Source organism: Hypanus sabinus, chromosome 8, assembly GCF_030144855.1.
Source record: "Hypanus sabinus isolate sHypSab1 chromosome 8, sHypSab1.hap1, whole genome shotgun sequence".
Taxonomy (NCBI): domain Eukaryota; kingdom Metazoa; phylum Chordata; class Chondrichthyes; order Myliobatiformes; family Dasyatidae; genus Hypanus; species Hypanus sabinus.
This window is the reverse complement of record NC_082713.1, coordinates 68546724-68763958: the sequence shown is the minus strand read 5'-3', so window position 1 is coordinate 68763958 and position 217235 is coordinate 68546724. Positions and strand designations below refer to the sequence as shown.

General features: G+C 41.0%; 1 protein-coding gene across 1 annotated transcript; it reads left to right on the top strand.

The window, feature by feature from the left end:
• The first annotated feature begins 521 nt into the window (after window positions 1-521).
• Window positions 522-163298, top strand: pcdh19 (protocadherin 19). The gene is made up of 4 exons (XM_059976524.1): window positions 522-3446; window positions 106856-106914; window positions 114389-114561; window positions 162673-163298. The coding sequence occupies exons 1-4, from the start codon at window positions 957-959 to the stop codon at window positions 163266-163268; spliced, it is 3318 nt and encodes a 1105-aa protein (XP_059832507.1). The 5' UTR covers window positions 522-956; the 3' UTR covers window positions 163269-163298.
• Window positions 163299-217235: the final 53937 nt, after the last annotated feature.

The window sequence follows — 217235 nt, the reverse complement described above, 5'->3', positions numbered from 1 at the left end:
TCTTTTGAAGAAGTAGCCTTTAAACCGTCGTTTGAAAAACAATTGTGTCCAATGTTCAGCTATCTGTAACTTGATCTATTTTGCTTTTATACATACACACGCAAGCGCTCGCTGGGACTCTTAAACATGCGTTCTCACGTACACACATGTATGCACTTACACACTCACACACACACACTAATACGGTTCGCGTTCGCGCGCGCACAGACACACACACACAGGCGCGCGCGTATTTACCCTCCTACACAGTGAAAGAAAATTGCCTTTACCACACACTCACTCTCTTTCTTACACACAGATGCACGCTCTCTTTCACACTCAGACACGCATCTCCAAGGCTCCACCTTCCGTGATGGAATCATAGGAGTGGCGGCTTATCCTCTCAGCTCCCGAAAAAGAACTTGTCAATTTTAAGCTGTCAATCAAGCGCTGCCCTCGTCTCTCATTGGCTGGAGCTAGCCTGGTCCCGGGACTCAGCCGCGCCAAGCAGAATCGCCACTCTTCAGTTGCACTTTGCAATCGCAGCGTTGTGAGGTCGGACCCGCGGCAGCCGGGAGTAGCAGCTCCCTGCTCGAGCTGCTTCGATGTTCGAAGAATGTATTATCTAAAATAAACTTCGATCGGAATAAAAGAGCTCAGGCTGGGATCTGAAACCAAATTAAACCTCTTGCCGCAGCATGCAACCTCTTTGTAGATCTGCAGATTTGGACACGGTTGGGTGCTGAAGTGAGTTCTGCACGAATTGGAACGGTTTTCTCCGCACACCAGTTTCTGGAGCTTCCTGCGGGAAACCTGGCGATCGGCTTCATTTTCTTAAAGACTTTATTGAGGATAATTGCAAGGTGAACGGAAGGTTGTGCGTGCGCCTGTGTGTATGTTCGTTTATTACTTTTGTGCTGGGACGGTGAGGATTTGAGTGTCGCTTTCATCATGCCCGAGTCTCAAAGCTGTTTGTGATGAATCCGGAATTCAACAAGTACTGCTCGGGCATGGATTTGATGTTGCTGCTTGCTCTGCTCTTTTGGGCTCGGGCCGCTGCCGTGATTAATTTGAAATATTCGGTGGTGGAAGAGGAGAGAGCCGGGACGGTTATCGGAAACGTAGCGAAAGACGCCGGCTTCTCAACTTGGGAGCAGCCGGTGCCTCTCTTCCGCGTCTTGTCTAACTCGGCGCCGCATCTGGTGGAGATCAATCCGTCGAGCGGTTTACTCGTGACCAAGCAGAAGATCGACCGGGATCCGCTGTGCGGACTGAACCCCAAGTGTGTGATCTCGCTGGAGGAGATGATCAACTCCATGGAGATTTGTGTAATCAAAGTGGAGATCCTGGACATCAACGACAACTCGCCCACCTTCCCCACTGAGCAAATCGATTTGGAAATCTCAGAGACGGCCAGTCCGGGCACTAGGATCCCCCTGGAGAGCGCTTACGACCCCGACTCCGGAGATTTCGGAGTGCAGACTTACGAGATAACGCCCAACGATTTGTTCAGGCTGGAGATCAAGAGCCGGGGAGACGGTTCTCGCTTCGCCGAGCTGGTGGTAGAGAAAGCGCTGGACAGGGAGGTCCAGTCTCACTACAGCTACATGATCACGGCTCTGGACGGGGGTAAACCCCCGAATTTGGGTACGGCCCAACTCAACATCAAAGTCATCGACTCCAACGACAACTACCCGGTGTTTGAGCAGACTGCTTATACGGTGAACGTGCTGGAGAACGCGCCGGTTAACTCGCTGGTTATCGACTTGAACGCTTCGGACCCGGACGAGGGAACGAACGGGGAGATCGTCTATTCGTTCAACAGTTACGTGTCGGACAAGACCAGGCAACTTTTCAAATTGGAACCCCGAACCGGGGCCATCACGGTGAAGGGCAACATCGACTACGAAGAGGGTAGTATCTACGAGATCGACGTGCAGGCGAAAGACCTGGGACCCAATTCGATCCCGGCCCATTGCAAGGTGACGGTGAACGTGGTGGACGTGAACGACAATGTCCCCGTTATCACCTTATTTTCGGTTAGCAGCGAGACGGTGGAGGTGAGTGAAGCCGCCCCTCCCGGCTATGTGATCGGCCTGGTCCGTGTCTCGGACCGCGACTCTGGCGCTAACGGTAGGGTACAGTGCAAACTTTTGGGCGACGTCCCCTTCAAACTGCAGGAGTACGAAAGTTTTTACACCATTCTGGTGGACGGAAAGCTGGACCGGGAGCAGAGGGACCTGTACAACCTTACTATCCTGGCGAAGGACGGCGGCTCCCCCTCGCTTCAATCTACCAAATCCTTCACAGTCAGGATTACAGATGAAAACGACAACCCCCCTCACTTCACCAAACCCTTTTACCAGGTCAGCGTTAGGGAAAACAACACCCCGGGCTCGCACCTCCTCTCCGTGTCTGCCAGGGACGTGGATTTGGGCTTGAACGGAAGCGTATCCTACCAGATTATCCCGTCGCAGGTGAAGGACATGCCCGTCTTCACCTACGTGTCCATTAACCCCAACTCGGGGGACGTGTATGCACTGAGGTCCTTCAATTACGAGCAGACCAGGTCATTCGAATTTAAGGTTATGGCTAAAGACGGGGGTAACCCCCCGCTGGAAAGTAACACTACGGTGAAGGTGTTTGTATTGGATGTTAATGACAACGTCCCCATTATAACTGCGCCGCCTTTGGTTAATGGTACGACTGATGTCTACATCCCGAGAAACGTTGGCTCAGGCTACTTGGTGACAGTGGTGAAAGCTGATGATTATGACGAAGGTGACAACGGCCGCTTGACATACGGCATCGTGGATGGCGACCGGGGCTTCTTTGAGATGGACCAGGCAAGTGGAGAAATCAGAACCACTCGAAGTTTCGGGGAGGGGGCTGAGACCAACTATGAACTGATCGTGGTGGCGCAGGACCATGGTAAGTCTGCCCTCTCCGCCACTGCTCTGATCGCCGTCTATCTTTCACCTGCTTTAGATGCCCAGGAATCGATTGGGTCCTTGAATTTATCCTTAATCTTTATAATCGCCTTGGGGTCCATTGCTGCAATCCTGTTTGTGACCATGATCTTTGTAGCAGTCAAATGCAAGCGAGACAACAAGGAGATCCGGACGTACAACTGCAGGGTGGCCGAGTACTCTTATGGACAGCAGAAGAAGCCGAAGAAAAAGAGTAAGATCAATAAGAACGACATCAGGCTGGTGCCCAGAGACATAGAGGAGACTGACAAAATGAACGTGGTCAGCTGCTCTTCCCTCACCTCCTCCCTGAACTACTTCGACTACCACCAGCAAACTTTGCCCTTGGGTTGTCGCAGGTCGGAGGCTGCCTTTCTTAATATGGAGAACCAGAACTCCAGGAACGCCAGTGGGAACCACGTGTACCATACTTTCACCAATACCCAGAGCTCTCAGCAGCAGCCGGACCTCATCATCAACGGCATGCCGCTTCCAGAGGTGAGTGCTTCTAAGAATCGATTTTGCATTCAAGCCCAGAATTGGTACTTGGCTATTGATGCAGTCTCTAACTGATAGCTCGATCAGTTTCACTACATCCACTGAGATGCGATATTGACAAGGAGATTAGTGCTGGGAAGAAATACAATTCCACAAAGAAAATGTTAGCTGGACCTAGATTTTCTTTTAAAAATGCATACATTTTTTAAAGTTACTTATATGGGGGGGGGGGGGTCAATGAGTAGCTAGTTTAGTAAAGCTGGCTTACCTCAAACGTGTTGGAGAAGAGAATATTTCAAATTTTGTGTTACAGGTTATTGGTTTCACTAAGTCCGACTCAGCGTTAAAAACTGAGAAAATCTGCATTCTAACTGTCAGTGGACTGCCCATTCTTTACTGGACGTACTGCATTAGTATGAAGCGTGGGGTGGGTGGAACAGCAAGGCTGGCTGCACAAAGCTTCAATTGACTGAAAGCTGCAACAATATGTGATACTCATGTTATTCCACCATCAGGGTGGCTAAAGAGAAGTTTGTGACCCATGCTGGGATCAGTAACATCACTGCTGCTGAAAATACAGGAGCTTAAGCATTCTCCTTCTTGTACAACCGTGGTCTTTTTGGCAGGTCATCTTAAAGCTTGTCTTGAGAAAGTTGGAGCAAGGGAGCTAGGCCATAAATGTAAAATGAAATGAATAACACAGCAATGAAGGGGTTGAAAGTTTTTGAAACATTAAACAGGACTTGATAGTTATTTTGTGAAGTAAGTACAGATAAACATCACAAACAAGCGGAGAGAATTGGGAAAAATAAGGAATTAAAAATGTTTGCACTAGGAGGAAACATTTTGATGCATCAGCAAGAGTACAGTAAGACAAGCTGATTACTTTCATCTCCTTTCCCAAAGAAAGGAAAAGAAAGAGTGGCTTGTTTGTAAAAATCTCCATGAGCTGTAAAAATTCAACTGAAAAAGGGAAGCAAATCCTGAGAGCTTTAAAGTAGAAACAAGTGAGAATAGCTTCAAAACAAAGGCAACATCAATCAGAAACAGTGGGAGATCAGTGATGACATTATACAGTGGATTTCCATTAATTGGGACCAGTACATTTTGACCCAATTGAGCAGCTGCCCCAATTAGCCTAAGTTTCATGGAAATAGTTAAAAAGGTATAGAAAAGACAAACTACTGCAGTAACAAATTATGTTTTAAATGAAATACAGAATAAAGTAGAACACTACTAAAACTATAAAACGGTGTATGAATTTCTAGTAGTTATTGATGGAGGAATTTACTCAGTGTATGCTGATGTTTTCTTGTGATTGACTGTAAATAAACAAAATCATTGCAGACCCCTAGTGCAGATTGTGGACTACTTTCAAACAGAGCTTTGGATGATTGCATCCTCCAAACTTCCATTTTGATTTTAACATTCAAGATGATTGTTATACCTCTACTCTAAATACTGTGTAGTACCTAACTTCTGAAGTAGTGAAAACATTTAATTTTCATTCCCTGCCATTTCTGGCATCTGCAAACCTAAATGCCTGAAACTGCACTGAGTAAAACAGTTCTGAATTTTTTTTACTGTTTACTTCAGATGTTTATCTGTACTTCCTGACAAAAGCCACTGCTTTTTAAACACAAGCGTTGCAAGTAAGACTTTTTAAGACTATTTATTCTAAAAGCACAGTGTAGTGTCTGATGGCCACACAACGTGCACACAATTGATCTTAGAAAATGTTTGGCAGCAGTCTCCTGTCCCACTTAAGCGGCATATTGTCCCAAATAAACGAAGGGAATCCCAACTATTTTCTTGATTAGTTTTTGTTCATTAAAAGTTGTCCCAAATGAGCGACTATCCCAATTAACTGGAATCCAATGTAGTTGGAAAATAAATCAGACATTTTATTAAAAATGCATATCCTTGTCTTATGTTAGCAGCTGATCTTATACACAGATTTACTTAAAGCATCCTGGGCTGTTAGACTTCCGACATTCTTCTTTTCTCTTACTGAAAAGAATGAAGAATTGCCTACAATAAAGGAGTGACAAAGACATCTACAGAATAGATGCTTATTGCTTAAGAATAGATTGCTTATGGTTATTGTTCCATCAATGGATTGACTGGTCACTCAAGCACTCCCAACTGCACATCCTGTTTCTGCACATGTTGCTGAAAGAGAAACTTGCAACTGGTAGTAAAGGATGGGTACTTCTATCACTGGTTTGCCCAAGGAAATCTTCATAGTTTGTGTCTGTAAAATAGTGATTTCTACTCACAAACTTTACCTCGCACTGAGCTTCAATTGTAGTTCAGCTCATTTGCCCTGTTGTATCCTCCATATGAAGGCAGTCATCATAACAGTGCACGCCAGTTAAATAATTGATTGAAAACTCAATTTATTCTTCAGGCAGAGGGAATAGTTGAATGCAGTAAATATGTGTGGCAAAGTACAATTTGACTTGTTTGCCCATCAACTGCCCAAATTTAAAACAAAAGCAGGATTTTTAAAAAATCATATTGTGTATTATAAAGAAAACTAAGCATATATTGTATCTCAGTAGCTTGCATATAATTAGTGTGCTTCATAATTAAATGGATATGAAAAATGTTATAGTCAAGCTCAAAAGGTCAAGTTTTACAATAGTACTGTTCATTCAGCATGGCAGGTGCTATATTCTGAATTTTTCTTATATTGTAAATATCTTGATATAGTGTCACTGAATATCTATAGTTATGATTAGTTTGTGTACTTCGATGCACATCATTGAACAGTTTCTCTCCACCATCCCATCTGCACTAAATACAAGTTCGAATTAGCATTGCGGATGTGCTAGCTCTCGGCATGAACAAAGAAAAGGGCATGTAGAACTATGGCAGTGTAGTCAACAGGACTTCCCCTGTGTGGCTCCAGCAGCTGCTTTGTCATGAGTGTCAGTCTATTTTATCTTGATCTGTTGTGACCACAATAGCTAAAGGAAGGCACCTTTGATTTTAATATTCTGTGACGTTGTGAGATGCCCATTGCTCAGACTATATATTTCCATTAAGTGCGTGATGAGAGCAGTTTTTTTTAGGTGCCCTGAAGAAAAATATATCAGGAATTAATAAACACAAAAGATTTTGCAGAACATAGACATCTAGGGCAAAACACATAAAGTGCTGAAGGAACTCAGTAGGTCAAGCAGCATCTATGGAGGGAGATGAATAGTCAAAGTTTCAGGCCAATACCCTTCATCCGTATGGGAAAGGAAGGCGGAAAAAGCAGCTTATGAAGGTAGGGGAGGGAAAGGAGTGGAAACTGGCAGGGTAAAACCAGGTGAGGAGGAAGGTGGGTGGATGGGGGAAAGGAGATGATGTAAGAAACTGGGAGGTGATAGCTGGAAGAGGTGAAGAGCTGAGAAAGAAGGAATCTGATAGGAGAGGACAGTAGACCTTGAGAGAAAGTGAAGGAGGAAGGACACCAGAGGGAGGTGATGGCTAGATGAGGAGAGGAGAAGTGGTGTGAGGGGAATCAGAATGAAGAATGGAAGAGAGAAGGGAAGTTTGAGAAATCAATGTTCATGCCATCAACTTGGAGGCAACCCAGATGGAATATGAGGTATTGCTCCTCCAGTGTGAATGTGGCTTCATCGTGGCAGTAGAGGGCACCATAGACATGCTTGTTGGAATGGGATAGGAAGTCAAATTGAAATGGGTGGCCACTGGGAATTACCGATTTTTGTGGCAGACGGAGTGAAGGTGCACGACAGTGTGGTTCCCTCTCTGCATCAGATCTCACTAGGAGCACCAAGTACAATAGGTAACCTCAAACAGATTCGCATTTGAAATTTGGCCTCATTTGGAAGGATTGTTTGGATCCTTAATAATGTTGACGGAGTAGGCATAGGGACAGGTGTGGAAATTGTCTCACGTACAAGGATAATTACCACAAGGGGAGGGTTATAAGGACAAAGGAGTCGCATAAAGAGTGATCACTAGAGCAATTGGAGGGGGAGGGGAAGACGTGCTCCAAGTAATCATTCCAGGTAAGGTGACACTTCACCTGCAAGTGCTTCCGGTGCAGCCTACTCTACTTAAGTGATGCTGATTGGGTTGGGGGACGACTTTGTCAAGCACCTTCACTCTGCCACAAAAGGCAGGATCTCTTAGTGGCTACCCATTTCAATTTGACTTTACTTTCCCATTCTGACAAGTCTTTCCATTTCATTGCCTCCTCTATTGGCATATAGTCCTCATATACCATGTGGTTAGCCCCCAATGTGATTGCATCAAGTTCTCTAACTTCTGCTAATTTCTTCTCTCTTCCTCCTTCTCTCTTTCCATTTCCCATGCTGATTCCCCCTCAACTTTTCTCTCCTCACCTACCCACCACTTCTCTCTGGGGTCCCTCCTCCATCCCTGTCTTCCGTGGCCCCTGTTCTGTCCAATCAGATTCAGTTTTCTTCAGCCCTTCAATTTCTCTACCTATCAACCTCCAACTTCTTAGTTCATCCCCCTCCTTCACCCACTCTTCTCCTCACAAATCACCTGCTAACTACCTCCACCCACCTTGCTCTGGCTTCCTGCTGCTTTAGTTCCAGACCCAATGAAAGGTCTCGACGCAAAATATGGACTGTTCATTTCCTTCCATAGATGCTGCCTAACCTGCTGAGTTCCTCCAGCACTTCATGTGCATTGCCCAGGAAATAAACAATGTATTTTGAATGATTTACTTGTTGCCAAATGTGGGCGTCTCAGAATTGCTTAGTTTAGGTAAACCTGAAATTAAGTTTTCTTCCCCAGCTCTTCTGAAGAAAAATGCCCTAACAGAAACATCTGGAGATTTGTTCTTACACCGTTGTTTACTTTGTGGCGGAGCAGTGTGTCTTGTGGGATATCTTCACAATAACATGATTAAGACATGCTTGTAGGTTACTTGTTCCAGAACTGAAATGGTAGTACAGTATAATGGAGAACCTTATAGGTCAGTGCAGGGTTAATTAACTCTATTAATTTCCATGGGTTTTTTAAAATCCATTACTTTCTGGGCCAGCAAATGAGCAAAGATCAAGGAATCTCTGGTGGAAAGTGGGTAAAAAATGGATTGATGGCAGTCTACACCAGGTCCTATTTGCATACATGTCAATGGCTAGGAACAGAAACAATTTTCTCTCAGCTACTGGAATGGATAAGAGGAACAGTACTGACAACGAAACGTGGAGTTGACAGTGCAGGCAAATGCCTCCTTGAAGTATTAATGTTTTGTCATTTTGCTTGGTTAATTCACAGATAGATATCATTTCCTAAACTTACTGAATTAAAGGATTCTTAAAATTTAGAATGAGTTTATGCATGAGATTGTTGTTAACATGGCTGCCTATGGGAAGATAGTGCTCACTAGTTGGTTACCAGATTTCCCAAATTACAACAGTCACTATAATCTTTAAAAAGTTTTTTTTAAGTGCTTTGGGCATCTTGAGGTTGACAAAGGAGCGATTTAAATGCATGATGTTCTTTGTCTAACTTTCATCCTAGTCTTGGAATACCACTGGGTAAATTAGTGGCTGTTACTAATGTAATGCACATTCGTGACATTATATAGGCAGGAAGATTAATAGTTAGTCAAGTACTCAACTGAATAATATTTTAAAATAAGGCAATGTAAAATGATTATTTATGATAAGTCTGCTTTATGTTTCTGATAGCTGTGTTCTGTAATTTATGACTGAGCATTAGTTCAGAGCCCTTAAATGCAGTTTTCAGTTGTCTGGCGTTGTAATCTGTACCATTTAATCAAAGATTTATTGCTCAGATTAGATTTCTCCTGTTTTGTTAAAGGAAGGTGCTGCAGGCATCTTCCAATTATCATTCATCAACATAAGGTAAAGGCAAATCTCCACAGGGATGGGTTGCAACTGTGGTTCAACCCATTGTACAAAACACAGGCACATTCCTCAAAGGTTACAAAAAGGTTACCGAATTGAGTAATGCATGGTACACCCTTGGAAAGAATGTGCACCTTTGCATATGACCTATTGGTTTCTAAATGGCCTTCTCTGGTGTGATCTATCTAAAAGCCTGGATTAGATCAGACTCCATAATAATGGGGTCCCTTTTAATGTCATCCAGAGATGCGTTCTCATTAAAACTGAGTTTCTACACAAAGTCTAAATATTGGTACTGTCTTCTTACCAATACAAGAGGAAATAGTGAAGGGCAACATCTGTGGTTTGGCATTGCAAGACGGCTGATGTGTGTCAGTTATGCTGCAGCCTCTATGCAGAGTGATCAGAATTAACTGAAGCCCTGTGAATCACCGAGTCAAGGACTTAAACAGGTCCTTCAGCCCACTGAGTCCATTCTGACTATATAGTAACCCCACATTAACCCCTTTCTGATTCTCACATTTTCATGATCACACCTTAGGTTCTGCCACTCACCTACATGCAGTACTCGGAGCAATTTACAGTGGACAATTTATATACCAACCTGCATGTTTTTGTGGTGTAGGAGAAAACTTGCAAACTCCACACTGACAGCATGTGAGGTTTGGGTTGATGCTGAGAGGCAGTGACTGTACTGGCCATGCCACCGTTGTGCTCTGTTGTTTGAAGCCATGCCCGTTTCAGGACAGTACAGAATGAAGCTCAATCTGAGATCCTTACAGTCTTAAGTCACTGTGCTTTGCATGCTTAGAGACCAGCAATTGATCCCAGAGTTAAAGCAAGAGGTTTTTTTTAATTCAGAGCGACTGGGCAGGAACATGAAACCCAGTGGGTAGCACTTGTATTTTATTTCTTACATCCAAGGGAGTAAAAACCTTTATGTTGCGTATCTGTCACAATGTACAAGCAGTAAAGAGGGGAACGTGGGAGGATATTGCCCAAACACCAAGATATCTGCATAATTGTTTTGTATACATGTAAAAACAGTCAAATACACAATCAGATGAATGTACAGTCAGATATGCAATCAGATCAATGTGTATTGATAAATCTGGTGGCCTGGTGAAAGAGCTGTCCTGGAGCTTGTTGGTCCTGGCCTTAATGCTGCGGTACCATTTGCCAGACGGTAGCAGCTGAAGCGGTTTGCGGTTGGGGTGGCTGGAGTCCCTGATGATCCTCCGGTCCCTTTGTACACATCTGCTGCTCTGAGTGTCCTGAATAGAGGAAAGTTCATACCCACAGTTGCACCACTCTCTTGCAGTGCCTGGCGATTGAGGGTAGTGCAATTGCCATATGACATAATGACACATGAGTGCTGGCCAGATTATTAAAATAATATTCATTATAATTTTTTTTACCATTTTCCAAGTTATTTCCTTATCACTGATTTCCATATACATTTTTAAAAATTCTGCTCAATTTCATGCCTGTTGAAAAGATGAACAATTTATTGTGAATGCTGCTTATCTGCTGCTATGTGCCTGTGATTCTGCTGCTGCAAGCGGAGTTTTGATTGCATCTGTGCATATATTGCTCCTGCATATGACAATATAGTCAGTTTTGACTTTACATGCAATAATGCATTTTTTGACAAAAGACTTGATTGTGCTAGGGCGGCAACTGGTAACTCTCTTTGATGTTTAACTTTACACTGGAACTTTTCTGAAGCAATGTAAGGTAACCATTGATATAACAATAGTGAGCAACAGGATGTGTTGGACTGAGGTCAGTTTACTAGCATTACAAAGGGTACATGACAATGTAGTCTCAGTGAGGGGTTGAGATGTTGGGGGCTGGGGATGCTAGAGGATCAAAGAAGAGTAGCCAGGTTTATCTGAAAGGTGGGACTGGTTGTATTGCAGCATTGCAGGCAAATTACCTTTATGGTAGCCAGCTGCAACCTACATTTGTAAAGCTTTGATGTAGGTCATCTGAACTTTTGGCGAAAGTGTAGTCAAAATAAGAGGGAAAATTAATAACTTAATTTCAATGAGAATTTACTCATCCTTTTGTGGTTCCTGTAACATGATCAGCAGATGTATTACATAAATCATTCCACTGTATGAATATTATTGAGATTGTGTCAGCAGTGTCTCATAATTAATGAAACATTTTAAATTCACCCAACTGCTAATCATTTGATCTTGTCAGACATTTTGCAGCACGATAAATGGATGGGAAGAGATGCACAAACCTGCTAAAAACAAGCTTGGATCAAGTCTTCACAATGCTGCAATCCTTAAAATAAAAAGTACACATTTAATAGATACCACATTTTCAAAACTTCAGTCATCAAACAGAGATTCATGCAAATATTCATGGAAAGGGAAAGGATTTTCTGTCCCAGAGGATATTGAGAGGGAAAGAGAGGCTCCTTTTTCTGGAAAAATATTGTAGATTTATTTGAATTTTTCAGTTCTGCGAACAAGATATTCGGCACATCACGTTGCAGAGAAGCAGCTATCTACAGACATGCAACTCAAAGAGATAGTTGCAAAAACAGCCAATGCCCCATAAAACAATCAACAGAATACATGCAGTCAGTATTTTGAACAGTCCAGTGGTATTGCACTTCAATATGAACTGACCAACCGTATAGCACTTCAGTAACAGTTACACATGAGCCATAGCTTAACCTTATCACTGTGAATGTCAAGAGTACTTGTCATTATGTGGATGGAGCTATCCATGGTTTGTCTTGCTGAGGATGTTGGGGGAACTATTCCCCAGTTGCGCTTGTAGTGTGAAAATCCGCCACTAAGAGGTGCATGTGAGCTGCCTGGGGAATGGCATTTAAGGGTTTTTTTGTCTGCTGGGAAGCAACAGGTCTGTTCTTGAAACAGTGATTCTGTTGTTAATCGGGAAGCGAGGGAGTGTTCCATTTATCATCATTTGTAGTTCTCTTTTGGGTCAATATTTAAGATCTGCTTCTTTTACTAAGTTTTCAGCCATTTGTCCATATGTTTACTTATATGCATGTCTCAGTGTCTAAATTCTATCTGATAATATTTCTTCAAAGAATTCTTCTACAGTACAAAGTTCTATAGAATGTGTTTTGCTTTGAATCAATGTGCTTTTCACCAAGCAGGTGTTATTTTGATACCAAGCTGATGAATCTTCTTTTAAATGTCACAAATCAAGCCTCACGCTAGATGGTTAATTCATGTTCCAAATGGCGCTGCGGAGTTCTGATTAGGCAACTCTCATCAGACAGCTAACATCTGTTAAGGAATCAGATTATTGGGTCAACATCACGTTGCTAATTGTGGGATCTTGCTGCGCACAGAACAATTTGTGTTTCCAGCACTGCGTCATGATGTTACTGGCTCTGAAATGTTTTGCGATGTCCCACAGTCTTTGAGGGTTTAGACAGACAGATTTGCTATCTTAAAAAATAAAAATAGTACGAGCTCAGAACTGGCACTGAGCTGGGCAAAGACACCATATAGATATGATGCAACTGTGTACTGGGAGCTAACAGCCAGCCGCTTGACTGCATTAACAAGGATGCAGGAGCAGGTGGCAATACTGAGTGCAGACTCATAGCCCTAAGTACAGGCGGGGGTCCCTTGCTAATGCCTGAATTGAGGGCAGTCAGTTTATATTTGTTAGACCCCGTCAAATGTGTGAGACCAACTCCTGCCTATTCAGTAATGTCAGAAAATGCCTTTAAAAAGACCAATGTGGTCTGTGAGTTATTGAATTCTTTGCAACTCTAACTTTGCACATGAGAGGTTAATGAATGGCTTGTATTGTAGGCCACTAATTAAACAAAGTTTTTAAAAGGACACAAAGTGACATGATTGCAGTAATTGATGTGAGTGTGATCTGTAGAAGGAGGAAGTAATTCAAAGGCTTCATTTTACTGCTGATCTGTGCTGTAAAGTATTGCCTGACCCCTGCAGTCCAGGTGCATCTTTTATTAGGTTTTTGTACACAGTAATGTGTGAAATGAGAGGAACACATAACCTTCAATCTGCTTTTGTTAAAGTAATCCTGAAATTGCAATGGAATTGGAATACTACTGGTAGCAAATTAAAAAAAATAGTACTGCCATACATAAGAACTGAAATGTTGGGTTGGTACTGCTAGAAAATGAAACTTTCTGTTGCATATTCATTTTGGGAGGATAGTAATTTCTCTCTTTAATGGGTGAATTTGAACAGTATTGTTTAAAAATGGCTTAAAAATTATTCCTAGCTGTCTGCTTTCAAACAGCTGAATGTTATGCCCATTTAGATGGCTTTGTTGGGTTTAATTCTGGCTGAAGTAAAGTCCAGTTTAGTCTGTTTGAAAATGTTTGCCTTTGTTACTAAAGGATAAAGAGGGTTGGGGGTTGCCAGAATAATTGCAGTGTTGCCCAGAGCTACTGAATGATGTTCATATTGATCAGAACACTTCGTGCAGCTGCTTCCTACGAGAGGTACTGTACACAATGAGGAAATAATGTTTGCTACGTGGAACAACCCATGTTCCAAGCTGCTCTTCCCTTGGTTATGCTGCTCAACTCTTCCTCCACCGAGACTGCATTAATGCTGCCTCATGCGCTCGTGTTGAGCTCGTCAATTTTGTCAACTTTGCCCTCAACTTCTCCCCTGCCCTTGAATCCATTTGGTCTATTTCTGACCTCTTTCTGCAGTCCCATCTCTCCCTCTCCATCTCTGGTGACAACCTGTCTTTCGACTTCTTTTATAATCCTTCCGATTCCCACAACATACTGACTGTATCTACACCTCTTCCCACCCTGTCTCCTGTAAAAATGCTATTCCTTTTCCTCAGTTCCTTCATCTCCATCACACCTTTTGCAAGGATGAGGCTTTCCTTTCCAGGACATCAGAGATGTCCTCCTCCTTCAAAGAATGGGGTTTCACTTCCTCACTATTGACTGCCCTCTCCCACATCTCCTCATTTTCCTAGACATCTGCACTCATGCAATCTTCCTGCCACCTTAACAGGGATACTGTTCCACTTGTCCAGCCTCCACATCCAACACATCATTCTCTGCAACCTGCGCTATCTTCATGGGATCCTACCACCAAACACAGCTTTACCTCCACCCACACTTTCGCTTTCTCCAGGAGTCACTCCCTCCAAGATTCCCTTGTCCCTTCATCCCTCTCCACTACTCTCCCTCCTGGCATGCACCGCAGCAAATGACTGAAATTCTACACTATTCATTTACCTTCTCCTTTACCTCCATGCAGGGCACTAAACTGCCCTTCCAGCGGAGGCAGGAGTTCAGCTGCAAATCTGTTGGGGTCATCCTTCGTGTCCGGTGCTTCCGATACAGCCTCCTCTACATTGGTGAGATCCCCCATAAATTGGGGGACCACTTTGATGAGCATCACCACCTCATCTGCCAAAAGAGGAATTTTCCAGTGGCAATCCATTTTAATTCCTAACCCTATTCCTGTTCAGACATGTTGGCCCATGCTCTCCTCCTTTGCCATAATGAGATCACTCTCAGGGTGGAGGAGCAACGCCTCAAATTCTATCACCTGATGTCACAACCACTGATTTTTCTTTCCAGTATTTTTCATTGCTCTGCCTTCCCTCTTCTTCTATTGCCCACTCAAGCCTCTTATCTCCTCTCACCTGCCTAACACATCCCCTTGGTGCCCCACCTTCTTCCCTTTCTCCTATGGTCCACTCTCCTCTCTGAACAGATTCCTTCTTCTCCAGCCCTTTACTGTTCCCACCCATTCAGCTTCAGCTGTCATCTCCTAGCATGTCCTTCTTCCCCACCCCACCACCTTTTCATACTGGTGTCTTCCCCCGTACTTTCTAGTCCTGATGAAGAGTCTCAGCTGTTTATTTATTTCCATAGATGCTGCCTGATCTTCTGAGTTCCTTTAGCATTTCGTGAGTGCTGTTCTGGATTTACAGCACCTGCAGAATCTCTTGTGTTTATATTTGGTTTACTGTCTAGCCTGAACCTTTGGATCTAAGCCATCATTTTCCTTCTGTTCTGGGACAGTAATAACAGGTTGCCTGTTCCACACACCTACACAGTTGTGTGCAGCATGTGTACGTGGTTGCTGCCCAGTGGGATTTATGTAAAGAAGGGAACGCAGCATTCCGAGGGAACAAATTAGACCAAAGTGAGCAGCGATTCAGTTTGCACAACACAGGTAGCCTCACAAGCAGAAAGCAATATGGCTGAGCAATGGGAGCAAGGTTGTTTGAAGAGAGTGCTGAAAGGGGATCTGGGAGCAGCATACTTAAAGGACTGGAGTGTATGGTGAGAATATAGCTCACCAAAAAGGAGATAGCACAATCAGATAGCTAGTAAGTCAAAGGCAGACACTGACTAGATTGTATGCATCTATCATATATGTATACAACAATTACATAGAAACTGTCTTAGTCTTCAGACTAAACAGGGGGCATTAAAAGTTTTGTAAAATCATATTCCTCTTGAAGTAGAATTTTATATCACAGTTATTGATTGTATGAAGATCATATAATGGGGCACCACAGTAGTGTAGCAGCATGATGCTGAAGGAATTAAAGGAGTTAAAGAGTAATTTTGATGTTGCTGACACACCAGAGGATGCAGTGTTAATTATACACTGTTTTCTGAACATGCTAGACGTTGTTCTCAAAATTCCCAGACCAAGGTTTAAATAAAGAACCGCCTGATGAGACAGTGTCCTAACGCAGGTTCTTAGAAGTAAACGGGAACTATCCATGCTAAACAGGTTCTTAGAACAATGATTCGCTAAATGATCAATTAGCTTATAAGTACCACACACAAAATGCTGGTGGAATGCAGCAGGCCAGGCAGCATCTATAGGAAGAAGCACGGTCGACATTTTGGACTGAGACCCTTTGTCAGGACTCGGGTCTTGGCCCGAAATGTCAACAGTGCTTCTTCCTATAGATGCTGCCTGGCCTGCTGCATTCCACGAGCATTTTGTGTGTGTTGCTTGAATTTCCAGCATCTGCAGATCTCCTCGTGTTTACCTTATCACTACCTTATGTTACTGTTGCTGGGCAAGTAAAGAAGAAATTGCACAAAAGCATAACAAGTGTACGCGACTACATGTATATAAAAAAGCCATACTTGTACAAGTAAATGGAGACCCTGATACAGACTCCAAGAGAGTGCTGAAGGAAGGTTCTCCCTAGAAGTGAGCTACTAATAAAAAAGCTGTTGCTTTCTCTTCTGTAGTACTGTGTGTTCTTGCATCAGGTAACGGGTAATAATTAGAAGTAAGGTTTAACAATGCCATTGCAGCTTGGGACATCTGAGTTCAGAGTTCAATTTTGGTGCCATTTGTAAGGAGTTTGTACCATCTCCCCATGACTGTGTGACTTTCTTCTAGATACTCCAGTTCCTCCCACAGTCCAAAGACATCTGGTCATTGTAAATTGTCCCGTGATTAGATAGAGTTACACGCAGACTTTGGTTCTTTGCGGGAATGGGACCTGTTCTCAGGGTTTCAGGATCGGCCACTGTTGTTTGGCACGCCAAGGGTTCGGCTCGTATTTGGAAGCCCAAGATCTCTGGGCTCTGGAGGCGGGCAGATCGAGGGTCGGTGTCACAGCAGGAGACTGGTGTGTCGTTGGGGAGGCCTGAAAGTCTATTGCTGAGGGCCTGAAGACCCGAGATCTTTGCGATCATCAGGCACAGAGCTCAAAAAAAGTGACAAAAAGGACTTTTTAACATCGTAAACTAGTGGGGTGTTGTTATGTCTCCCACCTGCTGCAAAAATTGGGGACACCTCTCTGTGGGTTGTCAAATGCTGGATGCAGTGCGATAGTCTTTGGGGTAACTGCAAGGTCTGTGTCTTTCCTATTGCCTAGCTCACGCTTGTGCTCAGTAGCGGGTGTGCTTTATTTTCAGCTGGGGGGAGGAGGGGGTTGTTGCTGGCTGTTGCTTACATGAAAGGGGGGGAGCTGGGGGGACTTCAGAGTTCTCACATTTAACTGTCGTTCTTTCTTTGGGGCACTTCTCAGTTTTCGTGAATGTTTGCAAAGAAAAAGCATTTCGGGATTATATTGTATACATTTCTCTGACATTACATTGGATCTTTGTACCTTTGATTAGAAATAGGCTTGGATTAAATCGGTGGGTTGCTGGTCGGTGCAGTGCAATGGCCTGTTCCATGCTGTATCTCTAAATAAATTATAGATAAAATCAACAATGCAATATAGTATTTTGAATGGACATTCACATTGTGAGATTTCAAAGGGTCTGAATTCATTGCTGAATACTCCAGGGGCAATCCTTATTGATTGTATATGGCTGTGCATTTTCCACTGGAGGGTATATCCTCTTGCATTAGCTAGTAATATCGATGCCAGGGATGTTGCTCAGAATCTATGAATCTATTTGTCTGATTTATGTCAGGATTTTGCTTAATCAGACAGTTGAGTCGTTTTTACATTTCAAGGGAAAGTTCTAAAACAGATAAGAGGGGCAACTTGTGGGTATTTGGAACAAGCTGGCAAAGGAGGCAGTAAAGGCTGGTACACACGAAGAGATCTGCAGATGCTAGAAATTCAAACAACAACACACACAAAATGCTGGTAGAACACAGCAGGCTAGGCAGCATCTATAGGGAGAAGCGATGTTGACGTTTCGGGCCGAGACTCTTCATCAAGACTAGTAAAGGCTGGTACCAATATAACATTTGAGAAACATTTAGACAGGTAGGTGAATGACATGGGCAAATAGGATTAGCTCAAGTAGACAACTTGGTTGGCATGAGTTGAGTTGAAGAGGCTGTTTCAATGCTATGACTTCATGACAGAACCTGGATCTGAGGCGAATGGAGGATTGTCCATTAGATTTTATTCTCATGCTTCAAAGTTCAAATTTATAATCAAAGTATGAAAATGATATACAAACTTGAGATTCATCCTCTTGCAGGCACTCACAAAACAAAGAAAGACAGTGGAATTCATGAATACAACCACACGCAACAAGACACCACATTTCCATTTTGCAAATGAGGACCAATCGCTCAAGTAGTTAAAAAAAAGTAAACAAAAGCACGTGGAACGTGAACTGCAGAGACTCTGATCGTGAGTCCACAGCTGCTGAACCCATTCGGTGCTGAGGCGAGTGTTGTCCATCCAGGAGTCTGAGGGTTACAGGCAACAACTTCTCCTGAACCTGGCAGTTTACGGCTCAAGACTCCTGCACCTCCTGTGTGAAAGGAGTTGTGAAAGCAGAGAAGACCAGTCAAACTCAGGCAGGCGTCGCTGATCACCCGCTCACTTCCCGCTCTCGTCCTGGACTGTTTCAATGCTTTAATCGGCGCAGGGTAATGGAGCCGCCCTTCTGCCAAATGGCCTCAGTGAAGTGCCTACTCCCAGCAAGGGCCACCCCAGCTGTACCTGCACTCTCGAGAGTCCAGTTTGCCGAGTCCACCAGGACTTCGCAGAAGCATCAACTCATTAGTCAATACAAAAGCACATCCTTAAAAGGGAAATTAGTACATATATTTCTGAACTGTGTTCGCAGTAGCCTGTAATTTTTCTTTTGCACACAAAACTACTAGATACTCTAGTACATATATTTCTGAACTGTGTTCGCAGTAACCTGTAGAGTATCTAGTAAAGCTGTCTGTAAAATGTTGCCAGCTCCATCTTGCAATATAATGATTCCTTACGATTGAGTGATTTGCTTGACTGTTCCAGAGCGCTGTTAAGAATCTTGCAGTGGCAGCACATTTGGGCTGAACTGCATAAGGGCAGCAGAAATCTTTCACTAACAAATACTAATGAACTTGGAGGACTTTATGGCCACCCAGGAGTTTTATGGTAACCATTTGAGATACAAGCTGATCTTACGTCCTTCACATGTTTTAGTTTTGAATTAGTCCAATTCTGTGAATTATTTGCCCAACAGCATCCTTTAGTCTACCACTCGTTTGTGTTCTGCACAAACAACAGGAGGTGTTGAATTTAAGTTAACTATCCATTAAAGAACAGTACAGTACCATGCTATACATTGTGTAACAGTAGATGAGCGGTAAAATTGTAGATTTATTGTATATCTTTCATCACACGTTTGTATGAATGATGATTACAGGATCTCATCTGAAAATACTGCTTGTTCACAATTAAATTAATTTTAAAAATCTTGTTTTTTTCCGTAGGTTTTCTCTGAGTGCCAGTGAACCTGACAACAATGACTCACTTAGATTAACCTTTGATGATGAATATGCTACAATTATTGGGGCAGCTGCATTAACAACTTTTTTTTAAGTTAAGCCAAGTGACGTATTTAATAACTATCATTGAAATAGTTTGACCTGATTTTTAAAGTAGCTGCATAATGTGAAATAAAATAGAGACAATCTGGTTTTTCAAAGATGTAGAACCAGTTAGTTGGCTCTTCAACCCACATACAACACTCAGTGGTGAGACAAAGACTTTATATAATTTAGATCATGGAAATAGCTCTGCAAGTAAGGGTTATGCTGATGTACAGCTGCTGCCAAGCTGTTTAGTGAGTGTCTGTGGCCTTGCAACAGTGCTTAAAACTAACCTATTTAACAAAACTTCTGATTACCTTCCTAATAGCAGGGTCAACTGTTTTATTTTTTAATTATATTCTGTGAAGAACTATACATTATTTTATTGAATTAAACACATTATTAAAGCTACACACACAAAATGCTGGTGGAACACAGCAGGCCAGGCAGCATCTATAGGGAGAAGCACCGTCGACGTTTCAGGCCGAGACCCTTCGTCAGGACTAACTGAAAGGAGAGATACTAAGAGATTTGCAGGTAGTGGGGGGAGGGGGAAATGCGAAATGATAGAAGACCGGAGGGGGTGGGATGAAGCTAAGAGCTGGAAAGGTAATTGGCGAAAGTGATACAGAGCTGGAGAAGGGAAAGGATCATGGGACAAGATGAATCCGCACTCAGGTTGGAGGAACAACACTTTATATACCGACCAGGTAGCCTTCAACCTGATGGCATGAATATTGACTTCTCTAACTTATGTTAATGCCCCTCCTCCCCTTCTTACCTCATCCCTGATATATTTTGTTGCTTGTTTTTTTCTCTCTTTCTGCCCATCACCCTGCCTGTTCTCCATCTCCCTCTGGTGCTTCCCCCCCCCCCCCCCCCCTTTTCTCACTAGGCCTCCCGTCCCATGATCCTTTCCCTTCTCCAGCTCTGTATCACTTTCGCCAATCACCTTTCCAGCTCTTAGCTTCATCCCACCCCCTCTGGTCTTCTCCTATCATTTCACATTTCCCCCTCCCCCCACTACTTTCAAATCTCTTAGTATCTTTCCTTTCAGTTAGTCCTGACAAAGGGCCTCGGCCCAAAACGTCGAGAGTGCTTCTCCTTATAGATGCTGCCTGGCCTACTGTGTTCCACCAGCATTTTGTGTGTGTTGTTTGAATTTCCAGCATTTGCAGATTTCCTCGTGTTTGCACATTATTAAAGCTGCTGATCATGACTACAAGAAATTCTGCAGATGCTGGAAATCTTGAGCAGCACACACAGATGTTGAAGGAACTCAGGCAGCATCTGTGGAGTCAATCAGGCAACAATCAATGTTTTGATCCTTTTTGTTTCGGCCCTGAAGAGCGGTCTTGGCCTGAAATGTTGACTGTTTACTCCCCTCCATAGACGCTGCCTAACTTTCTGAGTTCCTCCATTGTGTTATCAAAGTTGTGTACTACCATTGTATGTGTCCCATAATTCTTTTGCACCAGAGGCCTAATTAATTGAAAAGTATTTGTTGCTTTTGATTCTAATTCAGTACTGATGCGGGATCACTACCTGAAAAATCAAACCAAACCTTTGCCTCCACAGATGCTAATTGCCTCTGATATTTTGCTCCTGGGATCCAACATCTGAATCTCTCTTAGGTCTGTGTTTATTTGTTATAGGAGCTCTTTGTAACAGTGATTCTGGGGATTTAAAATTGAAAAATGCAGGCTGGACAGCATCTATGGAACAAGAAATGCAGTCGGTGTTAAGGGTCCGGGACTTTCTCAGAACAGCGAGAGAGAGTTGAGGGAGAAATAGAAGAAAAGGTGTATCTGAAAAGTGTGTGGCCATGATTGCAGTGGCAAAAGTTTCTGTTTAGTAGATTTTCCCATTCCCTCCGTGCAGTTTAAAACTGCAGTTTTTTTCCCTTTTTCAGTTGAAGATTTCTGATCTGAAACATTAACCTTTTTTCACTTGCCACAGACGCAAACTGACCTGCTGCGTGTTTCCAGCATTTTCTGTTTTCAGACTTGCAGTGTCTTCAGGTTTTAGAGTTTTAGTTCCAGCTGATTCTGAAGCAATTGCTTATGTAACCACAAGCATCTGAAAAGATAACTATTAAAGGTTTTTCTTCCTTCCAAAAAGAGTAAAGAGTATGAACAAGGAAGGAATGAAAGAAAGATTATAACAGAAAAACATTTAGAAAAAGATTATTGCCTAGAAACTGAATAGCACATGTAAGGATCTGTGACGTGGAGAGACAACAAAAGGTTATTTTGAGGATCTTGTGCTGCAGGGTTTGGTGCTGACAATGGACATGTTCCTCGTTTAGTGCCTTATGTAGTCCTTTGTAAATTCAGCTGCGCAGTGATCCTTGCACGTGTGCATCTCTGAGAAGTTCTTACATTACTGGAGGTCTCTCGTGTGCTGTTGGGAAGTTATAGAACAGTACAGCAAAGGGACAGGCCCTTTGATCCACAGTGTTGTGCTAAACTAGCTCCATATCCTTCCCATCTTCCTCACATCCATCTGCTTATCCAAACATCTCTAAAGAGCCTCTAATGTATTTGGCTCTATCATCATCCACAACTTACTACTCACATCCCCCTTCAACCTACCACCCTCTCCCCCACACATTCAATGCATCTCCTCTGGTATTAGACATTTCAACCCTGGGAAACAGATATTCCCTATCTGCTGTATCTAGGCCTCTCTGTCAGATTTCCACTCAAGCCTCCGGTGCTCCAGAGAAAACAACCCAAGTTTATCTTCTTGTGATAGCACATGCCTCTAAACCAGGCAGCATCCTAGTAACCCTCTTCTGCACCGCCTCTAATGCCTCAACATCCTTCCTAAAGTAGGGTGACCTGAACTGTACTGAATATTACTGATGTGGCCTAACTGGAGTGTTAGAAAGTTACAACATAACCTGACTTTTTAACTCAGTGCCTCAACTAATAAAACAAGCATTCCATGAGCATCCTTAACCACCTTAGCGACCTGTCTAGCCATTTTCAAGGAGCTGTGAACCTTCAGCACCTTTCTGCTCAGCAACACTATTAGATGTTGCCCTTAATAGTGTACTCTCTCCATGCATTTGCCCTACTGAGGTGCAACACCTCACATTTATCTGTTTTAAGCTCCATCCACCATTTCTTAGCCCATGATCTATATTCTGAATATTCTTTGGCAGTATTCTACACTATCCCCAGCTCCACAAATCTTGGCATCATCTGCAAATTTACTAACCCACCCATCTACATTTTCATCCAGGTCATTTATAAACATCACAGCCAGCAGAGCTCCTTGTGGAGCTCCACTACTTCAGAGCTCCAGCTTCAGTAAGTCTCTTCAACCACTACCCTCTGTCTTCTAAGCCAGTTCTGAATCCAAACGGTCAATTTGCCGCAAACCTCATGCATCTTAGTCTTCTGGGTTAGCATGCTGGCTTTCCCTAATTAGGCCATGGATTTCCAAATGCTCATGTATCCTTTCCCTAAGGATTTTCTCCAGCAATTTCCCTGCAACTAGTGTAAGGCTCACCAGTTGATAGTTCCCAGGATTTTCCCTTGTTCCCTTCTTAAATAGAGGTACAACATTAGCCATTCTCCAGTCCTCTGGGACCTCAGCTGTGGCTAGAGAGGTCTAAAAGATACTGGTCAAGGGCCCAGCAATCTTGCCTCTTGCCTCCTTCAATAACCTTATGTAATCCCATCAAGCCCTGGGAACCTATCCACCTTAATACTCACGAAAAGGCCCAACACTTCCTCTTTGACCTCTTTGTGGTGTACTAAGGCTGTAATAAATCTAGTCAAGAAGAAAAGAAAAGATTACCAAAGTTTCGGAGAGCTAGGTAACGTTAAGAGATCTAGAAGATTATAAGGCTACTAGAAAGGAGCTTAAGAAGGAAATTAGGAGATCCAGAAGGGGCCATAACAAGGTCTTAGCGGGCAGAACTAAGGAAAACCCCAAGGCGTTCTACAAGTATGTGAAGAGCAAGAGGGTAAGACGTGAAAGAATAGGACCTATCAAGTGTGACAGTGGGAAAGTGTGTATGGAACCAGAGGAAATAGTAGAGGTACTTAATGAATGCTTCAGTGTTCACTGTGGAAAAGGATCTTAGTGATTGACTTGCAGCAGACTGAAAAGCTTGAGCATGTAGATATTAAGGTAGAGGATGTGCTGGAGCTTTTGGAAAGCATCAAGTTGGATAAGTCGCCGGGACTGGACAAAGTGTACCCCAGGCTAATATGGGAGGTGAGGTAGGAGATTGCTGAGCCTCTGGCGATGATCTTTACATTGTCAATGGGGACAGAAGAGGTTCAGGAGGATTGGAGAGTTGCGGATATTGATCCTTTATTCAAGAAAGGGAGTAGAGATAGCCCAGGAAATTATAGACCATTGAGTCTTACCTCAGAGGTTGGTAAGTTGATGGAGAAGATCCTGAGAGGCAGGATTTGTGAACATTTGGAGAGGTATAATATGATTGTGAGTAGTCAGCATGGCTTTGTCAAGGGCAGGCCGTGCCTTACAAGCCTGATTGAATTTTTTGAGTATGTGACTAAGCACATTGATGAAGGAAGAGCAGTAGATGTAGGGTACAGTTGGCCCTCCTTATCCGTGAATTTCGCATGCGCGAATTCAACCAATCGCAAATTGCGAAAACCGGGAAGTACTCTTCTAGCACTTGTTGTTCGAGCATGTACAGACTTTTTTCCTTGTCATTATTCCCTAAACAATGCAGTATAACAACTATCTTACATAGCATTTACATTGTATTTGGTGTTATAAGTCATCTAGAGATAGTTTAAAGTATACAGGAGGATGTGAGTGGGTTATCGTGGATCGGGATCGAAAAAAATCAGAAGTTCTCTTACTAGTAAGTTGGAACAGTATTATCCAGTATAATTTAGCGTCAGTCAAACGTTTGCATTCGCATATATTTTACCTTTCTATGCATATAAAACAATTAAGAGCGTATGTTTCAGCGCCGGGCTGTGGACGTTCCCAAGTTCGATCTAGTGACAGACCGCTATCGAGTGCACTCTCCACAGTGCTGGGTTGATGTGGAGGATCAAAACCCCAAAACCCAATAATTAAACCACTGCGTTGCTTAGTAATAATTGTAGCTTTCATCGGGGAACAGCCTTTCTCACTTTATCCTTTAAAATTGTTCCGTTTGTTGACTGATGTAGCCTAACGCTTTTCCAATGACCGATAGATTTCACCTTTTTCTGATCGCTTTATTATTTCCACTTTAATTTCAATCATTATCGTGATTATTTTCGTGAACAGAAACATTGTGGATTCAGATCTCTGCTGCTGGGTCCTAATGTCCACCGCACTGAGACAGGTTAGATAAGGTCTTGGGTTCCATTGGGTCCTAAGATCCACTGCATAGAGACAGGTTGAATAAGGGACTTGAGCATCCGCAAATTTTGGTATCTGCGAGGGGTCACGGAACCAATCCCTCGCAGATAAGGAGGGCCCAACTGTACATGGATTTCAGCAAGGCATTTGAGAATGTATCCCATGCAAGGCTTATTGAGAAAGTATGGAGGTATGGGATCCAAGGGGACATTGCTTTGTGGATCCAGAACTGGCTTGCCCACAGAAGGCAAAGAGTGGTTGTAGACGGGTCATATTCTGCATGGAGGTTGGTGACCAGTGGTGTGCCTCAGGGATCTGTTCTGGGACCCTTACTCTTTGTGATGTCTATAAATGACCTAGATGAGAAAGTGAAGGGATGGATTAGTAAGTTTGGTGATGACACAAAGGTTGGGGGTGTTGTGGATAGTGTGGAGGGCTTTCGGAGGTTACAGCGGGACATTGATAGGATGCAAAACTGGGCTGAGAAGTGGCAGATGCAGTTCAACCCAGGTAAGTGTGAGGTGGTTCATTTTGGTAGGTCAAATATGATGGCAGAATATAGTATTAATGGTAGGACTCTTGGTAGTGTGGAGGACCAGAGGGATCTTGGGGTCCAAGTCCATAGGATGCTCAAAGCAGCTGCGCAGGTTGACTTTGTGGTTAAGAAGGCGTATGGTGTATTTCAATTGTGGAATTGAATTTAGGAGCTGAGAGGTAATGTTGCAGCTATATAGGACCCTGGTCAGACCCCACTTGGAGTACTGTGTTCAGTTCTGATCGTCTCACTGCAGGAAGGATGTGGAAGCAATAGAAAGGGTGCAGAGGAGATTTATAAGGATGTTGCCTGGATTGGGGAGCATGCCTTATGAGAATAGGTTGTGAACTTGGCCTTTTCTCCTTGGAGCGAAGGAGGATGAGAGGTGACCTGATAGAGGTGTACAAGATGATGAGAGGCATTGATTGTGTGGAGAGTCAGAGGCTCTTTCCCTGGGCTGAAATAGTTGCACAAGCAGACCCAGGTTTAAGGTACTGGGGAGTAGGTACAGAGGAGATGTCAGGGGTAAGTTTTTTACTCAGAGAGTGGTGAGTGTGTGGAATGGGCTGCCAGCATCTCTGGTGGAGGCGGATACAATAGGGTCTTTTAAGAGGCTTTTAGATAGGTGCATGGAGCTTAGAGAAATAGAGGGCTATAGGTAAGCCTAGTTATTTCTAAGGTAGGGACATGTTCAGCACAACTTTGTGGGCCGTAGGACCTGTATTGTGCTGTAGGTTTTCTAGGTTTTCTATGTTTCTAAATTCCCTAATGTATTTATACACTCAACACTAATCTCCTAGTCCTCCATATCCTTTTCCTTGGTAAGTACTGAAGCAAAGTACTCATTAAGTACCTCACTCACATTCTCCACATCCACGCAAATGTTCCCCCTTTTATCCCTGAGTGATACTACCCTCTCCCATTTGTGCTTGATGTACATATAGAATGCATTGGGATTCATCTTAATCCTACTCGCAAAGGAATTTTCATGGCTCCTCCTGACGTTCCTAATTCCCTACTTTAGATCCATATGTCCAATGTGGACTTGCAAGAGAAAAGGTTTTCCCAGTTAACACCTTTTAGGTCCTATCTGATGCCCTCATAATTTGCCCTACTCAAATTTAAAACTCTTCTGCAGGGACCATGCCTATCCTCATTAATAGCTGTCCTGAAAGTTAAGGAGTTGTGGTCAGTGTTCCCTAACCATTCACCAACTGAAAGGTCAGTCAACTGGCCAGGCTCATCTCCAACGCCAGGTCCAGTACGGCCCTCCTCTTGTTGCATTGTCCATATATTGATTTAAGAAACTTTACTGGATACACTTAACAAATTCTGGTCCATCTAAACTGCTTACACTAGGAAGGTCCCAGTTTAAGTTAGGGGAGTTGAATTCCCTCATGACAATAACCCTACTATTTTTACACATTTCCTTAATATGATTACATATCTGTTCCTCAATGTCCCAGTGTCTGTTGGGAAGTTTGTAGGACAATGCCTTCAGTATGATTGGACCCTTCCCATTCCTGAGCTCTACCCAGATAGACTCAGTGTCTGACCCCTCCATGATGTCTACCCTGAGGGCAGCTGTAATATTGTCCCATATTTACTAGTGCAACTCCATCCTCACTTTCTTTTACCTCCTCCTCTGTCTTTTCTAAAACTTCGAAAACCTGCTACACTCATTCCCGCCCCTCTCATGACCAAGTTTTGGTAATGGCTACGACAGCATAGTTCCATGCACCAGTGAGTTCATCACCTTTACCCATAATAGTTCCAACATTAAAATATGTATTCTTCAAACTATCCAAACCATCATTCTTGTTATTTCAATTTTGCCTTTCAATACTTTCCCTGTCATCTACACTTCAGTTTGATCCTCCCCTTACTGAGCTGGGGCTCCAGTTCTAGTTTAAACTTCCCCCCAGTAGCATCAGCAAACCTCCTGGCCAGATTATTCATTCCCCTCCAGTTCAGGTGCAACCCATTCCTTTCATATAGGTAACCCCTTCCACATAAAAGGTTCCAATGATCCAAGAACTTGAAACCCTGCCTGCTGCACCATCTCTTGAGACACTCATTCATCCGTGCTTGAGAATATTCTGCAGCCTCTCTGACCCTCATGCCCAAGAGGCAATGCACCATCCTAATTTCTCTCTTGCGGTCACAGAACCTCCTTTCTGTTCCCCTAACTATCGAGTCCCCTATAACTACTGCACTGCCTGACTTTATCCTTCCCGCTCGAGCCTGAGAACTGGCCACGGTGCCACCAGCCTGGCTGCTGCTGCCTGCTGTGATCATGGGGAAGGGGGTTGTGGGTGGGGAGAAGCCTTCCAGGCGTGGAAGGGTCTAGGATTGATGGTTACCTATTAGCAGCTATGTCTGATGGATTGGGAGTTGATGGAAGTTTGAAACTGATATATCAGTGCTTATACAGTCCAATGGTTGACATACGATTGGAGAGTCAGGTTGACAGATTGTTGGAAAGTGGTCAGCTAATTTGTTAAGTGAGATTGGTGATTGCAGCTGAGGAATTTGGAGGCTTCATGGAGAGCCAGTACATTGCATTTTATGTAATTGCTTATATGCGTGTAACAGTATCATGCTTCCTCATGGTCATAATATGTACAAGTGGCCCGTTTTTCGAATGTTCGCTTTACGACACCTTGCTGTTACGAAAGACCTACATTAGTACCTTTTTTCGCTGATCAAAGAGGATTTTCGCTTTTACTAAAAGAAGACGCCCGCTTTATATGTGTGTTTACCCTGAGAAAGACTGCCATGACCGTGAAGCCTTGTGCAGGCATTTGTGTGCGTACGTGCGTAGGCGTGTACGTGCACATGTGTGTACGTGCCAATTTTTTAAAATCCAAAGTGATTTTGGCTCGCTGTCTTCTCCATTCTGATAAATGAAACTACACCGTACGTACAATATTTCTACTATATAGGTTGTATATTTATCATATCATTCCTGCTTTTACTATATGTTCATGCTATTTTAGGTTTTCTGTTATTTGGTATGATTTGGTAGATTGTTTTTTGGGTCTGGGAACACTCAAAAATTTTTCCCATATAAATTAATCGTAATTGCTTTTTCACTTTACAACATTTCGGCTTACAGGCAGTTTCATAGGAACGCTCTACCTTCGGATAGCCGGGGAAACCTGGATCTGAAAGTACAGTGTATTCCCCTAGTGGTTTTATCTGAATGATTCTGGAAGCCTCTCTTGGTACCATTGGATTTGAATAGCGGTTAATTCTTATCTGCTAATCTACCCGTGGCATTGGCGTGTTTTCCTGGCCATAATGTCCACTTTACTAAACATAGTATTTTAATCAGAGAAACCTAGAGTCTTCTGTGAAATACATTTGAGCACATTCTTTAATTGGATGCCTTGCCTCTATTTGTTGGTGGGATATGGGGTGCCAACATTTATTGTCCACCATTAATAGTCCATGACTTGAGGGGGCAATTAAGAGTTAAGAGATTGGGGATTTTGGATTCATGTGGAAGCAGAGATTGGTAAATTTCCTTCCCTGGGGAACATTATGGAGTCGAGAGGCAAGTTCGTGGTTATTGTTAATGAGATTAGCTTTTCTTTTAATTGCAGTGTATCTATTTATATAATTATTTGAAGTTATGTTCCCCATCTGCCATGATGGAATCAGCATCATGACTCCAGATTAGTGAGCTGGACCTCTGGCTGCTGTCCACAGCTTTATAATTGCTAAACCACATACAGTAATGCATGAGTGGAACAGGCCATTGTTCAGGTGCACTGTAGATGGAATAAGATCAATCTTAAATGCACAACATAAGGGAACGGAGTTCAATTGGAAGATTTTCTTGCAGCATTCCCATTGAGGTTCTGTGTTTTCATTAGGTTTGCAGACTGTATGGCCAAGGGAAATATATATCACTGAGTTTGTTGGTGGAATGAAATTTAACTTCCTGAAGTAGAGGAATCTGGGAAACTGGTCACTAAATATTTCATCCTCTGGGTACCTTTGCCAAACTCCCAAATGTAGAAAGTGAGAGGACAAAGCAAAAATAGCTTTCCTGAAAAGGGGTTCTTTGCTTAATTGCAGAACAAAAGTAGACCAAATTGCATCTGAACAGATAGTCAGGATTAATTGCAATCATTACCTGAGATTGTTCCTCAAACTAAAGAGCCAAGACAGTGCTGTCAGTGTGTCACCATTTACTGAAGGCACAAGTTTGCTTTATTACCTTGGGCTTAATGAATAATTGGTATAAAAGGCAACTCATAAAAGTTAAAATATAATAGCCATAAATTTTGATGTAGCACAAACAATGTAATGATCCAGCTGGAAGTTTTCAGCCTGTGAATCCTGGCACTTCAAGGAATTAAATAAGATCAGAAATGTGTGTGGGATAAAAAGTGCCCCTTCTCTTGAAAGGTAGTGATATTTGTTGTCCCTTTTGACGTCTTATGGCACTCAGGCAGCATTTTATGACATTTCCGTAGCATTCGACTTTTTTACGAAGCCAAGTTGCTGGCTCGATGCTTAACTCAGCACGGACGGAAAACGTGCAGGGAGCTGGCTGGATTTGAACTCGGGACCTTTCGCCTCAAAGTCCGGTGCTGATGTCACCAGCCGGCAAGAATGATATTTAATTAGAAATAAATAACTTTCAGTTACTAAGTTATAAATACAACTTGATAAAATACCCTCCAAAATGATTTTTGTCTGTATATATATTTTTTTAAGAAAATGACTCATTAATGGATGATTACATTACGCACCAGGACATTAGGTACATGATTCTGCTGCTTCAGTTCAACTTGTTTAATTCTTTTTGCATGAAAAAATACCAATATATATATTCAGTTAAAAATAAAGAGAATTGCAATTCTCAGAAAGCAGCAAAAAATATGTTCATTCTGATTCCTTATGCTGCAACATGGATTTATTTCGTGTGCTGCAAAAATAAAAATCTTATGTCAAAAGAGCAAATCGCCAAAATCATTACAACATTAGTTTGAGAAATGTGTTGTGCATTTCCAAGCTGTATTGCATCATTTCAAATCTGTGTAACACTATTTCAAAGTCAGTATTACACCATTTTGATGATCTGTTGTACATTCTCAATTTTTATGGCATTATTTTCACTATAAATAGATAACATAGATGACAAAAGTAGTATTTTCAATATAGAGATGACTGGATAATATTGTTCTGGGAAAGACAAAATAGATTGCCGGAATAAAAGGACAAAAATAATAGAAATTGAAACATTTTAAAACACTGATGTTATGCAGCAAAGCCGTGGATCAGAGATAATCTTAACCTTCTTCTGCTGTATTATCTGCCTTCACCTGACTCGAAAACCCACAGGCTGATTAGCATCAAATTCTATTTCCATTATAAAGTCTAGGATATTTGCAGTCTCTTTGGTCTGTACATAAGTGATTGGAGCTACGATAGTAATGGTTAAAGTGACTTACATCAAAAATATAGTGTCATAACAAGAATTCATTTTTTAAATCATTTCATCTGCCCAGTAAAACTGGGTTTTCCACTTACCCGATCACAGCAATTAACTGCTTCATCAGGAAAATAACTGAACGGTGTTTTTATCATAGGTTGACCTGTCATGCTGTATTGCTGTTTTCAAAATGGTGCTTTTGTTCTTTTAATAAAGCATGTGAAATATGAGTCTTAGTAATCAAAAGCACAACCGAGTTTCTGTTGTTACCAGGTGATAATGTCATAACCCTAGTTGAAACTGGAAAAATGAAGATGAAAAGCCTGTAAAAGTAGGAACCAGTACCGCGAATTAAGGTATACACTTTATACATACAGAGGATATCTTGCTGGTTTAACATTAGGCCAGTTGCTCTAAGTGAACAAAATAGTGGAGAGTGGAATTGCATTTGTAACCTGGAACAGTGACCAACAGGTTTAAAATGTGGGGACATAGACTTAAGATTAAAATTACAGGACACAATTTTTTTGTGTAAAAAGCTATTATGAGTTGTAAAAAGCATCACCAGCATTAGTAACTGAAGCTGAAACCTTGATAACATTAAAGGAGTCGAATAGATGATGATTGAACGAAAAAGGAGATAAATGGTAAAGGGAACAAAGTGGGTCAGTGTACAAGTGCCACAAATTTGATATACACCAGCAACAGCTTGTTGGATCAATCACTGGGCTGCATTTGGGGAATGTAATGTCAGTGTCAGGTAATTCTTTGTGTTGTGCATCAAACTGTTCAAGATTTGAAATAGTAGTGAAGAAAAAAACTGGCATGTCGAATCATTAGAAGTCTCAGTGGCAATAATAAACCAGCAATCAGTGCTATGCCTTCCCTTTTTTAATGCTCTTACAATACACATCAAAGCCATGGGGCTGCTATTCACATCTGTGTTGCAACTGCAGCCAATAATGCAGTGGCCGGGGCAGCAATAGCAAAGGCATAAGCTGCTCCGAGATGGCGGTTTTCTTTGAATGAATGCACAAGTGCACATATTGATTTTCCAATTGTACTCAGCAGGCACTGTGGCCTAATCTCTTTTTCTAAAAAAAACACAGGAACAAAAACTTATAGTTAGGCAGGAATTCCTGATGCCTCTTGTTTATTTGAAGTGGTCCTGAAAAGCAGTCTTTTGAACTGTGTCTTCTTTGTTTGACATCGAATACATGCTGTTGCAGGTGAGGTTGTCACAAGAAAACTTCATCCACGCGGCATTGTCTGGTTCATCTCTGAAAGAAATGGGTTTGGCCACTGTGCATAGAATGCCCTTCAAAGTCTTTACTTTCAATCCCAAACATTGCACAAGCAGGGACAAGTAATGGCTGGCAGGATTGAACAACAGATGCAGAAGCTAAAAACATGGGAAACTTTGATTAGAAACAATGATATCTTGCAACTATTTAAGAAAGATATGGACTATTTTTATTAAGCTCAGGGTGCCTAAAATGTTTTAGAGCTAATTGAGTTCTTTTGAAGTGCTTTCACTATGGTAGAAAATAATTTTAAAAGTGAAAAATAAACAAACTTCAAAATACTTCCCAGAATCTTTAAAATATTGCAAAATAAAAGTAAATGAAATATTCACATTAATACAAAATTTCTTTTTGTTTTTCTGCAAAATAAAAGTCAATTCCAATAAATACAAAACTTACAGTTTCTGCCAATAGTATGTCTTTGAAATTGTTGATTTTATGGAATAAGGACAACAGCAACTACTTCTTAGTTGTCTTGCCTTATTACTGTCTAGAAGATTTCTTGTCTTATTTGGCACTTTCTGGCATGAGTGGATCTGTGTGGGGTCTATACCGTCATTGGGCAATCCCAGGAGACCAGAATCTGAAGACCAAGTGGTGTAATGAACCAGGAGATTTGCAGTCTGCTAAGGGCTAGGTCTGAAGCATTAAAGACTGGGTGATCAAAAAAGTGCAATGCAAGGTCATTGTAAGAGCAAAAAGGCAACTTTGTGGGAAGTTAGAGATGCAACCGGGTCCACAACACCTGTAATGGGGCTTGAGCATCATTACTTCCTATAAGGTGAAATCTAACAGCATAATTTGTTGTGACGTTTCATTTTCTGAAAAGCACACCACCTTTTATGCATGCGTTGAAAGGGAAAATAAAGCTACACCTGTGCAAATCTCCACAGCATTTGGTGACCTTGTGATCACTATTTCGGAGGCCAACGTCGAAACATCCTTCAAGAAGGTGAGCCCTCACAAGGGGTCAGGCCCAAATGGTGTACCTGGCAAAATACTGAAAATCTGAGCCAGCTAGAGTTTTCAAAGACATCTTCAACCTCTCAGTGCTGCAGTTGGAGGTTCCCGCAAGCTTCTAAAGGGCATTAATTATACCACTGCCCAAGAAGTAGAGGGTGAGCTGCTGCAATGACTAGCATTCACATCTACATTGATGAAACGCTTTGAGCAGTTATTCATGGTTAGAATTAATTCTTGCCTCAGCAAGGACCTGGACTCAGAGCATTTTGCCTATCATCACAACAGATCTGCAGCAGACACAATCTCACTGGCTCTCTACTTGGCCTTTGGCAACCTGGACAACACCAATACCTATGTCACATTGATGTTTATTAATTAAAACTCAGTGTTCAATACCATCAGCCGCCTCAGTACTAGTTAACAAGCTTTAATACCTGAACCTCTGTATGTCTCTCTGCAATTGGATCCTTGAACTCCCATCAGGAGACAACGATTAGTGCAGATCAGTAATAAGATCTCCTCCTCGCTAACAGTCAACACTGGTGCACCTCAAGGATGTATGCTTTGCCCACTGTTCTACTCTCTTTACGCTCATGATTGTGTGGCGAGGCACAGCTCAAACATCATCCATAAATTCACTGATGACACCACTGTTGTTGGCAGGATCCCGGATAGTAACAAGGAGACATACAGGAATGAGATAGATTGGCTGGGTGAGTGGTGTTGGAACAACTACATTGCACTCAGCATCAGCAAGACTAAGGAGCTGATTGTGGACATCAGTAAGGGGAAGACATGTCATCCTCATTGAGGGGTCAGCCATGGAAAAGGTGATTAGCTTCCAATTAATGGACATGAACTTCTCAGAGATCTATCCTGGACCTAACATCGATGCAATCACAGAGAAGGCTGCAACCGGCCATTCTTCATCAAGAGTTTGAAAAGATTTGGCATGCCACCAAGGAGAATAAAATTTCTACTGTGAGGAGCATTCTGACTGGTCGCATTAACACCTATTGTGGTGGCTGCAATGCACAAGATCGGAAGAGGCTGCAGAGGGTTGTAGACTCACCCAGCTCCACCGTAGGCTCAAGCCTTCCCACCATCAAGGACATCTTCAAAAGGAGCTTGCTCAAGAAGGTGGTTTCTATCATTAAGGATGCGCACCATTTGGAAATGCCCTTTTTTCATTACTACCGTCGAGGAGAAGGTGCAGGAACCTTAAGATATACTTCACTGTTTCAGGATCAGCTTCTCGCTCTGTATGATGAAATGTCCGATGGTTCATGAACTCATGGACACTACCTCACTATTCCTCGTTTTCACTTAATGGTAACCTACAAATATTTTTATGTTTAACAAAAAGCAATCAATTTCATCACATCTGTCTGTGATAATAAACCTGAATCTGATTGTGAGTGAGTGTCAGGGATTCCCACAGAGTTAGGACTGATCCCATGCCAAATCAAAGTCATCAGTTTTTCCAGTTCTCATTATGTCACTTCTCCCCCTGCCGCTCTCCCCTCGACAAACTGGAGGACGGAGCATCCCCACCATTTGAAGCTACAGTCTTCAGTCTTCTTTCTGCTCTGTATCCTTCAACACATTTTGGATGGTAACTGCATGAAAATATGCAGTGCCAGTCCTCGGGGGCAACTGAAGTAAGGAGTCATCAGAATTGCTTGGTTTTAGGTTTTCTATTTTCATATTGCTTCTTTCAGTGGTAGACCCTATAGACAAGTGATAAATCTCAGTCACACGTTAGATATTCATTGTGGTTTTCCTGTTCAGCTTCGAAACCTGGGAGTAGCAGACTGCCAGAGTAACTAGTGTGTGAGTAACTCGAGGGCAGCGCATTCACTCATCTGGCTGAACAGTGGCCTCAGTCCTGACCACAAGCTCTGTTGATATGAAAGTTTGCATTTTGCTACTGTGACCACGTTGGATTCTTCCAGTTGCTCCAGTTTCCTCCCATATCCCAAGGATATGCATGTCGATAGCTTAATGGGCCACTATATATATTGCCACTGGCGTACAGTAGAATGGTATAATGGTGGGAACTACATACACAGAACACTGGAGGAACTCAGCAGACAAGGCAGCATCCAGTGGGCTGAATAAATGTTTTGGGCCGAGACCTTTCTTCAGGGCTAGAAAGGAAGGGGGAAAAACACTAGAATAAAAAGGTGGGGTCTTCTTTTTCCTTCCTTTCCAGTTCTGAAGAAGGGTCTTGGGCCAGAAAGTTGACTGTTCGTTCACTTCCATGGATGCTGCCTGACCTGCTGCTGAGTTCCTCCAGCATTTTATGTGTGTTGCTTGGGATTTTCAGCATCTGCAGAATCTCTTGTGTTTATGATTTGGTGGGAACTGGTGTAAATGTAGGAAGAGTAAATCATGGAATTGATGTAGGATTAGTCTAAATGGTTGTTTGATGGTCAGCATGGACTCTGTACGCTGAAGGGCCTGTTCTCAAGCTGTAGCTGTCCATAATTAGGACTTCACAACTCTGTGAACTTGACGTGCAAATTGACAGTTTTAAGAACTGAAAAAATTCCTTTTTCATGGAATAAAACTTTCGGTTTTATATGAAGCTGTAATGGCTTAACAAAAAGCCTTTGCTCAAATCTCACAACAAACATCAGAAAGGTTACACTACTTCAGGGTATTGATCCCAAAATACTGAATATTTTTAAAAGAGTAATTCATAGTGTTTCTTAATTGAACTACATAAGCTAATTTTGAAATCATATTTTATTTTATTTCATATTTGACAATCTACTTTTTTGATGGGAAGCAATTAATAATGTCCCCTCCTTCCCTAGTGTGCTGCACATTGGCCATTGTATTCTGTAGGTTTGGGTTCCCTAAAATATTAATAGATGTGCATATGTGCGAGTTGAAAAATATGACTGCGTATCCTCTCTCCCAAACGCACAACCCAACAATACACCCCCTCCAACTGCTGTCACTAGATGAATAATTGAGTGATTTCCGAAGTAGCATTCACAATAACTAGCTCATACCAGCAAATACAATAGTCGTGCAGAAAGAAAGATGGGAACACAGTGCTGTAGTTGAATGGAGACTTGTAGTTTCAGAGGTTCCCTCAGCAGGGCACAATTTTTGCCATGGTGAAGGCGATGCATTTGTGACAAGAAAGTAAAGCTGCTGGTGATTCTTTTTTTTTGCCTGCAGTCTGAATGTTGTCTTTAATTACAGCAAGAACAGTGATTGTAAATATGGTAACGTCTCTCAAGGCAACTTTCTATTCATCTTAGTCTTAATGAGAATAAAGAACCCATGAGTTGTGGGGTTATTCAACCAAGTTTTCTTTGACTGTGTACTATCTGTGAAAGAAACAAGGCATGCTATCCATTGGATAACCAAGAATACTTCATTTCCTAGCAATCCATATTTTTACCTTAATTGCAGCAATTTTCACTATTACAATCTAAATGAAAATCAATTAGCCTTCAGTAATAATATCCCCAATGAAAAATTTAATTTGCTGATTATCTTGTTCCAAATGGCGTAGTAATGTCTACATTTTAAACAGTAATGCAGTCAAAGATTGACAGTTTTGTTGAATCACTTGAACCATTATTGATTTCTCAGTGACAGAAGGCAGGGCTGTCTGTGGTCACTCTCAACGATGATGGCTTGTTGGCCAGTGGTAATCAGTGTGATTGCTCTTTCCATCAGTCAGTCAAATCTGAGAGAGGAGACTTAATGTGCTTTTGATGCTTTTCAATTTTAGAAAAACTAGCACATATATTTTTCCTACATTTACACACTTAGTCCAGCGGTTGTAGAGCATATGGATCCCTTCTTTGTAGAAGTCAGTGTCCAGAATTGACTTCTTCTACCTTAGGCCACAAACTTATCTATCACCCCTCGTTTATCTCCAACAATCAGTTCTATTGACCTCGCTGGAACAAAATTCTAGAACATGAGGTGCACATGACCAAGGACAAATTTCTACATGAATTTTCCCAGCACAAGAAAATTATGCATTTTTTTCTCTCTGTTATTCTCAGCCATGAGTATTCTCACTCATCAGTATTTACATCTCATTGAGTTTTAATGTTTTGTATATTTTTCACATCAGACTCTGCTTTTCCACATATCCCATTTACTATCCACTCCAAGGTCAAATTCCTCTTTTCCATTGTTTCCCTGTCCTTCCAAAATGCCATTGACCCTGCATCTTCAAAAAGTGCTAGGGCCAAAATTGGACCCAGCATTTTCATGAACACCTCGCCACACCAACATGATTTTAGACCATTATTACTTATTACTTGACAGGAGCTTTGTTGAATTATAATATTTTTGATCATCAATAATATAAGCATAAATATTTAGAGTACATTACAATTGGAAAACTATGAGTAGAGAAAATAGGTAAAAATATAACAACAAGAGATAATATTAGAATAAACTTAATAAGGTCCATTATTAGTCAACTCTGATTGAAGTCTTCTCGCTGGTTAGAGACTTGCTCACTGTAGCCCACAGCGTGAGAGAGGTTACTAGCACAATAACAACAGCACTTATTCATCAGGTACCATTTTAGCTCTCTTTAAATGGCTGATGGGCATCCACTTACTCTTCTATCTTCGCCACGGAGCTGGCAATTAACAGCGATTGATAAGAATCTTTTTATCCAGGTCCCAGCAGTTCTTTATGTGGAATCTTAATCAGGACCCACTGACTAGGAATTGGGGTGTGCTCTCTGTGTGTTGGATCATTTCAAACCTGTTGAGAAGAAACTTGGACAGAATGGGTTAATTTCACACAATAGTTTACTAAAAATATGTATATCAACCTCTCAGATATTGAGGGCTACTGGAAATGACATAGGATGTCCTGTTACCACCTCAAATGGGTCTTCTTGTTTGGGGATGTTCTGATGCTTCACAAGACCACAGGAAGAGCCATAGGCCATGATATGCTTTCCTGTGATACTTATTCATTGTTTAATGATTCTGTCCATTTATTTGACTTGTCCCAATGACTGTGGATGACGTGGACAGTGGAGAGGCCAGCCAACATAACTCCTAACAAACATTCCCAGTGAAATGTGTTTCTTGGTCAGAGTTGATGTGAAGTGGCAACCCCCATTGAGGAATATAGTCCTTAATCAGATCTTTGCTGTGCGTGTGGAGGTGGCTGTCCCTGCTGGAATAGCTTCAACCCATCTTCAAAACTTACCCACTATTACCAGTTAAACTGAGTATCCTTGACACCTTGGCAAAGTAATGTAGCCCACTTGTAAATGTAAAAATGGACCATGTGGGGCAAGAGCGCTTAATTCTGGTAACATTTCTGTTGTTCCAGGATTTGTTTTCTGAATTCCACCATCATGGAGAGAATATGTCAATCATCTTTTGTACTCCAGAGTGTCCTGGGACTGTATTTGTTGTGCAGTGAAGCCTTATGCTCCATCACTGTGTAACTTTCCACCATTCTCCATCCAAAACCAATTTTCTTGGTCAGCACATTGAACTTGCATCTCTTGGATATCTTGTATGTTTGTCTGTGATACAGAGTTCAGTTTTGTTTCCATAATTCCTGTGTTTGCGTTGGCTGTATATGTTCTCGGCCCTTCTTTTATCTCTTCCCACGCTACCTTTTTTTCACAGTTTCATCTGCAGATGCACTTCCACAGCTTTGCAAGGTAGTTATTTTGCAGTGGCTTTTACATTGCTGATGGCAGTGTTGTGACATCCATTTGTTCTTGTGCTACTTGGCCATTCTTGATTGGAGTTCCTACAGCCATAAGAAATCCCTTTTTTCTCCCTAAGTTCCAAAATCATAAACAACGCTGAAATATTGAGAATCAGTATAGGTATTAGCTGATCTTCTTCCTACTTGTAGGCTTCAATCAGAACTTTCAGTCCTACACAGAAGTACCAGGGGCATGATTCATGATGCCAGCCTTCCAGTTTCAGAAATCGCCATTCAGTTACCTCTCTCAATCGTTCAGCAGTCATCAGTGTATGGAATCAGTCCTTTGGCAGAGTAATAACCAACAGGACGCTGCAGGTTTTCATGTTCTTGAGTTGTGACTGCCATCATGGGTTTCTCATAGACATACAGGGTAACTACTTTACCTGTATCGGGGATTCCTAATGCAGGTGCACTACACAAGGCCCCGTTTAAAGTTTGAATTACTTTCAGTTGTTCTTCATTAAGAGTAACAGGATTGTCTGACCTCTTATTGTCCTTCAGCAGTTTGTTGAGTGGCTGAGAAATAGCTGATGGATCTGCTTATCAATACATTGATTAACAATGCTCTCATCTTCAGTCCTGTGTGTCTTCACTCGCTTGGCCATTATTGGAGCAAGCTGTGACATAGCTGTTACTGTTTCATCACTGTCATTGTCACTTCAGTCAGTAGGGACCACTAAACACTCCACGTCATATCTATCCTGTAATTGCTCAGAGTTCGGATGGTAGAAACATAGAAAACCTGCAGCACAATATAGGTCCTTTGGCCCACAAAGCTGTGCCAAACATGTACTTACTTTGGAAAGCAAACACAAGGAAATTTGCAGATGCTGGAAATTCAAACAACACACACAAAAGGCTTCGTCCGGAGTCGGGTCTCGGCCCGAAGTGTCAACAGTGCTTCTTCCTATAGATGCTGCCTGGCCTGCTGTGTTCCACCAGCATTTTATGTGTGTTACTTACTTTGGAAATTATGTAGTGTTACCCATTGCCCTGTAGTTTTCTAAGCTCCATGTACCTATCCAAGAGTCTTTTAAAAGATCCTTTTGTATCCCCCTCCACCACTGTTGATGGCAGCCCATTCCACACGCTCACCACTCTCTGCATAAAAAACCTACCCCTGACATCTCCTCTGTACCTACTTCCAAGTACCTTAGAACTGTGCCCTCTTGTGTTCGCCGTTTCAGCCCTGGGAAAAAGCCTCTGACTATCCACACAATCAATGCCTGTCATTATTTTATACACCCCTATCAGGTGGTGTTGCTGTCTTGGAGGAAAGTCCGATGTAGGCTGTGATTTTCCAGATTTTGGATGGTGGAGCTGCACAGAGAGATTGTTCGATATGAGTAGCAATTCTCTGGAGTTTAGATGGTGGTGCTGTATAGTGTTATGAATCCCGTAACTGGAGAACTTACCAGCAAAGATAGAGAGGTCCGTTGAAGTCTGATGTCACTATTTTCAAACGTTTTATCCGTAAAGGGACACAAAAGTAGGGTTAATACATACATTCAGATAGTGCACATAGTCAACATTCAATCTAAAGTGCGGGTATAGTAATAATCATCATTAAGAAGTGAGCTCTGCTGGTGTCTAGGGGTTAATAGATTGTCAGTTGGAAATATAAAAGTCACTCTGAAAGCCTGCCGGCCTCAGTCTGTTGGAAATCGCTGGGTTTTTTTCGTGGGGCGCCCGAGAGAGAGAGATTGTGTAGGGGGGGGGGAGAAGAGAAAGGACTTGTCGAGTCTCGATGAATCTTCCGTGAAAAATCGGGGGAGTGTTGGCTTCCTCTCCCCGATATCAGTTAAACGCGGTTTCCTGTGATCCCAGCCACAAATTCCAATCCCGGAATCTAACGCACGTGGCTTCCTTCAGAATGGCTTCCCGCTGCTGCGGGAACACTCTCGTGTCTTCTTGGTGCGTCTGAGGGGGCTGTCCCCCTGAGACTCTCCTTTATACTTCCTCACGGGGTCGCAGGTGTCAATCAGGTTGGGATGATGCAATCTCTCTCTCAACCAGCCCACCTTGCCCGAGGGCTTTTCACGTTGTCTCCATGAAGACAATAGTTGCTGGCATCTTATTCTGTATCCCTAGTGGGACGTGCAATTTTTCACGTTTCTTTCTCTCTCGCTTCCTGGGTCTACTGACCCCCCCCCCCGAAGGGTGCTCTTTCGATTCTCACAAAGGAGGGGGCTGGGATCATAACAATAGCAAGACTGATTTGAGTTGTAATTCTTTGGGTGGAACTTCAGAATTAGGTGTTTCCTGGGTGGACCGCTAGCAGTAGCATCACTAGCAGATCCGTCCCCTAGAGTCGCGGCTGAGTTTTCTTACATTGTTTCATTTTGTTTTAAAGCCCTGAACTTGGACTTTGATTCAGTTAAAAACACAGATTCTGCAGATACTGAAAATCTAGAGCACCACATACACAAGTTCCTCCAACATTTTGTGTATGTGAATTCGATTGAATTACCATGTTGTTCTTTGGTTAATACAAAAGTTTGCTCTTTAGACTTTTTAAGGACTCTATTATGCTGTTTTTGTAGTTTATCACAAGTTTTACTTTTTTAATTAATAAAAGGCTTTACTCATGAACTCTTTCAATCACTCACACATTTGATCAAGTCATCTACGTGGTCTTATCTCTAATTCAGTAGCAAATGTACTTTTTATTACCTCAACCGTGATCTCAAAATATCAAGAGTTTGCATCAAGCGGTAGATCGTGCATCCTGCTTACTACGCCAATTTTGTTGGATTCTGCTGTTTAAATTGAAGGTTCATTTGGAAGACAGGAGTAAGGCATAAAACTTGTTTCCTTTCTGTTGTCTTATTAACAGTTGAAAGAACAAAGAGAACAGGAACTGGACAGTGACAGGGGGTCTTACTACTTGAAGAAGACAAGTAGTAGACAAGTCCCATCTAAAGATGGCACCTAGCATAAAACATCTACTTTTACATCCAAAAGATAAGAAAATCCCATAGGTAATAATAATACAATTAGAAAATAACTTATCAAATACTGTCATAAGATCAACAAATGAGAATTGGTCTGATAATAATAATTAATTGTTAAACTGAAAAGAAAATGACAATTAAAATCAAACAATCGGATCCATTTGGTGTTATCTAACGATGCATTGCTATCATGGTTCCCAGTTCCTGGAGACTTCCTTACATAATTCCCAGCATCCAAGATTCCCATGGCTCAGAATGATCTTTTTCCTCACTTCCACTCTGCGTTCAAAGACAGCGGATGGGGAGAGCGGAATTAAACACGCTAATGATATTTCTCCTCGATTGCTTGGAGCACTGAAAGGCAAATGAATTAGAAGTGTCTTGCAAGGTTGGTAATTCTAATTACTAGTGGTTCAAGGTAATAGCGAACGATAACCTTGCTACCAGTGGCAAGCCAATGATTGTGTTTACTGGTGGTGTTATACAGCACTACTAGTGTTTTTAGTTGGCTGCACAGCCCATGTACAGTAATTGAAATTTCCAGCATCTGTTATCCAATGGAATACCCAGTGGAGAATAAATGGAGCAATAATTAGTGATACAGTTATAGAGTGATGTGGATAGATGGATGTGAAAATGCCAGGGTATTGTCTCAGAAATTCCATCATTAAGCCAAGAAGCTCACAGTGAACAACATATTCCATAACTGTGATAAGAATCTGATTGGAAGTGATGTATTTTACAGATATTCTCAGTGCTAGTAATTACCAAGGTATAAAGGTAGCACATTGGTATGCTGCGATGTCACAGTCTTTCAATGTTTCTTGGAAAACTGTACTCCATTCTAGTAATTGTAGCCTTGCTGGGGGTGTGTAAGTCCAAATAGGTGGATGTTAAATTGTATAGTACTTACAAATAAAAATTTCAGCATGACTCGGTAGAATAGGTTAACAAGCCTACCATTGTAACCTCTGCTGAAATATGTATGGGCAGAGGACAAGCTTCCCCTGCAACTCCTCACCTGCTGCTCCTGCAGACTTTGAACATACTGTTAACACTCATTCAAAGTTTATAGATAAGGAATAGTTGATGTATGAGGTTTTTTAGAGCAACTGATTTGTGAATGAGTAAGAGGAAAAGAACAGAGAAAATTAGGCAAACATGGAGTGATATAGATCTTTTACGAAGTGCACTCATTACAATCATTGTGATTCCTGTGTGGAGTTGAAAGAGTTAAAATCTTGATATTTTTTTTCCCCATCTCTCAGGACTCTGATAATATAATAGAAAAGAATGTAATAATCTAGTATGTCATCAACTGAACATCACCTGCTACCCCAGAACTTAAGAAATATGTAGTGCGGATTTCTCACAGGGATTTGGGTCGGGGTTGGTTGCATTATCAGGGCAGAGCTAAGACTTGCTGATGTGCATCATACCTGATCAAAGCAGCTTTGTACTGATATGAGATAAAGTATTATTATTTGAATTATTGTCAGATCATACAGTTTGGTCATCAAAATGAATGAATAAAAACAGTAATGTAATATTTACCTACTCAAATGCTCTTGTTTAATTTTATTGTTTCAAAGTCAATTTCTGGGGCCGTGTTTCATACGAGGTTCATATTCTAACCTGTGTTGCAAATTTTATTGTTATAATTTTTTCTTACATTGTTAACTCGTTCTTTGGTATATATTTCAATCCATGTTTCAATCATATTTTAATTTCTGAATTCCAGTGCTTATTCCAGTAATCTAATTCTGCTTCAGACTTTGGATTTGATTTTGGATTTATGAGTTTTTAGGCTGGATATTTCTAGATGAAAGATTACAAAGCAGTGGAAATCAAATCCCTTGACTTAACTCTTTTGGCTACAGAGCAGTCTTGATTATTCAAAAATATCATACATATTTGCACTGCTGATACAATGTAGGATTGATAAAAATGCCAACTGTTTAAACTCTTCTATAGCATGGCATGCTGAATGAAATTCAAAATCCTACTCTTTCAAAGCTTGCTGCTTCTGTGGGGGATGAAATAATGGAAAATTCATTACCTAGAGGTATGCTTAAGCAAAACATGCAGATCTGCTTGATAATATTTTTCTCGGAAAGCAGGTTTGAAATGAAGGCTAGATAGTGGAATGCATTTTCTTAAATTGTTTTGGAATCCTTCACTGTGGAGGATCCTTCAGCAAGAAAGTGGAAACTAACAGTGCTAGATGTTATTATTTAAACCATTCAAACTTTGAAAGGCTTCATATCAGATTCTTTTCTCTGTTTATTTTAAATATTTGTACCATATCAATTTTTGTCCCATAGACATGGATCTTTGAGTAAATTACTAGCCTCCTTCATCATTTTAATAATTTTTTGCTGTGGAGTCTCAAAGTAGCTGAGGTACTTTTAACCTGTTAGTTGTTAAGGTTTGCATTCTATCTTGCATAAATTTAAAAATTACTGAAAATTATTTTGAAATATCAGTTGTTTTAATTTACATGACTAATCTTTATTTTATCTCCTAGTTTATGTCCTATCTACCTACATGGTTTTGCTATCCCATTGACACTGTATTTTCCATTACCATTCTCAAATGGTAATGACAGCTATTGGAAACTAAATCTGGAAAATATTGCAGACATCACAATTCAATGTTGCTGTAAATTAAGAAAGGAAAGAGAAGCGAAGCCAAAGGGACCATTCTCTCAGCTGGTCCATCTCAGATGCATTTGTTCTCATCCTGAGATAGTCCACACATGTCCCTTTGCACTGTTTTCCTTTTCCCTTTCAACCATGATGAACTGAACTCTTGACTGCATCCAATCTCTTTCCTGCATCGGTAACCCTTTTCCTGAACAGAGCAAAAACAAGCCTTCCTTTGGTCTAAACCTTACACCGACCGCACTAGTCTCTTCATTCAATGAATCAACTTTCACAATTTCTACAAAATTCAACTACCAGCAGTTATCTTCTTCAAGCATTTTGAAGTGATTCCCTCCTTCATAACTCTCTAGTCTTTGCTTCTATCCCTACCTGCATAACGGTACAGGAAGTGCAATTCTGACTCTTTTCCTAGCATTTTTGTTTTTATTTTTTAAATGTGCTTGGCCCTGCACATTTTCAATTGACGTCACTGCACTGCATTGCAGTCAGGTTCAGGAATTGTGGCCACCTTTTCTCATCCTACCATTAAGGGCCTTGGGTAAATTTCAGTATTCCTAAATTGCTCTACAGTGGTGAGTTGAATACAAACCAGAGATCAGTTCAGCTTTTTATGTTTCAAGGAATAAATATTTTCTTCAGCCTTGTAAATAAACAGAGCAGCCATTTTGATGACAATGTGATTGCGAGCACTTGATTTTTGCCAATGAATGATACTCTTCCAATACAGATTATTTATTGAGGAAATAATTAAATGCCAGAGATATTGCTGTCAAAGTTTGGTAAACATCATTAGAAGTGTTGATTTATCCACCAACATCTACGTTGTAAACAGACTGTGGAGGTACATTTAATGCAACTGCAATCTTTTTGGCATGTAAGTGAAACCCATTACTTAATCCTCATCCTTATCGGCCCTTTAAAACATAGTGTTGAACTCTTCGAGTTAGTGCAGTTTGCTTGTTGAAATTGCTGTTGCTATGCAGTGCAGCAAAGGGTCCAGGATTAGCCCAGCAACATTTCCAAGCCATGATGACATGGAACTTGAGGGAATCTTGCTCATTTTGGGAATCTCAGTGATAGAGGTCATGATTTAGGAGAAAACCTTGGTAGATTGCTTTGAGACTCTTATGAATGATGGTAGTTGCTAACAGTGAAAATTTACACTGCTGGATAGGAGTCTGGAGTCAGGAATCTGATTTGATCTGGATGGTGTGGAACTTCTTGAATGTTATTGGAAGTTCATTCACAATTAAATTCATGATTTCCACTGTGTGGGTCACAGGAGGGTTCTTGGGAGTCGGGAGTTGAGTCATTCATCCTGGAATATGCTGCTTCTGAATTGCAATCACAACCATAAAGTAGCTAGCCCAATTAGTTTATGGTCAGTGATGATTATGCATATGTTAAGATCATGCTGCATATTGCATTATGCAAACACTTGTAATTATCAGAACGTGGTTCAATCAAGCATAGCATTTATGTCTAACATGATGGAGGAAAGATGAAGCAACTGAAGATGCCTGTGACGAAGACATTACCTTGAAGAACACCTGCAGTGAAGTCCCAGGGCTGAGACTTCAACAAACATAACCTCTTCTTTTGTGCTGGGAATGTCTCCAGCCAGGAAAGCATCTCTCTAATTCTGATTGACTCAGTGTAGAGATTTCCTTTTATAGGGTTACTTCACACTCACTCAAATGCTGCCACGGTGTCAGGAGCAGTCACCCTACCTCACCTCTGGAATTCAGACCAATGTGTAATGAGATCTGGTGCTGAACAGCAGTGTGGGAAATCGAAACTGATTTGCAGCAAGTACATTATTTGTTGACAACATTGACAATCTTGTCCATCACCTTAATGTAGTTGAGAGTTGATTGATAACCAGTAATTTGGGGGAATAGATTTATCCTGTTTTCTGAGGACGGGGCAAATTTCTGATTTCCAGTGTTTGAGTAAAGCTTAACTAGAGATAGTCTGTAGATTGTAGGTTTGCAGAGATGACATTTGCTGCATCCATTAGAACTCTCAGCAATTTCTTCTCACGTTGTGAAGGGAATCATATTTCTGGTGACAGGCTTCTATGTTGGTGAAGACCTGAAGAGGAGGCTATGATGGTTCATCTACTTCACTCATATGCTTGAAGATGTTTCAAACATATCTTAAGTGAAATATGGCACAAAATTCCCTGAATGTGCTAGCCATAAAGACCCTAAAATAACTCTACTACGATTCTCCCATTATCTTTGTTGGTAAAGGCAATCTAGTATTTATATCACTGCCAATAAAAACCTAAGCAAAGAAATTGTTTTCTTGGAAGTCTATCCCCAAACTCTCCTTTTGTTTATGTGGGCCCTTGTGAAAGCTTACAGTCACCTGTTTAGCATCATCTTTTATAGTTTGCAGTCATAGGCTTTGGGATATTTAATACTGAATAGGTGCCATGAAGATATAAGTTCTTACAGGGCACCTAAATAGTGATTCCATCTGTAAGCGTAGAATATGATGTCATAAGAAAGTGATGACATCATTTCACTATTTTCTTTCAGGCTTTTGACAAGGCTGACAATCTTTCTGTTCTCATTTGTAGGAAGAAGCACCGCCACTACCAACACAAACTCCTCCCCTATGTTGCTGATCCCAATTTCTACCTTGCATATTAGCTCATGCCAAACTAAGCCTCATATCTGGTTGAGCTTCATCCCCCACATCCTGTCCATTATTATATTGTTTAAGGTTGAGGTTTACTTCAGCCACCGGCTCCATGCGCCCTCTCTGATCAACACTGAAATAAAGTTTGATTGTATTTAATGGTGCAAAATGGTTGATTATAAATTTAGAAGTTTATATTAATAAATTTAAAATTATAACAGTTTGCCAATTGATGTTTCAATTTGTGATACATAATCAAAGTAAACTCTTAAATTCTTGTTAGTCATGTTCCAATCTATCACTGGATTCTTAACCAGGTTATGTCTTTTGATGCCATTGTTAGTCTTCTATTTTGACCTTTTTTACTTCAATGTTCTTTAATCAACAATTGGAATCAAACTCTCCCGTCTTCTTAGCTCTCTTCTGGGATTTCTATCTTTAAACCTCTGCTTCTACATCTTGCAAACATTCTGAAAACACATTTTTCCCAGTGCATTTTATCTGCCCTCCCACTCCCCTTCAGTTTTGTTTTGCTTTTTCCCATTCCTGTTTCCTTTCCTCATTATCCCTTGGAACGCTCCTCATCGAAAGTGCTAAGTAAATCAAATTCGTGGTATGTTTTTCAAGGAATAAATGTCAGTTTAGATATCAGTGATAACCATTCATTTTAAAATTTCCATCTAAATTGGGCCTCTTCCATTGCGCAGCATTCAGTACTTTATGTTTGAAGTATCGACCTGCGCTTTGTTTCCAACGCCCTGAATATTTTAGTTGTAGCTTCAGTGATAACCACATTTCTGCATAAAATGGGTTTCTGCAGTACTGGCACCAAAAACTGGCACTGCAGAAGTATTTTGGAAATAATTGCACCATCAGACCTACTTTTGCTGCCTCCATTAGCTATGCAGATGATTAGTTAATGTGGTTAGTGAAGCACTGAGAATATAGTGATCATCCAGATGAAAGTGAAGCTGGGTCAGCCTCTTGATACTGCTTTCAAGTTTGTGTGTGTGTTTTTATTGGACAATAATTGTGTGATTGGCCCTCCGAATAACATCGTTAAAGGACGTTGCACTGAAAAGGAATACTTACCCCATATTTCCTAATTTACTTACTTCTTTAGCAGCTGAGAACATCAATCGGGATCGCATAGATGGCTAGATTTAAGCTGCATTTTCATCACATAAAGGAGAACTGTTTCTTGATGTCAGAAGAGTCTGTAAGAAGCAGATATTGATTGAGTTGGAAGAGAACCCAGAGGCAAAATTGTATCTATGCAGCTGGTTCTTAGGTGCTATCTGTAAAAAGTCAGAGTCAACTGTCATTTTCAGAAGTGAATTGGATGAATGCTTGAAACAGATTCACTTCAGTGTTAAATTGCAAGGCATATGAAAAGAATTGTATAATAACTTCATTGAGCTAACACAGGTACAGAGGACTGAACGGCTTCCTGGGACGATTCCTTATGTGGCAGGATCTGATTTAGAGGCATTAGCAAGGTAATGCCTTAAGATACTGACAATGAGGCACATTAACAGAATAATCACATTTTCTGAGAGAGAAAATCACACAAAATCAAGTTGCATCAGTACCTTCTCAAATATCAACCAGAAAAATCATATTAAGAAGTAAATTAATCTGATACATAGGTGGCACAAGAAGAAAATTAACTGCCACATCAGGCAGAATAATGCAATAATGTATTTAAAACATTTAAGTTCAACTGCAGACAGAACCTGATTTTTGCTCATGCAGATTTTTTTGAGTGCAGCAGCAGAATCCTTAGAGACTAATTTGTATCTTTAAAAAAAAGTCTTGTTACATTTGACTCCTGAAATAAAGTTATTTGTTATTCGATTCACAGGTAAATTAAAGCATTTTACTGCAGCATCAATTAACTCCCTATTAATCTGTCTACATTTGAAGTTGGGAAAAAAGGTGTTAGAGGTGGGTAGTTCGAGCAGGACAGTAACCATTGTCATGGAGACGATTACTTAAAGCCACTCTTTACCTTCCCCTCTTCTCCCTCTCCTGGCCCCATCTACCTAATTTTATTTCCTTTACCTATTTCCGTCTATTATCTCGCAACATAAGTCACAACATTACCAATCCACCTTCTCTGCCTGACTCTAGCTGCTCATCATCTCCTCCTCATTGGTTCCACCAATCACCTACCACCTCTGTCCTCTCTCTCTCTTTCTCTTTGCTCACTCTCACTCACATACTCATATATATGTATCAGCGATCTTCCCCTCTACACTTCAGTACTGATGCATGGTCTCGATCCCTTGGCCTGCACAGACTCTGCGTGACTTGCTGTGTTTTTTTTTAACCACATGGTTGCCTTTGGTCTTATTCAATTCATTACTACTGAAATGCTTTGGCCAAAATTGTGCTCAAATCATTTTCATCCTAGAATCTGAAACCATGGAAGCCAAAGAGCCATATAATATGAAACAAGGTTTTTCAGCCTCAAGTCTTTTGTTACTCTCAAGGATCAGTTTACCCTATTGTTGCATTAATCCTCTGTTATTTGTCCCCACATTTCAGTCAGCTACCCCCTGATTCTACTATTTACTCGGTGCAAATTAATACACTAATCCCTCTTTTTCTGAGAGGCATCATTTGATTCAGGTAACATTATGTATATTGAATGATACAGTATGGCTCTTAAAACTGTGTTTCAGTTTGCATGTTGTTATTTAAATTGAAAGCCATTGTGTGAACTATAAATCAGTAACTTTTAGTTGAGGCAGTGAGGGACATTGATTGGAAACTATATAGAGCATTCCAAGGTCAATCATTGCATCAAGCACAGGGTAAAACATTTTCCTGCATACCATTAATATTCCTCTACTAAATCAGTCTTCCTTCCCCCATTCCCAGTCATACTTGTGTCAATTTATGAAGGATTGCGTTGTAGAATTGGGCTGAGGTAAAGCAAAACAACTGCTCACACAGTTTGGAAAGAAAGAATGTCTTACTCACGTTGGCCTGTTCCACATTCAGACCTCTGCTCCCTCAAGCAAGTGGTCAACAATCTAGGTCGTTTGGTCCCTAGATTGCCACTGCTGTTTCCTCTCATGCTATTTAGTTGCTTCTGTCAAGATAATTTGAAATTAAATATTCTGCACAGCTGTCCATCTACTCTGCTCCAATTGAGTATATGTTATATGTATATGATGTATAATACATTATTGACTTGTAGAAAATCAATACTGTGTTTCTCCAAAGCCATTAAATTCAATATGCAACTGTAGGCATGTGATCTAGGGACGTAGTGGGTTACACCAAATTAACTGTGAAATTTTAGTAGGTTAGCATACAAGTAACATAATTTAGATACAGGCTACTATGACCCACTGTACAACAAAACTAATTACTTCCAAAGATACAATGTTTAAAAAAAATCTGAACCTGTCATGTATTTTCCAGTGATGTATTTAAATGGACAATTATATTGTGTCTGATAGATCGGTCAAGAAAGCAGTTCTTACAGCAATATGAAACTGTCAAGCAAAATTAGGGTAATTAATGTAATTAATGCTTGTCTTTTGCCCTTTTCACAAGGTGGTTCATGGGCAATTCAATCTTGTCTTAATGGTACAAGTGATTTTGCGCAGCAATAAGAGAAAGAAATGGATGAATGGCATAATGCATAGTTGCATAATGTGCTCTGATAGTGTGCTTTTCCTATTCAATGGAGAGCCTGAGCTGAATATCTTTTAAAATTGTACATCAATATGGTGCTCAAGGATGTCACACTGACCACAGTTGGATTGGGCTTTATTTTAATGAATGAATGCTGTTCTTCAGATTGTTTATTTGTCATTTCTGTATCAGCAATGCCTGCCCCCACCCCACAAACCAATAATATATTTGTGCAGCTTGTAATACTTCCTGATAATTAGACATTTAAGGAATACATGTATAACATACTGCAGAAGGATAAACAAGAATTAAACAGAATAAAAACAGAAGGCCTTGGAAATAGCAAATCATGCAGCATATGTGGTGAGAGAACCATAGCTATCTTTTCATGTTGACTGCATTTATTAGACTATAAGTTTAAAGGAATAGTGTGCAACAAGATTTAGAGATTGGGTTCATACAGGCGTGAGGTTTGATTGCGCCATGTGCTGAGCCGATATGGTGAGATGGAGAGCAGCTTCAGGCTGGGAGGTCCAAGCATATTGGGTCACCAGGATCCAGGTCCTAGAATGTGGCACTACTCGGCGCTTGGACAATTTAAACATTGATCCAAATAGACTGGAAGCCTGAGTGTTAGGTATGGAGCCCGGGGACGGGCTGATTTCACTCATTCTCTCCAGCAAATTATTTTTCCTTTCTCCGTGGCACCGAGGCTATGACTGATCTGACTGCTGTGTGTTTCTGCCCTGCTGGTGTGATGAATTGGGAACTGAGGCTTTGGGCCTACTCCAGCTGCTCCAGTTGTGGATATGGGACTCAGTCTGGTTTGGGATGCTGTTGGCTTGCTCCTATTGTTTGTACGATGTGTGTTTTTTCTCTCCCTTTCTTTCTCTGCGCAAGGGTTATTGGTCTTTTTTAAAATTGGGTTATTTGCATCTCTCGGCTTTGTGGCTACCTAGAAGCCTACACATTTCGAGGTGGATCATTTATATAGTCTTTGATAATAAATGTGCCTTGATTCTTTGAATCAATGACATGTTTCCCTGTTGTATGTTATATGCATATCTGAACCATTGGATGTAGACCTAAGGTGAATATTTCCGAGGCAGGACCTGAAGTACAGTTTTGTTATGCTAGGGAGCAGAGTTATCAGAGGGTTGTGACAATCATCCTGCAAGGACCGTCTTCCCCACCTCATGCTCATCAAAGTGGGCATCATCCTCATCCTATGGGTTGTCCCAGAGAGAGAACAGGAGAAAATAAAAGCAGCCAATGGTCTTAAGGCCCAGCATTCTGATGTTGCTTGGGACTTGTTTCCTGCTTAGATTTTTGGCAGTAGCTCCTGTCAGGGGGCAGGTAGAGACATCTGGGTCATAACAGGAAATCCTGAGGTGTTCTGTTCATGTTCTGGGAAGAACGGAATTCCTCAAAACATACAAATCAGGAGATGAAATCCTATTAGAAAATGCAGTTATTTCAGAAAATGACCTAAGCCTCACCAGAGCTCTTTGTTCAATGATCCAGTAAACTATTTTGCATTTGGATGCTGTTATAGTGTTATGGTTATGTTATTGAGTTATATAATATTTTCTGGATTCCTTTCACTTTTGGTATAAGTCCTCTTCTGTTCATTTTCTTATTGTGTCCTCCCACCCTTTAAGGTATGTCCTTCTTTTTATTCCTTTCCAATTCTGGCGGCTTTCTTTTTATGTCATACTTTTAACACTTCTAGAGGGACCAAGATCATTTTCAGAAAAGGTACACTGAGAAAAAAGTAACTGGCTTAAATTAGCTTTACCAGGTTATTAAGCATACTCACCATTGCTTCACTGTGATTTTAAACAGCTGGCAATAGCGAAACATTGGTCAGAATCATTACCAAAGGGTGGCAAAAAAATCATGAACTAGATGAACATACAGTATTTGGTAAAGTATATGCAAATGATCTCAGCAAAATACTGAGGGTTGAGGAAAAGTTAGATCTAATATGTACTTAAAATTGGTTTAAAATGCAGATACAGACAGTAGGCACTTAAGCTCTTATACCATTCACTGAGGAAATGGCTGATCAGTAACCTTATACCCAGCTCTTCCCAAACTCCTGCTTACTCTTGGTTAATGAAAAAACTATCAATCTACAATTTAAATAATTAACAGTTGACTTACTTTTAATTGCCATTTAGATAAATTAGAAGCGTTGCTTGCAAAAAAAAAAAATGCTGCTCGAACCATTCCGGAAAGCCTTTCTCTCTTTATTTTAGTATAGTTCCTAATTTAGTTGAACCCAAGCAGTAAAAATTACTGCTCTATATCTGTCCTCTGAATTTTAAAATTAATTTAATTTTATGTTGGAAAAAATGTTTCAATAGTCTGCCACATTTTAAATAGCAGCAAAACTTGCATAATCTTTCCGCATATGTAGGTAAACCTTTTCTATCTAGAGATCAGTCCAGTTGATCTAAGTTTATAGCTTTATGGTCCAAACATAATTCCGGTCTGTTGCCCAACATCCCCCAGTAAACAGATTTTTTTATACTAGTAAAGCATCTACTCCCCTTCATTCCAGGCATTTAGTTATCAGCGTCAATATTTCATTACCTTCTGTGATGATTTTCTGTACCTCTTCATGACCTTCTGCAGAGTTGTGGAGTCCTACAGCATGAAAACAGTCCCTGGGGTTCACCAAGTTTGTGCCAACTATCAAACAACATCTCTGCTCAATACTGTGACATTGTTTTCCCTTTCCATTTCCTATCTCTCCAGATTCTACTATTCATCTACCCACTAAAAGTAACCTACAGTGCTTATAATACTTATTAACCAGCACATCTTTGGGATGGATGAAGAACAGTGAGCAAACCCAAATGAGAGAAAACCCAAATGAACACGTCAACTGTGCAATCTTCACACATAGAGCATTAAAGTTCAGGTTTGTACCTGATCAGAAGATGATTTTCCACTATTAATAACTGCTCAATATCTGTGACACTGTTCTGCCCTGTTTTCAAAGTTTGAATTCACAGTCACTAATGTTCAAATGCTGTTGGGAATGTTGACCTGGGAGAGGCACCAATGATTTACTGATTTTGTGAATGGATTTCGGGAATTTTGGATGAATTTGTGGAGGCAGTTCCAGTGGAAGCTTCCCAGTGCTTTGAAGTGGGAGAGAGGGGATCTCCGCAGCCTGGTGAGCAATTTTTTAAAACCAGGTTTGAGGTCTTCATCTGCGTGCATCGTTCACCTCAGTTAGTGAAGGACAGTGCCAGTATACGTCTGTATACTGATTGCTGTCTGCCCGCACTGAGGTCCTGGGACACAGGAAGTGCTCGATATTGCCAGGTTTCACTGTGGACCTTCACTGCCTGATGATATTGCAGCACGCCAGCAGAGGATGTTAAATGTAAAGCCCCTTTTGTGCCTTGGAGAATGAGTCAACAATGACTCAGACTTCAGGTTCCAAATATGCGTAAGCACATAGCTCATCTGTGGAGTTCAGCATGGCAACTGAAGCTGGAGGTGACCATGGCTCTAGAGTGAAAGGAAGATATCCCCAGTATTGAGATCCTAATTATATTTAATCAGCTCCATTGTTTGCATCCTTGACATCAAGTGTCTCTTTCCCAAGCTCTATCTCAGAAGGTCATTGCTAGTTGGACAACATTTCAGAGGATGTTCTCAAAGTTCTCAAAGATGCAGTAACTCCGCTGACTCCTGGCAGCTCCTGGCCCATGACTGTTTAAAGTGGAAATTAAGGTAAGAAGCATCCTGTGACTTGCAAATGGAAGTGCAGATTTCTACAGAGTTTAATATCTGTCTCTCTTGTTGGTTGTTTTTCGTGGAGAAGAATTATTCAGGACAGCATGAAGAACATTTGACTACATGCTTCAGTAGAAGCCCGGCATAAATTGCAGAAGGATTGCTACGAATCTACTTGGTAGCTCCTGTTCCATTTATTATAGACTGTATGTTCTATATTAGTCTTGTCTGCCATCTCAGAGCCCAGAGAACAGGAATGGAAGCAAGTAATCCTGAATCCTGAGAAAGCACCCGTCAAGGGAGGAAGATGTTGAAATCCACTATGAAAATATTGCCTTTTCACTCAGGCTCGACTTCCATCAACGAAACTCACGATGCTTTCTATCTAAATGCCATCAGAAAACGTGGATATGAGGTCGTCTATCCATCAAAACCATTAACAAGTTTGGTGAACTTTTGAACTCAAAAACCAATCCATGTTTTTCTTTTCTGGATGCATGCCACTAGTCTGACTAACAACCTACAAACCTCACCCCCTCTCCCCATTCTGTATTTTCATGCACTCACTCACTGCCTAAATGAACATTAAACTGTAAAAAAAAATGAAACAGGATCGGCAGTTTTTGACACCTCAGATATCCCCTGTTGTTTAATATAATCATGGCTGCTTGACGCCAGGCCTCTATTCCACTTCTGTGCCAGTTCCACAAAGTCCTGAATTCCCTGATCTTTACAAAAAGGTTTATCTATCTTCGTTTTATATCTTTGTGAGTCAAGAATTCCAGAGCACCACACCTCTTGTGATGTGAAATTCCTATACTGTTTTAAATGCCAAGCCCCTTTTCTTGTAACTGTGTCCTGTAGTTTAGATTCATGTACCTTATTTTTCACAGTTACATGTGAGAGATATAAAGTACACCCAGAAGGCCATATGAATGTCAATGATATATGTATACTTGTGCTGTACTGTACCATTGTCAGCACTTTAAAGTGTTTTGATTGGGATAACATGGTTGCACAGCTAATCTCAGGTGCTGGGTATGTAGAATTTGCATGTTCTTCCTGTGACTGTGTTGGTTTACATCTCCTCCCAGATCCTAGTTGGTCTTGGCCTGCAGATGTGCGGTGGAATCTGGAGAGAGCTGATCAGAATTGAGGGAGAATGAGAAGTGGGATTAACGTAGGATGAGTGTAAGTGGGTAGAGTGGAACCAATGGGCCAAGTGTTCAGTTTCCATGCTGAATAGACATATGAGTTAGTAAGTTACAGGAGTGTAATTGTGAGGCGCAGTCCCATTGCAATGGTGAGTTACTGTGCTGTACCACTAACTAAATAAATAAGTGTTTCTTTAACTCGGTGATGTGAAACATTGAATCAGACTCACCATTCACACGCTATCTGATCCAATTCAAATTTCTGATCTGCTGAAAACTCTAGGTGTTCAGATAATCTGTCCTTAATTATAGATTCTGTTAATTTCCTGACGGTGTAGAGTTTGCCTGTTTCCCTCCCACTATTTATAACAATTCCAGATCAAGGCAACATGGAAGATAATAATTAAGGTATTGGCAGTGTTCCCTCAGAATGGAAACTGCCTCTTCCTCAGGTTTCTTAGTTGTCATCATTTCTCCTTTACATAAAGTTCCTATTTCAATTTGATGTAGGTTTCCTTGGAAAATTTTGATTCATATGAGTAGACCCATATTGTAGGAGTGATGGGAATTAATCACAGAATCAGCATATCATTTCCTTTATCTTTACAGTTCCATTTCAGCTGTAGTCTCTTTTTCATGCTTTTGTGAATTTGCTTTGTTGATTTTGCAACCCTATGCAGGCTTCTTTTCCTCGTCTTTATTTCACTTCTGGCACTGCATCACCTTTGTTATTGTTAGTTTATTTTTCATTTGTTTTTCATTTTTGCTTTTTGCATGTTTTCTCCTTGTCCATTTTGATGGCTATTTTATCTTTAGTCATCCATGATTCTTTTTTGGCTAGTAAAGTTGTTTACAATTAGAGCTGCAAGCTGCTCTTGTGTCACAATATATTACACAAGAATAAATCATAAAAAAAGATATAAAATGATAAAGGCAATAGATGGACCACATTGTTTCAACAAGATCTTTTTCTGAGTTTGAGTTTTGCATTTTGCTCATCAATAGGTAACAGAAAAGAACCTAATCAGCCAGGCCAGTTCTTATATGATGCTATAAACCCTTTAATGGTTTTGGATTATATACCGCCAACCGTGACATCTGAATTACTTCACTGAGACTATTGATTCGGCAATTTCACTAGCACAAGGAGAGCCTTCTTTTAATCGAGAGATCTGTAATGTAACATCTTACCTTTTTAAAACTTGAGTGCCTTGTAATAACATGGTATTAGAAATATTGCAGATTGAAGTTACTTAGCAAGCTTTGTCACCAAGCCAAAAGCTCTCCTTTCACGTCATTCTAAATTATTTTTCACATTAACAATAATTTTGAACTAAAATTATTCTGACATTAATAGTGACATCATTCAAATCTAAATGCCATCAGTAATCACTTGGTAACGCTTTGGCCAATTTCTATTAATGGCTTCTGTGAGTGCAATGGACTTGGAGAGCATTCAACTAGCCCATTGTTTCCTGCAGGGGAGAGTTAGCTGCATAAATGGGGCTCTCCATTAAGATTCCTATATTTAAACATACTTGCTGACAAAAAATTATAATGTCGAAACCCATGCAAACTCCTCAGTGTTGTGCACCATGTTAATCAGTCTTGCTAAGGTAGGCAAAGTATGCTAATTTGTGCAAACAGGTGATTCAAGTGAGCCCACACATTAATGTAGTGTATGCCAAAAGATGAGAATCAGTCTGTTCCATGAATCTTTTCACAGTCAGTCTGCTATCTGTCCATCAGCCACTTAAGGTCTGTGATGATCCCAGCATAAATGATAGACGTATTTTGCATCAAAAATATCCTATTAGCAAATCTATTCAGTAATAGTGTCCTGGAGGTAGAAAGAGATGCAACAGGGAAACAGGACCTTCAGCTCACTGTCTGCACTGGCCATCAATGCTTCATAAATCCCAATTTTTCTTCTCTTCAATTGCCGCTGGATTCTACCGCTCCCCAACACACTGGGGCCAATTAAACTACCAACTGCATCCCTTTGGGTTGTGGAAGGCGATTGGAGCACCCAGGGCAAACCCAAGCAGTCACAGGGAGAACATGCAAACTCCACGCTTATACAGCAGTCAAGGTCAGGATTGCTACCAGGAAAATTCTGAGCAAAGATGAATCACCACAGTTTAGTAAAATTCCAGGTGTTTTCTGGTGCTTCCCATTCTTTACTGTCATTTGTCATCTAGTCTTCTGAAAAGTGCGTGAAAGCAATGAGATTTTCTCTGACTCCTGTTGTATTACTTTTCCTTATGTTGAAACTTACACCCATGGCCAACTTCTTATACTGTATTGAAAATGTGAAATCTGTGATATAAAACACAATTTCTGCCTTGTAATGTACCAACACATTTATACGTCCAGGTAAGTAGAAAATGGAGCTGGTGTCTTTTATCCTTTTGATCTACACAATAAGTAAGTGCCATCGTGGCGGCATCAGAGGCAGCAAGGTCCATGTGATGACTTGGCCAGGGCTGTGTACTGGTAAGACCCCAAACCCAGGGTGTCTACAGTCTGCCAGAACAAAAGGCAAGCTGGGGAAAGCCCTTTGTCATGGCACGGTCAATTTAAAAGTCTGATAAATATATACATTTTTAGACAATAAATTGGCAAAACAAGTAATTTTTAAATATTTAAAAACTAAAAATAGTAAATTAAAATTCCATTTTGTAGGATCACAAAGCACTGAAACTGATCCCTTAGCCACCGAGTCTGTGGTGACCATTAAGTGCCTGTTAGCACTAAGCCCTCTTTACTGTGCCCACCACTGGGGACAATTTTTATTAGCATATTAACTTTACAACTTGCATTTGGGATGTGAAGGAAACTGGGGCTCTTGGAATAAAACCACACCGTTATTGAGAGAACGTGCAAACTCCACATGGACAGTGTACGAGGTTAGGGTTGCTGGAGCTGTAAAGCACCAGCTCTACTTGTTGAAGTTAATCGGTTCTCAGATCATTTGCCAGGTCTAAGCAGGACTGGGAGACAGAATGCTGGAGAGTGCCAAAAAGACAAGGCCCTGCAGTACCAGAGGTTTAATAAGAAGTTGTGAGGGTTTGGGATGGCAATGGGTGTATATAGACTAGGTTGAAACAGCACAAAATGACTCAAGTCATTGGTTCCTAAGACTACATTATGTATAAGCCAAGCCTAGTGGTCAGGATCAAATCAAGAAAGCAAGTAAAGAAGACAGAAACTTTATTTATCCTGTTCTGGTGATATTAGTGAGGATATCTCATTAGTACATATAAAACCTCAGGAGTGCCAAAGGCACTTAGAATTAGTGTGCTGCCCATGATTATAAGTTTTTTCTATCGTTCCAACTAACTGCATTTCAAAGTATTTAGCATTGGTGAACCTCCAGAATCATGTAGAGTCTTTCGGAATTAAAGGTCAACCTCCAGGAAATCGTACTTATATTTTATTTGGCTCATTTTGCTCATTAGTTACAAAGATATTGGAGAACAGTTAGGATTTTTTTGACTGTCAGTCACATTATCTATTAGGGTGAAGAACATTCTGCTTGCTTTTCACCTGACCGGGAACAGTGATGCACCTTTAGGTGAGATGCATCAGACAACCAGCAGTGGCAAAGTAGCCAGTCAAAACTAGGAAGATACATAAATAAAAATCCCAACTGCACTCAGCCGGTTAGCTACTTAAAATTATACAGTCTGTTATTTATGACTGGTACTAGATAAATCGACAAAGGAAAGAACACAGAATACCCAGTGCTGGGGAATGGCATTGTCCGAGATGGGTCAGCAAGGATTCAGTGGATTGATGGGCTAGTTTCTATGTTGTTTGCCCTGTGACACTTTAACTCCAAAGTGCATGCTGAAAGTTTCCTGTTGTAAAAATCCAACTGTCAGACACTTGCAGATTGTTTTAAGTGAACTATAAGATTAATGCTATGTTGGCCTTCATAACAAGGGGAGTTGAGTATAGGAGCAAAGAGGTCCTTCTGCAGTCGTACAGGGCCCTGGTGAGACCACAATTGGAGTATTGTGTTCAGTTTTGGTCTCCAAATTTGAGGAAGGACATTCTTGCTATTGAGGGAGTGCAGCATAGGTTCACGAGGTTGATCCTTGGGATGGTGGGACTGTCGTATGTTGAAAGATTGGAGTGAGTGGGCTTTTATACACTGGAATTTAGAAGGATGAGAGGGGATCTGATTGAAACATATAAGATTATTAAGGGATTAGGCATGCTAGAGGCAGGAAACATGTTCCTGATGTTGGGGGAGTCCAGAACCAGAGGCCACAGTTTAAGAACAAGGGGTAGGCCATTTAGAACAGAGTTGAGGAAAAACTTCTTCACCCAGAGAGTTGTGAATCGATGGAATACTCTGCCTCAGAAGGCAGTGGAGGCCAATTCTCTGGATGCTTTCAAGAAAGAGTTAGATAGAGCTCTTAAAGATAGTGGAGTCAAGGGATATGGGGAGAAGGCAGGAACGGGGTACTGATTGTGGATGATCAGCCATGATCCCATTGAATGGTGGAGTTGGTTCAAAGGGCCAAATGGCCTACTCCTGCACCTATTGTCTATTGTCTGTAGTGCTCTATACAACTGTAAGATTAGCTTACAGTGCAACTGACTCATAACCCCAACAAGCCATTCATTTGTTAACGAAACTATGAGGGGACAATTTATGATACAGCTGTTACCATTCCATGCAGAGCACTGCTTTGTTATAGTTCTCTTGGCCACTCTAAACACTCACAGATATTTACATGCCCAGTGTATTTCAGAATAGAAGTCCTCTTGGGCTGTATGTTGTCCACAGATGTGTCAGGAACCTGCAGTAAATCTGTGCCCTCTGACGGGGGTTCCCATAACATTAAATCGGCCATGGCACAGTGTGGAACAACTGCCTGCCAGGGCTGGTGATGAACAGGCTGACACGAGCATTCATTCCCTGGTTGCTCGGTGCTCAGGGTTACTTGGTGGCCAGTGTGGTGATTGTGGCCCATTACTGAGGGCTGGCACCACCTGCTTAAACCTGTTGGCAGACCACTTGTATCCAATGGCCATACCTCCCTTGTTGGACAAGATGGAAGCTGCTGTCTCCCCATTCATTTGGCTGCCCACTCTTCCCACACACCAGAGATTTTGCCATGGGAACGATCGCAGTGTTCAGCCGGGTAAAGCTAATTTCAGAGCTTTCTGTGTCAGAGCTTGTGTGCCACACCACTCACAGCCCAGAAGGCCGGGCAGTGTACCATTCATTGTCACAGAGGGCAAGGATTTGGTCCAGGTTCTCAACACTGCAGTGAGCAGCAGTGTGTGGACAGTAGATTGGTCCAGCTTCGAGACAGCCAAGTTCTGGTGCAGTACCATCTTTCTAGCACAAGTAGTGCTGTTGATAACTCCATTTCTGGAGAATACACTACATAGAATACTTTCGATGCTGATTCCATTAACACTTTTTCCTAATAATGCGTCGTGAGCACTAACTGAGGTATAAGTGCAGCCTTAGCAATGCCGTCTATTTTCCGAGGACATTATTTTCTTGAGATGTTGAATACATGTGATTTTCAATCAGAAAGTTTGTTATTCTCTATCTTAGTATTGCAATTACTGCATCAGATTTTTTATGTGACAGGTACTCAGCTCGGTAAGCCTGGTGCATATATGCTTGCAAGACTGGGAAAATGTCTGGCTGGATATTTCAGCCTGGGAGTGCATCGTTATTGTGGAAAGGCAGTTAGTGGTAGAAAAAAAAAATCATATTTTCATCAAGTTGTAATCGAGAGGTATATATCCAGGAAATATGTAGGATAGGTGATTAGAGTCAACAAATAAATAGAGGGTTACCTCAAGCGGAGCAGCCTGTGGAAAGCGGCCAGTGAGTGAGTGGCCAGGGAAGGAGTGGAGATTTGAGGCTTTGACTCGAGAGGCTTCGACAAGAAGAGGCTGAGGAACGAGCTTCACTCCAAGTGAGGTAAGGCCGGGTAAGTTCCTTTCAAAGGAGAAAGTTTCAAAAGTTGAGGCAAGTATTGGGTAGGTCATGGCAGCTGAGATCGGCCCCGTGGTTTGTTCAGTGTCCCTGACGACTATGTGTGCAAGAAGTGTGTCCAACTGCAGCTTCTGGCAGACCGCATTGAGTGTCTGGAGCTGCGATTGGATTCATACTGGAGCATCCGCGATGCTGAGAAAATCGTGAATAGCACTTTCAGTGAGTTGGCCACACCGCAGGTAAAGGCTACCCAGGCAGAAAGGGAAGAGGTGGCCACTAGACAGCATAGTAGTAGGCAGGTACCACAGGAGTCCCCTGGGGTCATCTCCCTCCTAAACAGATATACTGTTTTGGATGCTGTTGGGGGAGATGTCTCATCACGGGAAGGCAGCAGCAGCCGAGTTCATTGCACCATGGGTGGCTCTGCGTCACAGGAGGGAAGGAAAAGGAGTAGGAGAGCTACAGTGATAGGGAATTCGATTGTAAGGGGAATAGATCGGCGTTTCTGCAGCCGCAAACAAGACTCCAGGATGGTATGTTGCCTCCCTGGTGCAAGGGTCAAGGATGTCTCTGAGCGGCTGCAGGACTTTCTGGAATGGGAGGGTGAACAGCCAGTGGTCGTGGTGCACATAGGTACCAACGAATTAGGTAAAAAATGGGATGAGGTCCTACAAGGTGAATTTAGGGAGTTAGGAGATAAACTAAAAAGTAGGACCACAAAGGTAATAATCTCTGGATTACTACCAGTGCCACGTGCTGGTCAGAGTAGCAATATGAGGATATTTCAGATGAATATGTGGCTTGAAAAATGGTGCAAGGGTGAGGGATTCAAATTTCTGGGGCATTGGAACCAGTTCTGGGGGAGGTGGGACCGGTATAAACAGGATGGTCTGCACCTGGGCTGGACTGGAACCAATGTCCTAGGGCAAGGGTCGGCAACGTTTACCACTGAAAGAGCCAATATGGACCCATATCCCATAGAAAAGAAAACACTGGGAGCCACAAAACCCATTTGACATTTAAAATGAAATAACACTGCATACAATGGTTTTTTTTTTGCCTTTATGCTATGTATAAACAAACTATAATGTGTTGCATTTATGAAATTGATGAACTCCTGCAGAGAAAACGAAATTACATTTCTGCATGCAACAAAAACATTTTGAACTCCGAAAAAAAGACGTTGGCTTGAAGGTTACTCCATTGTTAGCCTACCTTGGATCGAAGAATTAAAAGAAAGCGCGCACTGGCGGGTGTCAGGCATTGACAGTGGGGATGTATATTAATAGCGATTAAAAAAACACGTTGTAGCAGTGTGCTACGTGCAGCGCTAAAATAACACTCTGCAGTCAAAGATAACTTTATTCGAACTAAACAGCCTTGCTTTAAAGCCTCCCTCAACCCGTCCCCATGGGCGCGGATGCTCCAAAAGACACGTACTCACAAGCCCCCGTAGGCTATCTCCCTTAGCCGGAACGGTAGCTAATTGTGAGCCGGTTCGGATGTGCCAGGAAATGGGGTCTCCACAATGTTTTATTTAGATTGTACAAGATCACCATAATCTTCAAATTTCGAATTACATTTCGAAAACTAACAAACCACGGGGAGCCGCAGCACAGAGATGAAAGAGTCGCATGTGGCTCCGGAGCGACGGGTTGCCGACCCCTGTCCTAGGGGGAGCATTTGCTACTGCTGTTCAGCAGGCTTTAAACTAATGTGGTAGGGGGATGGGAACAAGTGCAGAGAGACAGAGGGGTGTAAAATGAGGGTAGAAGCAAAAAGTAGTAAGGTGAAAAGTAAAAGTGGCAGGCAGGCAAATTCAGGGCAAAAATCAAAAAGAGCCACTTTTCAACATAATTGTATAAGGGCTAAGAGTGTTGTAAAAACAAGCCTGAAGGCTTTGTGTGTTAATGCGAGGAGCATTCGTAACAAGGTGGATGAATTGAAAGTGCAGATAGTTATTAATGAATATGATATAGTTGGGATCACAGAGACATGGCTCCAGGGTGACCAAGGATGGGAGCTCAACATCCAGGGATATTCAATATTCAGGAGGGATAGACAGGAAAGAAAAGGAGGTGGGGTAGCATTGCTGTTTAGAGAGGAGATTAACGCAATAGAAAGGAAGGACATCAGCCTGGAGGATGTGGAATCGATATGGGTAGAGCTGCATAACACTAATAACACTAAGAGGCAGAAAACAGTGGTGGGAGTTGTGTACAGGCCACCTAACAGTAGCAGTGAGGTTGGGGATGGCATTAAACAGGAAATTAGAAATGCGTGCAATAAAGGAACAGTAGTTATAATGGGTGACTTCAATCTACATATAGATTGGCTGAACCAAATTGGTAAGGGTGCTGAGGAAGAGGATTTCTGGGAATGTATGCGGGATGGTTTTCTGAACCAACATGTCGAGGAACCAACTAGAGAGCAGGCCATTCTAGATTGGGTATTGAGCAATGAGGAAGGGTTAGTTAGCAGCAATCTTGTCGTGCGAGGCCCCTTGGGTAAGAGTGACCATAATATGGTGGAATTCTTCATTAAGATGGAGAGTGACATAGTTAATTCAGAAACAAAGGTTCTGAACTTAAAGAAGGGTAACTTTGAAGGTATGAGATGTGAATTAGCTAAGATAGACTGGCAAATGATACTTAAACAGTTGACGGTGGATATGCAATGGCAAGCATTTAAAGGTCGTATGGATGAACTACAACAATTGTTCATCCCAGTTTGGCAAAAGAATAAATCAGGGAAGGTAGTGCACCCGTGGCTGATAAGGGAAATTAGGGATAGTATCAAGTCCAAAGAAGAAACATATAAATTAGCAAAAAAAAAGCGGCACACCTGAGGACTGGGAGAAATTCAGAGACCAGCAGAGGACAAAGGGCTTAATTAGGAATGGGAAAAAAGATTATGAGAGAAAGCTGGCAGGGAACATAAAAACTGACTGTAAAAGCTTTTACATGAAAAGAAAAAGATTGGTCAAGACAAATGTAGGTCCTTTACAGTCAGAAACAGGTGAATTGATCATAGGGAACAAAGACATGGCAGACCAATTGAATAACTACTTTGGTTCTGTCTTCACTAAGGAGGACATAAATAATCTTCCGGAAATAGTAAGGGACAGAGGGTCTAGTGAGATGGAGGAACTAAGGGAAATACATGTTAGTAGGGAAGCAGTGTTAGGTAAATTGAAGGGATTAAAGGCAGATAAATCCCCAGGGCCAGATGGTCTGCATCCCAGAGTGCTTAAGGAAGTAGCCCAAGAAATAGTGGATGCATTAGTGATAATTTTTCAAAACTCTTTAGATTCTGGATTAGTTCCTGAGGATTGGAGGGTGGCTAATGTAACCCCACTTTTTAAAAAAGGAGGGAGAGAGAAACCGGGGAATTATACACCGGTTTGTCTGACATCAGTGGTAAGGAAAATGCTAGAGTCGGTTATCAAAGATGTGATAACAGCACATTTGGAAAGAGGTGAAATCATCGGACAAAGTCAGCATGGATTTGTGAAAAGAAAATCATGTCTGACGAATCTTACAGAATTTTTTGAAGACGTAACTATAGAGTGGATAGGGGAGAGCCAGTGGATGTGGTAGTTATAAATTTTCAAAAGGCTTTTGACAAGGTCCCACACAGGAGATTAGTGTGCAAACTTAAAGCACACGGTATTGGGGGTATGGTATTGATGTGGATAGAGAATTGGTTGGCAGACAGGAAGCAAAGAGTGGGAATAAACGGGACCTTTTCAGAATGGCAGGCAGTGACTAATGGGGTACTGCAAGGCTCAGTGCTGGGACCCCAGTTGTTTACAATATATATTAATGATTTAGACGAGGGAATTAAATGCAGCATTTCCAGATTTTCAGATGAGACGAAACTGGGCGGCGGTGTTAGCTGTGAGGAGGATGCTAAGAGGATGCAGGGTGACTTGGATAGGTTAGGTGAGTGGGCAAATTCATGGCAGATGCAATTTAATGTGGATAAATGTGAGGTTATTCACTTTGGCTGAAAGAGCAGGGAAACAGATTATTATCTGAACGGTGGCCGATTAGGAAAAGGGGAGATGCAACGAGACCTGGGTGTCATTGTACACCAGTCATTGAAGGTGGGCATGCAGGTACAGCAGGCGGTGAAAAAGGCAAATGGTATGTTGGCATTCATAGCAAAAGGATTTGAGTACAGGAGCAGGGGGGTTCTACTGCAGTTGTACAAGGGCTTGGTGAGACCGCACCTAGAATATTGTGTGCAGTTTTGGTCCCCTAATCTGAGGAAAGACATTCTTGCCATAGAGGGAGTACAGAGAAGGTTCACCAGATTGATTTCTGGGATGGCAGGACTTTCATATGAAGAAAGACTGGATCGACTAGGCTTATACTCACTGGAATTTAGAAGATTGAGGGGGGATCTTATTGAAACGTATAAAATTCTAAAGGGATTGGACAGGCTAGATGCAGGAAGATTGTTTCCGATGTTGGGGAAGTCCAGAATGAGGGGTCACAGTTTAAGGATAAAGGGGAAGCGTTTTAGGACCGAGATGAGGAAAAACTTCTTCACACAGAGAGTGGTGAATCTGTGGAATTCTCTGCCACAGGAAACAGTTGAGGCCGGTTCATTGGCTATATTTAAGAGGAAGTTAGATATGGCCCTTGTGGCTAAAGGGATGGGGGGTATGGAGAGAAAGCAGGTACAGGGTTCTGAGTTGGATGATCAGCCATGATCATACTGAATGACGGTGCAGGCTCGAAGGGCCAAATGGCCTACTCCTGCACCTGTTTTCTATGTTTCTAACAAAGAACTTGAAAAGTTAGATCCAAGAGGAATTTTCAAGAAAAGATTTTTAAAAATGTTCTTTTATTGCTGCTATGGTTTCTAGAGAACAGCCTATTCAAGCCACAGGTTCCTCTAATAGCATCCAAGCAGCTATAATTTCCTTCTTGGCTTGGGAATCACAGAGGACAAATTAAGTAAATTTTGTGATAAAAGTTAAGATCCATAGAGAATGTTAGTTCGGTGGAACAAGTAAGGGCTAAAAAACATGGGGCCATAATGGACAGAACAGGAGTAATTCCTAAATTTCAAGTGTACAAAAAACTTAATAGCAGCCAGCAGAAATGGGGAAAAAACAGACCTGTTCTTGTCAATTACAGCTGATCATCAAAAATGAGGAATTTGCATAGTCAATCCTTAGAATGCAATAATTAACATTTTGACTTTGTTCTAGAAATGTTCGCATCTGTGCCAAAAATATTAATAGTCTTATACTTTGATTGACTGACAAAGCCCTCTTTATATGTTTCCTGTGTAGGCATGGGCAAACAAGAATGAGAGGCTAGATTAGCATGTAGAAAGAGACAATTGAAAATGGTGCAGAGGAAGATATAGTGGTCTGGATTAATTTAAGTCAGATGTTATCTTCTGGTTATTGATATGTCTATGTCAAATAAGACATTCCATCCTCACTAATGGTTTTTCATCTTTTATGAATAGGTCAGTGTTCTGTATTATTTAAGAAATATTCATGAAAAACATTACAGTTCATGAAAATAATAAATTATTAGTGATCTGAGATAATGACTCAGTCGGTCAAGAATCTGTTGTTTCAAATTAGTTCACCCAACCCAGACAAACTCGTAAGGCTGACATTTGGTTTGTGAGAGACATCTTTGAGTATCTTGTACTGTCTGTCTTTGAAGCTTGTCCGGAAACCCTGATTACTCTCTCTTGATACAAGAAAGGCATTTGAAAGAATGAGTTGCCCTTTTCTGCTTGTCATACACCATTGATACTAATTTTTGATGCTTTCCTTTGAATGGTCCAAGTATTTTAGGCCACAGGAAGCACTAGTGAAATGTATCTTCACATAATTCGTTTAGGCAAAAATAACTTTTATTTTTTTCTGCATTTGAACAATTCCTTCGGTGTGCTGATTTTGTATTGCCCAGATATTCAGGGAACAGACATGAATCTCAAAAATCTTAAGATTATTTTTTTTAAATGGAAAATATAAACAATTTTCTATTTAACACGTTGCCTTATGATGTTGGAATTTCAACAAAAAAAATGAAGGCCACTGTTCTTTCACTGTTTCATGGCAACACTGATTAATATTTCTCAGGATCTGTATTGGTTTCACTCAACTTTGTAAAAGCACTTTAAGTGTTTATCAAAAATGGTTAACAAGTGTTCCTTCATTTTCTGTTTTCATTTTAGATGTCCAGCAGCTACAATTTTTTTTGAGTTTCATGGTTAACATGAAGTCTTCCAGGGTAACAGAAATTTCATTAAAAAATTAAATGTAAAACTCCCTCAGAATATGATTATTTAAATCCGGAATGTCAGCAGTTTAATGTTATCAAGATGAAATCGCATCATCTATTATACAGAGTGCACAGACAGATCTATTTTCTTTGACTTATACATGCCTTTTACATTTTTCCATAGTCGATGAATGCACTAGTGCTCCTTTTCCAATCATCCCATTTGAAAAGCCCATTTGGAAAAGTTTCAGAAACCCACTCCACAGAGCTACCTTGTGGCCTGTGTCACAACCTCGCAATCTTCATCAGTGTTTCCTCACTTAGGCAATGTGACCCCTTTGTGAATGGCAAGAGATTACAAAGATCCTTAAATGCTAATTGATACCATTTAGATAGAAATTGGTGTAAAAAAAACATGCAAGGTGTGCTTGAAGCCTTTGCTGTGGAGCTCCTAACTATTCCTGGGACACCCTAACTACATCCAGGAGTGAGTGACCTTTGAGGTTGTCATGCGTTCGGGTTGAAGTAGGTTTATTTTTAAGTGTGAATATATATGGGATTCTCAAAAATTAAGGTTGTGACCCATTGGTCAATGCCATTATGATCAACAATAAAATGAATGGGAAATATTAATGCACCCATTATGCAAAATATAGGCAAAGTGGTGTAAGTGAGAAAGATGGACTGTGGACTGAGAGTACGCTGCCAGACCCAAAACTCTTGAAATGCATAAAGGAAAAATAAGTCTTACTTATATAACACCTTTTTGGAGCCTAGGACTTCTTAAACTTTTTAAAGTAATTGTTGATATATTGTAATTTAGAAACAAGGGAGATGTTTTGTTTGAAAGCACCATCTAATAGTGGAAGAACAGTTGGATAATTGCTGAGATATTGCATATGTCTTTATTTGCATTACAATTGAAAATTGGGTGCTTTGTATAGTTCCTGAAGTTTACATTTTCCTGTAATGTTCATCTACTCATATGTGGTGTAATACATAGAGGATCTCAAACATGCCCAGTAGGAATCCAGGACATCTCAGATGCATTCGGAGAGCACTTCTAACACATTTATTTGTGATGCAATGGGTGTGATATCCAAAGACCATGCCTGTGGAATTAAAAGAGTGCGGTCCGCTTTTAGTGTCTGATAAGGAGATCTTCTGAACAGCTTGGAGCTTAGCAACCTACTTGGGAAGATCCCATTTTAAGTTAATGACTTGCCAGATTTTCTTTAGGGCAACTTTTCTACCTCACGTTCCCCCACTTCGCTGCTTCACCCCTCCAATGGTCTCAACATCCAGCAACCTCACCCCTGCACAATAAGCTTGCAAATCCTGCCCAATCCCGGTAACTTTCCACCCCCCCCCCACCGCCCCAGAGCAGCAATTCCAACTTCCCTGTCTCACTGCATAACCACTGCAAACATGCTCACTTCATACACAATCACCATCACCATCTCTCTCTTCCCGCCGTCTCACTCTCCTGCAAGGTTCTGGACTTCATTGGCTTCCTTTGTGCAGTTTGCATTGTTGCAGCCTGCAGACAAAATACCTGCCTCACATATGACCAAGTTAGTATAGGACAGGCTTTATTCCACATCCAAGCAGAAGGTCCAAGGCAGAATTATTGCTGTAGCATTGCAAAGAGGTAATGTAAGGTATTTTCACGGGCACTAAGGAAATACTAGGCAAATCTATTTTAGCTGTTGGCCGTGAGATAAATGTAGGCCAGCACACACGGGACATTGACTGTTCTCTTCAAATAACATCACTGAATCTTTTACGTCCATAGAGAAAGCAGAGAGCCCTTGATCATTTGTCTCATCCAAAATACCTACAGCATTGCAGCACTCCCCTAGTACGTGGCAGTGCCAGCCTAGATTATGGGGAACGTCTCAGGAGTGAATTACTGATGTGAGGCCAGGAAGGCTGCTGCTTCTTTACACATAGATTACGAGTTTGTGTAGAGTCTCTTTCATAGAATTAATATTTTTAAAACAGCACAAAAGGAGGTTATTCTTTGAAAGAGATGTCCCATTTAGTCCTACACATGAGCTTTGACCCCATGATCGTACAAATTAGTTCCCTGTGGCCTTTAAGACATCCTGGTAGGATCTAATTACGTCCACCTTACGGGTATAGTCATACACCCCTGAACTCAGTGGTACTCTGATTGCTGAGCAAAATACCAGAGAAAATATTCTTTTTGCAAACTCTATTTGGAATATATTCATTAGTTCTCTCCTTAACAGTCCCAACCTCTGTGTAATCAATCCAGCAAGTGCTACTTCTATACTTCATGTCGACCCAATGAACCTTACTTCAGTAACATTTTGTTCATCTCTGCCGTGTGGTTAAGCAGAACCAATTTATTTATTTTCTTAATTCTTTATTTTCTGTTTTCTTTGGTGTATTATTGTTGTTATTATTTAATTATTATTTTATCATAGAGATACAGAATGGTTACAGGTCCTTCTGGTCCAATGAACGTTTGCTGCCCAATTGCACCTATGCAATCAGTTAACCCAGGACGTTTTGAGAATGTGAGAGGAAAACAAAGTACCGGGAGGGAAACATACTGACTCCTTACAGACAGCATCAGAATTGAATCCTGGGTCTCTGCTGCTGTAATAGTGTGAAGCTAACCATTGTGCTAAGGTACCACCCCTAATATTCAGTGTAACCTTATTTACTATAGGTAAGCTGAAGGCCGATTTCAAAGATTCAAAGTATATTTATTATCAAAGAATGTATGAATTATACAACATTGAGATTTGTTTGCTTACAGGTAGCCACAAAGCAAGAAACCCAAATAAATAAAACGCCAACACCCAAAGCACAAAAGAACTGGAAAAAACACACAAATTATGCAAACAGTTGAAGTGAACAGCAACATTCCAAACCAAATTGAATCCTCAGATCTGATTCCGAGCAATCTGGAGTAGGCCCAAAGCCTCACTTATCAGTTCATCATATTATTGGGATGGAGCGCAGCAGTCGGCTCTTCATAGCCTCAGTACTATGGAAAGAGGAGTGACCATCATAGAAAGCGAGCAAAATTGGCTCTCGTCTCGGATCCTGACACTCTGCCTTTTCAGTCTTATCTGTGCTAACATTTAATAAACAATGGACCAGTGAAAGTTTGAACTTCATTCTATTTGTGATTCATTCGGTCAATGTATGGATACCTACTGCAGTGCCTCTCATTAGTAATAGCAATCTGGGCAATAGTTCAACTGGTAGCACAAGTTTTATTGCATCTGTTTGCTATAATCTTTGATTGGCACATGGGTGTTATGATAAATAGCTGTAAGGAGTGGCCTTGGTCCAACTCTTTCCTACATCATTCCATCTGAAATAAAGTTGCCACAGGCGATTGCCTTAGCATGAAAGCACTGAAAGTACTTCTGAGGCTAAACAAGAATGCTCCTGCATACTTCTGTACCGGTGATCTTATTGGAAATCTTAAATGTCATCTTTCAGTGAAGCCCTGAACAAAGCCAGCAAGCTGCACAAGTGCCCTGCAATGAATCAAAACTTTAATGTAGGTAGTCTGAATGAAACCATCAGCTGTGCCGAAGTGATACATAATGTTCCATGACTGCAAAGAGGAACACTTCCCTTTTAAGTTTTCAAGGTGTTGGCCTAATTGCTTTTGCAAAAAAAAACTGAGTGTACAGGAGTTGCACTTAACAATCAGTAGTTTTGTGAGTGTTGGAACCCTTGAGCAAGCAGACATTCCACTGACCCCTGATGTTCATCAGCACTTTCAAACAGTTGTCAGAAACGTAAGGTCGGATGATGACAGCAGTTGTGTGATTGATGTATCTCACTGCAAAACCCTGTCTGGATCGCATAAATTTAGAAACACCTTAGAGGCGAAATAGGGTCTTCTGAGACTATTAATTTGTTCTTTCATCTTCTCCAACAAATCTCCTGAGTCTTGGGAAGTTTCATACTGATATAACTTTCAAACATGGATCCCAAGTCTCAGGACATAGGCAACTTTGTAAAATGATTTTCAAAGAGGAAGTGATTTTATTATGATGAGAATCATTTTATTAAACACTAGGACCATTAATGTGATTGCTACAGTGTCGCTGGCACCAGGGCTCTGTATTATTGGCCGTGGAGGCCTGAGGGGAACTCATGCCCAACATACTCAGTGATCTCCAATTGCAGGCAGAAAGTACTTAACACACGCGGAGCCTTCAGGCTCAATGTACGCAAGCCTCATTAAGCTATGAGTTCTATTTAAATTAGCAGTCATTACCATAATACAGCTGGAGCTCCTGAACAGCACTCCAAAAATTCATTTTCTGTTCACAATGGATGTGTAGTGGACAATTGTAAAAATTAAAGTGTAATATTGTTTATGTCCACCAGTGGACATTTTTAAATTAATCTTTATTTCCACAAGGGGATTTAAGAAAAATAAATATGGTAATTGGAAAAGAGAGGCAATAGCCCTTCACTTTCCACTGCTCCTTGACATCCTGGCCACTAATCTACATATCCCTGCAGATTTGACATCCTCTGTGAGATGTATCAGCCTTCGGACATTTGAAACAGAACTAAAAAGCTTAAATTGTCTGAAAAGTTTTCAGTCTCCTTAAAAACAGAAGAATAAGGAGTGAAAATTTTATCTTAAAACACTTAGAGGCTATGACATGATAGATGAGAGTACAGGTGGCCCCGGTTTTCCGAACGTTTGCTTTACGACAGCTCACAGTTACGAAACACCTACATTGGTACCTGTTTTTGCCAATCAAAGAAGATTTTTGCTTTTACGAATAAAAGACGCCTGCTTTATTCGCGTGTTTACCCCGAAAAAGACTACCATGACGGTGAAGCCTTGTGTGGGCAGTTGTGTGTGCATGCATGTACGTGCCGAATTTTTTTCTCCAAATCGATTTTGGTTCGCTGTCTTCCTGATTCTGATAAGTGAAACTACACCGTACATAATATTTCTACTTTATATAGGCTGTATATTTATCATATCATTCCTGCTTTTACTATATGTTAGTGTTATTTTAGGTTTTGTGTTATTTGGTATGATTTGGTAGATTATTTTTTGGGTCTGGGAACGCTTAAAAATTTTTCCCATATAAATTAATGGTAATTGCTTCTTCGCTTTACGACATTTCGGCTTACAAATGGTTTCATAGGAACACCCTACCTTCAGCTAGCGGGGGAAACCTGTAAGTTGTTTACTCTGGCAGGCTGGTTCCGAGCAAAAATTGGAACTGGTTGAAATCAGGAAGTGGTTATTTTAACAATGGGTCATGAAGTCTTGTGTTATTTCCCTCCCCCCCCCCCCCCCCCATTCCGGAAAGCAGATATGAGCAGGTTACTTGGAAGTTCTCAGAAGTGCCATTTATTGCTAGATGATTTTTTTTACCAAGGGCAGGCATTAAGAGATGTGGAAGTCATAATGCAAATCAGCAGCCATCAAATTGAATGGCAGACTAGGCTACAGGCTGTGCTGCCTGCTTGTTGTTTTTTGAAAATATTGCAGTGATATTTCCAAAAACTAACGGTGTACTTACATTCCAAGGTCAGTTCATTTGGATGTATATTCTTTTAGATAAGAGTGCACCTAGCATTGCTGCACTATTACTGTGTTAACTACCCTGTAGACTGAAGAAGCTTAAACCAGAACAGAAAGGAATGAAGAGATGTGCTCTATTAATCTTGCCAGACTTGCTAAGACTAAAGTATATATAAAAAGTGAAAGAGAGTTTTGCACTTTATCCTGTCTGTTAGAAGATTCTCCAAACTCCAAAGGGCTTCATGTTGAATTACTTTGAAGCACCCTGCTTTTTGATATAACAGCTAGAAAAGCTGTTGTGGTTGTTCTTAACAAATAGGGCAAGATCTTACAAATGGCAGTGAAATAAGTAAGCAATTAGAGTGTGAATGTATTTCTGGCTCTGCTTGTACAAGGAACGATGGCCAAGTGATGGAAAACACTGCTTGCTTTTTATTTGAGTAGTGCCATGGAGTCTTTAATGACTATCATAACAGGCAGGTGGATTCATGGTTTAATAGCCTTATGATTTAATATTTACTGGTATCCTTGTCATAACTCTGGGAAACATTAATGCTTGAAAATTAATTTTAATGGTGTTAACAGCTGAATACCATACATCTTCAGATTTATTAAAAATATGTGTTAGTATCTACAAAATGGATGGAAGAATATCCTGATGTTTATTTGCTAATATTGCTGCCTCTGATTGTGGATCTCACCTCGTGAGTGCTATTGCCTGCCATCTGCCTCGATAAATTGTCTGAACTTACTGATAGATCGACAACTTATCAGGTGTCAATAGTTAATGATACAAGACCTGTACAAAGACCCGTAGGTGACATAATCAGATCTGATGTTGTTCTGCAGCATTCAGAAGCTACCCTTATAACCTCAATATTTTTGTTCTTTAATAAAAAGATTTTGTTTCCACTTGTGTCAGAAACAATACAGATAAATATGGTTCAAACTGTGTTGTGCAGCAGAAGGGGCAAAGGTGACCATCAGGCTGCAATGTTCTGAACCAACACCACTGCAATACTGAGAGATTCAAAATCAGGACATTCATTTATTTGCTGCATTCCAGACCAATGAGGATTATAAAAACAGTTTTAATTGCTATCCCTGCTGTAGGATTTAAATTGTGAGATAAACGCAAAATGATGGGATACTGAGAGCTAGGTTGTTCAAAGCTACTTTGAAATTAAAAGTCAACAACCTAAGCAAAGGTTTGTTTTGAATGAAGATCCTGATGCTGCCTGTTGACTTTCAAGAACTTCCATGACATAGACTGCCATTTCTCCATGCTATTGTGCTTTGGTAGCAGCCACTGAGTGGCACACAGAGAGACATCAAACTGTACAGTTGGCAAGTCCTTGTGAGCATCTTGTGACAATGCAGTGACCAAACTTATTTCAACGTCAAAGATACAGGAGGTCTAAATTTACACTCAATGGCCACTTTTTAAGTACAACTGTACATCTGCTCATTATTCTGACATCTAATCAGCCAAACATGTGGCAGCAACTCAGTGCATAAAAACTTGTTTACGTGGTCAAGAAATTCAGTTGTTGTTCTGACCAAACATCAAAATGGGGAAGAAATGTGATCTGACTTTCACCGATTGTAGGTGCCAAACAGGGTGGTATGAATATTATCAGAAACTGCAGATCTAGGATTTTCACACACAATAGTCTCTACGAGTTTACAGAGTTTACACAAACAACAACTTCCAGTGAGCGACAGTTCAGTGAGTGAAAGTGCCTTGTTGTTGAAAGAGTTCAGAGGAGAATGGCCAGACTGGTTCAGGCTTACAGGAAGGTGACAGTAATTCAAATAACCACATGCTACAACAGTGGTGTGTAGAAGAAAACACTCAATGCATTGGATCTTGAAGTGGATGGGCTACTGTAGCAGAAGGCCACGAATATACATTCAATGGCCACTTTATTAAGTACAGGAGGTATATATCTATTATATATATTAATATATATTGTATATTTATTCATAATATTATGTATATATCTATTTTACACAAATAGGGGGACTTGATGGAAATAATGGAGTAACTAATTATTCTCAGCCTAACCTTATTATCTTTGTAAAGACGTGACTGAAAGCTTCTGACAGTATTAGCCACAAAAACTGATTAATGGTGAGGCTGCTGCGAACTTTACTCTGTTCTCTCCTGATGCTGTGTGTGTTCAGCTTCTTGTATCTAGAGCTTAGAAGCGCACTGTCTAGATGGGTGATAAGTAGTACAATCTAATTTTAACAAGTTGAATTTAAGAGCTGATTTCTCAGAAGGTTGAAAAGAACTAGCACATGTTTTTAAACCAATATTCAATGGGCTTCATGTTCATTCTCAGTTCAGTTGTTTCTCTAAATTCATTTAATACTCAAGCTGTTATCTGGTGCCATGCAGATGCTGGATAGCTTAGGAGTGCCCAGAGCAGCAGTATCTAAATGCACCAATGTGGGTTCACTTTTAACTACTAGACTAAAACAAAAAACTGAATCTATTAAACCAGTAGGAGATACATTATTTAATTATTTTCAAGCAAAATTTGTAATCGAAGAGCACACACAAAATGCTGAAGGAACTCAGCAAGTCAGGCAGTTCCACTACCATTTTGTGGTTGTTGCTCAATATTTCCAGCATCTGGAGAACCTCTTGTGCTTGTAATGGAGGAAATATTTTATACAAATGTGGTTATTTTCTCTCCTGATTTAGTGTGCCTGTTTAAGCATTCATTGCAACACTATTTTGTCCAGTATTTTGTAGCTTCAATTAAGGAACCCTTTTTTTCTATTATTAAACTGCAGGCACACAGTAGGGCCACGTCTGACAGAAAGGCTCCATTTAGAGGGATGTATGCTTATTTTCTAAATTACTTCTTCAATAAGAAACATTATGCTGGTAAAGAGGGACAAGATCGGCAGGGAGCTTGCTGCTCTGCCAATTTTCTCACAAGTATGCAGACAATTGTAATGAGCAATGTGACCTTTCTGAATGTCACACATCAAAAAAAATGGTGACACAATGTGACAGAATGTCAAAATAAAAGGAGGCATGCCTTTTTAATACTGTTGTCTGTACAAATGTGTTGTGATGTACATGATAAAAATGATCCTCACATTTTGAAGGAAGAACAAAAGTGAAAGGCCTTAGGATGCATCAAAGGCGAGTCTGTATTACAATGTTTAAATTTTTTTATCTTTTGTATTGTGATAAAATGAATGGAACATATTACTGACCCCCAGGCTTATAGATAAACCAGGGTAGAGTATAGTATATTAATTAATACCTTTGTCAAGAAAAATCTAAAGTAAATTTATCTACAAAAATTAGTTGGTGTATTTGACAACAAATTGAAAACAAGACCAAAACAATCTGCTATAACAATTAGGCATCAGTTTGTTGTGCTTTGTCTTCATTTTGTAGTTAGCAATTGTGAAAATATAGGATGAATTTGTTATAATTGAACAAATCCCCCTAGCTCTGCCTTCGACATTACCTATCACCCTGCCACTGTCTAACTGTGGATTCTCAGTATAGCAGCTCCTGAAAGGAACACAAGGCATGTTGTATGCCGACCTGAGAGCATTTAGGTTTGTTGGATAGTGGATAGCAATTAAACTTGTGTCCCAGCTGGCTAAACTACAAAAGGCTTGAATAGTGCATATCAATCACACAAAATGAGGATTGATAGACTGAAGTTTGCAGCAGTCTTCCCAAGAACAACCTGAATATTAGTGCTGCTCTACAATGCCTCTCTATGGATACACTAGAATCGCATGCTTCTAGGCTTTCTATTTCTCTTCTTGTTTCATTAAGTGGCATGCATAAGTAATAGGTCTCCCCAAAATTACGTGGTAAACCCCAGTCCCAGATACCTTTTTTTTTTGTTCACTAAGAACTCACCCTGTTTCCCTTTCTGCACTCACACCAAGGCTTCACTTTCTGAACCAGCAAAACCAAAACTACTGCTGCTGCCGGCAACCCTATGCATTTGTTATACTTGCGTGAATCCCGGAATGATTGCTTCAGAAGTCGAGGATGTGCATTCAATCCTTTGTTAGCAGTCAGCAAACATACAATCTTGAAGTGCTGAAACTTAAGCGTACCCAAGTTATTAAGTGGTCAGCAAAAGATATGACCTCTGTTGGCACCCAGCTACTACAAACTGCAAGAAAACCTAACTTATTCCCTTCGCTTTGCATCCCCCCACCCCCCCATTCACGTGACTGGTTGTAACAAACACAGAGAGAGATCAGACACATGGCTCCTGCATTTTCCACGTATGAATCACTAACCCTGTGCTCCATCCCTTCGGTAGTGATATCAGCCCCATCACCGTTTCCATCCTATCAGCTTTACTTGCTTGATATCCATCCTGGAGTAACAAAAAAAATTGTCCAGCAAGTGATTGAGAAAGATGAGGATCGCAGAGTCCTTTGCTTGTCCATGATTGACTCATCATTTGTTCAAGTTCAACTGTTCATTTTCAATATTCAGCCACAAGGTATGCTTCTGACCTCACCCTTTCCACTCTTCTCATCTATAATGCCCATGTCCATCTCAGGCTATATCCACACTAGACTGGATAATTTTGAAAACGCCGGTTTTGCATAAAAACGATAGGTGTTCACACTATGTGTTTTTAAAAATATCTTTGTCAACATTGAAACTGACATTTCGGCGAATCTCCTCCTACTGCGCATGCGCAGGACACATCTACCGAAAACAAGTGACATGTTTGGTGTCGAATCTCAGGAGGACTTAAAAGTTAAAAAAAAACAAATAATGGAGTGTATGCAGGCAACCAACGGAGTTCACGGGCAGTATGACCCGGCTGATGATGAACATTGAAAAACTGACTAACTGTTGCATTAATAAAGCACCTTGTTAAATGTGTAAAACATGTCTGCATCGGTATTATCTTGTATTTCCATACAATGTTACGTTAGGCTGTTACACATCTATTGTCAGAGAAGTACTTGCATAAATAGGTAAACCACCTTCTTACGAGCAAGCACAGAAAACAGGGCCAAGTGAGTACACTTACTTATTCAGTAAGCTTTGGGTCAAAGTATTTGGTGAGTACACTTCTAACTCTTCTGGCTTCGGTCTCATTGCCGTCTGTTCTGAAATTGTTAGGTTGCGTTCAAGAAAACAATGAAGTGGCACGCTGCCGTCTGACAGCATTTTCAGATTTCTTCGGTTACCCCGTCCACACTGATCTGCCCAAGCGGCGTTTTCAAAGTTACACACCCTGGAGAGTGTTTATGAAAAGCTCTGGTTTCAGCGGATGAAAGCACCGTTTTAGTATGGACGGAGGGTAAAAACAAAGAGAAAAAGCTTCGGTTACGGATTTATCCGGAGTAGTGTGGACGTAGCCTCGGTCAGACATCCTTCTAAGATCTTTATTCATGTATTAAGCAAAGTCCAGTGCAATTTCCTTCAAAGTTCAAAGTAAAATCTATTATCAGAGTGCATATATGTCACCACATACAATTCTTTTTTCCTGCAGGCATACTCAGCAAATCTATAGAATAGTTACTGTAAACAGGATCAATGAAAGAGCATGTAGAGCACAGAGGACAAGAAGCTCTGCAAATGCAAATCTAAATAAATAGCAATAAATAACAAGAGCATGAAATAACAAGATAAAGAGTCCTTAAACTGAGATCGTTGGTTGTGGGAACATCTCAATACATGAGTGTTGTTATCCCTTTCTGTTCAAGAGCTGGATGATTGAGGGATAGTACCTGGTGGTACAAGTCCTGAGGCTCCTGTACCTTCTACCTGATGGTAGCAGCAAGAAAAGTGCATGACCTGGTTGATAAGGATCTTTGATGATTGATACTGCTTTCCTCCGACAGCATTTCATGTGGACATGCTCAATAGTTGGGAGGGCTTTACCCATGATGTGCTCAGCTGAATCCACTACCTTTTGTAGGATTTAAGTAATGCCCATGAGATTAAATAGGTTGCTTCTGTGTAAAGGCTGATTTATGCTTGTGCATCGCATCTACTCCATAGGGTGATGTGCACCTCCCCAAAAAAGTAACTTACGCGTCGTGACGATGCAGACCGCAGAAGCTGTGATTGGTCTACTTGGTAGCATCGCATTTCCTCCGACGCATTTCCCATTGCTTCTTCTCCGCCATGACTGTACACCGATGGGAAATCGATGAACCAAATCATCAAATCTACCTGCCGAACTGCGAAAGTTTGAAATGCATATCCTCGTCCATGTCTCTCACAAAGAAACTCAACACAGTGGTATAGAAACCCCACCACCAACTAGCGTTTTGGCACACACCAACGCATGCTCACTACAGCATAGAGCCTATGCAGAAGTGAAAATCGGCTACGGCGTAGCCCGTACGCACAAGTATAAATCAGCCTTAAGTGTACTCTCAGCTAAAGGACTGAATCAGAGGAGTAGCAATAAGCAGTTGATTTTTGATCTGTATTGCCCAGGAGTTGTTGGGGAATCCACTGCTTTTTCCAATGTATATCAGTCATCTGACTTGGTTAGGCATCATTTCAGAGTCTGCAGGTGAAGGTTAGAATTGTTGTATTCACTGAAGCGGAATTTGAGAGAGTTTAAGCTACATGGCTTAGTTCATGGAATCATATGATTAGTTCACCATTGTGTCACTTACCTTATTCCATCTTCATTAAAACGGCTGAACCGTGGTTCACCATGCAAATAGCAAATATTTGCCCAGAGGCAGATGGCATAATTTTTGATGCGCCCCATATGTCATGAATGGACAGAACATATGGTTTGTGAAGTTGGCTGTTTTCATTCAGCGTTCCTCTACATTCCTGTTGATCCTGCAGATGGTGCAGGGATGTGTCCGTCATTCTTTTTCCTCTGCTGACTTCATTCATTATCAGCCATTCTACCTGTTATCCTGGCCAGTATTAATATTCCCCCTCATGCAAATGCTCAGTCTGAACCAGGGTTGTTGGCTGATAACATTTATGATTTGGAAAATAAATTTCCCAATAGTGTCATTTTCATTATGGGGGATTTTAACCATTGTAACATGAAACATAATCTGCCCAAATACCACCAGATGATTAGCTGTGCCACCTGTGAGGACAGAAGTTTGTACCACCTCTATACCAGCATTAAAGGGTTATTCTGTCTTTCTCCCCAGGCAAATCACTCAGTTGAAGATGCAGTTAACTTGTGCCTTCATTGCATTTTTTAACGTCTGGACTCCCCAAACACCTACTGTATATGAGGATCTTGTGTGTGGATTTTAGCTTGGCCTTCAGCACTGATGTTCTGGTGTGCTGCACAGCAAACTAACCCAGCTTGCTGTGCCCTATAGTATCTGTCAATGGATTATAAACTTATTGACATGAAGAAAGCAGTATGTCAGGATGGGCTCCTACCTGTCTGATCCAATGTCTGTGAGCACAGGCTCTCTCCAGGGCTGTGTACTTTCACACCTCACCTACCCTTTTCATTTTATACAACTGGCTGTACCTCCACAGACAAATCCAGCTTCTCATCAAAACTCACTCAAGTGTAATACCCAAACTGTCCCTGCACAACATTCGTTAAATGGTCTTTCATGCTCTCCTTGTTCTGGTGATAATTAGGCTGTTCATATCTTCACATTTATTTAAGTTTGATTATTGGCATTTGTGCAAGTGATCATTCTGCTAATTGTTGATTGCTCCTGGCTGTTTGCACTATTGTCTTGCAAATTGTTGGTTGCTATTGTGTTGTCTGTTATGGTATTGTCCTGTGCTTTATACTTGGCACTGAACCGTAATCTTTCACAACTGGCAATAAAGTGATTCTGATTCTTATTCTGTTATGTAACAAAAATCATAGACATACCCAGTGTCACCTAATAGGGTTAAACACACATCTAGACTTTGCTTCAGTAGTTTCATTCAAACTGGAGTGCCTCACACAGCCATCGGGCCTGCTGCTGCTCAACTTGAAAGGATCTCTCTTGACACTTGGAATGGCAAAACTAGACCCCACTCTGCTCCTTTAGATTAATTACCTACAGGGGTTTCATCAGGCCCCACACATCAAATACAGCCTTTGCCAATACTTCAGTCATTCAACAGATGCCATTTCCAATCCATCAGTAACCGATCTGCCTACCTTTCAACATTGGAGAATGCAGCTTTTGACTCAGTGACCCACGAATCTCTCGCTTTCCACCAGTCTCCATTCTGGTCAAGTGATGATAGCCCCAACAAACCCCCAGATTCATTGATTGCTGGCTTACGACTCTTACCCAATCCACCTTTCTGATCTAACGATATATTTTCCACCACAGCCTCTCTCCCTAATGATGTTAAAATGTCTCTCCATGTGGACTATAGAGTTTGAGCAAACAGTCTAGAAATTCCTCGGATCCTATTTAACTGTCATTGTGCAAACCACCAATAATTATGTAGTTATAAAATCATGATCATTAAGATTATGAATGGTATAGATAGGGTGTGTGTGTATAGTCTTTTTCTCAGGCTTGAGGAATCAAGTATTAGAGGTCGTAAGTGAGAGGGGAGAAATTTAGTAGAAATCTGAGCGGCAACTTTTTCACCCAGAGAATGGTCAGTATGAGGAATATGTCACCAGAAGAAGTAGATGAGGCAAGTACATTAATAATATTTACAAAGTATATTGCCAGGTACATGCTTAGAAAACATTTAGTGAGATATGGACCAAATGTGGACAAATGCAACAAGCTTAGATGGGAATCTTAGTTAGCATGAACCATTGTGGTAAAGACCTATTTCTGTGAAGTGTGACTCAATGACTTTATAAATGTTTGATCATGAGCCTTCCACTTGGAAATTCCATAGTGTCTGTTACCATTGGTAAGAATTTACCTTTGTACAAGGTTCCCATGTAGAAAGTATAAATGAAAATAGTTAGGTGATGGACCATGGCCCATGACTCAGACCAGGGTCCCAAAATGAAGATAAGGTGAATTAGGAGAAAGAGCAGTGCTCCATGAACCCCTCATGTGATTAAGTTAGCCTTGATCACATTGGCCATATTAATTGATTTTTGTGTGTATTTTTTTTTACTTTTTTCCCTGGTTGAGGGAAGTCCTGACAATTTATAGGTAAACTTTTATTGATTGCTCCTTCTGTACTGTGCGTTACTAGCTATCTGTTAACACACATGATTTTGTGAGAAAGTTGAAATCGCATTTTGAACATAAATAGTTTCTGTCTTCAGTTGCACAGGCATATTACAGTGTACATTGCTGAATATAAGAAGGCAGGCTGTTTATAGGGAAGATAACCATTGCAGGACAAAGAAAACAAAGTAACTGGTCAGAGAGGGAGGAAGGACAGGTAGCTAGATCTGTAATGAGATGATGCAGGAGAAATTTTGAATTCCTTGAGGCTTACTGACAGTGGGTAATGGGAGAATTGGGTACTTAAGACTGGATGAAACAAAGTTTGCAAACCAATAAGCTGGAGAAGTGTTACTGATGTCAAGGTGAGTACGTCTTTGTATTGGAGAGGAGATCATGCTGGACACTGAAAATGGAGTTCAGAATATGCAGTGAAAATAAAAACAGTTCAATCTCACACATAAATGTTGGAGGAACTCAGCAGGTCAGGCAGTATCTACAGAGGGAAATACAGAGCTGATGTTTTTGTCCTGAGGCCATTAATCGGGACCTTTTTTGGGCAAGAAACTAAATCATGGTGTCTTTGATGGAGAGAAGAACATCAGTAAGTTATTTGCAGTTGCTTGTAGTAGTGGTCTCTGATGGGAAGGACATTAATGTCAGTTTGAGTCCAACATCAGTTCCCTAGGCTAAATGAATGATAACTGATGCATCTGTTGCTGTTGCTTTGCCAGCTTTCTGCTTGCTCTGTCCCGTTGGTCTGCTGGTATAAATTTAGGTCTGTTCTGAGTGTGATTTATAACTCAAACAGAGTGAACAATGTAACAATCCAGGAATTTGCTGCATGACTAAAATTAATTGGATGCAAGTCTTCCTTCCCAATAATTGCCTCAATTGATCTTGTGTTGTTCATTGGTGAAAAGATGTATTGCTATGTTACACCAATGTCAGGCTTTGAAAACCAATGTTAATACCACTGAAGTGTACCACCAATCTGTGATTTTTTTTTCTCCAAGATGGGGAAATCAGCCTTAAAATTATAGACATCAAAGTAACCTCTCAAGTCTCCTACTGTCAGGCCTGCTTCGGTAGACTCCTCCTAATTTCTACCCAGCTAACAGGAGTCACCTGACACTCAGTTCCAACTCATTACCACACAGCCTAATTAAACCACACAATCCTTATTCACTCATCAAACCGGCAAGCCATAACCAGTTGCTCCTTACTTTCAGTTACTATGTTGCCTGTTGTGTTTAGTACCTGTTCTCTCTTTTGTAGCTCTTTGTGGTGTGTAATTAATTTTTGCAGTCCACTATTAATGTTATTGGTCCTCACGGAATTGTCTCTGCTGCACTGTGTTTGGGTCAATCCTCCTCTGCATTTTCTGTCAAGATGAGTTAACCAATAATGTTCGCCTAAAGGAAGTTGTCTGTCAACAGGAGCGTAAGAAACCATTGAGCATCTGCTCGCTGCTCTCAACCACCTCTCTATCGATAGATCAACTGCATGCCAGTCAGAGCCCCAAACCCTGGTGGCTAAATGCTTCAACAGATCCCCAACCGGATACCACAACTTCCTGTCCCAGTGCCTTAGTCACTTTGAGCTCCAGTCATCTCTGTATTCCAGAGGCCAAGATTGCTTTCATCATGTCTCAGCTGACTGGGTAAGTTCTGACCTGGGCCGCCACTAACGGGGACAATCAAACCACCACTTGCAATAAATAGGAGGAATTCAGCTGAGATGCATTGGGTTTTCAACCATCCAGGAGTATGGAAGAGGGCAGCAGATCGGATACTTCAACTACATCACTGCTCACACTCAATGCTGGATTACACAGTGGAATTCAGGACCACAGCAGTGAAATGCAACTGGAATGTGCAAGAGCTCCTGGCCTATTACCATCATGACCTCTCAGAGCACTTGAAAGATGAGCTGAACTCAACAAAATCACCATTAAGATCTGCTACCCACTCCTCTTGATGGGTAACATATGTGAAACACTGTGGGCCCCAGGTCTGCAGCAAACTGGATCTACAGAGCCCGTACAACCTGAACTGCATCTGCCAGGCAGATAAGTGAAAGACGGTGTTCATCACACCCATTGGCCATTGCAAGTATTTGGTAATGCCTTTTGGATTTTCCAGCAGTCCAGCCATTTTCCAAGCCTTCGTTAATGACGTCCTCCAAGACCTGACATACAGCTATGTGTTCATCTGAATCAACGACATCCTCATCTTCTCCAAGGATCCCCAAGGCCATGTCTTTCACATCCATTCAGTCCTTCGACATCTCCTCAAAAACTAGCTACACTGCAAGTTGGAAAGATGCCAGTCTCACACTTCTGCCATTTCCTTCCTGGGTTACATCCTGGGTGCACCAGAGAAAGTATACGCTGTCATTGAATGTCCCCAACTCTGCGTTCTCAAGAAGCTACAATGTTTCTTGGACTTCTCCAACTTCTACCACCATTTCATCAGGACCTACAAAGTGCCAGTCTTCTTACCTTCCTCATCAAATCACCTACCTCGCGGTTAACTTGGTCTGCTGCAATGGGCCATGCTTTTGAGAAGCTTCACCACTGCTCCCATTCTCCACCATCCCAATCCCTCCAGACCTTTTGTGGTAGAGGTGGACGCATCTGACGTGAATGCTGGGGCCATCCTCTCGCGGCGAGGACTCGACAGAAAGACACACCCTTGTGCCGCCTCCTCGCGCAAGTTCAACTCTACACTGTTCTCTTTATGGAGTAGAGACAGGGAGCTACTCAGCATTAAATGCATCTTGGAAGAATGGAGACATTGGCTGATGCGGAAAAACCAAGCCCGACCTGATCTGGATTGACCATCAGAACCTCATATCCATTAAAAAGAACCTATGTCAGGCTCGCTGTGCTCTCTTTGAGCAATTCATCTTCACCATCTCCTACTGATCTAGCTCCAAAATGCCGACACTATGTCATGACAGTTTGACCCATCTGAAATGGAGATCAACCCTCAGCCCATCATTCCATCCACCCAGATCCTCACCTCGATCATCCACCAGGTCCCACAATACAAGCCTGCTCGAGCCAACATGCAGCATGATTTACCAGTGGCCGTGCATTCTGATGCACTCCAGTGGGCCCACTCCTCATCCCTCTCCAGACATCCAGGCTCACATCTCTGGATTTTCTGCAGCACCTGTTCTGGTGGCCCTCCATGATCACAGATGTGTATCAGTCTGCCACTGCCCGCCCTCAGTGTGCGTAGTCCATTTCCTCAAGCAGCAGCCTTTTGGGTTCCTGTGGTCCCTACCGGTCCTCCAGACGCTCGTGGTCCCACATCACCATGGTTTGCCACCTTCTGCTAGGACCATGGTGCTCATGACAATGGTGGACTGGTTCTCCAAGGCCGCCCACTTCATTGCTCTCCCTAAACCCACAGGTGTGGCTATCATCTGCAGACCAACAGTCAATCTGAAACAGCCAAAAAGCAATTGGAAATGTTTCTGCGGTGCTTTGTTGCCTCTAACCCTTTCCATGGAAAAAGTATCTGCTCTAGGCCTAGCTGTCCCATAATCCTCCTCTGCCATAGGTATGTCACCCTTTGAAGTGCTTCATGGCTACCAACCCTTCTTGTTCCCCTTGGAGGAGCTAATGGTGGAGGACACTTCTGTCAGGGCCCTGTTTCTCTGATGTCAAAACTCTTGGAAGAGGACATGAAGGATCCTAGCAGCCAACCGTGACTACTGCTGCCAGGCTAGCTACTGTCGGTACCCAGCTGAACTACTCGGCATTAAGCTGTCCACACAAGTTTTGCTCCAGCGCACCAATTCCCATAAGCTCTTGCCCTCGTTTATTGGTCCCTTTAAGATTAACCATTGCATCAGCCTTGTCACTTACTGTCTCCAACTGCCACAGTCCATCAGGAGTCACACCTACCTTCCACATGTCCTGCCTCAAGCCTGTTGACTGTGGACCACTCAACTCAACTGAGCTTGCAACTCCGTAGCCAAGGATGGTACAAGGTGGTCCAATGTATGCTGTTTGCCAGTTGATGGCTTTACATCATCATGATGCAGTGTGCAGTCCTTGGTTGACTAGGAAGGGAATGTCCTGGAGGAGAGATTTTGGGTGCTGTCCTGTTAACGTCTTGGATACATTTTTCATCGAGGAGTTCCACTGGACCCATCCAGATTGTCCTCGGCCATCGAGGGCCGGATGTAAGGGAGGAGTTCCAGTCAGGCCTGACTGCAGGGTAGTCTCTATTCAGCTAACAGAGTTACCTGCCACTCATTTCCAATTCATCACCTGCAGCCTATTTGAACCCAGTTCACATTCACAATCCTTGTTCAGTCATTGAACCAGCCAGCCTCAACCAGCTGCTTCTAGCCTTGAGGTACTTTGTTCTATCTTGTTTCGTGGCCTCTCGTTGCTTTTCATCTTTTCAGCCCATTAGAGTCATTGTCCATTGCTGAATTGCAGTCGCTGCACTACACTTGGTCAAACCTTCTCCACATTTCCTGACACCTGCATTATCAAAGTCAGTGCTCTGTGAAAGTCCAGGCAAAAGGTGGCATTCTACCAGTGAAGTGGAGCTTTACATTTTTTTTACTTGAGAAAATCCATTTTATGGTCCAGAAAAGAAGTGGCGAGTTTTGTTTGCATTCCTTTTTGCTGATTCCAGTAAGTCAAATTTACTGGTTCAGATTCATGGTTCGTCCTGTGCTTCTGAAACCAGTCAAATACATTCCAACAGTGGATATGCATTCTGACACTTTCTAAACTTGCTACTTGTTGAACTGAATTGAAGTTGTTCTTCTGGATTAGAATATCTAGAGGTGAGAAGTGGGAATGGATGGAGGTGTAAGGAAAACAGTATAAACTGCTCGACTAAGTGAACTGAATTTTCAGTAATAGCTATGGTGAAATTGAGCCCATTAAGGAGGTGGATGAATCAGAGTTTATTAAACCTTTTCAGGAGACTCAGGTTAGGCCTAAATTAATCATCTACGAACTATCAATGGGTAATTGTCAGCCTTTTGGCTAATGGTATAAATTGAGTTTATGTACTCAGTTACTGAGTTATTACTTCCTTGGCTACATTGTCCAACAGTTTCTGCTCGAATCTCATGGTGTTTGTGGTAAAATAAAGAAAATTGCCCCTCTTCAAATCATGCCATCTTTACATTATAGGAATGATCTAATGTAAATTTAGGAGTACATTCAATGTAAGCATGGATTGGACATCCATGCTTATTCATGAACATCAATAACTGCTTACCTTATCACCACATTAATAGGACAACATTCATTTTATTCCATAGATTAGTATTGGATTAATGACCTAGTTTTCAAATGAAGCTATTATCCTAAATGGAAGTCTATAATCTATATGTTTTTATTTAAGGATTTTTTTTGGTAGAGATACAGTACGGAACAGGCCCTTCTGACCCAATGAGCCCACTGCACAGCATGCCACCTATTTAACACTAGCCTATTCACAGGGCAATTTACAGTGACCAGTTAACCTACTAACTGGCCCACCTTTGGACTGTGGGAGGAAACAAGAGCACCCGGTGGAAAGCCACATCATTTATGTGGAGGATGTACAAACTCCTTATATACAATGCCAGAGTTGAAGTCTGAACTCCCCTGTAACAGCTTAGCTGAAGTAATTGATCAGACTATCATATAAATGTGAAAAGGCAGGTAGACACCATTGTTTGTGTCCAATTTAAAAAATTTTACCTCCTCATTTCGGAGGGATAAAAGACTTCTTCGGAGCTATTTGATGGATCATGAGACATTGCCTGGTCCACTTACATCTAATTTTACCTTTTGTAGGTTATCCAAATTAAGTGCAGTAATGATAATCAGAGTGTTGATTTTATTTACAATTGGATATTTCCAGGAGGTTGAATGGATCTGATGCAAATTCAGAGTAGTGTGAGGTTACTTCCTCCTCCTTGCTCCCCACAGTCATTTGGCTTTAAAACAATGGAAACTTGCCATTGGGAAATCTGACAACAATTTATCTTTTGGAAAAATACTAATTTTTTTATTTATATATACAGGAGCTGTGATATTGCAGATAAGCTCATAAAAATTGCTTTGATTTTAAACATCAAATTTTAATTATACTTGTCAATATTTATCTCTCAGTCAGCTTCATTAAAACAGGTAGCAGTTACCTAGATTGGTAAATTTGACTTTGACTTAAAAAACTGTTGGTGCTGTAAATAATGAGGAAGATTTTCTAACGCTGCAGCAAGATATAGATCAGATGGGAAGGTGATAGGACCACCAGCTGGTGGAATTTAAACCTGGCAAATGCAAGGTGATTCATCTTGGGAAGTCAAATAGGGACAGGACTTATATAGCAAATGATAAGGAACTAAGGACTGTTGATGAACTGAGAGACCCCCAGTGATTCAAATCCAGAATTTGCTGAAATTTGGGCAGTAGCCAGGTAAAGAAGGCATAAGACATGTTTGCCCTCCTTGATTGGGACACAGAATATAAAAGTTGGGAAAGGGTTAGATCAGATAGAGGCAGGAAAGTTGTTTTCACTGGTAGGTGAGACTAGAACTAGGGGACATACCCTCAAGGTTCTGGGGAGTAGATTTAGGACGGATATGAGGAGGAACTTCTTTTCCTAGAGTGGTGAATCTGTGGAATTCTCGGCCCTATGAAGCAGTGGAGGCTACCTCAGTAGATATATTTTAAAAACAAGGTTGGATATATTTTTGTATAGTAGGGGAATTAAGGGTTATGGGGAAAAGGCAGGTAGGTGAAGATGAGTCCATAGTCAGATCAACCATGATCTTATTGAATGGCTGACTCCTGCTCCTAATTCTTATGTTCTTGTGTAACTTTATAAAACACGAGTTAGTCTGCACTTCAGAGTATTGTCTGTGGTTTTGTTGTCACACTATGTTTGTGCTGAAGAGAGTGCAGAGGACTTTCACCTGGTTGTTGCCTGGACTGGAGGAATTAAATTATGACAAGAGGTTGGATAGGCTGGATTTGTTTTCCTTGGAGTGAAGGGGATGAGGGGTGATGTGATAGAAAGTCAAAATTTTTATCATGTGGTATGAGTATCGAAGGTAAAAGGCATAGATTTAAGGAAGAAAAGTTAGGGGGATCTGAAAGATACTTGTTAATGATAGCGAGTTGTTGATACCTGGAGCTCCTGGAATCAATAATAACATCAAAACACTAATGTGCAACATTTCAAAATGGAGTATTAAGGAAGTCAAAAGTTTTCTTGAAAGATCACATGAAAGTTACCAGATTTGACTGCCTATATTATTTAAAAATAGCCTTTTTGGATAGTCAATAAAGTTACTCAATATATCTGGTAACATCTCAAACCCTAATATATTAATATCAACAGAAATCATTTTACTGTGATAAATCTCCTGCTGGCCATTTTGTATTCTCTCACACCAGCTATTCATTGTACCAGTATGTTTTTTTTAACCATTCTGCATATATATAGTGTAATCAAGGTGGAGAAGGCAATAAAGAGAAGTGATGGAAGAGTTGATCGATTTAGGTATTTTTATTGCTCATTCTCCCACAAGCAAAGTGTGAGATAAATCAAACATGACAAATTAGTTAACAATTCTCTTTTCAAAAATTTAATGAACATGACATTCAATATCCTTATACATGGGATAAATAAATAGAATGCTGTGTTGCATCCAACTTCTGCCTGATGGTTTGAGTGTATCTAACTCGCAGTCTGCAATACTATTTGGTTTGTAATCCTACAGGTCAAATCATGGGTTAGTTTCCATTTGCCCAAGATGTGTTTTGAAGTTGATGGATGTGGAAAAGTGGAAAACTGTTGAATTTAGGCAACTGGGAGGGTGACCACTATTTTGCACTGTTCAGCATGAAGCTGTGTACAGGGAAGAAAAATCAATTTCATAGAGTGAGAAGAGAGATAAAAGCATTGGGAGGTCCAGAAGCAGCAAGCAAGAATAGTAACCATTTTCAAAAGGAAAATGATTCAGCATTTATAAATGGGTGTAGGGGTCTTTTAAAAGGTCAGCAGAGATGTGATGGGGTAAATGGCGTTTTTTTTCAATGCCTCCTTTCTTTTGGTTTTGTCTGACCCAAAAATGATATAGAGATACACATGGACCCAGCTTCATGCTGTGGACATTATGGTGTAATGAATGATATAACACACCTTTTCTCCATCATTGCTGCTAGTTTTGTCAAGCAACATGCAATTGATTAATTGCCAATTAGCTTTCTCTAAGAAATAAGAAGGTTCTATCTATTCTGAATGCTGGCTGTAGAGCTGAGAACTTGAATCTATTCACCCAAAACACAGAAAAGCAGTGATTTACAAGGATTAGATCAACAGACCTATTCAGTGCAGAAATCAAATAGGGAGGGGTTTATCATGTACAATCTGGGAGACTGCTTCTTTCCACCTCCCTCACCTTTTTCTACATCTGGTCCGTTTCTGGCCATAGGAGACTTTCTTTAATGTTTGATCAACTTCCTCGCGGAGTTCAGTGTGGCAGTGACATGACGCTCGTGAGCTCTTCGTACAACTGCTGTGAGAAGAGCACACATGACCTGATTTAATGTGTAATTCTGAGTGAAAAGCTCCCTAATTATATTTTTAAAAGCCATTATTTTGACTATTTTTGTGCTTTTGTGTGAGTCAACTGACTGAGAGAAATATAGGGCAGAAGAGTATTGAAAAATCTGTCACCTATAGCTGAGTGGTAGCCTCTTGTCTGTGAGGGAGGATTGCGAGTTCAGCTCCCACTCAAGAGTCTAACACATTTAATCCTTACTATACTGAGGGACTGCTCTCTCAAGTGGACCTAGCCACTATTTATAGAGAATCTGGCAATTGCTTCCAGTGTCCTTGTCAGTATTGTATCCCTCAATCAATTTAAATATAAGAGATTATTGTTCATTTTTGCAACAATTTTCGTGTGAAGTTGCAATGTGAAAATTGGCTGCCTTGGCCAATATGTTACAATATAGTGGATAACATTTCAGAAATGCTTCATCGCTGGAAGTTGTAATTAAGGTCTATAAATGGCTAACATGACTAGAATGATCCACAAAAACTGTACATGGCCAGCTAGTGGTGCAGTGGCCTCAATGCCGGACTCCAGAGTGAAGGCTCCCGAGTTCGAATCCAAGTCAGGCCACCCCTGAACACGTTTTCCATCCGTGCTGGGATGAGCATCGAGCTTGCCACTCAGCCTCGTAAAGAAAAAGAACGAGGATTGAGTCAGGAACGTTCATATCGTGAGCCAGTTATTCCGAAAGGAGACCAATCCTGACACCACACGCCAGACAAGAATGGCTGACTGACTGGTGCAACACACTAAAAAAAATCACATCTGTGAATGACTTGCTATTTTGAAATGGTGGTCACCTTCCTCATGGGACAGCGCTTGAAGCACTGGAGGGGGAAACTCCAAACGCCAAGCAGTATCGAGCCCCTGAGCTCCACTTGAGCCTTGCCGACTTCCTCCAGCTTCCAGCATCTGCCGACTGCCGTGTTACCCTACTTATGGGTTCTGTCTTTCAATATTCTCCTTTCTGAAGAGCTTTTCTGATGCAGGACTGCAAAAAAAAGGGTTTAGAACATCATTCAGTGGAAATGAGAGGTAAGAAAAGGTGGAAATAACTGGAAGAGGTTCAGGAAATGAAGAAATGTTAAAGTCCAGTTTTAGAGCAGGAAGCAACAACTGCATGAGAAGCCTTTGTGAATAAATAGTAAATAAAATCGATTAGGCAAGCCTTTTTGTTCAATTATTGTGCTGCTGTCAATGGATTGGAACTTGAAGTACTTCTAGGGAACCTACTGTTAATTCGAGTAACAGAGATTATCACCACAGGAGTGCTGAATGAGTGTTGAATTCTAAGCCCGTTTAGCACTATCATGTTCCATAGAAATCAATGCATCTTCAATTGGATCCAGAGACCCAAAACTCATTCTGCTCAAAATCCATATCAGGCATCATTGAAAATAGGTCTCAGCCAAGCTGGTTTCTAATTCATCTCACAGGTAAACGCTCTTAAGAGCGCTTCAGTTCAGTGTACAACGTTACACCATTTGTATGGCATTTCAAAGTACGTATCAAAATACACTCAAATATCAATAGGAAGAGGCTTGAGTGTTTCCCAGTCCCCCAAGTCTATACAGAACTTAAATGTGGGTCCTTCTACCAGAATTATCCTCAGCATTTCATTTGGACGCTTGCTGACTGCAGACGTTCTCAGTGCAGGTTCTGTTCAGCAGCTAAATTATCGTTTTTTTTTAAATCTCTTTGATGGATGAGAGCTAAATCAAAATGTTATATTTTCAGTGCAGAAGCCACTCAGCATTTTATTTAAAGCATTGTCAAGACAAGTTCTTATGTAAAAGACTATCTTCTGGAAAAAGTTTGAAGAAATTATTAGATTGGCAGTGTTTGCAGCACCAGAGAATTTTTATTACAAATGGAATTAGTGGCCCCTTTACTCAACAAATGCAAATATTGGAAGAAATTTTAAGAGGCAAACTAAGGTGTCTGGTTCAATTTTTTTTAAATCTGGAAATGGTGCACCAGTTTAGAGTCTCCTTTTAAAGGTTAGGATTAGGGAGAAATCAGATTATGAATGCAGGAAAACATGTTGTTTTTGGGATTGAAGTGTTTCAGACACATTACATTGTTCTGCAACACTGGCTTCCTCACCATGCCCAGCCCCTGTAAGCCTACAGGAAAAAGCAGCTGTATGGTTTTCACAAAATGAAGGATGAATGGTAAAAAAAAGCAGCTGTATGGTTTTCACAAAATGAAGGATGAATGGTAAAACATCTTTAAGCATTGAACATAATATTTATTTTCTCTTTATCCATCTTTATGGTGTGATTCTATTGGACCTCAGAGGCTTTGTGGTGTGTCTACATTCCAGAATGTGAACACTTTCACAGACATACAGGTTTGCACCAGCTGCTAAGAAACTTAATATGTAAATAGTTCTTGTGTTATCTTGCAAAGGAATTCCTACTATTTTGGATTGTATTTTGTTGTGTCTCAATGCATTGTAAGGATATTAGTAATCAATGACAAAGATGATAGTACTTTAAAGATTTTTAGTTCAATGTTTTTATTAGTTTCTACATAGAAGAATACAGAGTGCAAGGAGGTGTATATAAAAGGTCAAAAAAGATTTTTTTAGAACTACCAATTACATTATATTTGTTCATAATAACAATCTCATTACCCCGTATGTATTAAAGAATATTGTGACTCTTGTTTGGTGGATTATAGGTGAATTTTCAGCACCAAAACAGTTGTTTAATGGTATTTTCATGCAGCCAAATCTATGGAATGTTAACGGACCATGACATCTGTTTATAACTGGATTGAATAGCACAGCAAACCAATGGCAAAGATCAGGTCAGCTGCTGATCTATCACTGAATGATCATATGCTCCAAGTGTAATTGCATTACAAATGGATATGTTTGTTAATGCAAATAATAATCACCAGGTGGAAGAAGGTGATAGTACAAGAGTTCAAAAAATTGAAACGTATAAATAATGCTCTGTAGGCTTTTGTGTGGAGAAGTACATGAACAAGTGCAGTCAAAGCTGTTCAGCATGCAAAACTTTGCCAGTCAAATTGGTTTATAGATGGATGTGGTACCAAGAATATTGGAAATATACCACGCATGTATGTCCACACAATTGACCTGTGCAACAGGAGTCATGGCAAGTTTCAATCCATGTATTCTGAAATGACAAGTCATGGTTTTTACAGCATTTGTTGTTTTGAAAAAAAATCACGTATTGCATTCTTGTTAGTTTTGAACAATGAGTGTTTCAATAGCCTGAAAGTCACATTTTAACAATCTGCAGACCCGAGGCTACAACAAGCAACTAAAGCAACTTCAGGAAGGTAATGACATGTAGGGCTTCTTAGTTTGGTTCAGTTAGTCAATGAGATACAGGGATTGTACAGTATCTATTCAGCAAACGGTAATGAAGGAGTTGATTAACAACCAGTGCATTGGCATGTGATTTCATAATGCCACAGGTTGTCCAGTAATATATTAGGACATGCTCCAGTAATATATTAGGACATGCAGACTATTGAAGGGAAACACTGAATGTATATTCAGGCCAGATTTTACTGTCATAAGGGCACATAAAATCCACTGGGCAACCCAACAGACAGTTATAAACTATGAAAGCATTACACTGAATATTAATTGGCAGAGATAACTTGATCATTGATTGGAGGAATGTTTGCTATTTGACATTTTCCCATGCTTATTCAGAATTGAATGTCAACAGAGGCTATCAATCATTAAGAAAGGGGTTTCTACTTGTATGCATGATCACTGTATGGAGTCAAGTCTTCAAGAATTTTCAGGCCACAATGGGTACAACTTTTCAAGGAGTAGGTCATTGCTTATGTAGTCAAAATAATTTTTTAATTATTGTGAATGCAGATTTGAGAGGGAGGATGTAATGTGCAATGAAACAATTTTTTTTTACAAGACAGTAAGTACTGTAACTGGTTTGAAAGTTGGTGCTATTGGCCATAGCCAGTGAGCAAAGAAATTGAGATTATCATCGAAGTGCCAAACCAACAAGCACAGCAGATCTGTGATTTGGGTCTTCTTAAAAACAATACCACGTGGGATGCCCTTCACATGTTGTGACAGTGCTAGATCTGTTGCTTCACTTACTGAATAAGGATGTGAAGTGGATGTTCGAGAAAGACAACAAAATAAATATGATGAATATAAGGAAAGATCTGCAAATGAAACTTTCCTCATTCATTATATGTGTTAAATTTGACAAGGGAAGCACATTATTTTCTCTTCTTGGAACGTCACAAAGGTTTATCCCTGTATTATATAAATCAAGAAAAAGACACTTGGGAAAAGTGTTTAGAGTAGGAACTTCCATTAGTTTTCCTGGTCAGATCCTCTCCCATGATACACATGGTACAAGTCATCTACCGTTACCAGGCATATTAGGTCCAAAGTTAAGAATGCAGTCGTGAACGATCGTCGACAAACATGGGAAGAATGTGTCCAGTGAACAAGGAAAGAACTGAAATCATTTGCGAGTCATTGCAATGAGCCATCATGTGGAGAGGTGTCATCAAGTGCTATCACGGAGTGGTAACCACTACTTTTGAGAGAAATCATTTTGACTGTGTGCACAGAGATAGTATGAAAGCAATAGCAAGATGTTGTATTCTCTGGCCTTCTTTGGATAATGATCTCAAATCATCAGTCAGTAAGTGGTAGAAAATTGATAGAAACTAGCCACTAATAGTTCCTTAGTACTGTTGGTCATAGGCTATTAGACCTTTCCGCCGATCATATTAGACTTTTGTGAAAAAGCAAATGCTATTTTCCTGAATGTAATAGTCATTGCCCGAAGCAGACTGAAGTGAAATGGGGTCCATTTCAAGCATCTCTCTCCTCTTTCTCAATCTCTTTGTCTACCTCTCTGGAGACAGCTTATATACTGATATCTTTTATTAACCCACTGACTCTCACAGCTATCTGGACTATACCACTTTTTACCCTGTCACTTGTAAAAATGCCATCCCCTTCTCTCAGTTCCTCCATCTCTGCCACTTCTGCTCTCAATTGTGAAGCTTTTCATTCCAGAACAACTTCAAAGCAAGGAGTTAACCTTCCTTCGCCATCAACGCTACCCTCGCCCGCATCTTTTCCATTTCGCACACATCTGCCCTCACTTCCTCACCTACAATCCTATTAGACTCTTCATAACTTCTGCCATCTCCAATGAGGTCCCACCACCAAGCACATCTTTCCCTCTTCACCCTCGCCTCCCACTTTCCACAGGGATCTCTCCCTATGCGATTCCCTTGTCCAGTCACCTCTCCCCACTGATCTCCCTATTGGTACTTATCCTTGCATGTGGAACAAATGCTATACCTGCCCTTATACCTTCCCACTCTGCCATTCAGAGTCCCAAACAGTCCTTCGAGTTGGCTGCAAGTCTGTTGGGGTCATCTACTGCATCCGGTGCCCCAGGAGTGAAGTGTATATTGGTAAGACCTGATGTAGACTGAGAGAACACTTCATGGAGCACCGGCTCTCTCCGTCACAAAAAGCAGAATCTCCCTGTGACTACACATTTTAATCCTATTTCCCATCCCATTCCGACATGGCCTCCTCTAACTGCCATGCTGAGGCCAAACTCTGGTTGACATTGCCTGAATATGCTCAATGTATGCTCCATCTAGGTATGACCAACCTGATGGCATGAACATTGATTTCTCAAACTTTGAGTAATAGACTCCCTCCCCACACCTTCACCATTCCCCATTCCTGTTTCCTTCTTTCACCTTATCTCAACACTACCTGCTCATCACCTCTCTCTGGTTCTCCTCCACCATCCCTTTCTTCCATAGTCTTCTGTCCTCTCCCATCAGTTTCCTCCTTCTGCAGCCATTTATCTCTTTCACTAATCAACTTCCCAGCTCTTTATTTCACCCCTCACCCCTCCCAGTTTCACTGATCACCTGCCACCTTGCACTTCTTCTTCCCCTTCCCCCACCTTCTTATTCTGACTTCGCCCCTTCCTTCCCAGTCCTAAAGGAGGGTCTCAGCCTAAAATGCCAGCTCTTTACTCTTTTCCATTGATGCTGCCTGACCTGCTAAGTTCCTCCAGCATTTTGTGTGCGTTGCTATGGAATGAAACTTGAGTTATCACTGCTGAGCATGTGACAGACATATTGTGATATCTGTGCACATGTCCTGGTTTACCTGATGCACTCTTCTGACAAGGGCTCTCTGTTTAGAACTAATCTATTTATAATTCTATGATACAAGAGAATTCCAAGTATTCTCTTATCCTTAGATGTGGTATAACTTCAATTGGAGCAGCTGGGAGTTCAAAGTTTGGTGAATGAACTCTCAAAGAACCAATGTCACGGGGTAATCATTCATCATGGAACGTTAGTTGGGAATTTGCTGAACGTTCTGCACTCCACACTGATGAAGAAAATGCTAAGAAAGTGCTTGAGTTTTACTTAACAAAATTTGGCTCATAGAACAGTATAGAAATAGATGAATCATAAATATGTCTGTGACATAGATCAGAAAAAAAGTGTTTTCAAGTAAAACAAGCAAATCCTTGTTCCTTAGTTTACCAAGCAAATCAAGCTCATATAAGAAGGAAGTTTCAAATGATGTGTAGCGGCAAAACCTGAAAAGTTTCTGTGATCCCAAACACTGTGTGGTCATTGGCTGTAAAGGATCTTGTAAATCACCTGTAGTGTGGACAGATAGTAGGAGAAACATTGTAGAATTGACAGGTGTGTGAAAGGGATTGTACAGGATGGTACAGGAAACTAAGCGAAAGAATAGGAATACTCTTGAGAGCCAGCACAGATTGGATGGGCCAAATAGCCCCCTTCAATGTTATGAAAAATGTGGTAAATGGCTGTGAATGAACCAAATCTGGAAGATGATCCTAGAGTTGCAACCGGTTTCGATTCGGTATAGTCTTCAGGACCTATGGGTTCTGAGATCTGTTCTGCCATCAGTAAGATCATGGCTGCTCGTAATTTGGGCTTGATTTCACTTTTCTGCCTATTCTTTATAGCCGCTAACTTCCTGATTGTCCAGGAAGTTACCTTCTTCAGGCCCATTCCTTTCTAACAATATAGCCTGCCTGAAGAAATCAAGGAATTCAATCCCCAAGTCACTCCTTAAAAGTAATAAAATCAGAATCTCTATGTCCTTAGTTTCTGTTAAAAGTTTGCCTTTATTATTATTCATATATATTGTCTGCACTTCTTAGATTATTTTGTAACTTTACACATCGGCCAACTAATAGACTGTGGAAGAAACATAATTTACTTAATTTTTATTTCCTTTTCTAGTTAACAATTTCTGTTTAGTGATACAAAACAAATCTGTCAGATGCATTGTGCAATGTCTGTTTGAGATGAACACCTTATAAACATAAGAAATCTGCAAATGCTAGAAATCAGGAGGAACTCAGCAGATCAGGCAGCATCTATACAGGTGAGGCCGCACCTGGTCTGCATACTTGAGGGAGGATATACTGGCTTTGGAGGCAGTGCAGAGGAGGTTCACCAGGTTGATTCCAGGGACGAAGAGGTTAACCAATGAGGAAAGATTGAGTCGCCTGGGACTATACTCTCTGGAGTTCAGAAGAATGAAAGGGGATCTTATAGAAATATACAAAATTTTGAAAGGGATAGATAAGATAGAAGTAAAAAAGTTGTTTCCATTGGTAGGTGAGACTAGAACTAGGGGACATAGCCTCAAGATTCAGGAGAGAAGATTTAGGATGGAGATGCAGAGAAACTGTTTTTCCCAGTGAGTGGTGAATCTGTGGAAATCTCTGCCCAGGGAAACTATTGAGGCTTCTTCACTAAATATATTTAAGATACAGTTAGATAGGTTTTTACATAATAAGGGAATTAAGGGTTATGGGAAAAATGCAGGTAGATAGAGCTGAGTTTATGGACAGATCAGCCATGATCTTATTGAATGGCGGGACAGGCTCAATGAGCTAGATGGCCTACTCCTGCTCCTATTTCTTATGTTCTATGTTCATATACAGGTCTTGACCCATAGCGTCAATTGTTCATTCTTCTCCATAGACACTGCCAGACCTGCTGAGATCCTCCATGAATACTTCATACTTTTAACATAAAAATAAAAATTTTGTCAAGGCTTCTATTTGCAGGTTTATGAAAGAGATTTGTTCCTGGAAAACACCCGATTAAATGATATTTTGTAGACTGGGTGAAATACAACATAGGCATATCAGATAAATATATTTTCTCTGGCCACCAATTGGTGCCCTGTTATGGTGAAGAAAATGAGGAGACAAACCTTCAAGAGCCAAATGGTTACAACAAAAAATAGTAAGCAGAATATTTATAAACCAAGGTATAGCTGTAATAAATTTTAATTGGATACAATCATAAATTCGTATGCACTTCAACTGTAAGCTCTAACAGTTTGCTTCAAATTATTTCAACTGTGACTTTGTTCCCAGGGTATTTTAACCACTGTTTAGCCATCACGCGGCCAGAGGATGTCTATGACCCAGCACAGTAGGAAATGGCAGATTGATTAATGTAAAACCTGAAGGAAGCTGCAGCTGAATTGATTTAACATTCTGCTCTGGAAACCAAGAATCTCTGCGCTCAGTGGACTTGGCACAGTGTTGTCTCATTTATTGGAGCCTCTTCGTTATTTGGAGATTATTATGTGGGATAAGAGCAGTGTTAAGTTTAATGCCCAGTGGGGCAGTTTTCCTCAGCAGTTTAACTACAATGGACACTGTAGTGGGATTGTGGAAATTGTCCTGTTGCTGGAGAAAAGAAGAGTGGAAGTATCTAGAGATGGTTTTCCCGCTGGGCAGCTACGCTGAGTATCATCGGCTTGTTTTCATTCTCAAGATCCATGGGCCACTGAAGAGCCAACAATTGCAGTGCGTTCCTTTCCATTTGAGTGGCATGCCAAGCCTCTTCAGAACACAGTGATCATTGGTGTGACGCCAGTCACATGGAAAGGCCAGACTAGTAGCTTTTACTTTCCCTAAAGAGACTGGTGAATCAGTTGGCTTTTTACAAGCTGACAGCTTCACACTCACTGATCATAATTTTCCAGATCACCTAAATAAAGCCAAAGTCACTGTCGTGGATTCAAATTCTCACGTTGATTGAAGATTTGGATTTCATAGATAATATGAGTTCTTTGCTACTGTATCCAGTCTGCGACCAGCTGTCATCGCCAATCGTCTCCTCGACAGCAGGTACTTATTAGGTTTGGCATAAATTGCAGACAATTATATTGCTGAGATTTCAACCAAATGTAACCAAAGTACTTCTAAACATCTTGACATCTTGTTTATGCCAATGTGTGTCTGGAAGTGCATTACAGAAGATGCTCAGGCTCACTGAATTTGGGCTGCAGGATGTGGAATTTTGTAGAGGCAATATGTATAACTGCTTGACTGAAGTAAAATGTTCCATGACCCTAGCTTGGAGACTGTAGCTTAAAAAAAGGGTTTCACTTACATTTTATGTGTTAAGTGTGCTGCGTTTTTCCATAATGATATATCGAAGGAGTGGGGAGTGTAAGTGTTAGTAAACCTTCACAAAACTGTGAGTTCCTTGTCCTAAATTTGTCGTCGTTTTTTGCCCATTTGCGAACAGTAGGTCCTGACTTGCATTTAATTAGGTACCATTTGCTTGCTGAGCTCGTAGTCACCGATGCAACGACACACTGTCACATGGGAGTTGAGGCCGAATATAAAAATTGTGCTGCGGAGAAGCCACACGTATTGCCATGAAGGTGTTCAGTGCCTATCCCTCTAAACCTTTCTGCTGATCTGAGCCCCTCATGATTTTATCTACCTCCATTACATCAAAGTGGCATGTTCCTTTTCTTCATTCTAATGTCCTGATGTTTATTCACGTGCACAAAGACAATTCTTGCATAAAAAGATGCAAGAAGACTTTATTAATATAATATTTTGGATCTGTATTTAATCAAATGACAATCAGGGAAAGGTACATTTGCTATGGACGTGAGTTCCTTAAATTGCTAACATACACTGCTGCATATAATCAACATGTTAGATTTGTTTTATGCAGGTGTGCCGATTCCTCACAATGTGTAATGAATAATCCCTGTCATGAAAGATTTCTATCTGATTTTATCTGCAGGAATTATTTTGGAAGAATCTGGGTTTATTTGAGCAGATTATCATTAATATGCATAGCCTATGGGAGGGAAGTTGTTTCTCTTCCTCCCATTTTGTTTTAAAAATTGAATTCGGAAGAGGTATATGTGGTGCATCTGACAGGGGATTAAACCACACTTTGAGGATTTTTATTTTGCACTGGCATTATCACTTAGCTCTTTCAGCTGCTTCACTGTATAAAAAATGTATCTATTTTGGTTTTTCTTGTATTTTCTGAGAAGCCAATGCACCATAGAGATTTGAACCAGGAGATAATGTCATGGCTGGCTTGGCAACCCAAGGAAGCACAAAATTGACCATACTTCATCCCAACGCATTAATCCGTGAAATGCCAGTCAGACACAGTAGCAATTTCTTTTGTTGTTTTGTGTTTTTATTTTAATTTTAAAGATCCAAGCATCATACATCCATATATATTTATGAACTAGAGGAACTGCTAAACCAATTCATTTGAGAATTCACTTTGAGACTGAAAGGTCTGCTAATAATGGAACAGCTCTGCTGAACCTTCTGCTTTATTTAAATACCCTCATTCCAGTCAGTGCTCTCTAAATCTTCAGAGAATAAATTCCAGATATTGCTTGCAATCTAAACACACACCAGTATTTTTATACCTCACAATATTTTTGCCTCTTTTTATTAAAAAGTAACTAAGCTGACTTGTAATATCACATATTGTTTTATAGGCTGAATGGTGCAGTTCACAAAGCTGAATTTATGAAGCTTCAGGAAATTTCTATAAATCTCAAGTGTGGCTTTGCGATAGTAATTATTAAAGAAAGATAACTACTGATAGATACAAATTTTCTACAGTCTAGATTCCCCAGGCCTGGTAAAATAATATACCTTGTGAGGAAGTTACTTTGCTAAATGCAATATTATATGTTTATAAGGGCCACTTCTAAGAAGCTCTGTTAAAGCAGTATTTTCTCCCCATGTCAAGGCATACTTTGTTGGTTCAACTTCGATGGTGCATATCTTATTTCTTATTGCAGTTGCAGCTACTTAGCTCTTATTTATTGTTTGGAAAGTTAATACAGTGAGACCTGGAACATCTCATAGAAGATCCCTTTAACATCTGTGCAGTCTTCTGAAGTGGATGAAGTTGCATGTGTTGAACAAGAAATGGCCCATTTCTCATGGGAATAGGAGACCGAAAGGTGACTTGAAATATGTCCTGGAAAATGTGAAGTGATTTCATATGGTACATGTGGAGATTGAGGGTGGAAGTCAGATGTTTCTCTTGTTAAATATTATAAAGCAGTAGCTTCAATGCCACAGATTCATTGCTGTCCCACATTAAATAAACAGGGTACAGTCGGCCCTCATTATCCGCGGGGGATTGGTCCCGGAACCAATCCCCCGCGGATACCGAAAAACACTGATGCTCAAGTCCTGTCTCAGTACAGGTGGACTTTAGGACCCAGAGGAGCTCCGGACCCGCCACCCGCAGTGTTTCTATTCCATTGACGGAAAATGATCATGATTGAAAATAAAATGGAAATAATAAAGCGATCAGAAAGAGGTGAAACGCCATCGGTCATTGGAAGAGCGTTAGGCTACAGTCGGTCAACGATTGCATCAATTTTAAAGGATAAAGTGAGACTAATGGAGCTTTTGAAAGGCCCTGCCCCGATGAAAGCTACAATTATTACTAAGCAATGCAGTGGTTTAATTATTGAAAAAAAATATGTTACTTAAGTGTTTTACATGCATAGAAAAGTAAAATATATATAATATACTAAGAGAAACGTTTGACTAACTAATGCTAAATAATACCGGATGTACCTGTTCCAACTTACTTATAATACCTAATACAATGTAAATGCTATGTAAATAGTTCTTATACTGTAGTGTTCAGGGAAAAATGATAAGAAAAAATAGTCTGTACATGCTCAAACAACGAGTGCTGGAGGGGTAATTTTCGGGGTTTTTTTCGATCCCGATACACGGTAACCTATGCTCGTGCTCCCGTATACTTTAAATCATCTCTAGATTACTTATAATACCTAATACAATGTAAATGTTTTGTAAATAGTTGTTATACTGTATTGCTTAGGGAATACAGAATACAGAAAAAGAAGTCTGTACATACTCAAACAACAAGTGCTGGAGAGAGAACTTATGGGTTTTCCCGATCCACAGTTGGTTGAATCCGCGCATGCAGAACCCGCGGATAAGGAAGGCCGACTGTAATTGAAAAGCAAATTAATAATAGACGGTGGAATGGTGACATTCATCAGTCACGTAGCATCTGTGAAGAAAGAGAACAGGCACTGCTTTGATGTCCTTTCTTCAGAAATTGTGCAACATTTCTCTCTCTCTCTCTCTCTCTCTCTCGCTCCCCCATTCTCCCCCCCAACATAAAACTATAGTTTCACTTCAAAACTTTCACTATTAATAAAACAGTTCAGCTGAAGCCAGACAATATTTTTGCTTCTTTGTATTAAAAGGAAACTAATTGTGTTTAAAAGACTCGCTCCTAAGCTGACTTCTGATGCACAGTAAGAGAAATAAATCAAAGTTTAAAGTAGAAATTATTAGCAGAGTACATACATGTCACCACATAAAACCCTGAGGTTCTTTTTCTGCGGGCATACTTAGCAAAACTATAGAACAGTAACTGTAAACAGGATCTGTAAACTATAAACATCAGGAACTGTAAACCTTCATCAAACTGTGCAAATGTAGATAATAAATAAATAGCAATAAATACAAGCAAGAAATAACAAGATCAAAGAGTCCTTAAATGAGTGTAGTTATCCCCTTTTGTCAAGAGCCTGAAGGTTGAAGATATTCACTGTTCTTGAACCTGATGGTGCAAATCCGAAGGCATCTGTACCTTCTACCTGATGGCAACAGCAAGAAAGAGCATGGCCTGGGTGGTGAGGATCATTGGTGATGGAACAGCGTTTCACGTAGGTGCACTCAAAAATTGGGAGGGTTTTCACCCGTGATGTGCTGGGCCGAATCCACTACCTTTTGTAGGATTTTCCACTCAAAGGCTTTGGAGTTTCCATACCAGGCCATAATGCAGCCAGTCAACACACTTTCTACCCCATATCTGTAGAAGTTTGTCAAGGTTTTTGATGGCATGCATAATCTCCACAGACTCCTGAGGAAGCAGAGGTGCTGCCGTGCTTTTCTTGCAATTATATATGGGTCCAGGGTCCTCTGGGATAGTGACGCCCAGGAATTTAAAGTTATTGACCCTCTCTACCTCTGATCCTGCAATGATTACAGGCTCATGGACCTCTGGTTTCCCTTTCCTGAAGCCTTCAATCAGTTCCTTGATCTAATTGACATTGATTGAGAGATTGGTGTTATTACACCACTCAGCCAAATTTCCAGTCCCCCTCCTGTAGGCTAATTCTTCACCACCTTTGAACAACCCCAATAGTGGTGTCGTCAGCAAAATTGTAAGTGGGGTTGAGCTTGTATATGGTGTTAAATCTGTCACAAAAGTATAAAATGTTCTTCAGGTTATGAAAATAACATTTTGTGCATAATAATTTTCTTCCATTAATTTCAATCAGAATTCATCAGCTTGGTCCTCAAGGCACTAATTGTGAATTCATACTCTCAATAGTATTTCTATTGGTTTCGTAAAACTGCTAAATTGTGGAGTAGGAAACCCTACATAATTTTGTTATATCAAATTCTAAAGCATTCAATTAAAGAGCATTGTTAAAATATATTTCAGAGAATCTATTGATTCTGCTTCATTAATGAAGAATATTATGTGTAAGGTTAAAATGAGTCATTAAAGATAGCGTAATAAAAAGAAGACATGTTAGCTTACATGGTGGTTTTTGGGAGGGTAGCAGCAGCAGAAGAGGAGATGTACAGTAGTCAGGGACAGTTATATGTTAAGAACGAGGGTTGTTTCATTCCTTGATACACAATGAATAGTGACAGTAAAGGATACGTGCAAGAGGATAACAACGTCGCAACAAATAAGGAAAACAATGGTGGTGCAGAATAAATACAGAAAAAATGTCTCAACCAGTTGGGGGGGGGGCACAGTGTAATTTCTGAGCATGCTGGCGGAGAACAAGAGGATACTTTCAAAGTACTGACTTCACATAAAAAGTAATGAAGTTATTTGCTGCAGTGTTGGTATCTTGTGAAGAACTCAGGGACAATGAAAATCTATGCTGGGTGAAGTAAGGTGACACCAATGAGTGGGAAGATATTTCAGGCTATTTTTTCCCCATTTTCTACTCTCCTCCTATGAATTACTTGCAATTCGAAGGGCTTAGACAGCCCCCAGTACTTTAGACTTTGTGCCTCAACCAAAAATGAGTATTGTCATCTGGTATTATAACTGGCTGCTGCCTTGAACTTCCCTCTAAGTAAGTTGTCCAACATACACATGGGACATGGTCAGGAATGTGATCTCTTACTGACGTTTGCACCACTGCTTACTAATCCAGAGAGTGAAGTGTCAAATCAAGTTTAATAGTCATATGCATGAGTACATGCACAGGTGGAGTGAAAAACTGGATTGACCCACGCAAAATACCAGAAGAACTCAGCAGGCCAGGCAGAATCTATGGAGAGGAATAAAGAGTCGATCTTTCAGGCCGAGACCCTTCATCAGGATCTGATCAAAGTAGACATTTTGTTACTAACCTATAGTATTTATAGATTATGGGTATACCGTAGCATGTCTTGAACCCTGTGGTCTGAAACATCAGGCTGAGACGTCCTGAAGTAGTGCTAAAATATCAGCTACCTTCAGCTGAGCACCTAAACTTAGCTCAGATCTGAAGAGGCTTTCAGGAAGTTTCCCCTCCCTTCTTTACCATTCTCCCAGCTGTCACTTCCATGTTTTCAAAATCTACATGCTCTCACATGCTACTTGACCAAAATACATTTAAGAAAATAATTAAACATAATATAGATTCATGTTTTGAAAATCAGGTCATGAAAATGCTGGAAATATAAAGGCCATAAAATATATAATGCTAAAAATAGTCACCAGGCCAAGAAACATGTAAAGTTGAAAATGGATTAATGTTTTAAGTTAACAAGAACCTAGATTTCTCTATTTGTGCAACTCTATTTAAGTGCTTTCCTTCATTTCTCATGTACACGCCTGACATGCTGGTGTGGTTTTGAAGTTGTCTTGTTGTCACAATAAGTCACTAAGTAAAGAACTACAGTTACAACTGCTGAACGTTGTTTTCCCTGGCATTGGAAATGAACAGCAAGGCTGCTGATCTCAATGAGTTTATCTGGAAGAATGATAGCTCATTGGCATTCAAATAAAGATGAACTGAAAGGATTAAGCACTAAGTAGCTTTTATCTGCAGTGCTTCCTGAAGGAAAGAGTATGTATTCCCGTTGGTTACGTTAATGGACCAAATTGTAAGATCAAGTAAGCAAGAGCTCCGAGTGATAGGATCGTTATTTTTATGCAACTTTCTTTTTCTTCTTCAGTCAGAAAATTACTCCATCGAGTCAAGCTACGTGAACAGCAGACAGCATCTTATTAAAAGGTAAGTCACACTTTTCCTTCCACACTTTTAAATGCTGCGAGTGTATCACATCATGAATTCATCTGCTTTTCATAGTGCTTATTGTTATTTTGATGTAATTGCGATATAGCGAAATTTGACTGCATATTTCACTCACTTCAAAAATAGATCTGGTCAGACTTTTCAAGAAATGCCTTGGCTTGGTGCGGAAGGAAATGTCTGAATTTTGAATGTTACTCGAAATTGCCTCCATTTCAAAGCATCCACAAAGGGAATAAAAACATTTTTGAAAGGAGTCTCTAGAAATTCAAGTGACACTGACCAAAAAGCAAAACATATGGAGAGGGACTTTGTGAAAAGAAGCACTAAGCATGATGAGGGACAGTGTGCTGAGAGGATGCAGTCAGAACACTCCCTGCCAGCCAAAGCTTAATGGGAAAAAAATCTGGTGAGACCAGCAGGGAAAATTGCAAGTGGGCGAGTTAGGGAATTAAATCAGATGGTGGTGAACAAAATAACAGCTTTTAAGTGCAGAGTCATGCAGACTTGAATTGGAAATTATTTGGCCTAAGATTGTTCAATAGTTTAAAAATATCTTTAAAGCTAATTGACTGCTCTAAATTTATTTGATTTCCACCTGAGCCTTACTGATTGGTTCTTCAGTTCAGACTAAGTTCCCTTGTTTTCAGTTGGCCAAACGTGGACCCAAAAATTGCAAGATAGCAATTTAACTATGTATATTCCGTGTCTTATAAGGAAGCTCTGGGCTAAGGATGGCAGAGCGAATTGCTGTTCGTTCATCAAGGGGTCATGTAATCTGTAGTTGTGTATAAAGAAGGTCATGATTGTTAAATAGCATTCACACATTTTGTAACACGGAGTGTAAATAAATAGAACTACTCAACAAAATGGCTTGCTGTGCTGCATCTTTACTGCACACCGCATTTATGCCATCCACAGTGTGATCAGTGCTCTGCCTTTCCTGCACCCCACTTTGAAACAAGGCTTACCATGCCAGGTAACTGATCTTGACTCACAAATCTCATACCTACCATAGTGGAAGCACCATATCGTGCTTGGCACATGTCCTCCATTGACTCAACCCTTCCTATACTTGAGATTCCTATTACATATTCCTTGTTTTGTCCCATGTTTTGCCTTGCCTGTACCCTGCTTAGACCAAAATTTACCATGACCTCTGTCTTGTCCTGACTTTTCATGTCTTACATTGACTTAGAGCTATAGAAAGATATAGCACAAAAACAGACCCTCTGGCCCACTCTGAAACTGAAATTTTCAGGAATCCCATGTTAATTCTTTTTTTTTAAACTCTCCAGATGAGAATGAGGGTCTTTTCCAGGAAGGAGGGTTGTTATAGTTTGCATCGAGGTATTAACTGGATACAGAACTGGGCCGAGAAGTGACAGAAGGAGTTCAACTCAAAAAAAAAGTGTGATGTGATTCACTTTGGAAGGCTAAATATGAAGGCAGAACACAAGGCTAATGGCAGGATGGGGTCCACGTCCATAGATCTCTGAAAGTTGCTGTGCAAGTTGATAGGATGGTTAAGAACGTGTATGACGTGCCGGCCTTCATTAATCAGGGTATTGAGTTCAAGAGCTGCGAGGTAATGTTGCAGTTCTGCAGAACCGTAGACCACACTTGGAGTATTCTGTTCCGTTCTGGTTGCCTTGTTAAAGGGAGGATATGGAAGCTTTAGAGAAGATGCAAAAGATATTTACTAGGATGCTGCCTAGACTAGAGGGCATGTATTGTGATGACAGGTTAAGACAGGACTTTCTCTTTGGAGTGAAGAAGGATGAGAGGTGACTTGATAGAGGTGTACAAGATAAGAGGCATAGATAAAGTGGATAGTCAGAGACTTTTTCCCCGGGTGAAATGGCTAATACAAGAGGTGCATAATTTTGAGGTGATACAAGGTAAGTATAGGAGGGATGTCAAAGGTAAGTACTTCACACAGAGAGTGGTGGGTGCATGGAATGCCCTGCCAGGGGTGGTGGTAGAGCCAGATCCATCAAGGGCATATAAGAAATGCTGAGATAGGCTCATTATGAGAGGCAAGTTATTTAGGAGAGAAGGGTTAGATCAATCTTAGAGTAGGTTAAAAGATTAGCACAACATCCTGGGTCTGTAATGAGCTGTAGTGTTCTACGTTAAAAGTTTCCACAGATTCTACCATTTAGCTACATACTAGAAACAACTTAGAGTGGCATTTAAGCTACATGGAAACTCTACATGGTCAGTGTCCAGTGTCTCTGACACTGTAAGGCAGCTCCTCTATTGTGCCAACTGTGCCCTCCTTTGACTCTTTTCCTTCCATTGACCCTTTGTTCCATGCCCTACCTCAACCCTTGACATGTTCAATCTTGACCAACAATTTACATTGACCCATGGTATTATTGGCCTTTTATCTCCATGTTATGATCTAGTATATTTGTGTTTTGCTTATATTCAGATGAAAACAATGAGGATAGTTGATGGTGAAGAAGATTCAGGCTTCCGTGTGAATGACATGATGACATGTCTATAGAAGCTCTGATCTCTTGGCATTGAGGAAATTGGGAGCAGGGTCAGAATAGCAACTTGACCTTGTACCACTATGACACATACAACCTGGAAACACGGCTTCATCTCCTAGACAACCATAGCAAAGCAAAACTGTTTAGATCTAAAGATATAGAAGTCAGTTCCTTTCAAACCACTTAAAGAAAATGCTTGTTCAAGATAAATTGTACAGTTTTGTCGCTTTAAATGGGGTTCATTGCTCCAGTTAATGAAAACATATGGCTATGCTCTGTCCACAGTGCTGGTCTATAATAGTGCTCTTCAATCACAATAAATATTTAAAAGGATAGAGAATAAACAACCTTTAGATGCTATTTGTTCACTCTTTCCACATGTTAATATACTGTACATCGAAACATGTATCAATAATAAATGTAAATAGCTTCAGAGAAAGAGAAAAGTCAGTTGCATCTCCGCAAAGCTGCAAGTTTTTTTGTAATTGAAATGTCCCATGTTATGTTAAGTTCCATGGCATGCAAGATAAAATCGACAATTCACCCCCCCCCCCCCCCATAGTTTTGGGAAATTAGTAGTGCAGCAGTTTCATTAAAACGTATAAATTCATAAGGTGGCTTGGTACCATGTATATATGATTCTCAGCAATTCCAATATTTTAACAGCTTTTTATTAATATACACCACTATGTCTCTTTGTCGGTCAACAGTGCCATTTAGATGTATGTCCAGCCAGTTTTAGATTATCCAAAACGTATTATCTCACACTGGTCTGGACTAAAATTCCACCTGCACTACTCTGTTGAACTTTCCAGCTGATGTGGGTCCCTCTGTTTCTTTGGACAACTATCCTTTCTTTCTTTCCATCACCATCTGTGTCTTCTTGTTTTCAACTTATTGTTGCTGTGATTCTGGCTCCATTAGAAATGACAGATCTTTTGTAAGTCACTATATCTAATAAGCAAGGCCAGAGAGTGAGCTGTTCGACCATAAAGCCAAATACAAAGTTGCTTTTAGTCACTGGAAAAAAAGATTCCCAAGTGTTTCTGACATTACCGAGCTGCCTTTGGCAATGGCACATGGCTGCTAAGGCCAGTGTAGCCTCTATTTTATGACAGCCAGATTGAGCGACTGAAGACGTAGTGGAATTAACATTGGATTTTAATAGGGTTTGTGTCAGTATACCAAACTACAATGCGGACCCCATGGCATGGGCTAATTTTGTTATTAAAAACAAAACAGCATGAACTGCTTCTTTTCATCTCAATCCTACCCCTCAATAACTTATTTCATATTAGAGAAAATTTAAAATATATATAATTGAAGAGGATACACAATCCTTTTTTATAGAAGGCGCGATTTCAATTTCTTCAAGCACAATGATTTTGCAAGTTTTTTTGTTGTGTACATTCGATGGAATGTTTGAATGGGGTATTGCCAATTACAGCTTAATCTCTCCCATTATTTCTCTGCAGAATGGTCCTGCCCATTTTAATACTGTGCAGAGAAAGCCAGCTCTGAACGTTACCGAATTCAGAATGTTCTCTGAATGAACTAAAATAAAATAAAATAAAACCCATAATGAGTCATATTATTTATTTCAGTGCTGATATCCTCCCTGAGCACTTGGAGAGCAAGATGTCATTGCTAGTCAACTGGGACTTTTTCTGAATCTCAGTCTAATGTAATTAACTGTCTGCTTTCTCAAGCAGCTGTAATTCTTTACCCTGCAAAATAGGTAGATAGGTAGAACTATGAAATACAGGCCATTTTCGTTTGTGTTGCATTTGCTCTCTGGCACACACACAGACAATAAAGGATCTCAAACTCTATGCAACAGCTTAAATATCACGATTGTAAATTACGTCAGGTAGGATATTAACGGCGTTATTTACTGGCTTCACTCTGAGAGCGTAACTGGTTTCCCTCTCCTCAGAGCTGCACTCCATCATTTTATCAGGCATTGAGACAGAGCACAGAAACAGACATCTGGTCCGACTCATCTATGCTAAGGTGCCTGATTTCACTCATGCCACTTTCCTCTGGCACCTGGCAGCTCATTTCATAATCCTACTACCCTCTTATTTTCTTTTAAGTCTTCCCCTTACATGTTAAGCCTGTGTCTTCTATTGTTAGTCTCTCCTACCCTTGGGAAAAGACTGTGACTCTCTCTCTCTCTTCTATGCCTCTCATAATCTCATACAATGCCAGACAACATCCTGGTGAATCTTCCCTCACTCCTTCTCACACTACCACATCCTTTCTGTAGTCTGCTTACCAGAATTACACACAGTATTCCAAATGTGTCCTTACCAATGTCTAGCATATCTGCAACATCATGTCCCAGATCATGGCCTTCTTTGCTCTTGTGTAACTATTTCAGGGAACTATTAATGTACACCACAGGTCCCTTTCTACATCGATAGTGCTACAGTTCCTGCCTGGCCAGTTTTAGATCATCAATATGTAATATCTTACACTTGTCTGGACAAAAATTCCACCTGCCACTGCTCTGTTCAGCTTGATAGCTCCCCGAGGGTCCCTCTGTATCCTTGGGGAACTATCCTTACTACTTGCAACTCCATCTATCTTTGGGTCCTTAGTGAATTCAGTCATTCTCACCCAAGTCATACAAACAACAAAAACCCAAGCACTGATCTCTGGTACATCACCACTTGAAATCAGAAAAACTACTCTCCCCCACTACACTGTGTCTCTGAACAGCAAGTCAATTTTGGATGCAGTTTGCAAGAATGCCTTGGATCCCTTATGCTCAAACTTTTTGGACCAGCTGACCATGCAATACCTTGTCAGAAGCCTTGCTGAACTTTTATAATTTATATGTTTCCTGCCTTGCCCTCATTGATTTTCTAAGTAACCTCTAAAAGCTCACTAGTTTTTGCAGGGCAGGATCTCCCATGCTCAAAACCATGCTGAGCAATGATGCATCGTAGGCACTTTTGCCTCCTTTGTGTTTGCAGAAGGAAATGATCATTGTGGAGCATCAGACCCTACTGCTCATTGCCGTTTCACATAATTTTCCCGTTGTGTTTATGGGGGTATCTCACGAAGCACATAGCCATGGACAGACTCCATCGTCAAATGATCGTCGTTGCCCTCCCCCCAGTATCAGATGACCATGGACAGCCAGTCCTGCCTTCCCCCCGCCCCCATCAGATGACTGTAGTGGGACCCTACCATCAGATAACCATAGGTATCAGATAATTACATTGACACCCCCAGTGTCATAAGATAATGCTGGTTCCCTTACACTACTTGATAAAGGATGTTGTTCCAATGTCAGACAAGTCAGAGAACTATGGGTGCCCCCTCCCATCTCTGAGCGTTACTTTCTCCTGAATAGACCCTGATGTCGAAAGACCATGATCAATGGACTCCAACCCAATGTCCCCAGCATCAGATGATTATGGATGTCCTTCCAATGTCAGATAACAATGAATTATCCCTTGTGGCTTCAAATGCCTATGGACAGCAAAATGTTTTGCAAAGTCCTCAGGTGTCTGGGCACTTCCTTAATTGAGCACAGTTTCCAGGCGAAAACCATGTTGGTTCCTAGCTACATATTGGTCAATTCCAAGTAATACAAGAGAAACACATAAGGTGACTCATACAAGAATTGTCTGATCTACCACTGGTCCTTATCCAGCCCTCACAGTATAAGTTAACTTCAGCCAAACTTCAAATTTGGCCATATTGTAGAGACATAGAGCACTACAGCAGAGAAAGGGCTCTTTGAGCCATCTAGTCCATGCCAAATTGTTAATTCTGCCTCGTCCCATTGACCCACACCATAGCCTTCTATCATCTTCCATCCATGTACCGTACCTATCCACTACTTCTGCTGGCATCTCATTCCACACTCTCACCACCCTCTGAGTGAAGTAACCCTTAAGTATTTCACCTTTCACCCTTAACCTTTGACCTCTAGTTCCAGTCTCAGCAAACCTCAGTGAAAAAAGCCTACTTCCATTTACCATTTCTATACCCCTCATAATTTTGTGTACATTTATCAAATCTCCCCTCATTCTTCTGTGAGCCAGAGAATAAAGTCCTAAACTATTCACCTTTTCCTTATAACTCAGTTCCTCAGTCCTGGCAACACCCTTGAAAATTTTCTCTGTGCTCTTCCAATTTTCTTGATAGCTGTCCTGTAAGTAGGTGACCCGAACTATGCGCAATGCTCCCCAACTTCTTATATAACTTCAACATCATATCCCAACTACTGTACTTGCTACTCTGACACTCTAATTAGTGGAAGAGGTGATGGCCTGAGTGCATGCGCAGAATTTTACATTCCTCCCTGCCCAAACATGCATATGTTTGCAATCAGCCTCCAGTGCAGACCCTGTTCACAAAGAGTTTTTTTTTAATATATTAAACCACAGTGCAAGTATAATTTTGCTATCAAGAAAGTAATGCAAGAAAATGTCCTTTTTTTGTTTCCATTCTGGAAGCTTCCCTTTTTATAAATGATGTGAAAATAAATGACATTTTTTTTCAAATTGCCATTTTCCCCATTTGAACGTAATCAGTATCCTGCAGCGGTAATCCGCCAAGCTGTATGTTGCCTTTCAAATCAGCTCAGGTACACAAGAGGTCACTCGTCGACCAATTCTGAGAAGGCAGGAATTAACAAGGAGGTCTTGGAAATCGAGGAAGGGCAGTTTCATCAGAGCCAGAGCAGGGAAGGATGAAATAGAAACATATAACTAAATTTGCTCTGAAATCTTTATGAGTCTGAGGATGGAGGAAGGGGTGGGTTAAAGAAATATAACCTCTGATATATTTTGACACAAAATGTAATATCTGGCAATATAATTTTGATGGACTTTAATGTGAAGCAATGTGTATTGCAATACATTTCTTTTCCATAAGGAGAGCGTTATCTGATACTACTAGGCATGACAATAAATCAGTATTGCTTCACACTCCAGTAGTTCCACATTCAAGGACCTGGAACGAAACAGCCTCAAGGACAGTGGACATGAGGAAAGTGACCAGACTGACAGCGAGCATGATGCACACAGGGGTCTGTGCTGCGACACAGCCATCAATGAAGTATTGAATACAACACTCAATTCCACCGGCTCTCAAGTACCTGAACAAGGTAAGATGGTTATGATATCTTTTGGTGCGACAAATGGCATTTTCCATTGCATCCTCCATTGTTAGAGCAATTCCAACTGTCAGAAATGGCTACTGACACTAATTATGATGTTGGCTCATATACATGTAATCACTCAAATTAACTCAGTCACTTCATGCTTCAAAAATTGAATTTCATATTGGTTCAATTTAAGTATTGTCACAGGAGGTATTCTTTGCAATTTTAAAATTTGAATCAGATTATTCAAATTAGACAACTTTGTAGTTTGGCTTCTAAAGATCTTTGTGATAAGTTTAACATGTTCATCAGGTTCAAATCAACCATTTTTTTGAATCATTTAAAATCTGTTTCTGCATTAAAATCTTTGCGGCAGGAATCTGTTTTTAAGTGATTGTTTCTAAATTACAAAGAATCCCTGTCTTGTTATTGTTTGAAGTGACAACTGTTTAATTTTTTTTTAAAGCAACATAAATTAAGTTGTTTGGTTTTGCTGTTTCCCTCATGAAATAGTTTGTCATGGTTCCAGTAATCACTGTTTATTTTTGCACTGTTTGGGCCATTGAACCAGGGGTGCTCTGCTAAAGAAATCTATGCCTTTGGATTTTCATATTTGTCATCAGGTGGGTAGTATGAGCTGTACCCCATTATTGGCTTGCACGTTGATAGCAGCGGGCAAGTGATACTGGGTGTTTGGTTTAGCAAATCGTTTAAGAAGTTATTGCAGTATTAAGGTGTTAGAAGGAAGAATCAGCTATTGTCCAAAATAATGTGTGTTCACGATGAGACAAAGTGTGGAGGTGCATGGTGGTGGAAATAGTGTTACCATGATATTGCTACTCCTTTCAAATCAACAGGGCAGAGGATCCAGAGAAGGGAGGTATTTCGGGAGTACTTTAGCTATAATGTCTGAGCTAGCAATTCATAATGGACAGAGATGTACAGTGCACTGCAGAAAATTAAAAGAGATGTTATTAAAGGTAAAGGTAGTGATCACATGGCAATTGTTCAATTTATATAAAAATTCAGCCTTTTGCCCACGGATTGTTTGTGATGCAGTATCATTTGATACAAGTTGAAAACTGTGTAATTACAATATCCTTAAGAAACAGGTCCTAGCTCTCTCATTGGAAGATTGAAAATTAAGCTGTTTTTCACACGTGTGTACAGAGATGAAAGACAGGATGAAATCTCAATAACCTCGGATGGGATCAGTGTTATCATCAACCTGTGTGTGGAGATTATCATTTTGAATATGGAAACTGAAAGGGAATCTTTGTGATTTTATTATCCCTTTTTTATTAATTAATAAATATATCACTATCAGTCAGAATCATAGAGGAGTACAGAACAGAAACAGGCCCTTTGGCCCATCTAGTCCATGCCAAATATAGGCTCATTCTTAGAAGGATATAAATTTCTGTCATAAATGCCTAGTGTTCAAAAAGGAATGACCAAGTCTTAAAGCGGTTCAAAGGTAATTTAAGTATGATAACACCAATAAGAGACTGGAGGAAAGACTAGGGAAAGTGGAAATGTTTTCCATGGAACAATGAAGGGCAAGAAAAAATGGACAGAAGGCAACTAAAATATAGGGAGTTTTGGTAATGTAATAAAGGAGGAGCTCTTTCCAGTATGGGTAAATGGAAGATAGAGGTTTAAGTCAAAAGGCAAAATAATCAGAGAAGAACTGAGGCACATTTTGTTTGTTTTTATTATTATCGGAGATGATGGTGTCAATGGACATCATAAACACAAGAGATTCTGCAGAAAGAGCAACACCTATAAAATGTTGGAGGAACCCAGCAGGTCAGAACATCTTTGGAGAGGAATAAGCAGTCGACTTTTTAGGCTGAGACCCTTCAGCAGGATTGAAAAGGAAGGGGAAGAAGCCAGAATACGAAGATGGGGAGACAGGGAATGAAGTGAGAAGTGGGAGGTGATATATGGGAGAGGGAAAGGGTTGAACAAGGAGGAATCTGATAGTAGAGTGGATCGTGGGGAAAAAGGAAGGAGGAAAGGGGGAGCACAGCAGGAGGTGACAGCCGTTGAGGAGAAGAGAAAGGGGTGAGGGGAAAAGGGAAGAAATCACCAGAAGCTGGAGAAATGAGGCTGCTTAACAAGATAAAATCCTGTGACATTACAGGAGAGATACAGGCATGGATAGAAGAATGACTGACAGGCAAGAGGCAGTGAGTGGGAATAAAGGGGGCCTTTTCTGGTTGGCTGCCAGTGACAAGTGATGTTCCTCAGGGGTCGTTATTGGGACTGCTACTTTTCACATTGTTTGTCAGTGATTTGGACAATGCAATTGATGGCTTTGTGGGAAAGTTTGCAAATGATACGAAGATGGGTGGAGGGTTAGGTAGTGCTGACTGAGAAAGCAATTATGGTAGGAGTTAGACAAATTGAAAGAATGGCCAAACAAAGTGGCAGATGGAATACAGCGTTGGGAAATATATGATGAAGTATCTTGGTAAAAGGAACAATAGTGTGGTCTATTGTTCTACACTATTGTTCAGACATCATAGACGCAGCGGGATTTTGGAGTCCCTGTGCAGGACTCCAAGAAGGTTAATTTACGGATTGAGTCTGTGGTAAAGAAGGCAAGTGCAATGTTGGCATTCATTTCAAGGGGAATAGAATATAAAAGCAAGGAGATAATGCTAAATCTTTATAAGACACTAGTCAGGTCGCATTTGGAGTATTGTCAACAGTTTTAGGCCACATATCTCAGAAAGGATATGCTATCATCAGAGACAGTCCAGAGGAGGTTCACGAGGATGATTCCAGGAATGAAGGGGTTAACATATGAGGAGCGTTCAGCAGCTTTAGGCCTGTACTCATTGGAATTTAGAGGAATGTGGAATCTCATTGAAATCTACCAAATGTTGAAAGGACTAGATAGGGTGAATGTGGAGAGGATGTTTCCTATGGTGGGGCATCCAGAACTAAAGGGCACAGCCTGAAAACTGAGGGGTGACCTTTTTTTAGAACAGAGGTAAAGAGGAATTTTTTTAACCAGGGAGTAGTGAAACTGGAATGCTCTGCCATAGACTGTGGTGGACGCCAAGTCTGTGGGTATATTCAAGGCGGAAGTTGATAGTTTCCTGATTGGTCAGAGCAGCAAAGGACATGGTGAGAAGACAGGTGTATGGGGTCATGTGGGATCTGGAATCATCCATGATAGAATGGCAGAACAGATGTGATGGGCTGAATGGCCTAATTCTGCACTTGTATCTTATGGTCTGTGTGCTGTTCCTGATATTTTTTCAATGAGTGGAAGTACGTGCTTCCACCACATTCTCGGACAGTGCATTCCAGAATGCAGTCATCCTCAGAATGAAAAGATTCATTTGCAGACCCTCTTTAAATCTCTTAATCCCCACTTAAAACCTATGTCCTCTCTTTCCTGACATATCCATTATGGGGAAATGTTTTTCCCAATCCACTCCACTGAAGCCTCCATGATTTTGTACCTCTATCAGGTCCCACCTCAGCATCCTCTGCTCCAAGAAAAACAAATGCAGTCTCTTCAGTATCCTCTCATTACTGAAACTTCCCATCCTAGGCAACATTCTAGAAAATCTTCTCTGAACTCATTGATGGCATTTTATACACATTTATTTTTCAGGACTTGGCCAATAATGCAATATTAGCATTTATTGTCCATCTCTACAATTTAGATTTTCCATCTGATGTCATGAGAATCTCCTTTCTGAATTTTAAATCAGCCAGTTCACAATTATTGATTACACATTACTAAACATCAATCTGTGACCATTTCAGGGCCAGTGACTTGCACTCAATGGACACTTTAATAGGTACACCTGTATACCTGCTTGTTAATGTAAATATCTAATCAGCCAATCATGTGGCAGCAACTCAGTGCATTAAAAGCATGGAGATGCAGTTAAGGGTTCGCTTGTTGTTCAAACCAAAATTCTAAATGGGGAAGAAATGTGACCTAAGAGATTTTGACAGATTGTTGGTGCCTAATGTGGTGCTTTGGGCATCTCAGAAACTGCTGATTTCCTTGAAATGCATACACAACGATACCTAGAATTTACGGAGAAAGTGAATGGCAGTTCTGTGAGCAGAAGCATCTTGTTAACGAGAGAGATCAGAGAAGAAGATTGTTCAAGCTGACAGGCAGGCAACAGTAATTCAAGTAACCACATGAGATGCAAAAGAGCATCTCTGACCACATAACCCGGTGAACATTGAAGTGGACGGGCTACAGCAGCAGAAGACCACAGACATACACTCAGTGGCCCCTTTATTAGATAGAGGAGGTAGCTAATAAAGTGGTCACTGACTTAATGAGCAAGGCGCTGAATAATGAGCAAGGGTCATTTTGGTACAAAAGATTATATGCATTATAAACCAAATATCTGAAAGAATTTACCCATGAGACAGAGTCTCCTTCAACTGATCTTCATCTGTTTTCTTTGCGATATCTCAGCTAGCAAAAAGCACTAATGCTATCTTTAGAAGTGGAATTTGAAATGAAATTCATATTTGCAGAGCCTGAGCTCCATGCTGACAAAGTGAATCCCCAGGGTGTGTTCATCTCATTCTCCTCAGAAGCAAAAAGAAATGAGCCAACTAGGAAATATCAGAATTCCGGAAATAATGTCACAGGTACCTGTGAGATACCATGAATAACTCCAATTAGTGATACAGCATCTAGTAAAGATATGAGTGAAATGAAATCCAATTTCACAAATACCAAAGCAGCAATAAAAATATATGCATTATTTGGACCACAAATGAATGATGGAATTTTAATTAGATCAAAAGGTAAATAACTAGTGAATTTCAATTCACCTCGACTTGAGATTTTAGATCAGTAGCAGCAACAACTTGTTCTAAGCTTAATAAAATGCCGAAGAATTTTCAAAGAAATGATGAACAGGCCAAAGAAATTTGGCTTAATATGTGTCTTTTACTATTCACCAACAACTCCACAGAGAAATACTTGCCATATACTACCGGTGGGCCAGTTCACTTCTGAATTACGCTTTTCTGTGCAGTACTTTGAGGAAGTCAAAGGCAAGCTGGAGGTTAGTCCCTGTCTGCTGCCTGACACTCCATTACCTGGAGAAACAACACAGATGTTCCAAGCAGAATGGCTGGGTCACCTTCACATCCAACACCTCAGCCATGTATTTGTCATGACCATCATTTTAAATCTGGCTCAGGTCATTTGGACTGGGTCAACAAATGTGATTATAAGTATGTATTTTTTCCATTTATTTATTTATTTATTGAGATACAGCGCAGAATAGGTCCTTCTGCCCAGCAACTTCAAATTAGCACTTGCCTAATCATGCAACAAGTTATACTGACCAATTAACCTACCAACCGGTACGTCTTTGGACTGTGGGAGGAGACCCACACAGTCACAGGGAGAACATACAAACTCCTTACAGACAGCGGCGGGAATTGAACCTGGGTCACTGGTACAATATAGTGTTGTGCTTACCACTGTGCTGCCATACCACCCAATACTTTATTGAATCTTAGAATTTTAAATTGATTTATAAAACTCAGAAGTGTTTCTAATTAAATTTTGTTTCTAAGTATTTAAATATGTTCAAAGTGTTTTGAAATGTATCTTCATCAGTCATTCAAAAGCCTTTGACAACAATAAACTGTCAAGGTAACTGTTAGGGTGGTCTGGGAGCAAATACTAAGGATCTGCGTCCTGAACTCTAGTTCATCACTCGTAGGCTGTTCCACCTTGTAAAACAGCCACAGCAGCAAACATTATTTGATACTCCAATCATGCAAGGTGTAATTACAGATGTGGGAGGACTATGGAGAGCAAGCAGGACATGGCATGATCCTACTCATTTGTTTAAGGGCGGTTTTAAGCACATAGTGAAGACGGGTAGAGATTTCAGGGTTTAAATTGATGTAGGCACCCTCATAAGTTGTGAGGCTTAGGAAACCAAGGATACTTAAGAGGTTAGAGATGGAGGAAAGCAGAATTCTCGGAAATAGAACAGCCTGGAATTCAGCCAGGATTCCTCTGGTAGTATTATTATTGATTTGGATAGTGCTTTTGTGGTTTAGGTCTGGCTTCAGTTTCAGTGGCCACGAATGAGTTCAAATTGAATTATATATCAACACCAAGGTTGCTTTCCTCAATCAAGATTAGAACTGTACAAAGGTAGAAGGACATATAACTGTGTGTTAGACAAAAATAAAACTAACAAAACATGTTTGAGGTTGCCCTGTTTCTATATGTTACCAGTTATAAATAATGGGAAACTATGTACAGCCTGTGGCACTGTTTTACCTGTCAGTGTACCATTGAAGACTACAGGTAATGACTCTCAAAGAGACATGCTGTGACTGCATCAGCCTAAATGTGGAAGATGTCTGACTTTAATCTAATGTCTAGTATTTTGTAACATGACGCTCAGTTCAAAAAAAATTGAAAAAGAAGATTTTTCTTTTAGTATTAGAACACAGATTTTTGTCATCATAGTTTTGTTTTGTGGGTTTACAGTTACTTTTATGTCCGCAAGATCTATTGTTTCAGAGAATCAATATAGGCTTTGCCAGTTTGTACCTGCTGAGAAGAGGAAAAGTAATCCATTAGTGTGTGTGTGGGAAAACCAAGGGTGTCCAAGAGACTTGATCCAATCGTGGCTTTTAGGAGGATTATCATTCCACTTAACTTGGCTATTATTTTAGTCGCTACTGCAGTGGTAAACTTTGGTTGCTGTTTTCCACAGCATCATGCAGCCATTTCTAATGCAGTATTAAAATCACACTCTAGTGTTGTCATGTGCACAAGTGCAATGAAAACCTCACTTGCAGCAGCATCATATAAGCAGTATTCACAAGAAAAACATAAATGTTAATTATACACTATTTTTATTGGAACACACAGTTACATTGCAAAAAAGACAAAATGGTCATTGTGTGAGTAAACTATCATTCGAGAATCTGGTGGAGGTGGGACGTTAGCTTCTGTACCACCTGCCCAACGGTTGCTGCAAGAAGATAGCATGGCCTGGATGGTGGGGATATTTGACGATAGATGTTGCCTTCTTGAGGCAGATTTCCTATAGATGTAGAAAACAGATTTGCCTGCGTTGTATTGGGCAGAGTTAACTACATTCTATAGCTTCTTATATTCTTGTGCATTTAAATTGCCATACCGGGCAATGATGCAATCAGTCAGGATTCTTTCAACAGTACATAAGTGCAAGTGTTAGATGACAAGCCAAACCTTTCTAACCTCCTGAGAATGTAAATACGCTGGTACACTTTCTTTATGATTGCATCTATGTGTACTGGGCCAAGCGCAAGTCATCAGATATATAAACACCAAGGAGTTTAAAGCTGCTCACTCTATCCATGCCGATCCCACCAGATTAGACTGATACATTTGCCCTCCACCGCCTTCCTGTGGTCAACAATCAGCTCTTTTGCTTCGCTAATATGGATGAGAGGTTGCTTTGGTGGCACTACCCTGGTGACCTGTTTTGCTTTGTTTAGCTCAATAATCACAGTCTGTGGTTCGTTCAACAACTTCAGAGTCAATTTAGATGCTTGAATTTTGGAGTCATTGTTTAAAAGATTTATATCATGTGTTTTGTTTTGTAACTCCAGAAATTAATCAGTAGAAAAACATGGAGACTGGGATAAACGTGTAATCTTCATTTTCGTATGTGTGACAAGGCACGCACTAATGACATAGTGGCATAATGATGTATGCCATTCATGTACTTTTATATATAACCCACAATTAATTATTTAAGCAACAAAGAATGCTTAATCAAACAATATATTTATAATATTGCTCAAATATTAAATATACTGTACTCCTTGCATAGCTGCAAACTCCAACTCAATATAGACTGCATCTCAACTTGTATTAATATAAGCATACATATCATTTATATACACATACACAGCATAGTATATATATATAACAATTAATAAATAGACTGCATAGGAATATTTATATTGTCCCATTCAGACCTAAAGATTTAACCGCTGTGGAGGATTTCTTACTCTTGTGGGATAACGTCTTTCCCTACAAGGAGTGTCACTGAAGGCAGATGAGATTCGTACCTGTGAAACGATCTCAGATTCCGGGGCCTCCTCCATGCTGGTTGTAAGGATATGACTCAAGAAAAGCAGGACATGGTTCTGACAGCTCTGGACAGGTTTCTTCTCCTTTCTTCTTTTTTCACCAAAATTCCCCAGCTTCTTCTGCATGTGTTGACATACTGAACCATGCCTGGCAAGCTGCTCGATTTGCTAATTTATCCCAGGCCACCAGACACAGCTCAAGCCAATGCTTTCATGTTGTCCACTCCTAGATGACCGGCATGTAGTTCCTTCAGCACTTCAGCTGTCAACTTAGATGGTAGAAAACTCTCAATTCCCACAAAAGGCAGCTTCCATCAAGGGCAAGTTCATCCCAGCATTGGTAAACTGGAATTTCTACGCACATTCCAGCCATTATGGGTGGTCATGTAGGTTTAAGACAGTATGGGGGTCTTTTCTGGTTTCCCTTTGGATCATCTCTGCCATTATATCAAGTAGAGGATCCTCTTTTGTAAATTTTTCAGATATTTGTTTTTCCAAAGCAAACGGGGTGATCCATCAGCATTTCCAATTGTGTCCTCCAAGAAACAGAGCCTATCTCTACATTCATGCTGTTGCTGTTGGAGGAACACCCTTCTATGGATTGAAAATGGACACTAGTAGTTGATGATCAGTCATAAGGGTAACCTCTCTCTCATAAAAATGCTGTTTGAAACATTTTACACCCCGAATCACGCCTAACTTTTCTCTACAGCAGTAAGGGAATGTGATGCAAAGGCTTTGAGGCATTCACATCCATCACTCAAAATGTGACATGACAGCACCTTTACCGTAAGCTGAGGCAACACGGACAAGTGTCACTGGACGAAGTGGATGGTAATGCTTGAGTACAGGTGCTGACACCATTTCCTTTGCCTTTTGGAAACCACCTCACACTGCTTTGTCCATTACCATTTCTTCCCGATCTGTGGTAATGAGTTCAAGGGGTGGAGCACAGTAGCCAAGTTTCGCAGGAGCCTGCTGTAGTAATTGACAATCATAAAAAGGACTGCAACTGTGACACATCCTTTGGCCTTAAGTCATCCAACACTTCTTAATTTTTCTCTCATACTTGGTAATTGTTGTGTGTCAGTAGGGTGACCATAGTACATGATGTTTCTTTTTAAAAATTCACACTTGTTGGCATCGGCTCTGAGGCCATAATATTTAAATCTTTTCAGCAGTCTCTTGAGATTTTGGAGATGGTTCTTGTCATCTTCACTGGTAACAGTGATGTCATCCAAGTAACCCTGAGTGCCTGTGCAGCTGCAGAGGGTACTCCAAAAATAAGCCTTTTATAGAGATACAGCCCTTTGTGAGTGCTTATGGTTAGAAGCACTTCGGACTCGTCTTCCTTCTCCAGCTGTAGGTAAGCCTCAGCTAAGTGCACTTTGCTGAACTGTTTTCCTCCAGAAAGATATCTGCTATCTTGGGCAGAGGGTATAGACCTACTTTCAGTACTGGGCTGATGGTGACCTTAAAATCACCATAGATCCATCCTTTTTGGCTACTTTGACAACTGCCAATGTCCATGGGTTCCACTCAAACTTGGAAGGAATTCCTTCTGCCTCCATGTGTTTTAGCTCACTGGCTACTTTAGCACAGATACTATAATCTACTGGATGGGCTTTATAAAACTTAGGTATTTTCCTTTAACAATATTTTACCCTTGATATGTTGGAGTTTTCCAGAGCCGTCCTTGATCACCTTGAATGGTGGATGAATCTCCAATCAAGTTGTAATTGTCTCAGCCAGTCACACCCCAAAATACTGGCCCTCCTCTTTTAACCACATACAAGCCCAATATGCTTATTGGTTGTTGTATTTCACTGATACAAATGTCATTCCCACAGGTGTTATATTTTTTCCAGTATATTTTCTTAGTTGGATATCTGCAGGTTTCAGTTCAGTATCTTTTAAAATGCTGCTCAAACTCATTTTGCAGAATGACTGAAACAGCCAAGCTAGTGTCCAATTCTATTTTAATTAATTTGCCATTAACATCTTATTTAAACCATATTTCATGTTAATTGTTAGTTTTCATATTGTAAATCTCAAGCGTACTCAGTCTAGTGTCAGATTTTTCATCAACATGTAGATTAGCACTCTCTTTGAAACGGCAACTTGACTTTTTTCTCTTCCATGTGAAATCCATTTATTTTTGTCTGCATGACATGCTTGTTGCATGTGTCTTACTTTGTTGCATTTTCTGCAGTTTTCACCTTTAAACCTGCATTGGTGTAGTGTGTGTGAGCCACAACGGTAACACTGTTTGTTCATTCAGGCAGGTTTCTGAACAGACATTGCAATTTTGTTCACACTCATTTTCATTCCTGACTGCAAATCAATTGTGACTTTGACTGCTATATCCATTGATGCAGTGATTTCAACTGCCTTTAAATGAGTTGTACTTCAATTAGGAGCCATTTTTGAATGCTTTCACGTAAGATTCCACAAGCTAAATGATCTCTCATCATTACCGAACTGACAATCCTCAGATAATCTCTTCAATTCAGCCACATACATTGAAATGGACTCCCCTTCCTTTTGATTCTGCTTATGAAACCTTATGCATTCTGCAGTTAACAATGGTTTTGATTCTAAATTTTCCGACATTACTTTCATGATATCAGCAAAGCTCATTTCGGCTGGTATGGTTGGAGCAGCTGCTAAGCAATCAGTGTACCTTTAAATCCAGTTCATTCTGCAAAACTGGCACATGCTTTTCATTGCTTATTTCATTTGCTTTAAAATACTGTTCCATTCGCTCAGTATACAATATCCAGTTATCTCTTGTGCAATCAAATGTGGCTATATTTCTGATGTAGCCAGCCATTTCTGCTGTATGCTTATTTATGATTTATTATCACCCAGTACACTCTGCTATGACACCATCCATTTTCTCTGTTTTCCACTTTTTTTAAAATCTCAACCATCTCTGTCCCTTCCCGAAGAAGCACGTGCAGCATTTTTTTAAACTCAAATATCTTGCTACACTTCAACAGTTAGGTCGTCATCTCAGGTTTGTTTAAGACGACGTCATGGCCACTGTTATGTTTTGTAGCTGTAGAAATTAATGAAAAGAAAAACATGGGGAGACCAGGATAACTGTGTACTCTTCATTTTTACTCTTCACTTACGCTGTGGTGGTGTAATGACATAGGCCATTCCTGTACTTTCACATATAGCCTGTAATTATTTAAACAACAAAGAATGGTTAATCAAGCAACACATTACTCAAATTTTAATGAAATGTTAGATGACAACATCATCTGCTAAGGACTTGTTCAACTCATTGAATCCCACACTGAATTGAGCCACAGAGATGTAACTTCTCTGTCCCCATGACATACAAGGCAGGTTCCATTTGAGCAAAGCATTTCATGGGCTTTAAGCAACGATAGTCATGGTAAACACATGTAATTCTGGGAGGCAGAAAATAATTTGATAATATATATATTTTTTAGTTTTTACATGTTGGATATTGTAATTCCTCAGTGGCCTCAATAATTTAGACATGGGTGTATAATAGTTAATTTTCCCCATGTTCAGACACTGTAAAATTTAAATTTGTACTGAACAACCAGTGGGAATATAGACTTTCTGATTGATTGTTCTAAGCAGTGATTCATTTAGAACTTCTTACTAATATTCTTTATGAAACATTTAATTTTGACAGGCTTTCATTTGTCTTTCAGTCCTACAGTTCTCTAATCTTACCTTTAAATAATATTCTCTTTCCTGATCCTCCTGGATTTTCAGCCTCTCCTTCCTCAAAGATGCTGCTTAAATCCCACCTCTTTGATAAAGCATTTACAACCTACCTACTCCTTTCCAAACTACAAATGACGAGTGCCCTCCATCCTTTCCTTGTAGCTCTTTTCCTTTGAAAATCTATTCGTCTGTGGTGTTACGGCTAGTGCAACAACTGACCTGGTTAACACTTCACTAAGCCTCAGTATAATCTCTAGCCATGTTGTTGCATTCTGTTCAATTATTCTCATTTGTATTTTTCTATTTGTCTAACAATGAAAAACATACCTTCTTTTACATATGTGCTGTTCATTAACAACTCTGGCATTAAATCCCATTCATTGACTTAGAATTGATATTTGGCGTTGGGGTATGTGTAAGTATAAGAGCAGACTTAATGGGCCAACTGGTCTAATTCTGCCCCTATATCTTATGGTCTATATGCTGTTTATTTATCGAGCCATGGTGCAGATAGGCCCTTCTGGCCCTTTCAGCCACACTGCCCAGCAACTGACGATTTAACCCTAGTTGGCAAACTTGCCGTCTTTTAAAATGTATTTGATGTGTTTGTATGCCAGAAGTTTCAATCAAATCAGATCGGTGTTTGTGATTTTCATTTGATGTTACCTGGTGCCCATGAAATTTCTTCCCTTAATAACCAAAGGATATATATCATAAAGTCAAGGATTTGATGGCATTAGAAGTCTCTAGCCTATGAGGTATTCCTGCCACACAAGTACAAAATCTGCAGTATTACATGTTCATCAGAAACTGAGCAGAAAATTATTAAACTTGCCTTGAGTAAGTGCCTGCAGAAAATATGCATTAAATATTTCAAAATATTTAATTACTCAGAATTTCACTCTTTCATTCATTTTTAAATTCTAACATGGTTTAGCAGAATGTTAATGGCAAAACTCACTGTGATTACTGCCATTGCCCCAAATAGCAAACAGTAATTTCATGATTTTTGATCCTGAACGTTTGAATACACATGAACTGACAGAGCAAAATGAAGGTTAATGACTGAAATGGTTGGGGGGTGTTGATTTGCAGGGGCAGGATGCAGTGGTATTGGATTTGCTGACCACAAAGTTCCAAACTCGAAGGAAGATCTTTAAGTTGTATCTGATATTGAGGGAGATTATACTGCAACTACCTACTCTTCAAAAGCTAGTTCCTCTCTGGTGAGTTTAGTTGCCCATACCCATACCCGCTATATGTGTGGTGGGTCTACCCTCCCTACCATGGAGGAAATACTTCAGCTAAGAAAGTAGCTTAAACACAGTTCATTTTCTCAGTGATTCATGATTAAATCCAAATGAGATTATTAAAACAGATTTAATTCTCATAGAGGATTTCTATCTTATGAAAGATTTCAACATTACAAACTATTTTTAACACAAAAGGATTTCCAAAACGCAGGTACAATTCCTGTAAGCTACAAAGAAATGCCCACGTGTCACAAATGAACAGATCATCCATCGCAGATATCAAAGGTGGAGGAATGGATTCTTGTTCCCCGTCTTTCTATCATTCTTTGACCATAAGAGTTCGGAGCAGAATTAGGCTATTTGGCCCTCAAATTGTCTCAGTCATTCCATCATGGCTAATTTATTATCTCTCTTAACCCCATTCTCCTACTTTCTCCCCGGGGCAACCTTCGACACCCTGATTAATCAATAACAATAACCTATCAATCCCCACCTTAGCCTGCACAGTCTTCTGTGGCAAAGAATTCCACAGATTCACCTCCCTTTGACTAAAGAAGCTTTTCTCCTCATCTTGGTTTTAAATAGATGTTCCTCAGTTGTGAGATTGTGCCCTCTTTTCAAAGACTCTCCCACTATAGGAAACATCCTCTTCATATCTACTCTAACCAGACCTTTCAATATTTGATAGGTTTCAATGAGGACCCCGCTCATTCTTCTAAACTGCTGCAAGTAGAGGCCCAGAGCACTCATCATACATTAACCCTTTCATTCCTGGGATCATTCTTGTCAACATCCTCTGGACTCTCTCCCGCACATCCTTGTTTTTGTATCCTAGTTCTGTCAAATTGAATGCTAACATTGCATTTGCCTTCCTTCCCACTGACTCGGCCTGCATGTTAACGTTTAGGGAATCCTGCACAAGGACTTCCAAGACCCTCTGTACTTCCCTACATTATATTCCATTTAGTACTTTTTTGCCCATTCTCCCAATCTTTCTTAAGTCCTTATACAGATGCCCTGCTTTCACAACACTACCTGCCCTTCCACCTATCGTCGTATCATCCAGAAACTTGACCACAAAGTCATTAATTCATTCATCCAAATCATTGACATACAACTTGAAAAGAAGTGATCCCAGTACTAATGCTTGTGACACACTACAAGTCACCGACAGCCAATCAGAAAGCCCCCTTTATTCCCATTCTTTGCTTCTTACCAAGCAGCTAATTTTCTGTCCATGCAACTATCTTTACTTTATTACCACGGACTCTTACTTTGTTAAGCAGCCTCATGTGCAACACTTTGCCAAAGGCTTTCTGAAAATCTTAAGTAAACAACACTCCTTTGTCTACCCTGCCTGTTATTTTCTCAAAGGATTTAAACAGATATGTCAGACAAGTTTTCCCCTTAAGGAAACCTTGCGGACTTCGGCCTACCTTATCATGTGCCTCAAAGTATCCCAAAACTTCATCCTTAATAACAGACACCCAACATCTTTCCAATGACTGAAGTCAGGCTGACTGGCCTGTTTTCCTAACCACTGAAGTCTTTCCAACTACTGAAGTCAGGCTGACTGGCTAATTTCCTTTCCTCTGCTTCCCTCCCTTCTTAAAGAGTGGAATTTTCCATTTGCAATTTTCCAATCCTCAGGAACCATTCCAGAAGATAGTTGAAAGATCTTGAAAGATCACATCTAATGCCCCCACAGTCTCTTTAGCTACCTCTTTCAGAACCTTGAGCTGAAGTCCTTCTGGTCCAGGTGTCATACCTACCATCAGACTTTCAGCTTCCCAAGCACCCTCTCCTCAGTAATAGCAATGACATTCACTTCTGCCTCCTGACACTCTCGCATTTCAGCCATTCTGCTAATGCAAAATAACAAATAAATTTGCCCACAATTTCCTTGTCCTCCATTACTACCTCTCCAGCAACATTTATCAGCAGTCTAGTATCCACTCTCATCTCTCACTTACTCCTAATATATAGCTGGAAAAAAAACTTCTGGTACCCACTTTTATTTTATTGACAGTGTACCTTTATATTTAACCTTTTCTGTCTTTATGGCTTTCTTAATTGCCTTCTGTTGGCTTTTAAAAGCTTCCCCATACTCTACCTTCCCACTAATTTTTACTATATTACATGAATTTTATTATGCTTTTATGCCAATTGCTGCATTTGCTGCTGTGGAAGTTAATTTTGCAACAGTTGGAAAGGTCTTAGCTATCTTTTCAGCCAGAGCATTAAAGCCAGTCAGGGACTTGGTATGAGTCTGCAAATGAAACTTGTGAAAGGAGTTGCCTCACTCATCTGATTGTTTCAGTTCAGTTACTCTAGTAGTGTATTGAGAAATATTCTTTTTGATTTGACTTGAGTTTTTTCCAATCGTTGAGGAACATCAAGTACTTCTAGAATATTCTTTGTTGCATCTATCATAATTCATTCCTTAAAACTAAACTTGCATTTCTGTCTTGAGATAGATACACAGCATAGGTTAATTAATCAGATTACTGTAAGAGTCAGTTCCTTTATAAACCTTGGAGTGGTGATCTGCTGATAGAACCTTGTCTGATTATTTGTCATCAGAAATTTCTACCTTCCGAGTGAACCAAAGGATCACATACAGTAACTGCTATTTGAAGAGTGAGCATTGTCAAAGAATATCTGTACAGACAGTTCTACCCTAATACTACTACAGAATATCATAAAAATTGATAAGGGCTTTTTTTTTTGTTGTTGAAGAAATCATGCAGCTGAATCCGAAACCATGATTGAAGGCTTGTCTGTGTATGTAACATTGTCTGTTTGGGGAGTGATGTTATCAGTGCAACCCCAAAATTTAGCATTATCACTTGGTCTCCAACGGTAAATTTGTTATATAGGCTTGCATACCATTTTCAGTGTTCCTCTAGGGCTATTTGGTGAAACTTAAATTAGAATCATCATTGCTCACAGATCTTCTTAATCTAATATACTCTGAGACATTAAATTTAGGGGTGTCTGAGCCAGATGAGACAATTTCCATAGTAAATATGACCTTTTCTGCTGAAAAGCAACACTGAACAATATTTTAAGCACAAATATTAAAAGTAAATCAAGAACAACATTTCTCCCTGGAGTCTGGAGTGTTTCTTACTCTGAAAACAACAATGCATTTTGGGTGCTTTATCCCTAAGCAATGTATTTCTGAGATCTTACTGAAGTGAATAGGAATTTTTACGCTGCTTTTTAGATCTAAACATATCTTTTCTCTTTTCAACACATTTCATTCCCTTTCCTGTCGGAGTGTGGGGATTCTGTGGTGTACCCACGTACCCATCTAATACAAGGGTTCCACTCAGTCTGGGAGAATAAATCCTGCTGGAAGCAGTTTGATGTTCCTCATGGAGACAGTTTTACTTACAGGCATATTTCCCCTCCCGGTCTTGATTACTACATCCTATCATTGATAACCTGAGTGATGAATGAGAAAAGGTGGTTTCCATCTAGGTCGGAAATGAGAGTTGGAATTATTTTTTGTAGAATTTCTTTTCTTGAATCTTGTCCTTTATTTGAAGTATACAAAATTCTCGTCAGGTTCTCTTGCTTTCTCTTGAATTCCCATAAACTCTCTCATTTCCTTGAGGAGAGTTGTGTCAGGTGTCGGCGATGGTTGGCCTGAGTTGTCGATCAGGGATGTATTTAAGTGGGCATTGCACATTAAGAAATGAAGTGTAGCTTTCTTGTGTATGTATATCTTCGCAGTTGGCATTTTGTTGACAAACAGCTGCACTTCAGGGGCAAGTGTAGCTTACTTTCGGCCTCTAAAGTAGACCAGTTTTACCAGGCCTCCTTAATCTATTGATTTCTTTGCTCTGCCATGCCACTTGATTGGGGGTGGAGTCAAGTGCTTCCTCCATTTGTATGCTTGTTTGTTCACATATGGTTTGAAAGCATTACCATTGAAGTAAGATTCTCTGTCTGCATGTGTGCAGGCTGGCTGCCCGCATAAAGGAAAATGGATATTTGGAGTGTGTGATTGTTGCGGCCTTACAACAGAAGTCATGGAGACTAACCACGTGTCTTCCATGCAAAGATCAACTATCACAAGAATAGACCTATTAGTTTTCCAGTAAGATGAGTTGCTTTGGATGCTGGGAATGGGCCTTTATAATCAATTTGTCACACCTGCATTGGTGCTGCTGATTTTGTTTGTCTTATAGGAGGTAGTCTTGTGAATGCACTTTTATTATAGGTCAGACAGTCTTTATATTTGCATTGAATAGTTTACAATCGCTCAACCTGTAAGGCCACTAGTGTAACATGGCCAATTCCTCTTGAGTTGCTGGTCCACCAGCATGATTGTGTCCGAATACTTGGTGGGGTTCTTGAATCAGTGCTTTCGCTTGTGGGCGCAAGGATTTGCTTTATATCTTTTTTAGGGTAGCATACCCAAATCTTACTTTCACTATCAACTTCATATTTGCACTGTTTTGGAAATCCTAGTACTATCTAGGAAAAGTCTTAAAACATCATCCTAGTTACTCGTTGCAGAGTTACTACTAAAACCCTGGCCTACCCTAAGGTCTATCCCGCCAACAGGTTCTCATTGACTAGTTTATTACTGTGGCTGTGAAAGTGGCAAGCTGTGTAACACCTGGACAAATGGAGAAGTAGTTTACCCCTATGTGTTCTCCATCCAGTATCTGATCAGATGGGAAGATCTCTTTTACTACATTCCTAACATGATTAGGGTCAGTACATATCAAAACTGGTTCTGTTGGATTTACTTGTTTTAGACATATTTCTAGGGCTCTAGTCTCTGTACACAGAGCTGCATGATACCCCAAAAGATCTGCATGTAACTCGTATGGTTCAAATTCAGTTTCTGATACAAAAAAATCCCTTTTATAATCCCTCCTCCTGCCTGTAATTGTGCAGATCTGTCTTTCTGAATTTTCATTGCTGATCCATCACTGTACCATATTGTAGAATATTGGGTCGTGGAGAAGATTGTACGGCATCTTCCATGACAGGTAATGACTGGAATTCATAGCTCTCATGAAAGTATTACCATTTTAAGATGTAAAAGTGTTTGCGTTTACCATATCTAGTCAAGATAGCACCCTATTCATTTGTAGGCAATTTGGTATCATTTTTCAAACCTACAAACTTTGTATAATAATTGGTGTATTCCCTTTGCCTGGGTCTTACTGCAAAAGTGTTTGGAATACCAGAGTTAAGAGATTGTTCTAAGGCAGTAAATTTCTGTTCTGTTAAAGTGAAATTATATGAGTCATAATGTATGGGGGTGGTATTCCTTCACCCTTATTATAGCAAATGACTACAGCCGTTTCTGGAGAAACATGAATTTGCAGAACAAAAGTTTTTTTTTAGGTCTTTTGTCTTGAGGGCAATCTTCTGGGGTAAAAACGGAAGGCTTTTCATTTTTGGTATAGGTCTGTCTTATAATGTTTTTGACAATTGGACACAGTGAAGTAGAAAAGCTCTAGCATAATTTAATAGGCCTAGAGTTGATTGTAAGGCTTTTAGTGTCTTTGGATATCTTACTGGAGGACTAAATTCAGGGGTTAAACCACTTCCTGATTAGTAATTGTCATGCTGAGAAGATTTATTTCTGTACAACAGATTTGAGATGTTTTTATGTTAATTACATAGCCTCTGTCTGTCTTTCAGCCTTTAAATGACTGTCTCAGTCTGTGTTAAATGCTCAGCCAGTATGTTGGCTATGTAGTACACGCCATCACCATTTGCACAACTGTCTGGTTTTCTTTGTCCAGTCTGCATGACTCCTGCAAAAAATATTTGTGCACTATTCTGAAAACTTTGTGAGAGTCTGATCCACTGATACTGTGAGCCATTGGGTTCTGTAAATACTGTGTAATGTCTGTTAAGTTCAAGTTTGGGTTTAACTATCATTTAGCCATACAGGAATTGAGTCAAATGAAACAACGTTCCTCCAGGGCCAAGGTGCAAAACAAATTACCAACAGCACACAGTATACTGCACATAGCACATATGGTTAAGTTTTCAGAAAAACATACAGTCACAAAGAACAAACAATATATATCCCAAGTCCCTGAGTGGCAAGACTGTAGAGACTTGATGGTTAGTGTCCTGGTCCAGCTTGTTCTTCCACTGAGCGAACACTGGAGGGCAGCACCAACAGCAAGGGTCTCTTTCAAGAACTGCATGTGACTAGGAGCCATTGGCCAGCAGATCTTTACAAGATTTATATTTTTTATAAGTTGATCCTTCCTGTATTTGTTGAAATGACTGATGCTGGGCCAAATTGGTTCTGTGTGTTTATTCGTGATGATGTAGTCAATGACCAGTCACCCTCGTCCATCCAGCTTTGTTATGTTGAGTGTGGGCAAGTTAAATCAAGGAAGTTTTTTTAATCAAAATACCCTGCTTATAGAGGGGGTCTACAGTTAAGTGTTTTCCTCGATGATAATCAATATGCTAATGTTTTTGGTATGAGAAAGAAATTCTAATTTAGTCAGTTCAATATCAAGCAGCCAACAATTGTTACGATGTTGATGTAGGTAGTCATAATATTTGTACATGATATGTTTCAATTTCACTCTGATTATTTTATCCTTATGATAGTCTAGCTGTTTCTGAATATGCATGTCTTGTTTCATCAGCTGTTGTTTGATTATATTACAAATCCAATAGGAAGCATCCCATGTTAAACTGATGAAGACCACATCTGCTTCCGTTGTTTGTTTAATCCCATATATCTGTATGGGAATTTTATAAGTTAGGCACACTACCTCGTTGCCTACAATTTTAATTATCACCAGTGTCTCCCCTGGCTTATTGCCTTGAATAATATCGGAATTTAGCATTGAAATGACTGCATCTGCATCAAAATGGCAGCATCATTCAGCAGGGTTTGGTTTGTCTAATCCGCGTTCTACTCTCTGTTCTATCCTTTCATCAATCCAGTCTCTGACTTGAAGAATAAAATATGTATCATGTTCAATTTGAAGAGCAGTTGTAGCTTTATGCCGTATTATTAACTCTTTCATGATATTGACCAGCATTTTCCTGCGCAACAGCTGGAACCAGGATGTCGGCCTTTTTATATTATTAGGTGGAGTGCGCTAGCACTTGTCATGCATGCTCTGAATTGGACTATTGCTAAATAATAATTCAATATAAAATAATACTTTGGGTATAGCATGACCATGTTGAGCATTATTTGTAATGGTATTGGGTTGACAAAGAAGCTCTAAACTTAAATGAAGATCTTAAGCCATTTCTGATATAGATAGCTGTGGGTACCCTCACTAAAGGTAAGTTATACTGTAACTACATACTCTTCAACAGCCAGTTCACTCCCTTGTTAATTCTTCATGGTGAGTTTAGCTGCGAATTCCCATTATTTGAGTAGCAGGTCCTCCTTTTCCTACCAAGGAGGAGATATTTCCAGCTGTGATACATGTTTAAATCCAAACAGCATTCTGGAAACACATTTAAAACCCACAGAGGATTTCTATCTTATAAAAGATTTCCAAATTACAAACCATTTCTAAAACACAAAGGATTTCCAAAGCACTTATAATTTCTATAATCTAAAAAGACGTACCCATAAGTCGCAAATGAACAAATCATTCATTGTAGAAATTGAAGTCTTTCTGTCATTCTTGTTGTTCTTTGGCCATTCCTGAAGAGCCTGATTGCTCTCCACATTGATAATGTTTTTACCACTTGGGTGACTTCACACATACGTGAACTCTTTTCAGATACTTTTTTACACAAACAGCTTAAAAGCTTTGGGGACAGAGTTCCCAGGTACCCCCAATTAACGTTGATTCCAAGAAGTACACAAGTATTTTAACTATTAACAGATCACCTATTTGATGAGCTAAATGATAATGTCAATCTGGTTTGCAAGCTTTTTTGAACTAAATAATGAAGCCAGCGTTATCTGTTTTGATAGAAGCTGATGAACATAACTCCTTGGTCTTACACAGCACCTCTTGAGAAATCAGTCCAGGTGCTAGCCAGCAATTCTGTGCTATAGACAGTGCTAGTTTACAAAGCTGTCCTTTTAACTTCAAACTTGCTATTTGTATTAAAAACTGAAGACTGACTATGGTTTACAAGAAGAAGTTGAACAAAGAATATTAGTTGTTAGTTTAACTTACTCAAAAGCAACATTTGATCCTTAGAAGCTTTAGCTGCTGTGTTTAGAAAGCTGAGCTTTACAAAAAGCAAGAAAAGGCCCTCTGGCCCTGGACAATGAATATCCATCACAATGAGAGGTTAAATACAATAAGCCTAAACTCTATTGAGTTCAGAAAATGCAACTGATCTCTTTGAAGCATGAAAAATTCCTAGAGGACTGACAGAATAGATTATTGCTGGTTGGGATGTCTGGAAATGCAGTGCTGAAATAATGGATCATTTATTCAGGACTGTGTTGATAAAATATTTCTTCACAAGGCAGCAGTGGATCTTTGCAATTTTGCTATGGGGGTGGGAGGGAGTGAGAAGGTTCAAACGCTATAATACCCAAAAGAAAGATCTGTGGATTTCAGGAAATTGAGAAAAAAAAATCAGTGGACCTAACAATAATGCGGGAAATCACTCGGGTAAAGGATTACCTATAATCTTGGGGAATATCATTCTAGAGACTGCATGTCCTATTCTTTCTTTTGTCACTTGCTGTAGACTGTCCTCCAATACTGAATGCTAAAGAGAGAGCAGAAACAGGTTATTGACCCATCTCATACATCATGAACCTGCCAGGGAGTTGCCAAGATCAATTGTTACTCTGTTTTAGTTGTTTAAAGGGTATTTAAAGACTTTTATTGATTTTTAAGGTTTTGTTAGGATGTACTTTTTTTCAGATACTGAAAACCATACAGGATATTTTTAAAAGACTTAAGCCTCCAGCTCCAGCGAGCTGTGTGGGTGATTTTGCTGTGGTCGATTGTTTTCTCAGTTTGTGGGTGGGGTCCGTTTTTACCATTTAATACATTACCTTTTACATTCCTGGACTCTTGAAACATGGAATCTTTCATGCATTTTCTGCAAGTTGTCAATGGGGGACTATGAAGGGTAAGGACATACCACATTTTGTAAAGCAAGTGTCATATGCTGGAAATTTAAAATTAAGAACAGAATTTGCTTGGAATACTTAAGAGGCTGAAGTACTCACTGAAGAGAAAAACAGAAACAACTCCTTTCATTGTTCTGGTGTGTCTTCTAGGATCACATTTCATATTCCTCATACCTTTCCAAATTGGGACTCAATGGTTGCATTTAATGTTAGAGAAAATGTGTACAATATACATCCTGAAAGACTCAGTGGTGAATACAACAAATTCAATAAAAGAGTTTTTCAAGCTTGTGTCAGAAATAGCTAATTCTGATGTAAGATCAGAATCCCATTTATTATCACTGACTTTAGATGATGTGAAGTTTATTCTATTGCGGCGAGCAACAATTTGGAACACTAATTCAGTGTTTCTCCTTCCACTGGTGAAACTGCTTGAGATTTTTCAGTATCTCCTCAGTTTCAGATTTCCAGTATCTGCACTTTACCATATCTCACAGTTCTGGCGTGCTTATTGTGTTTTTATTTCTTTCCAGTATCTACAATTGATGAATCTTTGCCACCTTTCTCAGCCAGCACCGCTATTACCCGAGTCATTCAGCTTTTCTTGGTCTTCGCTTGCGCATTCACTCCATTCCAATTATCTTCAATGTAAAACCATTTTGTTTTCTAACAGTTCCTGGCTCTGGTGAAAGGTCAGCTGCCTGAAATAATTTTTCTGTTATGTCAGGCCTGCTGAGTATTTCCAGCATTTTCATCTGTCATGTAATTTTTATGAAATTCAGAATGAGCTGATACTACTGACAGCAGATTGTAAAATCTGCAGATGTGCTTTCTTTACTGCTTGTACAATATCTGGTTCAGTGATGTAACCTCATCCCCAGTTCTTTGGATTTAATGTGGCTCATCTGATTTATTAGCTATAATTTAGCACCTGTTCTTTTTTGAAGTTCTAATTGATTGCACCTAAAGTAAACATTATATCAAAAATCCATTATTTGTATCATTGTGTTCTCAAATTGTGGAACTTGGTAGCTTATGTTTTGTTTCCTGGCAGTCCTACGGTACATGTGCTGAAGTATTTTCTTGAAAACTGTTGCTGACCTTTCTCTGAGAGATTTCTTTATTCCTTCATTGACATAAAATTCAGGACCATTGCCTGGAAAATGTAAGCTTAAGCAGGTGCAATATGGTGAAGTATGGAATAATTCTTACTGCAAATTCTCATTGTGTCCTTGTATATATTCAATTTCTCAATGACCAATAAACTCTTCTGGGACTTCCAACCGGCCACAGGTATCGATTGGTGAAAATCATTGATACCATATACGGGGAATTATCTGCTTTGACTACTTAGAACGCTTGGCTTCTTTGAGTAGATCTTATTTTGAATATTTTCCAGTTAAATGAAACACCCTTGTAACACTACAGGATTTCATGATTTCATTGTTGGTTTAGCTCTTGTTAACCAGTAACGAAACTGAGTGTTGCTGCACTTCAGTAGCTCTCGAAGGACTTTTAAAGTGTCAATATTTTGTTCTAAATCTAACATGTGACATCTTATAGAAGTTGTAGTTTCAATATCAAGCACAAGGGTTTTTCATTTGTCAGTCCTTTACTTAACAGATGTTTCCATTTTCAAAGCTTTCATAATTTCCCATTGAACATTGCATGAATAATTATTTGTCCTTTGTTTTACTGTCAATGCATAATGAACAGGATATTGCTCAATTTAGACTGTTCTCAGAATGAACAACCAAAATGCATTTTAATTTATTGTATTGATCCAGAAATGGCCCTACTATTTTTGGAAGTAATGTGATGGTATATTATAGCACTATTAAAATCCTTTTCGCTCAGCACAAAAACAATCTTAATTATTCATCAGAGAATCACGTGTTTCCTCATTCAAGGATACATTTCTTGTCAAGAGTCAAGGAGATAGAGGTAGGCCCCTTGGCCCTCCACATCTAGGCTGACCATTGTGTCTAACTTTATGATACCCATCTGCCTGCACTAATTTTCAACTTCAAATTCAAAAGTCAAAAGTTGAGTTTATTGTCATGCACAAGTGCACATGTGCAATAAAAAACATAATTGTAGCAACAACTCTGTCACGCAGCGTCATGTAAGCAGCATTCAGAAGAAAAACATAAATCATAGACAAAATTTACAAGATGGTACCTATCAAAATGCTTATTAAATGCTTCCATTATCTTTTCTGACAGCTTATCCTAGGTGCCAGCTATGGTTTGTTGGAATAATTTACCCATCTAATCCCACTTGGACCTCCTTTTACAAACCTTAAACCTGTACCCTTTAGTTTTAAAGACCCATAACTCGAAGAACTGGTTATTTAGAGATAGAGCTAAAGGGTTGGAGTAGGCCCATCCAATTCTTTGACCCACGTCGCCCTAGCAAATTCCAACAAACCCAATTAACCCAAGCCTACCGAATCACAGGACAATTTACATGATCAATTTACTTACCCAGTACGCCTTTGGACTGTGGGAAGAAACCGGAGCACCTGGGGAAAACCCAGACATACCATGAGGAGGTGGTCCCGACTCTGTACAGGAGGGTGCCAGAATTGAACTCCAAATTCTGGAAAGCCTCAAGCTGTGATTGTGTTGTGCTAACTGCTATGCTACCCTGGTAGCTTACCTTAGATACCGTGGTAATCTACCTGCCAAGGATGTGGCCTGGAAGAGCAGTGCGCCTTCAGGGTGCTGGATTTCCATGGCTCTGGAGATGGGCGGATTCAAGGTAGTGCTGCCCTCTGATGTGTCTTGGAAGACAGAAGATCATCAGCAGCGAGCTGGCTGTATGCCCACAGACCAGCACTCTTTGGGAACAGAGCTCGGAAAAAGCGACCCAACAGACCATAAATCAGCAAATTGTTTTGATATGTCTCCCATCTCGCTGAGAAATGGGGCATCTCTTTCCCTTATTAGGGAGAGAGAGAGCCTGTGGTATGTGGTATGTCAGATTACTGGGTGAACGAGTAGTCTTTGGGGTACTGAAAGTGTGAGTCGTATTGATGCTTTGCTGCACACTCGAGCGTTCAGTGGGGGTGCCGATACATTTTTGCTGGTGGGGAAGAGGGGTCATTGCTGCTGCTTATGGTGGGAGGGGGGAATTGGGGGGGCTTTGGGGTTCTAACATTTGACTGTCATTTATTCTTTGGGGCGTTCCTCTGTTTTCGTGGATTTTTGCGAAGAAAAAGAATTTCAGGATGCATATTGTATAGATTTCTCTGACATTAAATATACTTACTGAAAACCTTTACCACTTATAATTAAATACACCTCCATTATGTCACCACTCATCCTCCTTTGCCCAGGGATCGCTGATCCAGTCTGTCCAATCTCTCCTGATAACTCTCATCCTCCAATCTAGGAAACATCCCTCTGAATCTTTTTTTGCACACCCTGGCTTCTTGTTGTTGCCAAATATGCACAGTGCAGCCTAGGTTTTTTTATACAACTACCATGATTGCCCTACACATACATTCAATGCTTCAGCCAATGAAAGCAAGCACCGTTCTACCTGTCTTCATATGTTCAGGGAGCTACGTTCTTGTGCTCAAAAGTCTCTGTATTCCGTGACAGATCTCCAGAATCTTGACGTTCATTGTATATGTCTCCAGATGTATCACTTCATACATATCTGTAAAGTTCCATTTGCCATTCCTTTGCCTACTCTCATGGTTGATCTATGTCCTGTTTCACACTTACAAAATTGTCAACTGCACCACCAATTTCTACAAGCTTACTAATGCCACCCACATTCTCACGAAAATCATTAATATATGTATCAAACAGCAAAGGATTCAGTTATATTCTCAATTTCCTTAATAGCTGTAACATGTGCCGATCTGAGATCTCAGTTCATGTGCCTTACCTGTGAGGCTTTTTGATTTAATGGGAGTGCAGTTTAGCCTATTAGATAATCCATCCTGTTGTGCCCCTCCTTGTCCCGCCTACTGGACTTGCTTACTCTAACACCACTGATTTCAGCGTTTTCATTTATTTGACTACTACTTAGGGGGCCAACCCCTGCTGGACGTAAAGAAGACACTGCAGTAATTTATTCAGCAATCTGAGTAGTAAACCATTGCAATTCAGACTGATGGGCAGCCAGTGAAGTCCTTTTCAGTTTATTCAATAGCCTTGAAAGAACAGCAACCAGGAAACAATCATGTGGGCAATTCTGACTGATGAGATATTATGGGCAAAGTTTAAGTGCTCTTAGTAGCTATAAGCTTTAAGGAATAGCAATCTCTTAAACATAAGAGATTCTGCAGATGCTGGAAACCTTGCAAAATAGACACAAAATACTGGAGGACATCAAAATGTCAGGCAATATCTATAGAGGTGAATAAACCGTACCGTGGATAGCATTCTGACTGGCTATATCACTGTCTGGTATGGGGGGAGGGGAGGGCCATGGCACAAGATCAAAGTAAGCTGCAGGAAGTTATAAATTTAGTCAGCTCCATCTTGAGTGCTATCCTCCCCAGCATCCAGGACATCTTCAAGGAGCGATGCCTCATAAAGGCATTATCTATCATTAAGGACCTCATACCCTGGACCTATCACCATGTTCTCAATGCTACAATCAGGGAGGAGGTTCAGGAGCCTGAAATGAATTCAAGATCCCCTGTCTTACCAGATTTCTGAATGGACCTGAACACTACCTCACTACTTTTTTTTTCTCTTTTCACACTACTTATTTAATTTAACAAAATATATATACTCTTACCATAAATTTACAGTTTTACTGTTACGTACTGCTGCCGGATTAACAACAAATTTCACGAAATGTAATCATGATATTAAATCTGATTCTGATTCTAGCTTTTTGGGCTGAGGGCTAGAAAGGAGGAAGGTAGGGGGAGGGGGAAGCGAACAAACTGGCAGGTAATAGGTGAAACCAGGAGGCTGGTGGAGGAGGGGAATTGAAGTAAGAAGCTACAATATGATGGGTGGAAGAGGTAAAGGGAATCAGATAGGAGAGGACTGTGGATCATGAAGAAAAGGAAGGCAAGTAATCTCATGCCTCTTTTACATAGAAATAATCTGTTTCTGTTTCAAAAGAGTAAAACCTTCAGAGAAAAGGAATTATTATGTTTGCATCTCATAAGTAAGGGAGTATTGTTCTTGTGAAACAGTAATTTTGTGCTCTTCCCTTCCTTTGAAAGAATTCTCATCCCCGAATTAATGTTTACACACATTACTCTACACTGAGTAGTTCCAGAGTCTTTGTCCAAACAACATGAGGGTAGAATGAATGGAGGGAGGGGTTGTAAATGAGAGAAACAGCTCCTGAGTTGGGAATGGGAAGCAGATTGTGGCATTGATATTGTGAGGGTTATGTATTTGTTCTGAGTACTGCTGACAGAGTGGTGGGTGGGGGTTAAATTTTGAAATGTGGAAACCAGGATCTTTCTTGAAAATTATACAGCTGGGGAAGGAATCAAATTAAATTTGTGAGTAAGGTAACAGAATTTATTTGAATAGTGTAGTTTTAACATAGGCAGTCTGTTTGCTGATGTCCGTATTCTTATGAAAGATGGGTGCAAATACATACAAAAGTAGAAAAAGTCTACTTACTATTCTGGAGGAAGAAGTCAGATTTATTTCTAATTTGACCATTTGAAAATACTTTTTGCCATTATATCCAATCAAAATAGCAGGTAGTTTGAGGTGATAGGTTTGACATACTACATATTTGAGAGATTTTTGTATGATTGTTTAGGTGAACTTGTTAATTGAGCTGCAGCATAGGTATAAAATTAGAAGTTAATCTCTCTGTCCTGCTTGACAAGCTCCACACAATTATAATGACAGCTGGGTGAAGTATCCAAGGGATTTTTAAAACCGGAAACAGCAGCTCACTTTGCAAAATGAACAAAACTTGTTGCAGTCCTGAAGTAGACACGCTTAATGGGCCAAATCGTGAAGTAAGGTCTGTGCCAGACTCACCAACCTGCTGTCTCCATGACCCTACAAACCTGGAACAGATGTATGAATCAGGCAGTGAAGCCTAGCAAAGTTTAAGCGGAGCCTCATTTTCTGTCAGAATCTGTAAGTTTTTGAAAGAGTTTTAAAAACTATCTAATAATGGCCTTTTTAAAACCAATAATGTTTTATATAATTAATCAAAGAGAAATTATCGACTAAAAGGAGCAAAATAATAAATACCTAATTGCTTCAATATAATGTAAATCGCATAAATTGAACAATTGTAAACTGACTTTTGGGTTAGGTATTCCCATTCAAAGGAACTAGGGATGCCAGATTAGCTGGCACTGGATCAAAGGGGCAGATCCTCGGTGTGCTGTACCACCACTGGACTGTATTGTGATGGGTCGCAACTGGCATCTGCCATTCTGCTGCTATAAACCATTTTGCATGGCTGTGTTCAATCTGGGACACACTTAGCTGTGAGAATCTGAGTACCAGTGGCAAATATTGATATTGATAGAAATTGAGAAAATCCTTTCCCATAGAATGGAAAAAGGGTATTCATTTACATAGCAACTTCTCAAGATTCAGGGTGTCAAAGCCCTTAACAGCTAATAATTCCACTGCTCCATTGTTTGGGTAAAGCAGCTTTGTGCAGATTGGGCATTAGTGACCAGTGAGCCTGTTTTAATGGTTTTGGATGAGGGACAAGTATTTGCTCTGACAGCAGCGATAATTCTGCAGCTGACCTTTGAATTAGCACTGTGGATATTTAGTATCCACCTTAGAGGAGAAACTGGGTGTTCCGATTAATTGCCAAACATAGCATTGAAGGCCTCCCTCTGAACTACTCTGGAGAGTCAAGTTAGATTTTCTGCTCAAGTCCCTGGAGTGGAACTTGAACCAACATCCTTGTGTCTGTATCGAGTGCCAGCGCTGAGCCAGAGGCAAAACAGACAAATGATGCCAGTGCTCCTAAGGAGCAGGCAAGTACATCAGTTTGACAAAACTGCAGTTTCTATGTGCAGAAAATTACAATTCAAATTATTTCACTGTTTTTACAAACTCAGTAAATCAATGTAAAGAAAATAATCTGCAACCTTTACTAAAGAGGATTTGAATCATTCAAAATACGAATTTGAGACTCCAATAAATTCTATATAACTGGTTTCTATTAACTGAGATGTTCTACTGCACTTTCTGCAGTAATTTTAATGATCATCTTAAAACAATTTATTGCAGGCTACTGTGGAACATACAATCCCATCATCCGTGCTAACATTCTCGGCATTCCTTCTCCCATTGTAAAGAGGCAACCAAGATGATGGAACATCATTAGCACTTTATAGCAGTGATCAGGCTTTGGCTGCCCATTCAATGTCATGCATAATTCATGAAACTTTCCACTTGAAAATTTGCAATCACTTTTTCAACTCTGCCCTAACCCACAGCTCAGCTTGTCTTCAATACTTATTTTGTTCTTCTCACATTCTGGTCTTAGGGCATCATCACTGACAAGATGCAAAGGATCATAACCTACCTGAAACACAGCTGATAACTTTATCAGACGTGTATTGGTTGCAAGGGATTGATAGAATCATAATGAAGTGCTTACAATCCTTGCCATTACCAATTTGAAATCTTATCGACAAACAATTAAAATAATGTTGACAATGAAAAAGAAGTCATTATGATATCACTTGCCATGTGAGATGCCTGCTGCAGCAACTTGTGACAGTCACTAACATTGTTAGTTTAGCGACGTTATAGCTGTCCAACTTTGGCCACATGAAAAAAAATTTTAAATGCTTAGCTGTTTCAACAGATAGTTCTAACACTATTACCACGTCATAATAAGTGCACGTATTGGTAAGAAGTTGCTGTGCATTTTACTAAGATTATGATTGAATGGGGAATTCTGTCAACCATGGGGGCAAAGATAAATTTGCAAATCTTTCCTGGCACAGCTCATTTAATCACTCCGTCAACCTTCTGAAAAAACAATAGCAAGGAGAAATAAATGTGTTTGTTTATATGCCAACATGATTAGACTTCTGAAGTCCTTCACACTTGAGACTAGAAACTGCAAGTTGTTGTTAGGTAGAATTTAACAGTAGATTATTTAATTTTCTGAGCAATGTGAAATAAATAGAGGAGATTTATATTACATCATTTAAATGTTATGCTTGGAGAAGTACTCAAGACTTTAGCAGCCTTGCCCAAAGTGTTGTGAATGATTAAAGAGATTTCTTCAGGCAAATTGAAAGAAATTATTTCCTCTGGTGAGAAAATTGAGAACAAGAGACATTACAATTAGAGCTGGGTCATTCAATGCTGATTTCCGGACGTGCTTATCATACAAAAAGTGATGGAAATCAGAAAAAAAACTCTCATCCAAAATGGTTGGGTTTAGGCGAGTTGGAACTTTCAAAATTGATTGATCTGTGTTAGGCATGGGTTCGAAACAAAATGCAATCGGTGGTCCAGTGGAGATATAAGTCTATGTAAACCAGTCAATATCTTGGTAAATAACTGAGAGAGTTTGATGGCTAAGCAGCTTAATATTCAACATTCAAAGGGATAATTTTTTCATTGGAACATTGACCCATAACTGAATTGGTAATTTCACCCAGACCACGAGAATAACAGAATCAGAATCAGGTTTAATATCACTGGCATATATCGTGAAATTTGTTAACTTTGCAGCAGCAGTACAGTTCAATACATGACAATAGAGAGAGAAAAATAACTGAATTGCAATTAGTATACACTTATTAAATAGTTACATCAGTGCAAAAAAAAGAAATTTTAAAAAGTGGTGAGGTACTGTTTATGGGTTCAATGTCCATTCAGAAATCAGATGGCACAGTGGAAGAAGCTGTTCCTGAACCATTGGAGTGTGTGACTTCGCTCCTATACCGCTTTCCTGATGGTAGCAATGAGAAGAGGGCATATCCTGGGTGCTAGGGGTCCTTAATGATGAATGCGACTTTTTGAGGCACTGCTCCTTCAAGATGTCCTGGATACCACAGAGGCTAGTGCCATGATGGAGCTGAGCACTAGCCTCCAATGTATCCAGACATCTTTTAACATTGGTTAAAAGAAGCATTTGTACTATAGGTGTAGGGGATGGTCATTTCAGACCTGCTTTATTCCATAATTGAAGTATAATGCTCCACATGCTTCCATGGAACCAAATTAGAGAAGTTCACAAACAGCATCAAAGCCATTCCATTCCCTTACATTCTTATGGAAAGACCCACTTATAATAGATTAAGGATACCATTCAGTACCAAGCTTCCGTATTCCAAGTTGGTATTCAGCTGGTGATTGTATAATGCAGAGGAATACCGAATACAATGCCATTGATGTTTGATTCTGAGAACATAAAACATAGAACTGGACAACAAAGGACAGGTCCTACGGCCTATGATATTCTGCTAAACTAGTGACACCTAATCTTTTCTGACTGTACATGGTTTATATCCCTCCATTCTCGGTGTTTTCATGCGCCTGTCTAAAAGGCTCTTAAATACCTCTATTGTATCAGCCTCCTCCACCACCCTGGGCTCCCACCACTCTCTGTGTAAAAAAAACACCTTTCTGTGCAAATCTCCTTTTGGACTTTACCTCTCTCACAATAGATGCATGCCTTCAGTTATTAGACATTTGGACCCAGGGACAAAGATACCAGCTGTCTATCCAGTCTTCTCATAATGGTATTGAGGGTTGGTAGGTTGTATTTATGTGTGCAGCATACAAGAAATCTTCCATGTGAGTTTCACAGATTCTAGACCATCTTTGTAATTATGTATAGATTAGCCACCTATCATGGCACAGTAGAGGTAATACTTCAGAGCTCAGACAACCCGGGGTTCACCCCTGACCTATCTGTGTGAAATTTGCACATTTTCCTGGTGATAATATGGCTTTCCTTCCACGTTCTGTGGGAGGATGAGAGTGGGGGCTGTGGGGAGGATGAACTGTTGCACCATGGTTCAGGGAGCCATTCAGTGGGGTGGGGAAGTCGAAAGAAATTTAGTTGTAATTGAGGATAGTGTGAACAGGGGAATAGAGACAATTCTCTGTCGCAGGGGAGAGAATCCCAAAAGCTGTGTTGTCTGCCTACCCCCCAGGCATCTGGCATCTGCAGTGGAATTAGGAGTGGGAGGGGAAAGATCCAGTTGATATGCTCCATGTGGGTGACAGCAGCATAGGAAGAACAAGAAAAGAGGTTCTGCCGAGGGAAACTTAGCAGCTAATATAACTTAAATGCAGAACCAAAAAGGTAATAAACTCAGCTGTGTATTGTCCCAAGTCCAGCTCTGAAAGGAGGAGGGTTGAGCATGGGACTTGCAGCTCTATCCTGTACAAAATGTAGTGCTATAGAAACGCCAACAGGAGCCCTGAAGACGTCATCCCTGGGAGAGGAAGGAAGCACCAAGAACATGGGCTACACCTGGAGATATGTAAAAGATTTGCCCATACAGTTGACTCTGGTGAGCTAATATTGGTGGCCTGTGCCCCAGTAGGGCTGATGGGGCTTAACTAAAATCTAAAAAGGTATTAATCTCTGGGTTGTTATCTGAGCCATGTGCAAATTGGCACAGGGTTAATCAGATCAGAGAGTTAAATGTATAGATCAAAATTGGTGTGGGACAAGTGGATTTGAATTTGCGTGACATTGGTGCTAGTTTAGGGAAAGGAGTGAATTGTTACAATAAGGTAGGCTCCAACTAAAGCATGAAGGGACTAGGGTCTTCGTAAATCACATAACTGGAGCTATGAATGGGACTTAAACCTAAATAGCAGAGGGGTGGGTTCAACAGTTCTGAAAAGTGAAAATTAAGTAAAAGGGAAAAAGAGTGCAGGAGTCATTATGATCCTCCAGAATAAATAAATCAGACAAAAGTTCAGAAGGAGATGAGAATTTAATGTCTAGTAACATGGAGACAAAATTGAAAAGGGTGATGAATACAGGACTGAAGATGTTATATTTGAATACACGCAGTATTCAAAATAAGGCAGGTGATCTTGTGGCCCAGTTAGAAACTGGCAGGTATGCATTGTGAACAGCACTGAGTCATGGCTCAAACAAGAGCACAGTTGAATGCTTAGCATCCAAGGATCCACATGATTGAAAAAACAGGCAGGTTTGAAGAGAGTGGGCTGGCTCTGTTGGTAAAAATGAAACAAGATCCTTAAAAAGAAGTGAAATACAATTAGAAGATGTAGAATTCTCATGGGTAAAGTTAAGAAACTGCAAAGGAGAAAAAAATCCCTGATGGGAGTTAAATACAGGCCTCCAAATAATAGCCAGGATGTGGTACAAATTACAATGGGAGATCAAATGGGTAATGATACGATGGTCATAGGCAATTTTATTATGCAGGTAGATTGTGCAGGATCCCAAGAGAGGAATTTGTAGATTGCCTGCAAGATGGCTTTTACGTCAGTCTTCACTGTGGAAGACATCAGCAGCAAACCAGAAATTTGAAAGTGTCGAGGCAGAGGTGAGTGTAGTCACTATTACTAAGGAGAAGGTTTTAAGTAAGTGGTAAGGACTGAAGCTAAGATAAGTCACCTGGACAAGATGGACTATAACTCAAAGTTCTGAAAGAGGCAGCTGAAGAGATTGTGGAGGCACTAGCAGTGATCTTTCAGGAATTACTAGATTCTGGAATGGTTTCAGAGGACTGAAAATTTGCACATGTCGCTCCACTCCATAAGAAGGGAAGGAGGCAAAAGACAAGAAATTATAGACCAGTTAACCTGATTTCAGTTGTTGGCAAGATGCAGAGTCCATTATTAAGGATGAGGTTTCAAGGTACGTGGAGGCACATGATAAAAATTGGTTTAAGTCAGAGTGGTTTCCGTTAGGGAAAATCTTGCCTGTCAAAGCTGTTGGAATACTTTGAAGAAATAAGAAGCAGGGTAGACAAAGGGGAATTAGTGGATATTGTTTGCTTGGATTTTCAAAAGGCCTTTAACAAGCTGCCACACATGAGGCTGTTAAACAAGAGCTCATGGTGTTACAGGAAAGATACTAGCATGGACAGAAGATTGGCTGACTGGTAGGAGGCAAAGAGTCTGAATAAAGGGGGCCTTTTCTGGTTGGCTGCCAGTAACCAGTGGTATCCCTTGGGGGTCGGTGTATGTACCACTTCTTTTTGTGTTGTATGTCAGTGATCTGGATGAAGGAATTGATGACTTTGTGACCATGTTTGCAGGGAATACAAAGAATAGTGGAAGGCCAAATAGGGTTAAGGAAGCAGGGACTCTGCAGAAAGATTTGGCCAGATTAGGAGACTGGGCAAAGAAGTGGCAGATGGAATATGGTGTCAGGAAGCATATAGTCATGCACATTGGTAAAATGAATAAAAGTGTAGACTATTTTCTAAGGAGCAAGTTCAGAAATCAGAGGTGCAGCAGGATTCCCTAAAAGTTAGTTTGCAGGTTGAGCCACTGTAAGGAAGGCAGTAAGAGTCATAGAGCCATAGAGAAGTACAGCGCAGAGACAGGCCTTTCCCTGCCTAGTCTAGTCCAGGTCAAAACCACTTAAACCGTCTACTCCAATGTTTCCCCACCTGTAGGCGGCAGCAGGCAACAATCCCCCCTCTTCCCACTAGCAGAAAAAAAACGTGCATCGGTACCATGACCGTGTCCAAGCGTGTGCTAAGCAATAGCAAAGACACAGACCAAAGTTACCCCAAAGGCCTCGCATTTCATCCAACATTCGACAAACCAAAGGTTCTCTCTCTCCTTGGCAAGGGAGAGGGAGGTGTCCCCCATTTTCACAGTGAGTAGGAGACGTAGCAACAACCTGCTGGTGTCATTGCTTTTCTCAAGCTCTGTGTCCGAAGATCACAAAGGCCGCGGGTCTTTGGGCCCATAGCGAAAGATTCTACAGCCTCCCCAATGACACACAAGTCTCCTGCTGTGACATTGACCCTCGATCTGCCCGTCCCCAGAGCCCAGAGATCTTGGGCTTCCGAACACAATTGAAACTCTCGGGCCAAACCCTTGGCATGTCAAATAATGGCCAGTTGTGGAACCCCGTTCCTGCAAAGAACCGAAGCCCGCGTGTAACCCCAGGTCAGGGTCTTCAAAAGAACCCTGAAAAGCAAAAATAATGATATTAAAGGTGGAAGTAGAGCTGTTTACGAAGATGCAAGCAAAAGGAGTAGTCATTAGGCGCCATCGTTCTTCCTAAACTCTGCATCTGTATTTCTGTATTTACTCTGGACACGGACACAGAGTATAGAAGTGAGTCCAAGTGGTACCAACTTCAAGTACAGATTGAAGAGGAGGCAGTGCTTGCTATCCTCAGACAAATCAGGGTGGATAAATCCCCAGGGCCTGATAAGGTGTTCCCTGAGACAGAAATTGTCAGGGTCCTAGCAGAGATACTTAAATCATCCTTAGCGACAGGAGATGTACCAGAGGATTGGAAGATAGCCAATGTTTATCTGCTATTCAAAAAATGGGTCTAAACATAAATCAGGAAACTGTAGGCCAGTGAGTCTGACATCATTTTTGGGAAAGTTATTGGAAGTATTCTAAGGGACCGGTTATATATATCCAGTGGTGCTTGAATGTTTGTGAATCCTGTAGAATTTTCTCTTATTTCTGCATAAGTATGACCTAAAATGTGATCAAATCATCACGCGTCCTAAAACTAGCTAAAAGGAACCAATTTAAATAATTTACACAAAAGAACTCATTCATTTATTTATTGAAAAACAGATCCAGTATAACATGTATTTGTTGGAAGAAGTATGTGAACCTTTGATTTCAGTAACTGGTGTGATTCCCTTGTACGGCAATAACTTCAACCAAACATTTCAGATAACTGCTGATCAGTCTTGCACATGGGCTTTGAAGAATTTTAGGCCATTCCTCCTTACAAAGCTGCTTCATCTCTGGGATGTTGGTGGGCTTTCTTGCATGTGAACTGCTTACACAGGCCCTTCCACAATATTTCTATAGGAAATGTTGAACTTGGAACTTTGACTTGGTCATTCCAAAGCAGGGACTAGATAGGCCAAAGGGCCAGTTTCTGTGCTGTACTTTTCTATGTCTTTAGGAGCAGTTGATGGCTCTGAGCCTGGACTTGCACAGAAGTTTAGAAGAAAGGGATGGCTCTCATTGCAACATTGAATTTTGAAAGGCCTAGATAGAGTGGATGTGGAAGACAAGGACATCCCTTAAGAACAGAGATGAGGAGGAATTTCTTAAGCCAGAATTTGCTGAATCTATAGAATTAATTGCCACAGATGGCTGCAGAGGCCAAACCCTTAGGTATATTGAAAGCAGAAGTTGAGAGATTCTTAATTAGTATGGACATCAAAGGTTACGGGGTGGGGGGGGAGGCAGGAGAATGAGGTTGAAAGGGATAATAAATCAGACATGATGGAATGTTGGAGGAGATTCAATGGGCCTAATGGCCTCATTCTGCTCCTGTTTCTTATGACCCATCAACATGCAGCTTAGTGGGTAAGTTAACCTTTGTAAATTGCCCCTTCTATGTAGGTGAGTGTTAGAATATAGGGGGTATTTATGGGAATGTAGGAGAAGCAAAATGGAACTTGTGTAGGCTTGATAGCCTGGACTCTGTGGGCTGAAGGAATGGTTTCTAGTTGTATGACTGCAATGAACAATTTCAAGTGTTGTGCAAGAGGTGCTGATTTATGTGCGGTAACCATGGACGGATTGTCTAAAGCTTCACCTTGTGCTCCTGAATTTAGAATTGAGAATGCTCCTGAAGGAGATAGGAGAGGACATCCCATAGTTCAGGCATTGTGGTGAAGGACATGTGCATTGAAGGGAAGCATTGATAGAATAAGTCCTTGGTCTGTGCTCAGTCTAAAGCAAGAAGGCTTTACCCTGACCCCAGAAACACCTTGTCCTTAGCTGGCTTCAGTGGCAGGTTGTCCAATAGCAGCTCAATTTACCAAACTCTCTTTGACTCTTGTTTTTTTTTGCTTGAAGCCATTCGGGGTTTTTTCACCTGTGCCTAACATTTTCCACCAATGAGGATATCATTTGAATAGAGGCCGGTGATTCTATTTCACATGACAATGCTGATGGTTTTGCAATTGATTTTGAACTTCAGATCAATTGCATTCTACATAAACACATTTGTTTGACACTTGAATTTCTAGGTCACTGAATTTCAGTTTTTTGTTCTTTATGTATTGGATATAATTCTGCATTTATCAGGTTGTTAATCATCCTGGTAAATTAGCTTTTCACTTGTGTATATATATGGTGCATATCTAATTCAATTGTAAAGAGGTTTGGGATTTAAACTATTTCTTAATCTCATTTGTTGAATTTACTAGCTATTGAGTGACTCATTTAATCCTCTCCAGTTACCTAGTTTTGAATGAGTTCCATCATCTATTACTAATTGCTGGACTGTAACTGCTCTATGCTGTTGTGAACTTGTGCTCAGAACTCGACTGATTAAATACATTATACTGATGGGCTTTATTATAGTTGTTAGAAAGGAGAAGCTGCTGCTATCTAATAATGATTGAAACCTGGTAAAGTGATTGCTGTACTGTCTCTCTTAGCAGAGGCCATTCTTCATTCTGCTCGTTTTAACCCCTGCCGTTAGCTGAAAATACACTTGAGTTGGGAGGTTGAGCTTTTTAAAGAGCTCGTTGTTTATTTACATGAGTTGCATATTTGGCCTTCTGGAATGAGATGTTCTACTTTCCCCATCCTACCTCCATAGTGAACTTGTCGCTTTTGGTTAAAAGTGTATGAATCTGGCAGATATTCTCCATCCACTGCTGCCACAGAATTTCCTGTCACCTGTTGGCATTTCTAAACTCTGCGAATCACAATGATGCAGAAAAGACAAGCTGTGAATTCCCACTGGTTTTCTGCTCTACTGCAGAGCACAGCACGTGGATCAGACAGTGGTTTGATATTTTCCAACTTCAAGTCCTTTAGGCCCAAGGTACAATGCCATTGCCAGGAGAGATTCAATTCGCTACAGATCAATCAACCCTAAACTAAATTTGATCTGTCACATAAATTGTCTTTCTGTCTCTGTCACATAGGTGTAGAAAAACATCGAATCGGGTAATAATGGGAGCGGTTTGTCATCACTTTTCCACATCTGTTCACTCCTGTATTTTCAGAATTATAATACAGGATTTGCCAGACTGTAAAACACAGCAGACATTCTATTTGGACTTCTATTCTGGCAAGGCACAATAATGATAGAGTTGTTGGTTAATTATGGCAATTAGTCCACAATAATATTAAGGCACTAACGTTTGCTGTACTGAAGGAGGTCATTCTACCTGCATGTATGTATGATGGCTTTGTTTAAAATCAATTGAAAACTAACTTTGAGTGGTGCTTTGTGTTGTTCAAAAATCTTACAGTATCAATTTCCATTATTCCTTGTGTCAAAGCATTTTATGCCTGATCTATCCTGTGTAAACAAATTTTGCCTTTGGTGTTGGAGTATTTGAAGTGCTGTGGGCTCAAAGTCATCTTTATCACCGAAGTATACAATGTCTGGTACATATTACATCTCAAATTATTCATGAACCATGACCCAATATATTACTTACTACGTCACTATAAGCTTACTGATTTTGCTGGCATTTACTGATCCCGAATGTATTTACCATTATAATAAAAGTGCAGAACTGACAATGATGTTAACGACTGCAGTGCAGCACAGACGAGGAGTGTCTGCTTGGGAAAAAAGTGTATCTATAATCTGCTCAAAAAGGTTATGAGAATCCAAGATAAAATGTAATTTAAAAAAAATCATGGACCCTGAAGAATCGTTGGAGGAATCACTCAAAATACAACAAAAGTAAATATATTTATTACAATGTTTTTCATAATTTGTTCTCAAACTTTGAGAGCAGGTGTTTGAGGAGTGACAAAGGCTTAATTCGTACTTTTGGCACAGGCAGCATTCAACAGTCTGAGGACTATTCTCTTAGTACTTTGCATAATCCTGCTGTTAATGACCACCTCCAGTAGTGCATGTAGGACATGAAATGGTCGCAGTATAACCAGGTAGTATCTCATATCAAGTCTTAAGTATTCTTCCATCTGAAAGGAGGCAGCTCATCTCCAATCGACATCTCTCTAAAAGGCAGTCCTCAGGATTAAAAATTGGTACATCAACTGCATAATAAGCTTTCCTGATTTAGTTATGTTCACAAAAGCACTTCAGCAAAAGTGTTTTTATTATACTTTAGAAAAAATACAATATTGTGATTGATGGTCTCTCGACAAAGCTCAGTAACCGAATGTGTCATATGTGACTGGAGTCATGTTCCCCTGGTGCTGGGTCACTTGTAATGAGATGTTATTATTAAATCAATTATTCTGTTAATTGTCTTACAATTACTTGTATGTTTGATGTGGACATTATTCAAACTAGAATTTCAACTGAGGCTTTGCAATAACCATGCTCTCGACTATCAAGTTTTTCAGATAAAGAACATTACATTTATGCTGATCAGTTAATATCATATTCCACTTCAAAGAGCATTTTAGGTTTCCTTATGTTAATCAATTGAGTGGATTGTTAAAGATAATTATTAACACATATTTCTTTGCAATGTGTTCATGCATGCACCAAGCGTAGGATTACTTGAGTAAGTTTGTCCTTTAAATGCTCAACAGCTTATCGAATAGTAAGTTAGTCAAATAAGGAGCCAAAGCCTGAATTTTGATAAGACCAAGTGCTTGCTCGGACCCTAGTGGTAAGCTTGGGGTGGCATGGTATTCTAATGGTCAGCACAATGTTTTACTGTACCAGCAACCCCTGTTCAATTCCTGTAGGGAGTTTGTACGTTCTCCCCGTGACCACATGGACTTCTTTCCTTCCACATTCCAAAGACATACTGGCTGGTAAGTTAATTGGTCATTGTAAATTGTCCCGTGATTAAACTGGGATTAAATCGGGTGGCACGGCTCGAAGGTCCGAAAGAGCCTACTCCATACTGTATTTCAGTCAATCAGTCAATAAGAGCAACGAACAAATTGCTGAAAGAACACTGTAGTCAGGCAGCAGATGTGGAAGGAAAGAAACAGTCGATGTTTTAGGAATTAATTTAATCTGGCTGGAAAGGTAGAAGGATGTGAGCTGGTATAAAGAGGTAAAGGAAAGGGATGGAGCAAGAGCTAGTGAGTGATGGGTGGATCCTGCTGAAGGGAAGTGATCGGCAGATCGAGGAGTGGAGATTGGAAATAGCATCGCAGGCTGGGAGGTGATAGGTGGATGGAAAAAAGAAACGCACATGACAGAAAGTGGAAGCGGCATTGGATGAGAGTGAGCAATAGAGTGTAGCCAGCAAAAACTCAAGACCTCTATCTGTGCCTTTGAGGTATGTGGTTTGATCAGGGCTCAGTAGGATCCCTGTAATCAGGACAGTTGGCAGAGAAAGCATGCTGAACCAAGAGGAGTATTCCTGGTCACACAAGGAGCATTTATAAAGATGAAAATCTACTTTTTGTGTTTGTTCTAGTCCTGGCTTCTCTTGCCACTCAATTGGCTTGAGAGGGAAGCCAGATAATGACATCATTAAAGCTCGATCTGCAATTAAAAGGACTTGAAATTTAATTAATTGGGCGGTGCCAGGGTGACCAGTTAATAGTCGAAAATAATGGCACTCCCAGATTGTGTGGATACTGCATGTAAGCAACGAGCTTTGAACAGTGGAGGCATCTTGTTACCATGGTAATTATGTCTTTTGATAGCTCTTTTTCAATGTAGCTGCACACTTACAAAGGTTCATTACAAATGAACCTTGATTGTGTTTCTCAGAATCTTCTCATATGCATAATACTCTAACACTTCTATTCATTAGACCATGCCTGTTCTGACATAGAACTTTTTTTGATATAAATGATAATCCCAGCCTGTGATACTTGTTGCCTACCCAAGATATACTAGCACTTCTTAAAATATCTTATGAAACCCAGAGTGATTTTTAAATTATTTTGTATACCTCCATGAATGTCTCTAACAGCTGCTGAATAAGCAATTAATTTGCATCATTCAGTCACTTTTTCCTACAAATTGATGTCGTGTTTCAAGTGGATCTCGAAGCATTTTAAACCTTTGCATAAGGTTTTCCTTACAGACTTAAATAAAGTCTTATTTCATCAAATTACATTCCTTGTGCAAGCAGTTACTTTTTAGTGTATAGAGGATCCCTATGGCTTTCTGAAATTTATAGGATCTTTGGAACTTAATAACACATTGTTTTACAGTGAGTACTTCTTTTCAGCCACAAGATTGTATTTTGTTTTCCTGTGTTTAAGTAATGGATATCAATTTAATATATATTACTACCAAGTTATTTGAGATTGTGAGAACCTATTTAGAGAGAGTGAAGTTTGTTCAAAATGCAACTTCTCGTGTGATTTAAGTGGCAATCCATAACTTATGATTTGCTTTAATGCTTAAAGGCCTGAATCCTTCAGCTTCATTCTTTATTCTGTCTCTCATGTAGTGGTGTTTTAATTACCACTGATTTTATGTGCAGTGTGTCACATAAACAATCCAAATTGAAACACATATTTTGTTAATTTGTGAGATTCATTTAAAATCATTCATAATGCTTGCAGAATACTAGAACCCTATTTATTTATAATAACCATGGTGACATCCATCAATATGTCATTGCAAAATACTTCTGTGAAGAAGATCGTAATAACATCCCTGATGTCTCAATAGTTCTGTTATGGCATGTGAATTCACCAGAGTCTCTAATGTGGTTCATCATATTTTTAACATCGTTTGCAGATATATTTTGAAATCTGGTTCTGGAATTGTGTCTCTGTATACAATAACAGGAGTTTTTATGTTGTTATGTTCCTGGTGGGAAAATTGTTTAGTGATATTAGGATACATTGTTCCACGTGGTTTAATGGTTGCTCATGATCACACAGTAATTAGCGTGTGCTTGCAGAGTTGGACACTGAACACAGTATACCAAGAGGGAAAAAATGAAAGTGCTAGAAATACCCAGTGGGTCAGGCAGCGGCTATTGAGAACAAAACACTGTAACATTTTAGACCAATGATCCATAATCAGAACAAGTGTATTGGTATTTCTCAGTATTCCAGGAGCTGTAATCAACAGTGGTACTGTGCATTGATATTTCATCTTACTTCCTTCATGTGTGGGTATGTTAAGGGCTTTGGATTGTTTTAGTGGTAGTGTTACATCGTTACTTAATTATTGTTACTGAATATCAAGAACTGAACCACCACATCAATCATTCTTCTCATCTCAGTGGGTTACTGGGACCAATCCAAATTGAGAGCAGCCTACGTAGCAAAAGGAGTGCTGTTTCTTTTTATGGGTGACATGATTCAATTTCAATGAAAAGTTGAAGACTGATTGCATTGTGTAGAGATGGTGATCACCCTCGCCAAATACCAATCCCCTGACATCACTACCTCCAACTCCCATAGTCTTCATCAAGTCATCCCAAAATTTCCGGTCTCAGGCTACCTGCCCCACCACCCATCTGCGGAACAGCTCCTCACTTAACAACTGTCGACTGCCACTTCTCTTCAAGTGACATCCACACCCCCACTGAGTACAAAGCATCAATACGACACGAGCTTGCAGTACCCCAAAGACTACTCGTTCTCCCAGTAATTCAACATACCACAGGCTCTACCTAATAAGGGGAAAAGGTGTGTCACAGCGAGAGGGCGATACAACAAAACAACTCATTGATTTATGGTGTTAAAAGTATATTGCGTTGCTTTTTCTGAGCTCTGTGCTCAAAGAACTCAGGTTTCTGGGCACTCAGCCGGCAGCCAGCTCACTGCTTGCAATCTTTCTTCTCCCATGACACATGAGTCGGGGCACCGGCCTTGAATCCACCGGCCTCCAGGGCCACAAAAATCCAGCACCTTGAAGGCACGTGAGTCTTCCAGGCCGTATCCTTGGCATATTGAAAAGCGCCAGTGGTAAGGCCCAAAGATCAGATCCTATTTCCGCAAAGAACCAAAGTCAGTGTGTGACTCCAGGTCAGGGTCTTCAAAAGAACCTTGAAAGGGATAAAAAAAGAGATAATCAAAAATAGAAATAGGGCTGTTTTGGAAGATGCAAGCAAAGGAGTTGCCATTAGGCACCATCATCCTCCTAAGCTCCACCCACAAGTTTCTACACTGATCAACAGCCTTTCAGTCATGGACTGTTCCCCATCCCCCAATCCCAGACTGTTAGCCACCATTCTAGTCCCTGCCCATTCAACCCTCAACCAATCCAAACTCTTCCAATACTCAGACCGCCCCTAGTTTTCAAGTCACCAACCTTCTTCGCCCTTCTGATCTTTCTAATTCTTCCTTATCCTTACCAATCTCTGAATGATAATTAGGCTTACAATACTCAGAATCACCTTTCCCATTGCAACTCAAATAAGCTCTCAGATATTTGTCCTGTGTAATAGCCTCCTCTGCCCGCTGGATGATGGCTGAGGAGCAGTGCCATTAGGGAGGTGCTAACTGCAAATTGAAATTTTAACCCAGCCCATGCTCTCAATCCTTCAGCTGCTGCCTCCTCACTGAGAAGAATGTGGTTTAAATTAATCAAGAGCTGACAGTTTAAGAGTTTGAGATCATTTTACATGGTAAAACTTAATTTAACTACATTGAATGTACTGGATTATCAAATTTATTTGAAACAATGTTTCAGAGCTGCAAATGGGTTAATTCTGGGTGTAATGCTGGAGACAACTTCAAATAATTCAACCCACGGATGTAACTGAGCCTTGCAGACGTTGAGCTGATGACATTTCAAAGATTTGTTTTAGAGTTGGATTTGTCTCTCTGTTTAGGTGCACCAGAACTGGCTGTGCATAGTGATAATGCTCATTCAGGTCCCTGTGAGAAACCATCATTGATTGAAAAGTCCATTAGTGTGGTGTACACTCTCAAACTATGCACTGAACTGGAATTTCTGCAGCTGCTAATAGTTTGATGTGCCAGGTTGGGGGATGAGCACCAGCTATTAAAGGCACACTTGGCATGGCAACAAGATAGCTGCAACAGACACATTGGCTGCCAGGGAGAAGCAGAAAGTTTCAAAGGTGGGGGAGAGAGCACCCAGATTTAAATGATGTAATATTGAAATTCTTGTATCAGATATGGAGGCCAGGGGGATGTTCTCTTCTACAAAATGGCAGGACACTTGAATGATCATCCAAAAGGAGAGCTGAGCAAGAATTGGCCACAGTAATTACCTCCAGGGTGAGAATTCCCAGTTAGCCAAGTAATACACCAATACATTTCACATTTGTGCAAAAATGTCACATTGAGCAACAAACCATCTGAAAGAGCAGTGACAAGTCATTTTAGATCAAGGATTCATTTATTGATGTCCTAGAATCAAAGCAGGAGAACTATGAACCAGCAAGTTTTATTAAGTGTCTCCTGGGCTACTCCACTTGCCTAATGGTGTCTGTGTTGTTGGAAACAATTGGAAAGTGGAGATTGTATTTCGCTTGCTTTGGGGACTATCTCAGCTTTCTTATGAAAACCATTTCTTTCATAGGGAGTCTCTTACCTCCATGTGTTCTGTGCCTACTGTCTATGCACTTAACCACACACTGCTCCTGCACGTTTATAGCCCAGTGGTGGCGGTTGGTGCAGTATAGACAAGACAAGACTGAATTCTTGACACAGTTTGTGACTGTGGCCAAAGTCATCAGAGAGACGCTGAAGCTGGTGGATATCTTTATTCAGCCAAACAAGCACGCATCATTCGAGAGACACACCTGGAAGAAGAGGCTCATAAACTCGAAGTACATCACATTTTTATATCCTTAAGATCAATAGTAACTCAATACAGTTTCAATGGTTACAATGACATTGTTTACTTCAATATTTTGGGTTGACAATGTTTCCTTTGAGTTGCATGTAATTTTCAAACACATAATAGATATTCACACCAACACTCCAGACACCCTAGATTAGATTGATTGTTTGTCTCTGAACTACATATGCAGACATCTCAGCTCAATGGGGTGTTTCTTGCTTTGCATCCGACCCCAGTCTACAGCTCCAAGAAGGCTGCAGTGAAAATTCAATCTGCAATCCACATTCATATCTGAACACTGGTTGCTGTTGAAATTAACATTTTCTATATTGCATATCTCCAGAATATGCCCTAACAACACCAACTGAATCTTCCAGGCTCCGAAATGTCATTGTTGCTAGGCCAATGGCATTTTTAACAATGATGCTAATACTTGCAAGGCCTTTGTATCAGTGCTCAGGTACTCTGGTAGGAGTGAAAACAAATGTGAAAAACCAGGGAAGCGGTACGTTTTATCAGATGATATGCAGCACCTGAACAATGAGGGATTACAAACATTGACAGAGATATAATGTAAAGATTTTTATTCCTCGTGTACGTGAAGGACGTAAGAAATAATTCAATTCCATTCATTTCCTGTTCATGGAAAGATCTAGTGTATTAAGGTGTGCCTTTATGACACAGTTCAGTCATTGGCTGCCTGTTTTCATTATAAACCCAACAGTTTTGGAGGGCTCCAGTACCCAGACTGCCATCACTGAAATCAAAGTAAATGAAATCACCTAAAGGTGGCCTCTCTGATGTGGTGAGGAATGATTTGGGTGTTTTGGTGTGGGCAAGGAAGTTGAGAACATTACAACCTCCACAGAGGTAGCATTGCAGACAGAAGAGTATTGCTGAAGACCTTCCTGGCTATCACTTATGACAGTCTTGGAAAACTGAATCTGTGGTTATTTATCAGGAAAGTTCAGTTTGGTAATGTTATTTTTGAAGGCACTATGGGAGCAGGCTCCACACAATCTACACAGTCTATAAGAATGTCTCCATTAGTGGAATGCTATCAGCAATGCCACCAGTTAGATGGCAATTGCACTTACACTTCTACAGATAAATGCTGAAAAAAGAATTCTGGATGGATGTTAGAAAGTGCTTGAGCACTCACTCTAATGGTATATTCAGTTAAACGCAAGAAACAAACTGCTAGAGGAGCTCAATTTGTCAGGCAGAATCTGTCGAGGGAAATGAACAGTTGATGTTTTGTTTGTGACCCTTCACCTAGACCAGTCCAGATGAAATCCCTATCCACTGTGGAGTCTGTTCAAGGTATGCCCACTTTGAATATATTTTCTCCTCTCTAATGCAGGAGTTCTGTGAGACCTTCCCTTCAGTCCAGATGAAGTGTCTCAAAACTGAAGCATCGAGTGTCATTTTCCCTTTACAGATGCTCTCTGATCTGCTGAGTGCCTCCAGCAGTTTTTGTTTGTTCTAGATTTCAGCATCTGAAGTTTCTTGTGTCTCCAGTCAAATGGCTAGATATTACCAGTGTTTCTTTAAATTGGAAGAAGTAGAACAAACCAGCAGCATGCCAGTTCATTACACTGATGGTTCTCAGCTGTTACAACTATCAGCCCCGATTTACATTGTCAAAGAAGGAAATGAGTTTTTCCCCATATAATAAAATCATCAGGTAGGTGTCTAATGCTGCATAATTGTTAGCTGCTGCCATTTTACTTCAGGATGAGTACCAAGGCTGATGAAATTTGAGTCTTTGAATACTTTAAAGATTGAAGTAGACAGATCCTTGATAACATTTATTGAGCGTAGACGGGAATGGAAGGTTGAAATTGAAATGATAGAGCAAGTTTAGGGGGCTCAGTGGCCTACTCTGATTCCAAATTTGTACGTTCATATGGCTGCATGCAGGACTTGTCTATTCTATGTTAAAAATTATTTATCAATTTTTGCATACAATGGCCATTATTTGACTAATTAACTGTATGTTCTGTTGGTAATCAACTTCTTTGGAGAAAAGGATCCCATTGTTTCTTATTTTGCATTGTTGCACTTCAAAGATGGAATGTATGAAGGAGTTAAATCCTAGCCTGAGAAATTTCCCTGTAGTTATATAATATTTATTGTAAGTAATAATTCAAGACAAGGCCAGTTCAGATCTTGCAAAAAACTGGGTGTTGTGAATGCTAAAATTCAAATCATTAAATTAGTGTCAGTGGGAGGTGTGCTTGATCTCATTCCCTTGAACTAGGTTGAAGATCTTTCCAGCTGTGAGCAGCTTTATGTGATATCAGTTATCTTTTACATTTAGCCAATCCTGATGAAAAGTCAGTTACTGTTCCTAGACCCTTTTACACACGAAGATAGGAGTCTATGTTATTTACAAAGGGCTCACAGGTGCAACTTTGAGTCTGTTCAACTTCCTGTCTCTGCCAGTTATTCTCTAAAGAGTTAGCCGGGTGCATCAGCGGACCTGTACCGACTGTTATCCCACACTCTGGTGCATTCTCCCCATCTTGGGGATCCTTGCTAAATCAACAGATCGTCCAAAAGGTCCTAATCTTAAAGAATTAAATCAAGGACCTTGGAGAATATGATGATATCACTTACAGCACAAGGCTCTGCACTTGACATAAACATGGTCAGCAAAAATGCAAAACTAAGCAATACATGGATCATTGTATTCTCAGTGGAACTGTCACAGATCACAAAACAAATGAGAAGGAACAGCATTGAGAGAGAACAAGTCTTTGACCAGAACAATACACTAAGATAAATGGAGCACCAAACAAACCACTCAGTGGGTCAGGCCCCATCTGTGAAAGGAAGGGAATTGTCAACACCTTGAATTGTCTCCCTACATCAGGACTGAGAGGAGGAGACGTGCGATGGCCAGTAAAAACAGGACAGTAGTGAGACAGGAGTCTGAGGCAATTGGTGGACTGAAAGGAGGTGAAATATGACAAACTCCCGATGCCGGGTTTTGATCTAAATCATCGACAATTCCTTTCCTCCCAAAGAAGCTACGACTCACTGAGTTCCTCCAGAAGATGGTTAGTTGTTCAGGGTTCCAGCATCCGCACGCTAAGATCAATGAGCTGCCTTTTTTGCAAGTAACTAATGTTTTCTTATTTTTTTCCCCTCCACCTATAGATCAGAATGAAGGCTTCACCTGCATGGAAGAATGCCGGATCCTAGGGCACTCAGACAGATGTTGGATGCCAAGAGTTGCAGTGTCTAGCCGTGCCAAGTCACCTGACCATGGCAGAAATGTTATTGCACTGTCCATAGAGGCCACCAGTGTGGAGTCCGAACCATATGAGAATGGCTGTTCAAAGAGGACTTTTGCAACTTTTGGAAAAGACCCGAGAGATCGCACGGCGGAAAATGAGAAAGCAGATGTGAAAGGAAAGAGGACATTTGATCTACCTGTCTGCAGTCCCAAATTGAATGGTTCTGTCTCCAGCAGTCAGGAAACAAGCAATGGTATTGACATTTCAAGTCCTGCCAGCACGCCTGTGCATTTAAGCAGCCCCTCTTCTAATAGGCCTCCGGTCACATATTCTATGATGCACTGCCCAGTAGCACATGACCTCAATCAACCTGCCAATCAAACCTCCTCACATCTGTCTGAGCCAGGATCGTGGGAGGCAGACTCAGAGCATGTCCAAGACATCAACCATCTTGTTCATGATTGCCGAGAGAAGAGCTTGACGGGAGTTAAACGAATACAGGACATTGTGCTGTGATCAGTGGGTACCACCTACAATACAGATAAATATTAGCACCGTGACAGTTTGTAATTTGCCTTCCTTTGGTTTTGTGTATGGCTGTATTTAACTGCTTTTTCCTAAGTGTACTTTCTTACATTAAATTTTATGATAAGGAAATAATTTTTTGTTCTGTGGGCATAGAAGACAGAGGGGGCAATTCTCAGTAGTGAGTTCCCATATAGTTCTATGTTCAAATTTGGCCAAACAGGAACAAATTTGCTTTTCGCCAATGCATTGGAAGACTGGCCTTGACGGCCAGAGTCGATGAAAGCAGCGCCAGCTGCTGCAAAGGGGAGGAATGAAGCAGACCTACAGATAAAAAAGCAATCAGAATTCCAGTTTGCCCAGCTTCAGTCTGTGTCTAAACCATTGGGAGCTCAAGCTCCATAAGAGTACCGCAATGGTAGGAATTATTCTGTTGGTGCTTTACAATCCTCATTAAATTGGGTACTCCTCTGTAGACTTCCTGCATAAAATGGGTGACGGCCATGGTGTACCTCACATAAGCACAGTGGAAATGTCGGGAGCACCCAACAACATCTAATTCCTCCCCAACCCTGAGATATAACCCGAAGGTTTGAGTCTAGCTGTTCTGTAACAGAACGATGTCTCTTCTAATTAGAGGGATACCCTCTAACTAGCGGTGAAAGGTATGTTCGTATAACTGGCTGCAGAATTCAGGAACAGGATGTTCCATTAAGTTAGTTGTACATCACTGCTAGCCGTTGGCTATGTTAATTATAAAAGGGAAATGCTGAGAAATAACAGCATTTTCACTTTATCAATAAGGTTTTCCTATCAATATTGTAATGAGTGTAAAATGTTTAATATTAGGTACCCTCACAGAGAGACTGTACCCAAGTCCTGCGAAACATCCTGTACAATGCTGTTGTGCCATCACCTTGCCGAGCTCTGTTTGTTTATGTAGGATGTGTTAGCGTATTAGTTTTAAGCCCAAACATCCTTCATAAATTTAAAGCAGGAACAGAATGTTATTGATGAAATAGTTATTGAAGTAGAATTGATATTTTCAAGATGAGCCATGTGTTATTTAAATGCCATAAAACCCTTTCAAATATTTATTAAGTGCAACAAATTAGCCAAAAATGGCAATATCTTGTCATCACAGAAGTGATTCTAATCAATAATATACCTTCTGGCAGGGAATTTCAACCTCTATTTTACCTTTTTTTTTGAATATAATTTTACTTTTGGTAAAGAATTGATTCATACTCAGTGAAAGGGTGCTATCCCACAAATAATTACCATTCAGCAGCAATCCATTGACTCACATTAGTTCCATGTGCATGTATGGTGAATAAGTATTCATACAAGTAGCAGTAAATTGTGGTTCTTTCATGAATTATAACATTGATTCAATCTGTTGTCCATCAGTGATTTCCATGGGGACAACTTGAGATCACTTTTCTAGGGCAGACTCTTAGCTCTAATGATCTGCCCATATTTAGGAAGTCAGTTAATTTGCGTTAAAAGGTAAAAATTGGCCTTTTGAACATAACAGCATCAGGTTGCATTTTTACATTATATTGTTTTATATAAACAGTGACTTATGATCTGAGGTGTATAGTTCACAGGTTTATGTTAGAATGGGGTGGAAACAGTAAGAAGAAATCTGTAAATATAGGGTTATAGAATTAAAAGCAGCCATCCCTCAATTTGTGCCTATTGTTAAAATCTTTGTTAAATCTTCCGAACCAATCTGCAGTTTGTTCCTCTAATGCTACCCACTGTTAAACTCACAACTGTCATTGTGTTAATATTTGTAAATTTGATCACATTTTTTCAGGGTGGCCACACATCACTGGTGTGTTTAATTAAGGTGTTCTGCAAGAGCGATTCCCATCTCTGATCAGCTCTAATTCTGGAATATGTTCCTTAAGACTTGTAACAGAAACATACAAAAAAAAAACCAGAGAGGAGAGCAGCTCCTGACCATCCCTCTGGTTGCTACTGTGTGTTTAGGCCCAAATTCCCAGTAAAGATGGACAGTCAAAAATCTGCTTTCAATGTGTACGAGAAGGTTCTTCAGTTCAGAGACAGGTCACATGGGTTCCCGGCAGCAATAACCAGGATTCACCAAATAGAGATGTTCACACGGCCTTTGGAGAGTAGTGAACTGCTGAGCCAACTTGGCCTTTAAATATAGGCCCAACACATCCTGCAACTGACTGCAGTGGGAACTGTAAATTATTTCCAACACTCAAGGCTGAATGCCAGCAGAAATTAAATGGTGGTGATGGAGTCTCATAACTTGGGGAAAACAATATAGAGCAAAACCTTCTCAGACACAGAAAGCCTGCCAATTGAGGAATCAGAAATCAGCATGGAAGGGAAGGAGTTGGCTGTGGTATGAATACCTGTCCTAATGGTTTCATGACTGACATATCATCGTGACCTGAAGCAAAGGAGTGAAGCTGGAAGACTGGAAGTAAGGAAGGAGAACCTGAATTTTGTAAGTGTTCTGCAATCCTGTACTACTTGCAAAACTCCTTATAAATACAATTCTTGAGTATGATTCGTGGTTCAGCTAGTGTTTTTTTTAAATGTTGTTCTTTTTTGCGCAATTTATAAACAGGCCCAATCCCTTGGTCCTCTGAGCCATTCCAGTTTTTTTTTGTCCGGTGTTCACTCTTCATCTGTACAGTAATTCATTCTAAACAGTGTATAGCAAACTTTAAGTCATGCACAATGTGCAAAACTTGCCTCTTTGCTTTCTTTCAAAGTGAAAACTTTTCAAAGACAGGTGTTTGCATTATGAGTTGGTGTGTGATTTTCTTATAATTTTTTTTTTAAATGGGCCAGCATCCCACTTTTTGGAGTATTTTTTATACTGTAGAATCTGGGAGGCACAATGTAGCTGGGAATGGGGCAGGAGTGAGAATGAATTATATGATTACTGTTCCTCGTTAAACTTATGAGAACTAAGGTAGCTTTATGTTGCATTATTTGGGGAGGGGCCGTTTTTATTTTGCAAAGGTGATAGTATTAGATTATTCAGCTTTTCTTGAGAATATTGTTCATGAAGAAATGTTCTTGTGTTTGTGAATTATTGTAACTCATCTGTACGAACAAAGCTATATTTCTCCAAATTAAATTCAGTGTTACAGATGTGGGAGCAAAAGCTTTTCAGTGCTTTGCAAAAATATAAAAGGAAACCCAATGCCTTGAAGGTCAAACTTGGGTCATTTTCCCTGCACCCTCCCCAAACTCCACACCTTTCCCCTCTCTAGCCATTGTATTAGTGGAATGTATAGATTAACTCTGTTCTGTAACGTGGTCAGTTTACAAATGAGGAAGAAAGAAGGCTACTTCTGTAAAAGAATCTGTTGTCAGAGATTTACACATGCCAGTATTTCTCTTGTAAGAAGAAAAGCCTAATTACAGAATGGAGTGACATTCAGCTATCATCGGAAACAGACAAATGTGCTGCTACACTGTAAGCATAGAGAAAAATAACAATTTCTCATCTCAGTTCACATCTGATAATGCTGGTCATTTGCCAAAAAAAAGCTCAATGGGAGCCTACACCAAGGACTGTTTACCAGATTGTCTGTCAAAGATTGTGTGAAATGATAAGATAATGCTGTATATGCATATATGGTATGTACATTTTCAGTGATTGGTTCATTGTAAAATAAGAACCACATTTCTGTATATTTTATGAAAATATAAAGCAGCTTTATTAAATTATTATAATGTTTCAAATGTCTGTCAGCATTTTTCCCTGTTTCTATATTTATAACCTGACATAGGTAAAAGCTGTTTAACCTTGGCTGTCATCTGTGCAGATCTGAGCCAAAGTGAACTGTTGTGCAGTGAACTCCAAAGCTTCACCAAGCTCTGGGTGATGGAAATTTCTCCTTGTTTCTGTCCTGAATGATCAATCCTTTATTATGAGACTGCGACCTCTGGCTTGAGGTGCATCAGCCAAAAGAAGCATCAATTCTGCACAAAACCTGTCAATCCTGTTTTTTTTAAAAAAATGTACTTTGCGATGAAATTCTTCGCAACCAAACTGTCAGCCCTCAATCTCTTAGGCTACAAACCCACCATCCTAGGAACCGATCTGATGAATCTTCAGTGCACTCCCTCTACTGCAAGCCTATACCCTTTTTTAGGGTAGCGCACGGGACCTATACACTGTATTCTATATAAATTGGAACTAAGTGTCTCAAAATAATCTTCCAGTAAAGTTCAACAGAACATTTACTTTTCTAATTGCCCCTGGCAACTGTATGTTAGTTTTCAGTGAGTTGTGTATAAAAGCACACAAGTTCTCCTGCCCTCTAACCATTTAAAGAATACTTCACTTTTTTCTAACCAAGGAGAATGACCTCATAGGTGTTCACTGCTGAAAGTATTATTACCAGACATGATTGAACCTTCTGGTGTGGGTAGCAGGAGAGGGGGAGGGTGTGTGTGGAAGGCAGGCAAAGGTCACGCAGAGCCCATTATGAATGTAAACTTAAAAGGCAGTAGCAGCTTCCTCCAACAAATCTGCTCCCGTCTTGTTATCTTCCAGCTCTCTGCTATTTCCTAATGCAACTAAATGATAGTTACTCACTTTCTAGCTCATGGGGTTTAGTGCATTCATCTTTAATACTGACCCCATTTCTATTTTTGTTCTGTCTCTCTGTCCTCAGTCTGAATTGATCTGCATTCATTCCTGTTCTGCTACTTTTAATGAGGTACACTGCTGTGAACAGTTGGACACGCGAACGCATGGTGATCCTTCATCAGGACAGAGCATGTTCACTGAGAACCACTCAACAAAGCACTGATTATAAATACAAGCAATGATACTCTGATTGATATATCATTGCTCTGACAGTAGAAGCTTCACCTGAGAACTGAAAGCAGGTCATGGTAGAGGAACCGTGACTTTTCTAGAGATCGTTATCTTCAGCATGCCTTGGGAGAACAGGAAAAATCTGGTCTGGCAATTCTTCAACACTTAATTTCATTTACTGAAGAAGCACTGTGTGTAGGTTCTGCTCTAGTGAGCAGAAATCAAATCCTGGCCTCGTATACAAAGACCTTTCCTCCCACAATCCTTCACCACAGTGGATTGAAGATAATTCCAAGAGGATAGTGCAAAACAGATTGCTGGAACATGAAAGAGATAAAGGGGAAGTTGGAGAACAACTGGGAAATGGTGGGGCTTGGGGAAAAATTGATGAAAGGAAGATGTGTGAGTTGGGGAAAGCAAGGAGAAGTTCTGGGAGCATTTTGATATGAGATTATGGGTATAGGGGAGAAGATGAGTAGTGGGGTGTTCATTCCAGCTATGAAGAAAAAACAAGGGTTTATCTAAACAGATTGATGCACCCCTCAGAGATTCTTTGCTGCTGGCCTCCATGGTGATCAAAGTTTAAATGACTCGAACACTAGCAAGTTTTATTCTTACAGATGAGAGGTTGCCAACCTGGGGTCCACGAACCCCTTTGGTTAATGGTAGGGGTCCATGGAATTAAGAAGGTTGGATACCACTGTACCACTGTTCTAGATAATAACTATTGCTGCAGGCAAAGATCCATGCCATTCATCAGTCACAACTGAAGCTCATTCTATTTCGTTCATTTGCAAAATGTTGGTTTATTGGTATTATAGGCAGCACTTAGTAACCTCTGCACACATGCATCCTGTATGCAGTGGATTTGATTTAATGGGGACACATTTTGACCCCATTAACTGGCTGCATCAACTAGCCAAAGTTTCATGGAAATAGTTTTAAAGTACAAAAAAGCCAAACTACAATTTAACTGAGTTAAAATTATGTATTTAAATGAGTTATTTTATGTATGTGTTTAAATTACAGTGTTCTAATTGTTGTACAGTACTATAAAACTATTAGTTCCTAATATTAACAGAGATATTAATCTAGTCTGTGCTACCATGTTCTTTTGATTGCCTATAAATGAACAAATTCAATGCAGACAACTAGTGTAGATAATGGACAATCTTCATACAGCCCATTCGATGATTACTTCCTCCAAATCTTAATTTTCTTTGTAACATTCAAGATGATCGTCAATACCTTCAAATTCATTATGTTTCCTAATTTGTTGAAGTAGTGAAATCATTTCATTTATGTACACTCCTGGGCATTTCTGTTATCTCTAAGCCTGAATGTTTGACACCACAGTGAGCAAAACAGTTCCACATTGTCTTATTGCTGCTTTTTTCACCTGCTGTCAGTGACAAAATTTACTGCTTTTTCAACACATACACAGTGTAAAATCTGCTTGTTCCAACCAGAGTGTTGTGAGTGTTGTGACTAATGGTCACGCAAGTACACACACTGATAATAGTTAGAATCTGTTGGGCAACAGACTCCTGCCCCAATTAAGCAGTGTAATGTCCCAAATAAACTAAGGGAATCCCAGCTATTTACAAGATAGTTTTGTTCTTTTGGAGTTGGCCTAAATAAGTGGCTGCCTGGATTAACCAATGGTCCAATTAACCGGAATCCATGGTACATGGAGGTTGGGGATTAAATTTACAGGGTTACATTGCATTTTACAAAGTATCTAACTGCATTGAGCTACTGGGACTTGGATAAAATTCCAACATGTTGCTTTTAAAAAACAATGCAAGTTGAAATGCTACACCTATGCACCTTTGAGCATGTCTCAATCCAATAATGTTCAGTGTTCCCTGATACAAAGTGATTTTCCTGCCACTCAGTCTGTTAAACGCTTGAGGCAGATTCTTGGGCTTTCTTTGGATGCACGTTCTGAAGAAATGGACATTGTTTGAAGAAGGCAAGTTGCAGAATAACGTTGTGCTGTGCCAAGGCAGGAATAAAGAGCCTTCAAGACTTTTCCAAATATTTTCCCTACATTGTCTCCTAAATCTGAGCAATTAATCTGCAAACACTTACATTAACTTTTGACTCGTTTAAATGCCTTTTGAGCACTGAACGTTACTTATTGGGGGGAAAACAGGAATCCCTTATAACCTGCTACTACAGCTGAAATTTATTGAAATACATGTTCCCATAAATTTCTTAGTATTTAGATTTTTTTTATGAATGTACAATTGTTCGCTACACACATCAATATTATTGGTTGCATGGGTGAGTGGAAAGTTGGCAATCAGCTCTCAGTATTTTCTCTAAGCACGTTTAAGATCTGGTCTTAACTAGAACCAGATATCTAAACACCCACAGATCAGATTTGTGGAATCAACAAGATGCAAATTAGGGTAAGGGTACAGTCCACCAAATAAAGAACCGACTGACACAAGTCCCGTCTGAATTATTAGCACATTTATCTTACTCAAAAGCAGTGAGTGCATGTTTCTGGCCTGCTACTTGTTTCAAACTATTCACGTATTTATCATATGTTTCATTCACATATGTCATACATGGGAGTCTTGTCCTTTTCAAATATGTAATGAATAAAGCAGGGTGATTTGGAGCCAGCTGAAATTTGCACTGGTTCCTGTTGTCAAGCAGGATTTCTCCACTTGATTCCAGATGACTACAGGACTGCAGCAGTTGGAAGTAAAGGCATCAGGTGGGTGGAGTGCTGCTCCCTTTGACATTACTTGTCTTCCTTCTCTGCCAAATGAACAGTGACATAGTGCTATGATTGATGGTACAAATAAACAGTTCAGTGTAGCAGTGAGACCTCAATCAAATTCTCAGCTCCAGTCACTGCAGTGAATCAGACAGGCCTCCTATCAAAGAAAACTTCCAAGTTAAAAAATATATGCAATTGTCTCCAAAGGCAGGCATATAGTTCAATCTGAAGCTGATACTGTGATTCATTTCTCCCACGTCAGTGTTTCATTCAGCATTTTAAAGCCCTAATTTCATTCTTCAAAGAGAATCTTGAATTGTTTTCTTCATTGGGGAAAACAGGAATCCCTATAATCTGCTACTAGAACCGAAATTTATTGAAATACATGTTCCCATAAATTTCTTAGCATTTAGATTTTTTTTATGAATGTACAATTGTTCGCTACACACATCAATATTATTGGTTGCATGGGTGAGTGGAAAGTTGGCAATCAGCTCTCAGTATTTTCCCTAAGCACGTTTAAGAGCTGGTAGTGGCTGAATCCCTCATCCAAACCCCTCCCAACAACATGTAACATGTTTGGAAGTTGCTTTTAACTATTGACTTAATTACAATGTCATAATCATGTCCTTCCTTCGTTGTGGCAGCTAGCATACACCATATTCCAGGAGTAGCCTAGCAATGTTTAATGAAGTTGTACCAGGACCTCTCCGCCCTGGTAATAAAATGAAGGATCCCATATGCCTTCTTCATTCCCTACTCTTCCCCATTAATTTGGGCTGCCACTTTCAAGCATCCTTGGACATGTACACTGAAGTCCCTCTGTTCCTCAAGAATCTATAGGGCTCCACCATTCACTGAGCACTTATCAGAATTCCATCTGCCATTTCTCTTACGAATGGAATAACATCATCCTGAAGCCCATGTTGATCCTCCTCGCTATCAACAACACAACCAATTTTCATGACATCAACTAACTTACTAATCATATCTTGTACATTTGTATGCAAAATTCCTAATGATTATAACAAATGATACGAGTCCCAACACTGGTCACAGGTTTTAAACTAGAAAAACAATCTTCCACTTTCAAGCCAATTTAAGGACCAATTTGCAAACCTGCCCGATTCCCTTGAGCTTTTCGAAACTTTACAAATCTTAAGGAGTATTTTAAAATAATTTGATAACCCAAGCAACTCTTGTATATTTCTATGCCCAAGATGACTATGCAGCTGTGTAGATTGAAACCACCATGAAGTCTATAGCCTGGAGCTTCTGCTGAGACCTCAGATAATAAATAACCCTATGCTTGTGTAAGAGCAATGAAATATCACAAGAACTAATATCACAAACTCAGCATCTTCTATCACTAGGCTTAGATAAATTTGGGTTAACTTTTGCCCTTTCTCGATAGCATAAATTACCAGTTACAGCTAGAGGGAGAATTAGAATGCTGCTGCAATTTTGAACGTGGCTTCCTTCCACACTAAGTTCACAGCACTTCCTTTATGGTTTCCATTGTCTAAGTGGAATCTTCAATCTACTAGTAAGCTGATTCAGAGCCAATAAGGTCTAGGTCAGCAATCTGAACTGAACACACATTGTAAAATGAATGTGAGTGCATATCTAAGGCACATCTCCGGAAACAAACTGTACTAGAATTCTTTTCATTTCAAAAGAATTGCTGGTTCTTTCAAAGAGAGATAGAGGGAAAATAAATATTGGTTTCTTTTTTCATCAGCACAAGTAATGAGTTCTTCTGCTTTGAAGTAATGACTTGTGTTCCCATGTTGTTGAACAATCTGTCCAGCTAACAGTATACAAACAGATATGATGCTGCAATCCAATGCATAAGAGGTACCTAAACTGCACTAACTGATTTAGAGTGGCTAAGATGCTTGTCTTGATTCATTGGCACACTCTTGCTCTGGAGCCTTATGTCAAGGGCTCAAAGTAACTCTCAGAGATGATCACATGACCTGAACTGATACTATCTACAGCATGGGAAGAGGGTTGCACAGTTAGGGTTGGTATCTTTTGGATAAAGTGGAAAACTGGGACCAAATCTTGGAAAGCAGTGGAACAATCTATGGCAAACAGGAATTAAGACACTGCAGAGGAGTAAGTACTTGATATTTAGGTTGGGATGAATATATAATTCGGAATGATGATCTAGTTTGGATGTACATTAATCATTTATGGTAATATAAATTCTGTGAAGATCAGCAATAAGGAAGAATAAGACAGGTTCTGCCATAGACTGAGGAATATTCTATATTAGTTTTGTTATGGGATTTGGGTGTTACCTACTTGTTTTGAGGGGACTGGGGATTCTCCTTGTACTGCTGCACATTTTTCGAAGTACATGACAGAGGGTAGAAATTTGAGCCAGAGACGATCAAAGGTAGGTGATATACGTATTTGAGTCAGCAGAGGTTGTGACCTAGAAGTGAACTTAAATGAGAAAACATTCCCCTCTGTCTGCAGCCACTGGTCTTTGAAGGTGCTGGAGATTTAAGAAGTGCCGAAGAAGTCTTGGCCAATTGCTGCATTGTGCCTTGTTCCAGTTGTGAAAGAAGGGAATACCCTGGTCATGGCTAATTGTCACTAAAATGTCAATGGAAATTTGTGGTGGTGTGGATAGTGTAGAAGACTGGCAAAGGAAACACTGAATATAGATCAGTTGGAACTATGGGCAAAGAAATGGCAGATGGAGTTTAATCTGGCCAAATGTGAAGTGTTGTGCCTTGGTAGGTCAAATATAAAATGACAGTACACTGTTGAGTACAAGATGCTTAACCATGTTGATGAGCAAAGGGATCTTGAGGTCCAGTTCCATATGTCCCTGGAAGTGTCCATACAGATTGTTAAGGTGGATAATAAGGCTTATGGCATGCTTGCTTTCATTAGTCGAAGCACTGAGTTCGAAAGTCAGCAGATTATGTCTCAGCTTTATAAAACTCTCGTCTGGTCACATCTGGAGTATTGCATGCAGTTATGGTTGCCCCATTATAGGAAGGATGTTGAAGCTTTGGAGAGGGTACAATTTAACAGGAAGCTGACTGGATTAGGGACCACGTGCTATAACAAGAGGTTGGGCAAATGTGGGTTGTTTTGACTGGAGCTGCAGAGGCCAAGGGATGATCTGATGGATCTTTATAAGATTATGAGAGGCATAGATAGAGTAGACAGTATCTTTTTTCCCAGGGTTGAAATATCTAATTCCAGAAGGCATGAATTTAAGGTGAGAGGGAGTAAGTTCAAAGGAGATATGAGAAGCAAGTTTTTTTTAAACAGAGAGTGGTGCGTACCTGGAATGCACTGTCTGGGGTGGCGGTAGAGGAGGGTACATTAGGAAATTTTAAGAGACATTTAAATAGGCACATGAATATGAAGGACATAGGCATATATGGTTATTGTGTAGGCAGAAGGGATTAGTTTAGTTGGCCATTTGATTATTAACTTAACTGGTTCAGCACAACATTCTGGGCCAAAGGGCCTGTTTCTGTGCTGTTCTGTTCTATGTTCCAAAGAGACTGGGTTGTTCAGATTGATATCAAGTTTCATTATATTACAATAGTACTCATCCAGATAAATAAACAGTATCCCATCCTGATAGAACAGTGAGTGTAGAACAGCACAGCAAGGGAACAGAGCCTATGGTTTATGATGTCTGTCTCAAAGAAAGTGAAGGGGCTTTGAAGATTCAGGAGTTGAGTCATCAGCACAATATACACAGCATCAGATGTGCTCTGGAGAGTGAGTAAGCATTCTAGTCAATGCTAATTTTCTAGAGTGTTGGTGGACAGCATGCATTGGTGTATAATTCCTTTGAATGTTAAGGATAGTCAACTAGACTTTCTTTTATAGAGTCATAGTCATAATCATAGAGTCATTCAGCACAAAAACAAGACTGTAGCCTTCTATGTCCATGCCGATCATCAAGTATCCGTCTATACTAATTCCATTTACCACTGTAATTGCTTGGTAGTTGGAGTCCTTGTCCAGATAGATCTCAAGTGTTATGAGACTGCTTAACTCTGCCACCCACCTAGATGATACATTCTGAATTCCAAACATCTATTGGGTGAAAGGGTTCTTACTCAGTCCTCTAAAATTTTGCCCTCTAGTCTGACTGGACAAGTTTCTTATTACCTATCCTATCTATTTCTCTTATAACTTTGCATATCTCTACCATGTCTCCTTTTCCAAAGAACATAAACCCAGTTTATCCAGTCTCTCCTCATAACTGAAAGATTCTATCCCGGAAATATCCCAGTGAAACGCCTCTGCATCCTCACCAATACAATCATGTCCTTCCCAAAGTATGGTGACTAGACATACCAGATTCCAGATGTGGTCAAGCAGTATTCAATAAAGTTGTGTCAAGACCGCTTTGTTCTTATATTTCTGCCCTGGGAATCTGCCCTTCTTCATACCCCCATTTACCATGCTGCCACTTTTAGGACTTCTGCACTGAGATTTCTCTGTCACTGCACAGGGCTCCATCATTTATTAGGTCCTACCCTTAATAGTATCGTAAACTGCAATACACTTATCAGAATTAAATTCCATCTGCTCTTTCTCCTGCCACTGGATCAATATCATCTGTAGCTAATGACAATCCTCTTTACCATTAACTACATTATCAATTTTCATATCATCCAATTTACTAATCATACCTTCACATTTGTATCTAAATTGTTCATGTTTATAATGAATGGTAAGAGTCCCAGCACTGATCCCTATGATACACCACTGATCACAAGTTTTCAGTCATTAAAAGCAACCCTTCACCAGCACCCTCTGCTTCCTATATTCAAGCCAATTTAAGAACCAATTTGCAAATGTGCCAGAATTTAAGGAAGCTCACCTTTCAGATCATTCTCCCACATATGACATTGTCAAAGATGTTATTTAAATTCATGTTGACTACATAAATTGTGTTGCGCTCATCAATATATCGTGTTAACACTTTGAAAAATTCATTCAGCAATCAGATGGGAACCCCCCTAACAAATACAAACTAACTATCCTTCAAAAGCCACTGCCCTTCCAAGTGCAGATTAGTCCTGAACCACAATTTTGATTTTTGCCAATAACTTCCCTACCACTAACACCAGACACTTATTCAAGAAGGGGAGCAGGAATAAGCCTGTAATACTCCAGCTTATCTCTGCTGCCCTTCATGAATAAGGAAACCACATTTTCTCTTCTTTCATCATCTAGCACATATGCTGCAGTCAGGAAAGATTTAAAAATCTCTGTCAGGACTATAGCAGTCTCTTCCTTTGTCTCTCATAGCAACCTGGGAACTATCACAATCACTAACCCTGGAGAATTACTCACCTTTAAGGCTGCTAGGACATCCAATATCCCCTTTTTAATGACAACATGTTCCAGAATTTCATCAATCCCCCTCTCTGGACTTTTCAATGACAATGTCCTTTGTGAATATCGAAGTACGTATTAATTTAAGACCCCCATCTACATCCTCCTCACTGGTAAAGGTCATTGCCTTGCACATCTGTGGTATGGATGGTATTTGCAAATCACGAAACCTAAGAATGAACATTGTCCAGATCATCTGTCAGAGGGCTGCTTCATTCCCAGACTATTGCCAGTTTGACCCTGGATTCGTTTTACTGAATCTGTGAGACAATCAGTGCCTGTTTGAGAGCACAATTACAAATGGGCTGGCATCATCATCTCCTCCTCTTTGTCGTCTTCCTATTTCTGATGCTGCTGCTACACTGTTGCTTGTGAACTAAATGCATACTTGGTCGGGGAGGATGCAGTAAGCCACGGCAAATCAAGAGACCTTCTCTGAAGTGTGCTGATGTGTACATCCATTGCATCCTACAGCACAAAATCAATGATCCAGTGTAAAATTGATGCACTCAGTGTCATTAGAATGACCACCATGTTTAGAACATTCTTTGTATTCACCCTGTCGCCAGTGTCAGGGTCGAGATCCACTAGATCCATTGGGATAGCACTTCTTCGCAAACAGGCAACTATTAAACTAATATAAGATGTGGAATTGCAATTGCAATTGACTATTATTGTTACATGCGAAAAACCTGGCTTTGCGTGCCATTCCCACAGATGATTTCAAAACATAAGTACATTGAGGTACTACAAGGGAAAAGCAATGTCAGAATGCACACTACTACAGTTACAGAGAAATTGCAGTGCAGGTGGTCAATTATGAACAAGGACCATGATGAGGCAAATTGTGAGGTCAAAACTTCATCTTAATGTACAAGAGGTCCTTGCAACATAGGAACACACGAACATAAGAAATAGGAATAGGAGCCAACCATCTGGCCCATTGAGCCTGCTCCACCATTCAACAAGACCATGGTTAATCTGGCTATAGACTTTGGTCCACCTAACTGCCCTTTCCCCATAAAACTTAATTTCCCCTGCTATGCAAAGATTTGTCTAACTGTGAATTAAATATTTAAGAAGATAGCCCCTACTGCTTCCCTGGACAGAGAATTCCACAGATTAACTTCTTGCTGGAGGGAGAAAAATTTTTTCTCCCCATTTTGATCCTAAGCCTGCTCTCCAGAACCCTAAGGCTTTGTCCCTAGTTCAAATTTCATCCACCAGTGAAAATAACTTTCCTGCCTCTATCTATCCCTTTCATAATTTCATGTTTCTATAAGATCCCCTTTCATTCTTCTGGATTCCAGCAAGTACAGTCCCAGGCAATTCAATCTTTGCTCATAAACTAATCTCTTCATGTCTGGAATTAACCTGGTGAATCTCCTCTATACTTTGCCTTCAAAACCGGTATATCTTTCCTCAGGTAAGGAGACCAGACCTGCACGCAGTACTCTACATGTGGCTCACAGTTGCAACATAGCCTCCTAGCTCTTAAATGCACTGAGTGTAGGCTGGTTAGCATAACAATAAAGGCCAGAATTCCATTTGCCTTCTTGATAACCCGTTTCACCTGAAAACTAACTTTTTTGCAGTTCATACACAAACTCTGCACAACAGCATGCTACAATTTTTGAATATTTAAATAATAATCCGATCTTCAAAATTTCTTCACACTTAACAACATTGTACTCCATCTGTAGGAACCTTGCCAACTCACTTAACCTGTTTATATCTCTCTGTAGACACTCTGAATCCTCTGCATAATTTGCTTTTCCATTCAATTTAATGTCATCGGCAACTTGGATGCTCAATACTCAGTTCCCTCTTCCAAATCATTATGTATAAAATGTAGTTCGGGGCCAGGAACATCCTCTGTGGCTCTCCACTCACCAGTGATTGCCAACCTGAGAAATACCCACTTACTGCAACTCTCTGCCTCCTATTAATTAACCATTCCTCGATCCATGCTAATACATTGCCCCAACTTTATGCATCTTTATTTCAGGAGCCCAAAAAACAGAAGCAGCCCTTGAGCCTGGTGGTTTGCCTTTTCAAGCTTTTGAGTGTATCCAATAGAACGGGAGAAAAGAGCATGTGTGTCCAGGGCAGGAGGGATCTTTGATTATGTTGGGTGCTTTACTGAGGCAGTGAAAAATGGGCACAGAATCCATGGAGAGAAAGCTGATGTGTGTGATGGACTAAACTGTGTCCACATCTTTGCAATTTCTGGCAGTCTTAGGCAGAGCAGTTGCCATATCAAGCATGCATCCGGATAGGATGTCTTTTGTAGTACATCTACAAAAATTAATGAGGGAAAAGAAGACATGTTGAATTTCCTTAGTCTTTTGAGGCAGTAAGCTGGTGTGCTTTCTTGGCTATGGTATCTAAAAGGTTGTACCAGGACAAGCCATTGGTGATGTTTACACATAGGAACATGATTCATAGAGGGGTGTGTGTTCTGTCACTAGAAAATAACAGGAAGGGCCAACTAGTCCAAGGTGAGCACATCATAAGAGCTCCCAGTTTGTCTGACATAATCTGTTTGTAGACTGGTAGAATATTTCAGGAGTGAAACCCATTTCAGTCTCTGTGAAGGCCTATGTTTTTCAATAGAGCTATCACTCCCTGTAACCAGGTTAAAGTCAAGTTTATTGTCATTTACACCAGTCCGTGTCTGTACAGTTACAATGAAAAACTTACTCGCATTAGAGGCCCAGAGCATCAGGTAAACAGCATTCACAAAAACATACATTAAGCATGCTATACACATTTTTTCAAGGAAGAACATAATTAAAGCAAAAAAAAGTGCATACATTTAAGTGCAAAATGAACAAAGTGGCCACAGTGTTGCTGAACTGTAGTGATTTGGGTTGTGCTGTTGGTTCAAGGATTGAATGGTTGAAGGGAAGTACTGTTCTTGAACCTGATGGTTGGGACTTCAGGTTCTGTACCTCCTGCCCAATGATATCTGTGCAAAGATGGTATGGCTTTGATAGATGATGGACGATAAAACCATAAAACCATAGGACATAGGAACAGAATTAGGCCATTTGGCATATCGAGTCATTTCCACCAATCAATCATGGCTAAGTTATTTTCACTCCCAACTCCATTCACCTGATTTCCCCCCATGACTTTGACACCCTTATTAATCAAGAACCTATCAACCTGCACTACCCTCCATGGTTGTCTATGTCAATGAATTCCACAGATCCATCATCCACTTGCTAAATAAATTAGTCCTTATCTCTGTTCTAAGGGGATGTCCTTCTATTGTGAGGCTATTGCCAGTGGTTCTAGATTCTGTCATTATTGGAAACATCTCGCCATCAACTCTATCTAGCCCTATCAATATTCTGTATGTTTCAATGAAATGCTACACATTCTTCAAAATTAAAGCAAGCACAGGCCCAGAGCCCATTGATTCCTGGGATCATTCTTGTAAACCCCCTCTGGATCCTCTCCAACACTTGCACATCCTTTCTCACAAATTTTTTGTGATGTTTTGCACAAGAGTGTCAGCATCTCCTGTAGTTGCTACCGATGGCAGGGAAGGATGTGCCTGTGATGTACTGAGCAAAGACCACAATGTTTTGCAGCATCTTACTTTTCCTGTGCTATCAAATTCTTGAGCCAGACCATGAAGCAACCAGTCAGGATATTTTTAACTCTTGAAATTTGCTGAAGTGACAAGCTGAACATTCCTAACCTCCTAAGAAAGCGCCATCACAATACCTAAACAAGGGCTGCCCCTCTCTCTACCCAAGGAGGAATTGATTACCTCTCTGATGCAGCAACACAATGTCAGTGCACACTGCTGATGTCCCACTTATGTGATTCCAATTTGCTCTCTGAATTTAGGCAACATTAATCTCTCAGACAACATTGAAAACAAATGTTCTGTTTGCTGCTGTTAGTGAGTCTGTGATCTGCATAAATTGCTTCCGATATCCCTTATACAGCAACAGTAACTAGGTTCCAAAACAAAATCCTCCTTTTGTATGCACCATTCTGAGATGTCCTGAGGCTGTGAAAAACACCATATAATTGCAACCCTTACTGTAACTAATAGTAGCAAACTTACCGAAGCAGAAAATTATCAAACAATCCTACATCAGTACTTGAGCAGGAACTGCAGAGGAATTGCTAACAGAAAATAAGTGACTTTCAATCCTGGTCTTAGAGTCAGAAAACATAGAAACCGTGCTCTATGACTGGTTCTGGTTGACCATGATTCCTATCTGATCTTGTAGCAATATCCCTCTAAATCTTTCCTATCCATGTTTAATATTCCTGACTGACTTTGAAGAAGAGAGATTCACTCTCATTAGAGTCCCACAGCACAAAAGCAAGCACTTCAGCCCAGCAAATTCATGCTGGCCATCAAATACCTGTACAAATCCCATTTGGTCCTCCTCTTTCCATGCCTTGGCAAATCAATTGCTTATCTAGAATATTCTGAAATGTATGTGAGTAGCCGCCTCCACCCTTCACTCAGGCAGTGCATTTCAGATTGTAACCATACTCTTGAGTGAAAAGATGATTCCTCAGATCACCACTAGACACGTTACCCCTTACCCTTATGTAGTGGCCTCTAGTTTCAGTCAGTTTTGCTCAAGGGAGAAGTTTCCTCTCACTTACAGTACAGTACACAGTTATACCATCATCCTGCTTGGCTGACTTATCTGTAAAATAAAGTAAAATAAAAGAAAGTAAAATGTTATATGATCGGTAGTGTCCTGAATGTATTTTCTCCCATGTTTGCACAGCACTCACTCCTTGCTATACCAATAGTGAGTGAAAGACAACAATCAAGAATAGGAATAAAAGTACTTTCATCCCTTCATTACCTATTGACATTGAAGCTATTGTAGCAAGCCAACTAGACCTGGCTAAGTTGACTAATTAGGCATCATCTATGTTACAAGATGCTCCCAACAATGCCAGCTTTAGGGGCTTAGACGCTCTGGCTCTCCAGAGTATGGATGGCTGGCACAGTCCCTTTAAGGATCCAGGAAAGTCCTGCCTATTGGCTGTCATGTTTTGGGCACCAAGAACTGTATTTAAGGAGCACCTGAACTGAGGTTTGATGGTCAGTTGTAAAGCCCTACTAGTGATATTGTCTAGTGTTTGTTTTGTGCTCAGTTTTCAATCCAGTTTGACACCAGATGTCATTCCTGGTTTTGGATATTCCTGCTTTTGGGTCCAAACCATCTTTGTCAAGGACGCTTGTCACAATCGAGGCTTCAGATTGAGAACTTTTTGATTTGCTTGCTCCTTCCATCCTGTCCCAATATTCTTCCATTGTCTCTCTCCCACTTACAAGTGTTACGTTCATAATATCAGCCATTTAGTTGCATTGCTGAGAGAAATTGCCAGTTCAGGAGTAATTTTGAACTGCTAGCTTTGTACTTTAGATCACTGTGTACTAGAAGCTGAGCTGAGACTCCCCTAACTCATTTCATATCAGCAGTCAAAAGACACATGAATGCTGACAACCTCTATTTGCATTTTCTCAGTGAAGTTTTATGCATATCCCTGAATCTTTTCCTCTGTCTGCCTGATAATTCTTTCCCAGGACTGAGCTCAGAACTGAGTGTCTATTTCAGGGGTTTGGTCTTGAGCATGCAAGTAGTGAAGCCTGCCGATTGCAGCTGAATAAGTGTAACTTGATGTTCTGCCTCATGTTGGCCAAGGGAAAGACCCTGAATGCCCACATTCCTTCAGTGAGTACAGTCCCAGGTGACTCAATTTCTCCTCATAGTCTAACCCCCTCATCTCTAGAATCAACCTTGTGAACCTCCTCTGCACCAACTCCAAAGGCAGTACATCCTTCCTCAAGTAAGGAGACTAGAACAACACACAGTACTCCAAGTGCAGCCTCACCAGTACCCTGTATAGCTGCAGCATAACCTCCCTGCTCTTAAATTCAATCCTTCTAGAAATGAAGGCCAACATTCCATTTACAGTACTTTCTTGATACCCTGCTGCACCTGAAGACTAACCTTTCGTTATTCATGCACAAGCACTCACAAGACCATCTGCACACCAGCATACTGCAATTTTTTTTTACCATTTAAGTAATAATCTGATCTTCCATTTTCCCTTCCAAGGTGGATGACCTCACATTTACCAACATTGTACACCATCTGCCAGACCCCTGCCCACTCACTTAACCTATCTATATCTCTCTGCAGACTTTCTGTATCTTTTTCACAATTTACTTTTCCACTTAAGATAGTATCATCAGCAAACTTAGATAAATTACACCTGGTCCCCTCTTCCAGATTGTTAATGTTTATTGTGAACAGTTGCAGGCCCAGCACCGACCCCTGCAGCTCACAGTTCATCACTGATTGCCAACCAGAGTAACGCACATGTATCCCAACTCTTTGCTTTCTATTGGTTAACCAATCCTCTATCCATACTAATCCATTAGCCCAAATTCTATGATTCCTTATCTTATGGATAAGTCTTTTATGCAGTACCTTATCGAATGCCTTCTGGAAATCCAAGTAAATAACACCCATCTGTTCCCCTCCATCCACTGCGCTCATTACATCCTCAAAGAACTCCAGTAAGTTTGTCAAACAACACCTGCCTTTGCTGAATCCGTACTGCATCAGCCTGATAGATCCATTTCTTTCCAGATGCCTTGCTATTTCTTCTTTAGTGATATCTTCAACCATTTTCCCAACTACAGGTGTTAAACTAACTGGATTGTAGCTACCTGCCTTTTGCCTACATACTTTTTTTGAACAGTGGCATGACATTCACGATCTTCCAATCCACTAGGACCTGCCCAGAGTCCATTGAATTTTGTTAAATTATCAGCAAAGCCTCTAGTATAGCTTCTACCATTTTTTTCCGTACCCTGGGATTCATTCTATCAGGACCAGATAACTTTTCTGTCTTCAGGCCCACGAGTTTGTTCAGTGCTGCCTCTTTAGTGAGAGCTACTGTATCGACATCCTCACCTCAAATCACATCCATAACGTTTCTCTTTGGCATGTTAGATGTGTCCTCCACCATGAAGACCAACACAAAGTAGTCACTCAAAGCCTCAGCTATTTCCTCATTACCCATTATCAATTCCCCATCTCGTCCTCCAAGGGACCTACAATCACTTTAGCTACCCTTTCCTGCTTTATATAATTATAAATCTTTTACTATCTACTTTTTGTATTTTGTGCTAGTTTATTTCCATAATCTATCTTCTCTTTTCTATTGTTTGCTTAGTGGTATTTTGTTGCTTTTTAAAGTTTTATCCATTCATCCAGTTTCCCACTACTCTTGGTGACTTTGTAAGCATGAGCTTTTAATTTGATGCCTTCTTTTATTTCCTGAGTAATCCAAAGCTGACTCCCCCACCATTACTATCCTTGCTTTGAACTGGAATATACATCTCTGTCTCAATGGCAGTAAAGAGAAGAGGGCACGTTCTGGATGGCATGGGTGGCTAATGATGGATGGCACCTTTTTGAGACACTGCTTCTTGATGATTCCCTTGATGGTGGGGAGGAGTGTTGTGTCTGCGTTGGAGCTGTCAGAGTCTTACAACCCCCTGCAGCCTCTTTCAATCCTGCACATTGGCATCTCTATACCAGATGTTGATGCAGCCAGTCAGAATGCTGCCCATGCCACATCTGTAGAAATTTGCTGAAGTCTTTGAAGACATATCAGCTCTCCTCAAACTCTAAGTGAAGTCAAGTCACTGGCATCTCTTTTTTTGTGAGTTCTTCAATATACTGGACCTAGGATAGATCCTCTGAAATGTTGATGCCCAAGAACTTGAAGCTGCTCTTGTGGCGTGCTGAACAGTGATTATGTAGCCATTTTCAAAGCACTAGCTGTCCAAACCAGTAATGTAAAGTTTGCCTCTACTTGTCAGCCAATGTAAAGGCATTGTGAATGTTAAAATGAGTTTCACTAAGACTGAAATGCTCCATACCTCATTAGAGCCTGGTCAAAACATAGACCAATGAGCTGACTTCCCGAACTGAGCTGAGGCTCACCACCCTTGACATCAAGCCAGTGTTTGACTGAGTCTTATGTTCAGACCCCTGATAACAATGAAGACATCAAGGAGAAAACACTCCACTCATTGGTCATACCTTGCACATTGAAAAGATGGTTGTGTTTCTTTGTACTCAATCACCTCATCCTCTGGACATCCTGAGCAGCTGCATCACCGCCTGGTTCGGAAATTGTACCATCTCAGATCGCAAGACCCTGCAGCGGATAGTGAGGTCAGCTGAGAAGATCATCGGGGTCTCTCTTCCCGCCATCATGGACATTTACGCTACACGCTGAATCTGCAAAGGAAACAGCATTATGAAGGACCCCATGCACCCCTCCTGCCATCTGGGAAAAGGCTCCAAAGCATTCGGGCTCTCACGGCCAGACTATGTAACAGTTTCTTCCCCCAAGCTATCAGACTCCTCAATACCCGAAGCCTGGACTGACACCTTGCCCTATTGTCCTGTTTATTATTTATTGTAATGCCTGCGCTGTTTTTGTGCACCTTATGTAGTCCTGTGTAGGTCTGGAGTCTAGTGTAGCTTTCTCTGTGTTGTTTTTTTTTACGTAGTTCGGTCTAGTTTTTGTACTGTGTCATGTAACACCATGGTCCTGAAAAATGTCATATTTCTACTATGTACTGTACCAGCAGTTATGGTCGAAATGACAATAAAAGTGACTTGACTTGATTGATAACTACAGGAGTTCCATAGGGAAATGTCCTGGCTTCAGCTGCTCCATCAATGGCCTTGTCAAAAGTCAAGATGTTTGCAAGTGCTCACGTAAATTCCATTTACAAGTCCTCAGAAAATTAAACAGCCCCACGTGCATGCAGCAAGATCTAGACAACATTATGATACAGGCTAAAAAAAACAATAAGTTGCATTCATGCCACAAAAATGCTCAGAAATGACCACCTCCCTTAAAGGAAAGTCTAACCACCTACCTCTTGGCATTCAGTGGCACCTCTGTCACCGACTCCCTACCATCAGCATCCTGTGCGCTTACCATTGTCCATAAACTTCACTTAATCGGTCACAGAAATATTGTCACTATAAAAGCACATAGGGAGGCCAAATGACTCATCTTCCGACAGTCTAAATCATTTCAGGCATAAGTTAGGCGGGTGAGGAAATATTCTCCATTTTGCCCAAAATGGATTGAAGCTCCAACAATACTTAACGAAGCTCAACATCATCCAGGACAAAACAGCTCACTTGATGGACAGCCCGTCTATCACCCTAAGCATTTGTTTGCTCCATCACTGAAACAGAGTGGCAGCAGTGTGCATCATCTACAAAATCCACTGTTGTTATTCACCCAAGATAATCTGACAGCCGCTCTCACACAAGCGACTTTTACAAGGACAGACAAGAGATGTACAGGAACACCACCTCCCGTTAGAAATGTATCACCATTTTTCATTATCGTTGTGTCTAGTTCCAGGAACTCTCTCCCAACAGCACCTTCTTCAGAAGGACTGCAGTTTGAAGCAATTGGGGACAGCAAATGATCACTAGCCTGTAGTGATATCTACATTGCAAAAAAAAAATTAAAAAACTTAACGAGCATTACAAAGTGCTCTTTCCCTATTGTGCTTTGTTATTTTGCATATACAAAACACAAATACATTCATTTTTTTCTGGAATGCCATTTACCATTATGCAGACACAAAGTATTGAAAAAACTGGATGAGATTAATTGGAAGGAAGCAACTCTTAAGTTGTTGATATAAAAGGCAAAATATATGGCAAATCCCCTTCAGTGTGTGGAGTGTATCTGAAAGCTCACAGCTGGATAAGGGTTATTCAGACTTAGCATAATTTGGGGGGGTTCTGTAAGCCTCTTGTGTACAGTGAATGGGCGCAGCTTCTTGTATCATAAATATAAAAATTAATTTAGATTCTTCTCACACCTGTCGGGTATTCAGAGCAGCTGAAGTGATTTGTGAACAGTGCCAGTTCATTCAAAGAAGGCAATTGGCTTATGTGAATCTTGACTGGCAAACGTTATTGACTAACAAACATTAATGACAGCTATGTTGTTGTACACTGTTTGTTCCCTGAGATTTGGACTCTTAACTATCAGTTGCTAAAGCTGAAGCCAACCATTATGTCTGTCTGCCTCTCACTCTATGCACTGCAGGATTGTCTTTGATGTTTTCATTTTCTTTATAGTTTTGACCGAATACCTTTATCTAAACTGTGCACTGGTAACATGCAAATGAACCAGAATGGCTCATGATTTTTGTTAAGGAAAGCAGATGCCTGGTATTTCATTTAAAATAAGATGCTAACTTAAAAATACAAGTGTTTAAGAAAGAGTATAAAGAACTTACTTTGGTGCCCTTTCTTAATACACAGTATATGGCTTGGACATATTATTTGCAGTGTGTGAAAATGTATTTTATGTTTTTATAAAACTTTGCATTCAGCATTAAGCCATTGGTTTATTTAGAATGGGATGCAAATAAAATGGAGAATAACCTCATTAAGAAAATTACCAAGTTACTTTACACTCTTATTTGTTTGCAAAGAATATTTATGTTTGGTTTATTTTTTCTCTATCACATCTGAAGGGATTGTACATGACTTGCATATTTAGAAGCTTGTCTGTGAATGCCTGGTTTGTATGTTGTTTCAAACTACAGATTGTTGCTGAATTCATCAGAAATCAAAACACCACAGGGGAAATGACAAAATTATTCCACAGTCTTTACAGAACTCTCACCTTTATTTCCCTCTTTGTTGCACCAGTTGAAAGGCTAGATAAATAGATTATGGAAGCTTCCACAGTTCTGCTGTAACCCTGTCACTATTATTGATGTTCCAGTTAAGAGTGGGTAGATTTTGTGGGTGATCTGAGAAGCTAGAGAGCACATTTTCTCTGTGCTGAAATACACTCTGTGGCCACTTTATTAGATTAACCTTGTACACCTGCTCGTTAATGAAAGCATCCAATCAGCCATTCATGTATCGGCAACTCAATGAATAAAAGTATGCAGACATAGTCAAGCTGTTCAGTTGTTGCTGAGATGAAACAGCAGAATGAAGAAAAAAGTGATCTAAGTGACTTTGACAATGGAATGTTTTTGGTGCCAGATGGGGTGGTTTGAGTATCTCAGAAACTGCTGATCTCCTGGGCTCTTCACACACAATAATCTCTAGAGTTTACAGAGGATGGTGTGAAAAAACAAAAAAAAATCCAGTGAGCAGCAGTTCTGTAGGAGAAAATGCCTTGTTAATGAGAGAGGTCAGAGGAGAATGGCCAGAGTGGTTCAAGCTGACAGGTAAGTGAAAGTAATTCAAAGCGCCACATATATTAGCTGTAGACATGGGCAGAGAAATAGCAGATGGAGTTGAAACCAACTAAGTTTGAAGTGGTGCACCTTTGCAAAGAGACAGTACATTGCTGAGGGCAAGGTCCTAGCAATGCTAATGAATAAAGGGATCTTAGGGTCCAAGTTTAAAGCTCCCTGAAAGTGGCTAAACATGGTGGCTATATAGGAAGGCATATGGCATCCTTGCCTTTATTAGTCAAGGCACTGAGTTCAAATGTCATGAAGTTGTGTTGCAGTTTTATAAAAGTCTACTTAGGCCACATCTGGAGTGTTACATATTTCTGGTCTTCCCATTATAGGAATGATGTCAAGGCTCGAAAGAAGGTGCAGAAGAGGTTATCAGAATGTTGCCTGAATTAGAGGGTGTGTGCTAGAATGAGAGGTTGGACAAACTTGGACTGCTTCCTTTGGAGCCAGTGGAGGCTGAGGAGAGATCTGACAGAGGTTTACTAGATTATGAGAGACATGATAGTGTAGACAGACACTGTCTTTTTCCAAGGGTTGAAATGTCCAGTACTAAATGGCATGCATTGAAGGTGAGAGGGGTTATTTCAAAGGAGCTATGAAGGGCAAGTTTTTCACACAGGGTGTGCTGGGTGCCTGGAATGGGCTGCCTGAGGTGGTGGTAGGGTGGTAGAGGTAGAAACATTAGAGGCTTTTAAGACACATTGAGATGGACACATGAATATGAGGAAAATGGAAGGATATTAGATTAATTAGCCATTTGATTACTAATTTAATTGGTAATTACAAATTTAAGGGGCCTGTTCCTGTGCTGCACTGTTCTATGTTACAGAAGTGGTTTGCAGAAAAGATCTCTGAATGCACAGCAGATCAGACCTTGAAGTGAATGGGCTACGGCAGCAGAAGACCCTGAACATGCACTCACTGGCCACTTTATTAGGTACAGAAGGTACCTAATGGAGGGACCACCAAGTATAAGAATCAGAATCAGGTATATTGTTCACTGTCTTATGTGACAGATAATCTGTAGATTTGCAGCATCAGTACAGTGCAAAGGTGTTGGCGCATGGCCAAATGGTTAAGGCATTCATCTAGTTATCTGAAGGTCGTAGTTCGAGCCTTGGCCGAGGCTGCGCGTGTGTCCTTGAGCAAGGTATTTAACCACACATTGCTCTGTGACGACACTGGTGCCAAGCTGTATGGGTCCTAATGCCCTTCCCTTGGACAACTTTGGTGGCGTGGAGAGGGGAGACTTGCAACTGCCGGTCTTCCATTAAAAAAAAACCTTGCTCAGGCTTGCACCCTGGAAACTCTCCAAGGTGCAAATCCATGGTCGATCGAGTCTAATGGAGACCTATATACACTAGATACAGTGCAAAGACTTAAGATTAATATAAAGTATTAAATAACATATAAAACAAAGTAAATAAATAGTGTAAAATGGAGGGAATAGTGAGGTAGTTTTCATGGGTTCATGGACTGTTCAGAAATCTGATGGCAGAGGAGAAGCAGAATGAGGGGAATTAGAAGCTTGTTCACTCTTACCCTTCAGGAAAATGCACATTTTGTTCAGAAGGTTATTAAAAAGTAATCGTTCCTAGAAACTGTTCACCGGGAAAAGAAATCTTTAAAGGACATGAGATTCACAGAGTCAGGTTGTACTGTCCTACAGTCATTGCTTCTTAAGCTTGACACAATGCAGATTGACATTGCTGTGGAGTAGACTGATACGACAAGAAACAACAAATTACTCTACCAATGCTGATCCATACAAAACAAAGTGGTGAGAGGATGACTGTAGGGCAGTGAGGTCCATCCCTCAAAGGTATTCATTTCTAATGTGACTACATTCGAGACCTTGGTGACATGCCTTTTTTTTGGCAGAAATCTGCTTCCTATGTAGTATTCTGAAGTAACATATTGTAATGCCTCAACCAAAACAAGATCTGATGTAGTTTTCTATTCAGCGAGTACAATATTCCCTAAGCAGGAAACAATAACAAACTTTGCAATGCTGTATAAAGCATTAAATAAAAGCTAATTGCCTATGATTTTCTTTAATATACAAACATTTGTATATCTGCAATGACTCATTTGCACAAAATTTAATGGCTGGTTATTTCCCTTTAAGCATGCTTGTTGTACTGTTTTACTTCAATAATTCAAATATGTTTTTAAAAAATACGGTGTACAAGCAAACCCAGTCCATCACTTCTGAATACAATAGCAGGAATCTATCATTCAGATCCTTAAGCCTGAGTGCCTTTTATGAAATCATATCAGATGTGTATCTCAACTCCATGTTCTGCAAGGGATTCTTATCTTTTTTCCCATTCTTGATAGGAAGCAATCAATGATTGGGTCACCTCTTGATAAATAGTTTTCTTCAGTCAGACAGAATACCGATTAACAACAACATCAATTTAAATTTGCATTTCCTGATACCCTTGGAACATGCCAAATAACAGCTTTATCTGCGTGTTCCCTCATTTATTTCCTTTGCTGTTATTTAATTGTCTTTTCCCTTCTTCACATCTTTCTATCTTCCTTCAATTCTCTTCCTTTAATCTTTAATCTCTAATCTGCCCCTTATCTCTCATTCTGTTAAGAAAGTAAATGGACCCAAAGCACTCTTTAACTGATAAAGAAATTGGTTTTTGAAATGTACTCAATGTAGCACTGAAATTACAGCAGCCCATTCATGCACAGGGAGGTCTATAATAAAATGTTAATTATTAATTGAAATTAAAGTTTCCCAGGAAAATAGTGCTAGAAGATCCCTTACATCCATCTCAGGGACCGACTGGACATCAGGTAATTACCTTATCTTAAAGATAGACCTTCATACATACAACTTCCCAACAGTAGTTCATTGGCTCTACATTCTGCTTTGGAGCACTTAGACAACTGCAAGACATGCATCATGCTGCTTTTTATTGATTACATCGCAGCATTCAACACCACCATTCCCTCTGCACTAACATCCAAGCTTCAAAACCTGGGCCTCTGTTCCTTCACCTCCAACTGGATCATTGACTTTCATTGGGAAACTACAGTCAGTGTGGTAATAATTTCCCCTTCTCACTTTCAACACAGAAGTACATGAATGATGTGTGTTAGCCCAATACTCTACTCTCTCTACACACGTCTATGTGGTTAAGCACAGCTTAAATGCCATCGATAAATCTGCCAGTTACACCACTGTTCTTAATAAAACCTCAGATGATACTAAGGAGGCTTCCAGGAGCAAGATCAGCTGGTTAAGAACGTCACACTCATTGACAGCAAGACCAAGGAACTGATCGTGGGCATCGGAAAGGGGAAGTTAAGGGAATACACAAGAGTCCTCATTGAGGAGTCAGCAATAGAAAGGGTGAGCAACTTCAAGTTACTGGGTTCAAAAATTCAAAGTTTCATTTATTATCAAAGTATGCAACTCTGAAATTCTTCTTCTCCAGATAGCCATGAAACATAGATAGAAAAGAACGGCAGTACAATCATTGACCCCTAAGTGCCCCCTCTCTGCTAAAAAAAAAACAAATAAAAACAGAACAGACACATCAACCCTCAAATCCCCCTCCCCCCGTGCAACAAAAAAGAGAAAGATTGGGTGAAAAACACAGAGTATAAAAAAACTATAAGCCTGGAAAAAGAAGTCTATAATCCTAGTCCTTATCCAAAATGCAGAGAACCTGGGTAATGTTCTCCGGGCACAGTGGCAAGCCTTTCTCTCTGTGGCACCAGAATGATCCCTTAGCGATCAAAAGGCACTCTCCCCTCTCCATAGCAGAACAATCCTACCAGTGATCTAAAGGCATTCTCCCTTCTCCATAGCAGGGCAACCCCACCAGTGATCGAAAGGTGGTCTTCCCTCTCCATAGCAGAATGATCTCTCCAGTGATCAAATGGCGGTCTCCCCTCTCTGGCAGCAGAGCGATCACCAGCATTTAAATGGCATTTAAACTTCTGCATTTGCCTGGATGTTTCAATCTCCCTTATCGTTTTAATTGGCAAACAATGGAACTTTAATTGGCCAAATGGAGTTGTACATTGGCTTGTGCCCTGCAGCCTTCTCACCATGAGATTCGCGCACACTGCCTCCATCTCCCAGAATCCTCTTGGAAACTGCAGGGTGCTAAAACACCCAAACAATTTCCAAACAGAAAATCACAAACTCCAACAGTTCCAGAATCACATTCAAGATGAAAAACAAATGACAAAGACATAAAAGAAGTGAAATATATGGTTTCATGATCCATCTAGAAGACGTTGACCAATGGAATGTTGTAGGCAAGCACCATCTTGGCCAGAAGGGCATCAACATCAACATCTCGAAGGACCTGTTCTGAGCCCAACGCATTAATGCAATTATGAAGAAGGAATGCCGCCAGTCCTACTTCATTAAGAGCTTGAAGGTGTTTGTTATGACACCAAAGACTCGAAAAAGTTCTATAGATCTATGGAGGAGATTGGTTGCACCAAGCCTGATCTGTGGCCTCCAATGAACAAGATCACATGAGGCTACAGAGGGTTGTATTCTCAGAAAACCTACCCCACCATCAAGGACATCTTCAAGAAATTAATATATGTTACATCCACTGGTCTATCTTCAACAATGTGTTTTGTTACATCCTCGAAAAATTCAATCTGGCTCATAATACACGATCTGCCCTTGACTAAGTCATGTGTCATATGGTGGACAATGGTTGCGTACCCAAATGCAAGACATAGACACTGAAGTACTAGGAGCTGGACTATGTTTATTAAGAATGCTAGTGAAGCCAAGGAGCGAGGACAAAATGATAACATGAACGTAGATGTAGAGTGACAGATCAGAAATCCTGGACTTGGACTTGGGACTTGAACTTGACAGGGAACTCAGGTCATGACTCGGAATTCAGGTCTTGGCAGGGACTTGGTACCTGGGTCCAGACTTGGCTCTTGACTGGAACTCGGACTTGGCTTGGACTTGACTCGGTCACTTCTTGGACACAGGACTCGGAGCCAGGACTCTTCTTTGACACAGGACACAGTGCTGGGCCTCCTCCTTGGATACAGTACACAGAGCCGGGACTCTTCCTTGGATACAGGACACAGAGTCGAGGCTCTTCTTGGACACAGGACACCAAGCCAGGACTCTTCTTGGACACAGGATACAGAACACAGAACCGGGACTCTTCTTGAACACCGAACACAGAGCCGATCTTCTAGGTGTGGGTTCTGATGGGGGTTCTGACAGGTGACTCATGAGGATGGTCCAGCAAGGAATCGCTGGACCCCAGAGCTATTTATATGCAAGCCCGAAAGGAGAATCAGGTGCCTCAATTAAAGTGCCCAATGGAACAAGGAAAAACAGGAATAACCAGAGTATGGAATCCATAGATCAGACCGTGACATCATGCTAAGTATCTCTAATCAGATTATGTCTCTCCAAATGCTCATAAATCTTGCCTCTCATGATCTTTTCTGACAACTTGCCCACCACTGAAGTAAGACTCATTGGTCTATAATTTCCTGGGTTATCTCTACTCCATTTAATGCACAATGGAACAACATTTACAGCCTTGCAATCCTTTGGTACTTCTCCTGTCCCTATTGATGATAGAGAGATCATTGCCGGAGGCTCAGGAATCTCCTCCCTTGATTCCCACTGTAGCCTAGGGTATACCTCGTCTGGTCCTGGTGAATACTGAAAAAAGGTATTCATTGAGTTCTTCCACTACCTCCTCCAACTCCATGCACGTTTCCACTATCACACCTGATTAGTTCTATTCTCACATGGATCATCTTCTTCCTCTTCATATACTTGTAGTATGCCTTGGGGTTTTCCTTAATCCTGCTTGCCATGGTCTTCTCATGGCCTCTTCTAGGTCTCCTAATTTCTTTCTTGAGCTCCTTCACGGCACCCTTCTACATTTCTAGAGCTCTAACAGTACCTAGTTTCTTGAACCTTTCATAAGCTTTTCTTTTCTTCTTAACTAGATTTTCTTCATCCTTTCTACATCATAGTTCTTTTACCCTACCACTCTTTCGATGCCTCGATCGAACATACCTATGCAGAACACCATGCCAATGTTCCCTGAACATTTGCTACATTTCTGCTGTGCATATCCCTGAGAACATGTGCTCCCAAGTTCCTGCCTAATAGCATCATATTTCACCCTACCCTAATTAAATGTTTTCCCAAATTGTCTGCTCCTATCCCTCTCCAGCACTATGATGAAGGAGAATGAGTTGTGGTCACTACCTCCAAAATGCTCTCCCACTGAGAGATGTGACACCTGACCAGGTTATTTTTTTCCCAAAACCAGATCAAGTACAGCCTCTCCTCTAGATGGCTTATTTACATATTGCCACCTAGAGGAAACCTTCCTGAACACACCAAACAAACTCTGCCCCATCCAAACTCCTTGCTCTAAATAGATGCCAGTTCATATTAGGAAAGTTAAAGTCTCCCATCACAACAACCCTATTATTATTGCACTGCTCTAGAAGTGAAGTCAGAGCCAAAGTAAAAGCAAAAGAGAGGGCATACAAGGAAGCCAGAGCTAGTGGGAAGATGGAGGGTTGGGGACCTTTTAAAAACTTGCAGAAAGAAACTAAGAAGGTCATTCAGAAGGAAAAGGTGAATTATAAGAGGAAGCTGGCGACTAATATCAAAGAAGATACTAAAGGCTTTTTTAAAATATATAAAGAGAGTTGAGGGTACATATAGGACCAATAGAAAATGATACTGGAGATATTGTAACGAGAGATGCAGAGATAGCAGAGGAACTGAATGCGTACTTGGCATTAGTCTTCATAGTGGAAGACATCTGAGTATGGAAGACATTCGAGAGTGTCAGGGAAGTGAAGTTTGTGCAGTGAAAATTACAACTGAGAAGGTGCTCAGGAAGCTTAATGGTCTGAGGGTGGATAAGTCACCTGGACCTGATGGAATGTCACCCTTGAGTTCTGAAGGAAGTAGCTGGAGAGATTGCAGAGGCATTAACAATGATCTTCCAAAACTAGATAGATTCTGGCATTGTACCAGATGACTGGAAAGTTGAAAATGTTATTCCGCTATTTAACAAAGGTGGGAGGCAGCAGAAAGGAAACTGTAGACCTGTTAGCCTGACATCAGTGGTTGGGAAGTTGTTGCAATCGATTGTTAGGTATGAGATTACGGAGTATCTGGAGTCTCATGACATGATAGGCCAAAGCCAGCATGGTTTCCTGAAAGGAAATTCCTTCTTGACTAACCTGCAATTCTTTGAGAAAATTACAAGCAAGGTAGACAAAGGAGATGCAGTAGACGTGGTGTGTTTGGATTTTCAGAAGGCCTTTGACAAGGTGCAACACATGAGGTTGCTTAGCAAGATAAGAGCCCATGGAATTACAGGAAACTTACTAGTGTGGCTGGCCTGCAGAAAACAAAGAGTGGGAATAAAGGGATCCTATTCTGGCTGGTTGCTAGTTACCAGTGAGTTCCACAGGGGTTGGCGTTGGGACCACTGCTAATTATGATGGATGTCAGTGATTTGGATGATGGTATTAATGGACTTGTGGCTAAATTTGCTGATGACACAAAGATAGGTGGAGGAGAAGGTAGTGTTGCGGAAACAAAGAGCCTGCAGAGAGACTTAGATAGTTTAGGGGAATGGGCAAAGAATTGGCAAATGAAATACAATGTGAGAAAGTGTATGGTTATGCACTTTGGTGGAAGAATTAAACTGGTAGTCTATTATTTAGATGCAGATTGAATTCACAATGAAAAGGTGCAAAGGGAGTTGGGAGTTCTTATGTAAGATATCCTAAAGATTAACTTCCAGGCTGAGAAGAAGGCAAATGCAATGTTGGCATTCATTTCTGGAGGTTTAGAATATAAGAGCAAGGATGTGATGTTGAGGCTCTATAAAGCACTCATGAGACCACATTTTTGGAGTATTGTGTGCAGTTTTGGGCTCCTTATTTTGCAAAGGATATACTGACATTGGAGAGGGTTCAGAGAACATTCACGAGAATGATTCCAGGAATGGAAGGGTTACCGTATGAGGAACATTTGACAGCTCTTGGGCTGTATTCCCTGGAGTTCAGGATAATGAGGAAGGATCTCATAGAAACATTCTGAATGTTAAAAGACCTGAACAGATTAGATATGGCAAAGTTATTTCCCATGGTAGAGGATTCTAAGACAAGAGGGCACGACTTCAGGTTTGAAGGACGTCATTTTAGATGGGTTTAGATGGGTTATGCCTTCTTCTGGAAAGGTTTCCCCCCCCCAGGTGGACAACATCTCCACGGAGTATAATCGGCCATCAAGAACACATTAATACCAAGACTAATGACCCTCCGTATCCCCACTGGCAAAGAAACGTCATGGCATGTTTCTCAGTGCCTATGCACCAACTTTGCCATCTGAGAATGAATGCTTTTATCATACATTGGCTGAAGCTCTTTGCCAGATCCCTAAGAATGATAAGATCGTTTTGCTTGGGGACTTCAACGCTAGGGTGGGACAGAACAACACGATATGGGGTGTAGTGCTAGTTAGGCATGGTATTGGCAAGGTCAATGCAAATGGCATGAGGCTACTTACTCTTTGCTCTGAGCATAACCTTACCATCTTCCAGCAGAAAGCAAAATATAAGACCTCGTGGATGCACCCTCGCTCTAAACATTGGCACATGATGGAGTTCATCATTGCGAGACATAGTGACATCAAGGATGTTTTCATCACCCATGCCATGAGAGGTGCAGAGTGCTGGACTGACCATTGTATGATTGTCGCCAAGCTCCATATGAAAGTCCGTCCCCCCTTGTGGCTGCAAAAACCCAATAAAAAGTGGCTAAATTGCAACCACCTGTGAAACACAGAAGCAAGAAGTGAGTTTCAATGCATCCTAGCTGAGAAACCAAGGGAGCTGGAACCTTCTCTGAGTTCAAAAAGTACCATGGAACAACAGTGGACCAATATCAGCTCTGCACTCTATGAGGCAGCAGCCCAATCCATCGGCCATAAGAGCAGAAACCACCAAGACTAGTTTGATGATAACTCAGATATCATCCACAACTTGTTGAAGGACATGCACAAAGTACACTGGACAACTTTAGTTAACCCTTCATCCATCACCATCAGGCGGCATTGGCAGGCAGTTCGTAGGAAAGTGGAAAAGGCAATATGGTCCATACAAAATGAGTGGTGGACTGAAAAGGCGCATGAAATCCAGTCCTTTGCTGATAGTAATGACATGCAGAACTTTTAAAATGCTGTCAAAACCATCTACGGCCCCATAAATTGATGTGTTACTCCCCTGAAAACAGCAGATGGTTAAACATTTCTGAAGAATCAGAATACCATTCTGCTGAGGTGGGCTGAGCATTTTAGACAATAGACAATAGACAATAGGTGCAGAAGTAGACCATTCGGCCCTTCGAGCCTGCACCGCCATTTTGAGATCATGGCTGATCATCTACTATCAATACCCGGTTCCTGCCTTGTCCCCATATTCCTTGATTCCCCTATCCATAAGATACCTATCTAGCTCCTTCTTGAAAGCATCCAGAGAATTGGCCTCCACTACCTTCCGAGGCAGTGCATTCCAGACCCCCACAACTCTCTGGGAGAAGAAGTTTTTCCTTAACTCTGTCCTAAATTACCTACCCCTTATTCTCAAACCATGGCCTCTGGTACTGGACTCTCCCAGCGTCTGGAACATATTTCCTGCCTCTATCTTGTCCAATCCCTTAATAATCTGAAATGTTTCAATCAGATCCCCTCTCAATCTCCTTAATTCCAGAGTGTACAAGCCCAGTCTCTCTAAACTCTCTGCATAAGACAGTCCAGACATCCCAGGACTTAACCTCGTGAATCTATGCTGCACTTCCTCTACAGCCAGGATGTCCTTCCTTAACCCTGGAGACCAAAACTGTACACCATACTCCAGGTGTGGTCTCACCAGGGCTCTGTACAAATGCAAGAGGATTTCCTTGCTCTTGTACTCAATTCCCTTTGTAATAAAGGCCAACATTCCATTAGCCTTCATCACTGCCTGCTGCACTTGCTCATTCACCTTCAGTGACTGATGAACAAGGACTCCTAGATCTCTTTGTATTTCTCCTTTACCTAACTCTACACTGTTCAGATAATAATCTGCCTTCCTGTTCTTACTCCCAAAGTGGATAACCTCACACTTATTCACATTAAACATCATCTGCCAAGTATCTGCCCACTCACCCAGCCTATCCAAGTCACCCTGAATTCTCCTAACATCCTCATCACATGTCACACTGCCACCCAGCTTAGTATCATCAGCAAATTTGCTGATATTATTCTCAATACCTTCAACTAAATCGTTGATGTAAATTGTAAACAGCTGTGGTCCCAATACCGAACCCTGTGGCACCCCACTAGTCACCACCTGCCATTCCGAGAAACACCCATTCACCACTACCCTTTGCTTTCTATCTGCCAACCAGTTTTCTATCCATGTCAATGTCTTCCCCCCAATGCCATGAGCTTTGATTTTACCCACCAATCTCCTATATGGGACCTTATCAAATGCCTTCTGAAAATCAAGGTACACTACATCCACTGGATCTCCCCCCGTCTAACTTCCTGGTTGCATCCTCGCAAAACTCCAACAGATTAGTCAAGCATGATTTACCCTTGGTAAATCCATGCTGGCTCAGCCCACTCCTATCACTGCTATCTAGATATGCCACTATTTCATCCATAATAATGGACTCTAGCATCTTCCCCACCACCGATGTCAGGCTGACAGGTCGATAGTTCTCTGTTTTCTCCCTCCCTCCTTTCTTAAAAAGTGGGATAACATTAGCCATTCTCCAATCCTCGGGAACGGATCCTGAATCTAAAGAACATTGGAAAATGATTACCAATGCATCCGCAATTTCCAAGGCCACATCCTTTAGTACCCCAGGATGCAGACCATCTGGACCTGGGAATTTGTCAACCTTCAGTCCCATCAGTCTACTCATCTCTGTTTCCTTCCTAATGTCAATCTGTTTCATTTCCTCTGTTAACCTATGTCCTTGGCCCATCCATACATCTGGGAGATTGCTTGTGTCTTCCTTAGTGAAAACAGATCTAAAGTACTCATTAAATTCTTCTGCCATTTCTCTGTTTCCCATAACTATTTCACCCAATTCATTCTTCAAGGGCCCAACATTGTTCTTAACTATCTTCTTTCTCTTCACATACATAAAAAGCTTTTGCTATCTTCCTTTATATTCCTGGCTAGCTTGCGTTCGTACCTCGTTTTTTCTGTCCGTATTGCCTTTTTAGTAGGTTCTGTTGTTCCTTAAAAATTTCCCAATCATCTGTCCTCCCACTCACTTTAGCTCTGTCATACTTCCTTTTTTTAATGCTATGCAATCTCTGACTTCCTTTGTCAACCACTGTGTGCCCTTTCCCCCCTTTCAATCCTTCCTTCTCTGGGGGATGAATTGACTTTGCACCTTGTGCATTATTCCCAAGAATACCTGCCATTGCTGTTCCATTGTCTTTTCTGCTCGGATATCTGTCCAGTCAACTTTGGCCAGCTCCTCCCTCATGGCTCCATAGTTTCCCCCGTTCAACTGCAACACTGACACCTCCGAGTTGTCCTTATCCTTCTCAAATTGCAGATAAAAGCTTATCATATTATGATCACTACCTCCTAATGGCTCCTTTACTGCAAGATCGCTTATCAAATCCTGCTCATTACATAACACTAAATCTAGAATAGTCTTGTCCCTGGTCGGCTCTCGTACAAGCTGTTCCAAGAATGCATCCCGTAGGCACTCTACAAACTCTCTATCCTGGGGTCCAGCACCAACCTGACTCTCTCAGTTCACCTGCATGTTGAAATCCCCCATAACTATTGCAACATTACCTTTGGCACATGCCAATGTTAACTCCCTATTCAACTTGCACCCAATATCCATGCAACTGTTTGGTGGCCTGTAGATAACACCCATTTGGGTCCTTTTGCCCTTACTATCCACACAGTTCTATCCACACGGACTCTCCTTCTCCTGACCCTATGCCCCCCCCTTGCAAAGGACTGAATCTCATTCCTCACCAACAGGGCCACCCCACCCCCTCTGCCCACATTTCTGTCCCTACGATAGCACCTATACCCTTGTACATTCATTTCCCAGGTCTGATCTCCCTGCAGCCATGTCTCCGTTATCCCAACAACATCATAGTCACCCATTCGCACTGAGTTTCAAGCTCATCCGCCTTATTTTTGACACTTCGTGCATTCAGATACAGAATTTTTAGCCCATTTCTCCTCTCTCTGTTTGAATCGCTGCCTATTGTGCTTAACCCAGCTCCCCGAACTCCCATCGGGCTATACGCCCCTAGAATTTTGTTGTCCTTCCTAAATTTACCTATTTTTTCAACACATTTAACTCCATGTTCCGTCAGACCATCCCTCTGTACATGTGTCCTCCTTATCACTTGTTCCGCCTCACCTTTCTCTACTACACACTTAATATTCCGGAACCGTGTCGTACCCACGGTTAACACCCTCCTTAATCAGGATTCTGACGCAGACCCCACCATCTTGGACGAACTGCTTGAACTTCCTCCTATCCACGACCTCAGTCTACCACCAACCTTCCAGGAGGTTCTATCATCTGTCCATTCCCTTAAGAACAATTAGTCCCCTGGCACTGACAATATCCCTGCTGAGTTACTGAAGAACGGAGGGTACATGTGTATGTGCACCCTCCACCAGTACATCACCAAGGCCTGGACTGAGGAGAACATCCCACAGCAATGGAGAAATGCACACATCATTGCCATTTATAAGAACAAGGGTGACAAGGCCATCGGCGGCAATAGTAGGGGCATATCACTCCTTTCTGTTGCAGGAGATGTTCTGGCTAAGGTGATGCTTCAGAGGCTCATCAGCAACGTCACCGAGTCAATGCTGCCTGAATCGCAGTGTGGATTTAGGAAGAACAAGAGCACGATTGACGTGATCTTCACAGCCCGGCAGCTTCAGGAAAAGTGCTGGGACCAACATCAGGACCTGTTTATGGCCTTTGTCGACCTCTCCAAAGCATTCAACACTGTGCAAAGAGAGCTCTTATGGGATGTCCTCCTCAGGTTTGGCTGTCCCAGTAAATTTGTTAACATTCTCCGCCAGTTCCACGATGGGATGACTGCTCGGGTGACCGTAGGAGGACAAGAGTCCGAGCCCTTCCTTGTATGTACAGGGGTGTGTGCTAGCGCCAGTGCTCTTTAACATCTTCCTCTTGTGTGTTACCAAGCTTCTCCACAACGAGATTGAGGACAGCAGCGGTGTGGCAGTGGACGTCAGATTAGATGGCAACCACTTTAACATCAGGAGGTTCCATGCAACCACCAAACTCCATAGGGAGCGGGTCCCGGAGCTGCAGTCTGCAGATGACTGTGCTCTTGTGGCCCCTACTCCAGAGGATCTTCAGACTGTCCTTGCGGTGAGAGTGTACAGTGGGATGGGGCTGACTGTCGACACCACCAAAACAGAAGTGGTTTGGAATGGAGTACCAGTGTCCCACCCACCCTACCTGCCTTCATTGTTGGTGATGAGAAGCTGTCAGTAGTGCCATCTTTCAAATATCTGGGGAGCATTCTCTCTGAGGATAGCGGTATTGATTACGACATCCAGAGCCTCATTAAACAGGCATCAGCTGCCTTTGGGAGACTTCAGCATAGAGTGCTTCAGAACAGGAACCTTCGCCCCTCCACAAAGGTCGCTGTATACCAAGCGGTCTGAGTCACCACCCTCCTTTATAGCTGTGAAGCTTGGGTAACCTGCAGCCATCATGTCAAGTCCTTGGGTAGCTTCCACATAAGCTGCCTTCAGCGCATCCTGGGAATTACTTGGCGTGAGTGGGTGCCTCACACTGAAATACTTGTAAAGAAAAACTGCAGAAGTATTGAGGCCATGATCACTCAGCGTCAGCTGCAGTGGCTGTGGCACGTGATAAGGATGCCCCCATGTCGGCTACCCCGCAGAGTGTTATAGGGCCAGCTAAGTCATGGTCGTCGCTCAGCTGGAGGGCTGAAGAAGCACTATAGGGATCAGGTGAAGAATGCTTTAAGGAAGTGCAAGATCAGACCTGAGGTTCTGGAGGGTGTTGCTGCCGACCGTAACACTTGGCGTAAGCCAAGTACACTAGACTACGTAAGACAACACAAAAACTACACTAGACTACAGACCTACACAGGACTACATAAAGTGCATAAAACAGTGCTGGGCAGTACAATAATTAAATAATAGATTAATAATTAACAAACAAGAGAATAGGCACAGTAGAGGACAAATTTCAATATAATAATAAATGATGTAGATGTCAGTCTAGACTCTGGGTATTGAGAACTCTGATGGCTTGGGGGAAGAAACTGTTGCACAGTCTGGTCGTGAGAGCCCGAATGCCTTGGTACCTTTTGCCAGATAGCAGGAGGGAGAAGAGCTTGTGTGAGGGGTGTGTGGGGTCCTTCAGGAGCTGGAGTCGGCTGCACTTCCCGCAGGTGTAGTCATCAGGGAGACCATCAGGTTCCAAGATTTCCTATGTCTGCAGGAGGACCATTCCCCTGCCATCTCTACCATTCTGCTTGCACTGTACAATGGGCAACCAAGAGGAAATCAGCAATAACGAAATGAAAAACTACCCCTTTTAACCTGCTTCTTTGGCCTCAGCCTTTTTTCGTCAAAGCCCCTTGAGTCAAAATCTGACACTGCTACTTTCACCACTGGCCTACTCCCAACAATGGCAACCCCACATCTCCCTTCTGTACTTTTATTTAAGTCACAGTGCTCTGTTCCATCTGCTGATTGGGCCCCCAGAATGTCCAACATCCACAAGCTCTGCTTTTATACAAGCTTTGCTGACCTGCGAGTAACCTTGTCAAAGTGCTCTGCTCCTGCCGCTGATTGGGCCTCTGGGATGTCTGAACGCCTGCAAAACTCTTCTTTTAAACAAGTTTCACTGACCTGCGAGTAACCTCATCAGAATGCTCTGCTCCCACCATTGATTGGGCCTCCAGAATGTCCAAACACCCATGATGCTCTCCCTTTATACAAACTTCACTGACCCGTGAGTAACCTCATCGTAGTGCTCTGCTCCTGCCACTGATTGGGTCTCTGGAATGGAGCTTCACTCCCTCCATCATCAGGTTTCTGCATGGTCCATGAACCCATGAACAACACCCCATTATTCCTTTATTTCTTTTGCTATTATTTATAGAATTTTATGTCTGCATGATACTGCTGCTGCAATATAACAAATTTCACATCATCTATCGCTAATAATAAATCTGATTCTGATTCACTGTTGCACTATCTTGTTGGCCTAGCCTATGCACTTGAATTACCAGAATAGAACTTGAACCCACAATCTGCGATTTAAATGCATGAGTGCTGCTACTTAAACAGGGCCTGTACTTTCCATGCTCCCTTGTGTTGCAATGTTTGAGGCTTGATTAGTCCTTTAATTACAAGGGCATATATCTGGGGAGTGAATGCAGTCATATAAATTTTACTATCCCATGACATTTGCAGACACCATTATAGGTATTTGCTGTCTCACACTTGAATAAGGAGAGATTAGATTCAAGTCCTACTTCAGAGAATAAGCTCAGACAGCATCACAATTCAGAGGAGTGCCGTACCGTTGCAGGTTCCATTTTTCAAATAAAAGACAAGAGGATTCCTTTGGGGACTTCCTTAAGTGAAGTAAAGCATAACGTAAAGAACAATAATACACAATGTCTTTGCTAACAATTGCCTTTCTTCAAATGTTATTTAAGACAATCGAATTTGCGACATTGCTTTTATGGAATCTTCCTGCATTTTTCTCCATTATTCGATAATGCAGCAATAATAATTTATACAATTGTACTTCATTGACAGGGAAACATTCATGCATTTTGACAGTAGCATAACAGTTAGTGCAATCCCTTTCAGTGCCAGCTATAGGATTGGGTTTGATTTTCACCTGTCTGTAAGGCATTTGTACGTTCTCTCCATGACCACTTGGGTTTTGTCCAGGTGCTCCAGTTTCCTCCCACATTCCAAAGACGTAAGATTCGGGTTAGTGGGCATGCAATGTTGGTGCAGAGAGCATGATGACACTTATGGGCTGCCCAGCGCAATCCTTGCTGAGCCGATTTGATGCAAAAACCTTGCACTTCACTGTATGTTTTGAGGTACATGTGACAAATAAAGCTAATCTTTTACCTTTCTTTGCTGAAATATCTGCAAATATTTCATCACAAAAGACTGATCGAATCATTTTATCTCCAGTTTCATCAATCGCCTAGAGAAGGTCCTTAATATTATTTTTATTTGCTTTGTTGATGACACAACACTTTGTTGGTGAAGGAGTTCAAGTTAGAAGTTAAATTGATAAGTTTGTGGCCTAAGGTAGAAGGAGATGAGTTACATGCATATGCAGCTTAACTCTTTGAGTGATTATGCAGAAAGTTTTGAAGTTAATAACTCATCTCCTTCTACCATAGGCCACAAACTTATCAATCACCCCTGAGGAGTTATTAACTTCAGACTTTCTGCATAATCACTCAAAGAATTGAACTGCATGTGCATGGAACGAGAGCTGTATAACTCAACTCATTCTTAGGCCACAAATTTATCAATCACCCCTGCTGTGGACACTTTCTGGTGATCCAAGATCCGTATGCTCCACAACCGCTGGACTAAGTGTGTAAATGTAGGAGGGGACTATGTTGAAAAACAAATGTGCTAGGTTTTCTAAAATTGACCTTAGGCCACGAACTTATCGATCACCCCTCATATTGTATGTTAGAGTAATTTTTTTATCAGATTATGTCAATGTTGCCAGGTTAGTATGAATAGTCAACCAATTATAATGATAAAAGCTTTGGCTTTCAGAACCTCTTCTAGGACCTTTTCTTCAAGATGTGCAAGATGTAGCAGAGTAATGCAAGTGCCAACCTAAATTATTACAGTTACAATGTACTTAATGCCATCAGGAAAATCTAGAGAGCTCATCTGTCTCAAATTGCAGGAGGGACTCTGTAGGCCAAGCAGCATTTATGGAAAAGAGTAAAGAGTGGACATTTCAGGCTGAGATCCTTCATCAGGACCGGAGAAGCAATGAGAAGTTGGAGCAAGAAGGTGGAAGGGGGTGAAGAAAAGGGTGAAGTACAAGGTGGTAGGTGATAGGTGAAATGGGGAGAAGGAGCAAGGTGAAGTCAAGAGCTGGGAGTCTGATAGGTGAAAGAGATAAAGGGCTGGAGAAAGGGGAATCTGATAGGAGAGGCTCGATGACCTTGGAAGAGAGTCATCCGGTTGGAGGCTATCCAGACGGAATATGAAGCTTTGCCCTCCAGTCTGAGTGTGGCCTCATCGGAATGGTCATGGGAAGTAGAATTGAAGGGGGTGGCCACAAGGTGATCCCTCTTTTTCTGGCACCCCCACTCCAACGGGATCCCACCACCAAGCACATCTTTCCCACCCCCTCACTTCCTGCTTTCCGCAGGGATCTCTCCTGACATGCTCCCTTGTCCATTCATCTCTCCCCACTGATCTCCCTCCTGGCACTTATCCTTGCAAGTGAAGCAAGTTCCACACCTGCCTCTACACCTCCTCCCTCACTACCATACAGGGCCCAAACAGTCCCTCCAGGTGAGGTGACACCACTTGTCAGTCTGTTGGGATCATCTGGTGCTCCTGGGATGGCCTCCTGTAGGTTGGTGAGAGCCGATATAGACTGGGAGACTACTTCACTGATTACCTACATTGAAAAGAGGGATCTCTCAGTGCCACACACTTCAATTCTACTTCCCATTCCCATTCTGGCATGTCAGTCCATGCCTCCTCTACTGCTGAGATGAGGCCACACTCAGGTTGGAGGAGAAACACATTATATTCCGCCTGGGTAGCCTCCAACCTGATGACATGAGCATGGATTTCTCAAACTTCTGGTAATTGCCTCCTAATTCACCATTCCCCACCCCCTTTTCCCTCTCCCACCTCATCTGCCTACCCGTCCATCACCTCACTCTGGTGCTCTGCCCCTTCGCTTTCTTCTATGGTCTTTGACCCTCTCCTGTCAGAATCCCCCTTCTCCAGCCCTTCCACCTATGTCTTTCCCAGCTCTTTACTTCAGTCCTCTCCCGCTCCCAGTTTCACCTCCCTCCTACCACCTTGTACCTTTTCCTCCCGTCCCCCACCTTCTTGTTCTAACTTATCTTTTATTTCCAGTCCTGATGAAGGGTTTCAGCCTGAAACGTTAAGCATTTACTCTTTTCCATAGATGCTGCCTGGCCTGCAAAGTTCCTCCAGCGTTTTGTGCATGCTGCAAGTTAATCTGTTGTTATCACATAGTTCTCAATAAGAGCACGCTGTATGCATATTGCTCCCATATTTCCTACATTACAACACTGACTATACTTCAAAAGTGTTGTAAAGCACTCTAGGGTGTCCTGAGGTCATGGAAAGTGGCATATAAATACAAGTCTTCCTTCCTTCAATAGAAGATTAAACTTCCAACACTGTTGTGAACAATGCAGGTCAAAAATTAAAGAGGCGCAATCAGTAATAGGAGAAAAATCTGTTTGATTTACAGACAATGATCATCCTCTCAGTTAATGAAGAACTCAGCAGGACTGGCAGCATCTATGGAAAAGAATAAAGAGTTGATGTTACAGGCCAAGGCCCTTCATCAAGGCCTGAAACATTGACTCCTTATTCCTTTCCATAGACGTTGTCTCTCCTGCTGAGCACTGCCATCATTCTTTGGGTGTTACTCTGGATTTCCAACATCTGCAGAATCTTGTGTGTTTAGGTAATAAAGAATATGCTTTATATTTGGCTGGAAGCATGATGCTGAGTAAGCTGGTGGTAAGCTACACCGGTGTGAATCCCTGCAGCATCTAGTAACCCTGTGATCTCAGTCTTGGAGGCCAACGTCACAATGTTTTTCAAGAGGGTGAACCCTCACAAGGTGTCAGGCCCTGATGGTGTACTTGAAAGGGCGCTTAAAAACTGTGCCAAAAAACTGGCAGGAGTGTTCAAGGACAACTTTAATCTCCCACTGCTGCAGTCAGAGGTCCCCACTTGCTTCAAAGGTTGACAATCATACAAGTGCCCAAGAAAAGCAGGATGGGTTGCCTCAATGAATGTCACCCAGCGGCACTCACATCTGATGTGATTAAGTCCTTTGAGAGTTCGATCGTGGCTGAAATCAACTCCTACCTAAGCAATGACCTGGACCCGCTAGAATTTGCCTATCGCCACATTAGATCTACAGCAGACATAATCTCATTGCCCCTCTACTTGACCTTGGGTCACCTGGGCAACAGTAATACCTGTCAGGCTGCTGTTTATTGATCACATCTCAGCAGGCAATACAATCGTACTGTGGCAACCCACTTCCCAGCGCACTCGAACCGGCTCACAAATCAGCGCGCGCCGGCATTGAGGCAGGTCCCAAAAAGGGTGCCAAGTCTGCTTCACCAGCAAGGGGAAAAGCCCACACGTGGGATGGGACTGGGAATACACGCCCCCTACAGCATTCCTGCCGGGAGAGGGCGGGATCAGGAAGGCATTAAAGCGAGGCTGCAAAGTTCGAATAAATCTCTTTTGCAACTGCAACTCATCAACTACGTGTCATTATTTCAGCGCTGCATGTAGCACACCGCTACAATTGGTGACCCCAATGGCCCAAACGATATTTGGACTGCAGATGAACGACGCTGCATCTGTTCATGCAGTTTCGTTGAAACTGCCAAGCTTCTGGACACTACGACCTCACCTATGGTTCCAGCAAGCAGAAGCCCAATTCCACATTCGGCAGATAACCTCAGAGGACACACATTACTACTACGTGGTGAGCTCCCTTGACCAGGACACAGCGGCCCAGGTTGAGGAGTTCGTACAGTCTACCCCAGCGGACAGCAAGTACATGGAATTCAAAGCCCTGCTCATAAGGACTTTTGGACTCTCACAGTGCAAGTGAGCTGCCTGCTTACTGCACCTGGATGGTTTGGGAGACAGACAGCCATCGGCTTTGATGAACGAGATGCTGTCCCTGGCCAGAGGACACAAACCCTGCCTCATGTTTGAGCAGGCATTCCTGGAGCAGCTGCCCGAGGACATACGCCTGCTGCTGTCCAATGCGGATTTCAGCGACCCCTGGAAGGTGGCAGCCTGGGTGGACTTGCTGTGGAAAGCCAAGAAGGAGAGTGGAGCGTCCGTCACACAGATCACCAGGCCACGCTCCCAGCAGCAGACCAGACCAGGCCCGGCAGCAGAGCCCACTAACCCCAGAGGGAGGGGTGAGGAGACCAACGAACAATGGTGCTTCTACCACCAGCGGTGGGGCGCAGAAGCCTGCCGCTGTAGCCCACCCTGCAAGATCCCGGGAAATGCCAAGGCCAGCCGCCGCTGATGGCTATGGCGGCTGGCCATTGGGATAGCCTCCTGTATGTGTGAGACAAGCGGTCGGGACGCCGCTTTTTGGTCAACACCAGAGCCGAGATCAGCGTCTTACCTCCGACGAGTTATGACACCCGCAACAGGGCACCAGGTCCCACCCTGAGGGCTGCGAACGGCAGCACAGTAAGGAGCTACGGCACCCATACGGTGCAGCTACAGTTCGGCTCCAGCCAGTTCATGTGGGACTTCACACTGGCCGCTGTAGCCCAACCGCTCCTGGGTGCGGATTTTTTGCGGGCTCACAGCCTACTGATCGACCTGCCAAGAAAGAGACTGGTCCACACCGAGACCTTTCAGACGTTCTCCCTGGGAGAAGCCCAGATGCCAGCCCCACACCTAGACTCCATCACGCTGTCCGTCAACGACTTCACCAGAGTCCTGGCAGATTTCCCATAGGTTCTGGCACCGCAGTTCACGGCAGCCATGCCCAGACACAGAGTACAGCACCACATCCTGACCCAGGGACCTCCCCTCCACGCCCGTGCTCGAAGGCTTCCCCCGGACAAGCTCCGACTGGCGAAGGAGGAGTTCAAGGATGGAGGAATTGGGGATCATACGGCGGTCCAACAGCTCATGGGCCTCCCCCCTGCACATGGTGCCCAAAGCGACAGGGGGTTGGAGACCATGCAGCGACTACCGCAGGCTGAACGAGGCTACAACACCAGACCGCTACCCTGCGCTGCACATACAGGACTTTGCAGCAAACCTGCATAGCGCATGGATCTTCTCCAAGGTAGACCTCATCCGGGGATACGATCAAATCACGATGCATACGGACGACATCCCCAAAACGGCACTTATCACCCCGTTCGGCCTTTTCGAGTTCCTCCACATGCCATTCAGCCTAAAGAATGCCGCACAGACGGTCCAGCGGTTAATGGACGCGGTGGGACGGGACCTGGACTTCGCGTTCATCTATTTGGATGACATCCTCATAGCCAGCAGCAGTCGTCAGGAGCATCTGTCCCACCTCCGTCAACTCTATGCCCAACTGAGTGAATACGGCCTGACAATCAACCCAGCCAAATGCCAGTTCGGGCTCGACACCATTGACTTCCTGGGCCACAGGGTTACTAAAGACGGGGCAACCCCTCTGCCTGTTAGGTAGACGCAGTCCGCCATTTCCCCCGACCCAACACAATCAAATGCCTTCAGGAATTCGTGGGTATGGTAAATTTCTACCACCGCTTCCTCCCTTCAGCTGCCCGAATCATGCGCACCCTGTTCGCCCTGATGTCATGTAAGGGCAAGGACATTACCTGGGACGAGGAGTCTGCCGCTGCTTTCATTAAAATGAAAGAAGCCTTAGCAAACGCCGCGATGCTGGTGCACCCCAGAATGGATGTCCCTACCGCCCTCACAGTGGACGCATCTAACACGACAGTTGATGGGGTGCTTGAACAGCTCATCGAGGGTCGCTGGGAACCCCTGGCGTTTTTCAGCAAACACCTGCGACCACCCAAGCTCAAATACAGTGCTTTCGACCGGGAACTGTTGGCGCTATACCTGGAAATCCAGTATTTCAGGTACTTCTTGGAAGGTAGGCCCTTCACCGCGTTCACAGACCACAAACCGCTTACCTTTGCGTTCACGAAGGTGTCTGATCCCTGGTCGTCCGGCCAGCAGCGCCATCTGTCCTACATCTCCGAATACACAACAGATGTCCAGCACGTCTTGGTAAGGACAATGTTGTGGCGGACGCTCTCTCTCGCTATAACATCCAAGCCCTGTCCCAAGGGGTAGACTATGAAGCATTGGCGGAGGCACAGCAGGCAGACGAGGAGATCCCAAGTTACAGAACCGTAGTCTCCAGTTTCAGCTCCAGGACCTCCCCGTAGGCCCAGGTGAGAGGACCCTACTCTGTGATGTCACCACAGGCCAACCCTGCCCCGTCATCCCGGCAGCCTGGCCGCGGCACGTTTTCGACTCCATTCATAACTTAGCGCACCCCTCCATCAGGACAACTGTCCGGATGGTAGCCAACAGGTTCGTTTGGCACAGACTCCGCAAGCAGGTCAGTGAATGGGCCAAAACTTGCATGCGCTGCCAGACGGCCAAGGTGCTGCGGCACACCAAAGCTCTGCCACAGCAGTTCCATCCCGCTCACCGGCGTTTCGACCACATTCATGTGGATGTCGTGGGCCCTCTGCCAGTGTCGCGAGGAGCGCGGCACCTCCTCACTATCATGGACTGGTTCACAAGATGGCCAGAGGTGGTCCCGCTCACCGACACCACCTCCGAATCTTGCGCCCAAGCACTGATCGCCACCTGGGTATCTCACTTTGGTGTACCAGCCCACATTACCTCCGACAGAGGCGCCCAGTTCACCTCCAGCCTGTGGTCAGCTATTGGCAGCCTTTTGGGGACACAGCTGCACCACACAACTGCCTATCACCCACAGTCAAATGGACTGGTGGAGCGTTTCCACCGTCACCTGAAGTCGGTTCTCATGGCCCACCTGCGAGGACCTAACTGGGCGGACGAGCTTCCCTGGGTCCTGCTCGGAATCCACACGACGCCTAAGGAAGATCTGCACACCTCGTCGGCCGAGTTGGTGTACGGCGCACTCCTGGTTGTCCCAGGAGAGTTCATACCAGCCCCAAGGGGGCAAGAGGAAGTAGCAGTCCTGGGCAAACTACGCAAGAGGCTCGGTAACCTGCCCCCATACCCACTTCACAGCATGGGCAGAACCCGACCTGCGTACCCAAAGACCTGCTAAACTGGAAGTTTGTTTTTGTATGACGGGGCGGACATCGGGCACCGCTACAGCGGCCCTACGAGGGGCCGTTTACGGTGATCAGAAACAATGGGTCCACATTCGTCCTGGACATTGGGGGGAGAGAGGAGGTTTTCATTGTGGACCGATTCAAACCGGCCCATGTGGACTTGGCACAGCCAGTCGAGATTCCGACACCACGGGGCAGAGGCAGACCTCCCAAACAGAGTCCAACCCAGACTGTGGACATTGGGGGGTGTATTGCCGGTTCTGGGGGGGTGTTATGTGGTGACCCACTTCCCAGCGCACTCGAACCGGCTCACAAATTGACGCATGCCGCTATTGAGGCCAGTCCCAAAAAGGGCACTAAGTCTGCTTCACCAGCAAGAGGAAAAGCCCGCATGTGGGACGGGACTGTGAATACGCACCTCTCTACAGCATCCCGCCCGGGGAGGGTGGGAACAGGAAGGCTTTAAAGCAAGGCCGCGAAGTTCGAATATATCTCTTTTGCAACTGCAGCTCATCGACTACGTGTCGTTATTTCAGCGCTGCGTGTAGCACACCGCTACAGTACCATCATTTCTAATCAACAAGCTCCAAAATCTGGGCCTCTGTATCCCCCTCTGCTACTGGATATATGACTTGTCCACCAGGAAACCACAGTCTGTATGGATCAGAATTAACATCTTCTCCTCACTGGCAATCAACTCTGGACACCCCAAGGATGCATGCTCAGCCCACAGCTCTACTCCTTCTCATCAATGACAGTGTGGCTAGGCGCCGCTCAATTGCCATCATAACTGATGACACAACCACTATTGGCAGAATTTCAGTTGGTACTAGGAGGCATACAGGAGCGAGATATATTAGTTGGTTTGGTGGTGTTGCAACAACAACCTTGTACTTAATGTCAGTAAGATCAGGGAATTGATTGTGGACTTCAGGAAGGGGAAGATGAGGGAACACACACTAGTCCTCATCGGCAGTGGAAAGGGTGAGCAGTTTCAAGTTCCTGAGTGTTAGCAGCTCTGAAGACCTATCCTGGACTAAACATACTGATGCAATTACAAAGAAGGCATGGCAGCAGCTATATTTCATTTTGAGTTTGAGGAGAATTGGTATGTCACCAAAGACACTCGGAAATTTCTACAGATGTACCATTTAGAGTATTCTAACTGGTTGCATCACCATCTCGCATGGAGTGGCTACTGCGGAAACTGGAATGGAAAAAGCTGCAGAAAATTGTAAGCTCAGTCAGCTACATCATAGACACTAGCCTCCCTAGCATCCTGTACAGCTTCAAAAGGCAATGCCTTAAAAAGACATTACGGACTTCATTATCCAGGACATGTCCTCTTCTCCTTGTTACCATAAAGGAGGTGGTATAGGAGCCTGAAGACACACACTCAGTGTATCAGGAACAGCTTCTTCCCCTACACCATCAGAATTCTAAATTGACAATGAATTCATGAGCACTACTCCTCTTTCCCTCTCTTTTTGCACAGTTAATTTAATTCTTTTATATACACTTCTTGTTACGATTTATAATTTTTAAAATTCTTATGTACTTTGATGTACTGCAGCTGCAAAACAGCAAATGTTATGACATATGTCAGTGACATTAAACCTGATTGTGGATGTGAACCATCAACAGTTGCAGGAGACTATTATAACGGAAGGCCAGAAGGTACATGATGAACTCTCCAGAATATGTAAAATCAGAGTTGGCAATCCAAGGAATGAATGCTGCATCTATATACCAGAACTTAGACGGACAGGGTCTGATAAGGAGGTATCAGCACACTTTAGTGTGTTGGTGCAAAAATGAAGCCGCTGCAGAAAAGTACTGGTATATACAAAGCAGCTTCTTTATTTGACAAGGTATAGCAGGCATCATATGGAGACGCTTTTGGTCAAAAGGTCTCTCTGGCCCAACGTGGGGTTGATATTTCATGTGCTTAATAGATAGACAATAGACAATAGACAATAGACAATAGGTGCAGGAGTAGACCATTCAGCGCTTCGAGCCTGCACCACCATTTTGAGATCATGGCTGATCATCTACCATCAATACCTGGTTCCTGCCTTGTCCCCATATCCCTTGATTCCCCTATCATAAGATACCTATCTAGCTCCTTCTTGAAAGCATCCAGAGAATTGGCCTCCATTACCTTCTGAGGCAGTGCATTCCAGACCCCCACAACTCTCGGGGAGAAGAAGTTTTTCCTTAACTCTGTCCTAAATGACGTACCCCTTATTCTCAAACCATGGCCTCTGGTACTGGACTCTCCCAGCATCTGGAACATATTTCCTGCCTCTATCTTGTCCAATCCCTTAATAATCTTATATGTTGCAATCAGATCCCCTCTTAATCTCCTTAATTCCAGCGTGTACAAGCCCAGTGTCTCTAACCTCTCTGCATAAGACAGTCCTGACATCCCAGGAAACATCAAAGGACAGTTCCATATTTACAAAGAATGGACAATGCTTTCTTTGACTCTACTAACAAACTTCACACCTCCCTCTTCACTTGCACACCATAGACGTTCAAGTAAATTTTAGTCAACATTGTCTGGTCTGAGATATATGGCTGTTAGGAACCCATAGTTCAGAGCTGCACTCCAAATTAAATCCACAATATATATTCAGATTTGAAGTCTGGTAGCCAAAGTCATTTGCTAAACGTAAATGTGCTAAACCCAAACATTGTTCTCACATGAGCATGGTAATGGCTTGGTGAATGTTGATCTTTCATTCATCCTGTTATAGTTATAAGTCTATAGAATTACTGAGTATACTGACAAGGAAATGAATCTCAGGGTTGTATACGGTGACATATATGTATTTTGATAATAAAATTTACTTACTTTGAACTTTAAATCAGGCATGATGAAGTTTTTAGAGTTTTTTGAAGCAGTACCCAGAAAGCTAGATAAGGCTAGGGCTGTGGATGTTGTCTATTTTGACATTTGCAAGGCTTTTGACAAGGTCCCATGTGGTAGGCTTGTCTGAAAGGTTTAGCCTCATGAAATCCAGGGAAGCTAATTAGGTGAATTCAAAGTTAGCTCAGAGGTAGGAAACAGAGAGTAGTGGCTGAAGGCTGTTTCTCGAAATGAGGACTGCTGACTCATGGTTTGCTAGAGGACTCGTTGTTAGCACCCTTGTTATTCATTGCTTATATGTGACTTGGATGAGAAGGTGCAAGGCTTGATCAGTAAGATTGTAGATGACTCAAAATTAGTAGGTGTTATTGATAGTGAAGAAGCTTAGCATAGATTACAGGGGAATCTTGATCATCTAGAGAAGGTGTGGCTAATGGATTTCAATGTGGTAAAATAATGCAATTTGGAAAATCAAGCCACCGTAGGACATTTTATGAATGGTAGGACATAGGGAGTGTAATGGAAAAGAGGGACTTGGCAATATAAGTCCATCTATTCCATTACTTAGGAACACACATTTCATTGAAAGTGGCATCACAAGTAGACAGGTAAAAGGCATTTAGCATTTCAATCAGTCAGAGTATGGGAGCAGGGACATAACGTTGAAGTTGTATAAGTCATGGGCAAGGCTACATTTGGAGTATGTATTCAAAGCAGGTCACCCTGTTATAGAAAATATGTGGTTAAATTGGAAAGAATGCAGAAAAGGTTTACAAGGATGTTGCCAGCACAAGAGGGCCTCAGTTATAGGGAAAGTTTGACAAAGCTAGGAATGTAGGAGAAAGAGTGGCAACCATACAGAATTATGAGAAACATAGTTAACAGTCTTTTCCCCAGGGTAAGTGAAACCAAAACTAGAGAGAAATAGATTTAGTGTGAGATGGGCAAGAATTAGAAGAGAATGGGGAGGGGGGTTATTTTTTCAAGCAGAAGATGGTGTGTACAGTATATTGAATGAGCTGCCAGACAAAAAATAGTTGAAGCTGGTAGCATTTAAGAAGAAGTTGGATAGTTTCACTGTGGGTCATGGGGGGACAGTGGTGGTCAAACACAAGAAATTGGATCTAGTTGGGTAGGAACTGTCGTTGATATGGACTGACTGGGCCAAAGGGCCTATATCCATGCTCTACTGTTCTATGACTCTTTATGGCAGTATTTTTCCCTGTAGATCTCAAAAAAAAATTGCCATGTTTCCCACAGCCACAATCTTTGTCCACTTGATTACAAGGGTTTAAGAATATAACTAATTAATAATCAGTGAAAAATATTGATGGATTATGCATTGAACCAAGAGATGTCTTGCTGTTGTACCTCAGTACCTGCATAATTTCCTCACTGTAAACCAGGGTAGATTTTTAGTGTCTGTGGTTATTGTTACCTCCAGCTATAGGTTTTCTTACTCCACTTAAAAACGAGAAAGAAAAGATTTCCATGCAGAGCAAGTAATGTTGTATTAGGAGTTTGCCCAAAGGCTCTGATTAAGAAAGGCTCACAACAACAATGATAACAGATGTGAGGCATCGCGGCCTAATCACTCAGTATGTGCGCTTGTTTCTTACTGGCAAGTTATGAATTGATGGATACTTTTGGTAATTATTGGATGATTAGTCTTGAAACAGTCCACTTGCAAAAAAAAGTTGAACTTGTACATATTTTATTACTTTGTAATGGACAACTCCTATGTAAATATTTAGACAGATTTATCCAGTCTTACACAAAACTTACAAATCATCATTTAATGTTTTTTCAGTGTTTGATGGTAATGTCACAATGCAAAATGATAGAAGCACGGAGTACTGAATTACAGTGACATTGCCAATGTCTATTCATTCACCAGTAAAGTTTGCATTTAAAATGTGCCTAACCTGTAATTTAACGCTCAACATGAGGTATAATGGAATCCGCAATGAGAATCCTTGGGCTTGAGGCACTGATTACAAGCCATTCATTAGTCATCAGGTCAGCCAACTGGGGAGATATAAATTGTATCCCAGGGTTTCTCATCCCATCTTCTCAATTACTGGAAATGGCAGTTGTAAAGCAGAGATGTGAATTTTATTGTGACTTTCCGTCTAAATTAGTGTTGGCAACTGTTCCTTAGTAACCATAAGTAACACATTAAAAACTAATTATTTTCCTTAATTACTGTTTTGTGTCAAAGAAAAATATTGGCCTACAGATTATTGTGTCTTGTGCTAAACAGGAGTTAACGGAGCCCTGTTTAAGCTGTTTGATTGTTGATGCATTGTTTCATATACTTAAGGTGCTGGGGTAAGATTTGTCTTAATGGCTATTATTGTAACTTATGAAAGAGTAAAATCACTAACAGCAACTAGTACTTAAATACGATAAACAAACATAAAACCCTTGAAATAACAAATAACATGCCCAGGATTCATATTTACAGCAATAATACATTCAATAGGATCTGCTAGACACAGAGAGGAAAGCAAAGCTTATTTATTGCTTTATTACTTGAAGCTGTGATGAAGGGAAGTGCTGATTGTGAATGATTAATCCCAAACACTGTCCTTTACTACACATGCATTTTGAGCTTAAAAAGTACAAGAAGAGTTTGGAAAACGACAATGCTGCGCCCAGGTCAACGAGTATTTTATGTATCAAATAAGCACAAGAAAGACATCTTTCCTAGATTTTACTTATTTAAACAACACACACAAAATGCTGGTGGAACACAGCAGGCCAGGCAGCATCTGTAAGGAGAAACACTGTCGACGTTTCGGGCCAAGACCCTTCTCCTTAAAGATGCTGCCTGGCCTGCTGTGTTCCACCAGCATTCTGTGTGTGTTGTTTGAATTTCCAGCATCTGCAGATTTCCTTGTGTTTACTTATTCAATCCTGGAAGATGCTACACAATATAATAGCTTCCCAGATGGAAACATGAATTGGTTTTCCGTCCATGATTAGGGAAATGCAAGATTTCAATGCGTGGATAACCTGAGAACATAGGAGATCCAAGAGAAAAACACATCCATATAAGCATTCTCCAGTGAGCAACTAAATGTCCAAAAGTGGGATCCAGATGAAGGAAGAGATCTGGACTCAGGAAGAAATGGCTATATATTGAAGAAAATTATCCAGCCAATCACTTACATAATATTGGACACACAGTACAGATTGTAGAGTAACAATCAGTGGTCAAGCAGCATCTCTGTCAGGAGAGGGATTATAGAAATAGGTGCAGAAGTAGACCATTCAGCCCTTCGAGCCAGCATCGCCATTCAATGTGATCATGGCTGATCATCCACAATCAGTAACCCGTTCCTACCTTCTCCCCATATTCCTTGACTCTGCTATCTTTAAGAGCTCTAACTCTTTCTTGAAAGCATCCAGAGAATTGGCCTCCACTGCTTTCTGAGGCAGAGAATTCCATAGATTCACAACTCTCTGGATGAAAAAGTTTTACCTCAACTCTGTTCCAAATGACCTACCCCTTATTCTTAAACTGTGGCCTCTGGTTCTGGACTCCCCCAACATCAGGAACATGTTTCCTGCCTCTAGCGTGTCCAATCCCTTATTAATCATATGTTTCAATCAG

Excerpts from the sequence above, each read along its gene's own strand:
- pcdh19 (XM_059976524.1), top strand. The coding sequence starts at position 957 with ATGAATCCGGAATTCAACAAGTACTGCTCGGGCATGGATTTGATGTTG. Across the intron at positions 3,447-106,855 it reads ACGGCATGCCGCTTCCAGAG|TCAGAAAATTACTCCATCGA; the intron begins GTGAGTGCTTCT and ends TTTCTTCTTCAG. Across the intron at positions 114,562-162,672 it reads CTCTCAAGTACCTGAACAAG|ATCAGAATGAAGGCTTCACC; the intron begins GTAAGATGGTTA and ends CTCCACCTATAG.